Consider the following 285,698-nt stretch of genomic DNA (forward strand, 5'->3'; position numbering starts at 1 on the left):
AAGAGACTATTCTGTCCCTATTGAGTGGATGTGGCCGCCTGGTCAAAATCAATTGACCATAGATGTGAGGGTCTATTTCTGAACACTCAGTTCCATTCCATTGTTAAGTATATCTATCTCTATCTTTATGCCAGTACCATGCTGTTTTGACCACTGTAGCTTTGTAATATGCTTTAAAATCAGGAAGTCGGAGTCTTCTAGCTTCCTTCTTCTTTTTCAAGGTGTTTTAGGCTTTTGGGAGCTCCTTCCCCTTCCAAATAAATTTGATAATTGGCTTTTCCATCTTTGGAAAGTAAGGTGTTTGAATTTTGATTGGGATTGCATCAAATCTGTAAATCAATTTGGGTAGAATTGATATCTTAATGATATTTAGTCTCCCCATCCACGAACATGGAATGTCCTTCCATTTATTTAGGTCTTCTTTGATTTCTTTTAGCAATGTTTTGTAGTTTTCTGTGCACAGGTCCTTTACATCCTCGGTTAAATTTATTCCTAGATATTTGATTCTTTTAGTTGCTATTGTAAATGGAATTTCTTTTCTTGATTTCCTCCTCAGATTGCTCATTATTAGTGTGTAGAAACACTACTGATTTTTGTGGTTGATCTTGTATCCAGTCACTTTGCAGAACTAGTTTATTAGGTCTAGTAGCTTTGTTGTAGATTTTTTTTTTTAACTTTTTACATATAGGATCATGTCATCTGCAAATTGTGAAAGTTTTACTTCTTCCTTTCCAATTTGGATGCCTATTATCTCTTTTTCTTGCCTAACTGCTCTGGCTAGAACTTCCAGTACAATATTGAATAACAGTGGTGACATTGGTATCCTTATATTGTTCAAGATATTGGAGGAAAAGCTTTCAATCTTTTACCATTGAATATGATGTTAGCTGTGGGTTTTTCATATATGTCCTTTACCATGTTGATGAAGTTTCCTTCTATTACTATCTTTCAATGTATTTTTATCAAGAAAGGATGCTGGATTTTGTTCAGTGCCTTTTCTATAAGAAAAGATCATATGGTTAATCTCCTTCTGTTTGTTAATGTGGTGTATTACATTAATTGATTTTCTTGTATTGAACTGTACTTGCAGATCTGGAATAAAATCCACCTGAACAGGTGTATAATTCTTTTAATGTGCTATTGGATTCAATTCACAAGTATTTTGTTGAGGATATTTGCACTAATATTCATTGGAGAAATTGGCCTACAATTTTCTTTTCTTGTAATATCTTTATCTGTCTTTGGTATTGGAGAGATGTGGGCTTCACAGAGTGAGCTAGGTAGCTTTTCCTCCTTGTTCTGGCTTTCTAATGCTGCCATTATGCAAAACACCAGAAATGGATTGGCTTTTATAAAGGGGTTTATTTGGTTACAAAGTTACAGTTTTAAGGCCATAAAGTATCTAAGATAAGGCATCAACAACAGGGTACCCAGAAGGATGGCCATTTGCATCCAGAAAACCTCTATTAGCTCAGGAGGCATGTAGCTGGTGTCCACTTGCTCCCAGGTTGCATTTCAAAATGGCGTTCTCCAAAATGTTGCTCTTGGGGTGTTTTGTCCTCCTTTAGCTGCAGCTCCTCTTCAAAATGTCACTCTCAGTTGCTCTGAGTTCTACTGTTTGTAAGCTCTTTTTATAGGATTCCAGTGAACTAATCAAGAGCCATCCTGAATGGGCAGGTCCACATTTCCATGGAAACATTCAACCAAGAGGTCATACCCTAATCAAAGTTGTCACTCACAGTTGGGTGGGTCACATCTCCATGGAAACACTCAATCAGAAGGTTCCAACCTAATCAACACTAATACGTCTTCCCCCACAAGAATATGGCTTTTTCTGGGGGACATAGTATATACAAACCAGCACACTCCTCTTAAATTTTTTTGGAAGAGTTTGAGCAGGATTGGTACTAATTCTTCTTGAATGCTTGGTAGAATTCACATGTGAAGCCATCTGGTCTGGGGTTTTCTTTTTGGGAGGTTTTTGATGACTCATTCAACCTCTTTACGTGCACTTGGTCTATTGAGGTCTTTCATATCATCAAGAGTCAACAGTCAATGTAGATTGTTCATGTATTTCTAGGAAATTGTCCATTTACATAGGTTGTCTAATTTGTTGCATACAGTAGTTCATAGAATCCTCTTATGATCCTTTTTATTTCTGTGTGGCCAGTAATAATGTTCCCCCACACATTTGTGATTTTATTTATTTGCATCTTCTCTATTTTTTTCTTCATCAGTCTAGTAAAGTGTTTGGGAATTTTATTGATCTTCTCAAAGAACCAACCTTTGATTTTGTTGATTCTCTCTTTTGTTTTTTTGTTTGTTTGTTTGTTTAATTCTCAGTTTTATTTATTTATGCTCTAATTTTTGTTATTTCATTACTTTTGCTTGCTTTGGGATTGGTTTGTTGTTCTTTCTCCAGTTTCTCCAGTTGTTCAGTTAGGGTTTTCATTTTATCTCTTTCTTCTTTTTTAATGTAGGTTTTTAGGGCTATAAATTTCCCTTTCAGCACTGCCTTCACTGCATCCTATAAGTTTTGATAAGTTCTGTTCTCATTTTCATTTGTCTCAAGATACTTACTGATTTTTCTTGCAATAATTCCTTGACCCACTGATTGTTTAAGAGTGTGCTGCTATGTGAGGTGGAATGGGCTTCTCCTCTGTGAAAGAAACTAGAGAGGGGCCAGAGGATGCCCAGGACCATGGTTTCAGGATGTGACCAACCATAGAGGGTCACAGTATGTGGATGGGACATGGACAAAAATGTGAGAGATGGCAACTTGATGGACAGGGTGAGTTAGTTTGGCCATGTCCACCTTCCAGGCCAGCAGTGGTGAGACAACCACCAGGCCAAGGAGTGAGCAGTGACTCTCCACCCCCATATACCTACCTTGGTGGTTATCTGGGGAGGTGATCCACCACAGCCAGATGGCCAGGAGCTCCCGTGAGGGAACCCAGGAGGCAATGTTTTCTCTTCTCCCACAGAAGTCTGGGGGCTTCACCTGAGAGAGGTGGGGAAAGGAGAGAGCACCACACCAGTGCATCAGGAGCCCCCCTCCACACACACACACCCCAGAGACTTGCAGGTGCATAGCAGGCAAAGAGCAAGGCACGTTTGATCTGCAGGGTGCCCTTGAGCAGACTCGCTGCCTAAATACTCAGGGCCAATGTTGCAGCCTCAGGGCAGGCAGACCCAGTGCACACAGAGAATTGATATACTGATTGGTTCCCTCCCATGTTTGGACTCTGCCCAGTGCTCAATAGAAGTTCCAGGAAGACCAGCCTGAGAGTGCCACGTTCTGGTATGATTGGAAAACTGCACTCCAGCAAGCTGTAGCTATCCCAAATTACATATAAATGCTCAAATAATCCTGCATTTTCCAAAAGAACCTAATCAAGACAGGCAAATGCCCCAAAACCAACATAAAATAACAAAGCACTTGAAGAATCCAGAAGATATAGATAAGCCCAACAAAAAAGTGGTAAGAGACACAAAATATAGAGCAATTAATTAAAGTACAAACAAATCTCCAAAACAACTTCAACAAGATAGCTAAAGATATAGAGGAAATCAAGAAGGCTCTAAAAAAGCATAAACAAGAATTGGTAGTGTAAATTCAAAAAATAACAGACCTTATGGAAAGAAAAGGCACTGTGGATCAAATTAAAAATATACTAGACACACACAACTGCACAGTTGAGGAGGCAGAAGAAACAATAGTGAACTAGAAGACAAAGCAATCAAATGCAAATGTACAAAAGAATAATGGTGAAAAAAATAAAAAAATTTGAAATGGATCTCAGAGAAATGATGGACAACATGAAGTGGACAAATATAAGAGTCACTGGTGTCCCAGAAGGAGAAGAGAAGTGTAAAGGGCTAGGAAGAGTGTTTTAAGACATAGTTGGGGAAAACTTCCCAACCCTTCTAAATGTCATAAATATGCAAATCAAAGATGCCCAACAAACTCCAAATAGAATAAATACAATAAACCTACTCCAAGACATATACTGATTAGATTGTCAACTGCTGAAGAGAAGGAGAAAGTTCTGAAAGCAGCAAGAAGAAAATAATTCACCACATACAAGGGAAACAACATAAGATTAAGTTCTGACTACTCAGCAGGCACCATGAAGGTGAGAAGGCAGTGGGATGACATATTTAAGATTCTGAAAGAGAAAAATTGCCAGACAAGAATTCTTTATCCAGCAAAGCTCTCCTTCAAAATTGAGGGAGAGCTTAAAATTTCCACAAACAAATGCTGAGATAATTTGCAAAAAAAAAAAAAAAAAAAAGACCTTCCCTGCAAAAAATAATAAAGTGAGTTCTACCAGCTGAGAAAAAAAGAAAGGAGAGAGAGGTCTGGAGAAGAGCACGGAACTGAAGAGTGTTAGTAAGGGTAACTTAAAGCAAAAAAGAGACAAAGGGGAAAAAATAGATCTAACAACTAAAAACCAAAGGATAAGATGTCTGGTTCAAGAACTCCCTTCACAGTAATAACTTTGAATGTGAATGGTTAAATTCTCCAATTAAAAAACAAAGACTGGTAGAATGGCTTAAAAAGTATGACCCATCTTGAGGGGGAAAGATGGCATCATAGAGAGGTGTGGAGTTTAGTCAGTCACCTGGAACAAATAATAAACAACCAGGAATAACTAGTAAATAATCTGGAACAGCTGCTGGGGGACAACCATGACTGCCTACACATCGTGCACCAACCTGAATTGGGTGGAATGGCTGAGGTTGCAGCATAAAATCTGTAAGTAAAAACTGCAGAATCATGCTGGGAGCCCCTTCCCCTCATGGCAGGTGGAGCTGCAAGACCTCACTGTGGGAGAAAGCAGCATTCCTGGAGCCAGTGAATATAACTCAGCCTAGATCCTACTGAGGTTTCAGTTAACAAATGTGGACTGCTGAATACAAGCTACAAACATGGACAAACCCCTAACAAGCAGCAAAGTACCCTGAAGTCACTCCCAAATGGAGAGAGAGGGGGTTGGTAGAGAGAAAAAAATTAATGAGACTGACCTTAGAGAGCTGGAGGGCATCTGTGTCCTGGAAAAGGAGCCCAGGAGACTGGTTGCTGTCTCTGGCTGACAGGCAAAGCTGGGGGGCCATGGACTGGCTCTGAAAGTGGGCTTTCTCTCTTTTTTTCCCCTCTCTCAACCTAAGTGGCTTAGTGGAGAGAGCCTCAGCCATTTTCAGTTCACAGCACTCAGACAGGGGTGGAATTGGCAGAGTCAGAGAGACAAAGGAGCTATTCAAATGTAGAAGATAACTCCCTAGGGGGTGTATCTTCCCTAAGAAGAGGGAGGTGGGGCCCAGCCCAAATGCCTGCCCTCCCTTCAGAACTCAGACCCCAGGGCCTAGGGGAAGACAATCAATCCAGAAACAACTTAACCTAAAAATTAAAGAGGCCACACTTCTTTATACCAGTGGGGAGCAACAGGCTGACAGGCACCATGTGCTGGGCAGGTTAGGAAAAGCACAGAGGCTAGAGGCCTCACAGGAAAGTCTGTCAATCTTCTAAGATACACCCTCAGGGAAACCTAATACTGAATATTTCCCCCTTCTGAGATCTGAGCCCGTTCTGATCTGGGAAAATCTGATTGCACAATCAAGGAAACCAGATGCCTAGACAACAGAAAACCACAAATCACACCAGGAAAAATGAAGATATGGCCCAAACAAAGGAACAAATTTACACTTCAGTTGAGACACAGGAATTGAAACAACTAATGCTAAACCAATGCAACAAGTTTAGGGAAGATATGGAAAAAGAGATGAAGGATATAAAGAAAACACTGGGTGAACATAAGGTAGAAATTGAAAGTTTGAAAAATCAACAGCAGAATCTATGGAAATGAAAGGCACAACATAAGAGATGAAAAACAAAATGGAGACATACAACAGCAGATTTCAAGAGGCAGAAGAAAACGCTCAGCAACTGGAGAACAAGAAACCTGAAATTCTACACACAAAAAAACAGATAAGGAAAAGAATGGAAAAATATGAGCAACGTCTCAGGGAATTAAATGACAACATGAAGTGCATGAATGTACATGTCATGGGTGTCCCAGAAGGAGAAAGGAAAAGGGCAGAAGCAATAATAGAGTAAATAATCAATATAAATTTCCCATCTCTTATGAAAGACATAAAATTACAGATCCAAGAAGTGCAGCACACCCCAAACAGAATAGATATGAATAGACCTATACCAAGACACTTAATAATCAGCTTATCAAACATCGAAGACAAAGAGAGAATCCTGAAAGCAGCAAGAGAAAAGCAATCCATCACATACAAAGGAAGCCTGATAAGACTATGTGCGGATTTCTCAGTAGAAACCATGGAGGCAAGAAGGAAGTGGTGTGATATATTTAACAGACTGAAAGAGAAAAACTGCCAAGCAAGAATCCTATATCTGGCAAAACTGTCCTTCAAATATGAGGGAGTGAGAGTTTGGAACACAGTTTTGGGTGATGGTAGCACAACAATGTAAATACACTGTACAATGATGGCTGTGAATATGGTTGAAAGAAGAAGGTTAAGGGCATGTGGCAATATACCAAAACTAAATGCTGTAAGAGGGGTATATAATGGAGGAGTATGGGACTCTTGGCATTAGCGATGTTGTCTGACTCTTTTATTGTACTTTATTTTAATTCTATCTTTCCTCTTGCTGCATTTTATCTGTCATATTTTTATTTTTCTTTTGTCTCTCTACCTTCTTTGACTCTTCCTCCTTCTTTGTGGAAGAAAGGGGAATGTCCTTATATAGATAGGGTGATGGTGGTGAATGCATAAATACATGATTATACAGGGAACCATCAAATGTTTACCTAGGACAGAATTTATGGTGGGTGAAAAAAAAATTTTAAAAACAAACAGGTTGATGAGGAAACCTTGAGGACACTATATTGAGTGAAATAAGTCAGATACATAAGGACAAATATTGTATGGTCTCACTGATATGAACTAATTATAATATGTAAACTCATAGACATGAAGTATAGGTTACCAGGATATAGAGCGAGGCTATAGAAAGGGGAGTGGTTCCTTATTATGAGCAGATTGTTTAATTAGTTGAACTTAAGTGCTTGGAAATGGACAGAAGTAAATGTAGCATGTTATTGTGAGAATAACTAACAGCGCTGAATGGTGTGTGAATATGGTGGAAAAGGGAAGCTTAGAGTCATGTATGTCACCAGAAGGAAAGTTGGATGTTAAAGTATGGGAATGTATAAAACAGTGAATCTTGTAGTGGACAATGTCCATGGTTAACTGTACAAATATTAGAAATCTCTTTCATGAGCTGGAACAAATTGTATGACACTGTAACTAGAAGTTAATAATAGAGGGGCATATAGGGAAAAATATATCTATTGCAAACTATGTACTACAGTTAGTAGTATTTTAACATTCTTTCATCAACAGTAACAAATGTACCATACCAATACTATGAGTGAATAATGGAGGGGGAGGAGTTAGGGGTATGGGAGGAGTTGAGTTTTCTTTTTTGTTTTTATTTCTTTTCTGGAGTAATCAAAATGTTCTAAAAATTTGGAAAGAAATTAATTGTGGTGATGGATGCACAGCTGTGTGGTGGTACCATGGGCAATTGATTGTGCACTTTGAATGAGTATATGGTATTTGAACAATCTAAAAAAAATTGAATCTAAAGAAAGAAACAAACAAAACCACAGGCATGCCAAAAGATGGAAACTACCTAAGTGTCCATAAACTGATGAATGGATAAGCAAAATGTGGTATATACATATGATGGAATATTACTCATCAGTAAGGAGGAATGAAATCTTGAAGCATGCAACAGCATGGATCAACCTTTAGGACATTATGTAGAATAAAATAAGTCAGACACAAAAAGACAAGTAATGTATGATCTCACTAATATGAACCAATTCTACTATGTAGACTCATAGACACAAAATCTAGAAACAGGTTACCAGGAGATAGAAGGAGGCTAGAGAATGGGGAGCAGGTGTTTAATATGTACAGAATTTTTAACAAGGTTGAAATTAAATGTTTGGAGATAGATAGTGGTGATGGGAACACATTATTGTGAGTATAATTAATAGTGCTGAATTGTGCATGAATGTGGTTGAAAAGGGAAGTTTAGAGTCATGTATGTCACTAGAAGGAAAGCAAGAGGTTAAAACCATACAACACAGTGAATCTTGTGGTGGATAATAACTGTGATTAACAATACAAATATAAAAAAAGTCTTTCATGAACTACAACAAATGTACATCACTATTACAACGAGTTAATAATAGTGTTATAAGCATAAATACACCTATAATAAAATACTGAGTCTTGTTAACAGTAATATTTTGATAATCTTTCATCAACAGTAACAAAGATACCACACCAATGGTACAGGTCAATAATAGCAGGGGATTCAGATGTTTTGGGTTTCTTCTGTTTTTTTGGTTTTTTTTTTTTCTTAGTAATGAAAATGTTCTAAAATTGGTTGCAATGATGAAAGTACAACTCTGTGATGATACTGTGAGCCATTGATTGTATATTTTGGATGGACTGTATCATGTGTGAATATATCTCAGTAAAGTTGGGGGCCTTATCAAAAATCAGTAGACCATATATCTGGGGGTTTATTTCTAAACTCTCAATTCAATCCCATTGATTAATATGTCTGTCTTTATACCAATACCATGCTGTTTTGACCACTGTAGCTTTATAGTAAGCTTCAAAGTCTGGAAGTGTAGGTCCTCCCACTTTGTTCTTCTTTTCTAGGTTGTTTAGGAGTATGTGTTAACCTCCATATATTTGTCAAGGATTTGTTTCTTTGGTGGCCATTGATTTCTAGTTGCCTTCCATTATGCTCAGAGAGTGTGCTTTGAATAACTTCAGTCTTTTTAAATTTATTAAGACTTGTTTTGTGCCCCAGCATATGATCTATCCTGGAATATGACCCATCAATATGCTGTTTACAGAAGACTCATTTTAGACCCTGTGACACAAAGAGAATGAAACTGAAAGGACAGAAAAAATATGCTATGCAAACTGCAACCAAAAGAAAACAGGGGTAGCTATACTAATACTGGACAAAATAGAATTTAAATGCAAATATGTCGTAAAAGACAAAGAAGGACACTATATATCAATAAATGGCACAATTTATCAAGAAGAAATAACAATCATAAATGTTTGTGTACCCAATCAAGAAGCCCCAAAATACATGAGACAAACATTGGCTAAACTGAAGGGAGCAATAGACATGTCTACAATAATAGTGGGAGACTTCAATCCACCACTCTGCTCTATACATAGAACAACTAGACAGAGGATCAATAAGGAAATTGAGAACCTAAACAATATTATAAATGAATTAGACTTAGACATATATAAATCATTGCATCCCAAAGTACCAGGATAACACTCTTCTCTAGTGCCCATGGAACATTCTCCAGGATAGATCATATGCTGGGGCAAAAAGCAAGTCTTAAAATTTTTAAAAAGACTGAAATTATTCAAAGCACACTCTCTGACCATAATGGAAGGCAACTAGAAATCAATGACCACCAAAGAAACAGATCCTTGACAAATATATAGAGGTTAACACACACTCCTAAACAACCTAGAAAAGAAGAACAAAGTGGGAGGACCTACACTTCCAGACTTTGAAGCTTACTATAAAGCTACAGTGGTCAAAACAGCATGGTATTGGCATAAAGACAGACATATTAATCAATGGGATTGAATTGAGAGTTTAGAAATAAACCCCCAGGTATATGGTCTATTGATTTTTGATAAGGCCCCCAAACCCACTGAACTGGGACACAGTCTCTTCAACAAATGAGGATGGGAGAACTGGAAAGCCATAACAAAAAGAATGAAAGAGGACCCCTACCTCACACCTTATATAAAATTAACTCAAAGTGGATCAAAGACCTCAATATAAGAGACAGTACCATAAAACTCCTAGAAGATAATGTAGGCAAACATCTTCAAGACCTAGTAATAGGAGGTCACTTCTTAGACCTTACACCCAAAGCACAAGCAATGAAAGAAAAAGTAGATAAATGGGAACTCTTAAAAATCAAAATCTTCTGTACCTCAAAGGAATTTGTTTAAAAAGTGAAGAGGCAGCAAACACAATAGGAGAAAATATTTGGAAATCATGTATCTGATAAGAGACTGATATCTTGCATATATAAAGAAATCCTGCAACTCAATGACTATAGTACAAACAGCCCAATTATAACATGGGAAAAACATATGGAAAGACATTTTTCCAAAGAGGAAATACAAATGGCTAAAAAACACATGAAAAAAAATATTCATCTTCACTATTGGAGAGATACAAATCAAGATCACAATTGAGATATCATCTCACAACAATAAGAATGGCTGTCATCAAGCAAACAGGAAACTACAAATGCTGGAGAGGATGTAGAGAATTTAGAACTCATATTCATTGCTGGTGGGACAGTATAATGGTACAGCCATTCTGGAAGACAGTTTGGTGGTTTCTCAGAAAACTAGACATTGAATTACCCTATGATCTGGCAATTCTACTTCTCGGTATATACCCAGAATATTTGGAAGCAGTGACAGGAACAGACATTTGTACACCTATGTTGATAGCAGCATTGTTCACAATTGCCAAGAGCTGGAAACAATCCAATGTCCTTCAGCAGAGGAGTGGATAAACAAAATGTGGTATATACATACAATGGAATACTATGCAGCAGTAAGAAGCAACAAGGTCCTGAAACATATGGCAACATGGATGAAACTTGAAGATATAATGCTGAGTGAAATAAGTCAGATGCAAAAGGAGAGATATTGTATATTACCAGTTCTATGAACTATCTGAAAAATGTAAAATCAATGTCTTATAATACAGAATTTTGGGGACCTAGTGATAGACAGTAGCTGGTGAGGGGGAATGATAATCTAATATGTTCAGATATGTTAACAATGGAGAATTCAAAGGTATGGTAATGGATAGGAGTGACAATTGTTAATGGGATTATAAGTATCAGAGTTGTATTGAAGGCAAATGGGATTGAAAGGGATATTTAAAGGCATGTATCCCTCAGATCAGCACTACAAATATAGATAGGTGCTTGCATGACATACTTCTAAGGTATGACACTAGTACGGAGACTTGACAACAGAACAGTGTATGGGAAAAATCTACCTATTGCATACTAGGGACTACCATTAATAGGAATATCATACTAGTACCACAGAAACACTAGGAGCAAATAATTAAGGGCTGAAAAGAGCTATGAGTTTTTGGGTCATGAGAATTGTTTAAAATAGAGAGTGATGAGGGTTGTACAACTAAGTGATGATAATATGAGATGTGGATTATCATGGACATAACATATGCTATATGAACTTAGGAAGCCCCTACTTTATAAGTTGAGCCCTCAATCATGAGGCTTGCTCTGCTGAAACATAGTTGCAAAGGGGAGGCTAAACCCACCTATAATTATACCTAGGATCACCTTACCTCCACATTTTGTTGCTCAAATGTGGACTTTCCTCTCTAATCCTAACTCTTCAAATAAATGCATCACCCTCCTGCTGATATGGGACAGGCCCCCAAGTTGAATGAGTCTCCCTGGAGATGTGGGAAATGGATTCCAGGAATGAGCCTGACCCTGGCATCAAGGGGTTGGGAATGCCTTTTTGACCAAAAGTGGAGAAAGAAAGGCAACAAAATAAGATTTCAGTGGCTAAGAGAATTCAAATAGAGTCAAGAGGCTGTCCTGGAGGTTACTCCTATGCGAACTTCAGCTAGATTTGCCAAATAGCTTGATCTTATCAAGTCAACAGTAGTCCTGAAAACCCTAAAATATACCTGGATCCCTATCTGAGACTCTCTAAAAGTTTTACTCACTAAGTTTATTCTTCAGAAACTTAAATCTTCCAGAAAACTCCTATGCCAGTTAAGTCCCAAAACCCAGACGCAATAGCCTCTTCAAGAACTTAAACCAGATGTGAACTCTTTTCCCATAATGTTGACACCCCTTTTCAACATGAACAAGTTAGGGTGGTCACTGCCTAGACATCCCTGAAGATCAGGAAAGTGATTAGAGGAAGGGGAGGCAACAGATAAGATGGAATTTAACAAAGGATTATGAATACTGAACCTCTATATAATTTTTTCTTCTTAGTTGCTAGGGTATTAGAAAATCTAGAGGGAAAGAATTGAAATGGTGGAACTGTAACCCATAGCATCCTTTGAAATTTGTTCTATAACTATTTGTTAAATTGTAATTTGAAAGTTATCACTTTTTTGTATATATATATATATTTCACAATAAGGAAATAACTGATAGTATGATACTGTAATTAATAACATTTTTGGAAATTTCCTATATAACTATTTGTTAAATCATACTTTGAAAGATATTACTTTTTTGCATATATGTTGTATTTCACAATAAGGAAATAACTGACACTGTGGAACTGTAGCCCATAACAATCTTTGAAATTTGCTCTCTAACAACTTAAGTTGCACTTGGAAAGTTATCACTTCTATGTATACCTGTTATATTATACAATAAAAAAATATTTTTTAAAATGTGATAGTGATGGGAGCTAGAGCAGGCACTGTTGACTGTGAGGTTGCAGCCACATGTTGAAGATGACAGAGCAACAAGACAGGAGGAGTTCAGATCCCCAAGGACCATGGAGCCCATACTAGCTCTGGATTATCTGAAATTTACCTGAGTGAGAGATAAACCCTTTTCTTGTTTAAGTCACTGTTAAAAAAAAGAGAGTGTGCTGATTAACTTCTGTATATTTGTAAATTTTCCAGTTCTCTGTCTGTTACTGATTTCCAGCTTCATTCTTTTAAGGACAAAAAAAGTGCTTTGGATAATTTCAATCTTTTTAAATTTATTGAGACTTGTTTTGTGAACAACATGTGTTTTATCCTGGAGAATGATCCATGAGCACTTGAGAAGAATGTATATGCTGCTCTTGTGAGGCGCAATGTTCTGTAAAGTTCTTTTAAGTCTAGTTCATTTATTATACTATTCAAGACCTCTGTTTCCTTATTGATCCTTTGTCTAGATGTTCTTTCCATGGATGAGAATGGTGTATTGAAGTCTCCAACTATTATTATAGAGACATCTATATCTTCCTTCAGTGTTGTCAGTGTTTGCCTCATGTATTTTTTGGCATTCTACCAAGGTACATAAATATTTTGCTATTCCTTCTTGGTGGAGTATTCCTTTTATTAATATATAGTGTCCTTCTTTGTCTCTTATAACAGTTTTGCATTTAAAGTCTATTTTGTCACGTATTAGTATATCTACCCCAGCTCTTTTTTGGTTAGTGTTTGTGTGTGGAATGTATTTTCCCAAACTTTCACTTTCAACCTATTTGTTTTCCTGTCTAAGGTGATTCTCTTCCGTCTTTTGATTGGGGAGTTTAATCCATTAACATTCAATGTTATTATCGTAAAGGCAGCACTTACTTAAACCATTTTAATTCTTCAGTTTTTATATGACATATCTTAATTTTGTCTTTCTTTTTATCCTTTTAGTTACCCTTATTGATAATCTTCATTTCTACCCTCTCCTCCAAACCTCACTCTCCTGTCTTTCCCTTTCAACCTTCAGAACTCCCTTGAGTATTTCTTGTATGGCAGGTCTCTTGTTGACAAACTTTCTTACTTTCTGTTTACCTGTGAATAGTTTACACTTTCCCTCATTTTTGAAGGACAGTTTGCCAGATAAAGAATTCTAGGCTGGTGGTTTTTCTCTTAACTATATCATACCACTGCCTTCTTGTCTCAGTGGTTTCTGATGAAAATCAGCACATAATCTTATTGCTGTTCCCTTGTATGTGATGAATTGCTTTTCTCTTGCTGCTTCCAGGATTCTCTCTTTATCCTTAGCATTTGACATTATGATTAGTATGTATCTTGCAGTAGGTCTATTAGGATTTATTCTGTTAGGAGTACATTGTGCTTCTTGGACATCTATATTTATGTCTTTCATAAGAGTTGGGAAATTTGGGGCCATTATTTCCTCAAACATTCTTTCTCCCCTTTTCCCTTCTCTTCTCCTTCTAGGACACTATTGATACATATGTTTGTGTGCTTTGTGCTGACACTCAATTATCTGAGACCCTGATCAATTTTTTCCATTCTTTTCTCTATCAGTTCTTCTGTCTGTAAAATTTCAAATGTCTTTCTTCTAGTTTGCTAATTCTTTTATGCCTGTTCAAATCTGTTGTATGTCTCTAGTGTACTTTAAATCTTTTCTATTGTGCACTTCACTTCCATAATTTCTGTTATGTTTCTTTTCATACTTTCAAATTTCTCTTTATGCTCACCTAGTGTCTTCTTAACATACTCTGTCTCTATAGCCATATTTTCCTTCATCTCCTTGAGTTGATTTAGGAGATTGGTTTGAACACCTTAAATTAGTTTTTTGAAATTCTGTGTCCCCTCCAAAGTTTAATTTGTTCCTTTGGACCATATCTTCCTTTTTCTCAGTATGGTTTGAAATTTTTTGCCAGCGTCCATGAATCTGATTACCTATGAGTTTACTCTGAAGGTCAGTTTCTCTCTCTTGTCTAGGGTTTAGTTGCTGATTTGCTTTGTGTCAAGGCTCTCCTTTGACACTTGGTTCAACTTATTGTAGACCTTTAGAATTGTCTGTGTTTAATTGATCATATTTATTCAACTCTTCTACATATGATTCTTGCCGGGGGTATGTGGTACAATTTTTAAGATTACTCAGTTTTTGCAATTGTTTCATCCAAGGAGAAAGCTTCTTTTCCTCTGTTCCTTCTCAGGAAATCATAATTTGTTCTGTTTGTTTTTGTTTTGCCTCTATGGTTTTTGTTTGTTTGTTTGTTTTGTTTTGTTTTTACTCTTCTTTGTTGCCTCTAACTGCTTTTGCCTGGAGGACAAATTATGAGAGAAGGGTCATCCCAGAGAGGACCATCCCAAGTCAGTAATTCTCAGCCAAGACAGGGCCAGGGACCCACAAAGGGGGTGCAGACCAGTGCAGAAAGACCCTAGGAAGAGGGTTAGAAAAGATGCCAAAAATTGTTCCCGTTGACTACCAGAGGCTATGCTTTCCTGCCCTGCCCAGTAGATGGCGCTCTTCAGCACACTCTTCCCTGCAGGCCTGAGTAGTGTCTTTAAAACTCCTTCATATCCACCTCTGTCAGAGGCAGGTTTGAAACAATGGCCACAGTGGCTCCTGTCCAGGGCAGGATAAAACAATGGTTCAGGGCCAGGATACAGCAGTCTAAATTCACCAATCAGTAGCTGTGATCAGTAGCTGGCCATCCCCCCTGACACACCCCACCCAGCCCCTGCCCCGTTCTTGGGGAGGAGGGCTTCCACATCCTCTCTGTCTGCAACAGCCAACCAGGGACTGGATGGGGGATGGATACTGGCTGCCACCATGGAGCAAGTTACTCACAGTTTTACCACAGTTTCTCAGTCTCTTTGTCCCGCTCTTCCCCGGATGCTGTATGGTGCTCACTTGGCCTCCAGAGCCCCAGAATAGTTGTTTCAGACAGTTTCTGCCTGTCCACTAGCTGCTTTTGGAGGAGGAGTGAGTCCTGTAGCTCCCTACTCTGCCATCTTCTCCAGAAGTTCTCTATGTTTTTTTTTTAACACCAAATTTTCTCAAACTTTAAAATACACAAGAATCATTGGGGGGAGGGGGTGCTTTAATAAAATTCAGATTCCCAAGCACCCTCTGGCCTAATGTCTTATTAAATAGTTCTGGGGTGGTGACGAGGAGTCTGAATTTTTAACAGTCTTTACACGTAATTCTGAACCAGAGGATCCTCTGCTGACAGTTGAAAAACACTGAAATCTTTTTCCATTTTCATCTTTACCAGAGATTCCCAGACTTTTCACTACCACAGATTTTATTATTTCTTTCCCACATGGACTCCATTTAACAAGCAGTTATATGTCACTTAGAATGTACCAGACACTGTTCCAAGAACTATACAAATATTAGCTAATTTCATATTCATAACAACCCCACCAGCTAGGTACTAGTATTTCTCCCCTTTATTGATGAAGAAATTGAGGCACTGAACATTCAGTGTCTTGCCCAAGGTTTTCTGGCTAGTAGGTTGTTTTTTTATGTAGAGGTAAAATTCACATAGCATAAAATTAACCATTTTGAAGTGAACAAATCCATGGCATTTGGTAAGTTCACAATATTCTACACTATCACCTCTATCTAGTTCCAAAACATTTTTACCACTCCAAAATAAAAACCATACCTATTAAGCAATTACTTCCAGCCACCCCTCTCCTTAGCTGCTGGCAACCACTAATCTCCTTCCTGTGTCTACGGATTTACCTATTCTGGACATTTCACATAAATAGGATATACAATATGGGATCTTTTGTGAGTGGCTTCTTTCACCTTGCATAATATTTTCAAGGTTCATCAATGTTGTAGCATGTGCCAGTACTTTATTCTTTTTTATGACTGAATAATATTCCATTGTATGGCTATAGCACATTTTGTTTATCCACTCCCAGTTACGATCTGAATACAAACAGTCTAACTCCAGATTCTGTGCTTCTAACCCACTCTATTCAAAACCCATCTACTTAAATGGGATGTATTTCCAAGTAACAATCAATTTGTCATTTTTACATTTATCAAATACATATAAAACTGACCACTAGGACTTCAGATCAGCCTGAGATAGCTCAGCTGAGGTCATTTAATCCCAGTCAAAGCCAAAAGTGACTTGATGCTGAAGTTAACCTCTGCAGCCTCTAGCAGGTATGGGTATGGTTTCACTGTACTTTGTGAAATACCAGACAGAATTCATAGACCCTCACCATGGCTTTAATGAGTTTAGAAACCCCAGTTTGGTTTCCACTGATCACAAATACCTGCAAGATATGCAGTCAACAAAGAGAAGTTCCAACAAGTTGCTCAGTAGATGCTACCGACAATCCAAGAAGTGGCTTCATATACGTAAGAAAGAAGTGGCGAAACAAAAAGGGAGTTGGGGCTGAACCATCAGTAAATTAGAAAATTTCAAACTCCAGAAAGCTATGCCATCTAAGTGTTTTAGTTAACTAGAGTTTCACCACAAAAGATGCACATGACCATGTCCTGGGGGCTAATAAGTCAGCCCCTTACCTGCCCCCTGAAAGGTGAAGTCTAAACTGGATTTACCAGAGAGGCCTTCCAGACCAAGGCTTCTTCTCTGACAAAACCTCAGGTGACAATGCTATTCCAACACAACATTCCCATTGTTTAAGTCAGCCCATTGCAAGATATTTGCTTTGGCAGCCAAGAAACTAAAACAGTGCTCAATTTATGTTTGCTGTTTGAATGACTGTAAGAGAACCTTCTTCTTGGTCTGGAGGTCATTAGTGGAGGCATCATAGAGCTGCTGTTATTTGATCCTGCGTTTGTATCATTATCCTTCATATTCAAAGACAATCTTCTGATTGTGATCTCCATCTGTGAGTGAAACAAGAGTAAGGCAGCAGGACTAAAAGTCCTTCCTGCCCCCTTGGGAACAGAGAGAATGGTGTGTGTTTTTTCATCTTTTTCTTTTTTTCTTTCCTCTTTCTCTTGCAGTGTTGTCTGTGGAGCCTGGAGTTGCCTATGCCTCAGCCTCCCAACCTCTCCAGAGCCTGGAGTCTGGGGAAGAGCATTGCTGGCCAGCTCCCCACCCCCTCCCACCCACCCAGGCTGGGCCACAAGCCTTTTAACTACTACCAAGGGAGGGGAGACCTTCCTCTTCAGGCCATTCCAGAGTGGGCTTCAGTCCACCTCAGCAGATTGAGCAGTCTAGTCTGGGAGAAGGGGAACAGTTTTAATAGAACAAAGAAAGGAGGGTACCCTGAAGCTTTTAGCAGGATGTGAAATGGGACTCTGAAGGGAGGGTGGAGTGCAACTTCTGAGTGCAGGCTTTTCAGGGTACAGACATTCCCAGGAACCTGGGGCTTGTAGAATATGCTGGTGGTGAGCAAAGAGGAGCCCCACAGCCACTGTAGCCATTGGGTCTCTAGGCCTTTTTAAAAACCTGACTACTTTGCTTGCCCTCACCCCTTTTTTTAATTCAATTTTATTGAGATATATTCACATACCATGCAGTCATACAAAGCGTACATTCAATTCACAGTACCATTACATAGTTGTGCATTCATCACCAAAATTAATTTTTGAACATTTTCATTAGCACACACACAAAAATAACAAGAATAATAGAGTGAAAAAGAGCAATTGAAGTAAAAAAGAACACTGGGTGCTGTTTTTTTTCTTTCTTCCCCCATTTTTCCACTCATCCATCCATAAACTAGACAAAGGGCAGTGTGGTCCATATGGCTTTCCCAATCCCATTGTCACCCCCGTAAGCTACATTTTTATACAATCGTCTTCAAGATTCATGGGTTCTGGGTTGTAGTTTGATAGTTTCAGGTATCCACCACCAGCTACCCCAATTCTTTAGAACCTAAAAAGGGTTGTCTAAAGTGTGCGTAAGAGTGCCCACCAGAGTGACCTCTCGGCTCGTTTTGGAATCTCTCTGCCACTGAAGCTTATTTCATTTCCTTTCACATCCCCCTTTTGGTCAAGATGTTCTCCATCCCACGATGCTGGGTCTAGATTCCTCCCCAACTCCCATATCTTCTAAACAACATGCAGTTTCTTCACAGAGCCCCTTCCATACCATCCTTCGCATGTAGACCCAGTTTTCTGAGCTAAAAATTCTTTCAGTGAAAGCCCACCCAGAGAGTGTAGCTGTCTCAAGCAAGCTCTACATTGGACTTAGCTTCTGGCTGTGGCCACTCTAATCACATCCTCCACCTGGCCCAGCTTTGACCCCAAATAAGAATGTCCAAGAAACCAGGGAGGAATAGAGAGACAGAAAACCACTGTGGTGATGGGCACTCATAGAGGATCAAAGCCTTTCTTCTCCAGGTAGAAGGGATCAGGGTCATCTGTCCTGGCCGAGGCAAGCAGGGGACCCAAACAGCAGGAAAAGGCTGCTTTTAGCTAATGGCCAGGTTAAAAAGAGATGATGGTGCCGAGTGACTGCCATTCTCTGTAAGTTTTGATATACGGTGGTATGCATCGGCAACTTTATTCTTTGTCAGAATTGCCTTAATTATGTTAGGCCTTTTGCAGTTTAACGGAAATTTTAGAATCAGCTTGACAATTTCTTAAATGCAAAATCAGCTGGTATGTTTTCCCAAATGTTTATTCTGCATCTCTTGACAATCTGTATTCCTTTTTTTCCATTTCCTTGCCTTATTACATTAGCTAGGAATTCTAGTAGAACTTTAAAGAGATGTGTTGATAGCAGGCATTCTTGTCTCTCAGTCTTTTCAAAGAACCAACTTTTATTATTGTACATTTAATTCCCAGTATTAATTTCTGCACTCCTCTGTTATTTTCTTCCTTCTAACTTTTTTATTTTAATTTACCATTTCCCCCTCTAATGGCACTTAGATTATTGATTTTCAGGTTTACTTCTTTGCTAATATATGCAGTTAAGGATAAAAATTTCCCTTTATGCACAGGTTTAGTTGCATCCCACAAGTTTTGATATTTTGTAATTTAATTATTCAGTTCAGAACACTTTATATTGTTTAATATACTTTCTTTTTGGCCCTAGAGTAATTTAATAATGCATTGTTTAATTTCCAAATGTAGGGAGATTTTCTAGTTATCTTTTGGTTCTAATTTATAAATTAATTCTATTCTAGTCAAAGATCATCCTATGGATCATTTCATTTCTTTGAAATTTGTTGAGACTTGCCTTATAGCCAACCTCTGGTCATCTTGTGAAATGTTCCATGTGCACTGAAAAAGATTGTGAATTCTGCACTTGTTAAGTACAGTGTACTATATGTAAATTAAGTTTGGTAATAGTGTTATTCATGTCTCTATCACATTACTGATTTATTTTAAATGCTTGTTGTATTCAGTTTTGAGAGAAGTATATTACAATTTTCTACTATGATTGTGGGTTTGCCTACTTCTTTTGCCATTTCTCTTGTCAGTTTGTCTTGACATATTTTTGAGGCTAAGTCTCTATCACATGCAGTGTTTTGTAACTTCCTGTTGCATTGATCCTTTTACTATTATAAAGTATCCCTCTTTATCTCAGGAAATATTTCTTTAATAAAGTTGACCTTAGCTGACATTAACATAGTTACATTAGCCTTTGGTTTTTTTTGAAGTTTGCATGGTTTATCTTTCTCATTCATTTACTTTCATTCTTTCTTTTTTTGTATTTAAGGTGTATTTACTGAATGCGATATATGTTTTATTTTCCAACCTAGTCTGACAATCCTTGACTTCGTATTACATTGCATTTACATCTGATACAACATATGTATTCGGCTTTGAGTCTATCATCTTATATTTTCCAATTTGGTCCACCTGTCTTGTTATCTTATCTCCAGTTTTGCATCTTCCTTTGCATTAATCAAGTATTTTTATCATTTCACTTCTCTCCTCTATTATCTTGTTAGTTTATATTATTTTTCTCTGTTCTTATTGGTTATCGTAGATTATAAGATGCATCATTGACATTGCTTTTATCAAATCTCAGACAGTGCAAGTATCTTAGAACACTGTGACTCCACAATCACTTTTCCACCCTTTATGCTTTATTTAGCATTTTAATTCTTCATATTTTAAACCCCACAAGACATTATTCTTTAATACTTTAAGGAATTAATTAGATTTACCCATGTATTTACCCTTTCTGTGACTCTTCACTCCTTCTTGCATATCCATGCTTTCACCTGGGATAATTTTCCTTCCCCTAAAAAACTCACTTTAGATTTTTCTTTTAGTGTGAGTTTGTCGGTGTTAGCAAATTCTCATTTTTATTAGCAAACATCTTTATCATGCCTTCATTTTTAAAATACATATTCATTGATATATAATTCTGGGTTGATAGTTTTTTCTTTTAGCACTTTAAAAGTGTCATTACTTTGTCTTCTGGCTTTGATAATTTCAGCTGTTTTATTGTTACTCCTATGTATATAATGTGTCTTTTCCTTTGGTTTCTCTTAAGATTTTCTCTTCATCTTTGCTTTTCCTAAGATGTGGTTTCTTTGTATTTATCCTACTTGGGGTTCTTAGAGATTTTTCAAACTCTGGCTTGATTTCTTTTTTCAGTTTCTGAAAATTCTCAGCCAGTATCTTTTCGAATATCGCTTTTGCCCTATGCTACCCTTATTATGGAGGCTACTATTGCATGTATATTAGACCTTTTCACTGTGTCATGTATCTTCTATTTTTTTCCCTCTTTATCTGCATATTTTCTCCTGATTTATCTTCCTGTTCACTATTCCTCTCCTCTGAGATGTCTAATCTGTTGAAGTCATCTATAGAGTTATTTTTCACTTATTGAAATTCCATTTTACTACACTTCATAAATTTCAGTTTTTGGTGAAATTCTCCATTTTTCTATTTTATTGAAATAATAATTAGTTATTTTAAAGTCCATGTCCGAGAACTCCAATAACTGAATCACCTGTGGGCTGCTTTCTAATGTCTCTGTTTTTGGACATTCATTTTTATTTTCTTGCATAATCAAAAAATCAAATAACAGATTTTAGAGATAATTTGAGTCTCTGGGTGAAGTTTACATTCCTCCAAGGAGAATTTACCGTTTTGTTTTGTTTTTGGCAGGCAGTTACAGTAGGGGCAGATCACCTTTCTCCAATCTAGTTTTCAGTCTTTCAAAGACTGGTATTTTTCCAACTTACTCTTACCCTTAAGAGGTAACCCCTATATCATCTTTACTGAAAGTTTGGGGTGTGTCCAGGGTGGATCCTAAAATCTGATTTTAATCTCCCCACTTCTGTGTGACAGCTCAAAGGTCTACTCAGTTTCTAATCTCTTAGTAGCAACCACTTGGCTTCTTACCTGCTTGGTTTGGCATCACTTACAAGAAATGAAGGCTTTGAGAGAGAAGGATCCACATACCTTAGTGCACTTCCTTCTCTCAGGGATCCTGGTGCTTTAACTTCTGATTGCCTTGGTAAAAATCAATGCCTTTAAAGTTTGATTTGTCTAGCATTTCTAGATGTACTCAGCAGGAGGGTTTCAATAAACTACTCTATTATTTCCAGAAGCCAAGGATCAGTCCTCTTGCTTTTGATACTACTGTAGAGCTTAGAAAGCTCCAGGATGGAGCTGTCCTTTCTCGACCATATCTGACAACAAGGTGCACAGGATCTTGCAGATACGCCTCATCACCAAGTGTTCCTCAGCTCAGCCTGTCATCGCAGGGTATCAGCTGCTTTGTTGACTCGCAGCCTTTGGACTGGGCTTCAGCATATAAAGCTTTAGTGGTGATGATATAAAGACCTTTCCACTCAAGGCCTAATTCAAGATCCCATCTTACCACTTGATATTAAGATTAAATAATGAATTATACTGTTGAAATGTCTCAGGAAACCTGAAGGGTATCAAAGATTCCACCATCTGAGGTTCATAGAACCATCACAACTTTAATGATAATAATGTGTTTGTAAAGCATTTTGTCATTTGAAGTTGCATTCTCATCTATTTCCATGTATTCCTTACAATAACTCTATCACATAGATAGCTATACTGATAGGATAAATGAAACACAAAAAGATTAAAGAAATTTCCTGGTCACAAGTCTAGTTATTTACAGCCAGGACAGGAATCTACTTATTTTACTATATAGGCTATGTTTTCTATAACACCCAACTATACTATCATTTTTTACCTGAAAATGTAGGGTAGTGGTCTCTGGAAGACCTTCCATTTCCCAATCTAACCAAGAAGTATGTACTATTAACTACCTGTAGTAGTCACTTCAGGACGCATCCCCTTCAGACTGGTCTAGTGGTTCTCAAACTGCAGCCTCTGTTCCTTTTGTACCCCCTACCACTGCTCCCAGCCAAGGCTTCTACTGCTCTGTGGTTGTCAACAGTGGAAAGTGGTGAATCCTATTCATGTAGCTTTGGTCTCCCAGTGCTATTTCCAAACATTTTCTCATCCTCTCAGTAGTGCCCCACTCTTCCTTAAGTGATATAACTGCCTGTGGCTACAGTCTCAGAATGGAAGTAAAATCACTCGTGGGCCAGTACAAACAAGATGTGGTCAACCCCCCGATGCTTTTGAATGTCATTCAGTGGACTATGTTGATACCTCTGCCTCTATTCCAGGATCATACAAACTTAGCCTGGAATTTTCCTGGAAAATAAGAATCTCCCTCTAACTAAGCAGCTTTAGTGGGCATCTGTAAAGACAGAGCATCCTTGTTCGGGCTTCCAATCCAGTCATGTCAACACTGACATCTGTGTGAAGGGTGATCCAGCTGGAGGTTCTCGCCCTGAGGTTGGGTGTTCACAGAGGTGCAATGTGCAAAGGGAAGCTTCAGTCGTCCTTTCTTCCTAGGCAGAGGCTTTCATCCGACCGTGGGGTCCACACACGGGTGCCAGTGTGAAAGGGGCCTCTTCAGTTCATTTTGACATTGTTCTTTGGCCAGAAAATAGAACGTGTGAAGTACTATTCATGTCAATCTACACTTCATTATTTCTATGTTTTCTCTTTGGTTTTTATGTCTGTCACTACCTACATGTGATTGTTGGTTAGTTGCCTAAAATTGCTAAAAGCAAACTGTCAAATATATAGTTGAGCTCGTAACATTAACCCTTCAAAATCTAAGAACTGATTTTTGCCCCCAGGCATTGCCATTGGGCTCAACAAAAAAAATGGATCACATGTGCTATGGGTTGGCAGATCTTGTGAGACAACATGGTCCTTTGGGTACATAAAAGGAGAAAGGCTTTAATAAGTGACTGGTATTTCTATGCTTTTTAAAGAAAGTTTAATTTTCACTTTTATCAAGCTGTCCAATAACGAGGGTGGAGGTGGTAATGAGCAGAAATTTTTACTATATGCAAAAACCCTTGATGTTAAAAATATGTTTTTTGCTTGTTTATGGATGTCCCAAGAGAATTTTAATATTTTCTAGAGGGAAGAACATCTCTTAAAAATAGAATATGGAATTTGGGATTTGTATAACCAGTGGGGAAGTTAAATGTAAGGAAAAAGTTTCTAAAGCACACCTTTATATTTAAATGTCCTATTATTTAAATGAGGTTTCTCTCATTTTGTTCAAGATCGTTCCTTAATCCTTATTAACAGTAAGTTCATTTAACCATGAGTAGAAAAGATTTGCTCTTGCTCACCATATCTGCAGAGAAAGTTGAGTATTTCTCCTGAGAAACAACTAATGTTTTTAGGACCAGTTCTCATGTCACAGAAGATCAAAAATACCATGTTTCTAAACAGAATTTTTTCCACCTAATTTCGATTCTGGATCAAAAAATTCCAGTTTCATGTAGATAGTGAAAGCAGAAATAACTGTTGGATTCCCAGAAGATAGGAAGAATGATTATAGGGATATAAAGTTTGACTTAGAAAAATTCTAGAATTTCTGTCAATGAGCATTTATTGGGGGTTTTTTTCAGTGTATTTATTACAAAGTTCATTACAAAGTTCTATGAGGTTTATAAAATAGCTTTTAAGTTGATTCTCGCCCCAGTAGAATTTTAGAATTGCAAGGAAACTCAGAGTGGCAAAAAAGTAATATTCTGTCCTTTTACAAACAAAGAAAAAATTAAAATGTATAAATTCCCAAGCACCACAATCTTTATATCTTGGGACCTGTACACATTAATGCATCTAAATAGCACTCATAAAAGTTTTTGACAAGCATAATATTTCCAACAATGCTAAAAATATTGTGGTAGAAATGAACTGCATGTTTTCAACTTTTTTTAGTTAGCCTTGCAACACGCAGGGGAAAGTAAGCGTAATGACGTAAACATCAATGAAAATTTTGTGAGCTGTAGAATTGGAATATATACTTTTAGGCGATAAAATGGTGCCAGTTTGAAACTGCAGAGAATCAAACCTGACCATTTTTGTTTAAAAATGAAGAATTTTCTCCCTAAAACGGGGGTTCCAGGAAGATATTGATAGCAAGTTTGCAAAATATCATGGATTGGTTGTGTTATCCCGTTTATGTAAAATTATCTCTATACATAAGTTGGGTCAGAGTTATACTCAGGATTGTATTCACCAAAGCATAAACAATGGTTTTCTCTGGCAGGAAGAAAACAGAATTTTTTTCCACCTAATTTTGATTCTGGATCAAAACATTCCAGTTTCATGTAGATATTCCCCAATGTGAACTCTACTTACAACTTTGTCTTTTTCTTTGAGTTGCTTTCAAGGAGCATACGTTATTTTTACCAAAATAGTCAAAGCATGTATTGAATCCTGCAAAATTAAAGTTTTGCTCCTTGGGCCACTATTCTGGTTTGTGTTTTTGGTTCAAGGTTCCTGAGGTCCTCAGACAACGTCTAAGGTCCAGTGTTTCCCACTTCGCTCTCTAAGAACACCCTTCGGGCTGGGATTGGAATAACCTCCTCTGGATATCCTTAGTTAGCAGTTCCTATTTGCAGGAAACTGTTACCACCAGATTCTGTGCCCCTATCCCAAGTGGCTGACAACAATCCCCAGGCTTTTGATTCAGTATATTGGGGGTGGAGCCAGATTATTTGCTGTTTCAACAAGATCATCAGGTGATGCTGAAACACACCAAAGTTTCACAGCATCTGGACTCAGTATATCCCAGCAAATGTTCTCTGCAGCAGAACAGAGTTTTCTGTGTCCTACACATGAATCTGTCCATTAAAGTCTTGGCAATCATCAGTAGACTGGTCGCTACAAGCAATGAATAATTTCAGCATCCTGAGAGTACTCCTCAATGAAGTGGATATCCAGAACCACATCAGAACAATCGCTCTTTCTTAGAAGCCTGGCAGTCAATGCTCTTAACGGCTCCCTCCCAGCAGGTCTAGGTCCATCCAGGTCCCTTGTCAAAGCTACTTTGGGTTCTCTCTCTAGCTCAGGAAGGACTTACAGTATGGAGGCATTCTGGTGAAGAGTCCAAGCATTACAGCTGACAGACGGCTTTTGAATCCTGGCTCCATCAATAGCCTACGTCTCAGGGCAAGCCTCAGTTTCTTTATCTATTGCATAGAAATAACACCTACTCACAAGATTTTTATGTTTTAATAGCTTTATTGAGTTATAATACACATAACATAAAATTGCCCACTTAAAGTATTCAAATCAGTGTTTTTTAGTATATTCACAGAGTTGTGTACAACCATTACCACTATCTAATTCCATAATATTTTTATCATCTCGAAGAGAAATCCTATACCTGTTAGAGTCCCCATTCCCCTCTCCTCTCTCCAAGCCCTGGAAACCAGCAGGCTTCTTTCTTCTTTGTGGATTTGCCTATTCTGGACGCTTCATAAAATGGAATCATAAAATATGTGGCCCTTTGTGACTGCCTTCTTTCACTTAGCATATTGTCTTCAAGGTTCATCCATGTTGTAGCAGCTATCAGAATTCCATTCCTTTCTATGGCTGAATAATATTTCATTGTATGGATGTACTGCATTTTGTTTATCCATTCATCAGTTGATGGACATTTGAGTTGTTTCCACTTGGGGACAATTATGAATATAGCTGCTATGAACATTTGTGTACAGGTTTTTGTGTGGACCTATGTTTTCAGCTCTCTCGGGAATATAGCTAGGAGTGGAATTGCCAGGTCATATGTTTAACATTTTGAGGAAATGCCAAACTGTTTTCCAAAGCAGCTAAACCATTTACCCTCCCACCAGCAATGTAGGAGGGTTCTATTTTCTCCACATATTTTTGATTTTCCAAAGTTTGTTTCTGATTATGCTAGTGATCATGAAGTGCTATCTCGTGGTTTTAATTTGCACTTCCCTAATGACTAATGATGTTAAGTATCTTTCCATATGCTTACTTTTCATTTATATATCTTCCTTGGAGAAATGTCTATTCAAGTCCTTTCCTATGTTTTAATTGAGTTATTTTTGTTTTTATTATTGAGTTGTACGAGTTCTTTATATATTTTCAATACAAGTCTCTTGTTAGGTATATGATCTGCAAATATTTCCTTCTTGTGGGTTGTCTTATAACTTCCTTGATAGTGCCCTTTCAAGCAAAAAAGTTTTTAATTTTGATCAAGTCCAATTTATCTACTTTTCTCTTTGCTTGTGCTTTTGGTGTCATATCTAAGAAATGTTGCCTAATCCAAGGTCATGAAGTTTTTTTTATGTTTTTATTTTTTGTATCTTTTTTTTTCAAAGTCATGAAGATTTACTCCTATGGTCTATAGAATTTTGGTGAAGATTAGGTGAGATAATGTATGTAAATTTTGGACATGTAAATGCCAACAATAAAGCAAATACAATAATTGATACCATCATTTAAAAAATTCCTCTGAGCTCTGCCTTCCACCCTTATCTGGTTTCTCTGCTTTCCACCCCCACTGCCACTATCCTAGATTTTCCTCTTAGTTGGACTGGCTATTTGGCATTGATTTCAGACTCTCCTAATACAAAGTCTGTAGACATTGTACCAAGCAAGTGATGCTGACCCTTGCTTAAGCCAGATTCTGGACTGTCCAGGAGGTGGCGTCAGACAACTAGAAGAGAGTCCTCTAGAAAAATCAGCTTCAATCAGTCAAATGAAATCTACCATTTATTGAGCAGCTGGTTGGTGGCATCCTCTTTACAAATATTATCTCCGTCTCTAGAATTACTGTAGGCATTAGGTATTTGCATTCTGATATTATAATGAGGCAACTGATTTTTAAGGAACTGTACTAATTTTCCCAACATTTCCCAGTTTAGAAATTGATGAGCTGGTATTTGACTGATTATATGAAGCCTGTGTTCTTTCTGTTATACCACTAAGTCCCAGTCTTACAGGAAAACAAGAACTATTAAATCATGCATTTGCGCTTCCTTCTTTCTTTAATAGTTCAAAATAGCACTGCATTTAGTTAACAAGACTGTGTTAAAATAATATGTACTGGATGGGGAGGGGCACGAAAAAACTGGAAATCCAGTTCCCTGACCTCAAGGACTTGCAATATAAATTTGAATGCAAACCACAAACAAGCAACATCCTCTGAAGCAGTTATGAAGTAATAGTGCCTCAACAAAATCAACATCATAAATTCTGGTACCTTACTGAAATTTCCTCTGCTGGACTGGGTTGTGACTTTTTAATATAGCTAAACTATGGCTTAACCTATAAGGAGCTTGAACCTAACCAGTTTCCCTAAATCACTCTGCCTACAATTTGAGTATCATCCACCCAGTGAACAGTTAGCAGTACCTTCTCAAAATGTCTGGAGCAAAATTCCCTGGTGTGTGTATTAAAATGCAGATTCCAGAGCCACCTCCCACATATATTGACATGTAGGCATGGCATCTGACATGCTGCATTTCACTAAAAAGCGAGAAACAGTGAGCAAGAGTTATTTCCTCACAGTTGGATCCCACTTTTTGAAAAGGAAATAGCATCTCCTCTTAAGCTCTTTCTATTTTACCATGAGACCTAAGTTTATGAAGTCAGTAAAATGTGTATTATTTGGCACATAGTGATGATTATAATAATAACTAACACTTCCATTGCACTTACCATGGGCCAGATATTGTTCTAAGACCATCACATACATTAACATATTGAATCCTCATAACAATCTCATGGTGTTGGTACTGTTTTCTCCAGACCCATTATACAAATGAGGAAATAGAGAGGTCAAGTAACTTGCCCAAGGTCAAGATCACGTAGCCTGAAATTGATGTAGCCAACATTGGAATCCACAGGCGATCTAACTTCAGAATCTAAGCTCTTGACCATTACACTTCTTTTTGAAAAATGATTCAATAGCAAAATATTAGAAAAAATTAAAACCATATGCCCATTAGTAGGCATTCCAGTTTGCTAAAGCTGCTGTTATGCAAAATACCAGAAATGGATTGGTTTTTATAAAGGGGATTTATTAAGTTACAAATTTATAGTTCTAAGGCCATAAAAGTGTCCAAACTAAGGCATCAGTAGATGATACCTTTACTGAAGGATGTACGATGGCATCCGGAAAACCTCTGTTAACTGGGAAGGCACGGGGCTGGTATCTGCAATTCCCCGGTTGTGTTCTCAGCTCCTCTCTCAGCTCCTGTGCATTCTTGGTTCTTTCTCCCAGGATGTTTCTATCTAAGCATCTAGGGGTCCTGTCTTAGCATATCCCCGGGCAAACTCTGGGCTTCATCTCTTAGCTTAACATCTCCAGACATCCTACTGCCTGTATCTCCAAGCATCTCCAAGTGTCAGGGTCAGTAAGCATCTGGGCTTGTGTGGCTCTTTTTAAATGACTACAGTAAACCAATCAAGACCCACCCTGACTAGGCAGGGCCAAATCTCCAAGGAAACATTTAATCAAGAGGTCACAACCTAATCAAAAAGATTATCAATCTGCCACCACAAGTTTGCAATAAAGAATATGGTTTTTTCTGGGAGACATAATATCTCCAAACTGGCACAGTAGGGAACTGATTAAAAAAATTATGATGCCACCAAGCAATGAAACACAGCAATGAAAATGAATGAAGAAGCGCTATACAAAGGCAAGGTATTGAATGTGTATATAAAATATAATAATTAAATTGATTTGGGGGAGCTCTTCAGTTATTGGGAATTTAACCATTTGTGGTATGTTACAATTTTTTCTGTTTGTCATTTCACTTTTGATATGCTTATTACATAATTTGCCATGCAAAAGTTTTTTAGGTACTTGAATTAATCTTTTATTTTATGGCTTCTGGATTTAGAAAGACCTTCCCCACTTCAAGAGTACAAAGGAAGTCTCCTGATATTTTCTTCTGGCCCTTTCAGGTTTTATTTTGTTGTTTTTTTAAACATGAAATTTTTAATGTATTTGAAGTTTTTCAAGCACAAGGTATGAAAAAGCTCATGATTTGCCACACCATCCATCATTAAATTGTCCTCTTTACCCCACTGATTTGAGATGCCCCATTTATAAGAAAGTAAGTTATCTTATGTTGGATTATTTCTAGACTTATTTGTCCCTTTGGGGACTATGTTTTTGATTTACAAGGAAGCCAGAGGCCTTTGCCTTTGTACTCAAATATTATATCAGTCCTGGGGATAAATTTATGGTCTGTTTAATGTACTGTGTTATTGCCAATATCTCTCATAGTCCGGGGGAAGTTAACAGTTGTAACGAACACTGGTTTTATAGTGATGGCTTCAAAGAAAACAGATCTAGAGAAACACCGTCTCTTTTGATATGGAGATTTTCAAATTCTTATCATTATCTGCTCAACTCTGTAGGGGTCTCACATCTCCCTTTGGAATATAGCAGCAGTGAGGATAAGGATTAAATTCATGTTGTCTGGGGTCCAAAAAAGGGAGTATACTACCATTCTCCATTCACATCTCCTTGGCATTGTGGGAGAGTACAGAACCAAAACAAAATTTTCCAACTTTCCAGACTCCTAAGCTGGTGTGTATGTCTGCTGTTGGCCCCCAGGATCTGCCCCTACTTCCCAGAAACCCCTCCAAAATGGCAGCTTCACTCATAGCATGGAGAGAATACAATAGGGGCTACACCAACCAAAGTCACATTCCATATTGCAAAAATCCTTGCATGGGCCACTCTGTGACCCGGAGTCCCCCTAAGTCCCCAGACAACCCTGTTTGGATGGGATAGGCTTACTGGCAGTGTTTGAAATCTGCAGACTCCATGTCAGTCTCCCAGCATCAAGTTACCAGCCCATAGTGAGAGAAGGCAGAGGGTATGCTGGGCCTTGAGGGCTGTGTATGATTTGGCCCATGATCTTGACTCTATCCCTGCCCCTTGTTAAGCTCCATCAATCCCCAGTTAAAATGCATGTGTGTTCTAGGCCCGCACAGCTGGGAGGAGAGGAGACCAGTCCCAAATTAAATAAGGAGGTGTAAAAGGCTGTGGGAAGGAAAACAAATTGAGATGGCAAAAACAGGTGCAAAGGGCATTTGTTCACAACTTCATCACAGTTTCGTTTCTTTGTGTACTATGAGCAGCTAAGCTGAGTTAGGGCACATTTCATGCTGCTTTGACCTTTTGATATCCTGAAGAGAACAAGGAATAACACCTGTTGCTGAAAGAGTTTCCAAGAGGGTAGTAGCCCTTGTTTCCCAGCTCTCTCAAGAGTGCAACTCTCCCACATCTTGTGCAGACTTAAAGATCATGTCTTTTAGAAACTGACCTCTTTAAGGACTAAAGAGTAAAAAACAACCGTCCCTTTGTTGTAATTTTCTAATTTATTGCCAGAGGATTATCTACCCTTGAGCCTCAGCTTTTTATTAGATAGGCTTTAGGATGCTGCAAGCTGTACCACAATAACAGTGACGGGTCTGTCATAATCCAAAGTCTCTTTCCCATGTCCCTGATGATTCACAAAGCCTAGGTAGGAGACCAAAGTGCAACATTTCTACAGAGAATAACAACACAACTCCATTACACAATAAGCTTTGCCAGCACAGCCGTCAGGTAAGTATTGGGTTGCCACATACACCAGTGACTGTTTCTCTGGCTCCACCTAGCCCATGCTTGGGGATCTACTGATGCCTCAAATTCCCCTGAATTCTTCTAGGAGGCCTTGTGTATTCCCTGCTCTGGTGTTCTTGGCTGTTCTTTAGCTTCCAGTTTTTAAGTTCTCCCCAGCTCTAGCCCACTGTGTTGTGCTGTGATGGCTGTGGAAGGTGCCACCACAGCTGTGGAGGCCCTCACAGTCACATCTCTGTGCCAGACTGCACACCCTGAGCTCTGTGCCAAGTTCCTGGAAACTTGTGCTCGCAGGGTCCTGGCTTGATTTGTATTTGACCTGATTTTTATTATAGCCCATCACCTTCAGACCCAAAGTGGGAATAGGGCATGAGGATCATCTAAATTAATGACAGACATCACCCCTCTCCCTTGGTGGCCTACCATTTCTGTCCTCTTCCCTTAGGGTGCATTCCATCCCAGAAGGCTGCTCAGTCCCTCGTGCCAATGAAGCCCCAGCCAGCCTGCCCCACCATATTTTTAGGCATATCTGAGTCTTACAATGAATGGACTTACATAACTCTTCGGCTATATGATTAAATGCAACATGAGATAAAACAACTTTGAAAGTCTTATTTCTTCTTGAAATTGGCATTCCAAATGCATGATCCTTATGGGATAAATAGCTTCACTTCTGATAGATATTGGAAGGCCCCTGAATTTCCTTCCAAATCATTAGAGGAGAGCAAGAATTGATAAGACAAAGGAAATGGTCTGCATCTACGTCTGTCACTTCATAGAAACAGGAGCACTAGTAGATATGCAGCATTAATGTCTTATATTTCCTACATCCAGCTAGTTTCCAAGGAGAGTCACCCCCTTCACAGTGTTGTTAGTGTTCTGTATTCAGGGCTCCTAGTTCCATGACTCAGTCCATCTCATATGCTCACGCCTCACAGGCCACACGTCTAAGTGTCTTCTGGCCTTTGTCCTCACTGTGACTCATGATCCAATCTCTGCTTTCAATCTCTTGACTTTCTACCTAGTGGCATTTTCCTTACTATTTGAAGGCAAGATTGCATAATGATCCAGAGCGCTTACAATTCTGGCTCTACCAAGTCTTAACTGTGTGACCTTGTGATATTATGAACCCTGCCCCTGTGACTGAGTCTCCTCACCTATCGAATGGGGTAATACTCATATGATGGAGATTTTTCAAGAATACATGAGACTAAATGTCAAGCACTCATTTAAATTAGCAAGTATTACTATTATTCAGAAAAAAAAAAAAAAAGTCAGCAAAGAGCAGCCTTGTGAACCAAACTCTGAAGGGCCACTCTGATGTACAAGTTTAGAAGATATAATACAAAAGTATCTGATTAATTTTCCTTTTATAAGTTGTAAACTGGCTCCTGATAAACTTATCTCCATGACTACAACTCAGCAGAAATAAACTAACTGTCTCCAGGAGTTGAAGTTTCTATTGTTGTACAGACAGCACCAAGACCAGGTGGGCTCTAAGTACCAGCTGATGGAGGATGAAGGAACAGAATCTTTCATTTCTTTACCACTTGTTAATCTGATGCCATTTTATATGCACAAGAAAATCCTCCAAAGGAATTTGTAAGCTTATCAACAACTTGAGAACTAGAAATGGCTCCACCAAAGATTATGTACACATCACCCAGAAAGCTTATCTCCTAACAGGTGAAAAGTCTTACAAGAAAAACAAATGGTTTACCCAACAAGAAAGTAACTCCCAAATGAACACATTCAGAAGAGCCAGGGCCCAGAGCTAGGTCTCATATCCACCAGAGCTGGGCTTGCTGTGGCTCACAGATACCCAAGTTATTCTCTGTTCTCTAGAGCCCCCAGTGCACCAAAGCTGTTCTGCTGTTCATCTCAACTCCATCTTTCTGCTAAACTCTCAGCTACATGGTTCCCTACTGCCTGCCCTGGGCCTCCAAGGTTTTACAGAGATTTTGGAAAAGCCCCTCGTTGAGACACTGCCTTTGAGACATGACGTTTCTGACGGTTGGGGCAATGTTATTTGACCAAGCTTCTATACCAGATTCTCCCTCACTTCTTTTAGGACAAAATCTGTTCCAGAAGGTTGTTATGGCCTCTTCATAAGTCAAATATATTTCTCCAAAGCATCTGAATTCCAGAATTAGCACAGCTGAGGCTCAAGGTCGCTCCTGCACCAGAATGATTTCATCAGTGACCAAGGTGACAAAGGCAGTGAGTTTTAGAATTACTGTTTTAGCCATGATAGTCTTATTCCAATGCCCTTTTCTCTTTGTTTTCTCCCACTGTATGCTACCTCACTGCAGTGAAATAGCTCAAGTCAATTACAAGCAGTCAGGAAGGCACAGGGTCTCACTAAAACTAATAAAGGATTATCCTTCCCCACAATTACCCTTCAGCAAAGGGGATTAATTAGTGAATTCCTTAAAAGCTGTTTTCTATGTACCAACTTCAGACAAGTATAGTCTTCATGGATTGTGTGATACTGTTGTACTAGGAACCCAAACCTGGTGTCTAATTCAGGGTATATCATTAACTATATGATCGTAGCTATCAATAAAATTTCCTATGCCTCCTCAGAGGTAACTTTCTCTTACTCTACCTCATATATATTCTAGGCAAAATGGAAGTAAATATCTCATAGAGGATTAATGAGCTTCTGTCTAATATTTCCATGTGTTAGGACATGAGTATGAAAATTAGCTTGATTTTCTTCTCCAATGTGTGATATTGATTTTCCCACTTTGCTATCCCTAGTAACCTGAATTGGGTAGGTTTATCTGAATTGCAATACTTGGGATACTGGCCATGCCTATGACACCTCTCTGTCAGAAATCTTGTCTATGATTCCTTCCTGAAAGAAGGATCTGGAGGCATCCATGCTTCATTCCATAAAGCACTACCATAGCTGACTGCACAAAGAATGGCTCTTAAACCAAGGCTGACTTCTGAAATTGGTTGTTTGAAATTCCCACCAAACAAGAAGGCTGTTGTGCTAGTTTGGCTATATTATGTCCTGCCAAAAGTCCATTCTTTAATGCAATCTTGTGGGGGCTGACATTAACTTCGAGTGAAACATTTGATTGGATTGTTGCCATGGAGATATGGACCCTGCCCATTCTGGGTGGGTCTTGATTTAATCACTGGAGTCCTACAGAAGAGCTCACAAACAAAAGGGCCTCAGGGAAGCTGAGAGAGACATTTTGGAGATGGCCGCTGCAAGCAGACTTTTGCTGACACTTTGGTGATGCTAGCCCAGTATTTGCTCCAGAGAAGCTAAAAGAGGACAAAACATCCCAAGAGCAACATTTTGAAGAAAGCACAGGAGCTGAGAGAAGAGCTGGAACACAACTTGGGATCAGCAGATGCCAGCCACATGCCTTCCCAGCTAAGAGAGTTTTCCTGGATGCCATTGGCCTTCCTTCAGTGAAGGTATACTTGCCTTGATGCCTTAATTTGGACATTTTCATGGCCTTCAGACTGTAAATTTGTAACCAGATAAATCCCCTTTATAAAAGCCAATCCATTTCTGGTATTTTGCATAATGGCAGCATTAGCAAACCGGAACAGCCCTAAAGTGGATGTTGACTGAATTTAACCAATCAGACCCTCTCTCCTGGAAGTCTCTAACAGAGCATACGTTACCCTGAGCACAGCCTAAGCACAAAGCAAAAGCAGCCTACCAATAGAGGAACATAACACCTGTGGTGCATTGAAAACAAGAATAACAACAAGAAAAACCCAAACCCAGCTCAACTCTTTACCAGATTGATTCAATTTCCCTCACTAACTGGCTGACAGTAGAGGTGTGTCCATTTCTATCTATAAATACTACTTGCCCCAGTCTCTACTTATTCTACAATTGATATCAGCATTCAATAAAAAATTAAGACATGCAAAAAATCAAGGGGAAAAAAACCACTTCCAAGAGATAAAAGCAATAAACACAATGAGACTAAGATATAACCCAGATGTTAGAACCATCTGATGGGAAATTTGATTCTGGTTAAGTATTAAAGGATGTAATGGAAAAGGAAGAAAATATACATGAACAGATGGAGAATTTCATGGTGGGTGAGGGGGAGAGAGGAGAAATGAGGAAAGAAGAAAGTTGAGGAGAAGGGGAAAGGAGAGAAGAGGGGACAGGAAAGTAAAGGAGGGAGAAAAGAGGATATAAATGACCAAGATAAGGAATAAAAGAGGGACTATCCCTACAGATCCTATATGCATTAGAAGGGTAAGAGAGGAATATTATGAGCAATTTCCTGCCAATGAATTTGATAACTTAAATCAGAGGTTCTCAACCAACTGGAGGCAAATTTTCCTCCCAGAGGACATTTAGCATTTGATTGTCATGACTGGGGAGGTTGCTTCTGGAATCTAGTGGGTAGAGGCCAGGAATGATGCTGAACAGGACAGCTCCTCACAACAAAGAATTTTGTCTAGCCCAGAATGTCAATTTTGGTTGAAAAAACACTTATTCAGGTAAAATGGACAAAGTCCTTGAAAAACTCCAACTACCAATGTTTTCCCAAGAACAACTAACCTGAATAGTCCTATATACATGAAAGACACTGAATTACTAGTTCAAAATCTTCCAAAAAAGAAAACTCCAGGCCCCTAGTTTCACAGGCAAATTCTAACAGGAAGAAATAATACCAATTGTATGCAAGCTCTTCCAGAATATAAAAAACATGGAACAGTTTCCAACTCATTTCATGAGGCCAGTGTTACTCTGTTATCAAAACAAAATAGACAAGTCAATGACTTTTCACTATATATATATGTGTATATATATATTTATATATTTGAAATTTGAACCGTGTAAGTGAACTTATTACTGCTCAAGTAAATTTAAACTTTAAAAAAAACAAAATAGACATAACAAGAAAACCAGTGACCAATAACCTTCACGACCATAGATGCAAAAATCTTTAATAAGAGCAAATCAATCTGGCAATATATAAAATGGTAGTAGATCATGATCTGTTGGGATTAATCCCAGAAATGCAAGGGTTTTAAACACTCAAAAATCATCAAATATAATTAACCATATCAACAGACTAAGAAAGAATAACCATGTGACCACAGAAAATGATACAGACAAAGCATTTGAAAAACTTCAACATCCATTCTTGATTAAAAAAAAAATTGTCAGCAAATAGGAATAGGAATAGAAGGGAGCATCCTCAGTCCAATTAAGGGTATTTACAAAAAGCCTACAGCTAACCTCCATACTTAACAGTGAAAGGCTGAATACTTTCCCCTTATTCAGAACAAGGCAAGGATATCAATTCTCATTTTTCATATTCAGCAATGTATTGGAGTTTGTAGCCAGTGAAACAAAGCAAAAATTTTTTAAAAGAGGTATATTGGGAAGATGGAAGAAGATGGTGGCATAGAGAGGACTGGAAGTTAGTTAGTCCCCCTGAAGCAACTAACACACAACCAGGAACAACTAGTAAATGATCTGGAATAACTGCTGGGGGAAAACTGTGACAGTCCACACATCATGTACCAACCTGGATTGGGAGGAATGCCTGAGATTGCAGCACGGAATCTGGGAGTGGAAACTGCAGACCTGAGCTGGGAGCCCCCTCCCTCCACAGCAGCCTGAACTGCAAAGCCTCACTGTGACAGAGAGCAGCACTCCCTGAACAAGCAAATATACTTCAGTCCAGCTCCAACTGGGGTTTTAATTAGCAAATGTGGACTGCTCAATGCAAGCTACAAATCTCCAACAAGCAGACAGAGGCTTTTAGTGATGACTGGCCTTGAAGAGCCAGAGAACTTCTCTGTCCCAGAAGGGGGAGCCCAGAGGACCAGGTGCTATCTCTGGCCAATGGGTGAAACTGGAGGCCATGGACTGGCCCTGAAAGGGGGCTTTCTGTCCCTTTTCCTTGCTCTCAACCTGAGCGGCTCAGTGGAGAAAGCCTTAGCCATTTTCAGTTCACAGCACTCTGACTCAGACAAGGGTGGAGACAGCAGAGTCAGAGAGATTATTTAAATACAGATGATAACTCCCTAGGGGGTGTATCATCTCTGAGAGGAAGGAGGTGGTGCCCAGTTCTACTACCCGCCTTCCATTTGGAACCAGACCCCAGAGCCTGGAGGGAAACAGCCAAAACAGAAACTAAGTAGTCCACACCTCCTTACACCAGTCAGGAGCGATAGGCTGACAGGCACCACTTGCTGGGCAGGTTAGGAAAAGCACAGCAGCTTGAGGCCTCACAGGGTGCGTCAATCTTCTAAGACACACCTACAGGCAAACTGATACTGAATATTGCCCTCTTCTGGGACCTGAGCCTGTTCTGGTCTGGGAAAACCTGATTGGGGTAACAAAGGAAACCAGATGCCTAGACAACAGAAAACTACAACCTACACAAAGAAAAATGAAGTTATGGCCAAAAGGAATGAACTTACACTTCAACTAAGATACAGGAATTGAAACAAATAATGCTAAATCAATTCAAAAAGTTTAGAGAAGATAAGGCAAAAAAGATGAAGCTATAATGAAACACTGGGCATACATAAGGTAGAAATTGAAAGTTCGAAAAAACAACTGGCAGGATCTATGGAAATGAAAGGCAAAACACAAGAGATGAAAGCCACAATAGAGACATACAACAAGCAGATTTCAAGAGGCAGAGGAAAACACTCAGGAACTGGAGAACAAGACACCTGAAATCCTACACACAAAAGAATAGGGAAAAGAATGGAAAAATATGAGCAACATCTCAGGGAACTGAATGACAACATGAAACACATGAATGTACATGTCATGGGTGTCCCAGAAGGAGAAGAGAAGGGACAGGAGACAGAAGCAATAATAGAGGAAATAATGAAAATTTCCCATCTCTTATGAAAGACATAAAATGACAGATCCAAGAAGTGCAGTGTACCCCAAACAGAATAGATCTGAATAGGCCTACACCAAGACACTTAATAATCAGATGATCAAATATCAAAGACAGAGAGAATCCTGAAAGCAGCAAGAGAAAAGCGATCCATCACATACAAAGGAATCTGGATAAGACTATGTGTGGATTTCTCAATAGAAACCATGGAGGCAAGAAGGAAGTGGTGTGACATGTTTAAGATACTGAAAGAGAAAAACCACCAACCAAGAATCCTATATCTGGCAAAACTGTCGTTCAAATATGAGGGAGAGTTTAAAATATTCTCTGACAAACAGACAATGAGAGAATTTGTGAACAAGGTACCTGGTCTACAGGAAATATTAAAGGGAGCACTACAGACAGATAGGAAGACAGGAGTGAGAAGTTTGGAACACAGTTTTGAGTGATGGTAGCACAGCAGTGTAAGTACACTGAACAAAGATGACTGTGAGTATGGTTGAAAGAGGAAGGTTAGGACCATGTGGGACACCAGAAGGAAAGAGAAAAAATAAAGACTGGGACTGTATATCTCAGTGAAACCTGTAGAGTGCTCTACAGTTGTGATAAAAGGCACAAATATGTGTTTTCATGAGGGAGAACTAATGAATGTCAGTCTTGCAAGGTGTTAAAAATAGGGAGGTATTGGGGGAAAAATAAAATTAGTGCAAACTAGAGATTATAATTAACAGAAACATTGTATTATGCTTCCTTTAATGTAACAAAGGCAATATATCAAAACAATGTCTATAAGAGGGGGACGTAAGGGAGGGGTATGGGACTCTTGGCATTGGTGATGTTGTCTGACTTTATTGTACTTTAGTTTAATGCTATCTTTCCTTTTGTTGCTTTCTAGCTGATTTTTTTTTCTTTTTTTCTTCTTTTGTCTCTCTACCTTCTTTGACTCTTCCTCCTTCTGTGTGGAAGAAATGGAGATGTCCTTATATAGATAGTGGTGATGGTGGTGAATACACAAATGTGTGACTATACAGGGAACCACTGATTGCTTACTTAGGACAGAATGGATGGTGTGTGAACAAAACCATCTTTAAAAAAATGGGTTGATAAAGAAACCTTCAGGGCACTATATTGAGTGAAATAAGTCAGACACATAAGGACAAATATTGCAGGGTCTCACTGATATGAACTAATTATAATATGTAAACTCATAGACATGAAATATAAGTTACCAGGATATAGAATGAGGCTAAAGAATGGGGAGCAGTTGCTTGTTACGAGCAGAATGTTCAACTAGAGTAAACTTAAATGTTTGGAAACAGACGGAGATGATGGTAGCATGTTTTGAGAATAATTAACAGTGCTGAATGGTGCATGAATGTGGTGGAAAGGGGGAGCTCAGAGTCACATATGTCACCAGAAGGACAGTTGGAGGTTAAAAGATGGGACTGTATAAAACAGTGAATCTTGTGGTGGACAGTGTCCATGATTAACTTTAGAAATATTAGAAATCTCTGTCATGAACCAGAAAGAAATATATGACATTACAACTAGAAGTTAATAATAGAGGGGCATATAGGCAAAAACATATACCTATTGCAAACTATATACTACAGTTAGTAGTTGTGCTGGTTTGAATGTATTATGTCCCCGAGAAAAAGCCATATTCTTTGATGCAATCTTGTGGGGCAGACATATTAGTGGGAATTAAGTTGGAACGTTTGGATTAGGTTGTTTGCATGGAAATGCACCCCACCCAACTGTAGGTGATAACTCTGATGAGATAATTTCCATGGAGGTGTGGCCCCACTCATTCAGGGTGGTCCTTGATCAGTGGGCCATATAAATGAGGGACCTCAGTGCAGCTGTGAGTGACATTTTGAAGAGGACTTACAGCCAAGAGGGACACTGAAGAAAGCACAGGAACTGCAGATGAGAGACAGTTTGAAGATGGCCATTGAAAGCAGACTCTTGCTCTGGAGAAGCTGAGAGAGGACAAATACCCCAAGTGCAACTAAGAATGACATTTTTGAGGAACTGCAGCCTGGAGAGGAACATCCTGGGAGAAAGCCATTTTGAAACCAGAACTTTGGAGCAGACACCAGCCACGTGCCTTCCCAGCTAACAGAGGTTTTCTGGACACCATTGGCCATCCTCCAGTGAAGGTACTCTATTGCTGATGTGTTACCTTGAACACTTTATGGCCTTAAGACTGTAACTGTGTAACCAAATAAACCCTCTTTTATAAAAGTCAATCCATCTCTGGTGTTTTGCATTCTGGCAGCATTAGCAAACCAGAACAGTAGTATTTTAATATTCTTTCATCAACAGTAAGAAGTGTACTATACCGATACTATGAGTCAATCATGGAGGGGGGTGGTGATTAGGGGTAGCGGAGGATTTGAGTTTCCTTTTTTTTTTTTCTCTTTATTTTTTTTCTGGAGTAATGAAAATGTTCTAAAAATTGAACATAAAGTATTAATGGTGGTGATGGATGCACAGCTGTATGATGGTATTGGGGGCAACTGGTTGTACACTTTGGATCTTTGGATAATTGTATGGTATGTGAACAACCTCAATAAAAAAAAAGAAGCTTTAAAAAAAGAGGTAAATGGATTGGAAAAGAAGATATAAAACTGCCTTTATTCACAGATGATATAATTGTCTATGTAGAAAATCCCAAAGAATTTCTCAGTGAGTTTAGCAATGTCATGGAATACATTGGTCAATATAAAAATAAAAGTTACATTTCTATATGTTAGCAATGAACAATTAGAAATTAAAATTAAAATATGGTACCATTTGAAATAACATCAAAAGCCATGAAATATTGAGCAATAAATCTCACAAAATATCTACAAGATTTGTTCAATGAAGCTATAAGACACTAATGAGAGGAATAATACCATATTCATGGATTAGAAGATTCAATATTGTTAAGATGTCAATTCTCCCCCAAATTGAGCTATAGATTCAATGTAATGCTAATCAAAACTCCAGCAGGGTTTTGCTTTTGTTTTATTGTGCAGGCAAAGGGATTTTAAAACTTATATGGAGAAGCAAAGGAGCCAAAAGTGCTAAAATAATTTGGAGAAACCAAAACTAGGTAGGAGGACTCACACTACATGATTTCAAGAATTACTATATAAGCTATCAAGTCTAGTATTGGCAATGGATACATGTATAGATCCATGGAACAGAAATCCAGAAATAGAGCCACAGGTGGTCATTTGATTTTCAAAAAAGGTGCTAATGTAATTCACTGTGGGGAAAAGAATAGTGATGGAATAATTGGAAAATAACATGCAAAAAATGAACTTCAACTCAGACTGCATCATAAATAAACAAGACAGATGACCCAAAATCCAAATGTAAAATCTAAAACTATAAAACTTCTAAAGAACACATAAGAGACTATCTTTGTGGTAATGAGTTAAGCAAAGTTTGACTAAATAGGACATAAGAATCAAAAAAACAGGTAGAACTGAAGATGTGAAATTCAAAGAAGCAGCCAGAGAAGCTGAGAGATGGGGCAGCCAGAAGTTGAAAGCAATGAAACCTGGAGAGAAGGATCAGCAGATGCTGACCATGTGCCTTTCCCTGGAACAGAGGTGTCCTAGATGCCAGAAGCCTATCTTCAGAATTGAGATCCACAGTTAAAAACTACTGTGAGGAACATGGCAACATAAGAGCTACTGAAAACCTCTCCCCAGAGATTCAGAAAAAAAAAGGACAATTCTCATTGTTCAGAACTCTGGAGGAAGGTGAAGACTGGAGAAGGATCCCACAAATGCTGAAAAAAGAAAGAGAAAAACATCAGGTAGGAAACTTCCATCTCATACCGGCTGGTCATCTCCCCCCTCCCCCTGCCTCACTCAGTTCCACACAACACAGTCCCTGAGGCAGCAGCCAGGATTCCTCCCACCTCCCACCAGGGACACAGACTATAACATCTCTCACAGGAGTGGGACAGATCCCCACATATATCCAGACACAGAGACCCAAGACCTCAGGGACCCACAGCAGGACTTAAGCCAGGGGTAGGACAGAATACAAAAGGGCAACAAGGAGGAGCTTCCAAAATGGAGGATTAGGGAGGGAACAGCAGAATCTTTCCCTAAAGCAACAAGTAACCAGGCAGAAATTGTCCACATCAATTGTTTGGAGACCCAGCAGACAAAGGAGAACATCTCAAGTCCCAGGTCAGTGAGGGACAAAACATCTGAAGAAAACATGGACAGAGACTGTAATTCCAGCAGTGGGTCACTGTGCCCATACCCCATCCTAGAGGAAGAGAGGAATGAGCGACCCAATCCTTGCCTGGGGGATGGCTGAAGGCTGTGGCAGCTGTGGAAATCCTCTGCCCCACATTGAGCCAGATTTGGGCTAGCAAAGTGAGAGCACAAGAACCCCACAGTTTCAGCCCATCCCCTCCCAGTCAGATGCAATCTGGACTCCAGGAGATAGACATCTTCTGAGGATGAGTAAGTCACCAGACAGTGTCATCTGCTGGGCAGGTCAGAAAGTGCAGGAGAAAATTGCAGAACTTTTTGGAGCCTCTCCAGACCCTATCCCAGTCACATTGGAGCTGGTCTACACCCCCTGCTTGGGTACCCATCCTGGTGTGGGCTGAGAAATATAGATGACCCAACTGTTTCAAAGCAATGTCCTAATACTAATGCAGACAACAATTAAGTCCTAGACAAAAGAGAGACACCAACCTTCATAATATACCCATCAAGAAAATCAGATGAATAGATATTTGCAAAAAAAATCACAAGACAGACTAAAACTCAAGATGAAATGGCCCAGTCAAAGGAACCAATCAAAGTTGGAGGAGATGCAGAATCTATAACAACTAATCAAAGATGTGCAAACAAATCTCCTGAATCAATTCAAAGAAATGAAAGAAAATGTGTATAAAGAGATAACAGATATTAAAAAGTCACTAGCAAAGCATAAATAAGAATTTGAAAGAATACATAGAAAAATAAGACATTATGGAAATACGATACATGGTAAATGAAATTTAAAATGTACTGGAGGCACATAACAGCAGATGTGAAGAGGCAGAAGAAAGAATCAGTGAGCTAGAAGACAGATCAACAGAATTTGAACATACAAAGGAACAAATGGAGGAAAAAAATGGGAAAAATTTGAGCAGGATCTCAGGGAAATGATTGACAACAAAAAGTGCACAAATATATGCATCATGGGTATCCCAGAACAAGAAGAGAAGAAAAAAGGGCCAGGAAGAATATTTGAAGAAATACTGGCCGAAAATTTCCTAACACTTATAAAAGATATGCAAATCCAAGAAGCCCAATGTCCTCCAAACAGAATAAATCTGAGTAGACCCACTCCAAGACACATAGTAATACTAACAAATCAAATCCAGCAGCATATTAAAAGAATTATACATCATGCCCAGGTGGGATTTATTCCAGGTATGCAAGACTGGTTCAACACAAGAAAATCAATTAATTTAATACACCACATCAATAAATCAAAGCAGAATAACCACATGATCACCTTGATTGATGCAGAAAAGGCATTTGACAAAATTCAACATCCTTTCTTGATGAAAACACTTCAAAAGATGGGAATAGAAGGGAACTTTCTCAATATGATAAATGCAATAATGAAAAACCCACAGCTAACATCATACTCAATGGGGAAAGACTGAAAGCTTTCCCTCTAAGATCAGGAACAAGAGAGGGATTCCAACTGTCACTTCTGTTATTTAACATTGTGCTGGAACTTCTAGCTAGAGCAACTAGGCAAGAAAAAGAAATAAAGGTATCCAAATTGGAGAGGAAGAAGTAAAACTTTAACTGTTTGCAGATGACATGATCCTATATTCAGATAATCTAGAAAAATCTACAGCAAAGCTACTAAAGCTAATCAATGAATACAGCAAAGTGGCAGGCTACAAGATCAACATGCAAAAATCAGTAGTAATGAGCAACAGGAGGAGGAAATCAAGAAAAAAAAAAAAACATTTACAATAGCAACCAAAAGAATCAAGTTATTTAGGAATAAACTTAACCAAGCCCACAAAAGACCTATACAAGAAAAGAATAAGAAATTGCTAAAAGAAATCAAACAGGACCTTAAAAAAATTGGAGAACATACCATGTTCATGGATTGGAAGACTAAATAAAGTTTAAGATGTCAATTCTACCTAAACTGATTTATAGATTCAATGCAATACCAATTAAAATCTCAAAAACTTACTTTGCAGAAACACAAAAACCAATAACCAAATTTATTTTGAAAGGCAGCATGCCCCAAATAACCAAAAATATCTTGAGAAAGAGGAAAGAAGTGGGGGATCTCACACTACCTGACTTTAAAGCTACAGTGGTCAAAACAGCATGATACTGGCATAAAGATAGATATATCAACCAATGGAATTGAATTGAGTGTTCAGAAGTAGACTCTCACATCTATGGACAATTGATCTTTGATAAGGCAGTCCAGCCAAAGCAACTGAGACAGAGCAGCCTCTTCAATAAATGGTGTTTGGAGAACTGGATATCCACATGCAAAAAATGAAAGAGGACTCCTATCTCACACCTCATACAAAAATTAACTCTAAATGGATCAGAGACCTAAACATTAGTGCTAAGGCCATAAGACTTTTAGAAGAAAATGTGGGAAATATCTTAAAGAACTTGTGATAGAAGGTGGTTTCCTAGACCTTACACCCAAAGCACAAGTAATAAAAGAAGAAATAAATAAACAGGATCTCCTCAAAAATAAACACTTTTGCACATCAAAGGACATTGTCAGAAAACTAAAAAGGCAGCCTACACAATGGGAGACACTATCTGGAAACCACATATCAGATAAGAGTTTAATATCCAGAATATAAAGAGATCCTACAACTCAACAACAGAAAGACAAATAACCCAATTTAAAAATGGGGAAAAGACATGGACAAACACTTTTCTGAAAAGGAAATACAAATGGTGCAAAATCATATTAAAAGATGCTCAACTTCACTGGCTATTAGGGAAATGCAAATCAAAACCACAATGAGATATCATTTCACACCTACAGAAAATTACAGACGCTGGAGAGGATTTGGAAAAAGAGGAACACTTATTCACTGTTGGTGGGAATGTAGAATGGTGCAGCCACTCTGAAAGGCAGTGTGGTGGTTCCTCAGGAAGCTAAGCATAGAATTGCCATAAGATCCAGTAATTCCATTACTAGGTGTATACTCAGAGGAACTGAAAGTTAAGACACAAATGGACATTTGTAAACTGATGTTTATAGTGACATTATTCACAATTGCCAAGAGATGGAAACAGCCCAAATGCCCACCAATGGATAAGTGGGAAAAAAAAAATGTGGAATATACATACGATAGAATATTATGCAGCTGTGAGACAGAACAAAGTCACGGAACACATAACAACATGGTTGAAACTTGAGGACGTCATGTTGAGCAAGTTTAGCCAGAAACAGAGGGACAAATACTTATGGTCTCACTAATATGAACTAACATTAATGAGCAAACTTTGAGAGTCAAAAGCTGAGAACACAGGTTATCAGCAGATAGAAAGAGGGTAGAGATCAGTCATTTGATGCTGAAGGAGTATGGAATGTTCAACAGGATTGATTGCATTGATCCAGAAATGGATAGCACAATACTATGTGATGGTAGCACAATATGTAAGTATACTGAACAAAGATGTTTATGAGTAAAGTTGAAAGAGGAGGGTTAGGGGCATGTATGATACCAGAAGGAAAGATAGATGATGAAGACTGGGACTGTATAACTTAGTGAAACCTAGAGTAGTCAATGATGGTGACTAAATGTACAAATTTAAAAATGTTTTAACATGTGGGAGAACAAATGAATGTCAACCTTGCAAGGCATTGAAAAAGCGATGATATTGGAAAAAAATATAATCAATGCAAACTGGAGTCTATGGTAACATTGTAATATGCTTTCATTAAATGTAACAAAGGAAATATGCCAAAGCTAAATGTCTGTGAGAGAGGGTATAATGGAGGGGTATGGGATTCTTAGTTGTGATGTTGTTGTGTAACCTTATTATTGTATCATATTGCATTATTTTTCTTTTATCCTTTATTATTCTTTTTATAATTTTTTTGGAGTAATGAATACTGTGAACAACTGGACACTGTGGATGATTGTATGGTGAGTGTGTATATATATATAGTTGCATGGAAAAATTAAACAGAGAAATACAAGTGCTGGAGAAAACATGGAGAGAGGGATGTACCTATTTACTGTCGGTGGGGAAGTAGAATGGTATAGCCTATCTGGAGGACAGAGTGACTGTTACACAAGAAGCTAGGTATGTGGGTGCCATAAGGTCATGAAACCTCAAATTGGGGTATATACTTGGACCATCTGAGAGCAGGGACACAAATGGACATTTGTACACTGGTGTTTATGGTGGCAGTATTCACAATTTGCAATGAATGGAGGTGGCCTACGGGTACATCAATTGATGAAAAGAATGGTGAACTGTGGTGTATGCATACAATAGAATATTTAGCAGCTGAAAGGAATGAAGTTGTGATACACACAACTAGATGAATGGATCTTGAGGACAGCATTTTGAGTGAAGCATGCCAGAAATGAAAAGACAAACATTGTAACACCTCACTATTATGGACTCACTATAATGTGTAAACTCTGAGAATTGAATCTTTGAGCACAGGTTAGCAGAGGAATGCTCATTGTAATGGTCCCTAGATTGTAAGCTCTTACAGCAGTCACATCTATTCCTGAGTTGTATTGGTTATCCCCAAATTCTGAGATGCTGATTAACCTGGTCCTTCTCTGGAATTTGGGTATCTGTTTAACACCTGAAACTCAGAGCTAGAGCTTGGCCACTATGAATGTCAGTATTACCTCTACAGCAGTGGTTAAAAAAAAAAGCTGAAAAAGAGTTCAGATTTCAGTTAGAGACGTGAATAAAGCAGATCTGGTTAGGACTAAGGCAAATCAGGCCAAAGGGTAAAGGATGATATTGACTGTTTTAAAACTTCAACTTCTGTGTGACACAAAAAGAAGAAATGTTTCTGTGGTGCAGGATCTACATTTTCTGTAGCACACTAAATAATTCAACTTGTACAGTCTGTTTATTCAAACACTGTAGTTACATGGAAGTTTGAATAGGAAGTGAGATCTTGTAGGTTTGTGCAGGTTAGTGTGAAATCCCAATACATCCCAAAGTAATTTGGGCAGAGAATAAAAATTTATTTGCAGGGACCCCCTGGTGAACAGGGGAAAAGTGCAGAAATGTTAGACTTCCCCACCTGGGTTATTACTGATATTCTCACAAACATTGAGGACTACCAATTTAGTAGGCCAAGCCCTTGATCTTGGGGCTTGCCCTTATGAAGGTTGTTACTGCAAAGGAGAGGCTAAACCTACTTATAACTGTGCCTAACAGTCTCCCCCAGAGAACCTCTTTGTTGCTCAGATGTGGCCTCTAAGTCCACTCAGCAGGGGAACTCACTACCCTACCCCTATGTGGAACATGACTCCTAGGGGTATAAATCTCCCTGGCAATGTTGGAAATGATGCTGAAAGATGAGCCTGGACCCAGCATCATGGGATTGAGAAAATCTTCTTGACCAAAAAGGGGAAGAGAAATTGAAATAAAGTTTCAGTGACTGAGAGATTTCAAACAGAGTCAAGCGGTCACTCTGGAGGGCATTCTTAAGTATTCTGTGGATATTCCTTTTTAGTTTTTAGTGTATTGGAATAGCTAGAGGGAAATATCTGAAACTGTCAAACTGCAACCCAGTAGCCTTGATTCTTGAAGATGATTGTATAACAGTGTAGCTTACATGGTGTGACTGTGTAATTGTGAAACCTTGTGGATCACACTCCCTTTATCCAGTGTATGGACAGATGAGTAGAAAAATGGGGACAAAAATTAAATGAAAAGTAGGGTGGTATGGAGGGGATGGAATGCTTTGGGTGTTCTTTTTTACTTTTAATTTTAGTCTTATTTTTATTTTTATTTTTTGGAGTAAGGAAAATGTTCAAAAATTGATTATGGTGATGAATGCACAACTCTATGATGGCACTGTGAACAGTTGATTGTACACTGTGGATGACTGTATAGTATGTGACTATATCTCAATAAAACTGAATTTAACAAAAGGTCAGTTGTTTAAAAAAACGGGGGAGTTTAAAATATTCACAGATAAACAGAAACAGAGATTTCATTAATAAGAGAGTGACACTATGAGAACTACTAAGTGACTTCTGTTGGCTGAAAAGAAAAGACAGAAGTGAGTTCTGTTGGAGGGGAGAGAATTGAAGAGTAATGGTAAGGTTAATTTAAAGGATAAAAAGAGAGAGAGAGACAGGTGAAAAATAGATCTGAAAAATAAAAACCAAAATAAAAATGTAAATTAAGAATTCTTTACGATTGTGTCTGGAAAGATGTAGCTGCATCTTCTCTGAACAGCCCGTTTGCCTACGGACTTCTCTGGGGCCAGTAGCTGCCCAACCAGGAGCCTGGGGCTGCGGGCTCAGGTGATGTCCATGAGCTAAATGTCCAAACAGCAGTTTGCAGGTGGCTGCACCAAGGCGGTAAAGAGGTGCCAAAGAACACGGTCCTGGAGGCAGAGGAGCCACAGCTGCTGCCCGGTGCTGGCATCTGTATGTGGCTCAACCTGTGCATGGAGTTTAGCTTTCTGTCCTTGACCACCCATGCCTGGGTCACACTCACCTCTCCCCCACCCCCTCAGGGGACATCTTTGTTCATCGGAATAAGCTGTACATGGAGGGCTTCCAAAGCCTGAGAGAAGGTGAGGCAGTGGAGTTCACCTGGAAGAAGTCTGCCAAGGGCCTGGAAGCTATCCATGTCACTGGACCTGATGGGATATTCTGTATTAGGAGTGAGAGGCAGCCAAAGAAGAACATGCAGAAATGCAGATCAAAAGGAGACAGGTGCTATAACTGTGTAGGTCTAGACCACCACACCAAGGAATGCAAGCTGCCACCCCAGCCCAAGAAGTGCCACTTCTCCAGACCATCAGCCATATGGTGGCCTCATGTCCACTGAAAGCTCAGCAGGCCCCAGATCACAAGCAAAGCCCTCCCACTTTTGGGAAGAAGAAGAGATCTACAGTCCTGCTCTGCTCCCAGGGGCCCAGAATTGAGCCACAGTGTGTGGGGGGCAACCCTTTGGGATCAGGAAGTTCCAAGGAGCAATCATCAATCAGCAGAGTAGAGAAAGTGGGATAGGTTGGGTAGGGGGGCAGCTGGCACTGCCGTATATCTCAGGCTCAGGTCCATGGCATCACCCCTTCTTTCCTCTTCGTGGGCGTAAGGGGTGAGGCAAAGGAACTCCAACCAAATACAAGCAAGGGCTTTCAGGAAATATACCGCTAGAGCCTGCATGAAATACCCCTAGATTCTCCAGTTTTTTTTGTTTGTTTGTTTTTTGTTTTACAGTGGTCTAGATAGGGAAATTATCCTTTGAAAGGATTTACAAAAATTTCTCATGCCAGAGTGAAAAGATTAAGTATGTGAGCACATTGATGGACCCAACCCAGGAGCCACTACATTTTGTGGGGGGAAATCTCTCAGGGATAGGGCAGGGTTTTCTCCATGTCTTGTCTCCTCATAACCCATTCTTGTGACACGGTGCTGGGGACTGTCCCAAGCAGTGGATTGTGATAGGCAAAAAGGGTGTTTGGTGGAACATCTGCAGACCTACTGCTCCTAAGCTCACTCTGACCCCATCTGGGCCAATATAATTTTATTTATTTGCTCCCTTGCATAACTACACCTTGGGTTCCACATTCTCCAGGATGCCAACCTGCACTAGCTGTGTGTGAATGACATATCTTCTGCATTTTAACTTTTTTCCTTAATATAAATGTTCTGGTTTTGTATTCTGTTATATTTTAATCTAAGGCCCTCATTCCTGCATGTTGTTCTCAGGCACAAGAGCATTCTCAGGGATAAGTCAGCAGAAGTTCCAGGTCTGCACAGCAGGAAAACTTTTTTATTATTGTTGATTTATCACCACAAAGAACAATTATTTGAACTAGCTCATTTCTGACAGCAAGGATATACATTTTTCTCAAGTGCTCATGGAACATTCTCCAGGTTGTACCATATGCTGGGGCATAAAACAGGTCTTAAAAAATTAAAAGAGATTAAAATTATACAAAGCACTTTCTCTGATCATAATAGAATGAAGCTGGAAGTCAATAACAAACAGAGAATCAGAAAATACACAAATATATGGAGGTCAAACAACATGTTCTTAAACAATCAGTGGGTCAAAGAAGAACTGCAAGAGAAGTCAGTAAATATCTTGAGAAGAATGAAAACAAGAATACAACCTATGAAAACTTATGGGATGCAGTGAAGACAGTGGTGAGAGGAAATTTATAGCTCTAAATGCCTACATTAAAAAGGAAGAAAGAGCTAAAAGCAACAACCTAACTGAATTGGAGAAACTGGAGAAATAACAGCAAATTGATCTCAAAGCAAACAGAATGAAAGAAATAAAGACTAGAGCAGAAATTAATGAAATGGAGAATAAAAAAAAATCAATAAAACCAAAATTTTGTTCTTTTAGGAGATCAGCAAAATTGACAAACCTTAGCAAGACTAAAGAAGACAAAAAGAGAGAAGCTGCAAATAAATAAAATCAGAAATGAAGGGGGGCATTACCACTGACCCCAAAGAAATAAAAAAAGATGATATACTGATGTTCTCACAAACATTGAGGACTGGCGGTTGATGTGCCGAACCCTCTCTCATGGGACTTGCCCTTAAGAAGCCCTGTTACTACAAAGGAGAGGCTGGGCCAGCTTGTAATTGTGCCTAAGAGTCTCCCCATGAATCCCTCTTTGTTGCTCAGATGTGGCCCTCTCTCTTTAGCTAAGCCACCTCGGCAGGTGATCTCACTGTCCTCCCCTCTACGTGGGACCTGACTCCCAGGGGTGTAAATTTCCCTGGCAATGTGGAATAAGACTCCAAGGGAGGAATCTGGACCCAGCATCATGGGATGGAGAACATCTTGTTGATCAAAACAGGGATGCGAAATGAAGCGAAATAAAGTTTCAGTGGCTGAGAGATTCCAAATGGAGTTGAGAAGTCACTCTGGTGGGCACTCTTACGCACAATATAGACAACTCTTTTTAGGTTTTAATGAATTGGATTAACTAGTAGTTAATATCCGAAACTATCAAACTACAACCCAGTAGCCCTGAAGTTTGAAGATGATTGTATAACAATGTAGCTTACAAGGGGTGACAATGTGATTGTGAAAGCCTTGTGGATCACACTCCCCTTTATCCAGTGTAAGGATGGATGAGTATTAAAATGGGGACAAAAAACTAAAGGAAAAATAGGGTGGGAGGTAAGATTTGGGTGTTTTTATTTTTTGTTTTTTGACTTTTATTTTCACTTTTTCTGGTACAAGAAAAATGTTCAAAAAATAGATCAGGGTGATGAATGAACAACTATATGATGGTAATGTGAACAATTGATTGTTACACTTTGGATGATTGTATGCTGTGTGAATAAATCTTAATAAAAAATAAAAAAAAGATTATAAGTTGTCATTATGAACAACTGTATGCCAACAAACCAGACAACTTAGATGAAATGGACAACTTCCTAGAAACACATGAACAACCTCCAGTGATTTGAGAAGAAATAAAAGACCTCAACAAACCAATCACAATTAAAGAGATTGAATCAGTCATCAAAAACCTACCATCAAAGAAAAGCCCAGGACCAGACAGCTTCACGGGCAAAATTTTACCAAGCATTCCAAAAAGAATTAATACCATTCCTACTCAAACTCTTCCAGAAAATTGAAGAGGGAACACTACCTACCTCATTCTATTAAGCCAACGTCACCCTAATAGCAAAGACAGATAAAGATACAAGAATAAAAAACCTTCAGACCAATTTCTCTAATGAGTATAGATGCAAAATTCCTCATCAAAATACTTGCAAGTAGAATTCTACAGCATATTAAAAGAATTATACACCATGACCAAGTGGGTTTTATTTCAGATATGCAAGAGTGTTTCAACACAAAAAAATCAATTAATGTAATACACCATATTAACAAACAAAAAGGGAAAAAACACAAGATCATCTTGGTTAATGCAGAAAAGGCATGTGAAAAATTCAGCATCCTTTAATGATAAACACTTCAAAAGGTAGGAATCGAAGGAAACTTCCTCAACATGATAAATGGCATATATGAAAAATCCACAGCTAACATCATACTCAATGGTGAGTAATTGAAAGCTTTCCCTCTAAAATTGTAACAAGTCAAGGATGACCACTGTCACCACTGTTATTCAACATTGTGCTAGAAGCTCTAGCTAGAGCAATTAGACAAGAAAAAGAAATAAAAGGCATCCAAATTGGAATTTGTCACTATTTGTAGAAGACATGATCCTATATTTAGCAAATCCAGAAAAAAATGACAGCAAAGCTACTTGAGCTAATAAATGAGTTCAACAAAGTGGCAGGATACAAGATCAACACATAAAAATCAATGGTATTTCTATAAACTAGTAATGGGCTATCAGAGGAGATAATCTAGGAAAAAGTCCTTTTAAAATAGGACCTAAAAGAATCAAATATCTATGAATAAACTTAACCAAGGATGTAAAGGATTTGTACACAGAAAACTACAAAACATTGCTAGAAGAAATCAAAGAAGACCTGAATAAATGGAAAGACATTCTGTTCTTTGTGGATTGGAGGGTTAAATGTCATTAAGAAGTCAATTCTACCTAAACTGATCTACAGATTGAGTGCATTACAATCAAAATTCCAACACACTACTTTGCAAAAATGGAAAAGCTAATGATCAGTTTTATTTGGAAGGGTAATGGCCTTGAATAGCCAAAATCATCTTGAAAAATAAGAACAAAGTGGGAGGTTATCACACTTCCTAAATTTAAAGCATATTATAAAACCACAGTGGTCAAAAGAGCATGGTACTGGCATAAAGACAGATACATGGATCAATGGAATTGAATTGAGAATTCAGAAATACACCCTAAGATCTATGGTCAAGTGATTTTTGACAAGGCACCCCAGTCCACTCAACTGGTACAGAACAATCTCTTCAATAATTGGTGCTGGGAGAACTGGATAGTCATAACCAAAAAAATGAAAGAGGACCCCTATCTCACACCTTATTCAAAATTAACTCAAAATTGATCAAAGATCTGAATATAAGAACCAGTACCATAATATTCCTCAAAGAAAATGTAGGAAAACATCTTCAAGATCTAGTGGTAGGCAGAAGTTTCTTAGACTATACATCCAAAGTGCAAGGAACAAAAGGAAAAAATAGATGAAGGGGAAATCCTCAAAACCAAATACTTCAGTGCATCAAAGGACTTTGTCAAAACAGTAAAAAGGCAATCAACTCAATGGGAGAAAATATTTGGAAACTACATATCTGATAAGGGTTTCATATCCAGAATACATAAAGAAATTCTACAACTCAACAATAAAAAGAGAAACAATCCAATTAAAAAATGGGCAAAAGACACAAATAGAGGAAATACAGATGGCTAAAAAGCAGATGAAAAGATGCTCAGCTTCACCAGTTCCTAGGGAAATGCAAATCAAAACCACAATGAACTATCATCTCACACCTACTAGAAAGGCAGCTATTAAACAGGGAACTACAAGTGTTGGAGATGATGTGGAAAAACCGGAACACTTATTCACTGCTGGTGGGAATGTAAAATGGTACAGCCAGTGTGGAAGACAGTTTGGCAGTTCCTCAGGAAGCTAAGTATAGAGCTGCCTTATGACCCGGCAATCCCACTACGTGGTATATACCAAAGATCTGAAAGCAGGTACATGAACAGATATTTGCACACCAATGTTCATAGTGGCATTATTCATAATTGACAAAAGATGGAAGCAACCCAAGTATCCATCAACAGATGAATGGAGAAATAAAATGTGGTATATACATTCAATGCAATAGTATTCAGCATTAAGAAGGGATAAAGTCCTGAAGCACACAACAAAATGGATGAACCTTAAAGACATTATATTAAGTGAAATAAGTCAGACACAAAAGGACAAATATTGTTTGATCTCACTGATGAACTATTTGTAATATGTAAACTATAAACATAAAATACAGAATATAGGTTACCAGGATATAGAATGAGGCTAAAGAAGGGGGAGCACTTGCTTAATATGTGCAGAAAAACTGTTTATCTAGGTTGAACTAAAGCCTCATACTCTTCTTCTCCTCAGGTCTCCCTATTACCTGAGACAAAACAATACTGAAATTAGGCCAATTAAACACATTAAAATAGCCTCTTAAGTGTTCAAATGAAATGAAGAGTCACACATCTCTCGCTTTAAATCAAAAGCTAGAAATGACTAAGCCTAGTGAAGACGACACATCAAAAGCCAAAAGAGACCAAAAGTTAAGCCTCTGGTGCCAGTTAGCCAAGTTGTGAACACATTGGAAAAGTTCTTGAAGGAACTTAAAAGCATTACTCCAGTGAACACGAGTGATACAAAAGTGAAACAGCCTCATTGCTGATATGGAGTAAGTTTTAGTGGTCTGGATAGAAGATCAAACCAGTCACAACTTTCCCCTAAACCAAAGCAAGGTCTTAACTTTCTTTAATTCTATGAAGGCTGAGTAAGATGGGTGAGAAAGCTGCAGAAGAAAAGCTTAAAGCTAGCAGGAGTTGGTTCATGAGGTTTAAAGAAAGCTGTCTCTATAACATGAAAGTTCATGGGGACATAGCAAGTGCTGATGTAGAAGCTGGAGCAAGTTATCCAGAAGATCTAGCTAAGGTAATTGATGAAGGGGTTACACTAAACAACAAATTTTCATTGTAGACAAAACAGTCTTCTACTGGAAGAAGATGCCATCTAGGATTTCAAAGCTAGAGAGAAGTAATGCCTGGCTTTAAAGCTTCAAAGGACAGGCTGACTCTCGCTAGGGGTTAATGAAGCTGGTGACTTCAAGGTAAAGCCAGTGCTCATTTACCATTCTGAAAATCCTAGGGCCCTTAAGAATTATGCTAAATCTACTCTGTCTGAGGCTCTATAAATGGAACAACAAAGCCTGGAACACAGCACATCTGTTTACAATATGGCTTATTAAATATTTTAAGCCCACTGTTGAGGCCTCCTGCTCAGAATAAAAGATTCCTTTCAACATATAACTGGTCATTGGCAATGTACCTGGTCATCCAAGAGCCCTGATGGAGAGGTACCATGAGATTAATGTTGTTTTCATGCCTGCTACCACAACATCCATTCTGCAGCCCATAGATCAAGGAGTCATTTTGACCTTCAAGTTCCATTATTTAAGAATACATTTTGTAAGGCTATAGCTGTCATCAGTGGTGATTCCTCTGATGGATCTGGGCAGTCAATTGGAAATCTTCTGGCAAGGATTCACCATTCTAGATGCTGTTAAGCACATTTGGGAGGAAGTCAAAATATGAACATTAATAGGAGTTTGGAAGAAGGTGATTCCAACCCTCAATGGAAGACTTTGAAGGGTTCAGGACTTCAGTGAAGGAAGTAACTGCAGATGTGGTGAAAATAGCAAAAGAACTGGAATCAGAAGTGAAGCCTGAAGATGTGACTGAACTATTGCAATCCCATGATAAAACTCGAATGCATGAGGGGTTGCTTCTTATGGATGAGCAAAGAAAGTGGTTTCTTGAGATGGAATCTACTCCTGCTGAAGATGCTGTGACCATTGTGGAAATGACAACTAAAGATTTAGAATATTACATCAACTTAGTTGATAAAGCCGTTGCAGGATTCAAACGGACAGGCTCCAATTCTGAAAGAAGTTCAGCTGTGGGTAAAACGCTATTAATCAGCATCACGTGCTACCGAGAAATGTTTTGTGAGAGGAAGAGTCAACTGATGTGGCAAACTTCATTGCTGTCTTATTTTAAAAAACACCACAGCCACCTCAACCTTCACCAACCACCACAACCACCACCCTGATCAGTCAGCAGCCATTAACATTGAAGTAAGGCCCTCCAGCAGCAAAATGATTACGACTTGCTGAAGGTTCAGGTGATGGTTAGCATTTTTAGCAATCAAGTATGTTTTAATTAAGGTATCAACATTGTTTTTTTTAGACATAATGCTATTGCACACTCAGGCTACAGTATAGTGTAAATACAACATTTATATGCACTGGGAAACCAAAAAATTCACGTGATTTGCTTAATTGTGATATTAGTTTTTTTGGTCTGGAACTATACCTGCAATATGTCCGAGGTATGCCTCTAATTAAAGTGCTGGAGAGGATGCAGAGCAACTGACAGAAATGCAAAATGAAACACTTGATAAAATCATATGCTTATATTACTCAGCAATCCTACTTCTAGGAATTTATCCAAGAGAATGAAAACATATTCTATAACCACATGTAGACTTGTATATGAATATTTATAGCAGCTTTATTTATAATCATTTAAACTTTGAAATAATTCAAATGTCCTCCAATTGGTAAATGGATAAAACCAATTTTGGTATATCCATACAATGGAAAATTACCCAGCAATAAAAAGAAATAAGCTATTGATACATGCAACATAAATGAATCTCAAAAGCAATGTGACTTTTTTTCTTTTACATCAGCACTGTAAATGGAATAACTATCTACATAAGATCATATAATCTTTAATGTTATAGGACTGAGTCCCTTTATATGAAGCCACGAAATTTTAATTTCACAACCTTGACACTACGGACATTTTGGACCAGATGGTTCTTTGTTGTGGAGGGCTGTTCTGTGGTTCTTTGTTGTGGAGGACTGTTCTGTGCATTGCAGTGTGTTTAGCATACCCATCAGAAGCCAGAAGCAACCTCCCCAATCATGACATTGCCAAGTGTTCCCTGAAGGGCAAAATCACACCTAGCTGAGAACCACTAATTTAATAGTTTTTATGTTTTCATAATCTTAAATGTTTTGTGGAGGCACAGATAACTTACTTGATCTGTAAAATAATTGTAGGAAATTTATGATGCTCAAATTGGACTTTCCATAAGAAAACATACCCAAGTCTTGTGTAAATTAGAAAGTTTTTGAGCAATATTACTTTTCACTTTAGGGCAAAGACATATAGTTTTTTTTCAAACCAAAGTTAGTAAACCAGTTTAATTCATCCAGGTATTCACCTTGTTTAGTAATATTATTGGAACATTTTCCACATTTACATATCAAAATATAAAATTCTTCATATTTTATTTAAAAATACTAGAGTTCTTGGAATTTTTTTTCTTGATATTCGATAACACGCTTATGCCTTTGTTTCTTATTTTGATCCTAGAAATCAAGGCCATTAATTAAATCATGGCTAATGTTTCCTGCCCCCCTCCTTTGCAAGTACTGGAGTTTCCTTAAATAGCCAGCACACTAACCCATTCTACATTTTGTTTTTTGTTTTTTCCTACTTTCTTTCTGAAAGTTCTTTGGTTCTCATTTTACATTTATGTAAATGCTAATTAGTCTATTTGTGCCAACCAAAATAGAAAGCTCATTAAATTTAAGAAACTGTAATCTTATTAATATTCTCTGGAGATAAGCAAAGGTATACAAGTCTATCAACACACACATTTAGGAAATATTTTATACTCATGCAATAAAGGAATTTTATCTAACTGTTGGGCAAGATAGAGAATTCTGGAGGAGCTCAGTGTTGGGTTTCTCTCTATTTCAGGATGTTGTGTTTTGAACACAAAGCTCTTTTTCACATCTTAATGGCATAACCTTTTTTTTAAGAGAGGAAAAAGATAACATCTTTCACATGGCTTTAGAAAGTTATGAAACTCCAGAGAAGCCACAGTCCATTCAATCAGCAGTCCCATTTCATCACACACACGATATAATTATTATAAAAACCAAGGAAAATTCTTCAGTCAACGTTTTACTCTAAAACCACCTGACAGGGCGGGGCAAGATGGCAGACTGGTGAGCTGTAAGTTTTAGTTACTCCTCCAGGAAAGTAGGTAAAAAGCCAGGAACTGCGTGGACTGAACACCACAGAGCAATCTGACTTTGGGCATACTTCATACAACACTCATGAAAATGTCGAACTGCTGAGATCAGCGAAATCTGTAAGTTTTTGCGGCCAGGGGACCCGCGCCCCTCCCTGCCAGGCTCAGTCCCGTGGGAGGAGGGGCTGTCAGCTCCGGGAAGGAGAAGGGAGAACTGCAGTGGTAGCCCTTCTGAGAAACTCATTCTACTGATTCATACTCCAACCATAGATAGACTGAGACCAGACACCAGAGAATCTGAGAGCTGCCAGCCCAGCAGAGAGGAGACAGGCATAGAAAAAAAAAAATAACGTGAAAAACTCCAATAAAAGCAGAGGATTTTTGGAGTTCTGGTGAACACAGAAAGGGGAAGGGCGGAGCTCAGGCCTTGAGGCGCATATGCAAATCCCGAAGAAAAGCTGATCTCTCTGCCCTGTGGACCTTTCCTTAATGGCCCTGGTTGCTTTGTCTATTAGCATTTCAATAACCCATTAGATCTCTGAGGGAGGCCCTTTTATTTATTTTTTTTTATTCCTTTTTTCTTTTTCTAAAACAATTACTCTAAGAAGCCCAATACAGAAAGCTTCAAAGAATTGAAATTTGGGCACGTCAAGTTAAGAGCAGAACTAAGAGAGCTCTGAGACAAAAGGCAATAATCCAGTGGCTGAGAAAATTCACTAAACACCACAACTTCCCAAGAAAAGGGGGGTGTCTGCTCACAGCCACCATCCTGGTGGACAGGAAACACTCCTGCCCATCGCCAGCCCCATAGCCCAGAGCTGCCCCAGACAACCCAGTGTGACGGAAGTGCTTCAAATAACAGGCACACACCACAAAACTGGGCGTGGACATTAGCCTTCCCTGCAACCTCAGCTGATTGTCCCAGAGCTGGGAAGGTGGAGCAGTGTGAATTAACAAAGCCCCATTCAGCCATCATTTCAGCAGACTGGGAGCCTCCCTACACAGCTCAGAAGCCCAGAACTGCCCTGGGGGGACGGCACTCACCTGTGACATAGCACAGTCATCCCTCAACAGAGGACCTGGGGTGCACAGCCTGGAAGAGGGGCCCACTTGCAAGTCTCAGGAGCCATACGCCAATACCAAAGACTTGTGGGTCAGTGGCAGAGACAAACTGTGACAGGACTGAACTGAAGGATTAGACTATTGCAGCAGCTTTAAAACTCTAGGATCATCAGGGAGATTTGATTGTTAGGGCCACCCCCCCTCCCCGACTGCCCAGAAACACGCCCCACATACAGGGCAGGCAACACCAACTACACACGCAAGCTTGGTACACCAATTGGGCCCCACAAGACTCACTCCCCCACTCACCAAAAAGGCTAAGCAGGGGAGAACTGGCTTGTGGAGAACAGGTGGCTCGTGGACGCCACCTGCTGGTTAGTTACAGAAAGTACTCCACGAAGCTGTAGATCTGATAAATTAGAGATAAGGACTTCAATAGGTCTACAAACCCTAAAAGAACCCTATCAAGTTCAGCAAATGCCACGAGGCCAAAAACATCAGAAAATTATAAAGCATATGAAAAAATCAGACGATATGGATAACCCAAGCCCAAGCATCCAAATCAAAAGACCAGAAGAGAAACAGCACCTAGAGCAGCTACTCAAAGAACTAAAGATGAACAATGAGACCATAGTACAGGATATGAAGGAAATCAAGAAGACTCTAGAAGAGCATAAAGAAGACATTGCAAGACTAAATAAAAAAATGGATGATCTTATGGAAATTAAAGAAACTGTTAACCAAATTAAAAAGATTCTGGACAATCATAGTACAAGACTAGAGGAAGTTGAACAACGAATCAGTGACCTGGAAGATGACAGAATGGAAAATGAAAGCATAAAAGAAAGAATGGGGAAAAAAATTGAAAAAATCGAAATGGACCTCAGGGATATGATAGATAATATGAAACGTCCGAATATAAGACTCATTGGTGTCCCAGAAGGGGAAGAAAAGGGTAAAGGTCTAGGAAGAGTATTGAAAGAAATTGTTGGGGAAAACTTCCCAAATCTTCAAAACAACATAAATACACAAATCATAAATGCTCAGCGAACCCCAAATAGAATAAATCCAAATAAACCCACTCCGAGACATATACTGATCACACTATCAAACACAGAAGAGAAGGAGCAAGTTCTGAAAGCAGCAAGAGAAAAGCAATTCACCACATACAAAGGAAACAGCATAAGACTAAGTAGTGACTACTCAGCACGATATATTTAAAATTCTGAGTGAGAAAAATTTCCAGCCAAGAATACTTTATCCAGCAAAGCTCTCCTTCAAATTTGAGGGAGAGCTTAAATTTTTCACAGACAAACAAATGCTGAGAGAATTTGCTAACAAGAGACCTGCCCTACTGGAGATACTAAAGGGAGCCCTACAGACAGAGAAACAAAGACAGGACAGAGAGACTTGGAGAAAGGTTCAGTACTAAAGAGATTCGGTATGGGTACAATAAAGGATATTAATAGAGACAGGGAAAAATATGGCAAACATAAACCAAAGGATAAGATGGCCGATTCTAGAAATGCCTTCACGGTTTTAACGTGGAATGTAAATGGATTAAACTCCCCAATTAAAAGATATAGATTCGCAGAATGGATCAAAAAAAATGAACCATCAATATGTTGCATACAAGAGACTCATCTTAGACACAGGGACACAAAGAAACTGAAAGTGAAAGGATGGAAAAAAATATTTCATGCTAGCCACAGCCAAAAGAAAGCAGGTGTAGCAATATTAATCTCAGATAAAATAGACTTCAAATGCAGGGATGTTTTGAGAGACAAAGAAGGCCACTACATACTAATAAAAGGGGCAATTCAGCAAGAAGAAATAACAATCGTAAATGTCTATGCACCCAATCAAGGTGCCACAAAATACATGAGAGAAACACTGGAAAAACTAAAGGAAGCAATTGATGTTTCCACAATAATTGTGGGAGACTTCAACACATCACTCTCTCCTATAGATAGATCAACCAGACAGAAGACCAATAAGGAAATTGAAAACCTAAACAATCTGATAAATGAATTAGATTTAACAGACATCTACAGGACATTACATCCCAAATCACCAGGATACACATACTTTTCTAGTGCTCACGGAACTTTCTCCAGAATAGATCATATGCTGGGACATAAAACAAGCCTCAATAAATTTAAAAAGATTGAAATTATTCAAAGCACATTCTCTGACCACAATGGAATACAATTAGAAGTCAATAACCATCAGAGACTTAGAAAATTCACAAATACCTGGAGGTTAAACAACACACTCCTAAACAATCAGTGGTTTAAAGAAGAAATAGCAAGAGAAATTGCTAAATATATAGAGACGAATGAAAATGAGAACACAACATACCAAAACCTATGGGATGCAGCAAAAGCAGTGCTAAGGGGGAAATTTATAGCACTAAACGCATATATTAAAAAGGAAGAAAGAGCCAAAATCAAAGAACTAATGGATCAACTGAAGAAGCTAGAAAATGAACAGCAAACCAATCCTAAACCAAGTAGAAGAAAAGAAATAACAAGGATTAAAGCAGAAATAAATGACATAGAGAACAAAAAAACAAGAGAGGATAAATATCACCAAAAGTTGGTTCTTTGAGAAGATCAACAAGATTGACAAGCCCCTAGCTAGACTGACAAAATCAAAAAGACAGAAGACCCATATAAACAAAATAATGAATGAAAAAGGTGACATAACTGCAGATCCTGAAGAAATTAAAAAAATTATAAGAGGATATTATGAACAACTGTATGGCAACAAACTGCATAATGTAGAAGAAATGGACAATTTCCTGGAAACATATGAACAACCTAGACTGACCAGAGAAGAAATAGAAGACCCCAACCAACCCATCACAAGCAAAGAGATCCAATCAGTCATCAAAAATCTTCCCACAAATAAATGCCCAGGGCCAGATGGCTTCACAGCGGAATTCTACCAAACTTTCCAGAAAGAACTGACACCAATCTTACTCAAACTCTTTCAAAACATTGAAAAAAATGGAACACTACCTAACTCATTTTATGAAGCTAACATCAATCTAATACCAAAACCAGGCAAAGATGCTACAAAAAAGGAAAACTACCGGCCAATCTCCCTAATGAATATAGATGCAAAAATCCTCAACAAAATACTTGCAAATCGAATCCAAAGACACATTAAAAAAATCATACACCATGACCAAGTGGGGTTCATTCCAGGCATGCAAGGATGGTTCAACATAAGAAAAACAATCAATGTATTACAACACATTAAAAACTCGAAAGGGAAAAATCAATTGATCATCTCAATAGATGCTGAAAAAGCATTTGACAAAATCCAACATCCCTTTTTGATAAAAACACTTCAAAAGGTAGGAATTGAAGGAAACTTCCTCAACATGATAAAGAGCATATATGAAAAACCCACAGCCAGCATAGTACTCAATGGTGAGAGACTGAAAGCCTTCCCTCTAAGATCAGGAACAAGACAAGGATGCCCGCTGTCACCACTGTTATTCAACATTGTGCTGGAAGTGCTAGCCAGGGCAATCCGGCAAGACAAAGAAATAAAAGGCATCCAAATTGGAAAAGAAGAAGTAAAACTGTCATTGTTTGCAGATGATATGATCTTATATCTAGAAAACCCTGAGAAATCAACGATACACCTACTAGAGCTAATAAACAAATTTAGCAAAGTAGCGGGATACAAGATTAATGCACATAAGTCAGTAATGTTTCTATATGCTAGAAATGAACAAACTGAAGAGACACTCAAGAAAAAGATACCATTTTCAATAGCAACTAAAAAAATCAAGTACCTAGGAATCAACTTAACCAAAGATGTAAAAGACCTATACAAAGAAAACTACATAACTCTACTAAAAGAAATAGAAGGGGACCGTAAAAGATGGAAAAATATTCCATGTTCATGGATAGGAAGGCTAAATGTCATTAAGATGTCAATTCTACCCAAACTCATCTACAGATTCAATGCAATCCCAATCAAAATTCCAACAACCTACTTTGCAGACTTGGAAAAGCTAGTTATGAAATTTATTTGGAAAGGGAAGATGCCTCAAATTGCTAAAGACACTCTAAAAAAGAAAAATGAAGTGGGAGGACTTAACCTCCCTGACTTTGAAGCTTATTATAAAGCCACAGTTGCCAAAACAGCATGGTACTGGCACAAAGATAGACATATAGATCAATGGAATCGAATTGAGAATTCAGAGATAGACCCTCAGATCTATGGCCGACTGATCTTTGATAAGGCCCCCAAAGTCACTGAACTGAGCCATAATGGTCTTTTCAACAAATGGGGCTGGGAGAGTTGGATATCCATATCCAAAAGAATGAAAGAGGACCCCTACCTCACCCCCTACACAAAAATTAACTCAAAATGGACCAAAGATCTCAATATAAAAGAAAGTACCATAAAACTCCTAGAAGATAATGTAGGAAAACATCTTCAAGACCTTGTATTAGGCGGCCACTTCCTAGACTTTACACCCAAAGCACAAGCAACAAAAGAGAAAATAGATAAATGGGAACTCCTCAAGCTTAGAAGTTTCTGCACCTCAAAGGAATTTCTCAAAAAGGTAAAGAGGCAGCCAACTCAATGGGAAAAACTTTTTGGAAACCATGTATCTGACAAAAGACTGATATCTTGCATATACAAAGAAATCCTACAACTCAATGACAATAGTACAGACAGCCCAATTATAAAATGGGCAAAAGATATGAAAAGACAGTTCTCTGAAGAGGAAATACAAATGGCCAAGAAACACATGAAAAAATGTTCAGCTTCACTAGCTATTAGAGAGATGCAAATTAAGACCACAATGAGATACCATCTAACACCGGTTAGAATGGCTGCCATTAAACAAACAGGAAACTACAAATGCTGGAGGGGATGTGGAGAAATTGGAACTCTTATTCATTGTTGGTGGGACTGTATAATGGTTCAGCCACTCTGGAAGTCAGTCTGGCAGTTCCTTAGAAAACTAGATATAGAGCTACCATTCGATCCAGCGATTGCACTTCTCGGTATATACCCGGAAGATCGGAAAGCAGTGACACGAACAGATATCTGCACGCCAATGTTCATAGCAGCATTATTCACAATTGCCAAGAGATGGAAACAACCCAAATGTCCTTCAACAGATGAGTGGATAAATAAAATGTGGTATATACACACGATGGAATACTACGCGGCAGTAAGAAGGAACGAGCTGGTGAAACATATGACAACATGGATGAACCTTGAAGACATAATGCTGAGCGAAATAAGCCAGGCACAAAAAGAGAAATATTATATGCTACCACTAATGTGAACTTTGAAAAATGTAAAACAAATGGTTTATAATGTAGAATGTAGGGGAACTAGCAGTAGAGAGCAATTAAGGAAGGGGGAACAATAATCCAAGAACAGATAAGCTAACGTTCTGGGGATGCCCAGAAATGACTATGGTCTGTTAATTTCTGAGGGATATAGTAGGAGCAAGTACACAGAAATGTTGCTATATTAGGTAACTTTCTTGGGGTAAAGTAGGAACATGTTGGAAGTTAAGCAGTTATCTTAGGTTAGTTGTCTTTTTCTTACTCCCTTGTTATGGTCTCTTTGAAATGTTCTTTTATTGTATGTTTGTTTTCTTTTTAACTTTTTTTTCATACAGTTGATTTAAAAAAGAAGGGAAAGTTAAAAAAAAAAAAAAAAACAAAAACAAAAAAACAAGGAAAAAAAAAAAAGATGTAGTGCCCCCTTGAGGAGCCTGTGGAGAATGCAGGGGTATTCGCCTACCCCACCTCCATGGTTGCTAACATGACCACAGACATAGGGGACTGGTGGTTTGATGGGTTGGGCCCTCTACCACAGGTTTTACCCTTGGGAAGACGGTTGCTGCAAAGGAGAGGCTGGGCCTCCCTGTGGTTGTGCCTGGGAGCCTCCTCCTGGGTGCCTCTTTGTTGCTCGGATGTGGCCCTGTCTCTCTAGCTGGGCCAGCTTGAAGGGTGGGATCGCTGCCCTCCCCCCTGCGTGGGATCGGACGCCCGGGGGAGTGAATCTCCCTGGCAGCGAGGAATATGACTCCCGGGGAGGAATGTGGACCTGGCGTCGTGGGACGGAGAACATCTTCTTGACCAAAAGGGGGATGTGAAAGGAAATGAAATAAGCTTCAGTGGCAGAGAGAGTCCGGAAGGAGCCGAGAGGTCACTCTGGTGGGCACTCTTACGCACACTTTAGACAACCCTTTTTAGGTTCTAAAGAATTGGGGTGGCTGGTGGTGGATACCTGAAACTATCAAACTACAACCCAGAACCCATGAATCTCAAAGACAGTTGTATAAAAATGTAGCTTATGAGGGGTGACAAGGGGATTGGGAAAGCCATAAAAACCACACTCCACTTCTTCTAGTTTATGGATGGATGAGTAGAAAAATAGGGGAAGGAAACAAACAGACAAAGGTACCCAGTGTTCTTGTTTACTTCAATTGCTCTTTTTCACTCTAATTATTATTCTTGTTATTCTTGTGTGTGTGCTAATGAAGGTGTCAGGGATTGATTTGGGTGATGAATGTACAACTATGTAATGGTACTGTGAACAATCGAAAGTACGATTTGTTTTGTATGACTGCGTGGTATATGAATATATCTCAATAAAATGAAGATTAAAAAAAATTCACATACAGTGAAATGCACAAAAAAAAAAAAAAAGGGAAAGTTAAAAAAAACAAGGAAAAAAAAAAAAAAGATGTAGTGCCCCCTTGAGGAGCCTGTGGAGAATGCAGGGGTATTCGCCTACCCCACCTCCATGGTTGCTAACATGACCACAGACATAGGGGACTGGTGGTTTGATGGGTTGAGCCCTCTACCATAAGTCTTACCCTTGGGAAGACGGTTGCTGCAAAGGAGAGGCTAGGCCTCCCTATATTTGTGCCTAAGAGTCTCCTCCTGAATGCCTCTTTGTTGCTCAGATGTGGTCCTCTCTCTCTGGCTAAGCCAACTTGAAAGGTGAAATCACTGCCCTCCCCCCTACGTGGGATCAGACACCCAGGGGAGTGAATCTCCCTGGCAACGTGGAATATGACTCCCGGGGAGGAATGTAGACCCGGCATCGTGGGACGGAGAACATCTTCTTGACCAAAAGGGGGATGTGAAAGGAAATGAAATAAGCTTCAGTGGCAGAGAGATTCCTAAACGAGCCGAGAGATCACTCTGGTGGGCACTCTTACGCACACTTTAGACAACCCTTTTTAGGTTCTAAAGAATTGGGGTAGCTGGTGGTGGATACCTGAAACTATCAAACTACAACCCAGAACCCATGAATCTCGAAGACAGTTGTATAAAAATGTAGCTTATGAGGGGTGACAATGGGATTGGGAAAGCCATAAGGACCAAACTCCACTTTGTCTAGTTTATGGATGGATGTGTAGAAAAGTAGGGGAAGGAAACAAACAGACAAAGGTACCCAGTGTTCTTTTTTACTTCAATTGCTCTTTTTCACTCTAATTATTATTCTTGTTATTTTTGTGTGTGTGCTAATGAAGGTGTCAGGGATTGATTTAGGTGATGAATGTACAACTATGTAATGGTACTGTAAACAATCGAAAGTACAATTTGTTTTGTATGACTGCGTGGTATGTGAATATATCTCAATAAAATGATGATTAAAAAAATAAATAAATAAATAAAACCACCTGAACAAATTCCAATTTTTTCTTATATCTTTATATGCATTCATTTGCATTTGATGGCTAACCTGTTTATTTAAATTAGGTATTTCCATAGTGCATGTAAATGTCCAATTTTTATGCCCAATTAATTTCCAAAAGTTAAGAGATAGTAAGAGGATGAATGCCAGGCACAAATACAGGCAGGGTTACAATTATAAACAGGTCACTTATAAAAAGCTAATTACTTTTTTTTTTTACAAGGAGAGAAAAAACTTTTTTTCCCCATTTACGCGCACACATGAAAAGAACTAGCAGACTTTACAACTTTATTCGTGAATCAAAGATAAAGGAAAAAAAAAACTCACCAGTTTATTGTAGCAGCTTTGGAAGGAGGGAGGTCAGAGACACAAAATATCTCAGGACTGGTTTCTTTGCAGCAGGTGCAAAAGCTTTCTTATTGTTTTGTTTTTTGATTTTCTTTTAGCTTATCATGCAGGGTAAATAAGACAAACAACATGGAGAATTTCTACCACTGCTAGAAAAGACATCATTACTGGTGTAGGCTGTGGTACAATGTCTTAATCCTGCAGGTGAGACTAACAATTTAACTAAACCTCTGCTGAACCTCCAAGTAGACATTCAGAATCCTCAAGACAGGCAAACACAAATGGCTGCTTGACAGGAAGCAGATCAAAGCACAAAACTCATTGCTTCCACCAACTGAGATATAAAGCAGCTGTGTACTAATCAAAACCAGAATAAGACTTGAACAAGACCCAGAAAAAAGAATAAGGATAAAACTAGAAAACAGTCAGCAAAGGTAAAAGCTTTAACTGCTGAATGAGATTCACCCTTTGAGGCAAGGTGCTCAAGCCTGGATGCAAATAGCCCATGGGGTGTATTTCACAGGCAAAGTGAAAGGTGAATCACCTGGGCATCCCAGTGGAACCTCCACCAGTCAAATGAAGACTCAGAGGCAAGAGCATTTAGAAAAGGAGTTTACTGGCAAAGGAGACTACAAGGGAATTTTCAAGCTTTAAAAGGACTGGCTCACAAATAAAAAGGACAAACAAGTTATTTGAAAGGAAAATATCCCGCAAGTACAAAGGTTACTGAGTTTGTCAGACACTAGCATTGCAAAAGACAAGGATAACGTAATTTTTGCTAGGTATTCAATAATTTACAAGATAAATTCAAAGTTTCATTAATTTTGTGGACTAGAACTAGACAGGGTAACCCTGCTTCCTTGTTTATCTCAGGTTGCAAAGTCCTTCCCCACCATAAAGTAAATGAAGGCAAGGTAAAAGACCTTCCCCTTCCCTTATGCCAGAATTAATCATCCCATTTACTTACTCTCTACAAGGTAAGTCAAAAAATTTGTCAGATGTTTGCTTATAAAGAAAAGACACTTACAACAGATATTCAGAGACGAAATACACAGTCTCTATCTTGTCTTTATGACTATTGCTCAGTGGCAATTTTGCCACCAAATGTCATTTGGCAATGTCTGGAGATATTTTTGGTTGTCACAACTGAGTGTGGGGTTCTGTTGGCACTTAGTGGGTATAGTACAGGGATGCTGCTAAACACCCTCTAATATACAGGACAGCCTCCATAACAAAGAATTATGCAGTAAAAAATGTCAATAGGGCCATCGTTTAGAGACTGTGGCATAGACTCTAGAGCCATACCACCTGGGTTGAAATTTCAGCTTAAGCAGTTACCACCTGTGAAATTTTTGGACAATTGATTCAATTGCTCTATGTCTTAGTTTCCCATCTATAAACTGGAGAAAATTGTAGTACCTACATCTCATAGGAGTAAATTAGTAAGTGCTTTATAACTGTAGCAATGATAAATTTTACTGGAAATATACAATCTATTCCTACAGTTTCTGGGACTGCAGTATACATCCAGATTAATTTCACTTTTATTTACTTACTTCCCATTTATCCACATCTAAATTTTCTCTGCCATGTTTTCACTTCTAAGTGTGAAGGCTTCTACAGAAGATAAAACTTACTAACTCTCAGTGCAACTCCTCATCACTTTCTATTAACGATTTCTTTGGATCAAGGTATATAGCTGTGTAGAAGAGTTACACAGCAGGCCTGACTGCTCTCCTTTGAAAGGCCTGCTTACAAGGTTGGCCCTTGGCTGGCATTTGGGAACTTAAATATTCCACCATTCCCAAAACTGTTAAGTGGCTCACTGTGCCTAAACTGTTTGTACAAAATATATAGTTTTAAGCTGAACACATGCTTTCTTTCTGAGAGTTGGAATTTTTCTACTTGCTTGGTAGAAGGTGCTCACATGATCAGTCCCCAATAAAAACCACAGGCAGAGTCTCAAATGAAATTCCCTGGTTGCCAACATTTCACACGCTTACTTACAACTCAATGCTGGGGTTTTTAAGTCCATACTGTGTGACTCCATTAGGGAGGACCCTTGGAATCTTGTCCCTGGTTGCCCTTGGACTTCCCACACGTCTTTTCCTTGTGATCTTGCTCTATATCCTTTAGTTGTAATAAATCTTAGCCATAACTATAATTATATACTTGAGTCCTGTGAGTCCTCCTAGTGAATCACTGAACCTGGTAGTGGTCTTGGGGGCCTCTGGCACACAGTCCTATTATTTTCACTCTTGATGACACATAAAAGGTCATTAATATAAAATTATCGCATTTAATACATTTCTCACACACTGTACATTAGTACATAGACACTAATTAAGTATAATTTTCACTCTGTTGGTTTTTTTTCTCATGTAGTATTTAACTAGTTTCTCACCTGCTGCAATTTTTCCTAGATCAAACATAGTATCTGCCATTCTGTATCAGTCAATGTCTGGTACACGGTTTTAAAATTGAATTGTATTAACTTCTTCCATCTCTGTATTTCCCACTTAATATTCTTTTGATCATACCAGTAAGACCCTGGCAAATATCTTTTCTACTCCTCACTTCTCTTTTATTCTTTATTGAGTTTATTATTCTGATACCCAGGAACAAGTTTCATTCTTTAATACGTCCTATTATAATCAGCTGTTAATTTTCCATATTCTTTTTCTTCCAAAGATTGAACTTAAGGTTAAAAAATAAAACAGAAAATGCTCATGTCCCAGATTCACTAGTTTTTCTTTCCAGAGTTTTATATTCCCTAACTAAAGATGCTAATTCAAGCTGTTAATAGGTGTTTGTGGCGAAAGGTTCTGTGGTTATCTAAGTTTGGGAAATTAGATGAGCAAAACTAAAACAGATTTCTTTACTATAGAAACTTTTCAGAGCCTTTAATATAATCATTTCAATTGAAAAGGGACATTTTTAGATAGTTTTATGTAAGTTACATAAAAGGACAAAACTGAACCCCCAGGAACATCTTGAAGAGACCAACATTTTATAGTACACACTTGGAGAAATACTATGTCAATCCCTGGTGGGATAACAGTAATCAGATCTGATATCTGGGAAGTCTATGTAGACAGCTCCAGGAAGGTTGCATCAGCCCATGGATAGTTACATTGGTGAGTATTGCATCTATTACCTTTTACAACTGAAAACATTTAAAATATTAGGTAAAAGATAAATTTAAAATAGGATCAAATAAAAAATTTTAATGGATTACTAATTGTAGTCTTTCACTCTATGAGAAAATTATATAACAGAACAGTATGACATTTTCTTTAACACTGTGGCAGCAAATTACTTGCATCATAAAAGGAAAAATATGTTCATTTATTTATAAGTCAGAAATCATTCAAGAGCTTATCTACCAACCTGAAACTTGAAATTTTATTCTAAAATGAAAAGAAAATACACATAAGTACTAAAAATAAGACTACTAAGCAAGCATTTTTTCAAGTAACAAAAACTATCGCTACTAAAAAAACTCAACAAAAATGTTTGTTAATACTTTATTAGTATTTTCTAATGGACAGAATATAATGCAAACCAAATAAAAATTGTAATCTTTCTTTTAGTCCAATAAAAATAACTGACATTTGATTGTTGTTTCTTCTTCGTTAGAGAATTAAAGTATTGACAGAACACTTAGGCACACAGTAGACACTGTACAATGATATGCACAAGTTACCTTTTAACAATTATAATCCTAAAATGTGCTCTTTATATTTTTCCCTTGTAATACAGGAGCCATGCTCCTATTTAAGCAAAATGTACTAATAATGAAAGAATTTTACAAAGAATGACAAAAAGACTTTTAAAACAAGTCCTCAAATAAAAGGATGCAGCAAGAATGGAATGTAAGTTGTCGGGTTAAGAAGACAATTTAAACTAGATCTCAAAACATTAAAAATTCATTTATTTTACAATTACTCAAATACACATGCATTAAATGAATATATTGCACACAATTAAAATTTTAGATTGTGAAATTTATGTTGTTCTTATTTTTTGTTTTAAAAAGATACACTTTCTGGTAGCACTTAACTGTTGGATTTTTTTGCAAACACCAGCAGCACAAACTTAAAATGAGCCAAATGAAATATTCAAGAAAGTTTTAATGTGTTTTTAAAAAAAATTAAGGCTAACCAAGTGCATCCATTGGTTAATGGCACAACTCTTTTCAGCAACTATTCAGAACACCCTAATTATAGGAAAAGCCCATCTAAGTGCTGTATTTTAATTATACAATCAATTTTTAGGTGAATGCGCTATAAGTTAGTAGCAATGGTCTCTAAAATAGTTTAAATATTACCTGAAAAATTAGAATACCCAAACAAAGAATGATTAATTTTGAAGCTTCTTGCCTAAAGGCATCATTAAAGGAAATGCATTAAAAAAATCAAATATCAGAAGACATAAAGCTTCTTCATGTATATATTCATATATGCAATAAATGCATTAAATGTAATAACTTTATTAAACATAGTACACTGTACTTGACTTATGGGTTATATATTTTACACACAACTTGACCAAGTCATTAGAAAAGTATCTCTAATTTTAGCATGACCACTGCTCTCGCTGATGTAAAACACAGATGTGCATAGAGAAGATGCATCACCATTTACACAGACTACCATTCGACATTTCTGCCTTTGAAATATAAACTCTTTTAGACAAAAAGTATTTAAAAAACCCATTTGCTCAAATAATTTTTGGTATGATTGCAGTTATTTTGCAGGGCTCTATTATGAAAATTTGCAGTCTTGCATGACCTTCTTCCCTGGTTGATGGCCAGGTGTTCCTCACATTACATAGAAATGTTTTTTTTTACATGTACACACTAGGTTCTTACATGAATTATTCTATACACTCTTAAATTTATTCATGTCAAATATATACTTGAAATAGGCAGGGTTATATATGAAAATCATTGCACTTATGGCCATGCTGCTGCTTCCTACAGACATGTTTTACATATCCTCCCTTTTAAAGCCTGGGGTGGGGGGAGAGGACAGGGCAGAGAGACACACTGAAAAGAAATATTATTTCTTTCTGCGAGCAACTTAGGAACTATTCTCACTTGCAAGTTGCAATGAAAGGAATTTATTTCATTTAGGCAATTCTGAAGACATGCAGCACATGTTGAATGTATGCACACTATAAGTATGCACAACAGCATTAATAATAAATACGACTATTATAAAGCTTTAAAGGAAGTTTTTATTCTGTTACAATAGGCTTCTCTTTTAAGTAGCATCTAAGTAGAAAAAAAAAAAAGACAGTAATACCTTGTTCCAATCTTAAAGCTCCCAAATAACTGGGATACCTATACTTTGTTCCTTTATCTTAAGCACCCGGACATTCTTTTAATACCAGGATCTTGGCTCAGTGGTCTGATAAGTAGCTTCACTATTTTAAGGTTTTAGTGTTAAATATTTTTAAAACCAAAAAAACATAACAAAACAAAACAAAACAACACATACACCCAAATTTTTAGTCAATGAAAGTATTTAAAACTATGCAGAATCCTTGCAGATAAGGAATATGAAGACTTCTGAGATGGACAAAATGGAGAATGAGAAAACTAGGAAATTGTGCAGAGGCTCCAAAATTTGAAAAGGTATTTTTGTTGTTATTGACATAAAATTATGTTAGGGACTTAAATGGATATACTGAGGGATTTTGTTGACTTGATTTAGTAGAATTTTACATTATGTGAAATATAAATAAAAGCATATTAAAAAAAATATTATAGTTCTGTTTTCATTATTTTCATATATGTACAATGTAACAGAACTAATAATCTGTATATTTTCATATAACTAATAAGCTCATTTAATCTTTGATTTGCTATTTTTGCAATTACCTAAGGTATGTCTAGATCACACAATTTAAAATGATCATATGGTAACTTTCAACAGAGTACTATTTTTCTTTTTAATTTCCTGTTTTCAGAAGGACAGAATATATTTGGCAGTTCTTCCAACAAATAACACTCCTTCTTGTCTAATCAGCAATTTTTAAATAAAACTGTAATAATTCTGGAATTTAAACAAGAGCCACCACATGCTTCTGTTTGCATACAGAATGCCAAAAGAAAACTTATAACTGAGTACCACAAGAGCAAAATAGAGCCCTTAAAGTACATAAGAATCAATCAAAAATTGTTTTATACCAATGAATAACAAATCCAATCAAATTTTGGTTTTGATTGGTTTCAGTTTATATTTTGTTTTATTTTATGTCACAGAAATGTAATTCAGATATAAGGTTATTTCGTACTTTAAGGGCATTCTGTCTCTTTCCCCAGACCAAAATAGATGCTCCAAAGATCATTCACTTGGTTAATCCACATTATGTTAACATGCTCATATAGACACCTCTACAAAATTATGCAAACAAATCCTCCCAAATCTTACACAGCACAATCTCCTATTACCAAACAAATTAGCCAATTTATCTGTGAACCATTGTTTTGTGCTTTCTTTAACTCTCGTATGTCCACTCTGGCACTTTGTCACTGCTTGAGAATGCTGATTAGTTTGAACTGGAAGTAACCATCACCATTCTTGCTTGAGGTGAGGACAGTATCCTGTCAATGTTGCAAAAATATGCACCAAACCATTTAAAACATGGAAACCTCTCTTGGTAGTGGCTGGATTATAGATGAGGATGAGAAGAACCACAGTCTTATGGATGTATTAATGATCTGTTTTGAGACACTAAAAGACTGGTGCAGCACAACAGTATATGAGTTAAGCCCCAGAAGATCTGTCCACACCATTAGTCCTGGACAAAATGAACACCAGCTTCAGAGATTGGAGTGTCACCTTTTTTGTAAAGAAGGCGCTTGAGTAGTTTGAAATTTCTGTTTATATTTTTGCATCTGCTTTGACCGTGAATGCAGTTTTTTGAAAAGTTCACGGAATTTATACTGTGGAAATAAGGTTTCCAAAAAGCCTTCCAAGAAGACATAAACCATTCTCCTATTTAGCTGGTTGTGCTGAAACATTTCAAAAACACGAAGAATACCTTTCCGTGTTGTCTCAGCCCCAATAATGTGCTTCAGTTCATCTAAATGAAGAGGGGAAAAGACACACAATTCATTACTCGAATAAAAGAAACACAAGGTCTAAACTATGCTCTTAAATAGCAAAAAGTATGTAAAGTACAGAGAAAGAGTAATTGATAAACAGCAGATATCCAATTAATGTTTCATTTATGTAGTATAACTGAGAGCTTAAGATGTATGCATATTAGCATGCAACCATGTATCTTTCCACTTATGCGATAGATACTAGGAGACAATACAGCATAGGAGAAAGAGGTGGGTGGGATCCAAACTCGGAAATCCCAAAGAAAAGTTACAATCCTGTCCTTTACAACTTATGCGATATTTATTTACCCCGAGACTACTACTTCATTTGTAAAATGGGGATTTATAATTCTTATAGCTGTGACTATATATAAGGAAATAATGAGATAATGTAAAAGTGATCTGTAAACTATAAAACACTATACACATTCTTACTATGTCTAAAACATAATGAGAAATATTATAAGGAAACAAGATGTGTGAAAACTGATCAATGATCTCAAGAAATGTGTGGAGTTGTAACAATGCCAGAAAAACACTAAAGAAAGAAATGTTGGGGGTGGGGAGCGCGAAGCAGGTGGGGGGCAAGCTGAGATAATAAGGAAAGATTTCCTTCAAGGAAGTGACAACCAAAGTAGACTTTGCTATCTGGGCAGGATTTTGATAGAGACAAACAGATGAAGGATTAGCCTTGCCTTGGTGGAGAGAACATCAATGAGCAAGAAGCAGTAAGTGGAATAATAAAAAAGCATGTTCAAGAAATGGGGGTAATACAGTTTGGTTGAATTTTGGGATTCCTCTAAAAAAAAAAGTGGAGAAAAGAAGGGGAAAAGTGACAGTACTGTGAATGTCAGCAAGAGTAAGTCTGAGTTTAGTCATAGGCAACATGAAATTACTAGAGATATTTGAATTTGGGTAAAGCATGTACGATTATTTTTAATTATTCACAATCAAGGCTGCAATAGCGATGCATATTAGTCTGCTGCTTTAGAAACAAACATGCAGCTTCTGAAAGGGGTACAATATAATTTCAAACAAAAGGTTTGTGAATTTACTAAAAAGCAGGAAAGGGATTACTTATATATATGTTTACCCTCATTTAGTTAAGGTCTTCCCACCATTGTCATCTTCTCAGTGAGGCCTTCCTTGACCACCCTATCTAAAATTGCAACTAACCTAATACTTCCTATTCCTTTCTCCTGCATTGTTTTTCCCTTTAGCAGGTGCCACTAACATACTAAAAGTTTCATTTATTTGTTTCCTGTTTCCCCCTAACCTAATATAAGCACCAAGAAGCCAAAGATTCGGTGCAAAGAAGAGTGTCTGGCATATGATATATGCTCAAATATTTACTGAATGAACTTAAATAAACTTTCTTTCAGCTACATAACTAACTTTTTATAGCATAGTCTTAAATAATATTGTAAGTTATTGTTTCTTTATATTTTTCTAAAATGTAATTCTATAATTTGCTTTTGCCACCAAATGCAATAGCCATGTGGCAAATTTTCAAATTATGTGTCTGACAGAAGAGAAAGGTGATCATTAAAATGATGAAAAAATATTTTAAATTATAAGAAAAACAAAATTATAGAAAAAGAAATAGTTATAGTATGATTCTAAAGAACTTAAAAATATCCCTTTTCATTCTCTATATCCATATTTAAAATGTGAAGAAGAGATTTCTAGGTATTGTCAAAGATATTTATAAATAAAAAAAGAAACCAAACCACCATTAGCCTCCAGCTACATAAAACCTCTTTTCATGTTATATAATTTCTTTTTAAGAGAAGCCAAATGGGGACAAAATGAATGTTAAGTTGAGACAGCTGTTTCCAAAACAGGCCAAAAAAATGCCACTATGTATACTTTCTTTGGGATCATGTTTTAGTAAGGATTAATAATGGACCAAACAGTTGTTTCCCTGTATAGGGATTCTTTGAAAATGTGTTTGTTTATTAAGTAGCACAAATACTCTTCCTGAAAACCTCAAACTTCAAACTCTTTTAATAGCTCTTTCATCTGTCACATATTTTACTTATTTTACAACCTTATCCCCCAAAGACTCAAAATCCAAGCAGAATGAAGTGGTTAAAAGCACAGTCTTTCAAAGTCATTCAGAGATGAGTCACAATCCCAACTGTCATTTACTAGCTATAAACCTTGGATATGTTACTTAACTTCTCTGAGCTTCTATTTCCTCACATATAAAGCTGTGATGCTAATAATGCTTAGCTCCATAGGACGGTTACAGGATGTTACGAAATGCCTAGCAGAGTACCTGATATATAGTAATTATAATCAAAAGACAGCTAAAATAGCATGGTTAATGGCCGAAATTCAGAAGACCTACAAATTAATGAAATTTTTACCATATGTGTTCACTCACCTGGCATAATTGCAAGTAATTTAGTTTTCCCTGCAATTCTTGTTCTCATTCGAATAGCTTTATCTCTGCATGGAACAGTCTCTGCTAAAATGCCATTTGGCCAAAATGCATCTCTATTTAAGAAGAAAAAATGAGTTTTGTAAACATTTTCATTCTCCAGAGATAGGAGTTGGTGAAATTACTGCAACTTTCTACAGAAAACACAAATGTGAACAGGAAAAAATAAAGTTTCTCACATTTTATATACGTATAATGATATTCAATAAACAGTGCCTAAGTGTAAGGTTCAGATTTAGGTGCAAAGGGACATATACAAGAAGAATAAGAGATGAATTCTGACCTGGAGTAATTTATAAACATTACTAAATAACACAGATAACAAAATGGAATATATAGATGACTATTTCACAGCCATTTAACTCACAGTGGAGCCTTGGCTGATTGAACATCCCATCCAAAATACAACCAAGTAATATCTTGAATTTGGACACCTTAAAGAGTTCAACAGCTAATTTCTCACAGTTATGATACCCCATAACTCCCCACAACTAAGTCAATATAAAATCAAATTCCACACCCACAGCTTATAGCTGGATTGATTACAATGTTCCTTTCACACATATTATAATCCATTCTCCTTCACCTTCACATACTTGATTCCTTTCCCCTAGTTCTTGGACCAAAGGCAGGAATATAGCACAATGACTAAGTGCTAATCTTAGAATCTGATCTGAGGAAGAGAACCTCCCCAGAGCAATGAATGGTTCTCAATTCTGACTGCACATGAGAATCACCTGAGAGCTTTAAAATATCTTGATGTTTAGGCCATATCCCAGATTAAGTCAGAATCTCCTGGGATGGGTCCTAGGCGTCAACACTTTTTAAAGCCCTCCAGGTGATTCCAATCTGCAACCAAGGTTGATAACCAGGTTAGCAAATACAACTGAGAAAAACTAATCTAAAAAACTAGGTATTGATTATATGATCATACCATTTCTACACTACTATCTCAATTATCTTAAAGTCACAGTACTGTGACAAAATGGAACCCATTATCTTAAAAATTTTTCTTTTACCCTTTTCATATTCCACTTATAAAGAAACAAAGATCAATAGGTCCATGGGACAAATGTTTGTTATAACTCTTACAAAAACTTTTTGTGTGTCAGTAACTAACTACAGCCAATTTTATGGCTAGGAAGGAAACAAAAGCAATGTAGTGATAACAATGCTAAACTTTGTACTAGCTGAAGGAAGTGACTTGTCTGTTTTTTTTTTGTTTTTTTGTTTAAGAAAAGTTGTAGGTTTAAAGAAAAAGCCATGCATGATATATAGGGTTCCCATATACTACTCTATTATTTATGTTTTGCATTAGCATGGTACAATTGTTACAACTGATGGATGCACATTTTATAACTGTACAATTAACTATAGTCCATGGTTTAACTTAGGATTCATTGTGTTGTACAGTTCCATGGATTATTTTTTAATTCTAGTGACATATATAAAATCTAAATTTTTCCCTTTCAACCACATTCAAATACATAATTCAGTGCTGTTAACTACATTCACAATGCTACACTACCATACATACCTGAAACGTTTCACTGAATCTGCTACTTGCTCAGGTGAGGTCATCCAATCTACATGGTCAACTATTTTTCTGAAAGAAAATAAATATAAATAAGTAAGGTCAATATTTTAGAAGCTGAATAAAAAAAGAAACACTACTTTCATGGAGCAAGCAGCTTAATTTGGAAGTAAATTATCTTTAACAGCACCAGACTGCTTTACAATGATCTTCTTAAAAGGCCCATAAAAGGAAATTTCTCCTATAAAGGATGACAATCTACTTCCAGAAATAAAAGCCTAAAAGCTAAGATCAGACTCTAAGTTAAAAAAAAAAAAGTGGTACCTATTAATAGTATCACCATATGTGGCTCTAATAACCTGTTGAAGTAGGTTTTTGATATTCCTTCGCAACCACTGATTTCTCTCTTTTAAATCAAATACTTCATCCATGAGAAGCAGCATTACTCTAAGTGGAATATTGTCATCCACCTGACAAAATATGAGAAAAAATAAAGTTTGAGTTAGCTACGTACTACAAATGGATACTCTTGCTGCTTTTACAAAATGATTGGTATGATTTCACGTTACAGAACAATTTGTTTTATAGCCTTCATAACTTGATAACTCATTCTAATCTTGAAAAGATTTTTAACAGACATTTTGACAGAATTTTACAATTCTACAATAATGAGTAAATTCCAAGAGTAGTGAAAAAAGAAACTTCTCAAAATAGATTCCTGATCATTTTAGGATGTCTTAGGGGCTGTACTAGTTTGATAATCAAAATATGCTATCTCCCTTTGCCTATTTTCTGAAGAACTTTTTTCCTAAAAATAAAATATTCCCAGCATTGCTCTGTTTTTAAAAGAACAATACACAATCTACGCAGAATCATGTGTTTTGCCTAGTTAGTAAGTTGTATGTATTTAGGTATATTCAGGAAAAAGCAGCTGAAATTCAATCCAACACACATTTAAGTTAACATTATAAAAGGCATATTTAACTAAATTACCAGAATTTTCTTTTGACTTTTAACTAAAAATTGGTTTATTTTTATTATGGGACAATGATAATGATCATGATATAGAAAGCAAAGAAGCTAACATTTCAAAATATTTGTCAACATTATATCAGAGAATCTTAATTACTTATAGGAAGACAATCTGGAATGCTTTGATATGACAAAAAGATATAAAAAGCAAAACCAGGAGCCGATTTAGAACTGCAACAAAAAATGCATATAACTGCCAGTAATTTTATAATTCTTACATCACTAAGATACTATTTCCAATTATTTCCTCATCAATCTTGTAATTTAAATGTGGAGAAAAAAGCATGAGTTATACATTTTTCACTGTCATGATGTGAACATTTTCTTAGTACACGTTCCATTTCACATATAGAAAGCTTACAGCATTTAACTGAACTGGGGGGAGTGGGAGACCCACTTCATTACTGAGGCAAGATAAATATTTGTCTATTCACTGATGACAAATATTCACAGGTTTGGTGCCACATGACAATTTATATTATGCCAGCAAAATTCACAATAAAACACTCTAAACTATTCTGAAAAAAAGTAAAAACATTATCTTTCTTAGTTGGTTCATTGCAGAAAACCTCAGTTGGAAAAACAAGAGAGATAATTCTAATTCTAAAACAAATTAGCTTAATCGAACAGAATACAGAGCCAAGAAACAGATCCAAACATATACAATAACCAGGTTTATGACAAGAGAGAAACCAAGTATATAAGGAAAAGACGGTCTTTTCAATAAATGGTGCTTAATGTTATCTGCACCATACATCACTCCACATGCAAAATTCAATCTCAGATGGGCTACAAATAAAAATCTTGGAATGGTAAAACAATACAAGCATACCTTGTTTTGCTGTGCTTTGCTTTATTGCAATTCACAGATACTGTGTTTGTTTACAAATTGAAGGTTTGTGGCAACCCTGTGTCCAGCAGGTCTACTGCAACCTTTTTCCAACAGCATTTGCTCACTTCATCTCTCTGTGATAAATTTTGGTAATTCTCACAGTATTTCAAACTTTTTAACCATTATTTTATCTGTTATGGTGATCTCTGATCAATGATCTGTGACATTACTATTGTAATCATTTGGGGAGTGCCATGAACCATGCCATATAAGACAGCAAACTTAATCAATAAAGGTTGTGTATGTTCTGACTGCTTCACTGACTGGCCATACCCCATCTCTCTCCCTCTCCTCAGGCCTCCTTATTCCCTGAGACACAACAATATTGAAAATAGGCCAAATTATATTTAAAAAGCCTCTAAGTGTTCAAGTGACAGGAAGAGATACACATCTTTCATTTTAAATCAAAAGCTAGAAATGACTAAACTTAGTGTAAAAGACATGTCAAAAGCCAAGATAGGCTGAAAGCTAGGCCTCTGATTCCAAACAGTTAGCCAAGTTGTGAACACATGGGAAAAGTTCTTGAAGGAAATTAAAAGTGCTACTCCAGTGAACACATGACTGTACATAAATGAAACAGCCTTATTGATGATACGGAGAAAGTTTTAGTGGTCTGGATAGAAGATCAAACCAGCCACAACATTCCCCTAAACCAAACCCTAACCCAGAGCATGGCCCTAACTCTCTTTAACTCTATGGAGGATGAGATAGGTGAGGACGCTGGAGAAGAAAAGTTTGAAGCTAGCAGATGTTGGTTCATGAGGTTTAAAGAAAGCTGTCTCCATAACATGAAAGTGCATGGGGATGCAGCAAGTGCTGATGTAGAAGCTGCAGCAAGTTATCCAGAAGATCTAGCTAAGACAATTGATAAAGGTGGCTACACTAAATAACAAATTTTCATTGTAGAAAAAACAGCCTTCTACTGGAAGAAGATGCCATCTAGGACTTTCAAAGCTAGAGAAAAGTAATGCCTAGCTTTGAAGCTTCAAAGGACAGGCTGACTCCCTTGTTAGGGATTAATGCAGCTGGTGACTTTAAGTTAAAGCCAATGCTCATTTCCCATTCTGAAAATCCTAGGGCCCTTAAGAATTATGCTAAATCTACTCTGCCTGGGGCTCTGTAAATGGAACAACAAAGCCTGGAACACAGCACATCTGTTTACAACATGGCTTATTAAATATTTTAAGCCCACTGTTGAGGCCTCCTGCTCAGAATAAAAGATTTCTTTCAAAATATAACTGCTTATTGGCAATGCACCTGGTCATCCAAGAGCCCTGATGGAGATGTACCATGAGATTAATGTTGTTTTCATGCCTGCTACCACATCCATTCTGCAGCCCACGGATCAAGGAGTCATTCTGACCTTCAAGTTTTATTATTTAAGAATACATTTTGCAAGGCTATAGCTGCCACTGGTGGTGATTCCTCTCAAGGATCTGGGCAAAGTCAACTGGAAATCTTCTAGAAAGGATTTACCATTCTAGATGCTGTTAAGGACATTTGTGACTCATGGGAGGAAGCCAAAAGATGAACATTAATAGGAGTTTGGAAGAAGGTGATTCCAACCCTCAATGGAAGACTTTGAAGGGTTCAGGACTTCAGTGAAGGAAGTAACTGCAGATGTGGTGAAAATAGCAAGAGAGCTAGAATCAGAAGTGGAGCCTGAAGATGTGACTGAATTGTTGCAATCTCATGATAAAACTCGAACGGATGAGGGGTTGCTCCTTATGGATGAGCAAAGAAAGTGGTTTCTTGAGATGGAATCTACTCCTGCTGAAGATGCTGTGACCATTGTGGAAATGACAACTAAAGATTTAGAATATTACATCAACTTAGTTGATAAAGCTGTTGCAGGGTTCAAAAGGACAGGCTCCAATTCTGAAAGAAGTTCAACTGTGGGTAAAATGCTGTCAGTCAGCATCACGTTGCTACCATGTTGTATGAGAGGAAGAGTCAATTGATGTGCCAAACTTCATTGTTGTCTTATTTTAAAAAACAACCACAGCCTCCTCAACTTTCACCAACCACAATCACCACCCTGATCAATGAGCAGCCATTAACACTGAAGCAAGACCCTCCAGTAGCAAAAAGATTATGACTCACCGAAGGCTCAGATGACGATCAGCATTTTTGGCAATAAAGTATGTTTTAATTAAGGTATCAACATTGTTTTTTTAGACATAATGCTATTGCACATAACATTTATATGCACTGGGAAACCAAAAAATTTGTGTGAGTTGCTTAATTGAGATTTGCTTTATTGTCATGGTCAGGAACTGTGCCTGTAATATCTCTGTGGTATGCTTGTAAAGGTTTTTAAAGAAAACCATGGGAAAATATCTTTGTGACCATGCAGTAGATACAGGTTATATATGCAGTACATAGTAACAACACAGAGAGTCAAAGATATTGGTAATAAATATATCTGATAAAGAACTCCTATTCAGCTTATAAAATGCATTCCTTCTAATCAGAGGCCAAGACAACTAAGCCAATAGAAAAATGGGTGAAAGACCTAGATAGATACATAAGACAGACATCCAAATGGCCAATAAACAGATGAAAAGGGGTTCAACATTTTAATATTCATCAGAGAATGCAAATCCACGAGATACAACTACCAGAATGACTAAATTAAAAACACACTAACTGTGGAATGTTGGCAGGATGTGAAATATTGGAACTCTCATTCACTCCTGGGAGTGTAAGCGGTCCAAAAACTTTGGAAAACTATTTGGTGGTACCTACTAAAACTGAACTTATGCATACCCTATGAACCAGAAATTCTACTCCTAGGTACAGTCTTGACAGAAGTGTGCACTTTTCTTTAATCAAAACACATGGACTAGAATGGTCAAAGGAGTACTATTCATAATACAATGAATAAATTGCGCTGTATTTGCAAAATGGACTCATAGCCACAAGGATGTACAAACTACAATCACACAAAACTATATGGAAGAATATCACAATGTCGAGCAAAAGAAGCCAGAATGAAAGGAGTACCTGCTATACAGTTTTCTTTATATAAAGTATAAAAGCAGGGTAGAAGAATTCAAGAAAATGACTTGGTATGGGACAGGAGGAGCGCATGAGGAATGCTGGTGATATTTGCGTCTCGATCAAAGTGCTGATTACATGGGCAGGTTCAGTTTGTGAGAATTCATTGTGCTTTACACTTACAATGTGTGCACACATTAGTGATACACAAACACATACATATATTTCGTTAAAAAGGTTTTCCAAGTATGATCTGAATTACAACAGAATAATACAAGAATAAAATTAACTCACATTATCATCAAGTTGAGCTGAGACTCGACAATGTTCGGGATCTGAATCAGCCTTCGGAATTAAAGGAGGCACCTAACATTTTAAAAACAAACAAACAAAAAACACATAAAAAAAAAAGTAAGCAAACTAATGCAATCAGTGAAAGAATATAACACAATAGTAAACGGAAAAAAGTATCAACCATAATAAATAGCATTTGATTTGATTTTTGGTACAATATATAAGCAAAGTTTAACAATCAAAAATTAGAAACCAAATATCAAAAAATGATTATTTCATTACCAAAGGATTTTTTCCTTTAAAAATTGGTTGACTTTTGAGTTGAAAGAGGAGATTATTTAGTCAAACTCCCCTATTTTTAAGTAGAATTTAAAGCTAAGAAAGGTTAAATGACTTGAAGATTAAATTGTTAATAGCATGGCTAGGGAACAGAATGCTAATTTTTCCTGTACCACAATTACTTGATAATATGCTAACAGGTTTAAGGAATTAATTGATTGTTAGATGATAACTTAATAAAGAGGTTATGGGGAAAGGAGGACAGAAAGACCAGTGTTAGCTGACAATCATTTATCAGCACTGGGAGGACGATTAAAATCACCTTCTATGACCACCCCACCCCCCACCCCCCATTTCATGTCACTGGTGAAGAAAAAGAAGCCTGGAAAAATTCAGCGACTTTTGTACAAAGCTTTATGGGTAGTTAATGGCAGAAGTGGTACTGGACAATACTCATTTCATTCAGACAATTAGAAATAAAGATGAAGCATCAAAGACAGTATGTGAAAAGTAGGAATTACATGCACTATTTTAGGAGTTGCCTCTTACACTAAAGAAAATCTGTTCACGTATATTTCCCCTTCATTCAAACATGATCTAACAAATAGAAAATACCAATAGCTATCTGGTTTTTTTTTATAGCCTTTTACCTAAGTAACTAAGTTATAATTCTAAAAAATTTAAATTTAAGACTGCAACAGATTATTTTGTCCACCATCTTTATATGTTATTGTAGTATAAAAAGCTTCCTGGGAAACCGTGCAATTCTCAGGTATATACACAGTAATATAAGGACCCAGAGACTGATGGTGATCAAATACTTTTACTCCTTTTGATCTAGCAGTCACTTGTTCATATGAATCTGGAGAAAGACTATTTCCCAAATGAAATTAGTATAACTCATTTGCACAATAGCACTTAAACTGTTTTGCTAATGAATTTACTGGCATTATATGACAAAAATGGCATAAGGGAAGAAAATAGCATTAAGAATGGTACTTTACTAATGTAAAATATTCTTTTAAAATGGATTTAAATTTCTACCATATTAGAAATAGAGTGGTGACTGGGTTTAACAGTATTCATTTCTGATGAGAGTTAATTCTCTTCAGTTTCTCATTCTTTATGTCTTGATGACTCTGGACTTCTGAAAGGAAATAAGGTAAATCTAGGCAGAAGGTCAGTAAATCTTAGTTAATTTAAAAACAGTTTGCTTTAGACATTACTGAAAATGTCTTCTTACCTTGAAAAATGATTGCTTTATATCTTGACTTAATCTTTCTGACATTTTGCCCATGTTGTCTGACATTTTAGTCATTCCCTCTGCCAAACTATCAGGAAGCGATTTAACTGCATTTGAAACATTCCTCATAGAATTGCGAAGAGGATTTACAAAAGTGTCCATCTAAAGGGGAAAAGACATTACAACATGACTTCATTGTATCAGATTTACTATTTAAATAAGCCTGGGAAAATACAGAGAGCAACACATGAAAGATGTACTAATTTTCCAGTCAATAAAATCTCAGAACTGTTGCCTTCAAAGTATTCAAAAAGTTTACAGTCACAGACATATGATTAAAAAATTAGAGTGATGAGACTATTGCTAGAAAATGAAAATAAGATTTGGCTCCCTTATTATCATTAAAGAGATTCTGAATAAAATAAGTTTTCCAAAAAAAAAACTGATGCAAGTGAATTAGCAATAATATACTCTGCCACAATTCAAGGCAACAGTAAGAAATATTTTGAGTAGATGTGAAAAGTAAACAAGCATGTAAAATGAACAAACAGAAAGCTCAAATAATTAACAAATATTTTACTTATTTTCTAAAAATAATTTTTAAGATACAGTACACGTTCAATTAGAATCTATGGAGGGAGTTTGGAGTCCATTACAAAGACGTAAAAGAGAAGCTGCAAACCAGACATGTAAACTATGTTTTAGTAAGGTTGAATATATTATATATATATATATATATATATATATATATATATGCCATAGAAGAAAATATGAGCAGAGATATTTAAAAGAATAAAAATCTCCAGAGGGATAAGAAGCTTTACAATTGATATTCTGACTACTCAAATGTCAAATAATTTCAATTAAGAAAGGGGGAGACATCTGTACATGGAACTCTGAAAAGGAGAAATTTTTAACAGACAAGAACAAAAAGAAAAAAGGGATGCAAAAGCAAAGTCACACAAAACTACAAAGTAATTTTCAGAAAGAGTTGAGCCTCACAAAGCTACCAAGGAAAACAAATTATGTTCCATGTAAAAAGGAAAAAACAGAACAATGGTAACAAAATAAATCCCACCTCTTGGGAAACACAGCATAATGTTAACAGATGACACCAACAAGACAAAACTTCACTCGGTGTGTTTTCACCGTTTCCAACAAGATAAAATAGAAAAGGTGAGAAAACTATTGCAAAAGACAAACAAAAAATTGAATTTCAAGACAGCTGTAAAAGAGTTCAGAATTTTAGTTACTCCCCTGGCTTACACTGAGCCACAGTGCTGTAGAAATGGAATATGTGGCCTTTAGGAGGCACACAGTAAGAGTAGAACAACTCACAGAATCAAAGGATAGAAACCAAGAATGAGAAGCATTTGAAAATCACTAGCACAGGTAAAGAGAGATATGGAGATAAAAAGATGAAACTAGTTCTCACATGCATATGCTCACATATGTACAGACATATGTATATGTATGTAATTCTCTCTAGAAATCTGATTCTTTTACAGTTTTCAGTAATCAGAACAGTGTATTCAAATTAACCAGGACATTATTTCCAACACTATAAGTGTGTGTGTGTGTGTGTGTGTGTGTGTAACTCTAATAACATAAACAAGCTAAGTCTTGAAAACACAAGAAAAATTTTGAAGAGAAAAACAAAACCACAAAAAGCAGGATTTTTTTGTAATAAGTTATGATTCTTACAGAAGTAGAGTTTCAAAAGCATAAAAGGGGTGAATTCTACTTTAAAGTACAACCTAAGTTAATAAGTGGTTGAATGTCCTCAAAAATATTAGAATTTTCTATCTCTTACATTTCACAGCAGTGTGGGTTTAGATAATACAATTTCTAGAGTTGGTTAAACGACCTCATGCACTATCCAGGCATGGGGCTAAACTACCACTAATACTATTCAGGATGGAAGAACCTAAAACTGTCTTATGAATGAGATAATAATTAAAAATAGTATTTTTATTTATCTTATTAGATAATCCAGTGAGAATAGATAAGATATTGAGGGTAATATTAATGATATGGGAATGCTCAAGAATGATTATGGTTTGTTAATTTTTTTGTGGTATTGTAGGAGTGTACTGGAAGCAGTGAAGTTATTTCAGGATATTTGTTTTTCCTATTCTTTTGTTTTGTAATATTTTTTATTTTTTGATAACGTTTAATAAAAAAATTAAAATAGTTGCCAGTGTACCATCTCAGATACACAAAATCAATTTCTGCATGTAAAACCCAAGCATCTGTATTGGGGGGAGGAAACCAGGAAGGGTTAAAAAACTCCACAGGATCAGACACCCAGGGGAGTGAATCTCCCTGGCAACATGGAATATGACTCCCGGGGAGGAATGCAGACCTGGCATCATGGGACGGAGAACATCTTCTTGACCAAAAAGGGGATGTGAAAGGAAAGGAAATAAGCTTCAGTGGCAGAGAGATTCCAAAAGGAGCCGAGAGGTCACTCTGGTGGGCACTCTTACGCACAATTTAGACAACCCTTTTTAAGTTCTAAAGAATTGGGGTAGCTGGTGGTGGATACCTGAAACTATCAAACTACAACCCAGAACCCATGAATCTCGAAGACAATTGTATAAAAATGTAGCTTATGAGGGGTGACAATGGGATTGGGAAAGCCATAAGGACCACACTCCACTTTGTCTAGTTTATGGATGGATGAGTAGAAAAATAGGGGAAGGAAACAAACAAACAAACAGTCAAAGGTACCCAGTGTTCTTTTTTACTTCAATTGCTCTTTTTCACTTTAATTATTATTCTTGTTATTTTTGGGTGTGTGCTAATGAAGGTGTCAGGGATTGATTTAGGTGATGAATGTACAACTATGTAATGGTACTGTGAACAATCGAATGTACGATTTGTTTTGTATGACTGCGTGGTATGTGAATATATCGCAATAAAATGAAGATTAAAAAAAAAAAAAATCAAAACTCCACAGGACACTTACTCACTATTGGTGGGAATGTAAAATGGTGCAGTCACTGTGGAGGACAGCTTGGTGGTTCCTCAGAAAGATAAGTATAGAGTTGCCTTACAATCTGCCAATCCCACTACTCAGTACATACCCAGAAGAACTGAAAGCAGGGACGTGAACAGACATTTGCACATCAATGTTCATAGTGGCATTAATCACAATGGCCAAAAGATGGAAGCAACTCTAGTATCCATCAACTGATGAATGGATAAACAAAATGAGGCATATACATATGATAGAATATTATTCAGCAGTAAGAAGGAATGAATGAAGTCCTGAAGCACATGACAACATGGATGAATCTTGAGGACATTATGTTGAGTGAAGTAAGTCAGACACAAAAGGACAAATATTGTATGATCTCACTAATATGAACTAATGTAAACTCACAGACATAAAATCTAGTATATAGGTTAACAGGATACTAGGAGACAGAATGAGGCTAGAGAATGGGGAACGGTTGCTTAATATGTGCAGAATTTCTAACTAGGTTGAGTCTAAATGTTTGGAAAAGGATAGAAGTGATGGTAGCACATTATTGTGACTATAATTCACAGTGCTGAATTGTCCGTGAATGTGGTGAGAGTCATGTGTATCACTGGAAGGAAAGCTAGAGGTTAAAACGGGATGGTATAACATGGTGGATGATGACTGTGATTAACAGTACAAATATAAAAAAGTTCTTTCATGAACTAGAACAAATGCATGACACTATTACAAGGAGTTAATAATAGAGTGGCATATGGGAAAAACGAACCTACTGCAAATTACGAACTATAGTTAACAGTAATATCTTAATATTCTTTCATCAACAGTAACAAATGTACCACACCAATGCTAGAGGTCAATAATAGGGGGCATAAAGGGTATGGGATGTTTTGGGTTTTCTTCTCTTTTAGTTTTTTTTGAGTAATGAAAATGCTGTAAAATTGATTGCGTTAATGAATGCACAGCTATGTAATGACACTGTGAGCCACTGATTGTACACTTTGGATGGACTGTATGGTAAGTAAACAGATTTCAATAAAATTGCATTAAAAAAAAAAAAATGTAGCTTATGAGGGGTGACAATGGGATTGGGAAAGCCATAAGGACCAAACTGCACTTTGTCTAGTTTATGGATGGATGTGTAGAAAAGTAGGGGAAGGAAACAAACAGACAAAGGTACCCAGTGTTCTTTTTTACTTCAATTGCTCTTTTTCACTCTAATTATTATTCCTGTTATTTTTGTGTGTGTGCTAATGAAGGTGTCAGGGATTGATTTAGGTGATGAATGTACAACTATGTAATGGTACTGTAAACAATCGAAAGTACAATTTGTTTTGTATGACTGCGTGGTATGTGAATATATCTCAATAAAATGATGATTTAAAAAAAAAAAAAAAAAAAAAAAAACAAATAAACCTCTACAGCTGACTTTGATACCTGTGCTGGTTTGGATCTGTTATGTACCTCAGAAAAGACTATGTTGTTTTAATCCAATCTTGCGCGGGCAGACCTATCATGGGTAGGACCTTCTGATTAGGTTGTTTCTATGGAGTCCATGGAGATGTGACCCCACCAATTCAAGGTGGGTTTTAATACCTTTGGTGGAGTCCTCTCTGAGAGAATAAAAGACAGATGAAACTGAGAGAGCTCAGACACTTAAAGAAAAATGCCCAGAGACATTTTGGAGAAAAGCCACTGAAGCCAGAAGCTAAACCCAGGATAGAAGGTTCAGCAGAGCCAGCCATTTGCCATTCCGTATGACAGAGGAACCCCGGATGCCATAGGCTTTTCCTCAGAGAAGGAATCTATCCCTTCATGCCTTAATTTGGCCATTTTCATGGCCCTTAGAACTGTAAATTTGCAACCTAATAAATCCCCATTGAAAAAGCCAATCCATTTCTGGTACACTGCATTCCGGCAGTGTTAGCAAATCAAAACAACACATTACCCTGAAGAAAGGTGAATTTCAGAAGCACAAAAGCAGAGTCCAACACTGTACAATATCAGAATTTGTCTTAAAATAGAATTTTTTTTTAAAAAAAGAAAAAGAAACAAACAAACCTCAAAATTACCAGGCACAGGAGTAATTGTGGGTTGCCAGCACAAGTGTACACTTTGCCTGACTTAAAACACTATCTATTCATTCAATCATTATCAATTAAGTTATATGTATTGGTAACAATATACATAATGGAATTTTAATTTGAATTTGAATCCTTAACTATAGCATTAAATGAAAACAGAAAGATAACTGTGTGCAAAGAGGAAGAATCCTTGACAGATATTCTTTCTAGGAATTTGTCTATAGATTTTTCAAAGCTAGGAAAATTAAGTGACCAAATTAATGTGCTGATAAGGATTATTTCTTAAGCTCTGAATATCCACTGATAAAAGACTTACAGATGATTTTCCCTAATGGCTATTAAATTCCAGTACAACATAATTAAGTAAAAATTTCAGAACTATAATTTAGCCAAAAGAGAAATGTAGCTGAAAATCTTGATACACATAGAAATTATTCTGACAATCTCAGAAGGGGTCAAGATGACCTTAATTATCACCAAGAAATATGATTTATGAAAAATTTATGTTACTGTAGTGTGCTAGAAATGACTCCAGTGGTTTTAAAAAAAAGGTGGTAAATAACTGGATACCTCCACCTGCTGTTGTTGGTAAAAAAAATTGTGTACATTCAATATAATGCCTCTTTTATCTCAAAAAGTTCTTACCAATTTATTAGTTTACCTTAAAATTGGTATAATCTTAAGACATCAAAAAGATGAAGACTGGAATGCATCTCTACTAACAATAAAACAATATAAAGTTGGAATTTAAACGCAATCAATTCAATCACAAAATACAAAGACAAGAACACCATTTATGAATTGTAAGGTTTGTACTCTGGAACTTTTTATTAAAGCAAAGCATTCCTCTTAGAAATTTTCAAACCCAAATCCTAGAATAATTATATGAACTTCTTATGCTCAGTTTTTAATTTCTTAATTATTTTTTAACAGTTCCTTAATCTTTTTTTTTTTAAAGATTCTTTTCTTTCTGGAGGGAAGAGTGTGAGTGGGGTCTTTTGTCTTACTTTTCATTTTGAAATAATTTCAGACTTATAAAAAGTTGCAAAATAATATAAATAGTTCCTACATACCCTTCACTTAGCTTCCCCAAATGTTAACATCTTATAGAACAATTAGCATCTATATGTACACTTAGCAAAAATTGGTAAGTTAACATTAATACAACTTGATCTAATTTCACCTCCCAATAATATCCCCTTTCTGCTCCAGAATCCAATCCCAGACCACATGTTGCATTTAGTTGTCGTATCTTTTCAATCTCCTCAAACTGGGACAGTTCCTCAAAGTCTTTCACGACATTAACACTTCTGAAGTACTTGACAGTTATTTTGTAGGCTGCCCTTCAATTTGGGTTTGTCTTGTGTATTCTCATTATTAAATTCATGTTACGCATTTTTGGCAAAAATATCACAGAAGCTATGGTGTGCCCTTTTCAGTACATTGTATCAGGAAGCCCATAATGTCAATATGTTATCATTACTGGAGATGTTAAACTTTCATCAGTCGGTTCATGTGGTATCTGTCAGGTTTCTCCACTTTAAAGTTATTGATTTCCCTTTTTTTTTTTCCCTTTTTAATTTTTATTGGGATTGTTCAGATACCATACAACTATCCAAAGATCCATAGTGTACAATCAGTTGCCCCTGGTACCCATACAGCTGTACATCCATCACCACACTTAATTTTTGTTCAATTTTTAGAACCTTTTCATTAATCCAGACAAGAAATAAAGTGAAAGATGGAAAAAGAAAAAAGAAAAGGAAATTCAAATCCTCCCATATCCCTAACCAACCCCCTCAATTGCTAACTCATAGTGTTGGTATAGTACATTTGTTATAGTTTATGAAAAAATGTTGAAATACTACTAACTGTAGTATATAGTTTGCAATAGGTATATATTTCTTCCCTATATGCTCCTCTATTATTAACTTCTAATTGTATTGTCATACATTTGTTCTGGTTCATGGAAGAGATTTCTAATATTTGTACAGTTAATCATGGACACTGCCCACCACAGGATTCAGTCTTATACATTCCCATCTTTTGATCTCCAACTTTCCTTCTGGTGACATATATGACTCTGAGCTTCCCCTTTCCACCTCATTCACACACCATTTGGCACTGTTAGTTATTTTCACATCTTGCTACCAACACCTCTGTTCATTTCCAAATGTTTAAGTTCATCCTACTTGAACATCCTGCTCATACTAAGCAACTGCTCCCCATTCTTAAGCCTCATTCTATATCTTGGTACCTTATATTCCATGTCTATGAGTTTACATATTATAATTAGTTCCTATCAGTGAGACCCTGCAATAATTGTCCTTATGTGTCTGGCTTATTTCACTCAGTATATTGCCCTTGAGGTTTTGTCATCAACACATTTTTTTTTTTAATATGGTTTTGTTCACACACCATACATTCCATCCTAAGTAAATAATCCATGGTTCTCTGTATGGTCATATATTTATGTATTCACCACCTTCACCACTAGCTATATAAGGGCATCTACATTTCTTCCACAAGGCAGGAGGGAGAGTCAAAGATGGTAGAGAGGAAAAGAAAGAGGAAAAAAAAAAAACGACAGCTAGGAAGCAGCAAAAGGAAAAATACCTTAAATCAAAGTAAAGAGTCAGACAACACCATCAATGTCAAGTGTCTAACATGCCTCCTTATCTCCCCCTCTTATCTGCATTTACCTTGGTATATCGCCTTTGTTACATTAAAGGAAGCATAATACAATGATTCTGTTAGTTACAGTCTCTAGTTTACATTGATTGCATCCCTCCCCCAATGCCTCCCCATTTTTAACACCTTGCAAGGTTGACATTTGCTTGTTCTCCCTCATAAAAGAACATATTTATACATTTTATCACAATTGTTGAACACTCTAGATTTCACCAAGTTACACAGTCCCAGTCTTTATCTTTCCTCCTTTCTTCTGGTGTCTCACATGCTCCCAACCTTCCTCTCTCAACCATATTCATAGTTATCTTTGTTCAGTGTACTTACATTGCTGTGCTACCAACTCCCAAAATTGTGTTCCAAACCACGCACTCCAGTGTTCTCCTATCACTCCATAGTGCTCCCTTTAGTATTTCCTGTAGGGCGGGTGTCTTGTTCACAAAGTTTCTCATTGTCTGTCAAAATATTTTGAGCTCTCCCTCATATTTGAAGGACAGCTTTGCTGGATATAGGATTCTTGGTTGGTGGTTTTCCTCTTTCAGCATCTTAAATATACCACACCACTTCCTTCTTGCCTCCATGGTTTCTGCTGAGAGCGCCACACATAGTCTTATTAAGCTTCCTTTGTATGTGATGGATTGCTTTTCTCTTGCTGCTTTCAGGATTCTCTTTGTCTTCGACATTTGATAATCTGATTATTAAGTGTCTTGGCCTATTCAGATCTATTCTGTTTGGAGAATGCTGCACTTCTTGGATCCGTAATTTTCTGTCTTTCATAAGAAATGAGAAATTTTCATTATTTCCTCTATTATTGCTTCTGCCCCTTTTCCCTTCTCTTCTCCTTCTGGGACACCAGTGATATGTACATTCTTGTACTTTATTTCATCCTTAAGTTCCCAGAGACGTTGCTCATATTTTTTCATTCTTTTCTCCCTCTGCTCCTTTGCGTGTATGCTTTCAGGTGTTTTGTTCTCCAGTTCCTGAGTGTTTTCTTCTGCCTCTTGAGATCTGCTGTTGTATGCTTCCATTGTGTCTTTCATCTCTTGTGTTGTACCTTTCATTTCCATAGATTCTACTAGTTGATTTTTGAACTTTCGATTTCTGCTTTATGTATGCCCAGTGTTTTCTTCACAGCCTCTATCTCTTTTGCGAAATCTTCTCTAAACTTTTTGAATTGATTTAGCATTAGTTGTTTAAATTCCTGTATCTCAGTTGAAGTGTACGTTTGTTCCTTTGACTGGGCCATAACTTCGTTTTTCTTAGTGTAGGTTGTAATTTTCTGTTGTCTAGGCATGGTTTCCTTGGTTACTCCAATCAGGTTTTCCCAGACCAGAACAGGCTCAGGTCCCAGAGGGAAGAAATATTCAGTATCTGGTTTCTCTGAGGGTGTGTCTTAGAAAATTGCTCCACCCTGTGATGCCTCAGGTCACTGTGCTTTTCTGCCCAGCAGGTGATGCCTGTTAGCCTATAATTCTTGACTGGTGTGAGGAGGTATGGCCTTCACCCTTCTCCAAGTCACAGCCCTGGGAACTGAAAATGGCTGGGGCTTTCTCCACTGAGCCAAAAAAGAAACAGATAGTCCCCTTCAGACCTAGCCCAAGGCGACCCTCTGCCTCTCCAAGGTCAGTCGTCACCCAAAGCCTCTGTCTGTTTTTTGGGGATTCGTACCTGTAGTGAGCAGTTCACACTCGCTACTTAAAACCCCAGTTGGAGCTCAGCTGACCTATATTCGCTTGCTGGGAGAGAGCTTCTCTCTGGCACCAGGAGGCTTTGCAGCTTGGGCTATGGGGGAGGGGTCTCACGACTTGGATCCACAGGTTTTACTCACAGATTTTATGCTCTGATCTCGGGCATTCCTCTCAGTTCAGGTTGGTGTATGATGAGTGGACGGTCTCGTTTGTTCCCCTGCAGTTATTCTGGATTATTTACTAGTCGTTTCTCGTTTTTTTTTAAGTTGTTCCAGGGGGACTACTCAGTTTCCACTCCTCTCTATGCTGCCATCTTCCCTCTCTCTCCACTGATTTCCTTTTGTAATTAGTAAGCATCTTATAGAGAAATACTTTGAGAAAATGCAAATATCATATGTATTTTTATCCACTAATTTTAACATCCTGTCAATTATTCTTGCATTTGCCAGATGCAGATTTTTTATTTCCATCATTCTTACTACACTGGAAATCTGCTATAAGGAAGAACTGTCCCTTCTCTCCATTTATATATTTAATTATTTATGTATTACAGAATGGATTCATGGGTATTTACTTTATTCTATGGATTACAATCAATTACTACCATTATTTATCTTATTATTCAATTTCTACAATCTGTATCTTTATATCTTACAACAAATCAGTAACTGAGTCTTATTTCTTCTGTAAGCATGTTCTTACATCCACTTCCTCTAAATTTTTGTTAACCACTTTCTTTAGGGCTCTTACTGTAAGAATGTCTTAGCTATTCTTCTAGTCTCCAATTCCTTCCCCTTTTAAATTAATTCTGTACACTGTTATTGGAGTAATTCTTAAATATAGTTTAAGAACAACTCCTTGCTCAAAACCCTCCTTCTAAAATGGCTTCTCCAAACAGGATAAAATGCAAGACTCCTCTCCTTGGTTCTCAGGACCTTCTATAAACTGGCACTACAGTGCTCATTATAATTCATTTAAACCAGCAAACAATCTGAGGCAACTGGTTCAGCAACTCAAGAGCTAAAAAGTTGTTTCACATTACAGCAACTAAATAAAATAATCTGATTACCCAGCCCCACAACATATATTATCTATACTATATGTCTATCCCTTCTACAACTGCTGCTACTCTCTGATACTATTGCTGCTACTATTATTAATAGAAAATATTTATTCAAAGCTTTATTATGTGCCAGGTAATATAATACATAAATTGCAGAACAAGGATTTGAACTTAAGGATGACTTATTGTAAAGCTTGTGTTCACACTAATCTATCTTGCCTAATTTGAGAATTTATCATTTATTGTTTTAACCTATCATTTTATTTCAAGTACAGGTCTTTGTACTTCAATGGTATTTTAAATAATAGATATGTTACTCATGAAGCAAAAATCCTTTCAGGAACATATCCTAATTAACATTTTCCTTATCTTCACTCCAAGTAAGAGACATTTCCTTCTCAAGTTAATTAAAAACCTGTGACCTGATCTATATTTTCTAAACAATATAACTTCTACAGTCAGTTTGTTCAAACACTACAACTACATGGAACTTTGAATAGGAAGTGAGATATGGTAGGTCTGTATAGATTAGAATGAAATAGCAACACATCCTAAAGTAATTTGGGTGAAGAATAAAAATATATATTTGGGGCTCCCCTGAAGAGCTGGGGGAGAATGCAGAGGTGTTGAACTTCTTCACCTGGATTGTTGCTGATGTTCTCACAAACATTGGGGACTGACGGCTTGATGCGCTGAGCCCTCTGTCTTGGGGCTGGCCCCTATGAAGCTTGTTGCTGCAAGGAGAGGCTAAACCTGCTTATAATTGTGCCTAAGAGTCTCCCATTGAGTGCCTCTTTGTTGCTCAAATGTGACCCTCTCTCTCTCTAACTAAGCCACCTTGGCAGGTGAACTCACTGCCCTCCCTGCTATGTGGGACCTGACTCCAAGGGGTGTAAATCTCCCTGGCAACGCAGGATATGACTCGCAGGGATGAATCTGGGATCTGGCATCGTGGGATTGAGAACATCTTCTTGACCAAAAGGGGGATGCGAAATGAAACAAAATAAAAGTTTCAGTGGCTGAGAGATTTCAAATGGAGTCAAGAGGTCACTCTGGTGGACATTCTTAACACACTCTATAGATAACACTTTTCAGGTTTTAATATATTGGAATAGCTAGAGGTAAATACTGAAACTACAAAACTCCAACCCAGTAGGCTTGACTCCTGAAGACAACTGTATAGCAATGTAGCTTACAAGGGGTGATAGTGTGATTGTGAAAACCCTGTGGATTGCACTCCCTTTATTCAGTGTATGGATGGATGAGTAGAAAAATGGGGATAAAACCTAAACGAAAAACAGGGTGGGATGGGGGGAGTGATTTGGGTGTTCTTATTTTATTTTTTATTCCGATTCTGATTCTGGTGTAAGGAAAATGTTTAAAAATAGATTGGGGTGATGAATGCACAACTATAAGATGGTACTGTGAACAGCTGATTGTACACCATGGATGACTGTATGGTATATGAATATAACTCAATAAAACTGAATTAAAGGAAAAAAAAAAAAAAAGCTTGAGACCTGTCTTAGGCAAACCTTCTTTAAATGGACCATTTCAAAAGTTTCACTGTTCTTTCAGGCTTCTGCTGGATTATAATCTATGTGTAAGGGTGGGAATTTACACTCATATCAATAGTAGGCTGAATAAAGCACAGAAAATAAACATGCCAAGGAGCACTTAGTGAAATTTTCTAGTCTTCAAATACAGTATATAAATTTACTTTGTTTTATTAAAAACAAAGTATGAAAATAGAACTAAAAGGAGACCCACTGTAATAGTATGCTCACCTTGCGGGCAAAATCTCCTTTTCCTTTACTGTAGGCTTTGTTCTCAAGGAAATCATACACATAGTGGGCCAAAGCTGGTGATGCTTTCATCATTTCAGGAGTTAATAATAACTAACAGGAAAAAAGAGGTCTCTTAAATTGATAGGACACTGAAAATTAACTACTGTTTCTAATTTCATTTGTAGAACACTAAGAATGTATAGCAAAGAATTTTAATTTTATATTAAAAAACAATTATACTTACTTTTCTATTATCAGGCTTTATAGCTTATACTAAGAAGATCCATATTAAAAAACTGCTCTGTTATTCACATAATCATTCTAAAGTTAGCACAATAGAAAACACATAAAATAATCTAGACAAAGACTTTCAGAATTATAAAGAAGTGCCCAAACAAATTATCATTGCTTTCACAACTGCTAATGATAGAAGTTAATACACTAGCTTAGTTCCTTCCATGGTATATGTTTTGCCATATTGAGTTCATTAGCTAAGAACACAGAACAGCAACATTTAAATGACACATTTATGGCATTAGATTTGGAGAAGCGATTACTTTCTAAATCTAATAAATAATTGATACAGATTCTGATGGAATTGAAGTTAGTATGGAAAAAAATATTTGACAAGAATCATACAAACGCTATCATACATTCAGTGTTAAGCCAGAAAAACAAAGGTGAATAATAGCAGAGATTTCTATGTTTTGCTATTATGATTATAAATAAACCCAGTTGAAGTTATACGTATTTAAGAAAGTGAGAGGAAGCATCCAAATGAAATATCCAGTATAGCATTAGCTAAGTGTCAACAAACTTTTTCTGTAAAGATCAAAATAGTAATTATTTTAGGCTTTGTGGTACAAAGAGTCTCTGCTGCAACTACTCAACTCTACTGCTCCAGTGAGAAAGGTACCACAGATAACAGTAAATGAATGGGTGTGACTCTGCTCCAAGAAAACTACTAAGAAAATCAGGTGGTGGGCTGGATTTGGTATGTAGGCTGTAGTTTGCTGACCCCTGTTTTAGAGAGTAGATTGGGAAGCTAAACAACAGAATACCATATTTCTGAGCTGGTGCCTTGTTTAATATATGAGAAAACTTTATGAACCAATAACTAGCATAAAAAAATTAAGTGATATTGTATCTGTACCTAGGTACACAACTGTAAAACAGTTATTTCTGTGAATCCTAACAGTTCAGGCAGTAAATAACCTGAGAGACATATTCTGTTGTTCCAGAAGAGAAATCTATATGCCCATGATGTTACACATTAGAGATCACCCCTCTGTTCCATCCCTCTCTAGAATTATCCCTATAATTTTAGAAGCCTTAGAATCATTCTGAGCCATGGGAGGCTGAAATCTGTTAGCTTCAGATACATCATAAAGAGCTACTAACTACTGAACTGGAAACATTTAACTGTTTAGTCTACCAGAAAATACCTATATTTTATAGTAATCTGGAATGCATGTGTGTGTACGTGTGTGTATCCCTCAAAAAATACAAAAAGCCACATCTTTAACACTGAGTGTCCAGAAAAATTCTAAGTTAATTATAAACAGATATAATGCTTATTAAACACTACGCCGACTGCACCTGACATGCAGCTCCAAAGCGGTTGCTATTTCTACTATTAAAATAAAATCATCCCTTTAATAAAGGAATCTGCTGCATCTCTGTGCTATATTTAAACGAAAATCTAAAGGTACCAAAACATGGACTTACCTGCAAATATGCATTTAGATCCTTTTTTCTCTTTTCTAAAAAATCTCTATCCATATTATTAAAAGTCTTTTTACCTGGAAGTTTCAATATGCTTGACAGATTTTCAAACTAGAAGACAAAATACATTCAACAGACTTTCTCAGTTTTTAACGAAAAGAGAAAAGAATTTCCCAAGTGCCATTTTTCTACATACCAAAAGCATCTTGAGTGGATAGTTTTGCAAAATATTTTATTATAGTAAGCACAAATCTGAAAATACAAAAATAGTGCCCAAATTTGTGCCCAAAATTGTCCAAAACACAGCTCTAATATTATTTACTATAAAGAAGTATTTGCAATCAGGAATAACAAATGTGGATAATTGGTAAAGCTGGGCTATGGGCACATGGGTTTTATTATTATGCAAAATTTGTATAAGAAAAAGTTTAAAAAATATTTTCATTAACAGCCCTTTGACTTGTGAATAAAGTACTGGTGTCAGTATCATTGTTTTAAAAATTAATGGTACATTATAAAAAGGTGCTTTTATCAACTGTAACAAATGTACCACGCCAATGCAAGGAGTGAGTAATAGGGAGGTATATGGGAATTCTGTATTTTATGCATGACTGTTTTGTAAGTCAACAACTTCTCTAATAAAAATAAACTAAAAATAATTAATGGTTCTATAAAGAAAACTAACTCCTATTGCAGAGATTAAAGAGAAGAGGAAACAAAGAGGTTTAAGATAATTTTCAGCCAAAAAAAAATGGAAGACTCTGATAAGCTTTGAAATTGTATGGCAGTTCTGAGGGGTGCTTGAAGCTAAAATGTGTACAAGTTCATTATGTTATATATAAAAAGTAAAAGTAGTTCTGTTACAACTGCTCCAGTCATGGCAAGAAAAACAACAAAAAAGGGTAGAGGCAATTTATAGGAAAAATGTTATGCTATAGAGATATTCATAAATATGATGACTCACAAAAGTATTCGGCTGGGTCCTCTTTGAACATAAAATATCCACTGAAGTGTGCTTGATTACATGAATTAAATATTTAAAATATCATACCTTATGGAAGTAAATGTATTCTTTCAAGGTTCCTAAATAAACATTTAATTTCCTAGAGTACTACATAAACACATTATCTTAAAATACTAACTCAATTTTACAGAATGCAAAAAGTTTATTCTGGAAATACCAGAATATGAGGAGAATATGACAGTGTTTATTAAAACAACAATTTATTTCAGAAACTTTAAAATAACGAACTTATTAATAAAAAAATATATATTAAGCATCACAATAATAACTTTTTTTTAAAGTCTAAATTATCAAAACAAAGAAACTCCTTTTTAACTAAAGTCATCTGTCTGGAACACAAATATCTATGACCAACAGTTTTCTCACTGTCGTCATAGAAGTAAGAAACAAACAGGAATTTTATACTCTACAAACATCCATTACAAGCTTGGCACTTAAAAGATTATTTATAAGTACAAATAAAAGACAGCCCATTTCCTGAAAAGTAATATAATTCCTTCTGCAAAAAACTGATGGGAAATATTTTTAAAAGGTATACAAAAGAAATTAATTTGCCTAAAAATAAGAACTCAAATAATGGGTATTTCCAAGTTTACAAAGAACTTTAATACTATATCTAAATCATAGACATTTCAAACTCAAAGATTTTATCTTTCTACTTTAGACACATTAGGTTTAGTGTTCTAATAACACTACTGGAAAGTTTAAAAAGTTGGCATGAAATTTTGTATTAGAAGGATTAAAAATTCTTCATATCCAGGCACATCACTTTGTAATACTTTCACTCAGCTATCTTAATGAATACTCAAAATTATCACTTGAATCACTAGTACTCAATCTACATTACATATATATACATCATACATTATCCACCCAATAAAACATAAATACACAATATCTACTGACATATAAGCTCCTGGAGAACAAGAATTTGGCTTGTTTTGTTCACAGTTATATTCCCAGCACACAGAACAGTGAAAACAGAATGTGTTCTATAAGTATTTGTTGAATAAACAAATGGGCAGTTCAGGCCATTACTAAAATAATATGAATTTAACATTTTATTTATTTTCTTTTAATATTACAAATTTTTTCATCAAGCATAAAATCAGACTATTAAAAAGTATTAAGAAAAACAAATGATAGTTCATATATTTCGAGTGGAAAAAGCTCAAGTCACAAATTAAAATAAACAAAATGAAACCTTTTAAAATAATTGTGCTTCTTTAAGAACTCTATGGAATTAACATTTATATATGTCAAAATGAATTAGAAGTCATCACATTTTTCTTCCACTATTTTATCAGGGATTTGAATTTCGAAAATACAGATACAGCAGAGCTGAAAGGCAAACAGCCTGAGTCTTAGTTGTAAACGCACAGTATTTTGCTTAAACTTAAAATTTCATTTACAAGCTTAGCTTTTAATTTCTTAAACTCTGAGCAATCTACACACTCAAGTTTAAGTACTCAAGCACAAACACTGTAATTTTATAGGAAACACAGAGTCAAAACATGTCTATTCCATTTCAAAAATTAATTGTGCCATATCAATTTCATTTAACTTGTGTTGCTGTATTTAAAAGGGAAATTTCTGTATGGACTGTTCTATTTAAGTTTTTTAAAGTATGTTCTTCACTTATCTTTGTCCATATGTAGATGTGATATTTATAGTCTTGGACAAGAACATATAAATCAGGCAATAATTATGACTCAATTATAGAAAGAATTACAACTATTCAAACAACCAAATTCCCATTAATTTGCAAGTAAATATAACCACTCATAGCAACCAAAATTATTTTTAAAATTATCATGTTTGATTAAAACGTAGGGAAGCAAAGGAAAATATATGGGCTATACGCTTTTAGAACATTATCAATAGATATTCTTAAAAGTAAAGCAATTATTTCTTTAATGTTGAACCGAAAATTATTTTACCTCTGCAAACAAATCAAGCTGAACATGAAGAGTAAATCTACCAATAACAAGAGTAGAAAAGACATATCCAAAATTATTTTGCTTTTGCCTGTAATTCAAAATGGTCCTTTTAACATGGGCTTCAGGAATTAATACTAACCTTTGATTTTTAATCTCTTTTAGGCTCTTAGGAATTTATCTCATTCTATCCATATTTTAATGAGATTATCATGATGTCAATCATATTTTTTCTACTATCCTAACTGAAAAAGATATTTTCTGATAACTGAAGTAGTACAGTATCATTTCAAAGCTTTAGTCCACATAATCAGGCATCACTTTTAATTATTTTTAATGGTGTAATACCAGTTGTATATCTAAAAATCTTGAATGAATCAAAGACTCAAAAGTTAAATTTTATAGATCACCTATTCCAATTCATCTGGTGTTAGTTCATTTTTTTCTAAGTTCAGGAGAAGATAAAATATTTAATAAAAAAATAGGACAGGGAAATAATTGCTTTACATTTGTTAACTCTAAGAGTTCTTATAATTGCTTCTATAAAACAAGTATTTAGTAAGAATTAAAAATATTATTTGTTTAATGTTAAATTTATTTTAGCTTGTGATTCAAAATAACTTAAGTAATGGATCAAGGACTTAACTATTACACTGCCAGATGAGGCTGCATTTAAAAGAGCCATATCTCTGAACTATGCTCCCCTAAACCATAGAATGTCTTACAGTGATCCCCATCCCTATTTAAAACCAACTCCAAATGCCTCGGCAAAGCAAAATACATAAATACACAAACGTTAAAATCAGAGAGATATCAGTTTTAATTTTCCAAGGTATACCACTGATATTTTACTAGACCATAATGGCTAGGATTTATCAATATCCAATTTACTGGTAAATGCTCAAAATGATTCTAACATTTATGCTGATTATACAAAAAAAAATTCTTACTGATTTTCATTTATTTATACAAAAAAAAATTCTTACTGATTTTCATTTATTAGTTTTGGTCAATACTTGGGCATCCTCAAAGCTATTTAGAACCTAACATCAAATTGAGAAACAAAGTAAAGTATATAAGCTGTAAAAACTTCATTACCTGTTCAGTGATTCTCATGTGGAAGTCATGGAAGTCACTATAACGACGATAGGTTTTCCACATCTCCTCAGTGTTTAGATTGCGCCGATGTACAGTAATGGCATATAATGCATACGTCTTTCCATGATCATTACAAACGCCTGCCACAGCATATGGGTCATAGTCAGCATATACTAGTCATTTCAAACAAAACGAAGAGGAACAGAAGACACAAAAAGGAGGAAGATGAAGAACAAAAACAAAAAAAGACTATATGTAATGAAGAGGAATTGAAATGACAGACTGAGACAAAAGGATGTCATCAAAAGATAAAATAAATTCCTACCGTCTGTATCACATCCATAAGGCATCATAAGTGATGACTATATTAAGAAATAATGTTTTATAAAGACCCTAGCAACCACACACTGAAGTCTATTTTGGACTCTCTTCCCAAAGAGCTTTTACCTATTATTAATTATGGTGCCATAACACCACTACCCGAAGGCACAGCATTAGAATCTCTGAAATGGAGTGAAAATAACTGAAACAAACAAATCAATGACCTTTTGTATTAGCCTTTGCTATTGAGTTGTATTTTGATTAAAATCTCTTTCAGTAAACAGACAGCAATAGTCACAAGATGAGATTTTTCTGCTCGCTAGCAATTCTCTTTCTCTTTTATATAATATTCAACAATTTACAAGCGTGGTTTATTTAGGGGTTTAAAAAAAAAAGCATTTTCCTAGTAATTTACCACACGTCATCCAAGTTAGGTGGTCTTTAAAATAAAAACCTGTTCCCATTTTGTACTAATCTTAAGTAAGGAAGGGTACTTTGGATCCTTTCTGTTTATCCCTTCTAGTTTTCATTTCTTTATCTCTCTGTGCTGTATTCTACTCTAAATCATTTCCTCAGGTCTCCAAGAGTTTACTTAGTTTCTCCTCATCTATACATGGACTATTTTTTAATCCATCCACTGAACTTAATTTCAATGACCGCACTTACTCATTTCTAGAATTTTTTTCTTTTTCCATACTGTTGTATTCTTGCCTTCGGATCATATTCCTTACTTATCTCTATGAATACTTTTAATTTACTTATTTTAAAGTCTACTTTAGGTTGTCATCTCCAAGTTTTTAGGACACAAAAGTTACCATGACCTTGACACTCCTTATTCTTTCCCTTGTAGATAGGCTAAGGTTCTGTAGTTCCCCTTTTACACTGATCTGTCCTTTGTGACTCCAGGCTTTATACAAAGGACAAAGTTCCAGCTTCCCAAGCCTTGTCCAATACTGCCTTTTCTTCCTTCAAGGGCATTAAAACACGATCAAAATCAAGACAGCAGTCTTTATGTTCCTATGAGCCTCTTTGCTTCAACTCCTAATTGCTTCCCCAAATTTGATTTTCTCATGATCTATGGCACCTGCAGATTTTCGTCTTTATCTGTTTTTATTATATTGTTTTTAGCTTTTGTACGTTTGGGAGGCAGGATTTCCCTTTAGTAGTTTAGAGTACCATGTCGACCAGATGTCTAAATTCCTCTCCCAGTAATGGATTACAATGGTCTATAATGGTGGTGGGAAAGTGGTCAGTATTTGGAACCAATAAAAAATTGTGTTATTTTGTATATAATTAGGCAAAGAAGTGTAGCATCTTAGCAAATTATTTCAATCATGTAAAAGCCAGAAATCCATATCGGCAAATATGAGTTGCACAGAAACCTCTCAGGTTTTCACCCAAAACTTTCTAACATTTTGCAGTTTTTTACTCAAAACAGTCTTTCATTCCCTTTCCATCTAATATCAGTGTTCTTGATTTGACAAAATATTAGACTAGAAACAGACTTGGTTATCTTGTTCTACACAGGCATTAATTGTAGGTGGCAATATTATTCTCTGTTCACCTCTTCCAATCATCTTTCTCTCAAACACCAATGCAGATCAAATAGCTCAACACTTTTTCACCAAGTTAAAGAACTGCCATTTCTCAATGGAGTTAGCAAGGCAACAAAGGGATAAGGCTTTATCTGTTATGTCCAAGATAAGTTTGGGAAAGGAAAATAGAAAACAGAGGTCCATTAGGCAACCAACCATAACCAATTAGGAGTTAATGAGAGCAAGGAGAACAGCATGAGATAGAATAAGAGAGAAAAGAGGCATGTACGAATGAATTATAAAACATAATAATCAGGATTTAGTCATAGATAGGTAGGGAAGATCATGAAAAGGGTACATGCACAACAGGAAGAATGTGAGGTTATTATAAGAGAAATACAGAAAACAGAAAGGTAATTTGATTTTTATTTTTTTTTTATTTTTTTTTTTTTTTTTAATCATCATTTTATTGAGATATATTCACATACCACGCAGACATACAAAACAAATCGTACTTTCGATTGTTTACAGTACCATTACATAGTTGTACATTCATCACCTAAATCAATCCCTGATACCTTCATTAGCACACACACAAAAATAACAAGAATAATAATTAGAGTGAAAAAGAGCAATTGAAGTAAAAAAGAACACTGGGTACCTTTGTCTGTTTGTTTCCTTCCCCTACTTTTCTACACATCCATCCATAAACTAGACAAAGTGGAGTTTGGTCCTTATGGCTTTCCCAATCCCATTGTCACCCCTCATAAGCTACATTTTTATACAACTGTCTTCGAGATTCATGGGTTCTGGGTTGTAGTTTGATAGTTCCAGGTATCCACCACCAGCTACCCCAATTCTTTAGAACCTAAAAAGGGTTGTCTAAAGTGTGCGTAAGAGTGCCCACCAGAGTGATCTCTTGGCTTGTTTTGGAATCTCTCTGCCACTGAAGCTTATTTCATTTCCTTTCACATCCCCCTTTTGGTCAAGAAGATGTTCTCCGTCCCACGATGCCGGGTCTACATTCCTCCCCGGGAGTCATATTCCACGTTGCCAGGGAGATTCACTCCCCTGGGTGTCTGGTCCCACGTAGGGGGGAGGGCAGTGATTTCACCTTTCAAGTTGGCTTAGCCAGAGAGAGAGGGCCACATCTGAGCAACAAAGAGGCATTCAGGAGGAGACTCTTAGGCACAAATATAGGGAGGCCTAGCCTCTCCTTTGCAGCAACCGTCTTCCCAAGGGTAAAACCTGTGGTAGAGGGCTCAACCCATCAAACCACCAGTCCCCTATGTCTGTGGTCATGTTAGCAACTATCGAGGTGGGGTAGGCGAATACCCCTGCATTCTCCACAGGCTAATATATTGATTTTGAGATGGTGGTGAGATATTCTAAAGTAAATGATTACCATGTTGTTTTCACTAGTCCAGTGCTACTCATAGCAGACAACCTGCAAATTATTTATTACTAATCTATAACCTTATCACTAAACATATTATTTAATTTAGCCATTTTTTTAAAAAAAGATTTCTCAATAAAGGAAGCAGTGTGCGTTAAACTAGTCCATGGATCACCCTTGGAGTAGCACTGTAGCATTTAAGTTCTACTTCCAATAATAGAGATGTTAAGGACATAAGGATGTAGAATCAAAGAAACCCTGGAGCCCAATTCATAAAATATTTATAGAACAAAACTCTTATATATGCCAGGCAGGTAACAGGAGTTTTAGTAATATTAACTAATGTAATTACTCCCATAACAATCCCATGAGGTAGGTACTATTATTATGATCCCAGTTTCTAGGTGAGGAAATTGAGGTACAGAGACTAAGGAACTCACCCAAGTTCCCCCAACTATTAAGTGACAGAGCTGAGATATGAACCAATTTGGTCAAAAAGCTGTCCTCTTAACCACTATAATATGTACCTCTTCAGTATCTATACATAAGTTTGTTCTGAAAAAATAAGAATTCATTAAAAAGGCCTAGCACAGTGCTACCATACATATTAAGAAGCTAATAAATATAGGTTAAATAAATGAAAAAATGGATGATGCAGCTGAAAATCGGAACCCTCAGAGAAGAGAAAGATCGACATTAGAAATACATAAGCGGCAACATGGAATATGACTCCCGGGGAGGAATGTAGACCTGGCATCGTGGGACGGAGAACATCTTCTTGACCAAAAGGGGGATGTGAAAGGAAATGAAATAAGCTTCAGTGGCAGAGAGATTCCAAAACGAGCCGAGAGGTCACTCTGGTGGGCACTCTTATGCACACTTTAGACAACCCTTTTTAGGTTCTAAAGAATTGGGGTAGCTGGTGGTGGATACCTGAAACTATCAAACTACAACCCAGAACCCATGAATCTCGAAGACAGTTGTATAAAAATGTAGCTTATGAGGGGGTGACAACGGGATTGGGAAAGCCATAAGGACCACACTCCACTTTGTCTAGTTTATGGATGGATGAGTAGAAAAATAGGGGAAGGAAACAAACAGACAAAGGTACCCAGTGTTCTTTTTTACTTCAATTGCTCTTTTTCACTCTAATTATTATTCTTGTTATTTTTGTGTGTGTGCTAATGAAGGTGTCAGGGATTGATTTGGGTGATGAATGTACCACTATGTAATGATACTGTAAACAATCAAAAGTACGATTTGTTTTGTATGACTGCGTGGTATGTGAATATATCTCAATAAAATGAAGATTAAAAAAAAAAAAAAAGAAAAAGAAATAAATAAGCATCTTCCTCTAGACATAAAAGTTTAAGGTCTCTAAAAAAAGGGAATTAAAGGACAATTACTAAACATTTGCACTATAAGAAAGGCTCTCACATTTGGAAGATAAGCCAGCAAAGAAAACAGAGAGTTTTTTAAAAAACTGGAAAATTTGAAGGAAGAAAGAAGTGGGTTAAGCAGTTATCTTAGGTTAGTTGTCTTTTTCTTACTCCCTTGTTATGGTCTCTTTGAAATGTTCTTTTATTGTATGTTTGTTTTCTTTTTAACTTTTTTTTCATACAGTTGATTTAAAAAAGAAGGGAAAGTTAAAAAAAAAAAAAAAGAAAAACAAGGAAAAAAAAAAAAAGATGTAGTGCCCCCTTGAGGAGCCTGTGGAGAATGCAGGGGTATTCGCCTACCCCACCTCCATGGTTGCTAACATGACCACAGACATAGGGGACTGGTGGTTTGATGGGTTGAGCCCTCTACCACAGGTTTTACCCTTGGGAAGACGGTTGCTGCAAAGGAGAGGCTAGGCCTCCCTATGGTTGTGCCTAAGAGCCTCCTCCCGAATGCCTCTTTGTTGCTCAGATGTGGCCCTGTCTCTCTAGCTAAGCCAACTTGAAAGGTGAAATCACTGCCCTCCCCCCTACGTGGGATCAGACACCCAGGGGAGTGAATCTCCCTGGCAACGTGGAATATGACTCCCGGGGAGGAATGTAGACCTGGCATCGTGGGACGGAGAACATCTTCTTGACCAAAAGGGGGATATGAAAGGAAATGAAATAAGCTTCAGTGGCAGAGAGATTCCAAAGGGAGCCGAGAGGTCACTCTGGTGGGCACTCTTATGCACACTTTAGACAACCCTTTTTAGGTTCTAGAGAATTGGGGTAGCTGGTGGTGGATACCTGAAACTATCAAACTACAACCCAGAACCCATGAATCTCGAAGACAGTTGTATAAAAATGTAGCTTATGAGGGGTGACAATGGGATTGGGAAAGCCATAAGGACCACACTCCACTTTGTCTAGTTTATGGACGGATGAGTAGAAAAATAGGGGAAGGAAACAAACAGACAAAGGTACCCAGTGTTCTTTTTTACTTCAATTGCTCTTTTTCACTCTAATTATTATTCTTGTTATTTTTGTGTGTGTGCTAATGAAGGAGTCAGGTATTGATTTGGGTGACGAATGTACCACTATGTAATGGTACTGTAAACAATCGAAAGTACGATTTGTTTTGTATGACTGCGTGGTATGTGAATATATCTCAATAAAATGAAGATTAAAATAAAAATAAAAATTAAAAAAAAAATTAAAAAAAAAAAAAAAGAAAGAAGTGGGGCAACTGTATCAAAAACTGAAAAGAGCAACAAGACCTCTGGTTTTACTGATAAGGGAATTAACTAAAGACTTTTAAGCACTAGCATTGAGTAATGTATGCACCAGCTACTTATAAAACAAAAAGAAATAAAAGAATGGTGAGAAATATTGAAGCAGCAATTATAGATAATTTATTCCAGAAATTTGGCAGGGAACAGAATGCAAAATGAGGCTTCAATTTCAGCAAGAAACAAAAGAAAACAGATCTTTTTAGAAAAGTAATAGATACAAATTAGTATCTTTTAAATTACACTTAATACTATAAACCTCTTTTTAGAATCTAGAATATAAGCATGAAATTGAACTGAGGTATATACTTCAGAATGTTTATACTTCATTATATAATCTGACAAACACATCTTCTAGGAATAGTGAGAAGCCATATAAAAAAACCCATCATTATCTAATATTCACTGGCATTATCTAATAACTCATTGGCAATGATGGAAATTGATTATTTTTCTCAGTTCACAGTATGCTGATAGAATCACAAAGTCTCAGAGGTTTCTCTCCTCATTCAAGCACTTCTTGAATTTCTGCACACTCCTATACACAAAGGCTTCATTTAACCCAGTTATCAAGTCTGACTTTTCAAGTAAGAAAACAAATACTGAACTAAAAATCTCCTCCAAAACGATTTATCAAGAATTATACAGACAATTATCAGTTAGAATCAAACATAAAGAGGAAAAGATTGATTTCAGAGTTTATTAGAAGTGACAAGACATTTAGAATTTAAGCATTTTTCACATGTTAATACTGACAAGCTTAGAGGAAATAACCAAAAACACAAGCAAATGATCTTCATAGGATTTAATGAAGCAAGAAAAAAAAGTAACTTAAAAAAAAGACAGAACCAAAAAATATGGTTTTTAAAAAATAAATATGGATAATAACTTTTTAAATAAAATTTATACTACAAAGTCTCTTACCAGTGTCTGAAATGTAAGCATGAAGTTGTAATGAGTCATCAGAAGACACATTTGTAAGGTCATCTAAAGACTGGAAGGGAAAAGTAGGAAATGAACATTTAAAATTTTATAGAAAAAAACATTAATGAATTCTACATCATATACATGTTACCCGTCTTCACCCCATGCAAGATTTTATTATTTGCTCACTCCCCCCCAACAACAATCCACTCCAATAATCCACTCCAATAATCCACTCCATACTAGGAAAGAAAATGCCAAGATTAAGAAAACATAAAGCAAAGTCATTTAGTAATCAATTTAATACATCAGATTATTTCTTCCTTCATTGCTTGTCCATATAGTGTGACTCACTAGTTATCAATTATACTCAATACTTATCAAGAAACTAAAAACAATGGGTAAAAATAAGTAAACATATTCTTAAGCTAGCATTTTAATTTTTCTAAATGTTGATAAATATAACAGCCATCTCTGTATTCTTTAACTAAACATTATGTAAATGTAGACAATTTTAGTTCATTTAGAGTTCATATCTTTAAATGAGAATAATAGTAACTAATAGGATTCTACATTTATAAGACTGCCTAAACAATTAGCTACTGTCATGATTCTTATTAAATGAAGTGACTCCATAGACTATAAATTTTTAATAATTAATTTAAAAAAAAAATCCATAGATGAAATTATAACTGATTGACCCAGAATGATCTTCTACCACTTTGGTCTGTGAGTTAATTTTTTTTTTTAACATATACATATATACTTAGAAGGAAACATAACCATATAATATAGGCAAACTAGCAGAACAGTCTGAGGCTGCTCTCATCAGAAAAGCCTGCTTGGAAGGTTGCCCCTTGATTGGCACCTGAGAATTTGGATTTAGGAAGTTCCCACCCTTCTCTGATATGAGTGACTCACTGTGCCTAAAAACTATACAAACATTGTGGTTTATGTTAAGCACCTGTTTTCCTTCTACGAGGCTGGAATTTTAGTATGTGCTAGGCAGAGGGTGCCTATGTGACATGCTCCCAATAAAAACCTTGGGAAATGAGTATTGAATGAGCTTCCCTAGTTGGCACCATTTCACAGGAGTTGTCGCAATCGCTGGGGGAACTAAGCAAGTCATATGTGACTCTCCTGGGAGAGGTCTCTTGGAAGCTTATGCATGGTTTCCTCTGAACTTTGCCCTATGCACCTTTTTCTTTTGTTGATTTTGCTTTTTATTCTTACACTGTGATAAATCCTAGCCATGAGTATGACTACATGCTGAGTCCCATAAGTCCTCCTAGCAAATCACCAAACCTCCATTTGTCTTGGGGACCCCCCGACACACAGACATTATATGATTCAGACATATTTCACACTTTAAAAACTATATTATCTGAATAAGCTTTTGGAATCCTAATATGATATTATGAATTACTACCAGAAGAATCATCTAAATGCCTGAAATGCAGCCATTCATATGACATAAAGCCATTCAAATTCAGGCAAGTGCATTCTAAGAAGAAAGCCAAAAAAATGTGTCTACTAAAGACAGAGCATTAAGAGACGCAAAATACGATAATTCCATACAGATGATACCCAGAACTTCTCTGATCAAGTGCAGTAGATGAATCATTATATTAATTAGGTCTAGTCCTGGCTCCACCACTGATACCTCAAGACACTTACGAACTAATTTTTCTTTTATCTCAGTTTTCCCAATGGTATAGTTGTGTTCATATCTGCTCTACATTTGTCAGTATAAGATGTGAAATGAAAACACTTTGAAAAGAAATAGAATGCATTTATTTTTAACTATTCATGTAGCAAATGGGATTCTCTAAAAAATTTAGATTATTCTCTACTGTGACTTCTTCCAGTTACAAGTTAACACGGGGAATGTAAAACAATCAACTTCCTAAAAAAATTTATTATTAATGGTAACCTTACCTTGTAGGTAACATGTAAAAGTTAAATCCTACTTATTACTTGAAATATGTTAGCATATTTCATATTATGAAACCTAGGAGTTGTTAAAAATTTGTATGTATTGTCTTTTTTGCACATTTAAAATAAACAATAAATATTATTTCCATTAAAGATGAAAAAATTTGATGAAAAAGTCTCCTTAAACATCAATCACAGCTATAATGCACATGTAAATATCAAGTAGACCAAAAAATTATAACTGGTGAAATAATATTAACTACAAAACTACATCTTATTTAGAAATGTGCTGAACAGTGAAAAAAAAAACAGATTAATAAAAGAATACATGTGCATTAGTGGCATAATGCAATAAAACACAACTGGCAAAGTAATCCTTGAATTAAGATTCTTATACCCCTTGACTATTACACTAAGACAAAAACTGGAAATTCTCATTTAACTATGATAATTAATTCAGCAAGCACAACTTAAAATGGCATTGCTGGAAATGTTTATAATTTACCTGCCAATCTCATTTGCAAAATGAGTAAAATACCACACACATTACATATTTTCTTTGCTTAGTATACTAGAATAAACTATCATAATTGATTATAATCTTAAACTATTTCAAAAATGCAGCTATGTATTAAAATTTCTCAATGTACAAAAAAAAAAAATCCAAAAGACTTCAGCTACTTAGAAGTTTGCATTTAATACATTTATGCAAATAACAAAATACTGCAATTCAATGATCTTTTTTCTATCCAGCAACTGTTCTGGTTTCTATCGCTGTGACAAAAGAGAACTCTCTTATTTGAAAAAGCATTTATTCCAGACATGGAACAGAGAAAAACAATGAAGAAAAAGATGAAGAACACGAAGACAAAGACAACAAAGATGATAATGAAGATGATGATGACGAGAAAGAAGACAAGGAAAATGAAGATGAAGATGTAGGAGGAGGAGGGAGGGAGGCAAGGAGGAAGAAGGGCAGAAAGAATAAGGAGGAGGAAGCACTGAAAGAAGGAAGAGAGGGAGGGAGGGAGGGAAGAGAATCTACTAGTGTTCACTTAAACAATCACTACAAATGTGAATCCTAGAAAATTTAAAACAATGGAAAAGTTTCGTCATATATGAAAACTGCTATATGGTGAACTTTATGGCAAATACTACCTAACACCTCCTTCATGCTTTAAGAGCTACTTTCTTTTTTTTATAAGGCTCTAAAATATAATGAGTAAATGGTAATGATATCAAATGATTTAGGAAAACAGTATTTTTAAGGTTTCAAAATATTTGACATGACACTGTGACTGATTTCTTTAGTGTTTTACTAAAAATTATACTTTGTATAGTAATAGTACATTTACTCAATAAGTTTATTTTAGAAATAAGTATAGCAGTATAGGAGACAACGTAAGACAATAGACCTTTCAGCCATTTAACTATTACAAAACCTAAAAGAAAAATTAATGCAGGTGAAAAGAAAAACAAAACAAAAACAAAATCTGGACAAAACCTTTATAGAACATGAATATTTCTTCCTAACAGCATTTTAGGAAATAAGTTAGTCACTGGCAAAGCTGGATGTATAAGACTACTTAAATGTTCATTATTTTACACTTTATCCAGAATATATGAAATGACAACATACTATATGCTAAAAGCATGTCATTCTTAAACCTCTAATACTAGTAAGATGTAGTAGCCTAATTCACTGTAAAACTCTCTAAGCTTAAAAAATTTTTACAACTACCTAAATTTTTTGATATAGACTCCAAGAAATATCTACAAGTTTTCAATTTATTCCAACTAGTTTTATATTTCTTTTCTAAATAAAAGAGGAGAAAAAACTGATTCCAAAGGAAACATTTATGTGTCATTTACGGATTTGCTGCCTAATCAAAGGGTCACTTAAAAATACTAGATATTAGAATCAAAGTTAATGAAGTTCAATTTCTTTATCAACTGATAAAGTATATTTACCTGCATTATGCAGGTTTGTCCTAAGCTCCTTTTTTAAAAATAAAAATGAAATTTCATTTTTGAGTTCTAATTCACAGACACCTTATATATACATTTATATTTCTTCAAAAGCTTAATAACTTCTTATATTATTAAAGGATGATTTGGGGGCTTTTATCATGTTTATTTACATATGTGAGGTTCAGTCTTTCACATTTTTTCAAGTGACTTTAATGTTTCAAGTATCCTTAATAGTACTTACCAAATTTATGCTTCCTGTAGGAGACCCATTAAAAGATTCTGTGAGGGGAAAAATTCAAATTTGAATGTTGTAAAGAATGTTTAAAATGGATACTTTATCTAAGGTTCAAACACCAAGAATGAAAGTTACATAAGTCAAGAGATACCAGCAGTAAAGAAAAATTGTGGCACATTCCCAAACACTTGATAAATCCCTTAGGCCCCATGGTTTTTCCAAACCAAGTATATCAGTGAAAATATGTAGGTACCCACAGCAGGCAGAAAAAAAAAAAAAAAAAAAAGGTATAATTTATGAATAGAAGAGCAATTATTAAATAATTCTCATAGTGTCACACTAAGTTGTCTCACAGTGTAAGCATAAGAAAATATCGATGCTGTTTTGTTATTTTTGTCTCACTGCATTAAGAAATACTACAAATAAATTTTTTTTTAGTGTGTGAGGGATAAAGAGTTTTATTTTTAATATATTTATTGGGTTGACTTATTCTTGGTAGTAGATTTGGCTCAAAAACATCTAAAGTCTAGGTTCTTAAATTCATATATAACAAATAAACCAATAAACAAATCAATATATAACAAATATAGAAATACTACAAATAAATTTTTTTTTAGTGTGTGAGGGATAAAGAGTTTTATTTTTAATATATTTATTAGGTTGACTTATTCTTGGTAGTAGATTTGGCTCAAAAACATCCAAAGTCTAGGTTCTTAAATTCATATATAACAAATAAACCAATAAACAAATCAATATATAACAAATATTAAAACTGTAAGTGTTATAGTGGCACTATTCACAATTGCCAAGAAAGAGAAATGGAAACAATCCAAATGTCCTTCAACAGATGAGCGGATAAACAAAACATGGTATATACACACAATGGAATACTATGCGGCAGTAAGAAGGAACGAGGTCATGAAACATGACAACATGGATGAACCCTAAGACATAATGCTGAGTGAAATAAGCCAGACACAAAAAAAGAGAGATATTGTATGTTACCACGAATGTGTACTCTGTGAAAAACACAAAATAAGTATTTTATATTGTAGAATGTAGGGGACCTAGAGACAGACAGCAACTAATGAAGGGGGAACGATAATCTAATAAGAACAGATAAGCTATTGAGGGTAATCTCAATGTTATGAGAATGCTCAGGAATGATTATGATTTGCAAACTTTCTTGGGTATGGTAGGAACATGTTGGAAGTAATGCAGTTACTTTAGGTTATTTGTTTTTCTTATTCCTTTGTTTGGTTATGGTTTGTTAATTTTCTTAGGGTATGGTAAGATCATGTTGGAAGCAAAGTAGTTATTTCAGGTTATTTGTTTTTCTTAAATCCTTTGCTTTGTTTTGTTTGAAATTTTGTGTTTTTTGTTGTTTGTTTTTAATTTTTCGATAAAGTTAAAAAAAGATATACTTACACACAACTCAGAAAGAAAAGTAACACGTTTCTAAATACAAAGTTACAAGTTTTAAAACACACCCTATTTTAATATCTATTCAACAAATAAATAGACTTTTGTGGCTAAAACTTAATAAAAAATCATAACAGTAAAAAACAAACAAACAAAAAAACTCCGTAAGTGACATCATTTAATTAAAAGAAAACTAGGAAAAATAACTTTAAAAAAATTAATGTTAGAGAGTAAGACAATTATACATTATTAAAATTAGTACCAAGCAATAATCTTTTCCCTGAGGGTTTATATTACATATCTGGGCAAAATATGTTACCAGTTAAGGTGTACCTCTGTTAAAACACAAATAAATATATGGTAAAGCAATATTCATGTGTGATTTAAAGTTAATATATGCTTTCTAGCACTTATAAGATTATTTATGAATTTGGATCTCTAAATAGGTTTCCAAAGTAAATTCCCATTATGTCTACAGAGGCAGTTGGTGCTGCCTCCCAACTTCAACAACTCTAAACACTCAAGAATATTTCTTGGTTCCTCATGCCTTTGATCAAAAAGCTAAACAAGAAATTTCACTTAGGATTACCCCTTGATAAGCAGCAAGCTGATAATTAAAATTAAAAAAAAGTTTGCTATCCTTCTTAATTATATGCCACCTACCTCTTTCTGCAGTCTGGTCTGCGCACCTTTTAAATCTTTCCACAAACACAAGTCAGTTTACAAGAATTCAAGAGAAAAATATAATGCAGTTTGCCTTCCTGATCAACAATAAGGAGACCCAGAAATACAGCCTACAATCAATCTTGGTCCATAATTAATGGACTATTTGGTAACTGCCTACACCCATTAGAAAGCAAAAGACTGCTGTTCAGCATGGAAAGAAAAATAGGATTGAAATAAAACTAAAAAAAAGTAAAGTATAAACTAAATATTTTCCAAAAGGCTAAATATGAGACCATGTTTTAATAATGGAGAAGATATCTACCTTTAAAACAAAGCTGAACTAACTAAAGAGAACAATTACAAATAGAAAAAGAGAAAAAGAGGTAAGTGAGAAGAGGGAGGAAAAAGAGTGTGGATGAGCAAGCTAGTGCAATTTGGTTAAATAGGAATGTAATTTCTTCACTAGCCAAAAAAAATCCACCAGAGGTCACTCCCAAACATGATAAAAACATTCATTTTAGCCCTTTTCAGTCACCTACACAACCCTGGATTACACAGTTATTTCAAAATGTCTAAAAAGTAGCCAACAATTCAGAATGTCTGAAAAACACAAGAAGTCCTGAGAAGTTTAATTTTACAAGTCAGAAAACTAATTTATAAAAATATGTGAGGCAGAAACAAAAGGACAAATAATGTATGGTCTCACTAAGATTAACTCTAATGAGCAAACTCTGATAAGTGAATTCAAGAGCATAGGTTATCAGGGGATAGAAATTGGGAAGTGATTGGGCAATCAATGATTAAGGAGTACAGAACGTTTAAATGAGGCTCACTGTAAAGGTTCCCAGATTGTAAGGCTCTTACAGCAGTCACATCTATTCCTGAGTTTTAACTGTTATTTCTAAATTCTGAGATGCTGTGTTCTTTGGGTATAACATGGTAGCCCCTTGGAACACTGGGTATCTGTGTGACACCTGAGACTCAGAGTTAAGAGTTCTGCAGCTCTGAAAGTCAGCCTCACTCCATACAGCAACTGTTAAAGAAGCTGAAAAAGAGATCACACCTCAATTAGAGACATGAATGAAACGGACCTGGTTAGGACTAAGATAAATCAGAATACTGGGGAAAGAATGATATTGTCTTTTTTTTTTTAAAACCCAACTTCTGTCTAAGAGCAAAGGAAGAGATGTTTATTTGGTCCAAAATTTAAATTTTCCATAGCACACTATCTAATTTAAGCTGTCTGGTCAGTTTATTTAAACAACATGATTACACAGAACCTAGAATAGAGAATGAGAGCTTGTTATTCTGTACAGGTTAATGTAATTCCTGGATACATTCCAGACTATTTTGGACAGAAAATTAAAAAAAGTATTTGCAAAGTTCCCTTGAGGAACTGGGGAAAAATGCAGAACTATTAAACTTTCCCATCTGGGGAATTCCTGATACTCTCTCAAGCATTAGGGACTCCCAATTTAATAAGCCAAGTCCTCGATCTTGAGGCTTGCCCTTATGAAATTTATTTCTGTAATGGCAAAGCTAGGTCTCCTTGTAATTATGCCTAAGAGTCACCCCCAAAGAGAGCCTCTTTTGTTGCTCAGATGCGGCCTCTTTCTCTAAGCCAACTCTGCAAATAAACTCACTACCCACCCTCCTTTATGTGGAATGACTCCCAGGGGTGTAAGTTTCCCTTGCAACGTGGGACATGACTCCCAGAGATAAGCCTGGCCCTGGCATCTGTGGGATTGAGAATGCCTTCTTGACCAAAAGGGGGAAAAGAAATGAAACTAAATAAAGTTTCAGTGGCTAAGAGATTTCAAATAGAGTCAAGGGGTCATTCTGGAGGTTACTCTTATGTAAGCTTTAGCCAGATACTGCAAACTACCATAGTTTGCCAAGCCCCAACCAACAGTATTCCTGAAAACCCTAGGGAGTGCCCTGGACTCTAAGTCTCTATAAAAGTTTTCCTTAGTAAGTTTATTTTTTCAGAAACGTAAGGCCTCCAGATTGATCCCATGCCAGATAAGCCCTGAAACACAGAGGTACAGTCTCTCCAAGAACATCAACCAGTTTCATTTCTCTACCCTGTAAGGTCAACACTCCTTTTCAGCTTGAAGAAGTTAAGGTGATCCACTGCCCAGATACTCCTGAAGATTGAGAGAATGATCAAATGAGAAGGACGGTGTGTAACAGAGAAATTACGATTTAACAAATGACTGACTACTGTCTCATTATAATTTCTTTTTAGTATTTAGTGTTTTAGAATAGCCAGACAGAAATACCTGAAGTTGCTGAACTGTAATCCAGTAGCCCTGATCTTTGATAATGATTCAATAACTATATAGGAAAAAAAAAAAAAGTTGGTTGCCCATGTTCATATGGATCTACTTCTGAATGTTTTTGTTGTTGCTCTGTTCCACTGATCTTCATATCGATCTCTGACAATACTACACTGTCCTACTCAGTTAACCTACCTCTATTGTAAGTCTTACAATTGGGTGGAGTGCAATACTAGTGGTCAATTACGGGGGTATGGGTGTAAGGAATATGGGATGTTTGGGGTTTTCTTGTTTCTTTTTATTTCTTTTCTGGAGTAAGGCAAATGTTTTAAAAATGATCATGGTAATGAACGCACAACTATGTGGCGATACTGTGAACCACTAATTAATTGTATACTTTGGATGGACTGTATGGTGTATGAATATATCTCTTTAAAATTACATTTTAAAAATGTGAGGAAGGCCTATTTTTATTAGATTATCTTATAAAGAGAAGTGGGTCATAAGCATTACTATTTGAAAAAGCTGAAGCAATGGCCTAGAGACCTAAACACTGACAAAGACAATAATAGGGTTTCATATTATACCTATAATTCTACACACTTTTTTCAAATGGTTTCAAAGAAGGGAGAGGCAATTTCTTAGTTATGAAATATATAAGAGCTCATCAATTGGTTCATAAAATGTTAAAAAGCAATGACCTAGAAAGACAATAAAATATTTTAAGTACATAATTCCAAACTACAATCAATCACTCCAATGCGAGCGTCACTAAATGACTGACATCTAAAGAGAAGTCCATTTACCTTAAGATCTAAACCAGTTCCAGAAAAAAAATTAATCTACTTTATGTTTTAGAAGGTTTTAAAAAGTCTGAAGATGTCTTATAAATAATTTGTTTCCATTAGTCACATACAGGAAGACAGACTGGCTGGAAAGATATGAAGGGAAGCTAAAGTCAATTTGAAAGACTTTGGAAAAATTCTTACAATATAGAATCAAAAACTATTCCCATGGAATATATCATAACTCTATCACCATCTTAAATTATACACTACCTAGAAGCTCATATAATTAGTTGGTTTTGATTCAATTTGTCTTTTTCCATTCTGGGTCATATATCAAGTCCATTTCACAAATACTAGAAAATTTCTAAAATGGATAAAATTAATATAATCAATACATACAATAATCATTTTAGTACAGTTAAGTGATACAGAATTGCTACTCCAAATTGCACAGCAGCTCTAAAAAAGAATTTTAACAGAAACAGTAAATATACAGTATATAATAAGAGGCACACTGAATTTTACTATACAGCTCTCACAGAAGCACTCTTTTAAAAAAACTTCCTTAATTATGCAATCAAATCCAGTTAATAAAATCTAATTTTACAAATAAATAAACCTACTAGAAAAAGAATATAAAACCCAAGGTATTAGATCAACGATCAAAACAAAAGTTATTAAAACTCAAATGCAATCTTCTGTAGACTACAAAGGTGGAGGTGGGTAATGGTTGCAGAGGGAAGGTGGGGAGCTTCCATCATAGATGTATTTTTTAAAGCAGTGCTCACTATCTTTTACATCTATTATATCTCCATCTCCAAGTGGTCCTGTCCATAAAACCTATCAATAAGTAAATGGTTATAATTACAGCACTCTTTTAAATAGTCAAATTTTTCCCATTTTATTTTATTTGCCTGGCTCATCTGTCTAATAGAATATATCAGAAAGTTCATCAAACCCTAGATAATTAATTATAGCTTAACAAATACTTCTGAATTGAATCAACAAGTAAAATGGTCATTGGGCCTAAGAATCTGGCAGGGCTCCCTCTCCCACTATTCTTTTTTTTTTTTTCACACTTAACCTTCCTTTTTATTGAGGAAAATGTAAAATATTCATTCATCTTTCCAAATGAATTACTTCCAAGTCACTACCATCCACAACCCCTTCTAAAATTGGCTCATCCAGACACCCATAATTTCTCTTTACTGAAAACTACCTCCATACAGGAAAGCCCAATCAAAAGTTATACTTAACTTTAACTTCAAATGTATTTCCCTCAATAGTCTACCAAATTATCCATTATATTTCAAATATTCAGTGAAGAAACTACACATTAATTTTTCATTTTTCCTTATATAATATTAATTTTTTGTTGTTTATTAGAGAAGTTGTGGGTTGACAGAACAAGCATGCATAATACACTGGATTACCATACACCATCTCACCACCAATACCTAGCATTGGTGTAGATTATTTTTTATAATTTATGATAGTACAGTTTTATAATTGTTATACTTAATTAAATTACATGGTTTAACCAAGGGTTTAATGTTTGTGTAGTATAGTATCATGGCTTTTAAAATTTTTGTTCTGTTAACATATATACACTCAAATATTTCTCCTTTTAATCATAATGAGATATACATTTTGAGGCTGTCAACTGCATTCATAATATTGTGTGATCATAACCACTATCCATTACCAAATAATTTCCATCATTCAAAATAGGAACCTGGTATATTTCAAGCCTTAACTTCCCATTCCCTATCGTCAATCAGTCCCATGGCAATATTTGTTCTAGATTTTGGCTCTATGAGTTTGCTTATTCTAATTATTTCATGTCACTGAGTTCATATAATATTTGTCCATTTAGTCTGGTTTATTACACTCAACATGATGTCTTCAAGGTCCCATTATTCTTAAATAATTATTTCCTAATAATAAAAATTCATATTTGTGCTTTAGTTAATAAATCATTCTTATATACATAATTCCATTTATATCTCACAATGATTCTGAGGTAAGATATGATGATGAGAATATTATTCCAAATTTATACCTGAGAAAAAAGAAGCTTAAAGAAATTAAGTGCTTGGGCAACCTCACACACAGGTAATAAATGGTGCAGCAGGGAGTGAATTCCAAATATTCTGAAGCTTAAAACCTGCTTTTCTGCTATACCAGGCTGATAGGTCTCAGTATCCTCATTTGGAAAAACCAAAATTTGAAACAAATGACTCTTAAGACTTCTTCCAGTTCTAAAAGTATCCCATACTGTGGAAGACTGGGAAAAGGATATAAAGATAGAAATAACTATAGTTTTGTTTTTTTTTTAATGTAATACATTATGGTTTATGGCACACTCTCAGTCATTTCTTATTATCTCATTTAATCTTCTCAATAAACCTACTGTTAATCATGAATATTATCACATACTAGCTAAAACTACATAAAAATATTTGGATGACATACCTCAAGAACACATTCATCTTTAAGAATTCAAGGTTTCTACAATTACATTCTAGTCTGTTATTCAATTTTCAGCACTTTAATTTGATATAGTAACTAAACTGTGTCATTCACAGACCTTTTAAAATGTTAACAATTTACATTTGAGTTGAAGAACATTTTGTGTGTTGTTTACAAAGCCTTGTTTTTTTGTAAGCAGAATGTATGTAGGAATATATATACAAATTCCTACATATGTAAAATGTGTGTCCCCTTACCTCCATCACCATCATCTGATCCTCTGAAACTAGGATCTTTTAACATATCCAGCTCAGCTAACATGCGCACATAAAGTGCATTTTGTCTGAAGGAAGGGTAAAATCTTTCATCCCGCAGCATCAATTCATACACCTTATTGAAATAAATAAAAACATTCAATCATTAATACAGGTAAATGTGCTGATTTTCACTAAATAAGATATGCCCAAAAGCTACAAGGAGGTCCTGCCATAATGCCCAAAGGTACAAAATATCAGCAATAAGATGATGTCACAACTAATGAGTTTCTTCTGGAACCTCCAATAACTAAACTACACTTAAAAGGTTCTTACTGTAACACAAGTCACAGAACAGATTATATACAATGTTCTAGGAAGTAGTGTTCTCAAAGAAACCAGTTCTTGTAAAAGTTCCAGGCTTTTTCATATTATAATGAATTTGAGAGGCATGTAATTTATATATCATCAATTGATGAAGTTCTAAGACTACAATATCTGGCTCTTCGGTCAGATTAAAAAAAACAAAAAAACCAACCTAAGCATTGTCTTCATCTATCAAACAAAGGTCTACTTTCTCTGTAATTGAGAGGCATTACTGAGCTTCTCTTTTTAATGTTTTAATGTTTCAATAACCTTTTAAAAAATTAATTACATACAGATAGAAATATACACTTTTCCAAAAAAGATAAAATGATAAATGTTGTATATAATACCTTCCTTTGAATGTCATCAAAGATTTCAGGGGTTGGATCTTCATGATTCAAAGTATCTGCTAATTTTGCTACCAAATAGTCATCAACAGTAACTCTTGGAGATGCCTAGCAAACAGGGAAAATAATAGTAATAACGATCTTTGGAGTTTCCAAATACAAGCTCATCCTCTTGCAGGAGAATGCAATAATGGAATCATATTATTGAATGTAATTGGCGGATAGGAATCTTTGGTTTGTAAATGATGCCTTGATATGTAAGAAGTCTGAAATAAGAGCTAGAACCTCGTTTCTAGTGTACTACACAGTAGACTGCAAATCAGATAAACATGGAATTAAATCTTGACTCTTGTAGAGCAAGAGGACTCATTTTCTGTATCTGTAAAATATAGATAACACCAGTAAGGCTATTTTAAGTTGTAAGGATTAAGAGACATATGTAAGGTGCATGGCATAATGTCTGGCACTTAGGGAATACTGTCATCGGGAGCTAATTACAAGGTTTAGTATGCAGTACTACTGGATGTATATTAAAATCACTTCCAAAAGAATAAGCCATTTGTGACTTATCATCTGACACTACAGAAACATTCCTTCTAAATGGCCATTAAAACAGACTATCCTTATCCTAAATTTGGTCTTATAACCAATGCTGGAGCAAAGTTCCAGTGTGATACAGGAGGAAAAAAATCTGAAAAGTTAATTTGTTCCAAGAATTTCCATTTCAAAATGCATAATGTGACAGATACAACACAGAAATACAAAATATTACCTTTTAATGTGAAAAATTACTTTATTGAAAGATAGGAATATGGTCATCTTTGATGTGTCAACTTTTGAATTTTTAGTTCTGAAGGCTCTGGAGGGTAAATGAGTGTGTGATAGGGGATGGTAACTTTTAGAGAAACTAGCAAAAGAATTCATAACTTAAATAATTTCTCTATTCTATCTGATAGAAAATCTAAGAAATGAAATGGATAAATCAAGACAAGAAGTAAACAGCACAATCTAAATCTGTAAGAAAGGGTTCTATAATTTCTAGTGTTCCCCTGTCAATTCAACACTCCTGTTACTGAACCCAAATAGGTTCCATGGTTGTTTTTTCTTTGGTATGGGTGGGATGGGTGCTTCTTTGTGTGTGTGTGTGTGTGTGTGTGTGTGTGTGTGTGTTCCCTTGAAATAGAAACAGGAAAACTAAACAATTTTAAGTGTGTGACACAGATCAGAGAGGAATATGTTAGCTGGTTTTGCCCTTCATTTGTCCTCTAAGCTCACTAAAATCAGTTTTTAGGAAATAAAAAGAAGGCAAATTTGAAAAAACTACTAACATTCTACATTAATTGAACTTTCACTATAGATTTCAGGTACAAAGAATTGGTATAATCTTTGGTATAGAGTGACCAATATTTTTAGGGAGCCAATGTGGACACACCCACAGCAGACTTGCCCCCACCCAAAATGTAACATGTAATAACTATATAATTGGTCACTACTTTAATATAAAAATATGAAAATAGGTGTTTTTTCATAATTATTTATTAATCCATATTCTTTCTTTCCTATTACATAAATGCTGTTAGTTAAACAAAACAATTAGACTAGTTACCAGTGGCAATTAGCAATAAAGTAGAATTCATTAAATATTTGTGTGACAAAAATATAACAGTATGTTTATAATGCTTTGTCCTCTGATTTAGCGATCAATTTTAACTTTTAAAAAACGCTATACTGAATATTTAAAATTTGTAGGCTATATTATTGTATATTCATAAAATAAATATGTCTTTTTAAAAAAAGAATGCACATAGAATAGGACTAAACAGGTAATACCATATTTAAAAAAAATAGCAATGACATGCTTCTTTCTCTTCCATCATACAGTAAAATATTTTTACCTTTCTGGTTTCCTTTCCTAATAATTAACATCTCTCAACTGCCTGCAGCCTTTAGAACATCCTTCCCTTTTTTTATGAAGTAGTACAACTGAATACCATCAAACATGAAATTCACTGTGACTGGCAGCTCTGGTCTTATCAAGCCCACATCACACTTTTGGTATCACTCCAAGGTGATGATATCAAGCTAAGTATCCTTTCAACAAAAAAATCAATTGAGCATGGAATACTTGGGATTTTACCTAGTAGCAAAAACAGGTTTTTAGACTTTGAAGAATTTGTTTCTGGCTCTCAACAAAATGAATGACTAACAGCTTTGTGTCTATGGGCTTCTTCGGTAGATCAGTTGTTTATCAACTAGGTTCTCTGCATCTGTAAGTTCATCATATAAGCTATCTATGTCTAAAATCCTCATTTCTAAACATTAAGAAGTCCAACAGATATCAACAAAACTTAAAGCTTTCTTCCTCAGGGAAAATGGTTTTAAAAGCACAGAGATAACTTGAACCTGTGGAAGTGAAGGTAGATTTCAAACAAACTACAGATTTTAGTAAAGAAACTGAGAAAGTTCTATCTAAGTTTGCTGTCCTTAAGATGGATGGTGTATATAAAGGTGTAAATTATTATTTAAAAATTGGGGCAAAACTGCCATGGTCCTATTTGTTTCTTTCTCTATTAAAACGTGGCCCTTGACACAGAGGAGGGTAATCAGATGACCCCATTGCTGGCTCCACCGTTGCTGTGTGACCTTTGGGGAGTCACTTAACCTCTCTTTTGATTTTTTAAGAATAAAGTAAATGACAAAAAAATAAAATTTAAAAATGCACTAACGAGCATTTTACAAGTCAAATTCATGCTTAAAAGTCAAATAAAATTTCTGCACTAGTAAATATAAATTAAAATGAAAAGGTATTGGAGTGAGAATAATCTTGATTTTGAGGATTTCTGTGTCTATAATCTTAAACGATATTGGTTTATAGTCTTTTTTAGTGCTGTTTTAGTTTGACTTTGGTGTCAGAATAATACTAGCCTCAAAAAATGGCTGGAAAGCATTTCTTCCTCCTCTAGTCCCTGAAGGAGTTTGTGAAATACTGGTATTACTTCTTGAAATGTGTGACAGAATTCACCAATGAAACCATCTAGGCCTGGGCTTATCTTCATGGGATGATTTATAATACACCAATTCAATTTCTTTCTTTACTTGTTATATGTGTATTCAATATTTCCTATTAAGAATTTTCTTGATTCAGTTCAGTAATTTGTGTTGTGTTTTTCTAAGAACTTGTACATTTCATCTATATTGTCTAATTTGTTTTTAATATTTGGTTTATAAACCTTTTTTTTCTGTAGGGTCAGTGGGAAGATGTCCCCTCTTTCATTCATGATTTTGGTGATGTTTTGTTTCTTTTTTCCTAGGCCAGCCTAGCCAAAGGTTTGTCAATTTTGTTGATCTTTACAAAGAACCAGCTTTTGGTTTTACTGAGTTTAACCGCAGTTTTTCTGTTTTCTATTTTATTAATTTCCATTCTCGCCTTTATACCTTCTGTTTCCTTTGAGCTTATTTTGCTTTTCTTTCTCTAAATTCTTAAGGGAAAAATGTAGATTATTGATTTGAGATTTTTCTTCTTTTATAATTAGGCATTTAAAATTATAAATTTCACTCTAAGGACTGCTTTAGTCACAACCAATAAATCTTTATATGTTGTTTTCATTTTCATTCAGTTCAAAATACTAATTTTCCTTGTGATTTCCTTTTTGACCCATAGGTTATTCAGAAATGTGTTGTTTAATGTTTAAATATTTGTAGATTTCCCAAATATCCTTACATTGTTGATTTCTAACTTCATTCAATTATGGTTAGAAAACATACTTTGATTATTTCAATATGTTTAAATTGAGATTAGCATATGGTCTATCCTGGACAACATACCACGTGGATTATAAAGAATGCATATTCTGCTGTTGTTAGGGAGAAATGTCCTATAAATGTATTAAGACTCAATGGTTCAATGTTCTTTAAGTCTTCTATATCCTGGGTGATACTCCATCTAATTCTTCTATCATTAACTGAGTGTACAGTATTGAAGTTTACAACCATTATTGTCGAACTGTCTATTTAGTCCTTCAATTCTGCCAGTTTTTGATTCATGTATTTTGGGACTTTGATTATATATCTATTATTGTTCTATCATCTTGTTGAATTGAATCTTTATACCATTATAAATTGTTCCTCTTTTTGTCTCAAGTAACAATTTTTGTCTTAAAGTTTACTTTAATCTAATTTGATTAAAGATAACCAGCTCTGTTTTGGTTACTGTTTACATGGTAAATCTTTATCATCCTTTTACTTTCAACCTATCTGTGTCTTTGAAACTAAAGTGTGTGTGACTTTGAATCTTGATATTGTCACTTAGTATCTGCATGACTTTGGCCATGTTAATTCAATTATCTAAATATCAGTTTCTCAATTTCTTCATCTGTATAATATGGGTAAAATAATACATAGTAAGATTGTTATCTGGATTAAATGAGAGAATATTTGTGACATAGTTGTACCTAACTTAACTATTGGATATCTGCAAGTATTACAATAACATTATTAACAGTGCCAAAGAAGAGAAGAAAACAATAATTAAATGTATTCTCACCTTTTCTGATAAATACTGTTCATAAATACCAAGAGCAGCTGCTCTTAAAAGACCTTTGGTTTGGTTGGTTTGATGTTTTCCATCTTTCTGACGACTTAATAAAACCTCTAGCTGCTGCTGGGCTGTAACCCGGTATCCTTCCACTGTCATCCAGAAGAAGAGATGTGCTTGACCTCCAGTTTGCTGCATGTAATCTACCAATAAAATCCATAACAACACAGATATTAAAAGTCATACATTTTGGATATTAAAGACATACATTTTGGGTATGACAAGTAGGTAGAAAGGATCAAAGTTTCAAGTATTTAAAACTCTACATTAAAAAAAATGCTTAGCAAATGCCTGAGTGAAAAGACAGCTATATCAAAAATTGGTTACATTAAAAAGACCAAGTATACAGGAAACACAAATGGAAGCACATTAAAAAAAAAACAATTCCCACTTTTCACCATAAAATCTCTAGATTTAAAAAAATTTAACTCAGAATGGGTTAAAGACCTAAATACAAAACCTAAAACTATATAACTCCTAGAAGAAAATCTAGGCGCAAACCTTCATTACCTTGGATTTGGCAACTGATCCTTAGATATGATACCAAAAGCATGAGTAACAAAAGAAAAAAATAGATAAATTGAACTTCATCAACATTAAAAACTTTTACACCTCAAAGGATATTATCAAGACAGTGGGAAAAAAAATCTCCAGGGAATAAACTCGCTATACAAGGCTATACTCTGCTTTCTTTTCCCAACAAAGATTATTAACCATAATATACATATTTCCAGAAACGTTAAAAATAAATTTGGATTGGGCTCTTTGGTGTGCCATGCATCTACATTTTTAATCATGAAAATGAAGAACCAAAGAGTCTGAAGAAAATGCCCTCCAGATAAAAGCAATTTTAAAGGAATATTAATGAAATAATGTGTAATAAATATTTACATATGTGAACATGGTATTTTTAAAAGCCCCTCTCCCACTCATACACAAACATGATAAAAATAGGTTGTGTACATTGAACGTTCCTGATACTCTTTCTCAATGAACTTAAATTCACAATAGAATCTCCTACAGCCTCTTTTAAAAGCAATTTAGCAAACGTACATTAGAGTTACTATAAGTATTTATTTCCTGAAAAACAAAATAAATTCCTACCTCCAGGGTTTCCAAAGAAAAACAAACATTTAAGAGAGTAAAAGGGGACTGGAGTGGTACACATATGGCATACTAAATATTAATATTACATATTTAAAATGTAATATTCAAAATTATTTAAAATTTTAAGGGCTATATTATTTTCATAAAATGGATTTACCTACCCATAAAAAATTGTAGTGCAACATTGTCTACAAGAATGCTGTCCAGGGGGACTGTGCAAAGTTTCCCAAAGTTGGCTGCCAGTTTCACAGTATTTATTTCCTGTAGATAAAAGTGAATATAGGTAAATTATTTTATCTATTCACTTATCTAAGTTAATGATCTTTAAATATTAAAAAAAAATCCCCATTAAATTAAAATGGAATAAAAATAAAGTATTTTTCCTTCCTTATCACACGGTGTCCCCCAAAAATATTATTGCTCAGTGAGTTTAAATTCAAAGTAGAATTTCCTAGAGTTATCTAAGAATTACACAGGAAAAATATGTTAAAGGTATGATAAACATTTATTTCTTCCAATATAAAATGAATCCAAATCATCATATTTTCAAGTATTCTCTACCTTTATATTTTCCAAATGAAAATAACCATTTTTGACAATTAAAGGTAGAAGGGGATGTTTGGAATGCTTGATATGTCCAAGAATAAACAAATCCCAACATTTTCAAGTATAGACTGAAGTCCATCTACTCAGAAAACAGAGAATATTTCCAAAGAGCAATTTTGCTCCTAACAGAGTAAAAACTCTATGATTTTTATAGAAAATGTGTTGTTTTTCAGACTATGTAAACATCAAATTATATCTATTTTTCAAAGCCAAAGAACAAGGTATTTAACAAATGAAAAAAATGTATCCAAAATTTACCAGGCATCTATGTGACAGGCAATGCGCTAGGAGAATTACACACACTACACACTTCATTTAATCTCCACAGCATTCCTGTTAGATAAGTATTATCAATCCCATTTAACAAATGAGGGAACTGAAGATCAGAAAGGCTGCTTGTGATCACAAAGCTGGTAAGAAGGAGGCTGTATTTTCAATGCCTGCTGCCCCTTCCACTATAACCCATGATGTTTCTGTGAACTATTTTCACTTGCTTCTCTATATTCCAAATTCATATCTCACAACACTCTATTTAGAAAAAGAGAGAAAGGCAGGTTTTCTTAAATTAGATAAGCTGCCTTATTTAGGGGCAGATACTGAATTAGGCATAAATATTACATTAAAAAGCAGGGAAAAATATAAATCTCCCTCTGTAATTAGTATTTTCCTTCTTAAAACAATGGATAATAACCAATAACAGTCTTAAAATGTCTGGCATACAGCACTTCTAGTGCCAGCACATGATTTCTGCCATCGAAGCCTTCCTTCTTCAAAATTTATCACTTCTTTCTCTGGTCCAGTAGCAGGTTCACAGATATGGGATGAGGAAGAGTATTCCCTATAACTTTATTTATAAAATGAAAGGAGAAGGGATCATCTAAAATTTCAAGGTAAGTAGCATTTTATAAAACCGAATTTCTGTGGAAGGTCTGAGGTTTTCTTCCAAAGGAAAACATTACATGGCCTAAGCTAGGTAAGAAAGGTAAAATCTGATATTCAAAATGGAAACAATAGGCTTCCAAACAAGACATCTAAATTTTAAAATGGCTCAAGATCAAGAAAGTGTCTGGATAAACAGACTTGATATAATGATGCTGAATGATCACTAATTCTAAGATCCATACAAAGTAACCATTAAAAAAACCAAGCACAAGTGAAACCACTCACTCTTCTATTCTGAATTTGCATGGGTAATTAAAACAGTTGACTGAAACCCAGAACGACACATATGAGATAAATGTAAGCCACAAGTTATCTGTTTCAATAAGTTATAATTAATCTAGTAAACTACAGATTAATTACATGATCTAACCCCCCAGGTTCCTTCTAATCTTATTCATACCAACAATCCTACTCATTCATTCCATACCAGCCACTGACCTCAATACTATTCATCTAACTCATCAAACATGTTCCTATCTCAGAGCCTTTGTATCTGCAAAAGATCTTCTAAGAAGGGTGCAGGACTAAACTCCTTCAAGTTACTCAGAACTTTATGCTTGAATGCTACCAAACATCTCAGAACCTATCTAATATACTCTTAGACATTCTCTATCCCCTTATCTTGCTTCTTTTTTTTTTCCTAGTAGTACTTGACATGTATCAACTTGCTTAATGATTTATTTTCTGAAACTAAAATGGAAGCTCTATGAAGAGAGATTTTGTCTATTCGGTCCACCTAAATTGGTGTCCAACTCTCAAACTTCAATAGATGTTGAATGATTGGGTTATTGAATGAATAAATCAAAGAATAAAATAAAACTTTAATTATTTTAGCATTTTTCAGGCAGTGTTTGGTTGGTTTAATACTTATCATGCTATGTTGGATAAAAGAAAACTTTCTGATAGGCCTTTTGTAGAATATCATATTGGTTACTTTCCTACCTTTTATCATTTACTAGGCATTTCAATTAATACAAAGAATTTATAACTAAACATAAATCCAAGGATACTTTACTTACTTTGCCTGACTGCAACCTCTGTATTCTTGAGTCGCATACTTTCTTTACAAATAATAAACTATTTATTTGATTTTTAATAGTGTTGATATCTAAAAACAAACAAATTGTTTATGAGTTATAAAGTGTTAAACGTTATTTGTGAAACACTTTAAAAATGCACTTACCATAATTTAACACAATAACCAATGAACTGAGTAATTATTTTATTCAAAAAAATATGAAATTATACAGTTAAATTACTTACAGTAAAGCTATGCCAATTATCTTTATTTTAGGAATTATTACTATAAACATAGTCTCACATTCAGAGAATAATAATCTTTTATTGTTAGCATTTGGATTTACTTAAAGTGAAAACAATAGCATAAAATGATTTTTAGGTCAATTACAAAGTCTCATTTGAAGATATATATGGAAACATTATAGAAGTAAAACATTCTTATGCATAAATAACTTACCATCACCAGCTGTATCTAGAGATCTAAGATATTGTAATTCTTCTGCTGCCTTATCTCTGACTGCTTCTAGCTCTCCAATATTGTCACTCAATTTAATAATGTTCATAAAGGCCTCATAGTTGCAATTAGAATCACGGATCTGAAAACAAAGTTAAATAAAGGGTGTGGGGAGCTCATTTACTATGGGGAAACAGAATCTTGAGTAGTATTACATGCCAGGTGCCATTCACTATGTCTAGTCCCTACAACAAAACCAACAAAAATCCCTGTAATCAGGCATTTATATTCTTTTGGGTCACAAACTATAAATAAAATTACTTAAAATATATAGCATGCTAGAGAGTACAGGAGCATGTTAAGGATGTTTGATGATAGAAAGGAAACCATGACGGCTGGAGGTGAACCAAAGAGGAGTACAGGAGTAAAAGAAGTCAGAGGGTAAAACTTGTTGGTTAAAGTAAGAGTTTTGTCTTGTACTCTGAGTAAATGAGGGAGTTACTGCAGTGTTTTAAACAGAATAGTGGCATTCTTCGACTTAAAATTCAACAGCATACTCTGGCTGCTATATAAAAATAGAAAGAAGGCTGAGTCAAGAGCAAAAGCAAGAACAATTAAAAACGCAGGTGAAAGATGATATGGTGCCTCATAGGGTGTGGAATTAGTGGGGGTATGGTAAGAACTAATTGAATTTTGAATATTTTGTAAAGAGAGAGACAAAAGAATCTGCTGACAAATACGAGGTGGTATAATAAATACACCAAGATTTTTGGCCTGAACAACTGGAAGAATAGAGTTACCAGTAAGCAAGATGGGGAAAACATGCAGAAGAGTAGGGTTTGCTTAGGGGAAGGGAGAGTGGTATGAAGCAAGGGAGAAAATCAGATGCTTGATTTTGGCCATGTTAAATTTAAGATCCCAATAAATATTCAAATGGAGGTGATGGATATAAAGGTCTAGGTTCAGGGAGGAGGGCTAGGCAGAAATATACATTTCAAAGTCATTGGTATATAAATGGCATTTAAACCATAAGACTGGATAGGATCATCAAGAGAATGAGTGTAGACTGAAAGGAGAAGAAACCCAAGGACAGAGACCTAGGATACTTCAAATGGGGAAAAACACTGAGGAACACTGAAAAGGTAGAAACAAAATCAGGAAAGTGCTGTGTCCTACCAAGCCAAGTATAGAAGTGTTTTAACAAGGAAAGTGATGAGCTGTGTCAAATGTTTCCAAAAGGTCAAAGAAAAAAACGGGTGGAGTGGGGGCTAAGATTTGACCATTAAATATATGCTCATCCTTCATTAGATGGGTTCAAAAAAGAATGAGGAAAGAGAAAATGGAAAACCCTTTTAAAAAGTTTTGCTGTAAAAACAGTAGGAAACAGTGTTAATAAAAAATGAACTATACAGTTAAATCTCATTAATATGACAATTTAACTAAGTCAAAAAAATAAGAAGTGGAATCATGCTAATCTTTATAATATCTACACATAAAAGGTTTTCTGTGGAAATGTCAAAACAGTATAAACAAGATAACAAAGTAGGCTAAAGTTCCTTTACTGATAAATTCCTATATTTTCAACAGGATTTTTTTTACTGCAAAGTACAATGGTGGTCAAGTTCTTGCACATTAAATAATAAACAACCCAAGTACCATACAACAGTATTAGTAGCTCAATTATGGGGAAAACAGATAAAAAATATGATAAGTTGAATTATTATTAGAGATTTTTAAGTTACTCAAAATGTTTTCACCATATAACTGATTATGCCATCAATATATGTTCAGCAAAGGGAAACTGAAAAATATAGGAAACTATAAATAGGAATGAAAGTAATTCCTAATCCCATGAGTAAGAGCTAGCCATAGTCAACATTCTGGTGAATGTGCTTCCTTTCTGTGCACCATAGGGAAGAACATACAGTTTTGCATCCTGATTATTTAAGGGTAATATACTATATCCATATCTTTGTGTTGCTAAAAAAATTTTTTAATATCATTTATCCTTACTTTATTACTTAATGTCTTTAAATTTTACCTGTATTTTCCTACTTAAAATTATTCTTGTTAACACACTCCACACTCAAAGTAAAGAACAAAAACAAGCAAAAAGTAAAAAACTGCCATAATCCTACAACTCCATAACATTTCAGTATATATCCTATCAGAATTATAGTCATTCATAAATGTATATAATTGTTTATACCTTTTTTTATAAAGAATGAAATTATATATCCACATACATACCATTTTATCTTTTTCACATAAAAAACATATCAGGAACATCTTTTGATATTTAAAATGATACACTACATCATTTTTAATGATAGTATTTTATCTGTCTCAAAATGGCTTAAACTAATCCTCTATATAGGACACTTAAGTTGCTTTCAATTTTTTACTGTTACAAGCAATGTTGCTATGAATGGCCTTAAATACAGATTATTACAAACCTGCTCATTACCACTTTAGAAGACATTCTTAGGAGTAGGATTCCTAAACAAAGCATATGCATATTTTTTAAGCTTTTGGTAGAACTTAGCAGGACTCTAAACAAGCTGAAAAGGGAAAAGAAGAATGAAGTTCCATGACCTCCATGAAAGGCTCTAGGAATATAAAAATGTATAAGACAGTATCTGCCTACAAGTAACCTGCAGTCTGGTGGAAGAGAAAAATGTTGTTATAGTAACCATAACAACAAAAACAAAACAATAGCACATTTGATGACAGCTGTGGGGAAAAAAATTCCTTTTTAGGAAGAACAGGCTGAGTTAAAAGAAGACAACTGTGGAGATGAAAATCCAGATTCAAGAAAATAATCAAAGATCTAGAAGTGTATACCCAAGTATTCCCAGCAGGTAGCCCATTTACAACTTTTTTTTTTTTAACTGTGAGTTTATTGAGGAAATCCTACATACTCAAAAAGAAAAAAATAATTAGAGATGGCAAACTTAGTAACCACTAAGCCTTTGGTATGTCTGATGGATGAGAAAACCATGAATTGAGTCATCTGCTTATAGAGATAATAAACAACTACATAACACAGGCTTCTGATTCTCAGTCTAGTGCCCTTTCCTATGAATTTCCCCGTTATACAGTATAAATTAGGAAGTATGTCCTATTTAAGTAGTTTAGTCACAAGTTGTATTTAAAACCAAACAGTAGCTTTTACAAACACCAATCATCTACAGACACAGAAAGTGAAATATCCTTTTTGTAAATAAGTGGTAGCAGCAATGTAATTGTAAGGAATTGTAACTTTTTAAAGAAACTTCTTAAATAAATTTGGCTAGTACATTCAAAATGTTAGCAAATAGAAATACTGAAAATATAAGGACTATCTTTAGGAACATTTTCTTAATTTCTTTAATAAATTATTGCTTAATTACTCTGATCTTCAAACTGTATTTTTTCATTTAAAAAACTGAAAACAGAGCTGTAATTTTAAAGAGTACTTACCATCCATATGAAATATTGATTAATATAATCAGGATCACTGAGTTGATTTATTAATGGAAGAAGAATTCCTCGTGCAAGGATTTCCTAGAAAAAGTTTACGAAATTTTTAATCTAATATCTTCTCAAATTCAAAGCATAATGTAAATTTGCTAACAAACTGCTGTTGCTTAAGAAAGGCACATGATACATATGAAAGTCAAACTTGATAACCAACATAATCTTATAAAAAGATGAGCTACTAGACAGCAGTTAAAATAAGAGAGGTGAAGCTTCCTATATCAATTTGGATACATCTCCATAATGACAGAGATGAATGAAAAAAAGCTTGTTAGTATTTATGCCAATTTTTAAAAAGCAAAAAAATATGCAGAACTACAGATGTTTACAGATTGATACATCTGATACATCAACAAAAACATAAAAATAGAGAAGAACAAAAAAGAACACACACCAATTTCAGGATAGTGGCTATTCCAAGGGACAAAAAGAGCAACTACAGTTAAGATACTAACATTTATTAAATCCGGGTGGCTGGTACATAAATGTCTATTGTATTATTCTCTATACTTCTGTGTTGGAAAACTGGCTTAATGGTAAATAAAAAAGTAAAATAATAAATATGTTAATACAATATACTCAACATTTCCTAAAACATACCTTCATAGCTTTTGCAGACATTTCTGCTCCTACCTATTAAAATTCTGCCCTTCTTTCAATGACTGACTACAGAATCACCTCTCCTATTAAATAATCAATACAGATGAACATTTATTCTTAATCTCATATCCTGTATTTATGGCATTATCACTTAAAATTCTCTGTGATTGCATATCTTATACTTCTCTAATAGACTACAACTATTTAGCAATCGTTTCTACATATGGAGATTGATGAATTAATCTATTGATTTATCTAACTTGAAAATATTTACCCTCCTTTGCAAGATTACTGTCTCAAACATTGCAGGTGTTCAATAAATGCTAAATGAACAGAAATAAAGAAACTAAGAATTTAGTGCTGATTCTAGCATACAATATTTTCACCTGGTATTATTCTTCATTCCTTGATATGTGTCTTATCTAATTCATGAAACATCACTTCTTATGAATACTGGAGAGGCTCATAACTATTTCCTCATAAATATTTCCAAAATACACTACTGGAGGCTCCAGTAAACTTCTCAAATGTCTTCTGAAGATATTTTACATTCCCAAACTATAAAAGAAATTGCCTGATCATTCAAGGTTAGAAGCTTTATTATCTAACTTCTTAAAAATTATATTTACTTGTATACTTCTTTCTTTCAAAAGTATGTCTCTGGCCCCGCATGCTCAATGAAAAAATGTACTTTGTAAGGATAAAATTCACAAAGAAAATGTTTTTCCAAAGTTTCTTTTCAAAATGAGAAAAAAAAATGGGGAAGAATTTAAAGTAACTTAGTGTCTCTTAGTTAATACAAGTAGTCAATCTGTCTTAGAAAACTACTTAGATTTCCTAATCTGCCTCGTAAAAGAGGTTTGGTTACTAAGGGCTAATCATGTGACTCAACATTTCCTATACAGGTCCTAGTGAGAGCTCCAAATATCCTGACCTAATTAGTCATTTCCATGTAATTCCTACTTGAGATTCCCCAATTCCTAGAAGACAGCACCAGCAGTCAAATATGGGGGCCTAAAAGATACGAAGTCACTGAGGTCATGAATCTTTAAATTAATAAAAGGTAATTATGGAAAGAAAGTAGAGGCAATTAAGTAGCATTTAACTCAGTCAAATATTCTGATTTGTATAAAAATAGTAAAGAAGCAAGAACCCAAAACTGTCTTTTGGGACAACCTGGATCCATATGATCACTGATAACAAAACAAATCTGATAAGGAGCTTCTAACAAGTTATAAGAAAAAAAAACTGATTTGCTGAATATAGTGCTTTACAATTATCCTCACTCAATTAGTTTCAGTCAAAAAGAAATGAACTATTGGTTTAAAAGAGCAATCTAGAACAACCTCATGTAAAAAGGTAGACCTTCATTCATTCTTTTGGGAAACAGCATAATCCACAAAAAATTTCATTAGCAAGGGCACCAGAGCCATCAAGAAGGGCAAACATGTTTCCTCTTGCATTAGAATTCTGATTCTCTGATCAACCATTTATTAAGTATCTGCTATGTGCCAGGTACTGTGTTAACCACTAAGTATACAACGTCGATAAACACAGATATCATCCCTGTCCTCATGGGACTCACAGTTCAATGAGGAAAAGAGGCACTAAGCAACACAACAACCAAATTATTTTAAAATGTGGTAAATGCTGTGAAAGAAAACTCCTGGGTACTACCTATAGTGGTAAGGAACTATAAAGGCTTTAGACTGGGTGGTCAGAAGAAGCACCTGTGAGTATTAAGTGAGATATGAGGGATAACTATAACTAAGCCAAAAGAATTAGGGGGAAAAGTATAGCCCTATGATGGGGAAGAGAATGGCATCTGCGGGGGAAGAAAGCCAATGTGAATGGAGTATAGTGACTATAGTGAGTACATGGTAGACAGGACAGAGGTAGCAAAGGTTCATCACGCAGGACCATGTAAGTCCCTGGATGGACTCTGGATTTTTACATGCTGTCAATGGTAAGCTATTAAATGGGCTTATGCAAAATATTGACATGATCTAAATTAAAAAAAAAAATCATTCCAGCTGAAAATGGAGATTAGGTTAAAGGGGTGCAAAAGAAATAAGAGATTATGAAAGATGATGTTGGCCTGGATAAGGAATAGGACTCTGGAGAAGGAAAAAGTGTATGGATTAAAGGCAATATTTTAAATACAGAATTAACAAGATTCAGTGACAGATTGGATGTGGAACATGAGGAAGAGCTGGGAACAATGACTTCCAGGTTACCAGTATTAAAAAATTGCCAGATGGTGATGCCATTTGCTGGGATGGTAGGCAGGATATGGGGTAAGACTTCCATTTTGGACTTGTTAAATTTGAAAGGCCTGTAAGTCACTCAAGTGGTGATTTCAAGTATGCAGCTGGTCAGAGTAGCCTGGGGCTCAGAAGGGAAGGCTGGACTAAAGACACAAATTTGGAAGTCATTAGCATTTGGATAGTATTTAAAACCATAGAAATGGATGGGCTTGCCTAAGGAGAAAATGAAGAATGTTTAAAAGACTCAGTACTAAAGAACTTGAATAGTTAAAAGCCAGGCAGAAGAAGAGTTAAAGTATATAAAGGTGGAGAACCTAAGATGGCGGCTAGGTGAGACAGGGCAAAAAAATACCTCTGTGAAAAATACTAGATAAAAACCAGAAAGTGACCCAGAACACCAGTTCCAGTGATGCACCAGCTGGACAAGGCCTGCTAAAACCACAGGAACTGTGCACTTCGTGAAACTGGGAGTCTGCATTCTGAAATGAGTGAGTAAGCTGGATGAAAGTCCTGCAGCCGCACTGCGGTGTGGGGAAACCAGGGGTTGGCGTTTGGAGACAGACTAGTTCTTTTAAAAAAAAAACCCAGGAGTGGCTGCAATTACGACAGTGAGAACTGCACAGTGAAGCAGGGCAGGAGCAGGCTGTGCCAACCTCTCGGTGTCTAGAATGGAGGATAGCCCGCTGCTGATTGCCTCAGGGCCAGCGGGGCAAAGGGGAGTGCCAAACAGAGAAAAAAAATGGCGCCCCTTGCAGCTGGCTCCCCGACAGGCTGGGAACACTCCTGCCTGGGGCTGGACCCACAGCCCAGAGCCGCGCCAGGAAACCCAGTGTGATGGGGAGTGTATCCCACAGCACCGAGCACATGCCACAATATCAGCCATGGACAGTGGCCTTTGGTGCACCCACAGCTAGTTGTCCCAGAGCTGGGAAGGCGGAGCTGTGTGAAAAGGGGGTGAGGAGTCAAGAAGCCCCATTCAGCCATCTTTGCATCAGGATGGGAGCATCCCTGCACAGCCCGGCAGCCCGAGGCTTCCCTTGAGGGGTGGCACACACTGTTGACATAGCACAGCGTTCCCTCAGCAGAGGTCCTGGAAGAACACGGCTGAGAAGCGGGGCCCGCTCAGAAATCCCAGGGACCCTACGTCAATGCTGGGGACTTGTGGGTCAGCGGCAGAGAAAATCTGTGGCAAGACTGAAATGAAGGCTTAGACTCTTGCAACAGCCTTGATCTCCAGGAACACCTGGAAGGTTTCATTATTAAAGCTGCCCTGCCTCCCTAACCACCCAGACACACCCCACATTCAGGGCGGACAGCACCAACAACACACCCAAACTGAGTGCACCAACTGAACCCCACAAGAATCACTTCCCCACACACCACAAAGACAAAGTTGAGGAGAACTGACTTGAGGAGAATAGGTGACTTGCAAACACCATCTGCTGGTTAGTTAGAGAAAGTGTACACCACCAAACTGTGTTTCTGAAAAATTAAATTGGAATCTTTTTTTTAGAACTTGAAAGAACCCTATCAAGTAAAGCAAATGCCAAGAGGCCAAAAACAACAGAAAATCTTAAAGCATATGATAAAACCAGACGACATGGAGAACCCAAACCCAAACACCCAAATCAAAAGATCAGAAGAGACACAGTACTTGACGCAATTAATCAAAGAAATACAGTCAAAGAACAAAAGCATGGCACAGGATATAAAGGACATGAAGAAGAACATGGCACAGGATACAAAGGACATACAGAAGACCCTAGAAGAGCATAAAAAAGACACTGCAAGAGTAAATAAAAAAATAGAAGATCTTATGGAAAAAAAAGAAACTGTTGGCCAAATTAAAAAGACTCTGGATATTCACAATACAAGATTAGAGGAAGCTGAAGAATGACTCAGTGTCCTAGAGGTCCACAGAACAGAAAATGAAAGAATAAAAGAAAGAATGGAGAAAAAAATTGAAAAAATCGAAACGGATCTCAGGGATATGATAGATAAAATAAAACGTCCAAATATAAGACTCACTGGTGTCCCAGAAGGGGAAGAGAAGGGTAAAGGTCTAGAAAGAGAATTCAAAGAAATTGTCGGGGAAAACTTCCTCAACCTTCTACACAATATAAATACACAAAGCATAAATGCCCAGTGAACTCCAAATAGAATATATCCAAATAAACCCACTCTGAGACATACTCTGATCAGACTCTCAACTACTGAAGAGAAGGAGCAAGTTCTGAAAGCAGCAAGAGAAAAGCAATTCACCACATACAAAGGAAACAACATAAGACTAAGTTGTGACTACTCAGCGGCCACCATGGAGACAAGAAGGCAGTGGCATGACATATTTAAAATTCTGAAAGAGAAAAATTTCCAACCAAGAATACTTTATCCAGAAAAACTCTACTTCAAATCTGAGGGAGAGCTTAAATTTTTCATAGACAAACAAATGCTGAGAGAGTTTGCTAATAAAAGACCTGCCCTACTTCAGATACTAAAGGGAGCCCTATCAACAGAGAAACAAAGAAAGGAGAGAGAGAGAGAGAGAATTTTAACAGACAGATATAGAACATTACATCCCAAATCACCAGGACACACATTTTTCTCTAGTGATCACGGATCTTTCTCCAGAATGGACTGTATGCTGGGACATAAAACAAGCCTCAATAAATTAAAAAAAAAAAAAAAAAAAAAAAAAATTGAATATATTCAAAGCACATTCTCTGACCACAATGGAATACAAATAGAAGTCAATAATGTCTGATTTGTAACTCCACCATTTACTTACTACAAGATATAAAATACATAAACTCTAATGACAAATCAGTGGTTTTGAACTCAATGTAAAATATGTAATTTTTGACAAGAACTATATAAAGGTAGGGGAATGGAGGAGTATAGGAACATAGCTATGTGTCCTATTGAAGTTAAGTTGGTATCAAAGGAAAACAAGATTGTTATGGATTTAAGGGGTTAAATTTAAGACCCACAGTAAACACAAATAAATTATCAGAGAATATGACCACAGAGATGAAAAGTACAGTATGGGTTACAAGAAGTGGGGGAAGAAGGGGTAATGGGGAGTTAAGAAATGAGTGCAGGGTTGCCGTGTGGGGTGAAGAGAAATTTCTAGTAATGGACAGTGGGAAGGTGACAGCATTACAACATTCTACATGTGATTAATCCCACTAATGGAATGCTAGGGAGGGGGTGGAATGGGAAGATTTAGGCTGTATATATGTTTCCACAATAGAAAAAAAAAAAAAAAAAGTCTAAATAGATAACAATTGAATGCCAAGGATGATCCTGGATGGGATCTGAGGATGGAGGAGAGGAGGTTCAAAGGGGCACAGGTGGGACATAAGAAAGGAAAAAAAGGAAATATAGAAAGTAAGCTTTGTATCAGTGTTGAATTTCTTTAACTTCTTAGCTGCGCTTAATGGGATTGCATAAAAGACTGCTCTTGTTCATGGGAAATGTATATTGAATTATAGTGTTTGTTCAAGGATATGTGCAGCTAGCTCTCATATGTTCAGAAGACAGAGCAATAGATGATGGGTGATAGGGAGGGAGGGAGGGAGGTAAAGAAAGAAATGGCAGTGTGACAGCATGTTAAAGTTGGTGGATTGGGGTATCGGGGGAGGGGGATCAGGGTATGCTGGAGTTCTGTGTATGGGGTTTGTATTGTTTTTGCAACTGTTCCTGTGACTTTGAATTTACTTCAAAATAAAATAAAAAAATAAAGGAGGTTGAATAATTCAACACTCAAAAAAAAAAAAAAGTATATAAAGGTGAATAAAAAAGGAGACGAGAGAAAAATCTGAAGAAATTGGTATCATGAATTGGCATCTGTTTTGCAGGAAGAAAGACTAAAGAGAACAAAAGCTTTCATTTTTAGGAAAATTGAAAACTTTCATTTTACCTATTCAACCAGGATAAGGTCTTATGTAGCCAGCATTTCTCAATAATAACCAAGAGCCAAGGTCAAATGTTAGTCCTTTACATCAGCACATGGAGTTTTATTCCAAAGATTTACAGCAGGGAACAGAGTCCAAGACTACTGTTCTCATTTGACTTTTTCATTTTCCAATTATAAGAAACAGAAGTTTATCTGCCCAGTTTTTTGAAAGTTTCTATCCACAAGATTTATTTTTATCTAACCCATTTAAGTAAAGGTATATTAAAGAAAATTTAAAACACATCATTGTTAGAACCAAAAATCTAAGCACTGCATGCAGGCAGGCAGTTCTCAAAGTGTTGTTCAGAGACCCCTGGGGGGTAGGAGGTCTGCATCCAAACCATCTTCATAATATTACTACACAATTATTTGTCTTTTTCACTCTCATTCTCTCAGAAGCATACAACAAAGTTCTCAAGAGTCACATGACATGTAATGATGTCATTGCTTTATCAGTTAATGGAATGTATGCTTGTGTATTCTTATGTTTTAAAAATGCCTTAGTTTTAATTTTAAATATGGCAAATATTGATAGATAAAATCCACATACATAAAATTTCTTCGGGGTTCTCAATAATTTTTCAGAGTATAGCAGAGTCTGGAGACCAAAAATTTTGAAAAATGCTATTGTAAGTTTCTTTACAGCCATTATCTAGTATGAATTTAGGCTTACCCTGACAAAATATCGCATGATCTTGTTCTGGAAATCTCCAGGAGGTAGCAATAAATATAATAAGACCTCACACAAATCCCTTAGGAATCCTAGAAATAGAAAAGATAGACATAATGACATCAGAAATATAAACTCACCACCCACTCTCAATATAAAACACATCAGTAAAGTGAGGAATAAGCAGTTTCCTGATTACACCAATTTATTTTAGTGATTAATATATATCAGTATTCATAAAAAAAAATTCGTGATTTTTCTCCAAATAGTAACTCTTCATTAATTAAACTAATATTTTAAAAATTCTGCTCAATTTTAACTATTTTCATCTTATGTGAAACTTCAACTACAAAAGTCTGTTTTACCCTGAAACATAGTTTTAGTTATAATATGTCTCATAAACTTCTGTCACATACTATCTTTGCATACTTAATCATTATTTTCACATTTAAAAATATACTTGCAATTCCTCTTTCAAGAAAGAACCTCCACGAAAGTGCTTGGCAGGTAATAACAAAGGAAAAAGAATATGCTATTCTACTCTACTGACTTAAAAGAGCTCAATTTACATCAAAGTACTGCATTTCATTATATCTATTTCTTACATTTAGTTTTTATTTCATATCAGTGCTAATGAATGGCAATTATGAACTGAATCGTACAATAAAGGTAAAAGGAAAAAAGGAAAAAGAGGAAAGGCAGAAAAAACTTGAGCACATTTTCAAAATCCAAGAGAGTTTTCACTACGTATACTTTTTTCACAGTTATTCATATACTAACAATTCATAAGAATACAATTATATAGATGATCCTCTTAATCAAAAATGTGTCAAGTAGCAAGGAACTCTTAATTGTTGGAAAATTGGGAAAAAACATTCTCAGCTACAACTTGTCTGGTCTAACCTCCCACAAAGAAAGTTCATTTAAATCTACAAATTTCATTTTAGATCATTGTAGTCATTCCCTTAGAAAATATTAAGGTAACAAGTGTATTCATGAAATAGAAACAATAAATTCAAAGAGAAGACAAATTAGTATAGATTAAAAAAATGTAAATTTTCAATTATAAAATGTTTATGTGCTTGATATATTTTAAAAGACAGGTTAATTTTTAAAGATGACCATAAAAAGGAAAACATAATCTGCAAACTACTTTTAAGAGTTATAAAATAAAAATAAGATGGACAGTAACAATGCTTTGTCCTATGTAAGAATCATTTCACCCTTAGGTTTTACCCTTAGATTTGTTCACTGGTTCTGCTAACTTGTTTCTAAATTATCTGAACAGTAACTATTCTCAAAAGAGTTAAATTGAGAAAAAAACCTTCTTCTTCTTTGGGAGATGTGCAGACTAGATCTCGGCAAACTTCCTTCTCCATTTCAACTTCAACTTCAAAGAAGGTATCTACAAGATCTTCTGCTGTACCTAGACAAAAGGAGGAACAATTCAAGTACACAAAATGATAAACAGATTTTTAAATCCTGATTTTCAAAATGAAAACAAATAATACCTTTAACTTGATCATCTTTCTCTGTTATTTTCTGCTGAGCTTTTCTGAATACTCGAAGATGTGTGCCAAAATCATCTACAATGCGTGTGGTAAAATAAGGTTGCCAGTCTATTTCTTTTGACCTTACAGAAAACAAATTACATAAAAGCATAATAAAAATGCTTTTTAACAAAAAAACACAAATTCATTTCATTGTCTACTGACAGACAACATGACTAGCACAGAGACTGCCATTCTACTTAAACTGAGGTTTTGTTCATTAATTACTATTACATCTTAACCCTCAGTTTTACAAGACCCAAGGTATATCAAATCTACTTCACTAAGTCTTCTTACAATATTACTTGAAGTATTTTATATGCCAAAGCTTAAAAGTACTACCTAAATGCTTAAAATAAACAGGCAAAACATTTTTTCCAGTTAAATCTGAAATAAGTCTAACAACAGTTACATTTCTTGGTCCAGACACAAGAATACATAAGGGATTCAAAATGCTTTTGCTTGCTTTTAAGAGTGTGTGAGTTATTTCTTGCTTCCTTCTGAACCATTTCTAAATTCTCCTCATTCTTCTTTTTAGTTATACAGCCCAAGTTCTGAACCAAATACCTCTATAGTAGCATGAAACTGACTGATTTCTGTTCGCATATACTAGCACTTAAAAACTCAACCATTAGAAATAACCATAGTCACACAAAAATGGTTTACATAATAATGTAAAATATCACATATTTAAAAGCCTCTAGAATATCCATAAAATGGTGATTACTAATTTTATAGTTACCTAGTATTCTATCTCAAATGTAACAGGCCTCAAGAAACACTAAAGAATACCACACTTTATGCTAATTCAGTACACCAGTGAAACAGATAAATAGAACAGATAATCCAAAAGCAATCTACACTCCTCCCTGGATTAAATGATATTTTAAACATTTTTAATACTATTTTTCTTAAATTACCACTAAAATTAATTCATTCTTTTGGGATCACAATAAGGAGATAAGATAACAAAGAGTCCATTCATGAAGATGCTGAGCAATCGGGGAACCAAAAAAGAACCCCAAAATTTATGTTACCCACATGTGTATATAAAGAAGCTAGTGAAAAAGTTGACTTTCTTACTGTCATTTTTTTTGAGAGAAAACTTTTAAAGCTGTTGAATGGCATGGAGGAATAAAATGTAAGTTATCAACACTTGTGGTAATTTTTTTAATGTACAACTATGAATGTGCTATATCCAAGAAAAGAAAGAGTAAACTGTAAGTACCTGAACACAAAACAAATTAACACCATATATAACCGAGAGAACTGAGGAAGGATTAATTTATTTAGAATAAAAGACTCATGCATATAGGTAATAGTGAATTTGGTAACAATAGTCAGCCTCAACATAAAACTGAAAAACTTAAACTTGCTAGTCTCTAATCTTTTCTTATTACATAAAAATTCACAATCTGTCCATGCTTCTTTTAGAACTTTTTACATGAATATTTGTTCAAAATGATCCATAGTTCAAAGCTTTATAGAAAGAGAATTGAACTGATTGTACACTGTGGGTGACTGTATGGTTTCTGACTATATCTCAATAAAACTGAAATTAAAAAAATTTACATAGCATAGGCTATTACCCTCACATAATCCATAAAAGGTTCATTCTAATAAATTTACAAGAAAACAGAATATATAATCATTGAAGTTACACTTACTGTTTCAGGCTACATTGTTATTTAATTTACTAAACTTTTTGAACAGTTTCCTAATTTTAGAAGGCATTTTAAATCCATCTCTATTCATTAGAGGATGTAATGACAATTAAAATGAGGGTAAACTAACAAGCAATGCAAATACGTAAAAATTATTTTAGAATTTAAATACAGATTTCTGCGTTCAATATAGAACTATGTTGACGGTGGGGAAAATAGGAAACCCAGTATTCTATATCTCTAATCAAGGTCATTATTCTACTTTTGCTTGAATCATTTTCACTGACTACATGCAAACAATGTAAATCTCAACTCAAAGGCATTTTTTTAGATAAGAAGAAGAACAGTACATTGCTTCCCACTTACAAATTAGGCGAATACCTACTAAAAATTTCTAGTACTTGTATTAACAAAATTAAAAAGTATTTTGGTGACAGTGAATTACTGTCTAAAACTATAGTGTATAAGTATGTAATAAATGGAACATGAATACAAATCAATTAAAAATAATTCAATTTATGTAAATAGCCACATTCCTTCTATTACATTCACAATGCGGCTTCCTATTAGAGCACTTGTTACAGTATCAATTATTTTTAAATTATGCCTACAGTCAATACTCTTTTTCTCTGTTAAAATATTCCCCCCACATGATTTCTATGCTAGCAAAACCACAAGTTATTATACAATGGATGTTACCTACACTTTCATTTTATTACTTAAGCTTTTTTTTTTTTAATTTAAAAATAGGAAAACACATTTTAACATTCAACCGACCCTGAAAAAAAATAAAATTTATAGTAGGCCTCTTATATAATCTTGACAGAATGGGTATAAGAAATAAGCAAGTTTAACTGGAAATGCAAACTGGAATGCAAAGCAATACTATAAAGCATACCTCTCTGACCAAATATTTTTCATCCTCTTATCTCCATCTCTAATCCCACCAACCTAGTCCTGGCCTTCTAATAGGTCTCCCGACATCCATCTCCCTTCCAATCCATTTTACACAAAGCACCAGGTGACTTTTTAAAAAATACAAATATGATAGTACAAGATGAGAACTTTAAAAATCCTTCAATAGCTCTCCACTGATCTTAGGGATAAGACCTAATGCATTCTCTAAGATCCTGCATTACAGGGCCCTTGCATCCTCAACATCATCCATTCTACCCTTTTCCTTCCTCCTATTCTACAGACCCACAGGTTTTCTTTCCATTCCTCAAACTCAATATGCCTGTTGTTCTTACCTCATGCCTCTGAACAGACTACTTCCTCTGCTAGGTTTAGTCACCCCCTGCTCACTTTCCACAAATTCCCCTTCTCTCTCCCTTACACCTTCCACATATACTTTAGAGCTCATCTCAAATCTCAATTCCACATAGAAGTCTTCACTGACCCCCACCCTCTCCCCAGTTCCCTAAGACTAGACCTGATTGTCTGGGTACATATTCTCATAACACCAAACTTTCACTTTTTATAGTACATACAAATGTGCTACAATAAAAATCCCGGAAGGCAGAGACAGCATCTGTTTTATTTGACTGTGTTTATTTTACTGGCAGTTGTATCCCAAGTAGGTAAATAATGTGTTGAACACAGGAAGCACTTGATACATATCTTTATTTCTCTTTCAGGATCAGAGCATTCTTAGGTGCCTGGAGAATAATCACATGTGAGACACAACAACAGCTGCTTCTTTACTGCTTGAAGTTCTAAAAGAGAACACATACCAAGAAGCTTTCTTTGGCTCTCTAAACCCTATAGCTACTTAATGCCAATGCCTAAAAAACACTAGGAATGTCCCAAATAGGTGGGCTGAGATTTGGATTATATAAATTGTTTCACTAGTTCCACCTATTTTAAACAATGTACCATTCATCATTGGTATCACAAAAAAAAAAAAAACACACCAAAATCAATTAAGTATTTCTGGGAAGAGCACTGGACTGGCATAGACGTGTTTGCTTTCAGTAGGACACTTCCAGCTTTAACAGCCCATGATTCTATTAAACAAATACTGAACACACAGAACACAAAGACAGAATACAGAGAAAACTGGTAATAATCAATCAATCAAATAATCAATCAAAATACTTGAACAAAAAGTTTTTAATGCATTTCAACTTATAAATCATACAACGTAGGGCTAAAACCTTTCATTTGACTAACATATGGCTGATTGATATTAATATGACCTTTGTCTTGAATAAAACCATTCCCACATTGCAAAAGCTATGGTTTCCAGTTTCTTTAAAACGGCATGGAAGCCAGACATTTGTGAACAAATCTGAATGCAGAGAACTTTAAGATGTTTCCCCAGCATCTGTCTTTTCCACACCTAAGTCAACTGCAATTTTTTTTTAGCAACTAAGTTTGGGTAATTCCAAAGCAAGTGACTTAGTTTTAATAGAAATAACTACCTTGCCATATTCACATTTTTTCAATCCACGTAAAAGTTAATTAATTATAATACAAAGTATAAGAGGGATAAACAGATTGAGAAACAAATACAACTTTTTGTTTTTGTTATTGTAAACATGCTTGATTAATGTTTCTCCTCTAAAATCATCAATGTTAAAGTTCACACCTTAGAAGAACTACATTAGATATTCTGGGTGTGGAACACAGGTCTCATAAAATTGACTTTTTAAAATAGATTTTACTTTTTAATTTTTATTCTAATAACATATATATGACCTAAAATTTCCCCTTTTAACCACATTGACATATGCAATTCAGTGCTAAGTACACTCATAATGTCTTATGCTACCATCACTAGCCTCCATTTCCAAAACACTACAATCAATCAAAATAAAAAATCTGTACAAATTTAGCATTGGCTCTGCACATTCCCTACCCTCAGTGCAGCCCCTGGTAACCTATACCCTATATTCTGGATTCTAACTCTATGAATTTGCCTTTTCTATTTATTTCATATCAGTGAGATCATACAATATTTGTCCTTTTGTGCCTGGCTTGCGTCATTTAACATATTGTATTCAAGGTTGATTCATGATAGCACATGAATCAGAATTTCATTTCATTTCAGTACTGAATAATATTATACTGTATGTATACACCACATTTTGTTTATCAATTCTTCAGGTGATAGACAATTGGGTTTCTTCTATCTTTTGACAACTGTGAATAATGCCACTATGAACATCAGTGTGTAAATAACTTTTTATGTCCCTGCTTTCAATTCTTTGGGGTATATATCTAATAGAAGGACTGCCAGGTCTTACAGTAATTCTATACTTCGCTTCCCAAGGAACTGCCACTATCTTCCACACTGGCTGCACCATTTTTCATTCCCACCAGCAATAAATGGGTGTTCCCATTTCTCCACACCCTCTACAACAATAGCAATTTTCCATTTTTATAATAGTAATTCTAGTGGGTGACAAAAGGTATCTCACTGGGTTTTTGATTTGCATTCCCCTAGTAGCTAATGATGTGGAGCATCTTTCATGTAATTATTAGCCATTAGCCATTTGTACAAATCCTACTTGGAGAAATATCTAGTAAAATCTTCCCCCCCCCCCCTTTTAATCAGGTTGTCTTTTTACTGCTGAATTATAGGAATCCTTTATATATTCTGCTTATTAAACCCTTACTGGATATATGGTTTCCAAATATTTTCTCCCAGTAAGTAGGTTATTTTCCACTTTCATGATAAATCCTTTGAGGCATAAAAGTTTGTAATTTTGATGAGGTTCAATTTATCTACTTCTTTTTTAATGTATTTTTTTGAGGTTGTTCACATACCATACAACTATCAAAGATCTAATTGCCCATGGTACCATCATACAGCTGTGCATCCATCACCACAATTTTTTTCCCAATTTTTAGAACATTTTCATTACTCCAGAAAAGAAATAAAGACAAAAAAAGGAAACTCAAATCCTCCCATATTCCTAACCACCCTCCCCTCCATTGATTCATAGTTTTGGTATAGTACATTTGTTACTGTTGATGAAAGAATCTTAAAATACTACTAACTGAGGCGGGGCAAGATGGCAGACTGGTGAGCTGTATGTTTTAGTTACTCCTCCAGGAAAGTAGGTAAAAAGCCAGGAACTGCGTGGACTGGACACCACAGAGCAATCTGTCTTTGGGCATACTTCATACAACACTCATGAAAACGTGGAACTGCTGAGATCAGCGAAATCTGTAAGTTTTTGCGGCCAGGGGACCCGCGCCCCTCCCTGCCAGGCTCAGTCCCGGGGGAGGAGGGGCTGTCAGCTCCGGGAAGGAGAAGGGAGAATTGCAGTGGCTGCTCTTATCGGAAACTCATTCTACTGATTCAAACTCCAACCATAGATAGACTGAGACCAGACACCAGAGACTCTGAGAGCAGCCAGCCCAGCAGAGAGGAGACAGACATAGAAAAAAAACAACACGAAAAACTCCAAAATAAAAGCAGAGGATTTTTCAAGTTCTGGTGAACACAGAAAGGGGAAGGGCGGAGACCAGGCCTTGAGGCGCATATGCAAATCCCGAAGCAAGGCTGATCTCTCTGCCCTGTGAACCTTTCCTTAATGGCCCTGGTTGCTTTGTCTATTAGCATTTCAATAACCCATTAGATCTCTGAGGAGGGCCGTTTTTTTTTTTTTTTTTTTTAAATCCTTTTTGCTTTTTCTAAAACAATTACTCTAAGAAGCTCAATACAGAAAGCTTCAAAGAATTGAAATTTGGGCACGTCAAGTCAAGAGCAGAACTAAGAGAGCTCTGAGACAAAAGGCAATAATCCAGTGGCTGAGAAAATTCACTAAACACCACAACTTCCCAAGAAAAGGGGGGTGTCCGCTCACAGCCACCATCCTGGTGGACAGGAAACACTCCTGCCCATCGCCAGCCCCATAGCCCAGAGCTGCCCCAGACAACCCAGTGTGACGGAAGTGCTTCAAATAACAGGCACACACCACAAAACTGGGCGTGGACATCAGCCTTCCCTGCAACCTCAGCTGAATGTCCCAGAGCTGGGAAGGGGGAGCAGTGTGAATTAACAGAGCCCCATTCAGCCATCATTTGAGCAGACTGGGAGCCTCCCAACACAGCCCAGCAGCCCAGAACTGCCCTGGGGGGACGGCACTCACCTGTGACATAGAACAGTCATCCCTCAACAGAGGACCCGGGGTGCACAGCCTGGAAGGGGGGCCCACTTGCAAGTCTCAGGAGCCATACGCCAATACCAAAGACTTGTGGGTCAGTGGCAGAGACAAACTGTGGCAGGACTGAACTGAAGGATTAGACTATTGCAGCAGCTTTAAAACTCTAGGATCATCAGGGAGATTTCATTGTTAGGGCCACCCCCCCTCCCCGACTGCCCAGAAACACGCCCCACATACAGGGCAGGCAACACCAACTACACACGCAAGCTTGGTACACCAATTGGGCCCCACAAGACTCACTCCCCCACTCACCAAAAAGGCTAAGCAGGGGAGATCTGGCTTGTGGAGAACAGGTGGCTCGTGGACGCCACCTGCTGGTTAGTTAGAGAAAGTGTACTCCACGAAGCTGTAGATCTGATAAATTAGAGATAAGGACTTCAACTGGTCTACAAACCCTAAAAGAACCCTATCAAGTTCAGCAAATGCCACGAAACCAAAAACAACAGAAAATTATAAAGCATATGAAAAAACCAGACGATATGGATAACCCAAGCCCAAGCACCCAAATCAAAAGACCAGAAGAGACACACCACCTAGAGCAGCTACTCAAAGAACTAAAGATGAACAATGAGACCCTAGTACGGGATATGAAGGAAATCAAGAAGACCCTAGAAGAGCATAAAGAAGACATTGCAAGACTAAATAAAAAAAATGGATGATCTTATGGAAATTAAAGAAACTGTTGACCAAATTAAAAAGATTCTGGACACTCATAGTACAACACTAGAGGAAGTTGAACAACGAATCAGTGACCTGGAACATGACAGAATGGAAAATGAAAGCATAAAAGAAAGAATGGGGAAAAAAATCGAAAAACTCGAAATGGACCTCAGGGATATGATAGATAATATGAAACGTCCGAATATAAGACTCATTGGTGTCCCAGAAGGGGAAGAAAAGGGTAAAGGTCTAGGAAGAGTATTCAAGGAAATTGTTGGGGAAAACTTCCCAAATCTTCTAAACAACATAAATACACAAATCATAAATGCTCAGCGAACCCCAAATAGAATAAATCCAAATAAACCCACTCCGAGACATATACTGATCACACTGTCAAACACAGAAGAGAAGGAGCAAGTTCTGAAAGCAGCAAGAGAAAAGCAATTCACCACATACAAAGGAAACAGCATAAGACTAAGTAGTGACTACTCAGCAGCCACCATGGAGGCGAGAAGGCAGTGGCACGATATATTTAAAATTCTGAGTGAGAGGAATTTCCAGCCAAGAATACTTTATCCAGCAAAGCTCTCCTTCAAATTTGAGGGAGAGCTTAAATTTTTCACAGACAAAGAAATGCTGAGAGAATTGCTAACAAGAGACCTGCCCTACTGGAGATACTAAAGGGAGCCCTACAGACAGAGAAACAAAGACAGGACAGAGAGACTTGGAGAAAGGTTCAGTACTAAAGAGATTCGGTATGGGTACAATAAAGGATATTAATACTGAGAGGGAAAAATATGGCAAACATAATCCAAAGGATAAGATGGCCGATTCAAGAAATGCCTTCACGGTTTTAACGTTGAATGTAAATGGATTAAACTCCCCAATTAAAAGATATAGATTCGCAGAATGGATCAAAAAAAATGAACCATCAATATGTTGCATACAAGAGACTCATCTTAGACACAGGGACACAAAGAAACTGAAAGTGAAAGGATGGAAAAAAATATTTCATGCAAGCTACAGCCAAAAGAAAGCAGGTGTAGCAATATTAATCTCAGATAAAATAGACTTCAAATGCAGGGATGTTTTGAGAGACAAAGAAGGCCACTACATACTAATAAAAGGGGCAATTCAGCAAGAAGAAATAACAATCGTAAATGTCTATGCACCCAATCAAGGTGCCACAAAATACATGAGAGAAACATTGGCAAAACTAAAGGAAGCAATTGATGTTTCCACAATAATTGTGGGAGACTTCAACACATCACTCTCTCCTATAGATAGATCAACCAGACAGAAGACCAATAAGGAAATTGAAAACCTAAACAATCTGATAAATGAATTAGATTTAACAGACATCTACAGGACATTACATCCCAAATCACCAGGATACACATACTTTTCTAGTGCTCACGGAACTTTCTCCAGAATAGATCATATGCTGGGACATAAAACAAGCCTCAATAAATTTAAAAAGATTGAAATTATTCAAAGCACATTCTCTGACCACAATGGAATACAATTAGAAGTCAATAACCATCAGAGACTTAGAAAATTCACAAATACCTGGAGGTTAAACAACACACTCCTAAACAATCAGTGGGTTAAAGAAGAAATAGCAAGAGAAATTGCTAAATATATAGAGACGAATGAAAATGAGAACACAACATACCAAAACCTATGGGATGCAGCAAAAGCAGTGCTAAGGGGGAAATTTATAGCACTAAACGCATATATTAAAAAGGAAGAAAGAGCCAAAATCAAAGAACTAATGGATCAACTGAAGAAGCTAGAAAATGAACAGCAAACCAATCCTAAACCAAGTACAAGAAAAGAAATAACAAGGATTAAAGCAGAAATAAATGACATAGAGAACAAAAAAACAATAGAAAGGATAAATATCACCAAAAGTTGGTTCTTTGAGAAGATCAACAAGATTGACAAGCCCCTAGCTAGACTGACAAAATCAAAAAGAGAGAAGACCCATATAAATAAAATAATGAATGAAAAAGGTAACATAACTGCAGATCCTGAAGAAATTAAAAAAATTATAAGAGGATATTATGAACAACTGTATGGCAACAAACCGGATAATGTAGAAGAAATGGACAATTTCCTGGAAACATATGAACAACCTAGACTGACCAGAGAAGAAATAGAAGACCTCAACCAACCCATCACAAGCAAAGAGATCCAATCAGTCATCAAAAATCTTCCCACAAATAAATGCCCAGGGCCAGATGGCTTCACAGGGGAATTCTACCAAACTTTCCAGAAAGAACTGACACCAATCTTACTCAAACTCTTTCAAAACATTGAAAAAAATGGAACACTACCTAACTCATTTTATGAAGCTAACATCAATCTAATACCAAAACCAGGCAAAGATGCTACAAAAAAGGAAAACTACCGGCCAATCTCCCTAATGAATATAGATGCAAAAATCCTCAACAAAATACTTGCAAATCGAATCCAAAGACACATTAAAAAATCATACACCATGACCAAGTGGGGTTCATTCCAGGCATGCAAGGATGGTTCAACATAAGAAAAACAATCAATGTATTACAACACATTAAAAACTCGAAAGGGAAAAATCAATTGATCATCTCAATAGATGCTGAAAAAGCATTTGACAAAATCCAACATCCCTTTTTGATAAAAACACTTCAAAAGGTAGGAATTGAAGGAAACTTCCTCAACATGATAAAGAGCATATATGAAAAACCCACAGCCAGCATAGTACTCAATGGTGAGAGACTGAAAGCCTTCCCTCTAAGATCAGGAACAAGACAAGGATGCCCGCTGTCACCACTGTTATTCAACATTGTTCTGGAAGTGCTAGCCAGGGCAATCCGGCAAGACAAAGAAATAAAAGGCATCCAAATTGGAAAAGAAGAAGTAAAACTGTCATTGTTTGCAGATGATATGATCTTATATCTAGAAAACCCTGAGAAATCGACAATACACCTACTAGAGCTAATAAACAAATTTAGCAAAGTAGCAGGATACAAGATTAATGCACATAAGTCAGTAATGTTTCTATATGCTAGAAATGAACAAACTGAAGAGACACTCAAGAAAAAGATACCATTTTCAATAGCAACTAAAAAAATCAAGTACCTAGGAATAAACTTAACCAAAGATGTAAAAGACCTATACAAAGAAAACTACATAACTCTACTAAAAGAAATAGAAGGGGACCTTAAAAGATGGAAAAATATTCCATGTTCATGGATAGGAAGGCTAAATGTCATTAAGATGTCAATTCTACCCAAACTCATCTACAGATTCAATGCAATCCCAATCAAAATTCCAACAACCTACTTTGCAGACTTGGAAAAGCTAGTTATCAAATTTATTTGGAAAGGGAAGATGCCTCGAATTGCTAAAGACACTCTAAAAAAGAAAAACGAAGTGGGAGGACTTACACTCCCTGACTTTGAAGCTTATTATAAAGCCACAGTTGCCAAAACAGCATGGTACTGGCACAAAGATAGACATATAGATCAATGGAATCGAATTGAGAATTCAGAGATAGACCCTCAGATCTATGGCCGACTGATCTTTGATAAGGCCCCCAAAGTCACCGAACTGAGCCATAATGGTCTTTTCAACAAATGGGGCTGGGAGAGTTGGATATCCATATCCAAAAGAATGAAAGAGGACCCCTACCTCACCCCCTACACAAAAATTAACTCAAAATGGACCAAAAATCTCAATATAAAAGAAAGTACCATAAAACTCCTAGAAGATAATGTAGGAAAACATCTTCAAGACCTTGTATTAGGAGGCCACTTCCTAGACTTTACACCCAAAGCACAAGCAACAAAAGAGAAAATAGATAAATGGGAACTCCTCAAGCTTAGAAGTTTCTGCACCTCAAAGGAATTTCTCAAAAAGGTAAAGAGGCAGCCAACTCAATGGGAAAAAATTTTTGGAAACCATGTATCTGACAAAAGACTGATATCTTGCATATACAAAGAAATCCTACAACTCAATGACAATAGTACAGACAGCCCAATTATAAAATGGGCAAAAGATATGAAAAGACAGTTCTCTGAAGAGGAAATACAAATGGCCAAGAAACACATGAAAAATGTTCAGCTTCACTAGCTATTAGAGAGATGCAAATTAAGACCACAATGAGATACCATCTAACACCGGTTAGAATGGCTGCCATTAAACAAACAGGAAACTACAAATGCTGGAGGGGATGTGGAGAAATTGGAACTCTTATTCATTGTTGGTGGGACTGTATAATGGTTCAGCCACTCTGGAAGTCAGTCTGGCAGTTCCTTAGAAAACTAGATATAGAGCTACCATTCGATCCAGCGATTGCACTTCTCGGTATATACCCGGAAGATCGGAAAGCAGTGACACGAACAGATATCTGCACGCCAATGTTCATAGCAGCATTATTCACAATTGCCAAGAGATGGAAACAACCCAAATGTCCTTCAACAGATGAGTGGATAAATAAAATGTGGTATATACACACGATGGAATACTACGCGGCAGTAAGAAGGAACGAGCTGGTGAAACATATGACAACATGGATGAACCTTGAAGACATAATGCTGAGCGAAATAAGCCAGGCACAAAAGAGAAATATTATATGCTACCACTAATGTGAACTTTGAAAAATGTAAAACAAATGGTTTATAATGTAGAATGTAGGGGAACTAGCAGTAGAGAGCAATTAAGGAAGGGGGAACAATAATCCAAGATGAACAGATAAGCTATTTAACGTTCTGGGGATGCCCAGAAATGACTATGGTCTGTTAATTTCTGATGGATGTAGTAGGAACAAGTTCACTGAAATGTTGCTATATTATGTAACTTTCTTGGGGTAAAGTAGGAACATGTTGGAAGTTAAGCAGTTATCTTAGGTTAGTTGTCTTTTTCTTACTCCCTTGTTAGGGTCTCTTTGAAATGTTCTTTTATTGTATGTTTGTTTTCTTTTTAACTTTTTTTTTCATACAGTTGATTTAAAAAAGAAGGGAAAATTAAAAAAAAAAAAAAGAAAAGAAAAAAGACAAACAAGGAAAAAAAAAAAAAAAAAAGATGTAGTGCCCCCTTGAGGAGCCTGTGGAGAATGCAGGGGTATTTGCCTACCCCACCTTCATGGTTGCTAACATGACCACAGACATAGGGGACTGGTGGTTTGATGGGTTGAGCCCTCTACCATAAGTTTTACCCTTGGGAAGACGGTTGCTGCAAAGGAGAGGCTAGGCCTCCCTGTATTTGTGCCTAAGAGTCTCCTCCTGAATGCCTCTTTGTTGCTCAGATGTGGCCCTCTCTCTCTGGCTAAGCCAACTTGAAAGGTGAAATCACTGCCCTCCCCCCTACGTGGGATCAGACACCCAGGGAAGTGAATCTCCCTGGCAACGTGGAATATGACTCCCGGGGAGGAATGTAGACCCGGCATCGTGGGACGGAGAACATCTTCTTGACCAAAAGGGGGATGTGAAAGGAAATGAAATAAGCTTCAGTGGCAGAGAGATTCCAAAACGAGCCGAGAGATCACTCTGGTGGGCACTCTTACGCACACTTTAGACAACCTTTTTTAGGTTCTAAAGAATTGGGGTAGCTGGTGGTGGATACCTGAAACTATTAAACTACAACCCAGAACCCATGAATCTCGAAGACAGTTGTATCAAAATGTAGCTTATGAGGGGTGACAGTGGGATTGGGAATGCCATAAGGACCAAACTCCACTTTGTCTAGTTTATGGATGGATGTGTAGAAAAGTAGGGGAAGCAAACAAACAGACAAAGGTACCCAGTGTTCTTTTTTACTTCAATTGCTCTTTTTCACTCTAATTATTATTCTTGTTATTTTTGTGTGTGTGCTAATGAAGGTGTCCGGGATTGATTTCGGTGATGAATGTACAACTATGTAATGGTACTGTAAACAATCGAAAGTACAATTTGTTTTATATGACTGCGTGGTATGTGAATATATCTCAATAAAATGATGATTAAAAAAAAAAATACTACTAACTGTAGTATATAGTATGCAATAGGTATTTTTTTTTCCCATATGCCTCTCTAATATTATCTTCTAGGTATACTGTCATACATTTGCTTTAGTTCATGAGAGGGATTTCTAATATTTCTACAGTTAATCACAGACACTGTCTACCACAAGATTCACTGTTCTACACATACCCATCTTTTAACCTCCAACTTTCCTTCTGGTGACATACGTGACTCTCAGCTTACCCTTTCCACCACCTTCACACAACATTCAGCACCGTCAGCTATTCTCACAACGTGCTACCATCACCTCTGTCCATTTCCAAACATTTAATTTCACCGTAGTTGAACATTCTGCTCACAATAAGCAACCACTCCCCATTCTTTAGCCTCCTTCTATATCCTGGTAACTTACATTTCATGTCTATGAATTTACATATTATAATTAGTTCATATCAGTGAGACCCTGCAATATTTGTCCTTATGTGTCATTTTATTTCACTCAATATAGTGTCCTTGAGGTTTCTTCAAAGGATTCTTCATCAACCCATTTTTTTTTAACGGTTTTGTTCACACACCATACATTCCTCCTAAGTAAACAATCGTTGGTTCCCTGTATAGACACATATTTATGTGTTCAGCACCATCACCACTATCTATATAAGGACATCTCCGTTTCTCCCACAAAGGAGGAGGAAGAGTCAAAGAAGACAGAGAGACAACAGAAAAAGAAAAAAGAGAGAGAGAGAAAAAAAAAGACAGCTAGAAAGCAAAAAAGGAAAGATAGCATAAAAGTAAGTAGAATAAAGAGTCAGACAACATCACCAATGCCAGGAGTCCCATACCCTTCCCCTATGTCCCCCCACCCCATATGTATTTAGCTTTGGTGTATTGCCTTTGTTATATTAAAGGAAGCATAATACAATGTTTCTGTTAATTCTAGTCTCCAGTTTGCGTTGATTGTATTTTCCCCCAAATCCCACCCTATTTTTAACATCTTGCAACACTGACATTCATTTCTTCTAACTTACGTAAAAACATATTTGTACCTTTTATTACAATCATAGAGCACCCTAGGTTTCAATGAGTTATACAGTCCCAGTCTTTATCTTTCCTCTTTCCTTCTGGTGTCCCACATGGTCCTAACCTTCCTCTTTCAACCATGCTCGCAGTCATCTTTGTTCAGTGTACTTACATTGCTGTGCTACTATCTCCCAAAACTGTTTTCCAAATCTCTCACTCCAGTCTTTTCCTTTCTGTCTGCAGTGCTTCCTTTAGTGTCTCCTGTAGAGAAGATATCTTGTTCACAAACTGTCATTGTCTGTTTGTCAGAGAATATTTTAAGCTCTCGCTCATATTTGAAGGACAGTTTTGCCGAATATAGGATTCTTGTTTGGTGGGTTTTCTCTTTCAGTATCTTAAATACATCACACCACTTCCTTCTTGCCTCCATGGTTTCTGGTGAGAAATCTACCCAGTCTTATGAAGCTTCCTTGGTATGTGATGGATCACTTTTCTCTTGCTGCTTTCAGGATTCTCTCTTTATCTTTGATGTTTGATAATCTGATTATTAAGTGTCTTGGCATAGCCTATTCAGATCTATTCTGCGATTCTTGGATCCGTAATTTTATGTCTTTCATAAGAGATGGGAAATTATCGTTTATTATTTCCTCTATTATTGCTTCTGCCCCTTTTCCCTTCTCTTCTCCTTCTGGGGCACCAATGACATGTACATTCCTGCATTTCATTTTGTCCTTAAGTTCCTGGAGACATTGCTCATATGTTTCCATTCTTTTCTCTATCTGTTCTTTGGTGTGTAGGCTTTCAGGTACCTTGTTCTCCAGTGTTTTCTTCCACCTCTTGAGATCTGCTGATGTATGTTTCCATTGTGTCTTTCATCTCTTGTGTTGTCCCTTTTATTTCTATAGACTCTGCCAGTTGTCTCTCGAACTTTCAATTTCTACTTTATACATGCCCAGTGTTTTCATTAGACACTGATCTCTTTTGCCATATCTTCCCTAAACTTTTTATGATTTAGTATTAGTTGTTTAAATTCCTGTATCTCGGTTGAAGTATAAATTTGTTCCTTTGACTGGGCCATAAGTTCATTTTCTTAGAGTAGGCTGTTGTTTTCCATTGTCTAGGCATGGTTTCCTTGGTTACCCCAATCAGGTTTTCCCAGACCCGAATGGACTCAGGCCCCAGAAGGAAGAAATATTCAGTATCTGGTTTCCCTGAGGGTGTGTCTTAGAAAACTGATACACCCAGTGAGGCCTCAGGTCACTGTGCTTTTCTTCCCAGCAGGCGGCACCTGTCAGCCTGTAATTCCAGAGTGGTGTAAGGAGGTGTGGCCTATGGTTACTTTCCCACAGGCTATGGGGTCTGGTTCTGAATGGAAGGCAGGTAGTAGAGATGGGCCCCACCCCTTTCCTCTTAGAGAAGAGAGACCCCCTAGGGAGAGGTCATTAGCATTTGAATGGTCTCTTGCTACCTGTGCTATCTCCACCCTTGTCTGGGTCAGAGCACTGTGAACTAAAAATGGCTGAAGCTTTCTCCACTAAGCCGAAAAAGGAACAGAAAGTCCCCTTCAGGGCTAATCCGCGGCGACCCTCCAGCTCTTCAAAGTTAGTCGTCACCAAAAGCCTCTGTCTGCTTGTTGGGGATTTGTAGCTCACAGTGAGCAGTTCACACTTGCTAATTAAAACCCCAGTTGGTGCTCAGCTGAGCTATATTCGCTTGCTGGGAGAAAGCTTCTCTCTAGCACCACAAGGCGTTGCAGCTCAGGCTGTGCCAGGAAGGGTCTCCTGGCTTGGATCCGCAGTTTTTACTTACAGATTTTACACTGTCATCTTGGGCATTCCTCCCAATTCAAGTTGGTGTATGATGAGTGGAAGGTCATGTTTGTCTCCCCGCAGTTATTCCGGATTATTTACTAGTTGTTTCTGTTTTTTTTTAATTGTTCAGGGGGACTAACTATCTTCCACTCCTCTCTATGCCACCATCTTAGATTCTTCCCCTTGCTCACTTTTATCTCCTCATAGTTTCTACATTATCCTTACTCCCTTTCCTAGAACTTCGCTTATACTATTGCACTTTTCTAACATGTACTTCATCCCTCTCTAGTCATCCACAATATATCGTTTTCAGTCTCATCCTAGATGAGGTCTTCTGGTCCATCTCTACAGCACAACTGCTCTCAGTACCAAACAAATGACTACTTTATTTTTCTCCATGTCATGGATCTTAATTTTATCTCAACAAAGCCAAGACAAGGTCAAATAATCTGTGTATATATCCTAGGAACCTAGTAAATAAAAATTAAAATAACAACAACAAAGTTAACTTTTATTGAACTCACTGTGTCAGATCCTGCGGTAAATGTTTTACATGTACTTTTCCACCCATAAAATCATTACCACAACCCTATGGGATAATTACCCCTATTTTATTAGAGATTGAGGAACAGAAAACCCAATAAGTTACCCAAAATACCATTTATTGGTTAACAAATACTTTACCAAATGTTTCATGCACATCATTTTATTTGCTCCTCATGACTCTGGGTCAGCTCCAAGCAGTAGTACTACTGTGTTATAGAGACATTAAGAAATTTTTTTTCAGATACACTAACTTAACAGTAGAAACAGAATTATAAGACAGATCTCCTGATACCTAACCCAGAGCTTTTTGTCCTATGTCATACCTCATTTGAAGGGGGAATAAAAACATGTGGGTTACCATGGATTCATCCCCTAAAGCTCCAGCCACATTCAGGCCCAGGTTCCACAGAAAAGGAGATCTGAAAGGCACTCTGGAGGTAAAGTCATGTACTAATGCTGAAATAAGCATTACAAAGTGCTCTTTCACATGTGGTGTCATTTAATCCTCAAAGCAATCTGACAAGGAAATAAGGGTTATTATCTTCAGACTTAAAGAATTTGTGTCTTGCCCATTCAAGGCCATGGTGCTTAATAAGTAATAGAGATAAAGCTCAAATCTGTGACTTCAGACTCCTAAGCATGTCCTTTTCTTTCCATTAGCCTCCTAAATTTAGGTTATGTGTTTTATGCTAGCATTCTCTAATTGTTTCTCCAAGTTGATGAATAAATACAAACCCCAAAATTAGGTGGTTCTAAATCTTTTATGAATTCATAGGTCTTTTTTTTTTTTTTTAATTAAAATCTATGGAACCTCTCTGGTTTGATGGGTTGAGCCCTCTACCACAGGTTTTACCCTTGGGAAGACGGTTGCTGCAAAGGAGAGGCTAGGCCTCCCTATGGTTGTGCCTAACAGCCTCCTCCCGAATGCCTCTTTGTTGCTCAGATGTGGCCCTGTCTCTCTACCTAAGCCAACTTGAAAGGTGAAATCACTGCCCTCCCCCCTACGTGGGATCAGACACCCAGGGGAGTGAATCTCCCTGGCAACGTGGAATATGACTCCTGGGGAGGAATGTAGACCTGGCATCGTGGGACGGAGAACATCTTCTTGACCAAAAGGGGGATGTGAAAGGAAATGAAATAAGCTTCAGTGGCAGAGAGATTCCAAAACGAGCCGAGAGGTCACTCTGGTGGGCACTCTTATGCACACTTTAGACAACCCTTTTTAGGTTCTAAAGAATTGGGGTAGCTGGTGGTGGATACCTGAAACTATCAAACTACAACCCAGAACCCATGAATCTCGAAGACAGTTGTATAAAAATGTAGCTTATGAGGGGTGACAATGGGATTGGGAAAGCCATAAGGACCACACTCCACTTTGTCTAGTTTATGGACGGATGAGTAGAAAAATAGGGGAAGGAAACAAACAGACAAAGGTACCCAGTGTTCTTTTTTACTTCAATTGCTCTTTTTCACTCTAATTATTATTCTTGTTATTTTTGTGTGTGTGCTAATGAAGGTGCCAGGGATTGATTTGGGTGATGAATGTACCACCATGTAATGGTACTGTAAACAATCGAAAGTACGATTTGTTTTGTATGACTGCGTGGTATGTGAATATATCTCAATAAAATGAAGATTAAAAATATATATATATATATATATCCTAAAAAAGAAAAAAAAAAAAACAAAAAAAAAAAAACTAAAGGACAAATGGGGTGGGATGGGGAGATGATTTGGGTGTTCAAATGTTCAGAGATAGATTGTGGTGATGAACGCATAACTATGTTATCATACTGTGGACAGTGGATTGTATACCATGGATGATTGTATGGTGTGTGAATGTATTTCAATAAAACTGAATTTAATAAAAAAATAAAAATAAATAAAATAAAATAAAATAAAATCTATGGAACCTCTCAACAGACAAAAACAGACATTTTATATACATTTTTAGGGTTCTGTGGTCCCCTGGTTAGGAACTCTATAGAAAATTTTAAGTTGAAGGAAAGTTGTACTCCTTTCTTATGCTTCACTGTGCATGGCAGTTGGTACACAAGGATTTAAGTAGTACTTCAATGACGTTAAACAGAACAAATTTTCTCAATATTGGCATTAGAAACAGACATGTTGAGCACCATTGTAAGAGTAACAGAAAAAGCCAAAGTAGGACAAAAATTTAAAAGTTCACAGAAAAGGCACAAAGAGACAAACAATTATGGAGCCTTACTGTATGCTAAGGGCTTTATTTACTATCATTTTTTAGCTTCAAAACAGCCTCTAAAGTAGTTATTATTAACCTTTTAAAAACGAGGAAACTAAGGCTCAGAAAAGCTGATTAATTTGCTCAAAACTTGGCCAACAGCAAAGCAAAGATTTAAATTCAGGTCAGTCTAGGCAGGAAGAAACCTGGATTTTCATGTAATCATTCAAATAGTTAGCTTGATAGCAAAGAATTTTACAGAAGAGGAAAAAAACTTAAAACATCAAGTGAAAAGAAAAGATGATTAAGGGGATCAAAAATCAGGGGAAAGAAGGGTGGATATACTAAGAACAACCTAGATTATAATATATCTAAAGGAAAATGGGGAAAAGAATACCAGACTGTTAAGAACAATCCGAATCTAATTCCACTTCTGCCCCTAACTCGTAGGGTAATTTTGGACTAACCACTTAACTTTTTCTAGACTCTAGTTTCCTCATCTATAAAATTATGGGAATTGGATGGCATAAAAAATTTTAATTTCTAAATTCCTTCACAAATTTCAAAACACTGTCATAAGTATTATTTTCATTTCATTCTACTGACCAGAGTTTTATTCAGTGCTTATCCCCAGTACCACGCTAGTTCAAACTAGGCACAAAATACTAGTTAAATGAATAGATGAATTCAAAGCTGTGAGGAACACAGAGCAGGGCAGGTATTATTATGTTTATTTCACATATGAGAAAAATCAAGGTTCAAAGAGGTTAAAATACTTGCTTATGATACCATAGCTAAGCCGTGGAGGCAGGATGCAAACTCAAGTCTTAGAATTACTAGTTTAAAGTTCTTTCCGTGTCTAAAATTTGCTAGATTTTTATACACTTGTATGCAGTCAGACAAAGACTAATTAACTCTTCTTAGTCCCATCCTTTCAAAGAAAAAAAAATCATTAGGATGTTTCTCACGGCCCAGAGAAATAGTCTGCCATTCAGAGCAGCTCCTGAATCCATTCAGAGAAGCTCCTGATTTCAGGGCAACATGACTTGACTTCCCCCCCCCCGCCCCCCGCCCCGGAGGTAAGCCCCATAATAAAAGCTCATATCTCAGAATGTGTCCAGTGCTTTCTTTAGTCCTTTGGCTATAAAAACCCTCTTAGGCCATGACAATATTGTTGCTATAGGAAGCATTTAGTGAATGATTATTCAAAAGTTATCTGAAACAGTATCTAACACTCAATAATGCTGCATATTAAGTAAAGGAGATAAAACCCAATTTCTGACTTTCTTTGATTATACCAATTATATTTTCCGTGTTTCTACAGTGAGTCTACCTACATCTATAACCCTGGCTGGCTACTCTGCAAATGTTTGCTGTTCATCAGAAGGGAGGAGGAGCTCAAATCCAGCTCTACAACTAAAGATATTGTTCATATCATAAATTTTACTTATAATGCTCCCCAATAACCTAGGGTTGAGGAACTAATCCTCCTCTAATTTAAAGCTTTAGGTCAACTAAGTTATAGAGGAAAGGTACTGACAGGGTAGCATGAGGCTGGAAATGTCTATGTACACATAGCAGAAAACATGGCATGGCAATAACCCTAGGGCAAAGTTCTATTCTCCAAAATTTCCAGAATTATAAGACTATATTTCAAGACATAAGTGGGGAAGTGGAGGGGCTGGATGGAGACCAATGCCTTCACATTTGACAGTATACTTATGACTATGGCAAGTGTCTCCCGCCTTAATTCTATAGGCTAGTGGGAAAATCTTTGTGTGTTTTAGGTAGCACATTCTTTTAACCAAACAAAAAAAAAAAAAAAAAAAAAAAAAAGAAGAAGAAGAAGAAGAAGGTTTGCAAACTCTTCCAAACATAAAATCCTTTCTTTCAAAAATAATTTCTGATAAATAAATAAATAAATTCTGGAGTAAGAGTTTTCCTTTTACATAATACTGCTAATTAATAAAATAGAAGGCTTTCAAAAATAAAATTGAAAGTCAACCTAATTTAAATAGACACGAAATGACCCCCAAAAAACATCAGTAGCTAACCACAAGGATACAGGCCAAAATATTTTGTCTTATGGGAAGTAGTACATCGTGATTTTGTGTAGGGTGAAAATTAAATATGCCTCCCAAGAGAAAAATCTCTTAAAACAAACTCATTAAAATATATTCCTCTTTGGGGGGTGGGGGGGTATGGAATCCTGAATATTCTCTACTGACTCATGCTCCTTTGGTTCCTTCCCCTCCCACTAAGAGGACTTCTATTAGCTATGTGCCAAAGGTGAAAGAGCAGTTACACTGAAAGTGCATGTGAGATAGTAGTTACACTGAAACTAATCTATTTCCATAGCATTGGGGAAGTGGGAAAAAAAATTATTATCAATAAATATGGAAAAGACTTTAAAAAGTCACTTGACTAGACCCAGAGGAAGAAATAGTATAAGACAAAGAAAGCAGGGCTTAATTAAGATAAACATTCTGTAGAAATCTCAAGCCTGGGACAATTTAAAGATCTTAAGGGCTCTAGTTCTACAATCTGAGGTTTATACCACAGTAATTTACTGTTCTACTCACCTTTTAATCAATTGTACCCACTCATTTAAAAGCTCTTTTCTCTATTGGTTCAAACAATATGTCTATAATTTTCCACATAATACAATTTATGCAGTGACCTTACCTAGTAGCAAACTGAATGAGTGCATTTTGAAGAGCTTGCCTAATTTCAAGAAGAAAAGATTCATCATCACTTAATGTATAATACCAATACTGGACATAATCCCTCAAGGAAAACTGGATAACCTATAATAAAAATATAGGAAAAAGTACTTTTTAGGAATTGTAAAGTAACAGTGGCAAACTAAGAGGATTATCTCTCAATTTATATTTATTCTCCACATACTAAATTATAAAGGTAAGTAAATGCCTTCTTTGTAAAAGCCATTTCAAACTTGTAAAAATTAATTTGGTATCCCAACTCATCTACTGCTGTAAAATTTTTAAAACTGAAGAGTTATGTATAGTTAAGCCCCATTCAAATTCAGGTAAAGAAAGAGTTTGGGGAGAAAATATGAATAAATTTTCAATGCTATAATATAACGAAGAATTTTAATCACTTTGATGAAATGAGATGTAAAGTAATGCCAATGGAACTTAATTCTCAAAAATAAACAGCTTTGCCAAAATAATATCATCAGATACCTTGAAGTCTAATTACAAGATTGACTAAGGAGTTCACTTAATTCTACTAATACCTTTGGATACTGCCAACTGTATTCACTTAGTCAACAAACAGCAAATAATACAAACATTAAATAATGTTTTTGCAAATCAGATAAACTAAACTATGGGTTCATCTATAGAATAAACAGAACTTCAATGTAAACATTATTTACAATGAATCAAATAATAAAAAAGAAAAGCAATGAAAAATATTTGGGGAAGGGAATAAATTTTTTTATCTAATTCTAATTTTGGAGTACTCTTGGATGAAAACAGATTATCTCCATCTTAAAAAGCAGTAAAACTAGCAGGAAAAAACATACCTGATTCACCAAACCACTAAACCTGTTCATCAGCTAAAATGCAATACTTTAACTATAAATTTAATAGAAACATTGTTGTCATTTTTACAAATGTATTTTTATAAAAATAAATGTGCTTATAAAAATACATGGATAAATGTTTTTTCTCAATGCAAATCCAATGAAACAGCTTTAATGTTAAGTTAATCACTTCATAATAAATTAGTTCATATATAAGGCATCATCTTCAAGCACAAAATCCAAGGATAGCATTATAATGAAATCCCAGCATATTAAAATAAAAAACAAGAAGTTTTTCTTAGTATTTTCAAAAGAATATATCTTGCACTCAAGATATATAATTCAAATACCACATACTGAAACTCACTTGCTGGAGAGGTTCATCAATTATATTGGCACCAGTCAGTCTTCTATCAATCTTAATAGTCCTGGCTTCCCGTTTCATTTCTTCTAAGCACTTTAAAAAACCATAACATTTTACTGTGTAATTTCTTGATTTAAAATCTCTCTAGCTCACTTCTAATCAAACAAGCATTGTAACTTCCCTGTCATTATCTTCAAGTCAATAAATAATGTTATTTCTTGAGACTAGTATAAACAAAACACTATATCTCAAGTTTAAAAAAAAAAACAACCAGATACCTGGGAAAAAATCTATTATCCCTGAAAATTTTAATAAAATCGAAAAACATTACTTAGAATATGAGAAAATTGAAACATACAGGTATACTGCTGCCATATTTCAATGAAACTTTAAAACCATAACTTAATGTTTCAGGTGAGTCTAAATGAAAATTGTCTCCATTGGACAGTCTCCCTCCTCTCCCCTTTTATACCACCCTCCCTTCACCCAGCCCCAAAGAGTAAAAGCTGAATATATTTGTTAATTGACTGTAATTAGGGATGCTTTTTGATAACTTAGAACACTTATTTCTTCAGAAAGCTCAGTGGTCTAGAATAGGGTAAAATGTAGTGGGAGACTCTTCAAAATACAAATATGCTTCAAGTAATAATATTACAGATTTTGCAACCACTAAAAATTTTTCTTAAATTTATAAATCATATTTTAGAAATAACAAAACAAAACCACTGTTTTTTTTTTGTGTGCCATCTACCAAAAAATGGACTATAAAGATGTAATCAGTCTTTACAATTATTTATTACTGTCTAGGATCTTATTTCTTAACATGTTTCCCATCATCTGTATGTACCACTCAAATGGAAACTATTTGTGGTTAAGAAAAGGTTCAAAAGAAGAAAAGGTACATTTCCTCAGAAAGACTTGTGAGCAAAGTCAACGAATACATTAACGGGAGTCCTAAAGGAGGAGAGAAAAACACTTCAGAGATCACAAAAACATTTTAATACGTATTAGAAAAATTTAGCTTATCTATCAATGTGAAAGTCAGTGGGATAGAGTGAATTTTTTAATTCTGTAATGTAAACTAATACAGAACATTACTTATGTCTGCATCTCCTACATCTTAGCACATAATGAGCAAAATAATTCTAAAGTTATATTACTGGCATCAACTCCAGGTCATTTGTTTTTCTTCATATCAGATGAAACCAATCACCTCACCAACACAACAAGAACTGACAAGAACTGAAGGCAATGCAAAATCTGAAGACTACCTATAATCCTCAATTCCAACTTTTACCTATAGAGTATGATACTGAAAAATTAATTTAAAAAAAACAGCACCATTCAAGATAATAAAATTTGAGCTGGAATTACTAAACTTATAGATACAGAATAACCTAATTACAAGCTATAGTTTTCAAAGTAGTTAAAGAAAAAATGACAATTATTTTTTCTGGTTCCTATGCAATGTATTTTATTCAAAACCAAATATTCACTGACATTCTTACAAAGCAAACATACGATGCTTTGAAACTACTAATACAGCAGGGAAAGCTGCCAAATTAAAATAACCAATTTCTATCTTTCTTTCAAATTTGCATTCTCACTTTTTACATCTAAGACTAAAAGTTTTTCAAGATGATCTTTTCTAATGCATTCTCTAAACATAATCAGAAAGTCACCCATAAACTTAAGTGAGTATCAGTGAATTACAGGAAAATTTTGCAAGCCATATATATATACAGGTAATCACATTATCATCATTGTAAAGAACTAGACTTTCAGGTTTCATATTTCTTCCCAATATTTACCTTAGGAACCCCAGTCAATGTTGGAGGAAGAAATGAGTGTTCACACTGCTCTAGGTACTTCTCCGAATTTGTTTTTCCAAACAGGAGAGTAACCACAAAACCTCTGAAAAAAATATTTAATTACAGATATAAAAACAAAACTGTACTATAATTTAACACAACTATTACCACGTATATTAAAAATATTCAGATTCAATAGATCACTCATTAAAAATTAACTAAAACTGACTAAAAAGTCAATTTGTGATAAATGGCAAGGTACTGACAGAATTTTTTTATGTTCTAAGATTTAAACAACTGTAAGCATTTTGTGAATTTATATATTAATGTCTTTCACACTTTCGGTCAAATATATTTCATGAAGAGTATCAGAAAATGTTTTCAAACTTTAGGAAAATCAGCCCTTATTAAATAAGTAACTAGCTAATAACCAAGGATAAAGACAAATAAGATCTAAAACTATAGTTAAATGGTATACTTCCATAGTTCTGTTAACTATTTAAAGTAAAATATTAAAAGGCTAATTGTTTTTAAAGCAATTATAGAGTCATGGTAAGATAAATACCAGTTTCGAACTACTTCACTGATAAGTACTAAATAAGTGTCATCAATATTTCCTATATTTAAAATTTATCAACAAACCTAAGCACTGGAAAGCCATAAAAAATGAAAATTAAATGATCTTATTGTAAAAAACAAGACGAAGGGAAACAGTCAAAAATTAAATACAGTTAACCAACTACTTAAAGGAAGATTCTCAAGGTCCTCTGCTTTTCCTGGCTGCCTGCCATCTGATTGCTCTTCGGTATAGGTACCACCGAAGTGGAGGTGGGGTGGAGAATACAGATAAAGTCAAATCAGTTCATGTCATTGATTCTGTTTTGTTTTGCTTTGTTTTTTAAAAAAAGAGTTGGCTTTGGAATTAGTGAATTTCACCTATCTCTGTTTTATATCTGAGATTGTAACTAAAATCCATTTGGCTCTATTTTTCAACTTGACATTTATAGACAAAATAAAATGCTTATATTAACACTGTATTTCTAAAAAACAAAAAATCATGAAACAAACTAATAAAACATTAAATGTTTGCTGACAGTAAGCTAAGGAACAGTCTGATCTTACAAAAAACCTAATAGTTTCAACCTTGAAGTTTAACTAAAAACAGGCACACAAATTGTTACATAGCACAACAAATATAATACAATGCCATGAAATAACCATACTATTAAAGTACTGATGACATACCAAAATACCAAGCAAAAACAGAAACCTAAAACAAATTCCTGAGTGATTTTCTTTCCAAAAGTTTTCCTTATATTAGAAAAAAAAGGGTTAGCCTTGACTGTATGCAAAATATATATACACTATCAGTGTGGCAGACAGGTAAAACTGCAGAACTTGACTTTTTTGTCAGAAAAACAAAAAAAACTAGTTTCCAGAGGAAAATGTATTAATTCCCTCAAACCTGCATTTTATGTAAGAAAAAAACCAAAAACATAGCTTTAAAAACTTACACAATAAGAAAACACAGTTAAGACTAAGAAATAATATTTATTTATATGTGATGTATTTATTTTACTTAAAACTGACACTGAAAGCCTGTTTTGTTCTATAAATACATAAGGTATTAAACTATGTAAGTTACTTTAAAAGAAATGACAATCATTCCCCATAATTACAGACATAAGAAAGATGTGAGTCAAGAAATTATGATACCCATCTCCTATACCTGAGTAATCTGAGAATGCTTAATTAACCAATTCCTCTGAGATGTTTTTGAAGGCCATACTAATAGATAAGAAAGAGGCCCTTTATATTGGCAAAGAGTTTCATTGAAATTAACGTAGTCTGGAAAACAACATCAGATCAATTTATGATACAACAAGACCTTAAGAATTTTGGACCCCATCATGGGACTCTTAAAGTTATCTAAAAGGTTCTGCTACCCCTTTCACGTCTTCCAATATCCATCCTACCTAAAAATTGTATAGAACTTTACAAGCTCCCAAAAGACTTTTTTACAATTGTTCATTCATGAATTAGAAGACTCAAAAAAGGAGCAACAAAGGTTCCTGTGACTTTTTACTGAATGGAGTGATCACCACCTTCTTTCTCCTATTTTATGTGGAGCAGCCTCTGATATGATATACAGTACGATTCTGCACCCATCCACCTTTGCCTATAAAGCTACAAATTTCTCAAGTAATGGGAAATAATCTGAAATCCTTTTCCTTCTCCCTTGACAAGAGCTTAATTAGAAGAAAGCTCTCCCTTTCAGAGAAACCTCTCCTCAGGACAAATAACCTCCTTTCTGACTAGTAAGAGCAGCCAAAACGCTGTTGGAGAAAGGTGCAGCCATGCAGCTTGTGTCTGAGCAGTATAATTAGAAAGTAGTATAATTAGTATAGACTTGCCTACAGATCTATGATATAGTCTTCAATCATCTTTATCATCAAAAAGATATTTGCACTCCATGTATCTGATTCCTATGGCTTACTTCTTAATTCTTATACAGTATCATATCTGGACATGTGTAATGAAAATATTAGTTTTTTCACTATTTAGTGTCATATCTGGACATTTGTAATGAAAATCTAACATAAAATAAAGTTTTATGGAGTCCTGAGGTCACCACTCAATTTAAGCAATTCTCACTTAGCAATCAGTGCATATGCTCCCTATAAAATAGCTACAAATGACTTTCAAACCTGTACTCTGAAAGACATGATAAGTCATAGATACATATTCAGAAGCCACCCCATCAGTGTCTTATACAGTCTCCCAGGTCACAGTTTATATATTTTATTCAATTCATCTAAATCCCCTAAACCTATAGGCTGAAACAACTCCTATAAATGTGGTTTCAAAAGGTTAAAAAAAAAAGAATCCAAAGGTGTTTATTCGACAAATAATTACATAAATGTATTGCACGCATATACATACACATACATTTCTTAACAATAAAACAGCTACTTTGGTTAGGATATTTAAATATAAGTCTCTCTGGCTTATCCATTTTCTTACATATAATTCAGGTCTGATACCAAATGCTCTGCACAGGAAGCTACAATAAATTATGACTGAAACCTCCCTTGCAAAACATTTATCAACTCAAGCAAAAGCATAAACATTGTAAACCAAATAACTATGAAGAGAAAACTGTAAAACTAAGTGTTTATCTGAATTCACTAGACCAAAATAAAAGTATTCATTAAGGGAAATAATTAACATTATTGTTTGAAGACTGCTCAATGGGACAAATACTATCTTTGACTAAGTAAAACTTGGTGTGTCATCTCAATTTAACCTATTTACCTTAATAATAATATTAAAATGGATACAGAAATTTCAACTTTAAAGGAGAAACAATACCAAAAGGAATTTAAGAATCTTAAAAACTTTACGTATTATCCTCCAAAAGTTTAAACCTGCAGAAAATGGAAATTTTATTTTTGAAGACATCTACCCATATATGTGGTACAAATAGCCATCGCTCTTTTTATTTCGATGGGTATCTTAATTTTACTTTTTTAACAATTTATAAAAATTACCATTCATAAATCACACTCTCACTTCTGTCATCTGTTTCAATTTTGAATAGATGACATACAAACTATAAAATTATCATTGTATATACTTACCCACCCACAAAGCAGAGGATATAAAATGCCAAATAAATTACAAAGGGTCCAAATGTTACTAGAAAGAGGACAATGCCAAGGCTTCCCCATCCCCATATGGAGAGACTGGCCTGAAATAAAGAAAAAAATAAATGAATAAATAATTCTCCAGATGAGCTAGAAACAAAACCTTTACATTATCTTTTTTAATTTCTCCTTTTAAACATTTACAGTATTGTTTCAATAACTTAAAATAATTACTTATGGAACTGTTAAGTACACTCTTGGGAATTTATCTCCAAAAAACAATATACAGCTCCCCAAAATCTATTTATATAAAGAGATTAACAGAACATCAGCAATGGCAAAAATAAAAACAAAAAATCTAGTAATAATATAAAGGTACAACAAGAGGGAAATAGTTACACAAATTGTGGAGCTATATGCTGGCAAAAGAAACAACAGTATTTAAAAAACAGTTGTATATTGTACATATGCAAAAGCATATAAAAGGCTATGTAGACAAAGTTGTATTCCTTTAGAATAAATATTTTGCTTTAAAACTAAGTCCCAACATAACTACAGTATGATAAAACATTTAAAAAAATAAAATTTTCAGGGTAAGAAATTCTTATTTCATTGGAAGTTGATATTAACTTACTCAAATTGTGCACAGAAATGCATAAAATTATAACTGCAAAAGTTCCAACTTCCAGTTAACAGAATTTACCACAATCTCAACAAAATAGCTCCAAAATTTTCAATCCTTAAAAATAAAACACAATTTCATGCAGAATTATACTCTTTTATCCAATAAAAGTATTTCTTTTGTTGAGGGAAAAGTAGATTGTCAATTTAAGTCATTATGAATAGATAAATGTATTCAATTCAACATGTTACTGCACCCATTTGCCTTGCACTGTGAGGTATACAAAGGAAGTATTTATCCCACTCTTGCCATCAAGGAACACAGAGAAGTATGTCTTCTAGGAATGAAACAATTAGACACTGAATCAAAAGAAAATAATAGAAAGCATTATAAGATGCTAATTTGAACAAAAATAATGACCATAAAACTATGGAATGGACAATTAAATGCTGCAGATCATGAGAGAAAAGAGGGTTTTATTCATTTATTCATTCATCAGTCATTGACTGCTTCCTATATGATAACCACAGTTTTAAGATGCTGGAGATCCTACAGAGAACAAAACATACCCTCCTAAGTTTACATTCTAATGAGAGGAGAAAGACAAGCATACCCTTAAGTTCACATACCTTCATTAAGTTTACATTCCGGAAGGGGAAGAAAGACAAATAAATAAATATATATTTAGATCAGACAGGGATAAGTACTATGGAGAATATAAAGCAACTGTATATAGTTGGTCTAAGAAGCTCTCAACAAGTAGGTGACGTGCACGGAAATCTCAAACAAGATTTATTTAGGGAGAATTTATTGAGTCTTCCTACATCAAAATAATGTTTTCCATGTATTCATATCTTCTTTTATGTCCCTCAGTGGAGTTCAACTTTTTTTCCATATAGGGTAGGGTTGGCACAATTCTTGTTCATTTGTATTTTTATCATCTTTTTTCCTCATCCTAGCCACTACGATCTTTTTTAAACCCGAGGACACATGCCTGCTAACAAGTTTCTGCTCTGCCCTCACATTCTCCCATCAGAATCAGCTGGGGATACTATGTCATATCTACAGAAGTAGTCTCCTTTGACTTCTAACAGCTGAAAAGTAGGACATAGTGATTTAGAATAAAGTCAGAACACCCCACTCCCAAGAATTTCTGCATGAACACCCACTAACTTGTCCACACTACAGTACTCTCTCAGATGCCCCAGCTATGGAAAACATGCTGCTCCCCAAGACTCACTCAAAACCTTATCCACTGACTTCTCTAGAAAGAATAATTCTTAACTCTCAGGAAAGCTGGATCTAGACTATGACCCAGATATCTTAATCTACCTTCCCTAGTGACATCTCATCTAATATTAGCAATATTATCCAGTGGTTACAGGGCCTAAAATTAAGGTCAAACGACAATTGGGAGGACTTCAAATGGCCTCACACCAAGTTTCCCTCCCCACTGTGCTCCCGCAGAAAAGGTCCCCTGGCCAAAGAACTCTCCTTATTGGTGACTAGGCACAGTGCCTATTTATCCCTGAACAGAGGGCTTTAGTTCTCTGCCAGCCTATGGAATTTTTCAAACAAGCCAATCATATCCTCCCGTGGGAACCAGGGGGCACTGTGGTGTGCACTGTCCTCCTCCCCACAGCTGTGAGTATTATGAATAAACTGCTGTTGGTCTCATTTGCCCAGTGCCAAGTGTCATGTGTTTGGCCCTCTCCAGAACCCTAGGAAAGGGCAACTGCCCTCACCAATGAGGAGAAGAGCTGACGATCAAAACATACTCTTTCTTTACAGATTTATGCTTGCTAGTCAGTTTTTCAATATATTGTTTAAGAATATATTCAGAGGTTTAAAGATAAAAATTAAAGCAAGGAAAGTGGCTATCTCTGGGGATAAAGGAGGAGGACATAATTGGAAGACAGTACGTAGGGATTTCTCAAATACTTAATAGGATTCTATTTCTTATACCAGGGTGATAAGTGTTCGCTTTAAAGTACATAAATGTTTCATATACCCTTCTGTTTGAATGATGCTGCTCACAATTAAAGAAACTTCCTAAAATAATACAAAATGATAAAATTTAGGATAATCATGTACAATGTCAAAAATCTTTCATAAATTCAAACAGGTATTACTTCAAGAGTTAATCCAAGTGGCAGCCAAAAAAGAGAAATAAATCTGTATTATGTTGATTTACATTAAAATAATTCTTGATATATTATCTTTTTTTTCTCAAAATATGATAATCATTGCTGAAATATCCATGCTGGCTGGTCCCAGAATCACTGATTCACAAATCTGAAGAAACCTTCAAATGATCTAGTGTAATACTTCTGAAACTTGAGGATCTTGTTAAAATAAGGATTCTAATCTAGTATGCCTGGGGTGGGGTCTGTTATTCTTGGATTCTGATCCAGTATACCTGGGGTGGGGTCTGTGATTCTTTCATTTCTAACAACCTACCATATTATTCTTTAAATAACTGTTTAAAAGCGTCACAACTGAGTACTCTAAATCTTTTATATGAAAAGAATAGCTTTATATTTCCCTAACAGCATATAAAATAAAATATCTACACCTATTATGCCAAAATCAAGAATAATATTAAAGGATGAGACTCAAAAAGTCTAGTTAAAATAAAGATTAGGGCAAGGAAGCTACCTCTCCACATTAATATTTTTAATAACATTCTGGAAGTGCACGCCAAAAAATTACAGATGAGGAAGAAAAAGACTTGAAAAATGAGACAAAACTGTCATTATTTGTAGATAAGATGATTGGACACCAAAAAATCCAAAATCGCAGGTGGTAGGTAATAAGGCTTATTAAAAATATATATATATACAAACAAGAAGTGGGAAAAATAATAGAAGAAACGATCATTTAAAAATATAAATTAACCAGAAGCATGTTAAACCAAATCAGGACATTTTAAAAACACTACTAAGGGACATAAAAGATGACCCTGGTAAACAGAAAAGCATTTTGGTCTTGGATAGTAAGAATATAAAATTAATTCTCCCTAAATAAATCTCTGGGTCCATAATACCTTATTCACAATTCCAAAATCCAAAAGTTCTGAAAACCAAAACGTTCTATACCCTATAGATACTAAACACGCTACAAACCATGTCTCATTTTCTTCTCAGAACAATTTATGAAGTTTAGTCAAGAAGGTAGGATAGCATAGTGCTCACAAAGTATGGATGGACTCAAGTTAGATTACCTGAATTCAAGTATCACCTTTACAATTTACTGTGAAACACTATGTCTTCATTTCCTCACCTATGTCATATGGTTTGGTCATTGTGTGGAGCACATGAGTACAGGTCCAGTGGTCAAAATTTTAGCTTAATCACTATAATCGTTCCAAGTTTAACAATAAAGAAACTAAGGCACAGAGAGTTTTTTAAAAAACTGCCAAGATCACACAGCTAAGAAGTACAAGAGTGAGATCTGGACCTAGGCAAATCCTGACTCCTCCCCTAACCTTTAAATTTGCCAGCTGACAGTTGCCTAAAGTTAAAAGTCACAGTAATTCTGACTTGCTCCAGGGGTGGAACATTTGACCTAGGTTTAGTCTAGACAGTCAGGGCATTTTGTTCCTTTCCTCTGATTGCCGTGATTGATTCTACAAGAAACAATAACCCAAGTCAGGGGAATCAGACAATTAGATTCAATTCTGAACTCAGGTTTAAATAAGCCAGGAAGCAGACTATCTTCTGAAAGACTGAGTATTGCAATGACGTGAGCCTGAAGCTGCTGGGACCCACCCCTTAGAGCATCAAAGCAAAGGCCATCCCCCAAGGGATGGCTCTTACTGATTTTTTTTTTCAAGTCCTGGATCAAGCTTTGCCTCTGTACCCTTGGAACCTTGTTGATTGAAGTCAGTTTGGGCTAGGTTTTTTTCTGAGATCATTGTTTCACTGACCCTCCAGCTCTTGGCATGGTGTCAGATTTTATGGATGAGACATTTCAGAGGTTTCTTTCCATTCTTCCATCCCAAGAAAGAAATGAAAACATAACAATAGGTCAAGGCTTAGCCAAAGGCAGCAGTGGAACTTATTCAAGCTTATTTCACGAATAACAGCGACTGTTAGGCAATTAATGATTGATCAAAACAAAGAGTTGTTTTAAGTTAAATAATTTACGGTATGTAAAGAACACTTGTAAGCTATGAAGCATGATACAAAAGTTAACTGTTAATATTTCAATACCATTTTTGTATTGGCCTAATATTTAATGCCTCATTGCCCCCAGGAATTCAAAAAGGCTTTCTGTTAGAAAAAGAGGAGGACGAGGAGGAAAATGTTAATGTGAGTGCTTTCTTTTATCTAAATACTAATCACCTATACATGCCTCACAAGAGACTAGTCAGAAAACTACTTGCAATAAATGAAAGTAATAAATCTCTTGTCAAAACATAAAACATTTAACTTTTATAATTAAAAAATCAATTTATCTATGTATACAGTAAATAAATAACAGAAAAAATTCAGTTCCAAAAGGTGTTGATTTATTGGTGTGCCCAGATATCTACATATACAGTTTAGTCTCGAGCTCAGGGACACAAAAAGGCAGAAAAAAATGACCTCTGCTTCCAAGATTCTTAGAATCAGGAAACAACAAAGAAAAGGATCATATATGCCTCCTGACAACAGAAAGTAAGTAAAAATAATTTACTTTATGATATTCCACGCTTACTGTGTTGTTTTGGAGCTGTATGTACCCCAGAAAAATATGTTCTTAAACTTAAACCATTCCTGTGTGTGTGAATCTACTATAAGTAGGACTTTTTGATAAGGTTACTTCAGTTAAGGTGTGGCCCAGGATGGGTCTTAATCTTATTACTGGAGTCCTTTATAAAAAGAATGAAACTCAGAGAGACAGAGAGAAAGCCATGGTGAAGCAAGAAGCTGAAGGTCAAGGGAAACTGGAAGATGAGAGGCCAGAAGTGTCACGTGCACTGTCATGTGACAGAAGAGCCCAGGACCATGGATCACAGGCAACCAGCCCCAGAACGCCAGTCTTTGGAAAGAAAGTATCACCTTGATGATGCCTTAATTAGGACTTTCTCTTAGCCTCAAAACCGTGAGCCATTAAATTCCCACTGTTTAAAGCAAATCCACTGCAAGGTATTTGTTTGCGCACCAAGAAAACTAAAACATTGTCATGTTGACATGATTATCACCACAGACATTTACCATAGGAAAGACAGTATACTACAGTACAAAGAATGAATCTGTCCCTGGAATCTGTGTAACCTCTGCAAAATTACTTAAATCACTTAAATTCTGGTTCTAGCAGATTAGTAAATAGCTTACGAGATGCAGAGCCAGGCTTAGACTATCTAGGTTGCATGTGGAAACAGCAGTTTTAGATCAGATGGTGAACAGATTATCAGAGCTTCTGCAGGAAGGACCTTTGACTTTGGTGTGAGTGGTATGAGTTAATCACTCTCTGAGTTATATTCATGTGGTATATCTGGATGCATTATATGGTATAGGGCAACCAGACATACAGAGCTGAGCATCTTCACTGATACCACTTTCGGTGCTAACTCACATCACCAAAAAAAAAAAAAAAAAATTAAATTAAAAATATATATATATATATGTTCAACAGTAAAAATTAGCAGCCAAAATAAAAGTGACCTTGTTGTAACTGTAATTATCTTATAACATCTATAATTCTCTGACTAATTTCAATAGACTCTGTGCTCCTGATATAGGGCTTTGCTGAATTTAACATTACATAACAGTTTACTTAACCAAGGCTCTGTTCACAAAAGGTGTTCACTATATAGAACTAACCAATTAATTTACGAACGAAAGAAGTGAAATGGGGGAGGGAATGGAAATAGAGGAGAGGTGGAGAGGACAGGAAAGGGGGAAAGAGGGAAAAAGGAAAAGAAGGGAGAGAGAAAGTGAAAAAGAAAAGGACCCTAAATTGAACTGCTTCTCCTCATACTTGCCTTATGGCTTTACATAGGACTACACACTCTTACTGGCACAACCCACATCAACTCCCCTACCCCACCCCCCACCCTGACACACACACACACACTCACCCAAGGGCTTGGTCCTTGCTCTCCCACGGGACTGACGTGCAGCAATGGTATTTCCTTGCCTAGCTCAACTCATCCTACTTATATCTATCACATTACTTCCTTCTCAAGAAGCAACAACAGAAAGACAGTTAAACAGGCATCATCAGTGCATTTGAAGAATAAACTAGACTTAAATCTACTTTTTTTTTGTGCTCCAATAACAGGGAAGTAAAGTTCCTTTCCCACTCAACCCTCTTTAAGGTACTAAGTGTATGCTGGTGAGGAATATTAAAGACTGGTGATTCTGTGCAAGTTTTCAATCCAGCTTGTAGTCAGGACGGATAGAAAGCCTAGGAAAAGGGTGGATGCCTGACAACTACCCTTGTCTTCAAGATGGATAACGGGCTGGCAGGCAAAGATGGTGGCCACAAGAAACCTGTGGTGTTCCTCCTCCCTCTCTGAACTGGAGGTGCCCACGAAAATTAGGTTATACAGACACATGTGCACACACACAGCCCTATGTATTTCTAGTTCTTTGGCAACAGAATCCCACCTTATAACATAAGTCTACTGTACAACTTTCATACATTTTCAAGAGTGAATTACGTATACGTGTAGGTGACTAGCTAAACAAACCTTTCGTTTCTTAAAAATAAGGTAATGGTTTTTAAATGTTACAGACTACCACGAGCTAACAGTAGAACTTCTAGCATCCAACAACAGCGAAAACACAAAATAAGCTACCATGTTTTCAGTGCTTTTAAAATTAAATTCTGTCAATTATAAAACAGCTATTTAAAATAGTAGCTGATATATATTATTTACTCAGCATACAAACTAAGATAGTTTACACATATACATGTAAATCACTGGACCTTTTACATTAACTTTGCAAACCCCCCACACCTCCAGCCCATACACTGGGAATCAGTGAATTAAGGTCTAGAAGCAAGTACGGTGTGGTAGGATGATGTACCCCAATTTAGACATGTTCTTAATCCTCATCTACTTCCCTGTGAGAATCCACAGTAAATAGGACGTCTTGAAGATGTTACTTTTAGTCAAGGTGTGACCCAACTGAATGAGAGTGGGTCTTAATCCAGATTTATAAGGAGAAAAAACTGGAAGTTAGGGAAAAGGCCATAGGGAGAAGTAGGAAGTTAACAGAAACCTGAAAGGTAGTCAGTAAGGACACTGCCATGTGGTACAAGGCAGGAATTCAAACCAAGGAACCCCAAGATTCGCCTAAGCCAGCACCAGAAGGCTATAACAGTCTTCAGGGAGAAGGCAAGCCTTGCTGATGTCTAGATTTTAGACTTTTCCTAGCCTCAAAACCACGAGCAACAAAATTCCCACTGTTTAAGTCAAATCACAGTGTGGTATTTGTGATACCAGCTCTGGCAAACCAAGACAAACAGTATTAAAAAAATAAAATATTTGTATTTACTGGATGCTTTTCCTGATGCCAGGAGAAGAGTAAAAACATTTAAAATGTGGATGGGGGAGAAACTAAGATGGCAGCTAGGTGCGACAGGGCAAAAAAACACCTCCGTGAAAAACACTAGATAAAAACCAGAAAGTGACCCAGAATACCAGTTACAGTGATGCACCAGCTGGACGAGGTCTCCTAGTTCCACAGGGGCCATATACTTGGTGAAACCGGGAGTCCGCATTCTGAAACGAGTGAGTAAGCTGGAAGTCCCGCAGTCACGCAGCAGTGTGAGGAAGCCAGGGGTTGGCATTTGGAGACCGACTGGTTCTTTTAAATAAAAAAAAAAAGGGAAAAATCCAGGAGCAGCTGCAGTCGTGACAGCGGGAACCACGCAGTAAAACACAGCAAGAGGGGGCTGGGACGGCCTCTTGATGTCTGGCCTAGAGGATAGCCCACTGCAGATACCCTCAGGGCCGGGGGAGTGGAGAGGAGAGCCGGAAGCAAAAAGAAACCCCGAGGCTAGCAGCTTGCTTCCCGGAGGATAAACTCCTGCCCGGGGCCATGCCCACAGCCCAGAACCCCGCCACTTGTCCCGGAGCTGGGAAGGAGGAACTGTGCGAGGAGGGGGATGTGGAGACACCCCATTCGGCCATCTTTGCATCAAGCTGAGAGCACCCCTGCACGGCCCGGCGGCCCGGGGCTTCCCTTGAGGGACGGCGCGCACTGGTGACGTAGCACAGCATTCCCTTGGCAGAGGTCCTGGAATATCACGGTTGGGAGTGGGGGCCTGCTCGGAGAACCCAGGGATGCTAGGCCAAATCCAGTGGTTTGTGGGACAGCGAGAAAGAGGGTCTGGGGCTGAACTGAAATGAAGGCTTAGACTCTTGCGGCGGCCTTGAATTTTCGGGAACCTGGGGGATTTGAATATCCTGGCCACCCGGACACACGCCCCACATTCAGGGCGGACGGCTCCAGCAACACACCCAAACTGAGTTCTCCAACTGAACCCCACAAGAGTCATTTCCCCACATACCATGGGGACAAGGTTGAGAACTGACTTGAGGGGTACAGGTGACTCACAGACGCCATCTGCTGGTTAGTTAGAGAAAGTGTACGCCACCAAACTGTGTTTCTGAAAAATTAAAATGGGATCTTTTTTTTTTACACCTTGAAAGAACCCTATCAAGCAAAGCAAATGCCAAGAGGCCAAAAACAACAGAAAATCTTAACACGCATATGATAAAACCAGATGATATGGAGAATCCAATTCCAAACACCCAATTCAAAATATCAGAAGAGACACAGTACTTGGCATAATTAATCAAAGAACTACAATCGAGGAATGAAAACATGGCAAAGGATTTAAAGGACATCAAGAAGACCATGGCCCAGTATATAAGTGACATAAAGAAGACCCTAGAAGAGCATAAAGAAGACAATGCAAGAGTAAATAAAAAAACAGAAGATCTTATAGAAATAAAGGAAACTGTTGGCCAAATTAAAAAGACTCTGGATATTCACAATACAAGACTAGAGGAAGTTGAACAATGTCTCAGTGTCCTAGAAGTCCACAGAACAGAAAATGAAAGAACAAAAGAAAGAATGGAGAAAAAAATCGAAAAAATCGAAACGGATCTCAGGGATATGATAGATAAAATAAAACGTCCAAACTTAAGACTCATTGGTGTCCCAGAAGGGGAAGAGAAGGGTAAAGGTCTAGAAAGAGCATTCAAAGAAATTGTTGGGGAAAACTTCCCCAACCTTCTACACAAAGCATAAATGACCAGCGAACTCCAAATAGAATAAATCCAAATAAACCCACTCCAAGACATATTCTGATCAGACTCTCAAATACTGAAGAGAAGGAGCAAGTTCTGAAAGCAGCAAGAGAAAAGCAATTCACCACATACAAAGGAAACAACATAAGACTAAGTTGTGACTACTCAGCGGCCACCATGGAGACAAGAAGGCAGTGGCATGACATATTTAAAATTCTGAAAGAGAAAAATTTCCAACCAAGAATACTTTATCCAGAAAAACTCTACTTCAAATCTGAGGGAGAGCTTAAATTTTTCATAGACAAACAAATGCTGAGAGAGTTTGCTAATAAAAGACCTGCCCTACTTCAGATACTAAAGGGAGTCCTACCGACAGAGAAACAAAGAAAGGAGAAAGAGATATAGAGAATTTTAACAGACATATATAGAACCTTACATCCCAAATCACCAGGACACTCATTTTTCTCTAGTGATCATGGATCTTTCTCCAGAAGGGACCACAAGCTGGGACATAAAACAAGCCTCAAGAAATTTAAAAAAAAAAAAAAATTGAATATACTCAAAGCACATTCTCCAACCACAATGGAATATAAATAGAAGTCAATAATTTTTGAATTGTAACTCCACTATTTACTTCCTACATGACATAAAATACACAAACTCTAATGACAAATCAGTGGTTTTGAACTCAACGTAAAATATGTAATTTTAGACAACTATATAAAAGTGGGGGAATGGAGGAGTATAGGAACATAGTTCATGTGTCCTATTGAAGTGAAGGTGGTATCAAAGAAAAACAAGATTGTTATGGATTTAAGAGGTTAATTTTAAGCTCCACAGTAAACACAAAGAAATTATCAGAGCATATGACCACAGAGATGAAAAGTAGAGTATGGGTTAAGAGAAACAGGGGAAGGGGCAATGGGGAGTTAAGAAATGAGTGTAGGGTTGCTGTTTGAGGTGAAGGGAAATTTCTAGTAATGGATGGTGGGAAAGAGCATTACAACATTCTAAAGGTGATTAATCCCACTAATGGAAGGCTAGGGAGGGGGTGGAATGGGAAGATTTAGGCTGTATATGTTTCCACAATTGAAAAAAAAAAAAAAAAAAAGACAGTCTAAATAGATGACAATTGAATGCCAAAGATGAACCTGGATAGAATTTGGAGGATGGAGGACAGGAGGCTCAAAGGGACACAGTTAAGACATAAGGAAAAGGAAATACAGAATGTAAGCTTTGTATCATTGTTGAATCTCTTGTACTTCTTAGCTATGTTTAATGGGATTGCATAAAAGAATGTTCTTGTTCATGGGAAGTGTATATGTGAATTATAGTGTTTGTTCAAGGATGTGTGCAGCTAGCTCTCATATGTTCAGAAGACAGAGCAATAGATGATGGATGATAGGGAGGGAGAGAGGGAGGGAGGGAAAGAAATAGCGATGTGACAGCATGTTAAAGTTCGTGGATTGGGCTATCGGGGGAGGGGGGTCGGGGTATGATGGAGTTCTGTGTATGGGGTTAGTATTGTTTTTGCAATTGTTCCTATAACTTTGAATTTATTTCAAAATAAAAATTTAAAAAAATTTTTTAAAAATGTGTATGGGGCAGTATAGCAAAGAACGGTTCTCAACTACAGTCTTTGCATTTGACGGGCTTCCAGCAAATATTGAAATCCTCAAACTACAAAACTAATTTAGGAATGGGACTGATACATATTATAGTAAACAGAAAACAACTGGCTGAACACAAAAATTTTAAAGCTCTCCAAGAATAATACAGTTAAATTTCAATAAAGTGAAATGATAGCATCATCAATTATCAGGAAAAAAATAATAATTCCAACTCTATTTATTTAGAGCAGCATTATGTCTTCTTTGTATCAGCATATTTACCTTCGTTATTTTTCTGAAATTCATTTACATACTAGCAATGTATGGTATAGATATCATACATTTAAAAGACGGAGGAGTTATAAATACACATATTTTAAATGGGAGGATATACAGAAATTTTTACAACTGATGATCTATAGGGAAAGAAGAGAATATAGAGTAGAAAGGACTGGAAAAGGAGCTAGACATCTCTGAAAAATGCCTTGTTTTAAAGATTTGATTTTGGAACAGTATAACTTTTATATTATTATAAAAAATAAAATTTTAAAAGTAATCTAAAATTCAAAGGAAAGTGAACGAATGAATCTAACTATAACAACAAAGTAAAACAGCCACACAGAGAGAAACTATGTCAAGTGATTTCACAACATAGGAACCCTTAGTGGGACAACCTAAGAATAAAAAGAACTACATAAAACTTCTTAAACTGTTAGAGTAAAAATATTGTTGATGATTCCACTAAAATGAAACAGGACAACTTAGAGGAATGTTTGATTCCAAGTCTTGGGCAGGAAATGTTTAAGATGAGCCTGGAATACCCTGTCATAACAAAAAGCTATCAAAGACTACCAGGATATGTCAAAAGGACTCAGGAGCCAAACCTAAGAAGCAATGACAAGCTAAAGATGGGATCAGTAAGAATAACTCAATGGATTGGAATACTGCAAATATCTGAGTTCCTAAGATCACTAAGATACTTTTTAAAAATTCCACTTATCTTTGAAGAGTGCTAAATAATCAACTCATTATTTTGAAAAGTGGCAAAAAATTTATCAGAGTAATCATTGTATCAGGGTAATCATACAGTTGAGGAAAATTCAGAATCTCTTTACAGAAATATCCCATAAATTAAAAAAGAAATGACACAATGACACTATAACTGTAATGCAGCCCTTAATGAATTAAGATGATTAATAGCTGCTACCATTACAAAGAGAGAGAGAGGGATGGATGGATGGATAACTAGACGTAATGTGCCACCTGAAAAAAAACAACACACCACCACCTATGAAAGTCTTGCTGGGTGTTTGTGTGGTGGGGGTGCGGAGGGGAGTGACAAAATATGATTCAAGAAATGCAGAAGCCTGAGAAACTGTTACATTAAACCATGAAGATGATGAACTAAGCAAAATTCAGACTGTGGGAAACAGTGAAAAGCACAAGACCCAGCTCCCTCAACAAATGAAATAAAAGAGAAAAAAAAAGAGGAGAGTAGAGGGGTGATGAGAACCTGTGGATTAAAATTGCAATAGGTGGGCTTTATTTGATTCTGATTTCAACAAAAATACATTGGAAAAAGGAGAAGAGAGAGGAGAAGAGGAAGAGGAGGAGGGGAAGGGAAAAAAAAGAAATTGCGGAATTCTAAACACTGGATAATATTAAGAAATTACTGTTTATTTTTTAGGTAGTATAATGGTATTATGGCTGTTTTAACAGAAAGAATCCTTATACTTTGGAGATTCATGACTAAATATTTACAATGAAATCTTATCTAGAATTTGCTTCAAAATAATTCTAGAGATACAGAGTGGGGGGAAAGTGAAAAAGGATATAGATGAAATATGACTAGCCATGAGTTGATAAATGTCTAAGTTTGCAATGGGCACAGGAATTCATTCTTTCTACTTTTAATGTTTAAAATGTTCATAATGATAAAATGTACAGAGAAAGCCATGAGGATTCCTTAGAGCCAAAAAAACCCATGCCTTACTTCCTCTTTGAATTCCCTGAGTTTCCTCTCTATCTTTTGAAATTTGAAATCACCACTAAGGCAGCTGACCCAAAGAGTCAATCAAGCCCCTCATTCCCCAATGACCCAATATATAGCCCACATGCCCTTAGCCCACCTCTATAAGACAGAAAAACCCTCATACAATCAATAGGAGTCAAGCTGACTTCCTTCTATTTCTATAAAAATCATTTGCCATCCCTAGAACCCATTCTTGCAAGTGATCTGGCTTCCTATGCTGCAGCAAAACTATGGTGTCCCAAATAAAATACTGAATTCTGCAAATTCAACTCTGATTTGTGTTTCAACAATAAAAACTGTTAAAAAAAAAAAAAAAACACATACAACCACAAAATTCACTTGCATTACTTAAGAAACCACCACTGGGAAGTAAATGGCCCATAGTATATGCTATATAGCCCAATAAACTAAACTGGAATTAAGTTTCCTATAATAAGTTGACAGTGGAGCAATATACACAGGGCTATTCAGTTAAGAAAAAAGTTCTTTTAAATATTGAACTACGAAGTAATGAATTTAATATCCTGTTTTGTGTGTGGTTATGTACACATTTTATAAGAAAAAAGAAATACTTTCCCTCAAAATAATTACTTTGGGGGGTTTCATATTGCTTCTATAATTATTAAGTAGCTGTATGTTAAGCCTTAATGATGCAAAGATGAATCAGACAGTTTCTGCCCGCAATATGTTCACAAACTAAAAAGGTAAAATACACATGTAACAAATCACATAAATGTGGTAAGTGCCATAATAAAGAGATTTACAAAGTCTCTAGGGAACACAGAAAAGATAATTCCCCCAGAGCTTAAGCCTGTTTATGAATTGTCTTCAAAGTGCAGTTTTGCAGTGTTTTTTCTTTACAGTTACTTCTTTCCACCAAAATAGTATTATACTAGAGTTCTGGTAATTTCCAAAAACAAAAACTCCAAATAAAGAGTCACAAATGCTGAGGATATTCAAGAGTGTGCCTAAGAGCAAGTACTCTTTGAAAATCATTATTCAAAAGCAGGACAAAGAATAATATTTGTTTATTGAACTTAAGCCCAATGCTCCAGGCTATTTATACTTTAATGTCTAAACATATTAAAGACCTCATTTATAAATGGTCATAAAGAAAGAATATGATCCTTACTCTACATGCACCAGTTGTGAGGGATAATGCACTATTCAAGAATTTCCAAAAAATAGTTTATTAAAACTATATATAAATAATCAGAAGTTCAAGATGATTTTAAAAAGGAGGGGAGGACAATAGTCAGATGGTATGAGCCATGAATCAAATAAATTAAATTAAATTAAAATAAACTAATACCTGGCAAGCTTCAGCAATGCCTTAAAGAACAAGTGATAAAAGTCAAACTGCTAAAATTCATTCAGTTTTTAATAAACTAAAAAAAAAAAAAACCATTTTCATATGATGGTAAAATGTATTTTATTCATTTCACAGATTTTATACTCTGCCATCTCAGTACAAGAAACAGCTGAGATCAACAACTCTGATACAGCAAACCTTAAGAGGAACTCTAAACACATAAAATATGCAATTTTGTCACAGAATTAAGGATTGTCATACAGATTATTAAATAATCACAATTATTAAAATTGTGGTAGACACAATAAATTCGAACATACTTCAATGAGCACCTAAACTCTTCGCAAACCCTCCACAAAAGAAAAAAAATCGTAATTCAAGAAGCCTACTTGCCTACTGTACAAATTACTCTCATAATCTAATCTGATGTGATCAAAAGCTGGTTGGATCAAGAATCAACAAACTCTAATATTTTGTGGCATGTTTTTAAATATAATTTTAATTCTATATCTTATTTTTATATAAATAGAATTTATTTACAAGGGAAATCTGGTCCTAAATGTAAACATGTGCAATCCAAAATACGAAAGTTCTACCTGCAAGAATCAGTATTATTCCCTCCCACAGAATCAACAAACAGAAAAGGCAAAGGTCAGTTCCAACTGTCTCCTTGATTTTCCTAAGGAAATGAGTAGGAGACTTCCTGTGAAAATTCTTTACCTTGATCCAACAGGAATAAATAAATCAAGACAATACAGTCAGCCCTAAAAAATTATACTCAAGGGTTTGTTTGGTAAATCAGCTGTTCACAACTTAAAACCAATTCACTGACAGACATATTATTCATTTTGGTTACATCCTTGGGGCAAACTACCAACGTACTTTTTGCATAGGTTATTTTTTTATATTTGTATTTAACTATGCAAGACAGAATTATAGAATAATATCCTCCCTATTCACCCCTCCTGTTTCAAGACACTGATCATGTTGCAGGATTAAACCCTCAGCAAATAAGGAACTGATCGGAGCTAGGATTCGCTGCCAGTTTACTTAAGATAGAAGGGTCTCAGCTGCTCTGAATCGCCCCATTACTCAATCTTCCAAACCCCAAGGTATGATCCTGCCTCCTCTTCCACTTTCCACTATAATCTTCTGAGGCTTCTAATCAAAATTCCTCTCTTACTCTAGTATTCAATGGAACAAAACACATCTCAAATTTATTTCAGTAGGTGATCCCAGTAAGTCTTTGTTAAAAAGAATTTAAGGTTTGAGAAAGGGATCAGAAGCTGGCAGGCAGTGATTTATTTGGCCAGCATAGTTTTGTTTTGTTTTTTTTAATACTAAATAAACATTTTTAAATCACATAACAATAAGGATTTCTGGCTTTCTTGAAAGGCAAAAAAAAAAAAAAAAAAAAATCTGCAATCTGTGGACTCATATTGCTACAAGGCAATAACTGGATAAAGCTGAGTAGCAACCAGCTACCGAAAATGAGCCATGAACTCTTCAGTATTCCCACAGGCTTTAAGGTTTATCTGATGCTGAGGCCAAAGTGTGATTTATCATCATAATTTCATTGCTGTTTTAAAATTAAAGGACTCCTTGAGGATCCTGTGGAGAGTGCAGGGGTATTCGCCTACCCCGCCTCCATGGTTGCTAACATGACCACAGACATAGGGGACTGGTGGTTTGATGGGTTGAGCCCTCTACCACAGGTTTAACCCTTGGGAAGACGGTTGCTGCAAAGGAGAGGCTAGGCCTCCCTATGGTTGTGCCTAAGAGCCTCCTCCCGAATGCCTCTTTGTTGCTCAGATGTGGCCCTGTCTCTCTAGCTAAGCCAACTTGAAAGGTGAAATCACTGCCCTCCCCACTACGTGGGATCAGACACCCAGGGGAGTGAATCTCCCTGGCAACGTGGAATATGACTCCCGGGGAGGAATGTAGACCTGGCATCCTGGGACGGAGAACATCTTTTTGACCAAAAGGGGGATGTGAAAGGAAATGAAATAAGTTTCAGTGGCAGAGAGATTCCAAAAGGAGCCGAGAGGTCACTCTGGTGGACACTCTTATGCACACTTTAGACAACCCTGTTTAGGTTCTAAAGAATTGGGGTAGCTGGTGATGGATACCTGAAACTACCAAACTACAACCCATAACCCATGAATCTCGAAGACAGTTGTATAAAAATGTAGCTTATGAGGGGTGACAATGGGATTGGGAAAGCCATAAGGACCACACTCCACTTTGTCTAGTTTATGGATGGATGAGTAGAAAAATAGGGGAAGGAAACAAACAGACAAAGGTACCCAGTGTTCTTTTTTACTTCAATTGCTCTTTTCACTCTAATTATTATTCTTGTTATTTTTGTGTATGTGCTAATGAAGGTGTCAGGGATTGATTTGGGTGATGAATGTACCACTATGTAATGGTACTGCAAACAATCGAAAGTACGGTTTGTTTTGTATGACTGCGTGGTATGTGAATATATCTCAATAAAATGAAGATTAAAAAAAAAAAAAAGGCAATTGTAAAAAAAAAAAAAAAATTAAAGGACAATGACATTTATCTGTATTTATTTTACTATCAAAGGTAGGGAAATAAAATATAAACCAAGAGATAAATGTGATTTGTTTTTTTAATGGCACAGAGACTTTTTTGGCAAAAGTGAAGCTGTGAAATACATATGCCCATTTCATATAGGGATTTGAATTCACATATCTGATTTAAGCATTTCCTTTTCCCCAGTTTAGACTGACAACAAAAATCTCAAAGAGAAATAAACTAACAGCCTTGGGAAGAATCCAGTGGAGTGAAGAAGGGCAGAAAGAAAATTAAGAAATCAAAAGTTGGAGCTGCAAAGGAAGACTTTCTGGAAAGGATAAAAGGAAATAAAGGGATCTAGGAAAATTAATATTACTTTGCAAGTGTACCCTTGATTAACTTTAGGAAGAAAAAAGCCTGCAATCCACCACTTTTAACTACCCCATATGTAAAGTGACTTCCAAATCTGTAGCTCCAGCCCAGATGTACCTCCTGAGTTTCAGAAACATATATTTTCAACTATATACTTTTAACCCTTCTGCCTGAATGACTCAATCACCTCATGTACAAAATTAAATTCATTACCAGTTGGAAATATCTCCTGATAGGCATCAGTGCCTCTCAAAATACTGAAAAGAGAAATCTCAAAGTTCTCTTAGATTGCCTTGTGGAACTACCTCATCCAACCAGTTATAAGGGTCTACCCATTTTTCATCCTAAATATTTCTTGGGCCCCTTACCTCCTCACTGAAAAGCCTTAGACAAGGCTTTCTTTATAGCATACATGACTATAATTCCTGTCTCCCTCTATTCCATTCTTCTTACTGCCAAAATGACCTCTGAAAGAGATTTCAGGATTGTTCTCTTGTTTCTATTCTTTCACAGGTATTACCTTTTTTTCTTAGCAAGAACCTTCACAGCAGATTCTTTTACAAACCAGCTCCAACTTAGGTCTTCCATGAAGTAAGCTGTTCTGGTTTGGATATATTGTATCCACCAGAAAAGCCATGTTCTTTTATGCAATCTTGTAGGGGCAGACTTCTTAGTCTTTTGATTAGGGTGGAAGCTTTTGCTTGAGTGTTTCCATGGAGGTGTGACTAACCCAACTGTGGGTGAGACCTCTGATTGGGTTACTTCCATGGAGGTGTGGACCCAGCCCATTCAGAGCAGATCTTGATTTGTTTTACTGGAGTACTTAAGAGAGCTCAGGAGCCAACAAAGGCCCTAATGCTTGGAGATGCTTGGAGACATTTGGAGACGCAAACAGAAGGACGTTTGGAGATGTTAAGCTAAGAGATGAAGCCCAGAGTTTGCCCCACAGAAGCTAAGAGAGGACCCCCAGATGCTTAGAGAGAAATGCCCTGGGAGAAAGCAGTAAGGATGCACAGGAGCTGAGACAGAGGAGCCAAGACAGAAGCCTAAAGACATTTTGGAAAAAGCCATTTTGAAACATAACCCGGGAGCATAGGACCAGCAGATGCCAGCCACGTGTCTTCCCAGCTAACAGAGGTGTTTCGGACGCCATTGGCCATTCTTCAGCAAAAGTATCCTCTTATTGATGCCTTAGTATGGACACTTTTATGGTCTTAGAACTATAAATTTGTAACCTAATAAATTCCCTTTACAAAAGCCAATCCATTTCTGATATTTTGCATGACAGCAGTTTTAGCGAACCAGAACAATCCTATATATAGAAAGGCCCCAAAAATCTACAATAAAGCTACTAGAGTTAATAAATGAATTCAGCAAAGTGGTGGAATATTAGATCAACACCGAAAAATCAGTGGTGTTTCTAAACAATGGTAATGAGCAATCTGAGGAGGAAAATCAGAAAAAAAAAAATTCCATTTACAATAACTAAAAAAATCAAACATCTAGGAATAAATTTAACCAACGATGTAAAGGATCTATATTCAGAAAAACTACAAAACATTGCTAAAGGAAATTAAAGACAACCTAAACAAATAGGACATTCTGTGTTCACAGATTGGAGGACTAAATATCATTAAGATATCAATTCTATCCAAAATGATTTACAGATTCAACACAACAATCCCAATCAAAATTCTACCACTCCACTTTGCAGAAATGAGAAAGCCAATTATCAAATTTTGAGGGAAGGGTAAGGGGTCCCAAAAAGCCAAAAACATCTTGAAAAAGAAGAATGAAGTTTGAGGACTCACACTTCCTGACTTTAAAGCTTATTTCAAAGGCACAGTGATCAAAACAGCATGGTACTAGCACAAGGATAGATACACTGACCAATGGAATGGAACTGAGAATTCAAAAATAGACCCTCACATCTGTGGCCAATTGATTTTTGACAAAGCTGCCAAATACACTTGACTGGGAAAGAATAGTCTCTTCAACAAATGGTGCTGTGAGAACTGGATATCCATAATACAAAAGAATGAAAGAGGGCCCCTATCTCACACCATATACAAAAATTACGTCAAAATGGATCAAAGACCTAACATAAGAGGCAGGACTATAAAACTCCTAGAAGAAAATGTAAGGACGCATCTTCAGGATCTTGTGTTAGGCAATGATTTTAGACTTTACGCCCAAAGCACAACCAAAACAAAGAAAAAATATATAAATGGGACCTCCTCAAAATTACAAACTTTTGCATATTAAAGGACTGTCGCAAAAGTGAAAAGACAACCTACTCAATGGGAGAAAATATTTGAAAACCACATATCTGGTAAGGATTTAACATCTATCTAGAATATACAAAGAAATCTTACAACTCAACAATAAAAAGACAAAAAACCCAATCAAGAAATGAGCAAAAGACTTCAAAAGACATTTCTCCCAAAGAGGATACATACAAATGGCTAAAATGTACATGAAAACATGCTCAACATCACTGCATCACTAGTTATTAGGGAAATGCAAATCAAAACCACAATGAGATACCATTTCACACCGACCAGAATGGCTACCATAAAAAAAAAAAAAAAAAAAAAAAAAAACAGAAAATTACAAATGTTGGAAGGGATGTGGAGAAACAGAAACATTTATTCATTGCCTGTGGAAATGTAAAATGGTGCAGCTGCTGTGGAAGACAGTTTGGCAGTTCCTCAGGAAGGTAAGTATAGAATTACCATATGACCCAACAATTCTGCTACTAGGTATAATATCCAGAAGAAGTGAAAGCAGGGACTCAAACAAATACTTGCACACCGAAGTTCACAGCAGCATTATTCACAAACTGCCCAAAGATAGAAGCAACCCAGTGTCTATCAGCAGATGAATGGATAAACAAAATGTGGTATAAATATATGATGGAGTATTATTCAGCTGTAAAAAGGAATGAAGTTCTGAAGCACCCAACAACACAGATGAACCTTGAGGACATTAGGTTGAGTGAAATAAGCCAGAAACAGAAGGACAAATATTACATGATCTGATATGAATTATACTAAGCAAACTCACAGAGTTAGAATCTAGAATATAGGTTACCAGGGGATAGACTGGAATTAGAGAATGGGGAGTTGATGTTTAATTTGTACAGAATTTCTATTTAGTGTGCAAATATTTGATTGCAAAAGTTTGAAAAGGGATGGTGGTGATGGGAGCACATATTGTGAATGTAATTAACAGCACTAAAATATATAGGTAAATGTGATTAAAAGGGGAAACTTTAGGTCACATGTTACTTGAATAAAAATTAAAAGATAAAACATAGGACTGTATAACACAGGGAACCCTATTGTAGATGAGGGACTATAGTTATACAAGTATAAGTACTATTTTTATAATATTTCCAAAGGTGGGAAACCTGTATTTTACACATGATTTTTTTATAAACCCACAATGTCTCTAATAAAAAATAAATAAATAAAAAGATTGGAATTATACAATGTACCTTCCCTGACTATTATAGAATGCTAGATATTAATAAGAGAAGTAAAAGTGGAAAATTTACAAATATGTTCAAATTAAAACAACACACTCTTAAATGAGTTAAAGAAGAAATCACAAGGGAAATTAGAAAATATCTTAAGGCAAATGAAAATGAAAGCACAACATATCAAAACTCATGGGATGCAGCAAAGACAATGCTCAGAAGAAAATTTATAACTATAAAGGCCTACATTAAAAAAGAAGACCAGAAATCAATAATCTTACATCACATCTGGAGGAATTACAAAAAAAGGAAACAAAGCCCAAAAGTAGCAGAAAAAAGGAAATGGTAAGGATCAGAGGAGGATAAACAAAATAAAAAATATAAAAACAATAGAGAGAATCAACAAAACCAAAGTTGATTCTTTGAAAATAATCAGTAAAATCTCCAGACTAATAAAGGAAAAAAAATGGAGACAAGTAACTAAAATTGGTAATGAAAGGAAGGACAATATTAACCAACCTTACAGAAATAAAAAGGATTATAAGAGAATATCATGAACCTAAATGAAAAGAACAAATTCCTAGAAACATCCAATCCACTAAACTGATTCCAGAAGAAATACTAAATCTCAACAAACAAGTAAAAAGATTGAACCAATAATCAAAAACTTCCCAACAAAGAAAAGTCCAGAACAAGACAGCTTCACTGATGACTTCCACTAAGTATTTAAAGATTAACACCAATTCTTTTCAAATTCTTCAAAAACATAAAAGAGGTAGCACTTTCTATCTCATTCTATGAGGCCAGCATTATCCTGATACCAAAGTCAGATAGACAGTACAATAAAAAGAAAAGTTACAGACCAGTATCCCTTACAAATATAGATGCAAAATCCCCAACAAAATACTGGCAAATGGAATCCAACAGTATGTTAAAAAGACTGCACACAACAACCAAGTGGGATTTATTCCAGGGTGTTTCGGCAAAAAAAAATTAATCAGTGTAGTATAATACAGTACATTAACAGAATGAAGGGGAAAAAAAAGAAAAACGTGATCATCTCAACTGACAAAGTAAAGGAGGTTGACAAAATTCAACATTCTTTCATGATTAGAACACTCAGAACACTACTAATAGAAGGACATTTTTATGAATACCCACAGCAAACATCTTTATCAATAGTGAAGGACTGAAAGCTTTTCCCTTAAGATGAGGAATAAGACAAAGATGTCTGCTGTCACCACTGTTATTCAACAATGTACTGGAAGCTCTAGCCAAAGTAATCAGGCAAGAAAAAGAAATAACAGACATCAATATTGGAAGGTGTTTTAGTTTCCTTGTTGCTAAAGCAAATACTACACAATGGACTGGTTTTTGAGGCTGCAGAAGTCCAAATCAAGGCATCATCAAGGTAATGCTTTCTTCCCAGAGACCAGCATTCTGAGGTTGGCTGGTGATCCTTGGTCCTTGGCTCCTCTGTCACATAGCAATGCATGTTGAGGTCTCTCATGGCCACTCCCTTCTCTTTTGAGTTCTGTTGACTTTCAGCTTCTTGCTTCCTATAGCTTTGTCTCTCTGTGACTTTCCTATAAGGCCTTCAGTAATAAGATTAAGACCCATGCTAGGCCATAATTATCTAAGGTAACCTCAACAAAAGGTCCTATTTACAAGAGTTCACACCCACAGGAAAGAGTTAAGTTTAAGAACATGTTATTCTGGCGCACATAGCTCCAAACCATCATAGGCGGGAAGAAGTAAACCTATGTTTCTTCACAGATGACGAGACCCTATATAGAGAAAATCCCAAAGATTCCACAAGAAACCCATTACCACTAATAAATGAATTCAGCAAAGTTGCAGGTTACAAGATCAACATGCAAATGTCAGTTGTGTTTCTATACACCAGTAATGAACAATATGAAAAGGAAATTAAGAAAACAAATTCCATTTGCAACAGCATCTAAACCAATAAAATATCCAGGAATAAATTTAAGCATGGATATAAAGGACTTGTACCCAGAAAACTATAAAACATTGCTGAAATTAATCAAAGACCTAAATAAATGTAAGGACATTCATGTTCATGGATGGAAGACTAAATACTGTTAAGATAGCAACTCTACCTAATGTGATCTACAAACTCAATGCATTCCTTCCCTATCAAAATCCCAGAAACCTTTTTTGCAGAATCAGAAAAGCCAATTCTCATATTCAAATGGAACTGCAAGGGAACCAGAATAGTCAAAACAATCTTGACAAAGAACAAAAAAAAAAAAAACTGGAGGAGTCATACTTCCTGATTTCAAAACTGACTACAATGATACAGTAATCAAAATATCGTGGTACTGGCACAAGGATGGACACTTAACAATGGAATAGAATTTAGAGTCTAGAAATAAACCTTCACATCTATGGCCAGTTGATTTTAGAGCACCAAGCCCATTAAATGGGGGAAAGAATAGTTCATCAACAACTGTTACTGGGAAAACTGAATATCCACATCCAAAAGAATGAATTTGGACCCCTATCTCTCATTATATACAAATATTATTTCAAAATGGATCAACCTAAATATAAGAGCTAAAACCTTAGAAATCTTAGATGAAAACATAGAGAAGTATCTTCAGGACCTTGAGTAAGGTAACGGATTCTTCGATTTTACACCAAAAGCATGAGAAAGAAAGAAAAATAGATCAATTGGTCCTCAACAAAATTAAAAACTTCTGTGCAAAGGACATTATGAAGAAACTAAAATACTCACCTACAGAATGAAAGAAAATATTTGAAAATCGTATCTGATAAGGCTTTAATATTCAGAATATATAAAGTAATCCTGCAACTCAATAAGACAAACTCAACTACAAAATGTGCAAAAGATACAAACATTTCTCCAAAGAAGAATTGTATGTGCCAATAATCACATGAAAAGATGCTTAACATTAGTCATTAGAGAATTGCAAATCATAACTATGAAACACCACTTCACACCCACTAGGATGGCTACTATTAATGAGACAGAAAATAGCCAAGTATTGGCAAGGATGCAGAGAAATGGGAACCCTTATATATTCATGGTAGGAATGTAAAACGGTGCAACCACTGTGAAAAAGTTTCACATTTCCTCAGAAAGTTACACACAGAACTACCCTATGACCCAGCAAAACCTCTTCTAGGTATATATCCAAAAGAACTGAATATAAAGACAAATAGATATTTGCACACCAATGTTCATAGCAGTTTTATTCAGAATAGCCAAAAGATGGAGGCAACCCAAGTGTCCATCAAGACAAAATATGGTACATACATACAATGCAATATTATTCAGCCATAAAAAGAAATGAAGTGCTAACACGTGGTACAACATGAATGAACCTTAAAGACATGATGTTGAGTGAAAAAAGCCAAATACAAAAGGAGAAATATTATGATTTCTTTTATATAAAACACTCAGAATAAGCATACTCATAGAGACAGAAAACAGAATAGGGGCTACCAGGTTCTAGGGGAAGGGGAGAAGGAGGAGTATTGATTAATGAGTATGAGTTTCTGTTTCAGATGATGAAAATGTTCTGGACGTAGACTGTGGTGAAAGTTACACAATAACGTCAGTGTACTTAATGACACAGAACTGTACACTTAAAAATGGTTAAAATTATTTTTACGTTATGTGTATTTTACTATGATTACAAATGGGGGAGGCAGAATAGTTCTTTAAGTTCAGATCCAGTAAATGTCCAAAGGATTTGACACTAGAAGATAATTGTTGACCTTACTGAGAGCAGCATCAATAGAGCACAAAGCAGAGAAGCAGGTTGCAGAGGGCTCAGGAGTGAGTGGGAAGGGATACATGTATATGTCTAGGTTCTATGGAGGGATCCATTAAAAGCAGCAGACTGAAGGTCCAGGTGAGATAAGGTTAGACCGATAGAGCAGCAGGTGTTAGATCCAAAGGCAGGAAGAGGGTTTGGCCTCTAATAATTGAAAGAACACCTCAGTCTCCAAAGCATGAAGTTCTTTAAGGGCAGGGAACATACCATATTTACCTGTATCTCCCCAGAGTTAGCAAAATTCCTGGAACATAATAGGTACTTAAAGATTCTATGACATGCATGAATACATGAATGAATTTCAATAGGAATCTTTCTTTCTAATATGGTAAAAATAAGCACTGAAATAAACAATTTGGCCAAAAATGATAAAAAAAGAAATATTCCCTAAAAGCATATCTCTATGCTGGAGAGTTATACCTTTGGAGATACACTTACAATTAATATACTTTACAATATACAGATATAGTGATGACCCATGCTATGCATACTGTCTTCACCATTCAAGCAGATATACTCTATTTAGTAGTTTAGTACCTGATTAGTAAACAAACAACAGAATATGAAACTAGAAATTGTTACATACTATAAAAGGCATGTTTCATGTGCCTATCCCATCTTCCCATCCACAGTCCTGAGAATCATGTTATCCTATCTACTTTTCCCTTCCCTAGCCCTAACCCTCATCAAGTCTGACTACCTGACACAAAGGCAGCCTACTAACTGGTTGGCAAACAATATACACCTTTTGAGACTTTACTTCATCATTAATCTGAGCAATACTCTCTCTCAATAACTTGAAAAATTATCAATTGTTGCCAGTTAATGATAGGCAATGAATCTGAAAAAGGATATATACATTCTGGAGCTGGCCATTTTGAGGCAAGAGAAGTAAATTAAGTAAGCAAGGAAGCCAGTTAAGAGAAAGCCTGGAAATGATACACATGGAAAGGCCAAAATGAGAGACTCTGTGGTTCCTGAAAAAGATAAGAGTGGAAGTCTCAGTCAGCTTTTTAGTTCCCATAGGACCAGTTGTATTCCATTTTACGTCCCTGGATTCCATTAACTCCTTAACAAAGTTATAATAAACTCCCCTTTTTTAATGAGATAATTGGGATATATTTCTGTTCCTTACAATCAAGAGTCTGGGGAAAAAAACTAGACAAGATTAGATAAATGCTAGGAATACAGAAGTCTTTTTTGTTTTGTATTAAGTCACTAAATATGTACTAGGCACTGTGACAAACACAGAGGTTGAGAACTCTGGTTTCTAATCCTAGTTCTGCTCTAATACGTCATGTGCACTGGATGATCAGAATCTGTCTGAACCCCTGTTACTCAATTCTAAGAGAAGGGCCTGGATTATAGATTTAGTGTGCTTAAATAACTTAAAAGGTAATTTAGGAAGATAGTGTGTTTGCTTGAAGCAAAATCTTTGGAGATGCCTTGTGAATTTTTATGACTACAAGAAGGATGTAAACTTGGAGTATAAAATGGATCATTCCTAAAACTATTGGCTGGGTCGTACATAATAAATTATTTGGCTACTAAGAACATTACTAAGGGAATGCAAAACCAAAAACCAGTACTTGACACAAATGTAGTATTTATATAAAAATATGAAACTTTCTTTCAGGAGAAACAAGATTCATGTGATACACTGCCCCACTACTTGGAATCCTCAAAACTGCCTGCCTACCATGCTGTAAACCATCTTCTGAGGAATTCCTCAAGCCAAGATCCCATCCTCTGAATCACACGAATGACCCTTACCATGCTAGGCCATAGCTGACTGACACAGGACGGATTTCTATAGCTGATTTAATGGCCTGTGAGATGACCTGGCAGAAAAACTCTAAAAATTAGCAGCCTAGATTGAATGGTAATTCTGGTCTAACCAATCAAATCATCTCTTAGGACTGTCAGTCGGTGGTGATTAAAAAAAAAAAAAAGAAGCAGTGAGAACAGTAACCAAGAGTAAACCATAATGGCATAAGCACCAGCTTAGGTACTGACAAAAGCCTAATAATGCTGTATGGGTAACAGGGTAACCAGGTAACTAGATCTGTATAACATATGGGACGACCTTCTGATGGCTATATATGTGTTGAATACATAACAGCCTGTCTACATCTCATCTGCCTGAATCAGGAATCAATGGCAGGAATCCAGTAGCCTTGATTCTTGAAAACGACTGTGTAACTATATAGCTTATGTGGTGTGACCGTGTGATTATGAAACCTTGTGGCTCACACTCCCTTTATCCAGTATATGGACAGATAAGTAGAAAAATGAGAACACAAAAGTAAATGAATAATGAGTTGGGGGGGGGGATGTTTGGGGTGTTCTTTTATACTTTTTTTTTTTAAGTAATGAAAATGTTCAAAATTGATTGTGCTGATGAATGCACAACTATATGATGATACTGTGAACAACTGTACACTTTGGAAGATTGTATGGTATGTGACTATGTCACAATAAAATTGCAGGAAAAAAAAAACTCAATGGCAGGGCAGCCACTTTTGTTCCATTGTGAAGTCTGGGTATTTAATGAGATTCTAAGTTTACTTATTTCACCATGTAGCCTTATAACAAAATTCCCATCACCTAAGGTAAATGCAGACCCCCCCCCCATGCCCTGTGCCTTTAATGCCAAATGCAGCCTGTGGACCTTTCAGTATGGTCTCTTATCTTCTAAGACTAAAGAAAAAAAAATGATCTTCAGATTATTTCCTCAGTATTATAAATAAAAGGTGTCTGGAATACCTATTCAGATTCTTTTGTATTATATAAGTATACAGCCTACTGTTCCAATATTTTATATGAACACTACTAAACTCCTACCAGAAATGATACAATACTCTTTGAATATCTTTCAGAAAGTATTTTATCAAACAAACCTCGATTTATATAGATAACATTTTTTTAATTACACAGGTGAAACACTAATTCTAGAACGAAAAAAATACAGATAATCAAAAATAAGAATCACCCATTATCTATAACATACAAAGTCACTGTAAACAAATACAGTCTTTCCATTATTTCTAAAAATATGTCTTTTTTCATTAACTGAATCATACAGAATATACTAACTATGTACTCTGGGTAATTCATTTAACTTTTCTGGTCCCATTTTCTGCTAAAATAACTGAGAGATTATGGATTCCTAGATACTCTCAAATATTCTAACATGGCAGTTGTATGATTTTGTATATAAAGCTGTTTATCATTTGGCAGATAACAACCTTTGTCAAAGTTACAAACCAAAATCACAATAAAGTAGGTGATTACTAGGAAATTTGATGTCAATTATGGAAGGCTTAACTGAGCTCTCCTGTTCTTTTTAACAACTTTTTTCTTTCTTGGCAAAGAGGCCCATTTTATGATTAAATTCAAATAAAAGGTGAAATACTGTTTCAAAAATAGTGTTCTCAGGCAACAATTTTACAGAACTATCAGAAAGTTAAAGATAATTGTTTCTCAAAACAACTTTAAGTAGAAGTGAACATAAACATTAAAAAACAATTCAATGAAGACATTTCTGTAAGAAATAAAACTAATGTGTTCTAAGATTATAGTCTTCTAGCAGCCAAACTATATCCAAGGATAGGTATTAGAGAATCTTAAAGAAAGGCTAGACTACAAAATTCTTGGGCATTCTCTCAAAATTAATCCCTTGGGCTTTGAGAGGGAGTAAATATCATATAGTTTGAGGTCACTGAGTGTTGCTATTCTGTATTTTTGATTTTGACTTAATCCATATGCATCTAAGAATGAGATAAGTCAATGAAAACTGAAGAGCCTAACTAGCATCCTCACCACCCTACTTTTATAAGATGGAAGACTATAAAAAGGTACCTATAAGCTAAGACAAAAATTTTCTTTAGAAAGCAGGTTTGGATATATTCCAACATAATATGTTCTCAAAGACTTGAACACCATACAGCACAGTAGAACTAAGTGTGGCCTAGAAAATTTAAGGCAAACGATGTTACCTGCCACAGCCAAAGAAAAATCTTAACATTTCTATGAATATCCTGAATCTGTATCAATAAAACTACGAAACATACCCTAACATGACTAAGGCAATTGACGGACTGTGCAGAGAGTTCTTAAATATCAGTAGTTTTAGAGAAATGGGTACTCTTCATATTCACTTAAAAATCAGGTAAGTCAACGAATGCGATCCAAAAAGAGGAAAGGAAAGTAAGCACCACTTAACATAATTGTTCTTCAGTTCTCATCCTGCTAAGCATATTTGAAAACTGAATACAAAAGATACATATAAAAAACGTGTATCACAAACAGCCATTAAAAACATCCCTTTGATCTAGCCTAAATCCCCATGACCTATCATGGGGTTCATATACTTGGTGTCTCAGCATCAAAAAGTTACTTTTAGTTTCATAATTCAAACACATGTGAAACAAAGTCACCATATGCAAAATTATATAATTTTTAAAATTTTAAAAGTTTAATCATGACACATTTGCACATGGGTTTTAATTATTAATTAACACGATATACTATAATTATGCAAAAGTAATACTTTTCACTTAGCACACAATTAAACAATTTCTTCCTTCTACAGCAAACTGTTACCAAATTTACTATGTACCTTATTCTAACCAAAAACATACTGAAAATTTTTCAAAATGTCATTAATATGCTCTTCATTCAAAAACAATTTCACAATTCCACTCCTCGGTATATACCCCAAGAAGTGAAAACAGAGACTCAAACAGATACTTGTACACCACTGTTCATAGCAGCATGATTCACAATTGGGCCAAAAGCTGGAAACAAACCAAGTATCTGTCAACAAACAAATAAATAAACAAAACGATGGAATATTATTCAGCAATAAAAAGGAATGAAGTTCTGAAACATGTTACAACATGGTTGAACCTTGAAGACAACATGTTGAGTAAAAACAAAGTCAGACACAAAAGAACAAATATTGTATGATCTCACTTATATGAAATACCTAGAATGAGCAATTTTATCAAAACAGGAAGTAGATTAAAGGTTACCAGGAGCTGGGAAAAGGGAATGGGAAGTCACTGCTTAATGGGTACCAAGTTTCTGTTTGGAGTGATGAAAAAGTTTTGATAATGGGTAGTAATGATGGTTTTACAACACTGTGAATTCATGCCACTTAAAAATGGTTAATATGGCAAATTTTATGTTTTATCCATAAGTGTATGCATCTTACCACAATCAATTTTTTAAATGGTTAAAAAAAGCACAATTTCATAGTTCAGTTGCTAAATAGGGTAGCTCTTAAAGCCTACAATTATCTTACTTTTAAAAGCTTTAATTTTGAAAGAAAAATGTATTTGAGGCAATATACTGGCAGTGGTATCTGGTGTTCTCATATTTCCAAGTTAAACAGTGCAAAAAAATTCAAGTATCAAATTAATAAAATGATTGCAGTTGACCAATTTATTCTTACAACAAATTTGAATCAGTGTAACAACTATAAGTCCTTTAGTTAGCTGAGTAAAGGTTCCTTGGTGAAATTCAAATTCTCTATGCATAAAATTTTTTTTTAATATTCATTTTATTGAGATATATTCACATACCACACAGTCATATAAAACAAATCATACATTCGATTGTTCACAGTACTGTTACATAGTTGTACATTCATCACCAAAATCAATCCCCAACACCGTCATTACCACACGCACAAAAATAACCAGAATAATAATTAAAGTGAAAAAGTGTGCTTCAGGTTTTAAAGCAGGAAAGGATAGTGAGGCATTTACCTTGGGCCCCAAATTTAAGGGGCACCAAAAAACTCAGGAAATAGTATTTGAATCCAAGGTTTTAAAAAATCAAAAGTAATGCAAAAAGTCCATGGTGAACAAAATATCAAAATTTCAAATACAGATAACATTGGTAATGGTGCCATGCCAAGCCATTTAAGAGCATGAAGCAAAGTTAGAATATCAACAATACTAATTTTTTTTTTTTAGAGATAACAGTAAAAATAATGTTTATTCTTTATTTTCTGATTACAACACAAATATATGCTCCTTGAATAAAATTTGGAAAACATATAAAAGTTTCAATGAGAAAAAGTAAAAATTACATATAACCCAACTTTTTAAAGTAACTAAATTTCTTATTATATTTCACTGATTTTTTTTAAATCTTCATTTTATTGAGATATATTCACATACCACGCAGTCATACAAAACAAATCGTACTTTCGATTGTTTACCGTACCATTACATAGTTGTACATTCATCACCTAAATCAATCCCTGACGCCTTCATTAGCACACACACAAAAATAACAAGAATAAGAATTAGAGTGAAAAAGAACAATTGAAGTAAAAAAGAACACTGGGTACCTTTGTCTGTTTGTTTCCTTCCCCTATTTTTCTACTCATCCATCCATAAACTAGACAAAGTGGAGTGTGGTCCTTATGGCTTTCCCAATCCCATTGTCACCCCTCATAACCTACATTTTTATACAACTGTCTTCGAGATTCATGGGTTCTGGGTTGTAGTTTGGTAGTTTCAGGTATCCACGACCAGCTACCCCAATTCTTTAGAACCTAAAAAGGGTTGTCTAAAGTGTGCATAAGAGTGCCCACCAGAGTGACCTCTCAGCTCCTTTTGGAATCTCTCTGCCACTGAAGCTTATTTCATTTCCTTTCACATCCCCCTTTTGGTCAAGAAGATGTTCTCCGTCCCACGATGCCGGGTCTACATTCCTCCCCGGGAGTCGTATTCCACGTTGCCAGGGAGATTCACTCCCCTGGGTGTCTGATCCCACGTGGGGGGGGGGGCAGTGATTTCACCTTTCAAGTTGGCTTAGCTAGAGAGAGAGGGCCACATCTGAGCAACAAAGAGGCATTCGGGAGGAGGCTCTTAGGAACAACCATAGGGAGGCCTAGCCTCTCCTTTGCAGCAACTCTCGTCCCAAGGGTAAAACCTGTGGTAGAGGGCTCAACCCATCAAACCACCAGTCCCCTATGTCTGTGGTCATGTTAGCAACCATGAAGGTGGGGTAGGCGAATACCCCTGCATTCTCCACAGGCTCCTCAAGGGGGCACTACATCTTTTTTTTTTTTTTAACTTTCCCTTCTTTTTTAAATCAACTGTATGAAAAAAAAAGTTAAAAAGAAAACAAACATACAATAAAAGAACATTTCAAAGAGACCAAAACAAAGGAGTAAGAAAAAGACAACTAACCTAAGATAACTGCTTAACTTCCAACATGTTCCTACTTTACCCCAAGAAAGTTACCTAATATAGCAACATTTCTGTGAACTTGCTCCTACTATATCCATCAGAAATGAACAGACCATAGTCATTCCTGGGCATCCCCAGAACGTTAAATAGCTTATCTGTTCTTCTTGGATTATTGTTCCCCCTTCCTTAATTGCTCTCTATTGCTAGTTCCCCTACATTCTACATTATAAACCATTTGTTTTACATTTTTCAAAGTTCACATTAGTGGTAGCATATAATATTTCTCTTTTTGTGCCTGGCTTATTTCGCTCAGCATTATGTCTTCAAGGTTCATCCATGTTGTCATATGTTTCACAAGATCGTTCCTTCTTACTGCCGCGTAGCATTCCATCGTGTGTATATACCACATTTTATTTATCCACTCATCTGTTGAAGGACATTTGGGTTGTTTCCATCTCTTGGCAATTGTGAATAATGCTGCTATGAACATTGGCGTGCAGATATCTGTTCGTGTCACTGCTTTCCGATCTTCCGGGTATATACCGAGAAGTGCAATCGCTGGATCGAATGGTAGCTCTATATCTAGTTTTCTAAGGAACTTCCAGACTGACTTCCAGAGTGGCTGAACCATTATACAGTCCCACCAACAATGAATAAGAGTTCCAATTTCTCCACATCCCCTCCAGCATTTGTAGTTTCCTGTTTGTTTAATGGCAGCCATTCTAACCGGTGTTAGATGGTATCTCATTGTGGTCTTAATTTGCATCTCTCTAATAGCTAGTGAAGCTGAACATTTTTTCATGTGTTTCTTGGCCATTTGTATTTCCTCTTCAGAGAACTGTCTTTTCACATCTTTTGCCCATTTTATAATTGGGCCGACTGTACTATTGTCATTCAGTTGTAGGATTTCTTTATATATGCAAGATATCAGTCTTTTGTCAGATACATGGTTTCCAAAAATTTTTTCCCATTGAGTTGGCTGCCTCTTTACCTTTTTGAGAAATTCCTTTGAGGTGCAGAAACTTCTAAGCTTGAGGAGTTCCCATTTATCTATTTTCTCTTTTGTTGCTTGTGCTTTGGGTGTAAAGTCTAGGAAGTGGCCTCCTAATACAAGGTCTTGAAGATGTTTTCCTACATTATCTTCTAGGAGTTTTATGGTACTTTCTTTTATATTGAGATCTTTGGTCCATTTTGAGTTAATTTTTGTGTAGGGGGTGAGGTAGGGGTCCTCTTTCATTCTTTTGGATATGGATATCCAACTCTCCCAGCCCCATTTGTTGAAAAGACCATTATGACTCAGTTCAGTGACTCTGGGGGCCTTATCAAAGATCAGTCGGCCATAGATCTGAGGGTCTATCTCCGAATTCTCAATTCGATTCCATTGATCTATATGTCTATCTTTGTGCCAGTACCATGCTGTTTTGGCAACTGTGGCTTTATAATAAGCTTCAAAGTCAGGGAGTGTAAGTCCTCCCACTTCGTTTTTCTTTTTTAGAGTGTCTTTAGCAATTCGAGGCATCTTCCCTTTCCAAATAAATTTGATAACTAGCTTTTCCAAGTCTGCAAAGTAGGTTGTTGGAATTTTGATTGGGATTGCATTGAATCTGTAGATGAGTTTGGGTAGAATTGACATCTTAATGACATTTAGCCTTCCAATCCATGAACATGGAATATTTTTCCATCTTTTAAGGTCCCCTTCTATTTCTTTTAGTAGAGTTATGTAGTTTTCTTTGTATAGGTCTTTTACATCTTTGGTTAAGTTTATTCCTAGGTACTTGATTTTTTTAGTTGCTATTGAAAATGGTATCTTTTTCTTGAGTGTCTCTTCAGTTTGTTCATTTCTAGCATATAGAAACATTACTGACTTATGTGCATTAACCTTGTATCCCGCTACTTTGCTAAATTTGTTTATTAGCTCTAGTAGCTGTATCGTCGATTTCTCAGGGTTTTCTAGATATAAGATCATATCATCTGCAAACAATGACAGTTTTACTTCTTCTTTTCCAATTTGGATGCCTTTTATTTCTTTGTCTTGCCGGATTGCCCTGGCTAGCACTTCCAGCACAATGTTGAATAACAGTGGTGACAGCGGGCATCCTTGTCTTGTTCCTGATCTTAGAGGGAAGGCTTTCAGTCTCTCACCATCGAGTACTATGCTGGCTGTGGGTTTTTCATATATGCTCTTTATCATGTTGAGGAAGTTTCCTTCAGTTCCTACCTTTTGAAGTGTTTTTATCAAAAAGGGATGTTGGATTTTGTCAAATGCTTTTTCAGCATCTATTGAGATGATCAATTGATTTTTCCCTTTTGACTTGTTAATGTGTTGTAATACATTGATTGATTTTCTTATGTTGAACCATCCTTGCATGCCTGGAATGAACCCCACTTGGTCATGGTGTATGATTTTTTTAATGTGTCTTTGGATTCGATTTGCAAGTATTTTGTTGAGGATTTTTGCATCTATATTCACTAGGGAGATTGGCCGGTAGTTTTCCTTTTTTGTAGCATCTTTGCCTGGTTTTGGTATTAGATTGATGTTAGCTTCATAAAATGAGTTAGGTAATGTTCCATTTTCTTCAGTGTTTTGAAAGAGTTTGAGTAAGATTGGTGTCAGTTCTTTCTGGAAAGTTTGGTAGAATTCCCCTGTGAAGCCATCTGGCCCTGGGCATTTATTTGTGGGAAGATTTTTGATGACTGATTGGGTCTCTTTGCTTGTGATGGGTTGGTTGAGGTCTTCTGTTTCTTCTCTGGTCAGTCTAGGTTGTTCATATGTTTCCAGGAAATTGTCCATTTCCTCTACATTATCCAGTTTGTTGCCATACAGTTGTTCATAGTATCCTCTTATAATTTTTTTAATTTCTTCAGGATCTGCAGTTATGTCACCTTTTTCATTCATTATTTTGTTTATATGGGTCTTCTCTCTTTTTGATTTTGTCAGTCTAGCTAGGGGCTTGTCAATCTTGTTGATCTTCTCAAAGAACCAACTTTTGGTGATATTTATCCTCTCTATTGTTTTTTTGTTCTCTATGTCATTTATTTCTGCTTTAATCCTTGTTATTTCTTTTCTTCTACTTGGTTTAGGATTGGTTTGCTGTTCATTTTCTAGCTTCTTCAGTTGATCCATTAGTTCTTTGATTTTGGCTCTTTCTTCCTTTTTAATATATGCGTTTAGTGCTATAAATTTCCCCCTTAGCACTGCTTTTGCTGCATCCCGTAGGTTTTGGTATGTTGTGTTCTCATTTTCATTTGTCTCTATATATTTAGCAATTTCTCTTGCTATTTCTTCTTTAAACCACTGATTGTTTAGGAGTGTGTTGTTTAACCTCCAGGTATTTGTGAATTTTCTAAGTCTCTGATGGTTATTGACTTCTAATTGTATTCCATTGTGGTCAGAGAATGTGCTTTGAATAATTTCAATCTTTTTAAATTTATTGAGGCTTGTTTTATGTCCCAGCATATGATCTATTCTGGAGAAAGTTCCATGAGCACGAGAAAAGTATGTGTATCCTGGTGATTTGGGATGTAATGTCCTGTAGATGTCTGTTAAATCTAATTCATTTATCAGATTGTTTAGGTTTTCAATTTCCTTATTGGTCTTCTGTCTGGTTGATCTATCTATAGGAGAGAGTGATGTGTTGAAGTCTCCCACAATTATTGTGGAAACATCAATTGCTTCCTTTAGTTTTGCCAGTGTTTGTCGCATGTATTTTGTGGCACCTTGATTGGGTGCATAGACATTTACGATTGTTATTTCTTCTTGCTGAATTGCCCCTTTTATTAGTATGTAGTGGCCTTCTTTGTCTCTCAAAACATCCCTGCATTTGAAGTCTATTTTATCTGAGATTAATATTGCTACACCTGCTTTCTTTTGGCTGTAGCTTGCATGAAATATTTTTTTCCATCTTTTCACTTTCAGTTTCTTTGTGTCCCTGTGTCTAAGATGAGTCTCTTGTATGCAACATATTGATGGTTCATTTTTTTTGATCCATTCTGTGAATCTATATCTTTTAATTGGGGAGTTTAATCCATTTACATTCAACGTTATTACCGTGAAGGCATTTCTTGAATCAGCCATCTTATCCTTTGGTTTATGTTTGTCATATTTTTCCCCTCTGTCTATTAATATCCTTTATTGTACCCATACCGAATCTTTTTAGTACTGAACCTTTCTCCAAGTCTCTCTGTCCTTTCTTTGTTTCTCTGTCTGTAGGGCTCCCTTGAGTATCTCCAGTAGGGCAGGTCTCTTGTTAGCATATTCTCTCAGCATTTGTTTGTCTGTGAAAAATTTAAGCTCTCCCTCAAATTTGAAGGAGAGCTTTGCTGAATAAAGTATTCTTGGCTGGAAATTTTTCTCACTCAGAATTTTAAATATATCGTGCCACTGCCTTCTCGCCTCCATGGTGGCTGCTGAGTAGTCACTACTTAGTCTTATGCTGTTTCCTTTGTATGTGGTGAATTGCTTTTCTCTTGCTGCTTTCAGAACTTGCTCCTTCTCTTCTGTGTTTGACAGTGTGATCAGTATATGTCTCGGAGTGGGTTTATTTGGATTTATTCTATTTGGAGTTCGCTGAGCATTTATGATTTGTGTATTTATGTTGTTTAGAAGATTTGGGAAGTTTTCCCCAACAATTTCTTTGAATACTCTTCCTAGACCTTTACCCTTTTCTTCCCCTTCTGGGACACCAATGAGTCTTATATTTGGACGTTTCATATTATCTATCATATCCCTGAGGTCCATTTCGATTTTTTCAATTTTTTTCCCCATTCTTTCTTTTATGCTTTCATTTTCCCTTCTGTCATCTTCCAGGTCACTGATTCGTTGTTCAACTTCCTCTAGTCTTGTACTATGAGTGTCCAGAATCTTTTTAATTTGGTCAACAGTTTCTTTAATTTCCATAAGATCATCCATTTTTTTATTTAGTCTTGCAATGTCTTCTTTATGCTCTTCTAGGGTCTTCTTGATTTCCTTTGTCTCCCGTACTATGGTCTCATTGTTCATCTTTAGTTCTTTGAGTAGCTGCTCTAGGTGCTGTGTCTCTTCTGATCTTTTGATTTGGGTGCTTGGGCTTGGGTTATCCATATCGTCTGGTTTTTTCATATGCTTTATAATTTTCTGTTGTTTTTGGCCTCGTGGCATTTGCTGAACTTGATAGGGTTCTTTTAGGATTTGTAGACCAATTGAAGTCCTTATCTCTAATTTATCAGATCTACAGCTTCGTGGAGTACACTTTCTCTAACTAACCAGCAGGTGGCGTCCACGAGCCACCTGTTCTCCACAAGCCAGTTCTCCCCTGCTTAGCCTTTTTGGTGAGTGGGGGAGTGAGTCTTGTGGGGTCCAATTGGTGTACCAAGCTTGCGTGTGTAGTTGGTGTTGCCTGCCCTGTGTATGGGGCGTGTTTCTGGGCAGTCAGGGAGGGGGGGGTGGCTCTAACAATCAAATCACCCTGGTGATCCTAGAGTTTTAAGGCTGCTGCAATAGTCTAATCCTTCAGTTCAGTCCTGCCACAGTTTGTCTCTGCCACTGACCCACAAGTCCTTGGTATTGGCGTATGGCTCCTGAGACTTGCAAGTGGGCCCCTCTTCCAGGCCGTGCACCCCCTGGTCCTCTGTTGAGGGATGACTGTGCTATGTCACAGGTGAGTGCCGTCCCCCCAGGGCAGTTCTGGGCTGCTGGGCTGTGTAGGGAGGCTCCCAGTCTGCTGAAATGATGGCTGAATGGGGCTTTGTTAATTCACACTGCTCTACCTTCCCAACTCTGGGACAATCAGCTGAGGTTGCAGGGAAGGCTAATGTCCACGCCCAGTTTTGTGGTGTGTGCCTGTTATCTGAAGCACTTCCGTCACACTGGGTTGTCTGGGGCAGCTCTGGGCTATGGGGCTGGCAATGGGCAGGAGTGTTTCCTGTCCACCAGGATGATGGCTGTGAGCGGACACCCCCCTTTTCTTGGGAAGTTGTGGTGTTTAGTGAATTTTCTCAGTCACTGGATTATTGCGTTTTGTCTCAGAGCTCTCCTAGTTCTGCTTTTGACTTGACCTGCCCAAATTGTAGGTCTTTGAAGCTTTCTGTATTGGGCTTCTTAGAGTAATTGTTTTAGAAAAAGAAAAAAGGATTAAAAAAAAAAAAAAAAAAAAAGGGGCCCTCCTCAGAGATCTAATGGGTTATTGAAATGCTAAGAGACAAAGCAACCAGGGCCATTAAGGAAAGGTCCACAGGGCAGAGAGATCAGCTTTTCTTTGGGATTTGCATATGCGCCTCAGGGCCCACCTGAGCTCTGCCCTTCCCCCTTCCACGCTCACCAGAACTCCAAAAATCCTCCGCTTTTATTTTGGAGTTTTTCGTGTTTTTTTTCTATGCCTGTCTCCTCTCTGCTGGGCTGGCTGCTCTCAGATTCTCTGGTGTCTGGTCTCAGTCTATCTGTGGTTGGAGTTTGGATCAGTGGAATGAGATTCCAATAAGGGCTGCCACTGCAGTTCTCTCTTCTCCTTCCCGGAGCTGACAGCCCCTCCTCCCACGGGACTGAGCCTCGCAGGGAGGGGCACGGGTCCCCTGGCCACAAAAACTTACAGATTTCGCTGATCTCAGCAGTTCCACGTTTTCATGAGTGTTGTATGAAGTATGCCCAAAGTCAGATTGCTCTGTGGTGTCCAGTCCACGCAGTTCCTGGCTTTCTCCCTACTTTCCTGGAGGAGTAACTAAAACATACAGCTCACCAGTCTGCCATCTTTCCCCGCCTCCCCCCCTGGCTGGATTCTATTATCACAACAGCCTATGCATAAAATTTTAATATATAAATAAGGGGAGCCTGCCTAGATAATATATAAGTGCCTTTTCACTTATATTTTTCTAAGTATATACCATTTCCTGTACATTGAAAAAAATAAAACCAATAAATACTGGCTCACAAATCAAAATCTGGGCTAAACTGTTCCTGAAAAGCATCAAGCGTAAAAGTAAAGAAATAATAGTAAAGGCTTTGTCACTTATAGCAGAGTGTCACAAAGGCAGCACACCTGAGGCAGCAGAGCAATGCTGTGTAGAACTAAACAAGCCTTGAGACTCCAGGGCCTACCCCTGTCAGGGTCAGGACAAATAGATCAGGCCTCTAACACTCCCCTGGTAGCCTACGGGTAAACAGCCCTGAACCCTGGACCTCTCCATGAATCCTGCACAGTCAACTCAGATTCCTTAACAAAGAGAAGGATAAAAAGCTAGGACTTCCTATGAAGTCTACTCCATCATGATCAAGACTGACTCCTAAGAACCATTCACCCATTTGGCAAATGTCATCCACCATGGAACTCCTGCTACATGTATTCTCCAAATTCTGAGCCCACTATACCTTACAGCCTCCTGTTATCCTTGGCCACTAGCAAGAAATAAATTTATTCAGTTGTGAGTCTTCTCCTATATTCTGACCATTCTACTGTTTTTGCTTTCTCCGTAGTTATCCAACTCCCCACTGCTTTCCTCCATTGAAAAGCTTCCTGCTGTGTTCATGGTAAAAACAAACACTCCTACACCATCAATAGTTTTACAGTCTTGCTTTAAGTAAAAGCCTGATTGTCCCTTAGAAGAAAACATTTCCCCTGCAACCCTCTCAAATAAGCTGCTTATTCTTTCATTTATCATGTAACTCAACTTTAGGATGAAGGATCACATCCAACCCTCTACTTTTAATATCATAAACACTTCATTTCCACTAACCTTCACTGCATTTCCACTTTAGCAACTGTATGACCACACTCTAGACCTCACTGTCACGTTGTCTTCTCTGGCTCTGAAACGTGGAAATTAACTATCTTATTCTCTCAAAATCTTCCAATTTTAAATTAGCTATACCAACTGCATCTACTTTTCACATCATTCAGACTTGCAGTCACTTGATCCCTCTCCTTTCTTCCTATTCAGTCCACCTTCATTATTTACTTCCCAAGCTACATTAGATCCCATGTTTCACCATTTCAACCACTCCCTTGCCAATATACTCATTTATCACATTATGTTAGAACTGACTTTATTTTCCTTTAAACATCATATCCCCTAAGTTTCATGAGGACATAAACTTTGTTGTTTTGCTCATTGTTGAATGCTTGGTGCCAAGTATAATTTCCAGCATATACAGTAAGCAACCAATAAGCATTTGTTGAATAAATAAAATGAAAACACAGTAAACCTTCTTGACAACCATCTAAATCAATGTTTTACAAATCAAGATTTTTTTTCCCAATGATACATAGATCACCAGTTTTTCTTCCTTTCTGATCTTTAATTGGCATCTTAACACTTAGGTTGCATTTGCCCTTAGTTTCTGTGTCAAATCAATTCATTGAGCATCTTCTATCTACAGGGCAGAGGGAAAGAGAGAAGATAAAATGAAACAACAAACAAAAAAAACTATTGGAAAAAAATAAACATGAGAAAATTATCAAAACAGGAAAAGATAATCCACATCACTACTTTTAAGAGAAATTTTTAAAAATATAATGAAAATTATCTCTTGTGTGTTTATACAGAGAAAGGTATGGAAGCCTTTCTTGGTTTTAAAAAGGAAAAAAGCAAATACTTTCAATTTTTACTTAATACACTCCCACACTGGCTGACTTTTCAAAAACACAAGTAAATGTAATTTTTAAAGCAAAAAATGATACTTTATTATTTTAGATTTAGATTCCACTTTTTCTACAAAGGACACATAATGCCCTTAACTCACTTTATTTACATTCAATTAATCAATAGACATTTAAAATATTTAAATAAATACACAATATCTAACATTTCTACCAAGCAATGATCATAAAAGGTTACCATGAAGCCGAGAGGTCACTCTGGTGGGCACTCTTATGCACACTTTAGACAACCCTTTTTAGGTTCTAAAGAATTGGGGTAGCTGGTGGTGGATACCTGAAACTATCAAACTACAACCCAGAACCCATGAATCTCGAAGACAGTTGTATAAAAATGTAGCTTATGAGGGGTGACAATGGGATTGGGAAAGCCATAAGGACCACACTCCACTTTGTCTAGTTTATGGATGGATGAGTAGAAAAATAGGGGAAGGAAACAAACAGACAAAGGTACCCAGTGTTCTTTTTTACTTCAATTGCTCTTTTTCACTCTAATTATTATTCTTGTTATTTTTGTGTGTGTGCTAATGAAGGTGTCAGGGACTGATTTGGGTGATGAATGTACCACTATGTAATGGTACTGTAAACAATCGAAAGTATGATTTGTTTTGTATGACTGAGTGGTATATGAATATATCTCAATAAAATGAAGATTAAAAAAAAAAAAAAAAAAGGTTACCATGAAATCTGTTCTCTACCAAGTGAAAAAACATGAAACCACCTATTTGAAAAAGCAAGACAAAATAGTCAAATTATGGTAATAACCAGGAAAGAGCTTAACATAAAAAGGATCTTTAAAAACATATTCACATACAGAAAATTTTAAAAAGAAAAAGTAATTATGTATTTGTATATTCTCAAGGTATTATCATCTAAGTAGCAAATAAAAAATTTTAAATGTTCCAAATGACAAGAGATATGATGTTAAGAAGATGGAGGTGATAATCCCAAAGTAATTTGGGCAGGAAATAAAAATTTATTTGCAGGAAGCCCCTGAGGAATTGGAGGAAAAGGAGGAAATATTAAACTTCCCCACGTGGGGAATTACTGATATTCTCACAAGCACTGAAGACTACTAATTTAATAGGCCAAGCCCGCGATCCTGGGACTTGCCCTTATGAAGCTCGTTACTGCAAAGGAGAGGCTAAGTATATTTACAATTGTGCCTAAGAGTCTCCCCCGGAGAATTCTTTTGTTGCTCAGATGTGGCCTCTCTCTCTCTAAGCCCACCTGGCAGGTAAACTCAATGCCCTCCCCCTATGTGGGACATGACTCCCAGGGGTATAAATCTCCCTGGCAACGTGGGACCTGACTCCCAGGGATGAGCCTGGACACAGCATTGTGGGATTGATAAAATCTTCCTCAACAAAAGGGGGAAGTGAAGTGAAACATAAATAAAGTTTCAGTGGCTGAGAGATTTCAAGTGGAGTGGAGAGATCACTCTGGAGGGCATTCTCATGCACTGTATAGATATCCCTTTTTGGTTTTTAGTGTATTGGAATAGCTAGAAGGAGATATCTGAAACGGTCAAACTGCAACCCAGTAGTCCTGATTCTTGAAGACAATTATATAACCATATAGCTTACACGGTGTGACCGTGTGATTGCGAAAACCTTGTGGCTCACACTCCCTTTTTCCAGTGTATGGACAGATGGGTAGCAAAATAGGGACAAAAATTAATTGAAAAATAGGGTGGGATGGGGGGATGTTTCAGGTGTTCTTTTTTACTTTTATTTTTATTCTTTTTTTTTTGTAGTAGTGAAAATGTTCAAAAATTGATTGCAGTGATGAAGCATAAGTATACGACGGTACTGTGAACAACTGATTGTATACTGTGGATGACTGTATAGTATGTGAATATATCTCAATAAATCTAAATTTTAAAGAAAAAAGAAGATGGAGGTGACCAGAGCAGACACACTGCTGCAACTGACACTTTTGTAAAGAGTGAACAGTAAAGAAAGGAGATAATTCTCAAAAATACCATGATCTGTAACATGATTCCTGGAGCTGTGGGTGCTGCTAAAAGAACAAGCCAGACCAGTTATGGATATCTAAAGCAAAGACCCAGAGATTCAGGATGTTCTGGGACAAGAGATAATGGATAACTACTCAAATAATGCATGAGATTCTGCAGTTAGGAAACCAGTAAGTAAGGGTAAGCACATTACAAAGGCAGAGGGCAAGGCTGCAAATACATGGTTTCTGCTTTTGGAGGATTCCTCCTCCTCTAGGGTTTGTGACTAACCATGAAGTACTAGAAGGCTACAACACTGCAGAATTTTAGGTTACTGTAGATTCCCCACTATAGAGCATAGAGAATGTGAATTACCCACAACTACTACAATATAAGCCCAACCTCCCATCTCCTACAAATTCTCAGTAAGGTCTTCTATAAACACATACACACACCCCATCCATACATGACACTAAAATTCATGAAAACAATTATTTTTTCCTAAATTCAAGTTGGGGAAACTATAATGCCTTATTTTCAGTCCCATTATCATTTATTTTTTTCTCTTGCTTCTGTGACACTTGAAACCATCACCTGAAGCTTATTTAAGAAAAATGCATTACAAAATTTAAAGTTATCTTCGGACACCAAAAGCACAGCAATGAAAGAAAAATAAACTGTACTATATCAAAATTAGAGATTTTTATGTTATAAACAATGCCATCAAGAAAGTGAAAAGATAACCTAAAGAAAAGAAAAAATGATTTGCAAATAATATATCTGATAATGGACTTACCAGGAACTCTGAAAACTGAAGAAATAAATTAATAACCCAATTAAAAACTGGACAAAAGATTTCTACAGACATTTCTCCAAGGAAGATATACAAATGGAAAATAAGCACATAAGATGTTCATCATTCAGCACTATGGAAATGCACATAAAAACCACAAAGAAAAGAGAAAGAATAGTCTCTTCAACAAACAGTGCTGAAAGAACTGGATAGCCATGCAAAAGAATGAAGTTGGACTCTTACCTCACACCATAAACAAAGAGCAACATAAAATGAATCAACAATCTAAATACAAGAAGTAAAACTATAACACTCTTAGAAGAAAACATAGAGGTACATCTTCATTACTACAAATTTGGCATGGGGTCAAAATTAGGCTTGACACTGAAAGGACAAGCAGCAAAAGAAAAAGCAATTATTGGACTTCATAAAATTAAGAACTTTTGTATATCAAAGGACAGTGAAAAACAACAAAAGAATGTGAAAAAAACAACCAACAGATTGAAATATAATAATTGCAAATCATTTTATCTGACAAGGGTTTAATACCCAGAAAATATAAAGAACTCTTACAACTCAACAACAGAAAGACAACCCAATAAAAAATAGGCCAAGTATGGACTATAGTTAACAGTAATATTTTATTTGTTATTTTCATCAACAGTAATGAATATACTACACCAATACTATGGATCAATAGGGGAATAAGGGATATGGGAGGGGTTGGGTTTCCTTTTTCATTTTTATTTCTTTTCTGGAGTAATGAAAATGTTCTAAAATTGATCATGGGGTTGTATACACAACTATGTGATGACACTGTGACCCGGTGATTGTATAGTTCGGATGGTTTATATGGTGTGTGACTGTATTTCAATAAAACTGCAAAAAATAAATAAATAAATAAAAGGCCAAGGACTTGAACAGAAGTTTCTCCAAACAAGATCTACAAATGGCCAAAAAGCACATGAAAAGGTGTTCAACATCACTGGTCATTAAAGAAATACAAATCAAAACCACAGTGAGATATCACTTCATACTCACATTAGGTTGGCTTTAATTTTAAAAGAAGAAAACAAGTGTTGGAGAAAGTTTTGAAAATAGAGAGCTAGTGTTTGCATAACATTGTGAATACACCAAATACCAATGAATTGTACACTTTAAAATGGTCAATCGTATGTTATGTGATTTTCACTGCAATTTTTATAAAAAGTAACACCCCCCACCCACACACACAAGATAGCACTTCTTACCCACTAAGATGGCTATAATAAAAAGATAAATCATAACAAGGGTTGTCAAGGATGTGGAGAAACTGGAACCTTCATACATTGCTGGTGGAAATGTAAAATGGCATAGCCACTTTGGAAAACAATTTGCAGCTCCTCAAAAAGGTTAAATACAGAGTTATCATATGACCCAGCAATTCCACTATTAGGTATACCCAAGAGCAATGAAGACATATGTCCACACAAAAACTTGCACATGAATGTTCATAGCAGCATTACTCATAATAGCCAAAAAGTGGAAATACCCCAAATGTCTTATCAGCTGATGAATGGATAAACAAAATGTGATCTATCCACTCAATGGAATATGATTTGGCAATAAAAAGGAATCAAGTACTGATACATGTACATATTGTATGATTCATTTATATGAAGTGTCCAGAATAGGCAAATCCATAGACAGGTAATAGTTGCCTAGGACCTGGGGAGGGACAATTGCGGAGTGATGGCTAAATGGGAGGGGGTCTTTCTGGGATAATGCAAATGTTCTAAAATTTATTGTGGTAATGGATACACAACTCTGTTAATATACTAAAAGACACCGAATTGTATACTTTGAATGGACTGTATGGTATGTGAATTATAGCTCAAAAAAGCTATTTAAAATTACCACTTAACAGTTAAACAACAAAGGAAGAAAAATAAGCAGAACAGGCTAAAGGATAGACACAGAGATCAATGCAACAGAAGTCAAGAAATAGTCACAAAAATATGTTGAAATGATTTTTGACAACAATGTAAAGCAATTCAATGGAGGAAGAACAGTTTTTTTTTTTTTTCAATAAATGGTGCTGTCACAATTGAATATCTAAATCAAATACTGACCCTGACCTATATGATTCCATTTATATGACAATCTGGAAAAGGCAAAAGGGACAAAAAACAGGTCAATCTTTGGAGGCATGGGAAAGAGGTGACAATGAAGGGCAGCATGATGAAATCTGTGTGGATGACAGCTGTTCTGTATCTTGATTGTGTGTGAAATATCAAGAATGCTTAAGGTACACAGGCAATATGTAGTCTAATGTAAGAAATTATCAAAATTTTAATCATGTCCATTATACAATAAACATTAAATTGTGAAATTATAGGTAAAGTCATAATAAAGATTATCAACCATTAAATAGACAGCAGGCAATATGATGGCAACCAGTAAATGCTACCTCTATGGCAAGCACTCAAGCATCAAATGATTCCTCACATGATTTCTTGGCACTTTCAGAACTGCTCTACCCAGGAGTCCTCTATCACTCCTCTCCAAGAGAGATTCTGGTTGTTGATATGGCCCTTTCAAATACTGAGCAGGCACTGGAACTCAGAAATTCAACTTAATCAGGAACCCACTGAACCCACAAGGCTTCAAAACATCTCTAGACAACCGCAATCCTTCAGACCCCCAAATCACTCCCCTACCACCCACAAAAATCTTTGTGGGAACTAAAGAAACTTTGGAGTCATAAAATTTCAGTTTATTGGTACTGCTGGGGCTACCCAGAGTGAAAGGTTCACAGCCATATTCTTTGGCTTGTAAAAAATTTAGGCTCACAAGCCCAGAGTCATTCCTTGCCTTTCAATTGACGCTCTTCCAAAGTGTTCCCTTACAGGTGTCATTAATTTCCCTGGGCCTGTGTCCCACCTCTGGTTATTGCTTTGTTCGTTAGCTGCACCTATGCAGCAATCTTTCATAATAAAATATAATCATCCTCAGATGAGGACTAATAGAGAAATGATTTTAGTGCAAACCTGAGGAATTATAAAGGAATCACAAATCTCTTATCTCCCTGTTATCAGTAAAAGAAATTACAAAACTCAGCTTAATAAAAAAAGATAATTCTCTATTTGAAAACACTTTAAAAATCATTTAATCCTTTAGTGGTTGTACCTTCTTCCAAACACAGAATAGTAAAGAGTACAGATTCTCGAGTTAGGCTATCTAGTTTACTACACCACCTAGAACAAGTAACAATTTCTTCATGCTTCAATGTCCTTTTGTGTATCAAATGCGATAATAGTAGTACCTACCACACAGGACTGTAGTGAGGATTAAATGAGTTAATGTATGTAAGCCATCTAAAACAGCATTTGGTACACAGTAAAAACTCAATAAACCCTAGCTATTTGTATTATTACTGTTTCTACTATTGTTCATAAAACTTCTTATGTCTAATCTAACTCAAGAATCAATGGTATGTGTATATCAGAAAACATCCTTATTCTTAGAGGAAATTTATAAGTGACACAATATTTGCCATATATTTTTAAATGGTTCAACCACCACCACCACCACCACAACAAAAAAGACACACACAGAGTCAGAGATAAAGCAAATATGACATAATGTTAACAAATCTGGGTAACTGGTATATGGGTGCCAATGGATACTTTTTCAGCATTTTTGTATATTTGAAAATTTCCATTATAAAAATTCAGTAAAAATTATCATGTCTTTTTACCCCTACAAAACACCTCACAAAAATATTTATAATATGTAGCAACAAATAACTTTGATATACTGACTTAAAAAATGATAAATCATTTTATAATCAAGAGCTGAGAAAGGTCTTTTCTTAAAAAGGCAAAATCTGTAGGAAAAGATTGACATATTTGACAATAAAATTAATTTTTGTATATAGGCAAAAAATCATAAAGGTAAATATATATAAATACATATACTTGAAAAACATATGCACCATAAAACAAAAGGTTAAAATTTATCATGAGTAAAGAGATGTTATAAATCATTAAGAAACAAACCAATAGTCCAAAAAGAAAGACAGGATAGGAACAGGTAATTAAAATAAGAAAATACAAATGGGCCAATAAGCATATGAAAAAATTATCAACCCACCAGCCTCAAAGAAATCCAAAATTTTAAAGCAAGAGGTCCTGGTACCTCTATCTGACAATTTTATTTATAATTTTTACATAAATATTCGTAAGTTAAATTGTTTTGTATATCTAAGATACATTAAGTGAAGACAGGTAATTAAAAATTTGTTTGCATACATGATCCTACTTTTTTAATAAGTGTGCAAATATAACACAGAATACCAAAGTCGGAAATGTGAATTGAGTATTTTAGGTGATTAAAATATGAATATTTTTTCTTTGTACTTATCTTTAGGATTCATATTTATTTAATCAAGTATTATTTTTAAAACTAACCTCCCCCTAAAAAGCTATCTTGATTTGAGAAAGAAAAATTAGTTGTGAATATGAAGAAATGAAATACCAATAAAATCTACTCATGGCTCAAACAAAAGAAACAAATTTTTGAATTAACACGATATGATCTCTAACAGTTTATGCTAGTCTATTATCTTCAAGGTGGAGAAGGAAAAAAAGCTAGATTTCACCAATATTAAGACAGATTCAAACAAGGTTGAAAATTATGTAACTACTAATTTTGATCATACGTTTAGCCATGAACATTAAAAAATCCAGTTTTTCCAGTAAAACATCTAACACAACTAAAATGACTTTCAAAATTGTACTTAAATCATCTTTTTAAAAAGTTCTCTGAATGAAGAAGTTTTTAATTAATTATATTTCTTGAAATAACTATGGAAATATTTTAATAGGGAGGGAGAGATGGGTCTACTATATTTTTCAAGGCCAGAAAGAGAACACCAAAAAAGGTAATTAAAATCCTCTTGTGATTGTCCATGTTTCTCAGTAACTCTTCTCCTAGTCCATAAATACTCTGCTTTCTTTAGTTCCTCCGTCACTATGACACTAAAATAAAATAAAATGTATTATATTGGCCATAATATAGAGTTTACCCCTGGCAACTCTATTTGGGTCACAGTACAGTACAGTATATACAGTACATAAAGATCCTCAAACATCTAGACCATTCTCTAACAGTATCTCATACTGAAAAGTAAATTCAGTTTCATGGCAATTCACCTTCAGCTTCTTTAACATAAGAAAAAAGAATGAATTTAGTTGATACACAAGAAGAAGTCCATTTACAAGTGTTTCTCCATTTAACATACATAAAACTTTTACCACAGTAGTTCACTAGTGAAAAAGCAAAATAAAACAGATCATAGTCATAGATGCCTCTTCTTTCTCCCTCATTCATAGAGGACTTTAGCAACACAAAAATAAAAGTTCAAATATTCACAACTCTTAACTTCTGCTTTTTCCCATAATTTATAATGTAAGAGGAAATCAATACAACACAAGCCAATCACAATAGAGAAAGTAACATCTACAACGCACAGCATAAAAACTGAGCTGTAGCTAAATTCCTGCCCTTCTCTTATTTCTTATAAAAAGGGCCGTCATCTAAAACAAGAATAGGAACTATCATTTATAAAGTGCTTACTATTTGCTAGGACCTATGCTAAATACTTTAGATGTAGTCAACCCTCCTAACAACTCTATGTCATAGATTATTTTATTAACTCTAGTCTACAGAAAAGGAATCAAAAGCTACAAAAGTAGCTTTATAAAACTGGGGCATGAACTGAGGCTGATTTAAAATCCAAATATGTTCTTAACTACTATTTTACATTGACTCTCAAGCAGGTTTTACATTTTAAAATGCGTAATACTGCACATATCATCTGTATAATCAAAAGTGATTTAGTCAGACTCAAAAAGTTCAATTTACCAGAAACCTTCGACTAACTAATCTGACACTAACACCTTATAGTCCTTGATACTCTTAAGAATCTATTGCAGATTTTGTAAGTGTTTTGTTTTACTTGGTATTAAGATAACTTTTAGGGTATGTTCTAGAGTTAGTATAGAGTCACATAAATCTTCTTCACTTTCTTAAGGGCTGGAGAGTAACATCTCAACTTCAGACCAATGACCCTGAAATTGCTACTACCAGATCCTCTTCACTCACAATGAAAAACAAAGTTCAAGTGTTCATTTAACTCAGAGATGCGTCTTTTCAATGAAGATACATTCAGACAAGAGTCATACAATCATCAAAGGAAATTAAGACTAGGTTGTATTGTTTAAGAAAAAATATATTTAAAATGTTCTATTTGTTTACCTTTTAAGTTAACAATAGAAAATACTTTTAAACCCATGTGTAGTATAACAGAAAAAAAAGTTCAATTCTCTATTGTGGTCTGTTTCACTTATTTGAGAAGAGGATGAAAGGAGGAAGAATAGAGAAAAACAATGAGAGAGTGAACTGCAGGCTTACAGGCATTGAGAAGAATAAAAAAGTTCATGGGGGTAAAAAACACATAACGACTCAACAGCAACAAGAAGGAAAGAAAGAAGTATAGAAAGAAAAACAGAAACAGATTCACTCACAAAGGACTTTAATGGCATAACCTCTAGCTAAGTTAAATATCATAACATGAATGGCCCCGCTCCTTAAGTACAACAGTTTATTGTAATATTTTTTGAACCCAAATATACAGCTGAAGTATAAAACAATCTAAATTTATTTATATGCTTAATACCCATTATTCAGACTTATGTAAATGCAAATGCTATTTTAATAACTTAGCCCTGGGTCCTAGGATACTGCACAATACTATTAACACCAATCAAGCCAACTACATAATTTTAAAAATAGAGTTTTTAACATTCCTTACCTTTCTGTTCCCCATTTGGCATTAACAATTCAACAGAAGAGCTGAAACAAACTTAGAGCTACTTTACGTAAAACTTTTATCAAATTAACAAGAACCACAGTACCTTCCATGTCAGAAAACCGTACAACACTTGCATTTTTAAAGCAACTATCAGAGTATACTACCATTTTTCTCTTTCATTCCATCTACAGCAAAAGCTTTACTGGCCAGAACATACTGGTTAGCCAAAATTTCTGATTATGCTCAATTCATATTATATAAATGTCATCTCTCTGGAGAGAGGGGGACGTTCGGCTTCCGAGCAGGGACCTTTGTGTTGTGCACAACCAAAGAGCGATTTCAAAATGGGTGATGTTGAGAAGGGCAAGAAGATTTTTGTTCAGAAGTGTGCCCAGTGCCACACCGTGGAAAAGGGAGGCAAGCACAAGACTGGGCCAAATCTGCATGGTCTGTTTGGGTGGAAGACAGGTCAGGCCCCTGGACTCTCTTATACAGATGCCAACGAGAACAAAGGTATCACTTGGGACAACAAGACACTGACAAAGTATTTGGAGAATCCCAAGAAGTACATCCCTGGAACAAAAATGATCTTTGCTGGCATTAAGAAGAAGACAGAAAGAGAAGACTTGATAGCTTATCTCAAAAAAGCTACTAATGAGTAATAGTTGGCCACTGTGTTATTTATTACAAAACAAATGTCTTGTGACTTTTTTACATGTACCATATTTAAATTGATCTCACACAGAATTCAGATCATGAATGGCCATCATTTGTGTTTGACAGTCCTGAGTTAAATAACATTAGCTATAGTTTAACTGAATATGATCAAGCTTTTTAAATTTTGATAGTAATTCTGGTTTGGCAAATGCTATCACTGTTTCCCCCTTCTAAAGCTTTAACTGGACTTGAGGCTAGGTTGAACGAGTAATGTTCAACTTTTCACAAAGATGGTGAATGTCAGCTCACAACCTATAGATGATTGGTTTTATATTTAGATTTATATAACTGATTTTATGAATATATTTAAATACTAAGGAAATTCCTTCACTGTTTCATAGAACAGAGCTAGACTCTCTTGGTTTCAGTTGGTATTCATCAGCCTGTTTAAAGGTAGGTGCTGAAAATAAGCTAACTATGTTCACTTTATCTTTCTGGTCTTAACTGTGTAAATCTAATTAAAATTCCCTGTATCTGAAATGTTGCCTTTTAATTAACAAAAAACATTTTGATGTGGTTTATGTATAATACCAAATAAAGAATGCTGAACACTTCTCATATTTTATAATCTATAAGGTTGTATGTTTTTAAAAAGTCAGTGTGACAAGATATAGTAGCAGGTTAAATTCTGCTTTTAAATTCTTTACTGTTTAAGTCAGACTATGTTGTAATTCAGGGTTGTCTTTAAACTGCTATTCAAAACCACATAAAATTGTAGAACCACCGAATGATGTGTGATTGGTCATGATGCTTTTGCCAACTCATAAGGATTTAGGTGGATGAGATAGACCATCAGCACAAGTTTGTAAACTTTGTTATCATAAGGCTTAACATGATTTAAAAAAACGCACAGATCATGAAAAAATAAATAAATAAATAAATAAAATGTCATCTCTCTTGATTTCCTCCTAAAATTCAGCTCTTAATACCCACTTTAGAAATGCAATATATAAATTAGAAAGGTAGCAAAAACCAAGATAGACAGTAAAGAAAGAATTAGACCATCTGGATGTCAAAGAAAATTACTCTATTTAATTTGACATTACAAAATTTCCTTAATGAAACAAAGATAGAACACAGAAGACAACTTCAAACATTAAATTCTAAGTTTTGAAAATAAACCACTTGCTATTTATAACAAAGGAAATAAAAAACATTTACTAAGTGTTACTGTGGGGAATGCTGTGGACATTACTTAATATGTGTCACTTCACTTAATATTCATAACAAGCAATGAGTTAAGTACCAATAATTTATAAATTACACAGATGAGAAAATCTGAAGCTCAGAAAAGTGAGTAACCTTTCCAAGGTAAAAATGCTTAGAAGTGGCAAAACTTAAGATTCAAATCCAAATAATCTGACACTAGCCATCACTCTTAACCAAAAGCACACATTCTTCTTCAGAAATTAGGAATGTTCAACTTGTAACTGGATGATATATATATATATATAAAGATGATTAATAGCCTATATCCCAATACACAGATAATCTCATCATCTTAACTTAGGTAGTTCTGTAAATTTTGCATTAGTGACTATTATTTGATTGAATATTCTAGCTATCAGACATCATAATTTCTAAAGCTTTTTGGTTCATAAAACACATTTTTAATAAATTATAAAATACTCAAGCCTAATTTATTTTTCTAAAACTTCTAGGTACCAAAACCCACTACTTGTAAAGTACATTATTTCAGTTTCTTTTTCGGTATCTTTGTTGTTTTCTACTCTTCAAGTTGTCTCCAACTTCCCTCTCGCCCATGTCTCATTATTCTCCAGACTTCTACCAGCATTAGACTATTGCAATAGTTTAAGTGTTGAACTTTTAAGTACTATCAAGGAAAAGCATCAAATGTTAGTATTTAAAATCAGATGTAGAAGTAGCTAATTATATTAATAGCTGCAGTCTGATTAACTCCAATGGTGTTTCTCAGCCAATAATTTTCCTGAGAAAAAACACTAACAAACTCAGGAGAAGATAGCAAAAACAAATTGTGAAGTACGACATTATTACTTACAGAAAACACTGGATAATACATATCATATCTTAAAGTCAGACCATTACTTCCCAAATTTAGTTAATAACTGAAAGGAAGTGAAATTTTATTTCATAATCAACTGTTCTACTAAACTGCAATCAGTTTTATAATTTCCAAGCCTCAAATGACGGTGAATCCAAAAGCCATTCTCCACACATGCAGGTGGTCACAGAATTCTAGCATGAAAATAAAAGAACTCACAATACAAAGAATCATACACTCTCATGTGCCAAACAACAGCCTGGCTAAAGATAGCTCCAGAGTTTCAGGAGCAAAACCAATTTGGGTTTAAAAGGAGTGACATCCAAGGACTATACAACAACGTAGGGCTAAGTTAAAGGGCAAAGCAGGAGCCCCCAAGGGGTTTCACAGATGAGTCAAAATAAAAAGATCCCTCGGGAAATTGGAGGAAACAGAGCAGAGAGTCAACAACAGCTCTCAGTTGATGTATATGAGACTCTTAACAGTTAAACACACAGAACTTCTCTGATACATGTTATTTCTGAATACACAATGTAGTTGTGGATCAGCAAAATGATTCAACAATACTCTAACAGTGACAATGACAGGCATTTTAATCAAAACATTGTAGTAGTAGCTACCCTCCTTGAAAATGTACCCTGAAAATTTCCAAATTTCTGAAACCTATTATCAAATTCTTATGCACACCTGCAAACTTTAAATTTAGCATTAGAGGTCATACAAATGTGCAATGCTCAACAAAGCAGGAAAATAAACATTATTCTACTATTATAAACAAAGCTTTAAGTGTACTTCAGGAATACAAATTTCAAGTGGTACTCATATGAAATCAAAATAAGAATCAAGTTGTAAGAGATCCAAGATAAAATCCAAGTAGTTCTTCCATTTATAATTGGTTATGTCAAAATAACATCAATCTACTTAGCATTTTCCCATAGGAACTACTGAAACAGAATTTCATTACTAACTAAAAGATAGTGTTATTTTTTTTCCCTGAACTGATCCCAAACACAATATTCAATCACAGTATATTTTATAAAATTTCTAACAGACATAGCTAGTAACCAATCCCTTGGGATTAATTTTGTGGGTTAATAATTTTTCACTATACCTTAATTTTCCTGGAAGGAACATTCAACATTCATTCATTCAACAGATGTTTATTTACTGAGGCTTACTAAATGTCAGGCTCGGTCTAGGCACTGGGAATAAAAACTTTCTAGCAGAAAAAAATGTACAATAAGCAAATATATAAATACATCATATCTGAAGGTAGGAACCAAATATTACCTTCACCAGGGTAAAGGACTTCAGTTGGATCTTTAGGTAACATTTGATAGGCCTCTCCAAGGACACAAAGTCTTTTCAGAATAAACAAATTCACTGTTGGTGTTTTGTTTTTTTGTTTTGGGTTGGTTGGTTTGGTTGGGTTTTTGATTTGTTTTGTTTTGTTTGGCTTCTCTATTTTCTCCTTTTCATTTCTCTCTGTAAATTATCTTGGAGCAAATACAGGCATTATAGATGGGTTGGCTCATTTAGGAGCTGCCATCTCATCTTAACTAGTAGTTTACCTGTAGTTGTGAAGCTATCCAAAGCACACCTACCTTTTAATTATATGCTCCACCCTTTTCTGCCCCTTAATTTTTCATTCTTTTATCTCTCCCATATTACACGTTTTATTCTGACAAAAGGCCGCAAGGCTTCAGCTGAATGATGGCCAAACTGGCAAAGAGCTAAATTTAGCCCTGATGGTGAGATTTCTTGAGAGGCTTCTGGTCTGATTCACCATTGTAGCACCAGAATTCAGCAAGTGCTTAACACACAGCATTACTAGTGTTTGGTGAATAAATTAATCCACAAAAATAGATATTTAGTACAAGTTATAACCAGTTCCTTATAAATAATATTCTAGACAACAGCTTTTCAAGGGTCATTTTAAGAATTTACTGGAGTTAAACACAAAGTAATAAGAAATTTCTTTTCCCACAAACATTTCAGAGTACGTGCACACAAATGACTACTAACCCTCAAATATGTCACGTTTTTCAAAACATTTTTGGGAAGTTACTTTCAGAAATACTTTGGAATCAGTTTACCAACCACACAAGAAACTATCCTCACTTACTAACTTGCAGGAGGCACTCGCAGTCTATTTTTTTTCTTCCACTTTTCCCTATCTCTCTTGGAACTGCACCGATGGCCAGGGGACAGCACCCATCTTTCCACCCCTCAATGAGAAGCTAGTGAGCAGTTAAACCTGATAGAACCTAGGACTCGAATTCATATTAATGTAAAGCATAAAAAAAAAAAAACCTGATTTATTAACTACTAATATTTGTATAATGATGGGCAATTTACAAAGACTTATACTCTCCATTACCTTATTTGGTCTTCAAAACACTGTGAAAGCAACTCAGAAGGAAACTAAAGCTTTGAAAGTTCAAACAACTTCCCCAAGGTCACACCGTAAGTGTGAAGTTGGAACTCATTCCTTATAATTAGCTTCACATACAGGTTCATTTGTGTGTAGCCTCACTACAAAAATAAGGTATAATTTGTTGACAGACATTAAAGTATGTATCATCATGACTCAGCCTATAGTCACTCAATTTCAACCACTTTTTAAATGTTACAATAGTTTAACAGCTGTCCACTTGCTTTAATTCTAAGTTACCTGAGTCACAAATATTTAAGGCATTGATTCTAAAATAGAGTGTCAATGCTAGATTAATCATCAATTGAGGAGGCATTTGAGGGTCTGTGAAACCAAAGAATTTCAAAACACAAATTAAAAAGCCATGACCTAAGATCCTCACACAGGAAAAGCTGTACAGCTATTTAACTTTGCCACCAAATGGTTTGTTAGCAGCCAGAATCAGAAACTCTTTTTCATGATAGAATTTATTTTTCTTTCCCTTCCTCCTTTTCCATGATTCCTAAGCTAATGCAGCTTAACTGATTCCACCTAAAGCAATCTATTTCAAACATCCTTACACCCTTTTCATTCTTCCTTTACTCTCCAACTCTCTTTATTCCATAAGTAAACCAGAAATGATACTATCTATAAGAGTATTTCTAGCAATATGATTATATTAAGATATAACACACCTTTTAAAATCTGTAAAAGCCTATATACATGCTGGCAGTTACTACATTGAGATGAAAAACCATACATTTGGCAATGGATCTAAAATGCACAAACCAATGCCTTAAATCTCTAAGCCCACAAAAAGCTTCAACTTATTTCCTACTCCTTCATTGTCCCACATTTCCTCAAATAAAATAAAAGTTTGTAGCAATTCATGTTGTGACACTTTTAATCATAGACATGTAATACATACATTGCACTAAGCTAGCTAAGAAACTATCCATTATCAATTTCTATGGAAACTTGGTCAACAAATTTTGGAACAAATCCATCTGGAAACCAGAGACTTAATGGGGAGTCAATGCACAAATGTGCACAGGGTCTCTATTTGGAGTAATGGAAAAGTTTGATAAAGGACGGTGATAATGGTAGCACAACATTGTGAATGTGATTGATGCCACTGAATTTTTATGCTTGCAATGGTGCAGATGGAACTACACTGTAGATATGTTACCTAAATTTAAAAAAAAACAGAGATTAAAGAGACAATGACAACCGAATGCAATACATGATCCTGGGCTGGATCTAACAATGGAGAAAAAAATGTCCAATTGGGACAACTGAAACAATTGGAATACAAACTATATGCTTTATATGAATATTAAATTTCTTGAACTTGATAACTGTAATGTGGATACACAAGTGAATATCCTTGCTTAGGAAATAAACATGGAAGTATTAAAAGATAAAAGAGTATGACATATGCAACTGACTTTCAAATGTTTAGAAAATAGATCAGATAGACAGACGGACAGAGGGAGGGAGGAGGAAGGGAAGGAGGGAGGGACAAATGTGGCAAAATGTTGAAAGCTGATAAATCTGAGTGTCTGGATGGGGATATTGGAGTTCTCTGTATTATTTATTATATGTTTGCAACTTTCCTGTAAATTTGAAATTATTTCAAAATATTTTTTCTTAATGGAAAGAAAAAATAACTAGTCTTATTTATGGATATCTCCCTATCTAGGATTCCTAAAGATGGTCATGGCAGTCTAAAAACTATTTTTTAATATTTTGAAATTCCTTATGGAAAATATATCTGATAAAAAATTAGAAGGCATAACTAAAACATCACAATTTCCTTTTATGTGCAATTCTATCAACTTGACACAGTGACACTACTTAGCTGGTTGCTGATCAGAAGGGCTGAATGATATGTGTGCTAGATTAATAAAATGTAATGAAAATACTTAGTTAATAAATGTAACTTATTTATAAGCTCTCTGAACTCTGAAAACTTGAAATCAGTGGGGAAAAATAAAAAGGTCCTTCAAAATTCTTGAGAAATGGTTGACAATATTCACCTTAACTTGTCCAAAAATGCTAAACAATACAGTATGTAGAGTGGTGTGCCAGACTTATTCTAGATAGGGGTGCCCTTCCACCCCTATTATAAAACCCCTTCCTACCTCTTAGCACCCTTTGAATGCCAAAGGATCCATGTTTCTACGGGTAAAAAGCTTTTGCAATGTAATTACATAATAGTAAAAGAAATAAATCATAGGTTAAGGATTAACATGTCCCAAGAGCATTTCCATTAAAAATGCATTAATCAACACCATCAAATCATAATTTTTTACTAAGCACTTATTATGTGCAAGACACTGAGTGTGTACATGTGTTTAAAGAGAGTCCTGCAAGTCCTGAGTTCCTTTTTTATTGCAACCCTAGTCACTACATATAAGGATTTCCCAAAGCACAACTGCATGAAACTCTAGTCTCCGAACACCAAAAAAATTAAGTCTCCATGGTTAAACGACTGTACAATATGGTGCAAATTCTATCAATCTCTTTAAGAATCAACCACCTATTAAAAGTTCTGAGAAGTCCTCCAGACAAGAAACCGATTTAAGTTCCTTTAGGTAAATATCTTCCAAATTTGTTTGAACCACAAAAATTTTCACTCCCTTACCAACTATTAACCTGGCACTTTTTAAAGTGCTGAAATTTATGCCTTTTCCACTCATCTGTATCATATGTGTCAACCTTAAAATTAAGAATCAGTGTTAATTTATAAAATCAATAAATCTGTATGGAAGTAGCAACACAAACCTAAACTATTTTTATGTAACATTCACTTAAGGCCCTACATGTACACACAAGCCAAACAACTAAGAAGTTTAAATAACTACAGACTAGTCACTATTTTTTTAAGCATACAACAAGTGACAACAGGCTAATTGGTTTTCATGCAAAAACAACCTCCAGAGTATGCCACAGCACTGGCACAAATTCAGCACATTTTTCTACATCTTCTATAACTTTAGCTCTCTGTAATAATAAAATGCTTAAATAATAATCCAAATAGCTTTTGAAATATCAAGAAAAGTTTAAAGTGTACTTAGTAAAGATTACTGGTAAATGTTTCATTTATATTCCAATGCTGTAAAAATTTAGATTCACTGAAAGAAACTCTCAGGTAAACAAAAATCCCATTCCCCAACTAATTCTGACATGTGCAAGTTTACTGCTTTAAAAAATAAAGGGGGGAGGACAGTTTGGCAATTCTTTTTTTTTTTTTTTTTTTTTTTTTTTTAATCATCATTTTATTGAGATATATTCACATACCACGCAGTCATACAAAACAAATTATACTTTCGATTGTTTACAGTACCATTACATAGTTGTACATTCATCACCTAAATCAATCCCTGACACCTTCATTAGCACACACACAAAAATAACAAGAATAATAATTAGAGTGAAAAAGAGCAATTGAAGTAAAAAAGAACACTGGGTACCTTTGTCTGTTTGTTTGCTTCCCCTACTTTTCTACACATCCATCCATAAACTAGACAAAGTGGAGTTTGGTCCTTATGGCATTCCCAATCCCACTGTCACCCCTCATAAGCTACATTTTTATACAACTGTCTTCGAGATTCATGGGTTCTGGGTTTTAGTTTAATAGTTTCAGGTATCCACCACCAGCTACCCCAATTCTTTAGAACCTAAAAAAGGTTGTCTAAAGTGTGCGTAAGAGTGCCCACCAGAGTGATCTCTCGGCTCGTTTTGGAATCTCTCTGCCACTGAAGCTTATTTCATTTCCTTTCACATCCCCCTTTTGGTCAAGAGTTTGGCAATTCTTAGACACAAAATTACTAAATGGCCTGGCAATTGCCCTCCTAGGTATCTACCCTATGAATTGAAAACAGGGACTCAAACAAACACCTGTACATCAATGTTCACAGCAGCATTATACACAATAGCCAAAAGGTGGAGCAACCCAAGTGTCCATCAACAGATGAATGGATAAACAAATTGTGATATATACATACAATGGAATATTATTCAGTCATGAAAAGGAATGAAATACTGACACATGCTACAACATGGTTGCACCCTGAAAACATTCTGCTAAATGAAAAAAGCCAGACACAAAAAGACAAATATTGTATGATTCCACTTATATGAACTATCCAGACTATGCAAATTCATAGAGACAGAAAGTAGATTAGAGATTGGGGGGTAGGGGTGGGGCTGGGGAGCTATTATTTAATGGCTACTGAGTTTCTGTTTGAGATGATGAAAAGTTTAGGTAATGGATGGTTGTGATAGTAGCACAATATTATAAATGTAATTAATACCACTGAATTGTACACTTAAAAATGGTTAAAATGGAAAATTTTATAATATATATGTTACCTCAATAACTAAAATATTTTTCTAAGAGGGGGAGGGCGAGTATTAAACAAATAATTTTTAAGTATGCTACGAAAAAATTTTTGATAAGTATTGTAGGAGTAACATTGAGCAAGAAATCCTAACAAGAGCAGAGGCAGTAGAAGGGGAGAAAACAAAATGTAACTGGGCATTAAAAAAATAATAATAAAAATCATAAAAATAAAAAAACAAAAACACCTCTCATCACTGTATGGAAAATGCAAAGGACACAAATACATAGAGTTGGCTAGCAAGTCTTCTAAATGTCAACTGTTTTCAGAATAAAAATAACACATATCAAAACCAAGAAGTTAAAGAACTATGTAACTCTACTTAAAAAAAAAAAAAAAAAAAGAAGCCTAGAAAAACAACCTAGGTTGTACTTTCAATTCACACTAACTTATATTTTACAGGTTTCAAAGTTCAATGTACATATCAGTTTGCTCAACTGAGCAATTCTTCCTTTCAACTTAACTTAATACAGCTCTTACTCACTTGCATAGCTTCCATTTCTGAAAAGGTTTCAATTACAAGTCTATCTTAACAAAAAGCAAAACTAAAAAGAGTTTCAAATGAATGGTTATCATTACTATTATTATATATCTATGTTCTTGGCTACCCCACTTTGCTCAAAAAAAAAAAAAAAAGGAAAGAAAAGAAAAGACAACTAAAAATAGTATACTGATGCTATCAGCTACAAAAAAAATTAATGATGCATTCAGTTCTGAGCAACAACTGCAGCACATAATTTGGAATAAGAGGACTAGCTGTGACTACTGGCTCCTCCACTTATATGATTTAAACCAAGCTACTTTAAACTCTCTCAACCTCAGTTTTCCCATCTGATTAATGGGGATGATATCACCTACCTCAGTGTTGAGATATAAAGGAATTGAGGACATAGTATGATTCACCAGTTTCTGAGCACAGTAAATGCTTGCTGAACATGACTAATGTAAACACTTTCACAGCACAATTCATTATTATACATTTTGAGATTTAACATAAATTCAATCACATCCCCTAAAACCTGCTGGTCTGAGTTACAACTAATAGCAACAGTAAAGAGCAGTTCCCACAATGCTAATTTTTAAATAACTAATAAAGTAAAATTTTATGCCAAAAACATTTCAAAATAGGACACTCTCTCCACCTTATATATATATATATATATATATATATATATATATATATATATATATAAAAGCTAAGGTAAAGCTAAAGTTTTTCTCAAGCAATGATAAGTTTCAGCTCAACATAGTAATCAGATAAGGAAGTATAGCATGTTTTAAAATGTATCAAGAGAGCTGAAAACTCATTGAAAGGCAGCTGAGGGAGATGGTCAGAGTTGTATACTGAGAATCAGGAGATGGAATTCTATTTCCAACTTTGCTACTTAATAATTGTTTGACCTTGGACAAGTCTCTGGGCTTCATTTTCCAAATCTATAAAATGACCACTGAAAGACAAAGATAATGGGAGGCTAAGACTTCCTATAATTATGCCTAAGACACACCTCCAGAGAACCTCTTTTGTTGCTCAGATGTGGCCTTTTTCTCTTTAAGCCCAACTCAGCAAATAAATTCATTAACCTCCCCCCTATGTGTGACATGACGTCCAAGGTAGCGAATTTCCCTGGTGATGTGGGACACAACTCCCAGGAATGAGTCTGGCCCTGACATCGAGGGATTCAAAATGCCTTCTTGACCAAAAGGGGGGAAAGAAAGGTAACAAAATAAGGTTACAGTGGCTAAAACATTCCAAATAGAAAATAGAGTTGAGAGGCTATCCTGGAGGTTACTCTTATGCAAGCTCCAGCTAGAGATCCCAAATGGCCACAGTATGCCAAGCCAGAAATAGTTACGTCCCTATCTGAGATTTTATAAAAACTTCACTAAGTTTCTCTCTCAGAAACTTAAATCCACAGAGTGTTCCTATGGCAGACAATTCCTAAAACCCAGAGGCAACAGCCTCTTTAAGAACAACAACCAGATGCAGCCCCCTTCCCCATAATGTCAACACCCCTGCCTAGACATTCCGGAAGATGGAGAAAGTGATTAAACAAGAGGAAAGAGTAGCAACAGACAAGGCAGGATTTAACAAAGGATTATGGATACTGAATCTTTATATAATTTTCTCTTTAGATGCTAGGGTATTAGAATAGCTAGAAGGAAATAACTGAAATGGTGGAACTATAACCCATAACATTCTTTGAAATTTGCTCTATAGCTACTCATTAAATTGTACTTTGAAAGTTATCACCTTCTGTATATATCTTATATTTCACAATAAGGAAAGAACTGAAACTGTGGAACTATAACCCATAACATTCTTTGAAGTTACTTGTTAAATTGTACTTTGAAAGTTATCACCTTTCTGTATATATGTTACATGTAACAATAAGGAAATAACTGAAATTGTGGAACTATAACCCACAATATTCTTTGAAATTTGCTCTCTAATTAGTGTTAAATCATACTTTTAAAGTCATCACTGTTATGTGTATATGTTAAATTTCACAATAAAAAAATGTATTAAAAAAAAAAAAAGACATAGATAAAATCCAAGTACCATTTAATCTAGGCTTTACTCTGGAAAGGCAATCCAGTGTAGTGGTTAAGAGAATGGACTCGGCAGCACCAAGGTTGGAACCCTGGCTAAACACACAAAGCACTAAAATACATCTTACTGTTATCATTGACTTATAGTTTAAAATATTTCACCAAAACACAAAATTATATAAAATATGAAAGTTTGGAAAGTTCTTTCTTTCCAAAGTATTATGTTACTAACACACTGAATTCATGTCAAAGCATGACAACTTAAAAGTGCTTACCTAAGCCAAGTTTAACCCAAGCCATCTCATAAAATATTATACAGTAAAGGCCATCACTGAAAATTTATAAGGCCAATTATTCCACAAAATATTGCACTGTGGTAAAAATAGCACTTCTGCTACTTATAAGTCTTTTATAATCAAAAACTTCTAATGACAACAGAAGTTTATGATATACCACATATCCCCCATTTGGACAAATATTCTCTGGGAATGAAAAATCTGTAGAATTTAGAAATGTACAATGAACTTCAAACTACTAGAAAGAAGTAGTTTGCTTCTGAAGCACAAGCTTCAGAAGTTAAAATCAATAAGTATTTACCAAACACATATGTCAGAGGTCTCTGTATATGATACGAAATACAAACAACAAATTGTTTTGTATTCAGCAAACAAATTTCAAAAAACTGAAATTCCTCAGTTTACCATCAAGTTGGGAAGGCAAGTCCTTTATCATGACTTTTCACACAATAAAATCCACTCATGTATAAATATTTTTATTTCTTTAATGGCCATAATAGGATTTCTTCCCACTGCCCACTAAAACTGTTTCCTTTACCCAGGTCTGCCCACAAAGATGACAACCTGACATATGACATAAGGATTCTCACAATGTTTAAACTGAACAGCTTCTAAGAAGATATTTCATCAAATCCACAAGCTTCAGAATTTATCTTCAGTGACACCCACATCTGCATATAACACCTCACTAGTTGTGTTAGCTTGGGTCAAGAACCTAGTTGCATCAATTCAGTTCTTTCCCTAGAGTACTGCTAGTAAAGGCAAACTCTATTTTTTCAAAAAGTCTGTTTTTTTGCAATGAAAACCAGGCACTAGAAAAGGGAAATTGATTGCTTAGCCAGAGTTGCCCTACTTTCATTTCAGATCCAAGGAAAAAAACTGTTCCACAGAGTGTAGCCAGCGGGCCATTCGCAAATCAAGAGGTTAGACGCTAAACAGAACTTTCTGAACGCCACAATTTAAGCCAAAGGTTAAGGGGTGGGTGGGGTGGGGATGACATAACCGGACTATCTAAGTGTGGACTGAGGAAAAAGAAGGTCCACTTCACTGAGGAGTCAAAGCAGGGGGTGGGGAAAAAAAAACGGTCTGGCCGAGCGACAAAAACCAGGATGCCGACCGAGCGCAGAGGCGGAGGGCCCTGGAGGCCGGCGACAGAAGAAGGAAAACCTCGGACCAACCATAAGGGAACTGGAACCAGCAGCAATGCAAAGGGGCCAACGCTGCCACAGAGCAGCGAATAAGGGTACACCGACACCACGAAGGAAGTGATGAATTACGAGGTTGAGACAGCGTGAGGGAGACCAGAGCCGGGGGCGATGGGCAAGTGGCAAATGCCAAAGTCGAGGCACAGGCAGCCGAAGGCGGAAGGGACTCTGTTGAGTCAGCATAGCTACTGCTCAGGGGGCACTTGTAGGATCCTCGCTGCTCCTTGGGCCCCGGAACCCGCTGCGAAGGGTCGGGCCCGCTGGTAGAAGTGCTGTTCTCTGACCTGCTAACGCCGGTCCTTCCCCATTTCACAGGTAAACACTGGCCGCCGTCGCCGCTTACCTCTGTTAACATTATTACACCCCGGGGAAGTGAGCTCCTCCCTAGCCTCGCCGCATGGCAACAGCCGTAGCAGCAGTGAAAACTGCCCGGGCCGCCGCCAACGGCGGCAACTGCTCCTTCAGTCTTCTCCCGGGCGGCGGCTTTACTCGACTTCGGTGGCTTCCCCCCGGCCCGGCCGCTCGCGACGGACGCACCGCCATCTTGGAAGAGCGACGTCTGCGTCTCCCCGCGACGTGCGTTGCCATTGGCGGGTACAGGAGCCGCCGGCGTCTCGTGACAGTCTCCGTAGCGCCGGCGCGCGGAGAGGCGGGGGCGGTCTTCTAGGTGCTCACTCGGCGCCCGCGGCGAGGCGGGCGGTACTGGGTTCCAGGGCTTAAGTGGGACAGCGAACCGCCGAGCAAGGCCCCTGTGTGGGGACAGCCCGCGGGACCCGGGAACTAGCGAGCGCACCCGTGGGAGCCGCTCATGCTCCGCTGCATCACGGGATCTGCCGACCCTGGGGAGGGGCGAAACCGACAGAGGCCGAGCTTTCGACTGATGGAGCTGCGGACCTCGAGAGTTCGGGAGACGAGGTGGCAACTGTCTTGTAGAAAAACTTCTCCCTCGCATGTCCTTTGCGGCCACCGAGAAGGACGCGGGAGTTGGGCTTCCTCCACGAGATGGGGGTTAAATGTGATCTGAAATTGCTGCTCGCCGCCCTTCTTCTAAACTTTGCCCCAAACTTTCCTTTGTCCCTACCATTCCGCAGTGAATTCTCTGCAGGTGTGCGCGACAAGTTGTAGATGTGATATGGGCATATCGGCTTTACCCCGATCCTAGCAGAGTTAGGGCTCTCGCTTATTCGGTGATTGGCCAGTACATGCATACCAACAAGGGCTTAGTTTTGCTTCTTGTAAAAGACCTTAAAAAAAAAAAAAAAAAAAAAAAAACTTTTATCTGCGGTCTCTGTAGTTTTACTGTTTCTAGCTTTTATACAATGTGTAAGCAGATTTCAGCAGATGTTATTGTGAACACTCCCAACTTAAATGGGACTGAGCTATGAAACTGCTTAGAGGCCCCTGAGATTGACACAATTCTGAATCTGCACAATTTGAATTAGTAACAGTATGCGGAATTGGAGGCTGTCAACGTCTTCACCCTCAATTGAACAGGCTATCAAAGTTTGCTACTCTGTTTTATGTTGGAAACTGAAGAGTAAATAAATTACCATCACAATTTTAGAAGGGATACAGAGACTTTTTGGAAAACTAAGACAAGTAGTTTTTTTACTGACGTCTTCCCCCACCATCCTGCACTTGAGAGTGAAACTACTGTGTAAAATGAAATATACTTAATACATTGCACTTAAAAATGCTCTTACAGAAAAAGTAAGAGCATTACAGACCTTGTGTTATCTCTATTCCTTTGTGTCTTCACCAAAGAAACAATAATTCATTTAGGCCGTCATGCAAAAATTTTTTTAAAACCCTGATTTTGCCAAATTCAACTAATTGAGACAAAGTAGTTTTTCCTTTGTTGTTGTTTTAATCTACATCTTATACATAATTTCCACCAATTTCCACATTGCTAGGCCAGCAAAATTCTGACCTTTGTGCAACACAAAATGGGTTACTGGTCTTGGCAGATTAAGCTATGAATAGGAGATAAGATTGGGAAATAGTATCTGGACTAATATTAAGGGACTCTAAGAGATACTGGAAACAACCAGGAAAAAGATACTGTTCTAACCTGTAAATAAGAAAATGGAGAAGGAGGTTCATTAATATTTAAGATACCAGCTAGTGAATTAAAACTGTAATTTAGATGTCTGGACTGAGTATTCAATTTTCTTATCTACGTATTTCTCCTTTTCTAAAAGCAAAGCTTCTTTGCTTATTTTAAATTTGGCAGATTGAGTGCAGACACAACTTGAGCTTTGTACCAACCTGTGACACAACATGGGAATGCTTTTAACATTCAGAAGTTGTCTGTAGACCTAGGAACAAGCCAAATTCATTAGCTCCTCCAGTGGATTCCCAGTTCTTTCAGTGGGAGTCCTTTGTGACCTAAAAAACCGATACTAGCTGGTGTCCCAAGTCCCACCCCACCCCCACCTCTCTGACCTTATTTCTACCAAGCATTCCTTTCCAGCTGCACTGGCCTGCTCTGTGCTCCTGTAACACCAGAGCTTGTTCTTGCCCTGGGGCCTTTGCACTGACAGCTCTGCCTGAAAGGATCTTTCAGCCAGATACGTGCTTAGCTAGATCCCTCACTTGTGTCTCATCTTTGCTCATATGTCACCTTTTTTAATGAAGCCTACTCTGCCCATCCCATTTTAAATGTTGCCCCTCCCCCAGCATTCTCCCTTGCTTCAGTTTTTTTCCGTAGCAGTTACACCTTCTAACATAGTGACTTACTGCTTTTCCTATTGCCTGTCTTCACTCCTCCTGAATGGCTCCACAAGGTTAGGGATTTTTCGGTTTTGTGCAATGATGTTTCTTCAGCACCTAGAATACTAGACTAGTGCATTGTGCATAGAAGATGCCTAATAAATATTTCTTGAATGAATGTATAGATGAATCATCTCCTCCTAAAGATCCCAAAAAGAAAAGACCTAACACTGATAAAAAACAAAATCCTTGGTGTTGAAACATTAATTTTTTAAGTGGCCATTGTATGCTCTTATTTTGCAATTACGAGGATGTTAATTCTACTGTCACTAGAAGTAAGTTATGCCTTTTCTCTTCAATTTTTTTCACTGTTGATATTTTCAAACGGAGTGACAGGATTGGGGGAGAGATGGTAAGAGGGATAAAATATGTTAAAAACAAAATCTCTTGGACAACTCTAACACTTGCACACGAGTCAGAATTAATTTGCTAGCACGAGAAGCAACAAAGTGAAAAAAGTGCACCATTATGGAAGTTGAGTTTTATTGTTGGGAAAGAGAATACTTATAGAAGCAGCAAACTTTTAAAATAATAATAATAATAATAATACTATAATAAAATTACCTAAACTGCACATTGCAGTTTCATTCCATGTAGTCTTTAAAACATCATATTGATATCAGTTGTTATAGAGGAAACCCAGGACAGGATGAATTGAGATGCCGGGTCTTTGGCTATAAGTAGGAAACACAAAACAAAACAATCCATTTTAAGAAGCACATGATAAGAATACATCTGTTACTATTATTAGAAAATGATTTCCACTGCAGTGTCCTATCTGTCTGGTGAATGCAGGAAAGGATGATAAAAAGATCAAAGGCAGAGATCAAGTGTGATGCTTTAAAGCACGCCACTGTCAGTGATTTCTAAACCTACAAGCAAAGATTCAGAATATTCGCTTTGCCTATTTTTTTAGTTTTGAAACACACAAAAAAATTTACTGTGCTGGTTTGTACCCCAGAAAAGGCCATGTGGTTTTAATCCACTCTTGTGAGTGCAGACCTATTGTGGGTGGGACCTTTGGATTAGGTTGTTTCAATTGAGATGTGACCCTGCCCATTCAAAGTGGGTCTTAATCCTTTAGGGGAACCCGTTATGAAAGGACAAAGGGTATAAACACCAAGAGAGAGAGCAGAGAGAGCAAGAAACACCCAGAGAAGCAAAAAGGATTCACAGAAGCTGAGAAAGAGAACCACTGAAACCACAACCTATGAGAGAAGGACCAGCAGACATTGCCAAGTGCCTTCCCATGTGACAGAAACCCTGGATGCCAGCCACCTTTCTTCAGAGAAGTTATCCTCTTGATGCCTTAATTGGGACATTTTTCATGGCTTTAGAATTGTAACTCGTAACCTAAAAAATCCCCATTGTTAAAAAGCCAGCCCATTTCTGGTATATTGCGTTTCTGCAGCTTTAGGAAACGGAAACACTTACATATTCAGATTGTCACAGATTGGCTATGATTCCTTTTGATAAACTGAAAAAGTATGGCATCAACCTCCCAAGAAAATTGCATCTATCAAATTGTTGTCACATTTAGTCTTCTGGTTTAAGCCGTTTTATTCACTCCAATTTCATAATAATGCAGTCTTGTGATTGTCACCTACCACCTCTGTTGAACACTAAATAGCACTCTACATTCATTAACAAAATCCTGTCAAAGCCAGCAAATCAGCATTGAAATAATGCAGTACCAAAAGAGGAGATACATTCGAAGAGCAGATAACAGCAGGATAATCTGGATTCTTTGTTATGGCTTTAGTAAAGCAACCATAAGCAAAAACCTCAAGGGTATTTAAGAGTGCTCTGAAGTATGGCTTCAAATAGCCAAGCATATTCTCTTTTCTTGCTTAGTACTCTAAGGAAATATTGAGCCAACTTAAGCCTGAAAGACAGAAGCAGAAATTATCTGATGTTTTGCTACCAGCAGATACAGCCATAACAAAATAATGTTCACAATTCTCTTCAATAATAGCTCCGAAAAGATACAAGATCTAAATAGAAAGGACCATATTACAAATATAGAAGTTTGTAGTATATTTCAGAGGTATTGCTGGGTCAATGACACTGCAGTCAATTGTTTAAAAAACAAATATCTTTACACCACAAAAATTGGATTTAGAGCACTTTCAAATATTTAATTCTCTATGGATACTAGTTTTCAATATGTATTATGGGCCAGGCACTGTGGAAGATGTTTTATGTATATGGCATTAAGTATTTTAAGAGGGCCATCGCAGTAGATCTTATCACCCACAGAGGTCTTGAGAGGTTTAGTAACTTGCTTCTGGTTCTTTAGTGGGACAAAACTGTCTAATTACTAGGCTCATGTTCTGTCCACTGTCCTCTACTATTAGTCTCTTAACAGTTTAATAGTAGTTGGCACAGTCTCTCTATTATTAATCCATTATTCCTCAGAAACAATGCCAGATCATAAGTCACTGGATTTTTAAGTATCTATTAGTGATTTTAAAACTTGTGTAATATTGAGCATTACAAAACATGTTGTTGGTAAGGATGAGTTTATATAATGTCATTAAGTGTTGTTTTTCTCTAACAGAAAATGAAAATGGTACACCTTTATACTTTTAGAACAAATTAATAAATTAAATTTGGTTCTTTCTTGTAATGGGAATTTAATCATGAAATTTTTTTGTTCTTTTAAATAGACTTTATTTTTTGTAACAGTTTTAGATTTGCAGAGAAATTGAGACGACAGCACAGAAAGTTCCCATATACCCCACACCCAGGTTCCCCTAGTATCAATATCTTGCGTTTTTATGGTACTTTTGTTACAATTAATGAGCTGATACTGATACATTATTATCAACTAAAAACCATAGTTTATTCAGATTTCCTTAATTTTCTACCTAGAGTTGTTTTTCTGTTCCAGGATCCCATCCAGGATGCCACATTTCATTTAGTTGCCATGTTTCTTTATGCTTTTCTTGCCTGACACTTTTCAGACTCATTGTTTTCGATGACCTTGACAGTTTTGGGTAGTGCTGGTCAGATATATTGTAGGATGTCCCCTCTATAAATATTTGTCTGTTATTTTTCTCATGATAAGACTAGGGGTTTGAGGGAAGAAGACTACAGAGATATATTGCTATTTTCATCACATCCTATCAAAGTCACACACTATCAACATGATTTACACTGTTGACATTGTCATTGATCACCTGACTGAGGTAGTGTTTGTCAGGATTCTCCACTATAAGTTACTCTTTTTGCCCCTTGTTTCCCTACTGTACTCTCTGGAACGAATTCACTGTGCATAGTCCACACTTAAGGAGTGGAGAGTTATGCTCCCCCTCCTCGAGGACCGAGTATCTTCTGGAATTTTAATGCATGGGAGATTTGTCTCTTCTCTTCCATTTTTATTTATTCAATCATTTATTTATATTTATATCAGTATGGACTCAACAACATTTATATTATACTTTGGGTTATAATCCAATACTACCTTACTTATTTTGTTGTTCAGATTGTCCCAGCTTTGAGCATTTGGAGCTCTTTCAGTTGGCTCCTATACCCCTTTGACATACTCCCATCAATGTGAGCTGGCTTTTATTTGTTTTTGATTATGTGCACTTCTGCTACTACAAGAAGCTCCAGGCTCATCTTAGATATTTCCTGCTCTAGTCGTATGTTCCCGTTTGCTAATGCTGCCTTTTTGCAAAACACCAGAAATGGATCAGCTTTTATAAAGGGGTTATTTGGTTTCAAAATTACAGTCTTGGCTTGGGCAAGATGGCGGCATAGAGAGGAGTGGAAGCTAAGTAGTCCCCCTGAAACAACTACAAAAAAACAGAAACAACTGCGGTCGCAGTTGACTCGTCTGGGGGGGGGGGGGAGGTGGCGGCCGGTTGCCAAATCCTAGGCTCTCAGGATTGCTTGGAGGGTACCGGCGGCGGGGGCTCTTTCCCGGAGGCGAGGGCGAGGCGGGGGACTTGGCCAGGTCCCCGGCGGAGTGGCGTGCAAAGTATGGAGGGCGGCGAGAAAGGAACAAGCGGGACACGGTTCTTTTAGGGTGAAGAAGCCAAGAGAGAGAGAGTTTATTAGGGGAGAGTACAAGCTTATATCGGGCGTTTAGAGGGCGGGGTAGCTGTAGAGGTTAAAGGCTTGGATTGGTTCTGAGAGGGCGCGGAGGTTGATTGAAAAGGGGCGAGAGTTGCTCCGGTAACGGTGTCTGGCAACAATGTATGCGCACTGGTGGTGATGGGAGTTGCACTGGCAACGGGGAGTGTCCGGGCAAGATAAGGGGGTGGGGAAAAGGCGGTTCCCTCCGGCAAGCCTCCCCTAACAGTGGTATTTTGGGTGAGGAAATGGGGCCTGCCTCCGGCCTCACTTTCCCAGGCCCGGGGGGCTGCGGAGGGCGCTGTCGCCCGTGCCCACCACCCTCCCCAGGGGCTGATCAGGTCCCCCAGCCCAGGCCCGCCAAGTTGAAGCACGTAATCAGTGTCCCGCAAACAACTAGTAAATAATCCAGAATAACTGTGGGGGGACAAACGAGACCATCCATTCATCATACACCAACCTGAATTGGGAGGAATGCCTGAGAACACAGCATAAAATCTGTAAGTAAAACCTGCAGAACCAGGTCAGGAGACCCCCTCCCCCACAGCCCAAGCTGCGGAGCCGTGGAGCCACGTGGTGCCACAGAGAAGCTCTCTCCCAGCAAGCGAATACAGCTCAGCTGAGCTCCAACTGGGGTTTTAAGTAGCGAGTGTGAACTGCTCACTACAGGTACGCAGCCCCAAAAAACAGACAGAGGCTTTGGGTGACGACTGACCTGGGAGAGCCGGAGGGTTGTCTTGGACTGGGTCTGAAGGGGACTATCTGTTTCTTTTTTGGCTCAGTGGAGAAAGCCCCAGTCATTTTCAGTTTCCAGGGCTGTGACTCTGGGAAGGGTAGAGACACCACAAGCAGAGTGAGACCATTGAAATGCTAATGACCTCCACCTGAGGGGTCTGTCTTCTCTAGGAGGAAAGGGGTGGGGCCCTTTCCATTCTGAACCAGACCCCACAGCCTGGGGGAACACGGCCATACCTCCTCACACCAGGCAAGAATTATAGGCTAACAGGCGTCACCTGCTGGGCAGAAAAGCACAGTGACCTGAGGCATCAAAGGGTGGAGCAATTTTCTAAGACACACCCTCAGGGAAACCAGATACTGAATATTTCTTCCCTCTGGGACCTGAGCCTGTTCTGGTCTGGGAAAACCTGATTTGGATAACCAAGGAAACCACACCTAGACAACAGAAAATTATAACCTACACTAAGAAAAACAAAGTTATGGCCCAGTCAAAGGAACAAACGTACACTTCAACTGAGATACAGGAATTTAAACAACTAATGCTAAATCAATTCAAAAAGTTTAGAGAAGATATTGCAAAAGAGATAGAGGCTGTAAAGGAAGCACTGGACATGTATACAGCAGAAATCAAAAGTTCAAAAAACCTACTAGTAGAAACTATGGAAACGAAAGGCACAACACAAGAGATGAAAGACACAATGGAAACATACAACAGCAGATCTCAAGAGGCAGAAGAAAACACTCAGGAACTGGAGAACAAAATACCTGAAAGCCTACACGCAAAGGAGCAGATGGAGAAAAGAATGAAAAAATATGAGCAATGTCTCCGGGAACTCAAGGATGAAAGAAAGTACAATAATGTACGTATCATTGGTGTCCCAGAAGGAGAAGAGAAGGGAAAGGGGGCAGAAGCAATAACAGAGGAAATAATTAATGAAAATTTCCCATCTATTATGAAAGACATAAAATTACAGATCCAAGAAGCGCAGCGTACTCCAAACAGAAGAGATATGAATAGGCCTACGCCAAGACACTTAATAATCAGATTATCAAATGTCAAAGACAAAGAGAGAATCCTGAAAGCAGCAAGAGAAAAGCAATCCATTACATACAAAGGAAGCTTAATAAGACTATGTGCGGATCTCTCAGCAGAAACCATGGAGGCAAGAAGGAAGTGGTATGATATATTTAAGATACTGAAAGAGAAAAACCACCAACCAAGAATCCTGTATCCAGCAAAGCTGTCCTTCGAATATGAGGGAGAGCTCAAAATATTTTCTGACAAACAGACATTGAGAGACTTTGTGAACAAGACACCCGCCCTACAGGAAATACTAAAGGGAGCACTACAGGGTGATAGAAGACAGGAGTGTGTGGTTTGGAACACAATTTTGGGAGATGGTAGCACAACAATGTAAGTACACTGAACAAAGGTAACTATGAATACGGTTGAGAGAGGAAGGTGGGGAGCATGTGAGACACCACAAGAAAGGAGGAAAGATAATGACTGGGACTGTGTAACTTGGTGAAATCTAGAGTATTCAACAATTGTGATAAAATGTACAAATATGTTCTTTTACGAGGGAGAGCAAGCAAATGTCAACCTTGCAAGGTGTTAAAAATGGGGAGGCACTGGGGGAGGGATGCAATCAGCATAAACTAGAGACTGTAACTAATAGAATCATTGTATTGTGCTTCCTTTAATGTAACAAAGGTGATATACCAAGGTAAATGCAGATAAGAGGGGGGTTAGGGGAGGCATGTTAGAGACTTGACATTGGTGGTATTGTCTGATTCTTTATTCTACTTTGATTTAAGGTTATTTTTCCTTTTGCTGCTTCCTAGCTGTCATTTTCTTGTTTCCTCTTTCTTTTGCCTCTCTACCTTCTTTGACTCTCCCTCCTGCCTTGTGGAAGAAATGTAGATGCTCTTGCTTAGTATGAGCAGAATGTTCAATTAGGATGAACTTAAATGTTTGGAAATGAACAGGGGTGTTGGTAGCAAGATGTGAGAATAACTAACAGCGCCGAATGGTGTGTGAATGAGGTGGAAAGGGGAAGCTCAGAGTCATATATGTCACCAGAAGGATAGTTGGAGGTCAAAAGATGGAAATGTATAAAACTGAATCCTATGGTGGGCAATGTCCATGATCAGCTGTACAAATACTAGGAATCACTTCCATGAACCAGAACAAATGTATGACAATACAATTAGAAGTTAATAATAGAGGGGCATATAGGGAAGAACTATATACCTATTACAAACTATATACTACAGTTAGTATTTCAACATTTTTTCATAAACAGTAACAAACGTACTATATCAATACTAGGAGTCAACAATTGAGGGGGGTTGGTTAGGGATAGGGGAGGTTTAGAGTTTCCTTTTCTTTTTTTCTTTTTTCATCTTTCACTTTATTTCTTGTCTGGAGTAATGAAAAGTTTCTAAAAATTGAACAAAAATTAAGTGTGATGGATGCACAGCTGTATGAGGGTACCCAGGGGCAAGTGATTGTACACTTTGGATCTTTGGATAATTGTATGATATCTGAACAATCTCAATAAAAATGAAAAAAAAAAAAATTACGGTCTTAAGGCCATAAAATGTCCAAAATAAGGTGTCAACAATCAGGTAACTTCACTGGAGGATGGCCAATGGCATCCGGAAAATCTCTGTTAGCTGGGAAGGCATGTGGCTGGCATCTGCTCCGGAGTTCTGGTTTCAACATGTCTTTCTCCCAGGACATTCCTCTCTAGGCTGCAGCTTCTTGGGACAAACTCTGGGCCAGTACCTCCAAAGCGTCAGCAAAACTCTGCTTTCAACGGCCATCTTCAAAATGTGTCTGTAAGTTGCAGCTCCTCTCTTAGCTCCTGTGCGTTCTTCAAAGTGTCCCTCTTGCCTGTAGCAAGCTCACTCCTTCTGTCTGAGCTTATATAGTGCTCTAGTAAACTAATTAAGGCTCAAGCTGAATGGGCAGGGCCACACCTCCGTGGAAATTATCTAATCAGAGTTATCACCTACAATTTGGTGGGTCACGTCTCCATGGAAACAATCAAAGAATTACAATCTAATCAACACTAATACATCTGCCCACACAAGATTGCATCAAAGATAATGGCATTTTGGGGGACATAATACATTCAAACTGGCACATCCGAGCACCAGCCATTTTTCTAAGGAGACTTGGTTCCTTTTATTGGAGAATGGTATTAGAAACCAAGATCTGTGTACTAAATGCATTCATTGCTACTGGAGTGTAATTTCTTTTAGGCCCTCTCAGAATGATTGAGCAAAGAAACATATGTCCGTGTACTACCCTGTGTATATACACATATCAATAAATATTTCTGTATTAATCATCTATATCTGCATTAAGCTAAATATGAGTTCATTCTGATGTCTAACTCAGATCCATTGCCACATAGATCATTCCATCCCTCCCCTTGTTAATTTAATTCCCACTTTGTTAGTTAGAAACTTTGCTCCCGCCACCCACCATCCATTTACTTAATTGTTCAATTCTGGTGTACATGTATAGCAGCATCAGAATTGTTAAACCCTACCTCCTTTGGAAACAATTTAATCAACTCAGTACAGTGCTTAGCTGCAGTTCCTTTTGCCTCCATTCATTTGCAAAGTTACTTAGGCCTTTGACTTAGCTCCAATTTCTGCCATCAGCCAGAAAAAGAAGTGAGAAAAGGAATCAGTACTCATAGATAGGACCTAATACATCCCCATGTTTAAGACTCAGCTAGTGCCATTTTTACAGAAAAAGGGTGAAATCTAAGGTTGCCATTATATCGCTTCCTACTTTACTGGCTTAACAATTAGGATTTAAAAAAAGTAAAAAATAAAAAGATTATTCTGAGACTGACTATTATTTTCAAATGGTAATATATATATCAACTGATACAAAGTTAATTTGATATGCCTTCACCTTTGTGTATATTGTGATCTTTTAGTTTTCAATGAAATTTTAAAATTGATAACTATTTGTAATAAATGTATACACAGTTAAATGGAAGAGACATTAGACATATGCCCCATAATATTGGCTGTGGAATAAAAAGAACAGAGGTTTGGGTTGCAGTGTGAGAAGAGAAGACTTGCATTGTAGCCCTATGTCTGATATTAAATAAGATTGAGACTTTGAAGTAAAAATTCATCCTTTGCTGAGCTTCAGTTTCCTTTTCTATAAAGATAGCAAGTTGGAACATATAATTAGATTAACTCTAATATACTGTGTACATTAGATTCAGTATGTTGTCATTTTAAGCATTGGACAATGCCCTGCAGTTCAGTACCAAATGTTCCTTAAGATTTCTTTCAGCTTTAAAACTATGATACTAAACAATAGCATGTAAGTTGCAGTATATTTTCCAATCACTTTCCTCCAACAAGCATGTTCATCATCACCTTTTTTCCAAAAACCTTGCTACTGAGCAACGACACTGCCGTGAACTGTTTTGCCTATGGTAATGAACTCCTTGAATTACCACCTTTCCACTTAAAATGAGACACCTCCCACCTTATAACAGCCATGTGTGCAAATATCCACAGAAAAATCAGCAGAAATGACAAGAAAAAGTCTAGTGGATGAATACAAAGCAAATAAGCAAAATAAAAAGTAGGTTGAAATCAGGCTATTTCTTCTTGAAATCCTACAGAATATGCATCTAATCTGAATGGATAAGATTTATACTCCCTTTTGTTCACTAATTCAGCAAAATGCTGAGGGTTTCACATTTTATTTTTAAAAATAGATGTCCTTTTCAGGTTTTCCTGTTGCTGGGGAAGTGTTCTTTCTGTTGCTAACAGAGAGCTAAATGTTCTGCTTTGAATGGGAAGTGTTTGTTTTTATTGGTAGGAGTGGCAGAAGGATGAATGAAGGGATCCATTTTTTTAACTGTGTTTCTCTAAGTAAAATGTCTGCTTTCTGGGTGGGTACTTGATTGGCTATTTACTACAGAATCCTTTAATAGAATCATGTAATTTGCTCATTAGTTTACACATTATTTCGTACACTAAATCTTAATGGAGCTATCCATTCAAATTTAAAGATATAGGGTAATGGTATTATATCAAGAACATCTATTATCAATCAATCTCCTGTGGTTAGAAGGTTCAAAAAGGATATTTTATCCTCTTTATATTTTTGCCTAATGTAATTTAGCTTCAAAAAGGGAAAGAAATGGATGAGACTGGACTTTCCCTTTTAATTTTTTGATCAGATAATTAAAATAAAAGCCGTCTTGCTTTTCATCCTTATATATTGTTGTTTGTTCTGTTTAGGGCAGGAAACTGATGGGGAAATGTCATCAGCAAGACAGTCTGTGCAAAATAATACTTTGGTTTATACTGTTCTTAAAACTGCATGGAAAAAAAATGGCCATTCTGGCTAGTATCCTCATTAAGTTTAAGATAGGAAGTACAGAATTACTTTTTTAAAAATGTGATTTTATAGATTTGAAATTAAGTTGTATATCCTTAATTGGTATATTGTAGTACTCTGTGAAAGGCCATTGATTTTTGAGCGAGAACATTTTGTTTGAAGCTGTGTCCTTTCCTTTGGTTAATTCATCAAATTTCTATAATTCATCAAATTTATATTTTATGGTTATGCAGGAAATTTTGGTTACCCTAAAACTCCACACTGTGAAAATTCAACACAGTTTCTATCTTCCAAATATCATTTTTGTCTTTAGAAGCGAGTTGTTAATCTATGAGCCATCAGCTGATGGAGGAAAGGGGATATTTCATATCTATCTGTATCACTCTGTGGTGTGACAATGCTGTGTTTACCTAATCATTTCATTTTCCTTCTGGGCATTGAGGAAGGTTACATATCCTGCCTATCTTAGTGGGGTCATTTAACAAGTTCAGATCAATGGAATGTAGCAATCCTTCAGTCTCTCTACCTTTCAAGGTGATCTTGGACGCTATAGGTTGAGATAATAGCCTCAAGATGGAAGGAGCCACACAAAAGAACCAGTCCACCAGATCAGGAAAAACACTTTTGGACTTGGCATGAATGAATGTTTTTTTTAATTATTGTATAAGTTGTACAATAGCAGCTAGTAACATACTCTGAATAAAACACACTGTATTTACTAAGAGTAGAAAGTGCCTAACCTGAGGAATCCTCACCCTCTCTTTGATATTCCCCAGAATGAGGCAACTGTTGTATTACTGAAGGAGGCTCCCACATAGATACACTGTTCTAGTTTGCTAATGCTGCAGAATGCAAAACACCAGAGATGGATTGGCTTTTATAAAAAGAGGGTTTATTTGGCTACACAGTTACAATCTTAAGGCCATAAAGTGTCCAAGGTAACACATCAGTAATCGGGTACCTTCACTGGAAGATGGCCAATGGCGTCCGGAAAACCTCTGTTAGCTGGGAAGGCACGTGGCTGGCGTCTGCTCCAAAGTTCTGGTTTCAAAATGGCTTTCTCCCAGGACGTTCCTCTCTAGGAAGCTTGCTCCTCTGCAAAACATCACTCACAGCTGCACTGAGTTGCCTCTGCCCATCAGCTCATTTATATGGTTCCACTGATCAAGGCCCACCCTAAATGGGTGGGGCCATGCTTCCATGGAAATTATCTCATCAGAGTTATCACCCACAGCTGGGTGGGGCGCATCTCCAAAGAAACACTCAAAGGAATCTAATCAAAACTGATAACGTCTGCCCACACAAGATTACATCAAAGATAATGGTGTTTGGGGGACACAATACATTCCAACATCACATTCCACCCCCTGGACCCCAAAATGACATTATCTTTCCAAATACAAAATACATTCATTCCATCACAATATCACAAAAACTTAAATCATTTCAGTAACAAAAGTTAAGTACAAGATCCTATCAAAATCAATTACAGGCATGGTGGGTCCTAAGGCATAATTCTCCTTTAGCTTTGGATCTGTGGACTTGGAACAAGTTATATGCTTCTAGTATACAAAGGAGGGACATTCATAGGATAAACATTCCCATTGCCATAAGGAGAAAGAATAAGGAAAACAGGGGTAACAGGACCAAAACAGTTCCTTAAACCCGCAGGACAAACTCCATTAGATTTCAAAGTCTGAGAGTCATTTACAGAACAACGTTGCATCCTTGGGGCTTGAGAGAGCGGGAGTCTAACCCTTCCTAAGGGACTTTGTGGCAGCCCTTTCCTCTCCAAACACTTGGGTGAGTGCTCCAACATATCCACACATTGGGGAGACCACCTTCTCAGCCCCACCCTCCTCAAACATCGGGGCAGCTCCCAGATTCCCTTCCATCTCCGGGGCAAACACTCAACCCCTTCAGAACAGTGTGGTGGCAGCCAGGCTCTCCCCAATTCCCTGGGAATGTGCTCCACCCTCTTTGGGGCTTGGGGTGGCAGGACATTTCCTGAGCATCAAGGTGGAAGACCCACCCTCAACCTCCAGGGCAAACTCACCCTTTCCATGCATGTCGGCTGTTCCGCTCTCCCAGCCCAAGACCTCTTGACTCCAGACCTCAACCTCCATGGCTCTGTCTTTGAAGAAATTTTTCCTTCAGTTTGTTCCTTGTCTGTCTTCTCCAGTCCAGACTGGCAATGGTTCTGCCTGTAAAGATCTCACAAAAATTCTGTTGGCTTCGCATGAAGCATGCAGGGGTCAAAGCCATCAGACAATAGGACTTTCCACAAATCCTTTCTGGATAATTCCATCTCCAATCTTGGCTTGTACTGAAATGGCGGCTGGGTTCCATGTTTGGTTACATCCTCACGTTGGGCTGTAGCTTCTGGGATTCCACCCCCTGGAAGCTCATAATTTTCCAAGCCATCAGCTTCTGGTTTCTTTGAACCCAAGAGTTCAGTTCTAAGTTTATCTCTCTCTGCTCACATTTTACTATAAGCTGCAAGAAGAAGCCAGGGTACATCCTCCACATGTAGTCTGGAGATCTCCTCAGCTAAGTATTCCAGGTTGTCACTTTCGAATTCTTCCTTCCATCTGACACCAGGACTCAATTTTGCCAAATTCTCTGCCACTTTAAAACAAGGATTGCCTTTCTTCCAGTTTGCAACAACACATTCATCATTTCTGCTCAAGTCCTCATCGGAAGTATCTTTAGAGTCCATATTTCCATAAACAGTCTCTTTAAAGCAGTTTTGGCCTTTTCTATCAAGCTCCTCACAATTCTTCCAGAATCTTCCCCTTATCCATTTAAAAAGCCATTCCAACATGTTTGGTATTTGCAAACACAGCAGCACCAGCACCCCATTTCTCTGGTACCAAAATCTGTTCTAGTTTGCTAATGCTGCAGAATGCAAAACACCAGAGATGGATTGGCTTTTATAAAAAGAGGGTTTATTTGGCTACACAGTTATAGTCTTAAGGCCATAAAGTGTCCAAGGTAACACATCAGTAATCGGGTACCTTCACCGGAGGATGGCCAATGGTGTCCGGAAAACCTCTGTTAGCTGGGAAGGCACGTGGCTGGCGTCTGCTCCAAAGTTCTGGTTTCAAAATGGCTTTCTCCCAGGACGTTCCTCTCTAGGAAGCTTGCTCCTCTGCAAAACATCACTCACAGCTGCACTGAGTTGCCTCTGCCCATCAGCTCATTTATATGGTTCCACTGATCAAGGCCCACCCTAAATGGGTGGGGCCATGCCTCCATGGAAATTATCTCATCAGAGTTATCACCCGCAGCTGGATGGGGCGCATCTCCAAAGAAACACTCAAAGAAATCTAATCAAAACTGATAACGTCTGCCCACAGAAGATTATATCAAAGATAATGGTGTTTGGGGGACACAATACATTCAAACTGGCACATACACTGTTGTCTAAAAAGAACCACTTTAATAAGTCATGGCCTATGTGTTACAGACTAAATACAAACATTCAGCACCTAAAGATTTCTGGGGTTAGGGGAGTGGGCTAAAACCCTAATCCATCCAAATTAGTCAGGAAAGACAAACAGGGAACTAATGAAATGTAATTAAGGGTGTATACGAGTCAGGCATGAACCAATATCAGGAGCTAGTTGCTCTGAAAATCTTGAGAGCCTTTCCAGAGCATTCCAATAGCCATTACCCAAGGATGTTGCCAAATTGGGAACTAAGGGAGGGAGCAGAGTCAGGTGTTGGGTTCAGGGAAATGTGCATCAAAGATTGACTTCTTGCTCACCTGGATTGTAGAGCAGGTTTGCCCTGGAGATGTCTAACAGGTGCAGCTCACCCTCTGACAGAGACAGAGTCCCACACTGAACAGTTCGCTCAGATGAACAAGGGAACTAACATTAGTTGAACACCTCCACTGTGCCAGGTGCATTACAGAACTTGTTACTTTAAACCTTATAGGATTAAGGATTGTTGTAGTCATTTTTAAATGAGAAAATTATGCCTCAGAAGGTTATTTAAGTTTCTCAAGAGTTCTCTGCTAATAAATGACAAATCAATTTAAATCTAGACTTTTTGGGTTCAAAACTTGCTCTTTTTTCCCCTATACCTACCTCAAAGCTGAGATTCATTTCTAGGGGTTAATACATCCTTTGAATAATGGCCAATAAAAACTGTCTCCTTTTCCCAAGCATTTTCTGCTTTTTATGGTCCAGATCTCATTAGGATCTCTTGGAATTAACTACCAATTATCTAGTGATGACTTGTTTTTCCAGTTTACCCACTTCTGTTTTTTTCTCATATGAGATAAGGATATGAGATGAGCCCCAGCAGAGTTTTATCTGATTTCTTTTGTTAATTTGTGAAAATCTAACCAAAGTGCTATTCTGAACTTCACCTCTCCTAATTGTAAAATGCTAATCTCAAGAATTCGTGAATTTTTCTCATCAATTGACATGACTTTATACATTCAGCTAATCACACACAGGCTACTGGAGGTTTCTTTATCACTGACACCAATATGATTTTATATGCCTGCCTCATGCCTATTTGGGCTTGACACATTTCATGTCTATACTGTTACCTTAGGTATCGCTCCCGTTTCTTTCATTTGCCTTCCTTTCTAGGTGAGATGTAAGCCTCGAGATGTAATAGTTCTGTTCTCCTTTACTTTTCTCCATCAAAGATGTATGTTTTTCTGCTCTTCTAGACCCGTTGCTTCTCCCTCTCCTCACCTGCTTTCTCTCTGACATTGCTAAGGCTATCACCGATTCCCTCCTTCCTCTTTCTCCTTAGGCTAGTCCCTAAGCATCCTTCAAGACCATGCTCACAGGCCAACTCTGAGCCCCACTAGAGCAGAAAGAGATGACCCTGTGATCTGTAACCACTAGAAAACACAAACTGCAAAGGACAGAGTCTATACTGACTTCAGCGGTAGCCTGTTTTTTTGCTACAACAAGGACATTTATGAGAAGTTAAGCCCAGAGTTGATTAGCCAAGTTCTCTGTTTTTGATGCCCAAGACTAATGATATAATCTATTTTTAATCATTTCTGATGATTTTTCTCCTGAGCTCCAGATTATCTTTATTATACTTATTAGTCTCATTATCTCTCTCTCTCTTTTTTTTAACCAATTCCTCAGAAACATTTTGGTACACTGTATCTCACATAATTGTGTGTTTTTCTTTGCTTTGCTTATTTTAAGAAATAAAGACATCAAAATTCAAAACGTATACTGAGAAAACTAATAGGTTTGTACAACTGCACAATGTTTAAAGGCAAGTCAGTGCTCAACATAACATCAAAGACAAAATAATTACCAAATGACACAATTACTATCCAGTCTCCAACTTAATTTACTCAGCAATTATCCTTATTTATCCATTTCTTTTATTGCTTAAAGCACATAAGAGTCGAATTGCAGGAAAGCCGCCAAGCAGACACTTCTGTATTCAATACTAAATATTTAAAAGTGTTTCTTACTGTTAATTTTCCTTTAACTCTACTGGTTTATTAGCAAAATCATATTCACTAAAGGGCAGCAGTATGTCTGAGATAACCATTGTATTCCTAGTGTTCATTGTCCCTCTTCTTCTAGTACAGTTTTTCCGATTATTAATGTAAAAAAGATTCTGATAGAATTCTTACTATGAAGAAATGGAAGTCAGACTTTAATCATACACACCAATGAAGGAACAGAAAAGGCTTTCAGGGATTCTGCATTTGCTTTTCTTTTCTCGCTAAAATATAAAGCCTATGAAAATTACACTTTTTGAAAATGTGATACAATAACCTCTCAATCACTTATTCTAATAAAAGAGAAAATGGATTTGAAAAATCCAAATGGTGAATAATCTAAAAATTGTCAAACTATAAAGCCATTGCAATTTTTGTATATCTGACAGTAGATACCCACCTAAAAATATTTGTTGTGTATACCTTTTTAGATAAATCATAGTGATTTACATGTCAGCTCTCTACAATGACTTCAAATTATTTCTTAACTAAACTTTTCTTCATAGGAATCATTCAAATCATTTCTAGTGGTGTGCTGGAGTGATTCAGACTGTTTCATTATGGACAATTGTTAAAATTTTTAGAATTTTGTTAGCCAATTTTTAATTACAGCCATTATTAAAAATTAAATTATATATATTACAATTAAGGAAATTAAACACAAAACAGAGATACAGAATACTCAAAACTCTTGTTTCTAATTATTTTATTACTTTTTACTGTTATCTATGCTCTGAAGGTAATTCGTGTCTGCAGTATGGTAGAATACTATAGAATGAAGTGCACATCTCTTCCCAACTCTGAGGTCAGTGATGTCATATAGATAGCTTAAAATTGGCTTTGAGGAGCATTTACACCTTCAAAACTGGCAATTGCTAAGAATCAATGTTTTGCTGTCTACAGTTTAGAAAGTGGTCAAGAGAATGCTAACAATGTAGATTAACCTTAAAAAGTCTATCATGAATAGCCATTATATTGTGAATAATTCACAAAAAAACTGAGGAAATGTCCTTCCAGTATTCAAAAACTGTTATCCAATTTATCCAAGAAGTCACTCATGCCATTGACAAATAAGTGAAGTTTGGACATCTTACTTGTTAACCAAAAAGAAAATATTAATGAACATTGTTGTTGGAACTATACTTGTTCTTCACTGGCAACCATAGGTTAGCTAGGATATAAGAGTTCAGCAAAAATCAATAACAGCATTCTGAATGAATTGGCTGTATGAAATTAATAAGAAATGATGAACATTGTGCCATTTTTAAATAAATTGTATGCCACACATTCTTTATATCAGTCAAATTTATGATAAAGTTACATATAGTTACATAAATATATACATACATTTTTTCCAGAGCCAATTTACCAGCACACTACTATCTAGTACTGATACTCTCTGACCCCCTTCACTCAGCCTCAGTTTATCCATTGGTTACCAGCTTATTTCCCTTTCCTGCAGTCACACGCCTGTTTGGTTATAACCTGAAATTGTTTTAAGATAAAGGCTGAGGAAGGTAATTCCTTGTTCTTTATCTCAGTTTTCTTAGATTCATGATGCAGGAACCCGTGGATGTTGCCTATGGTGTTTAAGGTGTTCCATCCTCTTTTTTTTTTTTACAGACTCCGCCTCCCTTACCTTCCAGCCACAGACATGGCCATGGGACTCAGGCTTAATTAATTTGAGCAACAGTGATTGCAAGTGGATTTGCAGATTGCCAAGTGACCTAAACAGAGACCGAGTACTTCCCTGCGTTTGATACATGGATGCCCAAGAAAGCTATTTTCCCTGGGGTTCCTAAGATGGATCCATTGACAGTTGTTCTCTACCACGGGAAGAAGACCTGCCTTCAGCAGGAGAAAATGAGATTAATATGCTAGGAGAAGTAGAGGTGAGCAGAGGTGACAGGCACATAGAGAGTATGTCCTGGTGACGTTGTGTCCCCAGATCCTCTTCTTATAGGCATTGCTTCCTATAGCAATTTCTTCATTTCTGTGAATTATATCAATATCTTCCCAGATACTTGGGCCAATACATTTTTCTTTGACTTAAAATAATATGAGTTGGATGTACAGGCACCTGTTAAGGTACTCATACACATTCTTCTCCAAATGATATCATTATTTGTATTTAGTTCAGTATCATCTCATTTACCAAAACATTTTGGCCATGTAGAAAATTTTTACCAGAAGAACACATGAATTACAAAATAGTACTGATTATAAAAACTAGGATGGATAGCTCACTATCACATATGTAAACAAAACTCTAGACAATTTACAGGAGTAGGTTCAAATTTAAAAATGTATATGAATTATAAATCAATCTACTTTCCAATTTTTTTAGATTATTTACACAGAAAATCTCTGCTTGAGAACTCATATCTGTTGAATATTCTGCCTAGAGCACTGTTAATCCCTCTGATCCTTAGGATATAAATGGTGGAGTTTATGAATGCAGACACCATGGAGTACAACTTAGCCATAAGAAGATTACAAGAGATGCTTTATTCACAACATGACCTAAGACAGCAAGCAACCCCAGAATTACAAACTAAATGAGACTTGCCAGCTGTAAGGGACAGGTGGTTAAGGTTTTGTAACAGGCTTCAACAAATGCATCCTAAGGAGCATTGAAAATATAAAACAAAATGACAGGACATATGAATGCAATAAAATCACTTATCCCTAGGACCACAGACTCAGAGAACCAAACATCTGAAAATAAGACCCTTAAAATTTGAGGTATATCACAGAAGTATTGATGGATCACATTAGACTCTGTGAAGGGAAGCCTAAACACATTGCCTGTTTGGATACCAGAAAAGACCAACAAACATGTCCATGAGCCACTAGCTGCCTGTTTGTGCAGATGTGGGTTGATGGTGAGCCCATAGTGCAGAGGGTGACAAATGGCAACATTGCAATCACAGGACATCACCTTAAGAAAGACCAATTCTGTGGATATGAAGAAGATAAACAGAAAAATCTGAGAGGCATATTCTGGGAGAGAAATCAACTTCCTGCCTGTCAGAGAATTTTCAGTCAATTTGGGAAAAGAAATTCAAATGCAGCAAAGATCCACTGGGGATAAATTGCCTGTAAAGACCTGCATTGGAATGTGCAGTTGTGGGTCTGTTACAATGACAGTGACAGAAAATTCCCAGGCAGGGCTCTCAAACAAATCACTAAGAACAGCAGAACTTGCAAGATTTGGATTTCTCAGGAACTTCAGATATCCATGAGGAGGAATTCCATAATGATACTGAAGTCATCCATGTTTCCATCACACAATTTAAAGTATAAAATGACAAGATGATGCTAAATACCAAATGTAGTCAATCCTCATTACACACAAATAAAACAAAAACAGTGGTATCAATGTAGAGCTTCTAAGCAGGAATTCAGCATAGAGTAAATGGAAAAAAGAGTATTTTGAAATATAAAAGGCATATATATCCATTTTTATTTATTTTCCTAATTTTGCTGATATATATTAATTTCAACATTCATAGGATTGGGGAATCTTAAGTTCGTGTATTTCAAATGAACTGAAGACCAACGAAAGTTTCATTCAATGAGTCAATTTTACACTATTCTGTAAAATATCTTTTCAAATTCTGCCTAGACCCATCCAGTGATGATTTTATTTTCTTTCTTATTAAATGGCAATCCCTGTTTTGTTCTGTAAGACAACACCTCTATCAGCCCATGAGTTTGAACACTCTCCAGTTATTACTGATTCTCTTCATGTATCAGGACACTAGCCTGGTGTCTGCAATCTCTGATTCTGTGGCTGCCTGACAAAGAAACTGTTCCTTTAAAAATAAGTTAAATAATGTTTCTGAGATTCTTTTGAGAATGATTTTGATCCAATGTGACCAGATTGATTATGCCTCACTATTCTATCATTTTATGTGTTTGATAACACATGCTTGTGAGCCCTTTCTTTCCTCCTTTATCTACTCATCCATTAAAAGTTTTATTTTATTCAGGAAAAAAATAATATAAGTTGGGGTTTTCTTACTTGCAACATTAAGAGTCCTAATACAAATCTGTGCACAGTTAATAGACAGGCTTCAGGAAGTCTGCATACCTCCTGAAATTGTGTGCAAAATTTCATGCGTGTTTAAGTGCATTTTTTCCTCTGGTAATTGAGTTCATGGCTTTCTTTAGATTCCAAAAAAAAAAAAAAATGTAAATCCACAACAGCTAATTTAAGTTAATGTAAAGAAAACATACAGCTTTCTGTGTGGGATTTTGGTCAGCCTATACCACACCAACTTTTAGTGGTGGCTACATTTGTCTGAGTATAAATTTGAGTGTCTTTGCTTGCTGTTTTTAGCCTAGATTTCAAGGCTTCTTAAGAGTTTTAAATCCCAAAGGCACTTAATTTTCATTTGGTTTCTTCCTTGTTACTTTCTTCACATACTATTTGTATATGTGTGATATTGTTAGCATATTTCTCAAGAGAGACTAAAATGGGATGTACTTGTTATTCACTTGACATAAAACTTGAAGGAAGATGAACATCTAAAAAGAAGCTAGTCTCTATATGCTATCAAAATTCTTAAAAATGCATATATATATATATATATATATTAAAAGTAACTTTCAAGGGAAATAATATCAGGCATAGAATTGAAATTTAATAAATATTTCTCAGGTGTTTCAGGATTACTTTCAAAGAGATTTCTGGGTTAAGAGGCCAATGAAATTATAAGGTGGAAGGAATCTTTAGTGAGAACAAATTAAAACTGGGCTCAGTATGAATGAGAAAACAGCATAAATGATAAGAATCCTATCTTGTTCTCTTTTAATGTTATCTATCAAATGGAAAATAATTGTATTTGATGAAAAGCAAAACAAAGCATCCCCAGCACTATGCATTTAATACCCTTATTTCAGAAAAAGCTAAAGCAATTTCAGAGGATGATTTTTATCTAAAAAAGTAATTTATTGCTTGGATAAGCATGACACACAAGTCTGTGCAGGTCCTGCTCACCTAACTGAAGCAATATTTTTGTCAGCCTTTGTAAGAGTTTTTGGTTGATTGTACCAACTGCACCAAAAAGGAAATTATTTAAATCTTCTTTAAAATATAATGGACATACAAAAGTAATACAGCAGGAGATTTCTTTGGAAATAAATTTGGTTTGAAAATCAAAATGTGTTATTCTTAAGTTTTTAAAAATAAAAACACCAAAGCCAATAGAAAACATTACAAATCCTGTCAAGGCTGAAGTGAATAAACAATGCTAAAGCTTATGTATGAATACAACTAGACTAAAATTTCATGTTAATGGCCAACTCTAATCATGAGACCTTAGGAGCTAAAGCTATGACATTAACTGGTTCGTTTTAAGGAGAAATTTGCTACATTTAAACTTGTACTATCGGTTGAAGTTTAGTGTTGCTTCTCTAAATCCTAAATTACCAGTTACCATTGAGAATGATTTATTGTTGCATAGAAAGAAATTCTACCTTTCCTTCTAAGACTGCAGTAGGTTACACAAATTTGATGGGTGATTGGACTAGTCTGAACTTTAAGACCAGCTCAGATTCTTGGAATCTATCATTTTCTTCACAATACCTCCTATGCCGTTGGCTATAATGTTAATCCAAATGAGTGCAGATATATTGCTATATAAGCATGATACAGAAAGCTATGAAGGTCCTACTTGGCAATTTGAAGTGCTATTTTGCCATCCTTCACATGAGAGTATATGTGTGTGCATACATATATCAAAAATAAAGATTTGGGGACAATAATTAAGGAATTGGAATTGGTCCCTGGATGTTCCTGACCATGGAACTCAGATTTCTTGAGAGTTCATTATAACAGAAGTGCAAATTAATGTGACTCTAGATATTCAGTTCCAAGACGAAAAAGCTGAACCCAAGTCTAGGAATACGTGACTCACAATTCTTTATTATCTACTTACTGAAATAATTCATTTCTTGTATAAGATGCCTTATCTTGATGTCAAAAGGGGTAACTTATCCCAAAGTAAATGACATACTGTTAAACCTGAGCTTGCCACCTATTTATTATTCTATGTGACATGCAGATGGGGAACAAGAAGGTAAATAAATAACCAACAGATTCATTCAGTGCCTTCTCACACCAAAGACTTCATAGATTCTAAGAAGTATATAAAACACCACACACTTACCCATAGATAGCACTGATAAAGAATTAGGGTGTCCTACCTTTATACTGTCATGGAGAAAATTGCAAGCAGATGACATCCACAATTCATTGATAGGCTTAATACACTTAGTCCATGACAAGTAGAGAACCTGTCACACACACACAAAAAGAAATTGTGAACAGTGGTCCAAATGCTTAACAAGTTAATGTTATATTTCAAAAGAGTAATGATCAAATACCATTTTCTATTTCATATGTGCTACTTAGTCTGCATAAGATTTTCCCCCACATATAAAAAGCTGAAAACAAATGACAAAAACCAAAGATGCCACAAATATTGCTATTTCCAGAAGAAGGACAAATAATGTGATATCTCACTGATTTCCATAGCTGATAAGATTTTTGCAAGAGATCTGGTGGACTGTCCTCTGCTGGTTTTCCTCTTCTTTCTATTTCTCATCTTTAAACTTATGTTTCTGTAAGATAACAGCCTAGCCAAATTCGTAACCTTTATTTCTGGAAAAAGCCTCTGCCCTGGATCCCGACTCCCATTCCATTATAATAAGCAGGGTTTGGTAACCTGGAAGAAATCTTAAAATCCTCTTTACTAGTCTTTCCTGAAATACAGCATCTAAGCAGCCACCTTTGTGCTTTCTCTTCCCATATCCTATCCTGATCCCTTTACCTTTTCTGATTCACATTTAGCTCCCAAACTGAGAGCACTTCCAACCAGAAAGCCGGGTGTGGGGGGGTGGGGGGGAGGGAAGACAGCAAGCCAGTGAGCACCTGCAAGGGAGGAGAAAGGCATCCAAATGTTGCACAAGTTCAAATTGAAGTACATAGGAGGCCAAAAGTTTACCCCAATATGTCTAATTTAAAAAAATCATACAGCCCATTTTAGGTTTATAATCCCATCTCTTCTTTTTCCAACAGGTTCACCACCTTCCCCTACCCCAAGCATAGGAACTACCATTTCTATTCTCTTCCCAATTTGAATGTAGCTGAGAAATTTTTGTAAATGGAAACCAATGACCACTGAGAGGAAAAACTTGGATATCAGAGTTGGTTTGGGAGAAGCACAAAATATTTAAAATATTAGTGTGAACACTTTAACAAGGGTAAGAGAAGTCCTTTGCTTTCAAAACAATTGCTTGCATAGCTCTATTTAATAGACAATTGATTTGTCTTTGGTTGTAAAATAATTATGAAAACAACAGCTGTGATTTGAAAATAATACATAGGGGAGAAGGGAGGTAGACAGGGTAGAAAATTTAGAATTTCTGTAGGACATAATTTTTCAGTCAGTGACTATTAATGAAAGCCAATTTTGAATTTTTTTTTAAAACATATTAATAGATATCATAGGATACAATATTGTAAAACACAAGACTAAATATTTTATGAACTGTCTTCAGATAAAGACAAATTTCAGCAAAGATACAGTGATGAGACACTTTCTATACTATACCAATTATACTGTTTGCAATCATTAGTTTGTGGGTGTTTCTGCTTTACTAAAGTGATCTCCTTAAAGGAAAAAGGACTGTCTTTGTATCCACAAGGCCTACACAAACTGTGGCTCAATCAATGTGCAGTCGATAAGTTTATTTACCTAATATTGTTATGCATGTTCCCAAGTGTCAGTGATTGAATCATGTACCCCACAAAAAACATGTCCAGGTCCTAACCCCCAGCCCTGTTGGTATGAATCCATTTGTAAACAGGACGTTTGAAGATGTTTTTAGTTAAGGTGTGGTCAAACTGAATGTGTGTGGGCCTTAAAGCAATATGGCTGAAGTCCTTATAAGGCTTGGAAATTCTGATGCAGTCAGTTAGAAGAAGCCAGAAAAGAAGAGGGAGACCACCATGTGACAGAGGCAGAGATGTATTTACCAGCCAAGGATCCCAATGATTACTGGCAGGTGAGCATCAGAACACTATAGATTCCAGGAGAAAGCATGGCATGGAAATACCTTGATATTGGACCTCAACTCCAAAAGTAAGATAATAAGTTCCTCATTTCAGCCAGTTTCTCCACATCCTCACCAACACTTGTTCTTTTCTTTACTTTTCCCTTCTTTTTTTTAAATAATAGCCATTCTAGTGGGTGTGAGGTGGTGTCTCATTGAGGTTTTGATTTGCATTCCCCTGATAGCTATAGATGTTAAGAATTTCTTCATATGCTCTTTGGCCATTTGTATATCTTCTTGGGAGAAATGTCGATTCAAGTCTTTTGTCCATTCTTAAGTTGCATTGTCTTTTTGTTGTTGAGTTATAGAATTTCTTTAGATATTCTGGATAGTAAACCGTTGTAAGATATATGGTTTCCAAATATTTTCTCTCATTTTGTAGGTCATGTTTTTACTTTCATGCTGAAGTCTCATTTATCTAATTCTTACTTTGTTGCTCATGCTTTTGGTGTAAGTCTCAGAAACTATTGCTACCACAAGGTACTGCAGATGCTTCTCTACGTTTTCTTCCAGAAGTTTTATAATTCTAGTTCTTATATTTGGGTCTTTGAACAATAGCGAGTTAATTTCTATATATGGTATGAGGTAAGGGTCCTCCTTTATTCTTTTTTAGATGGATATCCAAATTTTCTGGCACCATTTGTAGAAAAGACTATTCTTTCCTAATGAGCGCAATTGGCACCCTTGTCAGAAACAATTGGCCATAAATGTGAGAGTCTATTTCTGAACTGTCCCATTTTGATTACATTAGTCTATTTGACTATCCTTGTGCCAGTACCATACTGTTTTGACCACTGTAGCTTTGTAATAAGTTTTAAAATTGGGAAATGTGAGCCCTCCAACTTTGTTCTTTTTCAACATGGTTTTGGCTTTTGGGGTCCCTTACCCTTATGTTGAGATCTATTTCTTCTGGAGGCAATTTAGGTTATTTTTGTGTTTCCAGGAATTTGTCCATTTCATCTAGTTTGTCTAATTTGTTAGCATACAGTTGTTCATAGTAACCTTTTATAACACTTTATTTCTGTGGGATCAGTAGTAATGTCCCCCCTCTCATTTCTGATTTTATTTATTTGCATCCTCTCTCTGTCAGTCTAGCTAAAGTTTTGTCAATTTTATTGGTCTTTTCAAAGAACCAATTTTTGGTTTTGTTAAAGCTCTCTGTTATTTTTTTATTCCCAATTTCACTTATTTCTGCTCTAATCTTAGTTATTTCTTTTCTTCTGCTTGCTTTGGATATAGTTTTTGTTTTTTCTCTAGTTCCTCCAGGTATGCAGTTGGGTCTTTGATTTTAGCTCTTTCTTCTTTTTTAATGAAAGAATTTATGGCTATAATTTCCCTCTCAGCACTGCCTTTAGTGAATCTCATAAGTTTTAGAATGTTGTGCTTTCATTTTTCATTTGCCTCCAAGATACTTCCTAATTTCCCTTGTGATTTCTTCTTTGATCCACTGGTTGTTTAAAAGTGTGTTAATATCTATATATTTGTGAATTTTCCAGTTCTCTCTCTGTTATTTATTTCTAGCTTCATTCCATTGTGTTCAGAGAAATAAACTGTATTGTTTCTGTATTTTTTAATTTATTGAGAATTGTTTTATGACCTAATATATTGTGCTGGTTTGGATGTATTACATCCCCCAAAATGCCATGTTCTTTAACGCAGTCTTGTGGGGGCAGATGTATTAGTGTTGATTAGGTTGGAATCCTTTGAATGAGTGTTTCCATGGAGATGCGGCTCAATCAACAGTGAGTAAAATATTTGATTTGATTATTTCCATGGAGATATGGGCCCCGCCCATTCAGTGTGGGTCTTGATTTAATCTCCAGAGTCCTATAAAAGAGCTCTCAAACAGAAGGAACTCAGAGCAGCTGAGAGGGACATTTTGGAGAAACTTTTGGAGATGGCCGCTGAAAGCAGATTTTCATTGACACTTTGGAGGTGCTAGCCCAGTGTTTGTTCCAGAGAAGCTAAGAGATGACAAAATTCCCCAAGAACAACATTTTGAATAATCCACAAGAGCTGAGAAAGGAGCTGGAATACTACCTGGGATCAGCAGATGACAGCTACATGCCTTCCCAGCTAACAGAGGTTTTCCTGACACCATTGGCCTTCCTTTGGTGAAGGTATACTCGTGTTGGTGCCTTAATTTGGACATTTTCATGGCCTTCAGACACAAAATTTGTAACCAAATAAACCCCCTTTATAAAAGCCAATCCATTTCTGGCATTTTGCATAGTAGCAGCATTAGTAAACTGGAACATATATGGTCTATCCTGGAGAATGATACATGTGCACTATAGAAGAATGTGTATTTTGCTGTTATTGGTGGAATCTTCTATATATGTCTGTTAGATCTAGTTGGTTTACAGTATTGTTCAAGTCTTCTAATTCCTTATTGATCTTCTAAATATTCTATCAATTATTGAAAGTTGTATTTTGAAGTCTCCTACTGTTAAAGTAGAACTGTCTTTTTCTCCCTTCAAATTTTTCAATACTTGCTTCGTATATTTTGGGGCTTTTCCATTAGGTGCCTATATATGTATAATTGTTATGGCCTCTTGTGGAAGAGGCCTTTTTATCATATTCAGTGACCTTCTTTGCCTCTTGGAACAATTATTTTTTAATTATTAGAGAAGTTGTAGGTGTACAGAAAAATCTTTCTGGAATTATAGAACCTCCATATACCTACAGACATTATTAACATTTTATATTAGTGCTATGCCTTTGTGAAAATGGATGAGAGAATATTATAATTGTACTGTTAACTATAGTCCATAGCTTTCATTAGGGTTCACTGTTTGCATTGTATGGTTGTAAGATGTTTGATTTTTAAAGTTTTTATTCTAGTAACATATATACAACCTAAATTGTTCCCTTTTGGCCACATTTACATATATAATTCAGTGATATTAATTATGTCCACAATGTTGTACCATCACCACAATCCATCTCCAAAACTTTTTCATCACCCTCAAAAGAAATTCTGAACTACTTAAGCATTTAACATCCCATCTATAACATCATGTTTGATTTGATACCAATTTAACTTCAATAGCATAAACATACTCTGCTCATACTCCCCTCTTTCCCCCAACTTTTTGTTGTACTTGTTACAAATTATGTCTTAATACATTGTAAGTCCAAAATCATAGATAGATGTATAATTACGTTTTATGCATTTACATTTTAGAATCTGTAAGAAGTAAAAAGTGAGATCACATATCAAAAAAATACAATGTATCAGTACTGGCATTTATAATTACCCGTACAGTTACCTTTACTGGAGATCTTTATTTCATTATGTCACTTTAATCCATTGTGTGTGTCCTTAATTTCAGCCTGATGAACTCCTCTTAACATTGCTTGTAGGGTAAGTGTAGTGGTGACAACCTCCCTTAGCTTTTGTTTATCAGGTTATGTCTTAATCCTGCCCTCATTTTTTTTTTAATTTTTTTAAATTAAATTCAGTTTTATTGAAATACATTCACACACCATACAATCATCCATGGTATACAATCCACTGTCCACAGTATGATAACATAGTTATGCGTTCATCACCACAATCTATCTCTGAACATTTTCCTTACATCAGAAAGAATCGGAACTAGAATAAAAAATAAAAGTGAAAAAAGAACACCCAAATCATCCCCCCATCCCACCCCATTTGTCCTTTATATACTGAGACAAACTCAAGCAAGAGTAGAATGTCAGGCGAAAGCCACACACAGGATAGGCTTTAGTAGGATCCCCCAAGAGAATTCTGGAAGGTAAGTGATGCCTCAAAATTGTCCCAACCCAAAGCAGGGGGGTTGAGCACATAGGACATAGGACAGTCATTAATCAATAGCCACTTGGGATATGTGTGTGAATATGCATGCAGTTCTGTCTCTCTGTGCAAAGGCGCTACAGTGGCCCAAAAGGCAGGCTGCTGCAGATGAGCCATAGATACTGCTCATTGAAAGCATACAGACTCGGGACTTAAGCAGATTTAGGTCAAGCCTAGACATCACCTCAGGTGCCATGAAAGTAGTTCTGGCCAATGATTTATGGATGAAAATTACTGTATAACAGATGAATTTCATTTCTAGTGTGCAATCCTCCAGCATTTTCTTCCCCTGCCTTGGCAATCTAGAAGTCTACCTGCCTCAGAAGTTGAGGGCAGAGCCTTGTCAGCCTGCAACCTTGAATTATAGGGGCAGAGCCTCCTTCTTATTTGTGTTGGACATTTATATTAAGTGAGAAATAAACTTAAATTGTGTTTATTATGGCATATGCTATCCTGTCTCAATAATACATTTATCTTTTATGCATTCTTCATTCTAAAACATTTGTTGAGCAAATACCTATGCTAGGCATTGTACCAGAGAATATAAAGACAAAAAGAAAATGTTTCTTTTCCTCAGAGAGCCCATTGCTACTGTCAAGTATAGTAAATGCCAAAATAGAGATACGCTGTGAGACCCAGAGTGCTATGTAAACACTGAATAGGAGATTCTAAATCAGCAAGCCCAGGGGAGGCTTCTTGGAGGAAGTTACATATGAATTAAGTTATAAATCATGAGTAGAAATTAACCAGAAAAAGTAAGGACTCTGGGGAGGAAGTTATCTCAGGCAGCAAAACTTGAAATACAAAGCATAGATTCATGAAGCATAGGATGCATTGGTGACTCATTAACATGTAACAACATGCAAATTAGTATTTTGATATTTCGTTTGTTGTAGCTCAGCCTATCAGACTGAACCACAGACTAGCTAATTGTCAGGAAGTCAATTCAAATCATGAGCTACTTCATGACCTAAGGCAAATTATTATTTTACTTCTCTATGTCCTGTTTACCTACTCTGAAACATGAAAGTACTGATCAGCATCCAGGAATGTTGTTTAATTAATAATTTGAAGTTGCTTTGAAATTACCAAGCCCTTCTCAAACACGAAGAACTAGTACAACCTCCTTGGGAGCTGTTCTGACTACATAGATAGCATAGTTTTTAAATCTTGGACTGGAATAAATCTAAATAAGAATATAGTTATTGGTTCTTTTCAACCTTATGAGAGGACTTTTTACTGCTATATGTTTAATGATCTCAGGACAAAAAAAAAAAAAAAGGAATGATAAAACTATTATCATTCCATGCATAAGGTTGAACCACTTCAGAGCAGGTGGAAACATTTTCAAAGTGACCGTTGCTGGAAGGAGCTTCGAGGGAGCGAGACCTTCGGTGGCCTTTTTTACTCTATTTATCTTAAATACAAATGATGATGACGATGATGGTGATGATAGCTCACATCCAATGAACAAAGACCCTGTTCTAAGTGCTTTTTCATGTATTATCTTTTTGAATTCTCAGATAACCTTAAGCCATAGGTTTAACAGTATTTCTGTTTCACAGAGAAGGAAACACAGCTGTAGATTTCTAGTAAAGCGACCAGATCCACTCAGTAACCCTGATGGCTCAAGAAGTCTATCCGTATGCCTAGGTACTCACAGGGCTCCGATTCTGATTCCCTTCGTCTTTCTATTTCTCCGTTCTCATGGACAAATAATGCCTTTAAGGTATCACTACACTTGGGGAAAGGCTTCTGCATATGTGTCTGGATTAATAAAAACATTTATTTTAGAAGGAAAACTATATGGAAAAAGTTAATCTGAATTCATCTTTTTCCTGATCACTTTTGTCAACAGTACTCAATTGTCCCCTCTATTTCCTAACTCAGCTTCGTTCAGAATCATGAAAGATTTCCGATTTTTTCTCAGGAATAATTGCGGATGTGCTTTTTTTTTTATTTTTCACATAACTGCTTCAGAAACTTCTGCCCACATTCAATGCCACTTCCTAGAATTCAGCAAAACCAGGAACCCTTCCATGGGCCCATTTTACAGAACAGACCAGTCCATTCCCCAGATTTCTTCTTTGCCCATGCTGAGATATGACATTAGACATGAATACACAGTAAGATAATCCCCTAGAAAAATATCTAGTGTTTTCTAAACATGTATAAATGCACACTCCTATAGCACATTTTCAGTGTTCTCAAATTTAAGTCAATGTAGTATAGAAATTATCTGATCTGAGTATTTGATATTGCTTAAAGTTTCCACTTATAGGTCATATTCTGAAAGCCCCATTCAGACTACAGCGTAAAAACATACTAATACAGCTGAAAATTCAAGTAATTAGAGCTGGTGATGTGTGAGCAGTACGATTTATTAGATCAATCTGAAAAGATGTGATTATGAAAGCAAAGTTATGTCCACCGATTAAGTGGGCAAGTCCTATTATTTTTATTTGCATTTATTTATGCATTTATTATTTATTTTATTTTTATTTATTTATTATTGCCAGACTTTGAACAGTCAAGCAACAGACTCCCTCAAAAGACAGTAATGAAAACAGTAACTAACATTTACTGAGCACTTACTATGTGCCAGCTAAACATTTGACTTATGCTATCTCATTTAATACCTCCCCAAATCTATGAAACATACCATATATAAAGACACAATACACACACACACATTCTGCCATGTATCAGTGTATCAATTAGTATATACAGTATATATAGTATATTATATGTGTGCATGTGTATTTATCTCACTCTCCCATTATGTAGCCAAGCAGCTGTCTCAATGATATGGGTTGATAAGGGCTGAGAAAATCCTTCAGTTGTCCTGCAAAGACATGCAAAGTTTCCCTACTTCTCGCTTATTTCCTATATAAAAGATACTTTATTCTCTAGGAGTTTGCTCATTACTTCCAGTGAGTTGTCCCAGAAACTCAATCTTTAGCAAGGCTAAATGACAAGTATAAACAATTGGGAGAGATTAAAGGGGAAAGGATAAGGTCAGGGGCCTGGGATCATTATCAGCTCAAATAGCAGCACACTGAAGACAGTGTTAGGTTGGGAAAGACATAGTTGGAAGTAGAAAGGCAGATACCTATTTCTATTTTGCACGAGAGGAACTTTGGAGGAAAAAATAACTACACAAAGTCACACAGGTGGTAGAGCCAAGAATCAAAGTGCAGTCTGTCTTATTCCAAATCCTTCCTATCACCTTCCTCCTTACATGGCAGTTCTGGCTGGAGCTGTGGTGATTTTGTATTGCAATAGTCTGAGGTGAGATGACTTCGCCAACCCCTTCCTAAAGCAGCCTAAATCTAAGCTTTCTGATGTCTTCTGAGCTTCATGGCTGATGTGCAGTGGAAGCAGTTAGGAAGAAAAATTAAGAAAAGTGCTGAGGCATGGAAGCAGTGTAGCCTAGTGATTAAGCCTACGGACTCTGGAGTTTAAACTTTTGGGGTTCAAATTCCAGCTTTACCACTTACTTCCTGTGTTTCCCTGGGCAAGTTTCTTAAACTTTTCATGCTTAGGTTTTCTTATCTGCAAAATGCAGACAATAGTAATACAAATCTTACAGGGCTTTAAAAAAAAACAACCCCTTTTTATTTTGAAATAATTTCACTTACAGGACAGTTGCAAAAATAATACAAAATCCATACAGAGAACTTCAACCTCCCCCCCGTCCCCCATGCCAGTTTGGATATATTATGTCCTTCACAAAACTCATGATCTTTTTTTTTTTTTTTTTTTTATCATCATTTTATTGAGATATATTCACATACCACGCAGTCATACAAAACAAATTGTACTTTCGATTGTTTACAGTACCATTACATAGTTGTACATTCATCACCTAAATCAATCCCTGACACCTTCATTAGCACACACACAAAAATAACAAGAATAATAATTAGAGTGAAAAAGAGCAATTGAAGTAAAAAAGAACACTGGGTACCTTTGTCTGTTTGTTTCCTTCCCATACTTTTCTACACATCCATCCATAAACTAGACAAAGTGGAGTTTGGTCCTTATGGCTTTCCCAATCCCATTGTCACCCCTCATAAGCTACATTTTTATACAACTGTCTTCGAGATTCATGGGTTCTGGGTTGTAGTTTGATAGTTTCAGGTATCCACCACCAGCTACCCCAATTCTTTAGAACCTAAAAAGGGTTGTCTAAAGTGTGCGTAAGAGTGCCCACCCGAGGGATCTCTCAGCTCGTTTAGGAATCTCTCTGCCACTGAAGCTTATTTCATTTCCTTTCACATCCCCCTTTTGGTCAAGAAGATGTTCTCCGTCCCACGATGCCGGGTCTACATTCATCCCCGGGAGTCATATTCCACGTTGCCAGGAAGATTCACTTCCCTGGGTGTCTGATCCCACGTAGGGGGGAGGGCAGTGATTTCACCTTTCAAGTTGGCTTAGCCAGAGAGAGAGGGCCACATCTGAGCAACAAAGAGGCATTCAGGAGGAGACTCTTAGGCACAAATATAGGGAGGCCTAGCCTCTCCTTTGCAGCAACCGTCTTCCCAAGGGTAAAACTTATGGTAGAGGGCTCAACCCATCAAACCACCAGTCCCCTATGTCTGTGGTCATGTTAGCAACCATGGAGGTGGGGTAGGCGAATACCCCTGCATTCTCCACAGGCTCCTCAAGGGGGCACTACATCTTTTTTTTTTTTTTCCTTGTTTTTCTTTTCTTTTTTTTTTTTTTAACTTTCCCTTCTTTTTTAAATCAACTGTATGAAAAAAAAAGTTAAAAAGAAAACAAACATACAATAAAAGAACATTTCAAAGAGACCATAACAAGGGAGTAAGAAAAAGACAACTAACCTAAGATAACTGCTTAACTTCCAACATGTTCCTACTTTACCCCAAGAAAGTTACATAATATAGCAACATTTCTGTGAACTTTTTCCTACTATATCCATCAGAAATTAACAGACCATAGTCATTTCTGGGCATCCCCAGAACGTTAGCTTATCTGTTCTTCTTGGATTATTGTTCCTCCTTCCTTAATTGCTCTCTACTGCTAGTTCCCCTACATTCTACATTATAAACCATTTGTTTTACATTTTTCAAAGTTCACATTAGTGGTAGCATATAATATTTCTCTTTTTGTGCCTGGCTTATTTCGCTCAGCATTATGTCTTCAAGGTTCATCCATGTTGTCATATGTTTCACCAGATCGTTCCTTCTTACTGCTGCGTAGTATTCCATCGTGTATATATACCACGTTTTATTCATCCACTCATCTGTTGAAGGACATTTGGGTTGTTTCCATCTCTTGGCAATTGTGAATAATGCTGCTATGAACATTGGCGTGCAGATATCTGTTCGTGTCACTGCTTTCCGATCTTCCGGGTATATACCGAGAAGTGCAATCGCTGGATCGAATGGTAGCTCTATATCTAGTTTTCTAAGGAACTGCCAGACTGACTTCCAGAGTGGCTGAACCATTATACAGTCCCACCAACAATGAATAAGAGTTCCAATTTCTCCACATCCCCTCCAGCATTTGTAGTTTCCTGTTTGTTTAATGGCAGCCATTCTAACCGGTGTTAGATGGTATCTCATTGTGGTCTTAATTTGCATCTCTCTAATAGCTAGTGAAGCTGAACATTTTTTCATGTGTTTCTTGGCCATTTGTATTTCCTCTTCAGAGAACTGTCTTTTCATATCTTTTGCCCATTTTATAATTGGGCTGTCTGTACTATTGTCATTGAGTTGTAGGATTTCTTTGTAAATGCAAGATATCAGTCTTTTGTCAGATACATGGTTTCCAAAAATTTTTTCCCATTGAGTTGGCTGCTTCTTTACCTTTTTGAGAAATTCCTTTGAGGTGCAGAAACTTCTAAGCTTGAGGAGTTCCCATTTATCTATTTTCTCTTTTGTTGCTTGTGCTTTGGGTGTAAAGTCTAGGAAGTGGCCGCCTAATACAAGGTCTTGAAGATGTTTTCCTACATTATCTTCTAGGAGTTTTATGGTACTTTCTTTTATATTGAGATCTTTGGTCCATTTTGAGTTAATTTTTGTGTAGGGGGTGAGGTAGGGGTCCTCTTTCATTCTTTTGGATATGGATATCCAACTCTCCCAGCCCCATTTGTTGAAAAGACCATTATGGCTCAGTTCAGTGACTTTGGGGGCCTTATCAAAGATCAGTCGGCCATAGATCTGAGGGTCTGTCTCCGAATTCTCAATTCGATTCCATTGATCTATATGTCTATCTTTGTGCCAGTACCATGCTGTTTTGGCAACTGTGGCTTTATAATAAGCTTCAAAGTCAGGGAGTGTAAGTCCTCCCACTTCGTTTTTCTTTTTTAGAGTGTCTTTAGCAATTCGAGGCATCTTCCCTTTCCAAATAAATTTGATAACTAGCTTTTCCAAGTCTGCAAAGTAGGTTGTTGGAATTTTGATTGGGATTGCATTGAATCTGTAGATGAGTTTGGGTAGAATTGACATCTTAATGACATTTAGCCTTCCTATCCATGAACATGGAATATTTTTCCATCTTTTAAGGTCCCCTTCTATTTCTTTTAGTAGAGTTATGTAGTTTTCTTTGTATAGGTCTTTTACATCTTTGGTTAAGTTGATTCCTAGGTACTTGATTTTTTTAGTTGCTATTGAAAATGGTATCTTTTTCTTGAGTGTCTCTTCAGTTTGTTCATTTCTAGCATATAGAAACATTACTGACTTATGTGCATTAATCTTGTATCCCGCTACTTTGCTAAATTTGTTTATTAGCTCTAGTAGGTGTATCGTTGATTTCTCAGGGTTTTCTAGATATAAGATCATATCATCTGCAAACAATGACAGTTTTACTTCTTCTTTTCCAATTTGGATGCCTTTTATTTCTTTGTCTTGCCGGATTGCCCTGGCTAGCACTTCCAGCACAATGTTGAATAACAGTGGTGACAGCGGGCATCCTTGTCTTGTTCCTGATCTTAGAGGGAAGGCTTTCAGTCTCTCACCATTGAGTACTATGCTGGCTGTGGGTTTTTCATATATGCTCTTTATCATGTTGAGGAAGTTTCCTTCAATTCCTACCTTTTGAAGTGTTTTTATCAAAAACGGATGTTGGATTTTGTCAAATGCTTTTTCAGCATCTATTGAGATGATCAATTGATTTTTCCCTTTTGACTTGTTAATGTGTTGTAATACATTGATTGTTTTTCTTATGTTGAACCATCCTTGCATGCCTGGAATGAACCCCACTTGGTCATGGTGTATGATTTTTTTAATGTGTCTTTGGATTCGATTTGCAAGTATTTTGTTGAGGATTTTTGCATCTATATTCATTAGGGAGATTGGCCGGTAGTTTTCCTTTTTTGTAGCATCTTTGCCTGGTTTTGGTATTAGATTGATGTTAGCTTCATAAAATGAGTTAGGTAGTGTTCCATTTTTTTCAATGTTTTGAAAGAGTTTGAGAAAGATTGGTGTCAGTTCTTTCTGGAAAGTTTGGTAGAATTCCCCTGTGAAGCCATCTGGCCCTGGGCATTTATTTGTGGGAAGATTTTTGATGACTGATTGGATCTCTTTGCTTGTGATGGGTTGGTTGAGGTCTTGTATTTCTTCTCTGGTCAGTCTAGGTTGTTCATATGTTTCCAGGAAATTGTCCATTTCTTCTACATTATCCAGTTTGTTGCCATACAGTTGTTCATAATATCCTCTTATAATTTTTTTAATTTCTTCAGGATCTGCAGTTATGTCACCTTTTTCATTCATTATTTTGTTTATATGGGTGTTCTCTCTTTTTGATTTTGTCGGTCTAGCTAGGGGCTTGTCAATCTTGTTGATCTTCTCAAAGAACCAACTTTTGGTGATATTTATCCTCTCTTGTTATTTTATTCTCTATGTCATTTATTTCTGCTTTAATCCTTGTTATTTCTTTTCTTATACTTGGTTTAGGATTGGTTTGCTGTTCATTTTCTAGCTTCTTCAGTTGATCCATTAGTTCTTTGATTTTGGCTCTTTCTTCCTTTTTAATATATGCGTTTAGTGCTATAAATTTCCCCCTTAGAACTGCTTTTGCTGCATCCCATAGGTTTTGGTATGTTGTGTTCTCATTTTCATTCGTCTCTATATATTTAGCAATTTCTCTTGCTATTTCTTCTTTAACCCACTGATTGTTTAGGAGTGTGTTGTTTAACCTCCAGGTATTTGTGAATTTTCTAAGTCTCTGATGGTTATTGACTTCTAATTGTATTCCATTGTGGTCAGAGAATGTGCTTTGAATAATTTCAATCTTTTTAAATTTATTGAGGCTTGTTTTATGTCCCAGCATATGATCTATTCTGGAGAAAGTTCCATGAGCACTAGAAAAGTATGTGTATCCTGGTGATTTGGGATGTAATGTCCTGTAGATGTCTGTTAAATCTAATTCATTTATCAGATTGTTTAGGTTTTCAATTTCCTTATTGGTCTTCTGTCTGGTTGATCTATCTATAGGAGAGAGTGATGTGTTGAAGTCTCCCACAATTATTGTGGAAACATCAATTGCTTCCTTTAGTTTTGCCAGTGTTTCTCTCATGTATTTTGTGGCACCTTGATTGGGTGCATAGACATTTACGATTGTGATTTCTTCTTGCTGAATTGCCCCTTTTATTAGTATGTAGTGGCCTTCTTTGTCTCTCAAAACATCCCTGCATTTGAAGTCTATTTTATCTGAGATTAATATTGCTACACCTGCTTTCTTTTGGCTGTGGCTTGCATGAAATATTTTTTTCCATCCTTTCACTTTCAGTTTCTTTGTGTCCCTGTGTCTAAGATGAGTCTCTTGTATGCAACATATTGATGGTTCATTTTTTTTGATCCATTCTGCGAATCTATATCTTTTAATTGGGGAGTTTAATCCATTTACATTCAACGTTAAAACCGTGAAGGCATTTCTTGAATCGGCCATCTTATCCTTTGGTTTATGTTTGCCATATTTTTCCCTCTCTCTATTAATATCCTTTATTGTACCCATACCAAATCTCTTTAGTACTGAACCTTTCTCCAAGTCTCTCTGTCCTGTCTTTGTTTCTCTGTCTGTAAGGCTCCCTTTAGTATCTCCAGTAGGGCAGGTCTCTTGTTAGCAAATTCTCTCAGCATTTGTTTGTTTGTGAAAAATTTAAGCTCTCCCTCAAATTTGAAGGAGAGCTTTGCTGGATAAAGTATTCTTGGCTGGAAATTTTTCTCACTCAGAATTTTAAATATATCATGCCACTGCCTTCTTGCCTCCATGGTGGCTGCTGAGTAGTCACTACTTAGTCTTATGCTGTTTCCTTTGTATGTGGTGAATTGCTTTTCTCTTGCTGCTTTCAGAACTTGCTCCTTCTCTTCTGTGTTTGACAGTGTGATCAGTATATGTCTCGGAGTGGGTTTATTTGGATTTATTCTATTTGGAGTTCGCTGAGCATTTATGATTTGTGTATTTATGTTGTTTTGAAGATTTGGGAAGTTTTCCCCAACAATTTCTTTGAATACTCTTCCTAGACCTTTACCCTTTTCTTCCCCTTCTGGGACACCAATGAGTCTTATATTTGGACGTTTCATATTATCTATCATATCCCTGAGGTCCATTTCGATTTTTTCAATTTTTTTCCCCATTCTTTCTTTTATGCTTTCATTTTCCATTCTGTCATCTTCCAGGTCACTGATTCATTGTTCAACTTCCTCTAGTCTTGTACTATGAGTGTCCAGAATCTTTTTAATTTGGTCAACAGTTTCTTTAATTTCCATAAGATCATCCATTTTTTTTATTTAGTCTTGCAATGTCTTCTTTATGCTCTTCTAGAGTCTTCTTGATTTCCTTCATATCCCGTACTATGGTCTCATTGTTCATCTTTAGTTCTTTGAGTAGCTGCTCTAGGTGCTGTGTCTCTTCTGGTCTTTTGATTTGGATGCCTGGTCTTGGGTTATCCATATCGTCTGGTTTCTTCATATGCTTTATAATTTTCTGTTGTTTTTGGCCTCGTGGCATTTGCTGAACTTGATAGGGTTCTTTTAGGGTTTGTAGACCTATTGAAGTCCTTATCTCTAATTTATCAGATCTACAGCTTCGTGGAGTACACTTTCTCTAACTAACCAGCAGGTGGCACCCACGAGCCACCAGTTCTCCACGAGCCAGTTCTCCCCTGCTTAGCCTTTTTTTTGGTGAGTGAGGGAGTGAGTCTTGTGGGGCCCAATTGGTGTACCAAGCTTGCGTGTGTAGTTGGTGTTGCCTGCCCTGTATGTGGGGCGTGTTTCTGGGCAGTCGGGGAGGGGAGGTGGCCCTAACAATCAAATCTCCCTGATGATCCTAGAGTTTTAAAGCTGCTGCAATAGTCTAATCCTTCATTTCAGTCCTGCCACAGTTTGTCTCTGCCACTGACCCACAAGTCTTTGGTATTGGCGTATGGCTCCTGAGACTTGCAAGTGGGCCCCTCTTCCAGGCCATGCACCCCGGGTCCTCTGTTGAGGGATGACTGTGCTATGTCACAGGTGAGTGCCGTCCCCCCAGGGCAGTTCTGGGCTGCTGGGCTGTGTAGGGAGGCTCCCAGTGTGCTCAAATGATGGCTGAATGGGGCTTTGTTAATTCACACTGCTCCACCTTCCCAGCTCTGGGACAATCAGCTGAGGTTGCAGGGAAGGCTAATGTCCACACCCAGTTTTGTGGCGTGTGCCTGTTATTTGAAGTGCTTCCGTCACACTGGGTTGTCTGGGGCAGCTCTGGGCTATGGGGCTGGCGATGGGCAGGAGTGTTTCCTGTCCACCAGGATGGTGGCTGTGAGCGGACACCCCCCTTTTCTTGGGAAGTTGTGGTGTTTAGTGAATTTTCTCAGCCACTGGATTATTGCCTTTTGTCTCAGAGCTCTCTTAGTTCTGCTCTTGACTTGACGTGCCCAAATTGCAATTCTTTGAAGCTTTCTGTATTGGGCTTCTTAAAGTAATTGTTTTAGAAAAAGAAAAAAGGATTTAAAAAAAAAAAATGGCCCTCCTCAGAGATCTAATGGGTTATTGAAATGCTAATAGACAAAGAAACCAGGGCCATTAAGGAAAGGTCCACAGGGCAGAGAGATCAGCTTTTCTTCGGGATTTGCATATGCGCCTCAAGGCCTGAGCTCCGCCCTTCCCCTTTCTGTGTTCACCAGAACTCCAAAAATCCTCTGCTTTTATTTTGGAGTTTTTCGTGTTATTTTTTTTTTTTTCTATGCCTGTCTCCTCTCTGCTGGGCTGGCAGCTCTCAGATTCTCTGGTGTCTGGTCTCAGTCTATCTATGGTTGGAGTTTGAATCAGTAGAATGAGTTTCCGAGAAGGGCTACCACTGCAGTTCTCCCTTCTCCTTCCCGGAGCTGACAGCCCCTCCTCCCACGGGACTGAGCCTGGCAGGGAGGGGCGCGGGTCCCCTGGCTGCAAAAACTTACAGATTTCGCTGATCTCAGCAGTTCGACATTTTCATGACTGTTGTATGAAGTATGCCCAAAGACAGATTGCTCTGTGGTGTCCAGTCCACGCAGTTCCTGGCTTTTTACCTACTTTCCTGGAGGAGTAACTAAAACTTACAGCTCACCAGTCTGCCATCTTGCCCCGCCTCCTCAACTCATGATCTTTTAACCCAGTCTTGTTGGGTGGAATTTCTTGATTAAGTGTTTCCATGGAGATGTGACTCTCCCAACTGTGGTGAGGCCTTTGATTAAACTATTTCCATGGAGGTGTGGACCCCGCCCACTCAGGGTAGGTCTTGATTGGTTCACTGGATTACTTAAGAGAACTCAAGAGCTGACACAGTTGCTTGCTGATGTTTGGAGATGCAGACAGAAGGATGTTTGGAGATGATAAGCTAAGAGATGAAGCCCAGAGTTTGCCCCAGAGAAGCTAAGAGAGGACCCCCAGATGCTTAGAGAAAAATGCCCTGGGAGAAAGAAGCAAGGATTCACAGGAGCCGAGAGAGAGGAGCCAAGACAGAAGCCCAGAGACATTTTGGAGAAAGCCATTTTGAAACAAAACCCAGGAGCAAAGGACAAGCAGATGCCAGCCACATGCCTTCCCAACTGACAGAGGCGTTCTGGATGCCATCAGCCATCCTTCAGTGAAGGTATCCTCTTGTTGATGACTTAGTTTGTATAATTTTATGCCCTTAGGACTGTAAATTTGCAAACTAATAAATCCCCTTTATAAAAGCCAATCCTTTATGGTATTTTGCATAACGGCAGCTCTAGCAAACTGGAACACCGCCATCCAAATATCCAGATCCACCAACTTTCAACACTATTCCAGATTTGCTGTATCATCCCATCTATCTATCTATCTATCTATCTATCTATCTATCTATCTATCTATCTATCTTACCTGTCTATCTATTTGTCATCTATCTATTATCTAAACATTTGAGAGTAGTTTGCATACATCATGCTCCTCTAATACTTCCAGGAATATTTCCTGAGAACAAGGACACTCACTATATAACCACCTTAAGTACAGTTATCAAGTTCTAGATATTTAATAGTGTTATGAATCATAGAGTCTATATTCCAAGTTTTTCAATTGTGCCAATAACATCATTTTTTTTCTGGGTTGGAAAATTATTTTTTCAAATTTTTCTTTTTGTAACACATTTATATCCTAAAGTTTCCCCCTTTACCTCCATTCATGTAAATAATTTAGTAGTGTTGATAACATTCACAATGTTGTGCTACCATCACCATCATCCATTACTAAAACTCTTCTCTCATGCTTTATGGGGCTTTTTAAAAATATGAAATAGGAAGTGCCTCAAAGTACATAGAATAGTGCTTTTCACACAGGAAGTGCTCAATACATTTTGCTAGATATTTCAACTTAAATGGCAAGAGTCTGCTATGGTTGGACATGGTGGTGGAAACGAGATGGCAATGAGGATAGAAATCCTCTAAAATGGACAAAAATTGCTTAGAGAGAAGGAGAGAAGAAAGAAAGAAGAAAAGGTGTATAGGTCCTTATAAGCAAGCTGACCGAAGGAATAAAAATCAAATAATGAGAAGTAAAAAGAATGTAGTTTAATAATAAAGAAATTGTTTAGAGAATGAGGAGGAAGAAGACCTTGCCTTCTTTTTGGCTGATTGTAGCAGCAGGGGTAGGCAAGAGTTTCAGAGAGGAAGCTGTAAGAGATGCATTGACCCCTCGGGAAAGCTTGGAGGAGATGGAGGGAAACGCTGAGAAACAGGCAGGTTTAAACACAGGTTTGCCCACACAGGACTGGGCCATTGAGGTCCCAGTGGGAATAATGGAACCAAGGGGGAAAGGAGTATTGAAAAAAGAGCTTTATGGAAGAAAATAAGGATAATAAATATGTGCTGGGATAATGTAGGGAGAATAAGAATGAGGAAGTATTACAGTGGGAGAAAGAAGTAGGACAATATAATAAGTAGAAAAAAAATCAACAATTTATTTTCCATGTACCAAAAGACTTGAAGATAAACCAAGCACGTGACCAAGGTTGAAAAATGAGGGTAGTCAAGTGAACAACATATACTCATAGAATTTGGCAGGTAAAGGGTTAGAGATAGTTTAATTCTGAACCCTCATCTTGCAGATGTTCTCTGCCTGACCTGGAAAATCCAAATTCTTATTATTACACACATCCAGAGTTAAGGCTTGATCCATGGTGCACACAGAATATTTAGGATGTAGAAATCCCTTTCACACATAACGGCGTGTGCAAATATGGGGTGGAATTTTGCCTACTCCAGTAATTTTTGGGGTTCTTGACAAGAGTATGATTTTCGAGCAACCTAGTTAAGGAAGTGAAAATATCAGCCTCCCAGACGTTAGAATAATTGCTGTCATATTTAAATCTGAATAGTTCACCCAGATTTTTGCCAGTGATCCTAGAGTGCAGTGGAAGTCTCTGAATCCCAGTCTAGCTGGGAATGAAGCAGGAAAATGAGTAATTTATGATTAGAAGAGTTGGGCTGAAGGCATTTTTGTTCCAGGAATTGGTAATATAAGACATTCTAAATAACTTGACTTTTTTGTTTTTGGAGAACTTGTATGTGGTAATATAGTACAAATATTTTCCCAAATATACATTTTTAAAATAAATATAGCTAATGAAGATCAACATATTTTACTTCTAATAGTTTTGACTTTCCTCATAAAAAGATTACCCAATTTTTTTCATCACTTCCAAATTTATTGAGACATAGACTTTCAGAAGGAAAGGACTTCCATGTATATGTTAAATATGTGAGATATTAAAAACTTTTGGATGGATACAATCATTTTTATGTTATGTATTTCCATTCAAATCTCTGAATTCAAATCTCAACTGTAGGTGGCAGTTTACTCCATCACTTCCTTATGTTCATTTAATAAGGATTAGATTCATTCACAGTTTTTCCATGAATGCATAATTTTGTGTAAAAATTAGTCCCTGGCTCTTAGTATCTCTTAAAAATAGATTTGGTTTTAGGAATAAAATCATGGCTTGGGAGGCAGGTTTTTCATAAATCTTGTCATTTCTTAGTTTCATTAAGTTGATGGGATGAAGAAAAAAAAGAATAAATAAATATGAACATTACAATCAATTTTTTGAGGAATATAATTCTCTTAAATAATGTCAATAATTCTGGGTCAAGATTGTTTCTATCATGCAGAGTAGAATTTGGGATGTATAATTGTTTCTCAAAAACACAAATTTTCAGAAATATCAAGGATGTCTAAGACTTTGGGTTTTCTGAGACCATTTTATGGTATTGATTTAATTGCAGGAAAAATGTCCTATAAAAAAGGGAAAATAATTCATATCTGTATTTCTTTGCATCTCATTGATGGAAATAGAGCAAGAGATTAATTGGGTTGTCAAGGACCAAAAATGCTCAGACTACCCAATCATAAACAATGCCTACCCCCATCCACTCACCCCAAAACACACTTGGAGGAGGTATTTTGTTTTGTTTTAATTGATAAGTGCCCCCAACAAAGGCTATGCAGAATAACTCTCAGGCACTTGCCACACAAATAACTTGCTACACTCATAGGTTTTTCTCCTTAACAAGAGAAAAATGGATAGAAGATTTAAACTTTGTCCTAAAATTGTATATCTATGAAATGGGAAGAATAATATTATGTAATCTGGGAGATCATGAGCATGAAATAAGATCGTATTCATACATAGCGACTGGCACCTGTGCATATTAGTTTCTTTATTCCTACTATTCATATTTTTATTAAGGAAGTCAATTAGTAATTCAAAGAGACTGGTCAATGTGGCAAACTCACAAAGAGATTTTATTCATGACATTGCCTGCCTTTGGCTCCCTTGGGCCCAGCCCTGTCTCCTTACTCTCCTATGTATAAGAAGGAACATAGGTAGGAGCCATGTGGCCTGGGTGTAGGGGGTGAGGATATTAGTCACCAAAGTGTGAAAATGAACAATTTCCAAAATGTGTCTAATTGTTTATAAAAGTGAATACAAAATTATATTTGGCAAAACTTGGAATGGTTTCTACATTTCCCCATCATGTATATCCGTATCTATATGCATATATATTTTTAATATATATAGATAAAGGGAGAGGTATGCATTTTAATATCATCACCATCTGTACCTTCATTTTATTGAATGATATTTTCAGAATTTATGTAGAAATCAAAGGTACCAACCGTAATAATAGAGATTGCATTCTATTTCTTATTTCACTGAAGTTCCATTTCTAAATTATTTACATAAAAATATCTAAATAGAAATATCCTTTCTCTCACAACAGAACTGATCCCCTATGGAAGAGCCCCCAACTGGGCATGGCATAGAGGGAATAAGTAAAAGTTATGCTGACTTGTTGATCCTTGCAGGCTGCTAGGCACCCAAGTAGGGCCTAGACCAACTGCCCATGGAGCCGGTTGCTCTCAGCAGTAAACAGCATCTATTTAACCTAAGATGCTATACAAACATTAATTCTATGTGAACTCTCATGTGGAAAAATGGTTGGAAAAAACTGTCCTAGTATCACCAGGTAGTCTCATTATCAAAGGATGAATATGTTACATAATTATATGATCTCTCAACCATCTTTCCTAAGAAAAGTGTTGTTCAAATACAAAAGGACAAAAGGTTTGGGTGACTCCCTGTGGACTATTGAGCAAAGCCTTAATTGCTAATGATGGTATTCAAGTCCATCGGTTATCTGGCTCCATGCCCTTCCAGGTCTATTTCCTACCACTACGTTTCCAACCCACGTGCCAGCCCAAATGAGCACCTCAACGTTTTCAAGGTCCAAAATTTCACCAAGTCATTGTTCATGCCATTTTCTCTATTTAGAATGTATATCCTCCCATTTTATTTCCATATACCCAAATCCTACCTGATTCAAATGCAACTGTCTCTGTACAACCTTCTTGATTCCTCCAACTGGAACTAATTCCTGCCTTTTCTAAATAACCTCAATATTGAATCTCTGTCTCTGTCTGGCCATTCCCATGTTCTGTATGCATCTCATCTCCCGGTGTTAACTAGGACTAAGCTCAGCTCCATGTAACTGAAAATTATCAAATTACCCAAAATAATAATAGCTTGGAAGAGATTTTTTTTTTCCCTCTTTAACAAATGAAATCCAGAAGGAGGCAGCTGCAAGCTGTTTCAGCTGATGCTCATAGTCGCATCAACCTATGTTCTTCGATCTCATTTCTCTGCTGCCCTTGGCACATGGCTCCAACTGTATGGGCCAACATGGCTGCTCAGGCTGGGACCATCATATCTACAATCTAACCAGCATGAAGGAAGCAGGGTGGAAGGAGAGCATCCCCTTTGCACTTGAAGAACCCTTTCTGAAAGACATACATCACATTCACTTAAATCCCATTAACCAGAATTGAATCACAAGTCCATATCTAGACAGGGCAGCGCAAAATGTGGTCTTTATTCCATTTGACATATGCCTTGTTGAAAAATAGGGGTTACATTGCTAGCAAAGAAGAGAGGATGATACAGGGAACAGCTATTAATCTCTGTTTCATTCACCTATGAGAAGGAAAATCTTCTTGAAAGATCCATATTTGATTTAATTTTGTATTTAATTTTAGTTTTGTAATGCTGGCATCAGAAAACATGCTTGTGTGTATATATATGTACACACACATATATAGACCCCATCACTTCCAGTGACATTGAATATTGAGCTTGAATACATCTAGAGTTGATTTTGTTTTATTATGCATAGTTGAGTACAGGACATTGAGAAACAAAGTGATAATTAAATATAGGGAAGTGAAACAAAAAGAGATTACCCCCCAAATTTTGAGGGATGTGAATCCAGAAATGATATGGGTAATAGAATTGTGTTAACATCAAATTTAAATATTACTGGCAGGCCCATTTTCATTGCTCCACTCCACCTACCTCTGTGGTGGTTTGAAGCTGTATGTGCCCCAGAAAAACAAGTTCTTAAATCTAATCCATTCCTAGGAGTGTGAACCCACTGCAATTAGGCCCTTTTGATGAGCTGCTTTCAGTTTAGGTATGATCCACCACAATCAGGATGGCTCTGAATCCTGTTACTGAAGACCTTCATAAGAGAATGAAATTCAGAGGAGAGACAGAGAAAACCACAGGAAGCAAGATGCTGAACATCGACAGGACCAGGGAGAGAAGGGAGAGACCAGGGGACACCCTCAAGAAACTTGCCATGTGACCATATAAGGACCAAGAATCGCCGGCACCCAGACCCCAGAACACCACAGTCTTCAGGGAGAAAGCATGACCTTGATGACACCTTGATTTGGACTTTCTTTTACCCTCAAAACCATAAGCTAATAAATTTCCCTGGTTTAAGCTGACCCATTGCATGGCATTGGCCTGAGCAGTTAAGGAAATTAACCTGTATCTCTCTCTTCTATGGACACAAATTTGAAATTTATAAATCTGATCCTTGCTGGTTATTAGAAGCATTGAGATTGTCAACTGCAAATTAAAGAAGAAGAAATGTGAATGATTCTCTTTAGTGATCCTTTCTGTCTGGGGCCAGCTATTTTACTTTGCCACTGATTGCCACTTGGATTTGAAGTCTTCCTTAGACATTCCCATTCGCTCCCCACCTCTCTAATGGAAGATGTTCACTTTGGAGGATTAAGGTATATCCCCTTAAAGGTCCCCCATACAGTGTAATTTATAATTTGGTTTCTTTAGCTCCTTCTTAGATTGTGATTTATAAAACTGTCAAATTTCACTTCCTTGTTCCCTTCCTATGGGTCATTGTTTAGGCCTCCAGACCTTCCTATCATTTTTCACATGAAGATTTAGAGCATTTCCCTAACAACATGCAGATACATTATTGGGAAGGCAGAGCCTTTTATTTTGGCAAGAACAGGAAGAACAGGAAAATGGGAATTAGAAAAGTATGGGAACCTAAAAGCAAGTTGCTCCTTTGATTCTTACAATCTCTCAATACTGGCTACATTTTCCTAATTTTCCTAGGAGA

General features: G+C 36.4%; 2 protein-coding genes and 3 pseudogenes across 6 annotated transcripts; 4 read left to right on the plus strand and 1 right to left on the minus strand.

Moving 5' to 3' along the window:
• The first annotated feature begins 48,903 nt into the window (after positions 1-48,903).
• LOC119535147 lies at positions 48,904-49,523 on the plus strand (annotated as a pseudogene).
• A 2,860-nt stretch (positions 49,524-52,383) lies between these two features.
• On the plus strand, positions 52,384-56,450 carry LOC119535433 (annotated as a pseudogene).
• Positions 56,451-70,992: 14,542 nt separating this feature from the next.
• On the minus strand, positions 70,993-237,400 carry SNX13 (sorting nexin 13). Of its 5 annotated transcripts, none has more exons than XM_037836844.1 (26): positions 237,186-237,400; positions 172,733-172,842; positions 169,092-169,194; positions 167,284-167,373; positions 166,052-166,173; positions 144,263-144,384; positions 144,076-144,177; positions 142,755-142,843; positions 135,203-135,286; positions 131,744-131,882; positions 131,286-131,374; positions 128,880-128,979; positions 127,561-127,754; positions 123,021-123,125; positions 122,308-122,440; positions 114,430-114,467; positions 110,283-110,352; positions 103,397-103,569; positions 99,341-99,448; positions 97,613-97,723; positions 85,317-85,478; positions 83,795-83,866; positions 78,901-79,046; positions 78,580-78,648; positions 76,986-77,098; positions 70,993-74,574 (listed from the first exon to the last, which is right to left on the minus strand). In XM_037836844.1, exons 1-26 carry the CDS (start codon positions 237,195-237,197, stop codon positions 74,327-74,329), a joined length of 2,904 nt encoding a protein of 967 aa, XP_037692772.1. In that variant the 5' UTR covers positions 237,198-237,400; the 3' UTR covers positions 70,993-74,326. The 5 variants fall into 5 exon arrangements, 3 of the variants coding, with proteins under 3 accessions (XP_037692772.1, XP_037692771.1, XP_037692773.1); XM_037836843.1 differs by having other exon boundaries at positions 103,397-103,536; positions 237,186-237,337; XR_005217024.1 differs by lacking the exon at positions 70,993-74,574 and having other exon boundaries at positions 77,018-77,098; positions 78,936-79,046; positions 237,186-237,337.
• On the plus strand, positions 79,122-82,640 carry LOC119534780 (annotated as a pseudogene).
• LOC119534459 (cytochrome c-like) lies at positions 223,562-223,972 on the plus strand. The gene has a single exon (XM_037836846.1). It carries the CDS (start codon positions 223,577-223,579, stop codon positions 223,892-223,894), a length of 318 nt encoding a protein of 105 aa, XP_037692774.1. The 5' UTR covers positions 223,562-223,576; the 3' UTR covers positions 223,895-223,972.
• Positions 237,401-285,698: the final 48,298 nt, after the last annotated feature.

Source organism: Choloepus didactylus, chromosome 5 (assembly GCF_015220235.1).
Source record: "Choloepus didactylus isolate mChoDid1 chromosome 5, mChoDid1.pri, whole genome shotgun sequence".
NCBI lineage: Eukaryota > Metazoa > Chordata > Mammalia > Pilosa > Megalonychidae > Choloepus > Choloepus didactylus.

What these genes read in the sequence shown, in the direction of transcription:
- SNX13 (XM_037836844.1), bottom strand. An exon ending in TGCTTACATTTCAGACACTG is followed by an intron (nt 103,570 to 110,282) that starts GTAAGAGACTTT and finishes TGAAATGACTAG; the next exon opens with TATATGCTGACTATGACCCA. An exon ending in ATTACTTGCAATTATGCCAG is followed by an intron (nt 74,575 to 76,985) that starts GTGAGTGAACAC and finishes CTCTTCATTTAG; the next exon opens with ATGAACTGAAGCACATTATT.
- LOC119534459 (XM_037836846.1), top strand. Translation starts at nt 223,577, where the DNA reads ATGGGTGATGTTGAGAAGGGCAAGAAGATTTTTGTTCAGAAGTGTGCC.